This window comes from Bufo bufo, chromosome 4 (assembly GCF_905171765.1).
Source record: "Bufo bufo chromosome 4, aBufBuf1.1, whole genome shotgun sequence".
NCBI lineage: Eukaryota > Metazoa > Chordata > Amphibia > Anura > Bufonidae > Bufo > Bufo bufo.
This window is the reverse complement of record NC_053392.1, coordinates 148,066,560-148,354,917: the sequence shown is the minus strand read 5'-3', so window position 1 is coordinate 148,354,917 and position 288,358 is coordinate 148,066,560. Positions and strand designations below refer to the sequence as shown.

At 44.5% G+C, this 288,358-nt stretch overlaps 4 protein-coding genes and 1 long non-coding RNA gene across 6 annotated transcripts; 1 reads left to right on the top strand and 4 right to left on the bottom strand.

Moving 5' to 3' along the window:
- Window positions 1-33,874: 33,874 nt before the first annotated feature.
- On the bottom strand, window positions 33,875-69,737 carry TM4SF18 (transmembrane 4 L six family member 18). The gene is made up of 5 exons (XM_040431026.1): window positions 69,536-69,737; window positions 52,167-52,262; window positions 45,284-45,426; window positions 35,524-35,704; window positions 33,875-34,129 (listed from the first exon to the last, which is right to left on the bottom strand). Exons 1-5 carry the CDS (start codon window positions 69,710-69,712, stop codon window positions 34,115-34,117), a joined length of 612 nt encoding a protein of 203 aa, XP_040286960.1. The 5' UTR covers window positions 69,713-69,737; the 3' UTR covers window positions 33,875-34,114.
- An 8,280-nt stretch (window positions 69,738-78,017) lies between these two features.
- Window positions 78,018-94,092, bottom strand: LOC120997765. Its single transcript, XR_005778219.1, has 3 exons — window positions 93,798-94,092; window positions 86,290-86,294; window positions 78,018-78,030 (listed from the first exon to the last, which is right to left on the bottom strand). It is a non-coding gene; the product is annotated as an uncharacterized LOC120997765 (long non-coding RNA).
- A 1,472-nt stretch (window positions 94,093-95,564) lies between these two features.
- TM4SF1 (transmembrane 4 L six family member 1) lies at window positions 95,565-101,286 on the bottom strand. The gene is made up of 5 exons (XM_040428030.1): window positions 100,951-101,286; window positions 97,379-97,468; window positions 97,152-97,294; window positions 96,616-96,802; window positions 95,565-95,947 (listed from the first exon to the last, which is right to left on the bottom strand). Exons 1-5 carry the CDS (start codon window positions 101,125-101,127, stop codon window positions 95,933-95,935), a joined length of 612 nt encoding a protein of 203 aa, XP_040283964.1. The 5' UTR covers window positions 101,128-101,286; the 3' UTR covers window positions 95,565-95,932.
- A 43,503-nt stretch (window positions 101,287-144,789) lies between these two features.
- On the bottom strand, window positions 144,790-284,544 carry LOC120997761 (glutathione hydrolase-like YwrD proenzyme). 2 transcript variants are annotated; one of them, XM_040428027.1, is made up of 12 exons: window positions 284,454-284,544; window positions 259,829-259,957; window positions 254,091-254,244; window positions 240,916-241,069; window positions 238,244-238,450; window positions 222,056-222,208; window positions 211,389-211,476; window positions 210,216-210,387; window positions 197,724-197,886; window positions 163,198-163,368; window positions 146,409-146,493; window positions 144,790-145,191 (listed from the first exon to the last, which is right to left on the bottom strand). In XM_040428027.1, the coding sequence occupies exons 1-12, from the start codon at window positions 284,527-284,529 to the stop codon at window positions 144,941-144,943; spliced, it is 1,803 nt and encodes a 600-aa protein (XP_040283961.1). In that variant the 5' UTR covers window positions 284,530-284,544; the 3' UTR covers window positions 144,790-144,940. The 2 variants fall into 2 exon arrangements, with proteins under 2 accessions (XP_040283961.1, XP_040283962.1); XM_040428028.1 differs by lacking the exon at window positions 284,454-284,544 and adding an exon at window positions 284,404-284,422.
- On the top strand, window positions 189,108-193,302 carry LOC120997763. The gene is made up of 2 exons (XM_040428029.1): window positions 189,108-191,652; window positions 192,575-193,302. Exons 1-2 carry the CDS (start codon window positions 189,940-189,942, stop codon window positions 192,590-192,592), a joined length of 1,731 nt encoding a protein of 576 aa, XP_040283963.1. The 5' UTR covers window positions 189,108-189,939; the 3' UTR covers window positions 192,593-193,302.
- Window positions 284,545-288,358: the final 3,814 nt, after the last annotated feature.

Genomic DNA, 288,358 nt, shown 5'->3' with positions numbered 1-288,358 from the left:
CGGCAGGCCAGGAAAATCTCTGGCCATTTTAGAAGATCTTACATGGCTCGCCTTGCTGATGTTCAGCGGAGACACCACCTGCCCGTCAGACGTCTGTTTTGTGACTGCCCGACGCACTGGAACTCCACCTTGGATATGCTTGATAGGCTTCTCCAGCAAAAAAGTGCCGTTAACGACTACCTGTACGAACTTTTTTTTCACCGTGCCAGTTGCTGCTCATTCACGACGCATGCAGACTTCTGTAGCCATTTTATGAGATCACCAAACTGGTCAGTTGCAGCCAGGGCGCCATCAGTGACATCATAACTTACGCCTTCTTTCTGGAGCATGCATTGCGTCGTGTCATTGATCAAGCCATCAAGGATCAGGAGCAGGAAGACGAGGAAATCGCAATGCTAAATGAATTCCCAGGGGGGCGACTCCATCTGAGACAAGTCAGCAGGAGTCTGAAGAGGAGTCAGAGGAAGATTGTGCCTGGGGTGAGGAGGAGCAAGAAAAGCAGGCTTTAAACTTTTCTGGGATACATGGTGTTGTCCGTGGCTGGAGGGAGGAGACCGAGGACGACATTCTCCTGGGCGATGAGCAGGAGCGAGGCTGCTCCACCGCTTCCAATTTAGTGCAAATGGGGGCCTTCATGCTCCAGTGTTTGAAGAGGGTCCCCCGTATAAAAAGGACCAGTACTAGGTGGCAACGTACTTAGACCCCCGGTACAAACACAAAATGGCGGACATGTTACCAGCATCACAGAGGCTGGCCACTGAAGAAGAAACAAGTTGTTTAGAAACGCGTATGGTTTCCCCTGCAGCAGCGCATCGGATCACTGCCCCTTCCACAAGGACCGGACATCCACCCCTGAACCCACCTAATCCAAAGTGATAGGACCATCTATACCATCGCCATACGGGCCGGAACAGCGCCACTTCCGCCCGCCTTTTTTTCACATCAGCCCCTCTCCCGCCCTCGTGGGACGCCATGAGTGGACACGGTGAATACAAAGGGCGCTTCTTTACCCACCGCTACTTATCACCTATACCGCAACATCGGCAACATTGTAGCAAGACGGGTAAGGTTAAACTTTTTTCATATGGTTAAAACTTTTTTCATATGGTTACAACTTTTTTCATATGGTCACACTTCTTATGCTCGCAATTCCACGATTACATTTACACCAGTGTAATTCATTAACTAAATAGGACCACCACTGCTCAAAGGAGGACCCACATTGTGACAGCCACGCCGTACAACAGACACACTCCTGCAAAACAAATTACAAGTCTCAGTCAGTGTACTCCCCACTACAACACCTGCCCACAAGCAGGAGGATCCCTCACTGAACATTGGTACAAATAGACAAATAAGAGGAAACAAAAGTACCATTTCAGGCAATACCACAAGTCCCAGCAATTGCACGAACAGACTTTTGACTTTAAACCAGACCTCCCATAGACATTTGGAATATTTTCCTCTAAAGTCAACATCGGATACAACCTTGGACACCTGAACCCATCATTCTCAGGAACACATTTTTAATTTTTCTAATTTTTCTGATTTTTTATTTTTCGAATTTTCAATATTACATTTTCTTCTTTTATATTTTTATATTTTTTATACTTTCCACTTTTCTATGCACCCACTTTTAACATCCATCCCTACATATTTATTTTTTATTTTTGAAAGACTATAATAAACTTCCTATTTATAATAAATTACCTATTTATTAACTATACGGTCGTTACATTTGTATTTATTCTACATCTGTATCTATTTCACTCTACATATTACAAATATTCAACGCTAGATAATTGAGTGCTCTCCACCTTGATTTATTTCTCAATTACCCACTTCTAGTTTGCGGCATCGGGACTAGTCGCACGGAGTGAGCACCAAACCATTGGTCTCCAGGCAGGTGTAGCCACTTTACCGTACACAAGATGAGGAAATCGCAATGCTGAATGAATTCCCAGGGGGGCAACTCCATCTGAGACAAGTCAGCAGGAGTCTGAAGAGGAGTCAGAGGAGGATTGTGCCTGGGGGGAGGAGGAGGAGGAGCAAGAAAAGCAGGCTTTAAACTTTTCTGGGATACATGGTGTTGTCTGTGGCTGGGGGGAGGAGACCGAGGACGACATTCTCCTGGGCGAAGAGCAGGAGCCAGGCTGCTCCACCGCTTCCAATTTAGTGCAAATGGGGGCCTTCATGCTCCAGTGTTTGAAGAGGGTCCCCCGTATAAAAAGGACCAGTACTGGGTGGCAACGTACTTAGACCCCCGGTACAAACACAAAATGTCGGACATGTTACTAGCATCACAGAGGACTGTCATAATTCAGCATTTCCAGGCCTTGCTGCGAGAGATGCTGCATTCTGCTGTTGGGGGCGCTGGCAGAGGAATTTCCACCCTCAGAGAAACTGTTGCGAGTACCAATCCTACAGCGCATGCAAGAAGAGGGCGGTTTGAAGATGTGTTGGTCACTTCGGATATGAGATCATTCTTGCAGCCAACCCATCGAGAGCCGCCCTCCAGATCCAGCCTCAGGGAACACCTAGACCAACAGGAGTCCGACTACATCGGGTTAACGGCCGATGTGGACGCTCTGAGAGGAACCCCTTGACGACTGGGTGTGCAGGCTTGACCTGTGGCCAGAGCTGGCACAATTTGCCATGGAACTCTTGGCTTGCCCCTCGTCGAGGGTCCTGTCTGAAAGGACGTTCAGCGCAGCAGGGGGGATCGCGACTGATAAGTGCACTCGCCTAGCTCACGACAGTGTGGACTACCTCACATTTCTAAAAATGAATGAGGCATGGATCTCGGAGGAATTCAACACCTGTGACGACAATGTTTAATTGAATTTCCTCATGACAGCCCACAAATATCCGCCACCACCCAGAACAAATAATGATTCCTGTCTTAGGTAAATACAGCGGCATAAAAGGCCTTTTCTGTCCGGTGAATGCCTATTGTTTGGGACCTTGGAGCAATTCAACACCTGTGACGACCACGTGTTATCGAATTTCAACTATTATCATTTGATTTTTTTCAAGGGGAGGGATTTCGTTAGCCATGTTTTTAATACAATTTTATATTTTTTGTTCTTTTAAACATACCGTATTTTTTGCCCCATAAGACGCACCTTTTCTCCCCCCAAAATAGGGGGAAATGCCCCTGCGTCTTATCGGGCGAATGCTTGCAGTTTTACATCGCAAGCTGCGATGTACGAGCGAGCGGGGACTCAGGGAGGGACTGGGAGGAGGAGCTGGGGGCCGGCAATAGCGGCAGGGCGGTGCAGTCAGTGTACTATACCCCCGGCCCCGCCGCTCCGGTATACTAATATAAGATGTCTTATTCAATTAATAGTTATTAAACATGCCCCCTCACTCCTAATAGTACCTTACATTCTAACCGCTTCTGTAGAATGCCGGCAGGCAGGCCGGGCGGGCGGCAGCGTAACTCCCTGATGTCACGTGCCTGCGCCGCCTACCTTATGAATGAAGCAGGCGGCGCAGGCAGGTGACGTCAGTGAGTGACGAGCCGGCCGCCCGGCCTGCCTGCCTGGGTTCTACTGAAGCGGTTAGGATGTAAGGTACTATTAGGAGTGAGGGGGCATGTTTAACTTTAATAGATATTGATTAAATGAGACATCTTATATTTCTATACTGGAGCGGCGGCGGGGGGATCTGTGGATGACATTTTTATGGGGGACATCTGTGGATGGCACAGTTATAGGCTGGGGGGGTCTTTAGATGGCACTGTTATGGGCTGGGGGGTCTGTGGATGGCACTGTTATGGGCTGGGGGAGGGTCTGTGGATGGCACTGTTATGGGCTGGGGGGGGGGTCTGTGGATGGCACTGTTATGGGCTGGGGGGTCTGTGGATGGCACATATATAACAGTGCCATCCACAGATCCCCCTGTAACAGTGCAAGCCACAGATCCCCCCCCATAACAGTGTCCGTCACAGATCCCCCCCATAACAGTGTCCGTCACAGATCCCCCCCATAAGTGTCCGTCACAGATTCCCCCCCATAACAGTGTCCGTCATCCACAGATCCCCCCCATAACAGTGTCCGTCATCCACAGATCCCCCCATAACAGTGTCCGTCATCCACAGATCCCCCCCATAACAGTGTCCGTCATTCACAGATCCCCCCCATAACAGTGTCCGTCAGCCACAGATCCCCCTGTAACAGTGCAAGCCACAGATCCCCCCATAACAGTGTCCGTCACAGATCCCCCCCATAACAGTGTCCGTCACAGATCCCCCCCCATAACAGTGTCCGTCACAGATCCCCCCCCATAAGTGTCCGTCACAGATCCCCCACATAACAGTGTCCGTCACAGATCCCCCCCATAACAGTGTCCGTCATCCACAGATCCTCCCATAACAGTGTCTGTCATCCACAGATCCCCAGTAATAGTGCCATCCACAGACCACCATTAGTTCCAAACCCACCAAACACACAGCACACCTTTTGGTTAAAAAATTTTTTTTTCTTATTTTCCTCCCCAAAAACATAGGTGCGTCTTATAGGGCGAAAAATACGGTATGTATTTGACATGTATTTGTACTGGCCTGCAGTAAAATTGATATCTAATGACCGTCTAATATACCTCCAGCTACATAATCACTTGATGTTTTCTGTCTGGTGAATGCCTAATGTTTGGGGCCTGTACTACACTGGCCTGCAGTAAAATTGATATTGAATGGCCATCTAATATACTTCCAGCCACATAATCACTTGATCATTTATGTACGGTGAATGATTAATTTTTGGGACCTGTAATCTAACTGGCTAACAGTAAAATTATTATACGGTGACCGCCAAATTTACCTCCAGCCACATTATCAATTGTGCTTTTCTGTACAGTGAATGAATAATTTTTGGGGCCTGTAGTCTACTGGCCTGTAGTAAAATTGATATCCATTGACCGTCTAATATACCTGCGGTCACATAATCACGTCATCTTTTATGTACGGTGAATGCATAATTTTTGGGGCCTGTAATCTAACTGGCGAACAGTAAAATTGTTATACGGTGACCGCTTAATGTACTGTACCTCCAGCCACATTATCAATTGTTCTTTTCTGTCTGGTGAATGCCTAATGTTTCGGGCCTTTACTACACTGGCCTGCAGTAAAATTGATATTGAATGAACTTCTAATATGCCTCCAGCCACATAATTACTTGTTCTTTTATGTCCGGTGAATGCCTAATGTTTGGGACCTCGGAGGAATTCAACACCTGTGACGACCACGTGTTATCGAATTTCAACTATTATCATTTGGGTTTTTTTCAAGAGGGGGGATTTCGTTAGCCATGTTTTTGATCCAATTTTATATATTTTGTTCTATTAAAACATATGTATTTGACATCTATTTCTACTGGCCTGCAGTAAAATTGATATCTAATGACCGTCTAAGTCTACCTCCAGCCACATAATCACTTGATGTTTTCTGTCAGATGAATGCCTAATTTTTGAGTCCTGTACTCCCGTGGCCTAAAATAAACATTTTCTAGGCTCCAGCAGGGCACATTTCTGAGAATTTCCCTTTAAGATGCATAAAAATGGCCCCTGATTAAAATACATATTTTTGGGGGGAGTTTTTGCCATTGATCCCCCTCTGGTATGTCACTGTCCATGTTGTGGGATGATTTGTATACTTCTTGTAAGTATTTGGTGGCTGAAAATATGACCTGAAGGTTTTTCAGGTTCGCCTGCCATTAAAGTGAATGGGGCCCACCGCGAACTTGCGGTTCGTGAACATTTGATCGCGTTTGCGCATCGTCCCGGCCGATGTTCATCCATCACTACTGTTTTCCTCCCACACTCCAAAGACATACTGACCTTAGATTGTGAGCCCCATTGAGGACAGCTTGATGCTAATGCATAAAATAATAATAAATAAATAAATAAATAAATAAACCTTCCCATTTATTTAATTAATTTATTGCTCACATGACATCCTGTTTTTGGGAAGATCCTAAAGGAGAACTAGGAGCCTTTATGAAGAGATTGAATAAGAATAACATCAATGTAAATCTAACCTATAAAGTAGGTAAAGAATTTGATTTTTTAGGACATTAAAGTAAAGAAAGGGCAAAAGAAAGGACTGGACTTAAGGGTACTTTCACACTTGCGTTGCTGTACGCAAATGGATGATATTTGTAGACGGATGCGGATCCGTCTCACAAATGCATTGCAATACCGGATCCGTCTCTCCAGTTGTTATCCGGAAAAACGGATCCGGTATTTATCTTTTTCACATCTTTAAAGGTCTGCGCATGTGCAGACCGTAAAACCGGATTCGTTATTCCGGAACACTTGGGGCCAGATCCGGCATTAATGCATTTCAATGGAAAATAATGCCGGATCCGGAATTCCGGCAAGTGTTCCGGAATTTTTGACTGAGAAAATACTGCAGCATGCTGCAATATTTTCTTCATCCAAAAACCGTACAGTGACTGAACTGAAGACATCCTGATGCATACTGAACGGATTGCTCTCCATTCAGAATGCATTAGGATAAAACTGAGCAGTTTTTTTTCTGGTATTGAGCCCCTAGGACGGAACTCAATACCGGAAAATTTTAACGCAAGTGTGAAAGTACCCTAACTCTCTCCTTCATGAAGAATCAGCACATCTGAAATTAGCAACTAATGGAATTTCAGTGGACCAATTCCTTACTGTTAAGAAGGATATGTTCATCACAGTCCAAATTTGACAAGCAAGCCCAAGACATGAAGAAATGCTTTCAAGAGAAAAGCTATAGCAATAGGAATGTGTCATCAGAAAATGACCTATTGTTCAAATCACGTTTTTATGCTTAACAAATTTTTTAAAGAATTTTTGGTGGCTATTTTTAATTTTCCATGTCAATATCTATAATTTATGAAAAAACATAACATCCTGCAGTTTTCACACTGGCCACTAAGCCTAATAATTGGCACCACTCCTTGGTCTGTACAGATTACTTTACTGCTGTTAGCTGCTTATCTGTTATTTCTAATCCTGCCTGTAATGATATCACCTCTGTGTATAGATACGACAGGATCTACCATTCACAATAGTTGATTGTCAAAGCTTATCTATTCTTTCCTTGTACAATGACCTCTGCACAGGTCACAGAGCATGCCCAGAAAACTCTCCCATAGAAGTCAATGAGGTCCCCTCCATACAATTGTGTCTATGGACCATGTGGCCTCCATAAAACAATTTTCTTATTGATTTCTCTCATTAGCACCCCTGCCTTCTCTCAGCTCACTAAGCACAATGCCGTACATTGTATAATGTCTGTGCTTGGTGCCACAGCTCAGTCCCATTCACTATAGTGGGACTGAGCTGCGCCTAGGCCACATGACCGATGAACATGATGTCACTGGCCTAGCCAAAGCTGGACAAGGGTGTGGCGCTACTGCGGGCGCCGATGCCTTCTCAAGCAGCTGATTGGCGTGGGTCCTGGCTATCGGACCCCCACTGATCAGATACTGATGACGTATCCAGAGGATAGGTCATTAGTAAAAAACTGTCGGAAAACCCCTTTAATAAAAAGTAATTTTAATAAAAAAACTGCCTCCACAACATTACCAAGCAACAACTATAAATTTTGAGTTCTCCTTAATTTGCCCTAGTTTACTGGTTCAGTAACTACAGTACTCTAAAACAGCAAAAAGCTGGGGTACTCCTCTGTAAAGGGTGCTACAATTCAGGTACTTGGTCCTAGTTGGATTGACCCTAAAAAAAATGTTTGTTATCAATGTGCACATAGAGAATATATCATCAATAAAGTTTAGTGAGGTCAAATACGATATCTCTGAATTAACCCAAAGGAAATGGTGTCAAGTGATTGGCCACCTTTACTTTGAAGCTATATACATTTAATTAAAGTTGCCTGAACCTACTGATATTGGTGGGACTGGCCAACTATGCAATGTGTGTGGGAGTGCCCTGGCTAGAGATGAACAGTGATTCTAACAAATTGATTCATCTCAACAGCAAACTTTTTTCCCCAGTGAGGGGCTGTCCCTGCAGGTGAAGAAGCCACCCACCTGCTTCCTGACTCACAATCTTGCACCTCCAATGCTGAGTCTGATTCTGCTACTGAAGCAGCGACTGCACATGTGCTGCTGCACTTAAGGGTAACGATGCATGAACAGTCACTGCTGCAGGAACAGAGGTACGTTCTCTGTTCTTGGGCTGCTACTCAAAGCAGCAGTGCAGGCACGAGATTGTCAGGGGGTGGCCGAGATGTCTAGCCCTATCAATCAAGAGGCAGGTGGGCCTTCCTTCACCTGGGAGAACAGCCCTCCTCCACAAGTGAAGAACTTTTTCTGATGAGACAAATCAATTAGTTAGAATTGATTTGCTCATCTCTAGTCCTGACTCTCCCATGATGGTCAATATCAGGGGAAAGATAAATTTTGCATGTTGGCTTTTAAGCCAAGTGTGCATGTATATGGGGTAGTTCTGAGGAATAGCTGTTAGCCAAATGAACATTTGGCCAACAGCTATCTAAAATTTGTAAAGGTATTGTCAGCTTGAGCATGACGTCTTCTGCTAGACCTTTGTATCAAAGCCTGGGCCCACTGGTACTCTGGTGGGCCAGTCTGACCCTACTTACGTAACTTACAAAACCTACAAACAGTATCAACATCTCAAATATCTCTTGGGGTCAGAAACAAATTTACATTTGTCTATTATTTTCTCAATTTTATAATCACAGCGGCCAGAGATCCAGTGGCTCATTAGAAACAACCATTTGCTGTTTCAAAAATATAGATCTGAAGAAACTTTGAACAAAACATATTTTCAATAGTAAAAATACAAAATGTACTTTTCAAATCAACAATATCGTTGTACGATATAAAAAAAGTTTTTTTTCGGGAAACTGAAACTATCAGCAAACCTGACCTGAGAAGTCCCCTTGTTTATCATTGTAAAGTTGTGCAAGGGACATTCCATTATTTGTCAATACCTTATAGGAGCCAAAAAGATAATCATAAACTACAGGGATTTTTGCCTTGGTCAAATAAAGAACAAAGAAAGAAAAAATATATTACATAAATGTCAAAAGATTCTGAATTAAGGGAAAATAATAGCATTCTGAATACAGAATGCATAGTAAAATAGCGCTGGAGGGGTTAAAAAAAAAAGAAAAATAATTTAACTCACCTTAGTCCACTTGATCGCGCTGCCGGCATCTCCTTCTGTCTCCTTCTTTGCTGATTGTAGGAACAGGACCTGTGGTGACGTCATTCAGGTCGTCACATGGTCCATCACATGATCCATCACCATTGTAAAAGATCATGTGATGGATCATGTGATGACCGGAGTGACGTCACCACAGGTCCTGTTCCTCCACACAGCTAAGATGAAGACAGAAGGAGATGCCGGCTGCGCGAGCAAGTGGATTAAGGTGAGTTAAATTATTATTATTATTTTTTTAACCCCTCCAGCGCTATTTTACTATGCATTCTTTATTCAGAATGCTATTATTTTCCCTTATAACCATGTTATAAGGGGAAATAATAATGATCGGGTCTCCATCCCGATCGTCTCCTAGCAACCGTGCGTGAAAATCGCACCGCATCCGCACTTGCTTGCGGAATATAGAGCATGCTGCGATTTTCACGCAATGCACAAGTGATGCGTGAAAATCACCGCTCATGTGAACAGACCCATAGAAATGAATGGGTCGGTATTCAGTGCGGGTGCAATGCGTTCAACTCACGCGGAATACTTGCCCGTGTGAAAGGGGCCTTATAAAGGGAATACTAGTGAGTGCTTCCATTATGAAAGCACTTACTAGTATGCAGGAGGAGGGGGAGAGAAGCGCTGTGAGCACTGTACTTACCCCTCCTCCCTGCTCGCTCTTCTCAGGTCCCGCATCAGGACTTACAGAGCGCACTCTAACCTGACGCTGCAGGAAGTAAGGTGACTGTGCAGTGCGGGCCCCAAGAAGACAAGAGAACGGTCTGTAGGGCTGTATGTAATGTTTTCCAAGTATGTCTTTAAAGGGGTTGTCTGCTATTTTTTCGTACAAGCGCAGCCTTCTCTGCCCTGTTTACCTGCTAACCCACTGCAAATGCTGCGGTGAGCAGGTGAACAGGGCAGAATAAACAGCTCTCACAGCTGATTGGCGGGGTGTCGGGTATTGAACCCCCACCGATCTGGAGGGAATCAGTTAGGTTGAGAATTTGTCATGTGGGTGACATTTCAATTTTTCCCTCAGGCAGCGGAAAGGCTAACTATACACCTAATCCCACTCAGTCCTGTAAATGTCCCCACATAGTAAATATTCCCTGTTTATGCCACCACACAGTAGTTATGTGAGCATTGTGCCCCCTTCACAGATTATACCATTATGCGCCCCCTCACAGTAGTTACAGTATGACAGATATGTGCCCCCCTCACAGTAGTGATGCCCAGTTATGTGCTCCCTCACAAAAATATGCCTAGCTGTTTCCCCTCAGAAATATGCCCAGGACTGAGTCCCCTTTACAGAAAGTAAAAAAATATATACAAAATCCACATACTCACCTCCTTCAGAAGCATGATCCACATCGGCTGCTCTGGTCTGTGGAGGAGGAAGAGCAGAGGCTGACCTCCAGCAAGCCCCGCCCCCTGCACAGACTAGCAGTATGGAGACCCGGCCAGGGGAAGGAATGATGGAGCAGGGAGCCGATGGCTCTCTGCTTCATCATTACAGACAAACTGAAAAAAATTTGCGTGGTGTCAAACAGGCAGTAAGTGCTCAAACCCATATGCAGTTGTGCATATATACACTGCGTGCAGAATTATTAGGCAAATGAGTATTTTGACCACATCATCCTCTTTATGCATTTTGTCTTACTCCAAGCTGTATAGGCTCGAAAGCCTACTACCAATTAAGCATATTAGGTGATGTGCATCTCTGTAATGAGAAGGGGTGTGGTCTAATGACATCAACACCCTATATCAGGTGTGCATAATTATTAGGCAACTTCCTTTCCTTTGGCAAAATGGGTCAAAAGAAGGACTTGACAGGCTCAGAAAAGTCAAAAATAGTGAGATATCTTGCAGAGGGATGCAGCACTCTTAAAATTGCAAAGCTTCTGAAGCGTGATCATCGAACAATCAAGCGTTTCATTCAAAATAGTCAACAGGGTCGCAAGAAGCGTGTGGAAAAACCAAGGCGCAAAATAACTGCCCATGAACTGAGAAAAGTCAAGCGTGCAGCTGCCAAGATGCCACTTTCCACCAGTTTGGCCATATTTCAGAGCTGCAACATCACTGGAGTGCCCAAAAGCACAAGGTGTGCAATACTCAGAGACATGGCCAAGGTAAGAAAGGCTGAAAGACGACCACCACTGAACAAGACACACAAGCTGAAACGTCAAGACTGGGCCAAGAAATATCTCAAGACTGATTTTTCTAAGGTTTTATGGACTGATGAAATGAGAGTGAGTCTTGATGGGCCAGATGGATGGGCCCGTGGCTGGATTGGTAAAGGGCAGAGAGCTCCAGTCCGACTCAGACGCCAGCAAGGTGGAGGTGGAGTACTGGTTTGGGCTGGTATCATCAAAGATGAGCTTGTGGGGCCTTTTCGGGTTGAGGATGGAGTCAAGCTCAACTCCCAGTCCTACTGCCAGTTTCTGGAAGACACCTTCTTCAAGCAGTGGTACAGGAAGAAGTCTGCATCCTTCAAGAAAAACATGATTTTCATGCAGGACAATGCTCCATCACACGCGTCCAAGTACTTCACAGCGTGGCTGGCAAGAAAGGGTATAAAAGAAGAAAATCTAATGACATGGCCTCCTTGTTCACCTGATCTGAACCCCATTGAGAACCTGTGGTCCATCATCAAATGTGAGATTTACAAGGAGGGAAAACAGTACACCTCTCTGAACAGTGTCTGGGAGGCTGTGGTTGCTGCTGCACGCAATGTTGATGGTGAACAGATCAAAACACTGACAGAATCCATGGATGGCAGGCTTTTGAGTGTCCTTGCAAAGAAAGGTGGCTATATTGGTCACTGATTTGTTTTTGTTTTGTTTTTGAATGTCAGAAATGTATATTTGTGAATGTTGAGATGTTATATTGGTTTCACTGGTAAAAATAAATAATTGAAATGGGTATATATTTGTTTTTTTGTTAAGTTGCCTAATAATTATGCACAGTAATAGTCACCTGCACACACAGATATTCCCCTAAAATAGCTAAAACTAAAAACAAACTAAAAACTACTTCCAAAAATATTCAGCTTTGATATTAATGAGTTTTTTGGGTTCATTGAGAACATGGTTGTTGTTCAATAATAAAATTAATCCTCAAAAATACAACTTGCCTAATAATTCTGCACTCCCTGTATATAGGGGAGCAAATCCTGCACTTGCGGCCCGTTGCTAATGGCGATCCCCAGATAAAAATGCATACAGTGGAGGATGCCTGCAGCGGACCACAAGTACCACAATAGACATCCTACACAAGATAGGAATTATGTGGATGTGATAACCAATATAACAATATAATAATAACAAAGACAGGTGCACTCTGCGGTCTTACTAAACCCTCAAGCTGATGTTAAAATTGAGAGATTAGCCAACATATCCTACGGTGTAGGACATGTCTAAGCCCGAGCACCGTGCCAAGGTTTCTCAAGTAGCTCGGGTCCTAACACTCACCTACCTGAGCCGTATGGGCAATACCAGGGGCCAGTGGGCAAATCACAGGAGCGAGAGGTCCGACTCACAGAAAACTCCCCAGTTAACTCCAGCATGTAACCATGCTAGCAATGGGAGGGGGTAGGAGTCTGCGAGTCCCACTCAAGACTGGCTGATATGGGCCAGGCCTCGAAGATGCACCTAAATGTAGCCTTTGGATGGGAAACAGGCACATTTAAATTGGAGTTCATACACCTCCAGGCATCTCTATATACAAAAAAATATAAAATGGCGTGGTGTTAACCGCCTCAGGATTGCGTCCAGCGGGCGGTCGATCTGTTCCTCCTGGACGCATCGGCGCGTCCTCTCGCGAGACGCGAGATTTCCTGTGAACGCGCGCACACAGGAGCGCGCGTTCACAGGATCGGGAGGTAAACGAGTACATCTACAGCCTGCCAGCGGCGATCATTCGCTGGCAGGCTGTAGATGCGATTTTTTTAACCCCAAAAAGGTATATTAGACGCTGTTTTGTTAACAGTGTCTAATATACCTGCTACCTGGTCCTCTGGTGGTCCCTTTTGGTTGGATCGACCACCAGAGGACACAGGCAGCTCTGTAAGTAGCACCAAACACCACTACACTACACCCCCCCCCCCTGTCACTTATTAACCACTGATCACCCCATATTAGACTCCCTGATCACCCCTCTGTCATTGATCACCCCCCTGTAAGGCTCCATTCAGACGTCTGTATGTGTTTTGCGGATCCGCGGATCTGCGGATCTGCAAAACACGGACACCGCGGATCCGCAAAACACGGACACCGGCAATGTGCTTTCCGCATTTTGCGGATCCGCACATTTCCAGAACTATATAGAAAATGCCTTTTCTTGTCCGCAATTGCGGACAAGAATAGGACATGTTCTATAGGCTCTACAAAAAACGCAGTGTTCGCCCGATCAGGCCTGATCTTGTGCGCACACTTGCGTTCAGTCCGCCCCACCGCAGTGACAGAATTTTTTTTTTCTGATCACTGCAAAAACACCGTAAAATCGCTGCGGCGCTATAAAAAGATCACTTTTGAGGGGCATGGCGAGTTCATAGAAGATTTATTTATTTTTGGCACAAGTTAGCGGAAATTGTTTTTTTTTTTTTTTCTTACAAAGTCTCATATTTCACTAACTTGTGACAAAAAATAAAATCTCACATGAACTCACCATACCCCTCACGGAATCCAAATGCGTAAAATTTTTTTGACATTTATATTCCAGACTTCTTCTCACGCTTTAGGGCCCCTAAAATGCCAGGGCAGTATAAATACCCCACATGTGACCCCATTTTGGAAAGAAGACACCCCAAGGTATTTCGTGAGGGGCATGGCGAGTTCATGTAAAAAAAAAAATTGTCACAAGTTAGTGGAATATGAGACTTTGTAAGAGAAAAAAATATATATAATTTTCCGCTAACTCGTGCCAAAAAGAAAAAAATTCTAGGAACTCGCCATGCCCCTCACGGAATACCTTGGGGTGTCTTCTTTCCAAAATGGGGTCACTTGTGGGGTATTTATACTGCCCTGGCATTTTAGGGGACCTAAAGCGTGAGAAGTAGTTTGGAATCCAAATGCGTAGAAAATGCCCTGTGAAATCGTAAAGATACTCTTTGGAATTTGGGCCCCTTGCGCACCTAGGCTGCAAAAAAGTGTCACACATGTGGTATCGCCATACTCAGGAGAAGTAGGGCAATTTGTTTTGGGGTGTCTTTTTACATATTCCCATGCTGGGTGAGAGAAATATCTCTGTAAAATGACAACTTTGTATAAAAAAAATGGGAAAAGTTGTCTTTTACAGAGATATTTATCTCACCCAGCATGGGTATATGTAAAAAGACACCCCAAAACACATTGCCCTACTTCTCCTGAGTACGGCGATACCACATATGTGACTTTTTTGCAGCCTAGGTGCGCAAAGGGGCCCAAATTCCAAACAGTATCTTTACGATTTCACAGGGCATTTTTTACGCATTTGGATTCCAAACTACTTCTCACGCTTTAGGTCCCCTAAAATGCCAGGGCAGTATAAATACCCCACAAGTGACCCCATTTTGGAAAGAAGACACCCCAAGGTATTCCGTGAGGGGTATGGTGAGTTCATGTAAAATTTTATTTCACAAGTTAGTGGAATATGAGACTCTGTAAGAAAAAAATAAAAATAAAAAAAAAATAATAATTTTCCGCTAACTTGTAACAAAAAATAAAAACTTTAATGAACTCACTATGCCCATCAGCAAATACCTTAGGGTGTCTACTTTCCGAAATGGGGTCATTTGTGGGGTGTTTCTACTGTCTGGGCATTGTAGAACCTCAGGAAACATGACAGGTGCTCAGAAATTCACATTTTTGTACCATAGTTTGTAAACGCTATAACTTTTGCGCAAACCAATAAATATACACTTATTGCATTTTTTTTTTATCAAAGACATGTAGAACAATAAATTTAGAGAAAAATTTATATAGAAATGTAGTTTTGTTGGAAAAATTTTACAACAGAAAGTGAAAAATGTCATTTTTTTGCAAAAATTTCGGTCAATTTCGATTAATAACAAAAAAGTAAAAATGTCAGCAGCAATGAAATACCACCAAATGAAAGCTCTATTAGTGAGAAGAAAAGGAGGTTGAATTCATTTGGGTGGTAAGTTGTAGGACCGAGCAATAAACCGTGAAAGTAGTGTAGTGCAGAATTGTAAAAAGTGGTCTGGTCATTAAGGGGGTTTAAGCTAGGGGGGCTGAGGTGGTTAAACAGGCAGAAAGTGCTCAAACTCACATGCAGTTGTGCATATATATACACAGGGGAGCAAATCCTGCACTTGCGGCCTTTTGCTAATGGCGATCCCCAACAAAAATGCATACAGTGGAGGATGCCTGCAGCGGACCACAAGTACCACAATAAGCATCCTACACAAGATAGGAATTATGTGGATGTGATAACCAATATAATAATAGCAAAGACAGGTGCACTCTGCGGTCTTACTAAACCCTCAAACTGATGCTAAAATTGAGAGATTAGCCAACATATCCTACTGTGGAGGACATGTCTGAGCCTAGCTGTGTCCCCTCATAAATATGCCCAGGACTGTGCCCCCTCAGAAATATGCCCAGGACTGAGCCCCCTTCACAGTAAATAAAAAATAATAAAAAATCCACATACTCACCTCCTTCAGAAGCAGAATCCACATCGGCTGCTCTGGTCTGTGGAGGAGGAAGAGCAGAGGATGACTGCCAGCAAGCCCCGCCCCCTGCACAGACTAGCAGTATGGAGACCCGGCCAGGGGAAGGAATGATGGAGCAGGGAGCCGATGGCTATCTGCTTCGTCATTACAGGCAGCTGTCTCTGCTGAAGCAGGGACAGCTGCCTGAGAGTGGGACATACCTCCCCTTTACCGGGACAGTGGGACAGCCACTGCAATCCGGGACTGTCTAGCTGGATCCGGGAAGGTTGGGAGTTATGGAGTGGTAGTGGCTCTGGCTGTAGAAAGTCTAGCACAGTGGATTTCCTCACACAGTTGCTCCTTAGGGCCAGTGCAGTGTAAGGAGGGCGCACTCTTTCTTACCACAGGGTACTCCCCAGTGATAGGTCCCTGCCTGATGGTAGTTTGGGGGCTCCCTTGGTGTTAACATTTGTACGGGTGCAAAGCAGGGCATTTAGGGTGTGCAATGGCTGGCATATGGTGTAGGAGTCAGTAACCAAGCTAGATTTATTTATTTATTTTACTAACTTATACAGCTCTGACATTTTCTGCAGCATTTTACAGACATTAGCATCAAGCTGTCCCCAATGGGGCTCACAATCTTCCCTATCAGTATGTCTTTGGAGTGTGGGAGGAAACCAGAGTACCCGGGGGAAAATCACACAAACTCGGAGAGAACATACAAAGTCCATGCAGATGTTGTCCTTGGTTGGATTCAAACCCAGGACCCCAGGTAACAGTGTTAACCACTGAGCCACCTTGCCGCCCATAGATTTAACAGAATAAACAGAATAACAGAATAAACGTCTCTCTCTATTGTAGTGCTAAATGAGGGCTGTAGTACTCCCAACAGTCTCAGAACACAGGTCCAACAATGTACAGTTCAAATCTTCCCCAGATTTCCTGATGAAAGATGCCCACCACACAATGAAAGAGCGTTTGTTTGTTCATCGGGTCATTGGCTGCTCAATTAGACAAGCCAATTATCGGGAATGAGCTTTCGTATGAACACTTGTCCACGATAATTGGCCTGAAAATTGGTCAGTCTAGTAGGGCCATAACACACCAATTAAACTTGGTAGCTCCAGGGGAGTACCCTTCAGATTGCAGTAACAGTTACTGCTGGTGTGTATGAAAAAAGTTACAAAAATAAAAGTGTGAAATCTGGACTACATTAAGTGCATCAAAAAGGCAATTACTAAAAAGGCAGTTACAAACCACCTGAAAAAGTGAAAAGAAGAAAAAATAAATCCCATGGTTCAAAAAATAAATCTTCCTAAAGGTTGCCTTTGCATTACACTTAAGTCTTACCTTAGTGGTATTGGGTGAAATGATGAGACAGACTATAGTTAGATTTGGAATTGAATAATTGTGCCTGTGTGTGTTTAAAGAAGCCCGCATAGTTTGGATAGCACTACTAAGGGTACTTTCACACTAGCGTTTTTCTTTTCCGGCACTGAGTTCATGTCACAGGGGCTCAATACCGGAAAAAAACTGATTATCCTAATGCATTCTGAATGGAGAGCATTCCGTTCAGGATGCATCAGGATGCATCAGTTCAGTCCCTCTTACGTTTTTTGGCCGGAGAAAATACCGTAGCATGCTGCAGTTTTCTCTCCGGCCAAAAATCCTGAACACTTGCCGAAATGCCGGATCCGGCATTCATTTCCATTGAAATGAATTAATGCCGTCCCAAGTGTTCCAGCATAACGGATCCGGATTTCCGGTCTGTGGAACTTTAAAAAGGCAAAAAATATATAAATACCGGATCCGTTTTTCCGGATGACACCGGAGAGATGGATCCGGTATTTCAATGCATTTGTCAGACAGATCCGCATCCGGATCCGTCTGACAAATGCCATCCGTTTGCGTCCGGATTGCTGAATCCGGCAGGCAGTTCCGGCGATGGAACTGCCTGCCGGAATCCTCTGCCGCAAGTGTGAAAGTACCCTAACATACTGAATATCACAAGGGCATCTAAGGAGATAAATAGCAAAAGATGATCCACACAGTTACTGACCTTTTGGGGTGAACACCTCCCCATTCACTGTTGATTTGAATGATATTTTAGAAGCAAAGACCCATTTTTGGGCCCAGAATATTTTAAGCCTTAATCGATCAATAGCCAGAGGCTATGGAAATTCTATTTATGGCCTATTCTCGTTCTAAAAAATAACCTTTATTTTTTTAATTAAAAATAAAAATAAACAATAAAGAAAAATGTTATATTTATTTTTTCAAAAAGCCTTTTTAGTTATAATAAAAACATTCAAAGCACATGAGTGTAATTATTCCTTCTTTCGCTGACTTTTAGAGATTACGGTGTTTAGGATCAGTTCTGTGTCTAAATAGTAGATGTGTTATTCCTCACTCTATTTCTGTTAGGCTACATGCACACGACCGTGCCGTTTTTTGCGGTCCGCAAACCGCGGATCCGCAAAAAACGGAAGCTGCCCGTGTGCCTTCCGCAATTTGCGGAACGGAACGGGCGGCCATTGATATAACTGCCTATTCTTGTCCGTTTTGCGGACAAGAATAGGACATGTTATATTTTTGTTGCGGGGCCGCGGAACGGAGCAACAGATGCGGACAGCACACGGTGTGCTGTCCGCATCTTTTGCGGCCCCATTGAAGTAAATGGGTCCGCATCCGAGCCGCCGTGATCCGAGACCGTTTTTTCGTCCGTGAGTCTTCCTTGATTTTTAGAGGATCCACGGACATGAAAAAAAAGTGCAGAGCCAAACAGATCCGTCCTGAATTACAATGCAAGTCAATGGGGACGGATCCGTTTGACGTTGACACAATATGGTGCAATTGCAAACGGATCCGTCCCCCATTGACTTTCAATGTAAAGTCAGGAGTCCCTATTATACCATCGGATCAGAGTTTTCTCCAATCCGATGGTATATTTTAACTTGAAGCGTTCCCATCACCATGGGAACGCCTCTATGTTAGAATATACCATCGGATTTGAGTTAGATCGTGAAAACTCATATCCGACAGTATATTCTAACACAGAGGCGTTCCTATAGTGATGGGGACGCTTTAAGTTAGAATATACTTTGAACTGTGTACATGACTGCCCCCTGCTGCCTGGCAGCACCCGATCTCTTACAGGGGGCTATGATACGCACAATTAATCCCTCAGGTCCTGAGGGGTTAATTGTGCGTATCATAGCCCCCTGTAAGAGATCATGTGCTGCCAGGCAGGAGGGGGCACACCCCCCTCCCTCCCCAGTTTTAAATTCATTGGTGGCCAGTGGGCCCCCCTAACTCCCCTGTATTACTGTAGATTCATTGGTGTCCAGTGGGCTCCCCCTCCCTCCCCTGTAGTACTGTAGATTCATTGGTGGCCAGAGGGCCCCCCTCCCTCCTCTGTATTACTGTAGATTCATTGATGGCCAGTGGGCCCCCCCTCCCTCCCCTGTATTACTGTAGATTTATTGGTGGCCAGTGGGCCCCCCTCCCTCCCCTGTAGTACTGTAGATTCATTGGTGGCCAGTGGGCCCCCCTCCCCCTCCTAATTAAAATCTCCCCCCCCTATCATTGGTGGCAGCGGAGAGTTCCGATCAGAGTCCCAGTTTAATCGCTGGGGCTCCGATCGGTAACCATGGCAACCAGGACGCTACTGCAGTCCTGGTTGCCATGGTTACTTAGCAATTTTTAGAAGCATTATACTTACCTGCGAGCCGCGATGTCTGTGACCGGCCGGGCGCTCCTCCTACTGGTAAGTGAAAGGTTTGTGTGGCGCATTGCTTATAGCACAGACCTGTCACTTACCAGTAGGAGGAGCGCCCGGCCGGACACAGACATCGCAGCCTCGCAGGTAAGTATAATGCTTCTAAAAATTGCTAAGTAACCATGGCAACCAGGACTGCAGTAGCGTCCTGGTTGCCATGGTTACCGATCGGAGCCCCAGCGATTAAACTGGGACTCCGATCGGAACTCTCCGCTGCCACCAATGATAGGGGGGGGAGATTTTAATTAGGAGGGGGAGGGTGGGGGGCCCACTGGCCACCAATGAATCTACAGTACTACAGGGGAGGGAGGGGGGGCCCACTGGCCACCAATAAATCTACAGTAATACAGGGGAGGGAGGGGGGGCCCACTGGCCATCAATGAATCTACAGTAATACAGGGGAGGGAGGGGGGGCCCACTGGCCACCAATGAATCTACAGTACTACAGGGGAGGGAGGGGGAGCCCACTGGCCACCAATGAATCTACAGTAATACAGGGGAGTTAGGGGGGCCCACTGGCCACCAATGAATTTAAAACTGGGGAGGGAGGGGGGTGTGCCCCCTCCTGCCTGGCAGCACATGATCTTCTAAAAATTGCTAAGTAACCATGGCAACCAGGACTGCAGTAGCGTCCTGGTTGCCATGGTTACCGATCGGAGCCCCAGTGATTAAACTGGGACTCCGATCGGAACTCTCCGCTGCCACCAATGATAGGTGGGGAGATTTTAATTAGGAGGGGGAGGGAGGGGGGCCCACTGGCCACCAATGAATCTACAGTACTACAGGGGAGGGAGGGGGGGCCCACTGGCCACCAATGAATTTACAGTACTACACGGGAGGGAGGGGGGGGCCAGGGAGGGGGGGGCCCACTGGCCAGTGGCCACCAATGAATCTACAGTAGTACAGGGGAGGGAGGGGGTGCCCACTGGCCCCCAATGAATCTACAGTACTACAGGGGAGGGAGGGGGGGCCGCACTGGCCACCAATGAATTTAAAACTGGGGAGGGAGGGGGGTGTGCCCCCTCCTGCCTGGCAGCACATGATCTCTTACAGGGGGCTATGATACGCACAATTAACCCCTCAGGTGCAGCACCTGAGGGGTTAATTGTGCGGATCACAGCCCCCTGTAAGAGATCGGGTGCTGCCAGGCAGCAGGGGGCAGTCATGTACACAGTTCAAAGTATATTCTAACTAGAAGCGTCCCCATCACTATGGGAACGAACGCCTCTGTGTTAGAATATACTGTCGGCTCTGAGTTTTCACTAAGTGAAAACTCAGCTCTGAAAAAGCTTTTATGCAGACGGATCTGCAGATCCGTCTGTATGAAAGTAGCCTACGGCCACGGACCACGGACGCGGATGCCAATCTTGTGTGCATCCGTGTTTTTTCCCGGACCCATTGACTTAAATGGGTCCATGAACCGTTGTACGTCAAAAAAATAGGACAGGTCATATTTTTTTGACGGACAGGAAACACAGATCACGGATGCGGCTGCAAAACGGTGCATTTTCCGGAACAACGGCCGCGGATGCACACAACGGTCGTGTGCATGAGGCCTTAGTTAGAGACTCATTCCATTCTTTGAGTTAAAATAACTGTCAGTCACTCGAACAGTTTACACTGAGGCTGATGACCAGGCTGCAGCAGTGATAAGGTTAAGGGACAGAGGGCAGTCAGCAGAGAGATAAGAGAAGTGACAGGACAGAGTTTAGATTACAGGTTGAATTAACCCTTTAGGGTAAAATTGGCTTCTCAAGGAGATATATATGTTAAAGGCATCCCTTCTTCTGTCTCATTCAGTAGCTACAGTGGGATGCGAAAGTTTGGGCAACCTTGTTAATCGTCATGATTTTCCTGTATAAATCGTTGGTTGTTACGATAAAAAATGTCAGTTAAATATATCATATAGGAGACACACAGTGATATTTGAGAAGTGAAATGAAGTTTATTGGATTTACAGAAAGTGTGCTATAATTGTTTAAACAAAATTAGGCAGGTGCATAAATTTGGGCACTCTTGTCATTTTATTGATTCCAAAACCTTTAGAACTAATTATTGGAACTCAAATTGGCTTGGTAAGCTCAGTGACCCCTGACCTACATACACAGGTGAATCCAATTATGAGAAAGAGTATTTAAGGGGGTCAATTGTAAGTTTCCCTCCTCTTTTAATTTTCTCTGAAGAGTAGCAACATGGGGGTCTCAAAACAACTCTCAAATGACCTGAAGACAAAGATTGTTCACTATCATGGTTTAGGGCAGTGGTCGGCAAGCCACGGCTCGCGAGCCACATGCGGCTCTTTTGATCCTTCACTGCGGCTCTTAAGTTCGGGCTGGCGGGTGGGCGGCCGCGCAGCCATATCGCGCCGCTCAAGCTGCTTGTAAATTGTCCGTCATGCGCCTGCTGCCCCGTCTGTCTGCTCCTTCCACTTTATGAATGAAGCAGGCAGGCGGGGCAGGAGGCGCATGACGGAGGGAGAGATGTCACGCTGCGCACAGCAGCAGAAGGGCGGGCAGCGCGGCTCTAGTTCGGCTGCCCACTGTGAGGAGGGGTGGAGTGGTGAAGAGGCCGCCGCTCAGGAGGAACGAAATGTCCTGCAGCAGAAAGGTAGGAGCTGCCCCCCGTGTGTGCACTGCACCGGCCCCGCCGCAAGTGTCCCTGCCCCCTTCCTTCCCCCCACTAATACATTACTTACTGGAAGGCACTTATGGGGGATATCTGTGGATGGCTCACTTATGGGGGATATCTGTGGAGGGCACTTATGGGGGATATCTGTGGAGGGCACTTATGGGGGATATCTGTGGAGGGCACTTATGGGGGATATCTGTGGAGGGCACTTATGGGGGATATCTGTGGATGACACATATATAGCATCTTATGATATATATGTGTCATCCACAGATATCCCCCATAAGTGCATCATCCACAGATATCCCCCATAAGTGCGTCATCCACAGATATCCCCCATAAGTGCGTCATCCACAGATATCCCCCATAAGTGCGTCATCCACAGATATCCCCCATAAGTGTGTCATCCACAGATATCCCCCATAAGTGCGTCATCCACAGATATCCCCCATAAGTGCGTCATCCACAGATATCCCCCATAAGTGCGTCATCCACAGATATCCCCCATAAGTGCGTCATCCACAGATATCCCCCATAAGTGCGTCATCCACAGATATCCCCCATAAGTGCGTCATCCACATTACATCCACATCTGCAGACAAGTTTAAGAAAAATAAAAAATGATAAAGATAAAATGAAATCATAATCAAGATCCAAATAAAAGAAAGTACATATAAAAGTATTCAAAAACACACTCTGGGCTCATGCCCACGAATGTAAGGGCGCCGTGCCTGTGCTGCGGACCGCAAATAGCGGTCCGCAATGCACGGACACAGACCATGGGGCAGCTGCATGAGGATCGCGGACCCATTCACTTGAATGGGGTTCGCGATCCGCATCCGACTGCCCGCACCGCAAAAAAGTAGCACATGCTGAAGTGAATGAATCCATGATGCGGGCTGCACACGGCCGTCTGCAGCCCGCATCATGGAACCATTCACTTCAATGGGTCCAGGATCCGGGATATGAGTGCTACAGTGTGCTTCCGTGGTGCTTCTGGCTGTGCCTCCGCACCGCAAAAAAGTAGTGCATGTGCCCGGATCCTGGACCCATTGAAGTGAATAGATCCATGATGCGGGCTGCACAAGGCCGTGTGCAGCACGCATCATGGACCCATTCACTTTAGCATGCGCTACTTTTTTGCGGGCACACGATCGTGTGCATGAGCCTAATAGTCCTCACTGGTACTGTTGATGCAATATTTTAGGTTTTAAAAATGTGGCTCTCGAAAGAAATTCCAATCGTGGTTTTGGCGATATTTGGCTCAGTTGACAAAAAAGGTTGCCCACCGCTGGTTTAGGGGAAGGATACAGAAAGTTGTCTCAGAGATTTCAGCTGTCTGTTTTCACAGTTAGGAACATATTGAGGAAATGGAAGACCACAGGCTCAGTTCAAGTTAAGGCTCGAAGTGGCAGACCAGGAAAAATCTAGGATAGACAGAAGCGACGAATGGTGAGAACAGAAGAGTCAACCCACAGACCAGCACCAAAGACCTACAACATCATCTTGCTGCAGATGGAGTTACTGTGCATCGTTCAACCATTCGGCGCACTTTACACAAGGAGATGCTGTATGCGAGAGTGATGCAGAGGAAGCCTTTTCTCCGCCCACAGCACAAAAAGTGCCGCTTGAGGTCGGCTAAAGCACATTTGGACAAGCCAGCTTCATTTTGGAATAAGGTGCTGTGGACTGATAAAACTAAAATTGAGTTATTTGGCCATAACAAGGGGCGTTATGCATGGAGGAAAAAGAACATAGCATTCCAAGAAAAACACCTGCTACCTACAGTAAAATATGGTGGTGGTTCCATCATGCTGTGGGGCTGTGTGGCCAGTGCAGGGACTGGGAATCTTGTCAAAGTTGAGGGATGCATGGATTCCACTCAGTATCAGCAGATTCTGGAGACCAATGTCCAGGAATCAGTGACAAAGCTGAAGCTGCGCCGGGGCTGGATCTTTCAACAAGACAACGACCCTAAACACTGCTCAAAATCCACTAAGGCATTTATGCAGAGGAACAAGTACAATGTTCTGGAATGGCCATCTCAGTCCCCAGACCTGAATATAATTGAAAATCTGTGGTGTGACTGAAAGAGAGCTGTCCATGCTCTGAAGCCATCAAACCTGAATGAACTAAAGATGTTTTGTAAAGAGCAATGGTCCAAAATACCTTCAACCAGAATCCAGACTCTCATTGGAACCTACAGGAAGCGTTTAGAGGCTGTCATTTCTGCAAAAGGAGGATCTACTAAATATTGATTTCATTTCTTTTTTGTGGTGCCCAAATTTATGCACCTGCCTAATTTTGTTTAAACAATTATAGCACACTTTCTGTAAATCCAATAATCTTAATTTCACTTCTCAAATATCACTGTGTGTGTCTCCTATATGATATATTTAACTGACATTTTTTAGCGTAACAACCAACGATTTATACAGGAAAATCATGACGATTAACAAGGTTGCCCAAACTTTCGCATCCCACTGTATATAACTATTGAGAGAGATGTATTTTTTTTAAATACATTTACACATTTAACCCTCCATTTTAATTCTATTATTTACCCCAGTGTTAAATTCACACCCCCTGGATGCTTGTTTTTTTCCTACAGTGGGGTAGATAATTACACACAGGGTTTTAAAGAATAAACTTCCTGACTCAGACCAAGATCCGACTCAGCGAGTCAGCAAGTGAACCGAAGCATCCGCGCATGCGCATTGCGCAACCTAAGCTTCGGTTCACTTGCTTCTTGTCAGCACAGCGAATGAACCGAAGATTCAATTCATGAATCGGTTCATTTGAATGAACTGATTCAAATGAACCGATTCATGTGAAAGATCCGAACTTCCCATCTCTACCCCACACACATCCGCTTTCCCTCAATATGACTGCAGGAGCCCAGGAGCGCGAACGAAAGTCACGTGACTGTCAGAGCTTCCGGTGTGCAGAGCAACGGCTCTCAGCTAGAAGAGAAGGAAGATGGCGTCAGCGGCTGCCAAGCAGATAGCGGTGGAGCAGGTGCCTCATCCAGTGGCGTAGCTATAGGGGTCGCAGCGGTCGCAATTGCGACCGGGCCCCTAAGTCAGGGGGGCCCACGGGGCCCCCCAGGAGAGACAGAGTCCCAGACCCAGTAAACAATGAAAGCGCTGCTTCAGAACTGTCTGCAGGCAGCGCTAGTGATTTACATACAATTCCGGCTAAGTTCACATAGTGGTGGGGGCAGAGGCAGAGCGTGTGTACGTGCAGGCACATTCAGGAGAGGGCGTGGCTCCGCTCGGTAGAGTTGTGAGCCGGACATCGATGTGAAGCTGTGCATGCCAGCTGCAGGGAGTGAGTGAGGCGAGGCGGCGTGACCAGCAGAGCTCTACAGAGCAATGGTGCTGGGTGGGATGGAATGGGGACTGACTGGGAGATACCAGCACAGCAGCCAGCATGAGCAGAGGCTTGACTGATGTGGAAGGGTCAGCCACTCCTGCTACAGGCTGGTAGGGCTAGGGGCCCAGGACCTAGTTGCTAGTAGTCTGTGTATAAACTAGCCAGTTTCTACTGGTTTCCCCAGATTGTGATGGCTTGGGATGGGGCTGGGTTCTACTTGGACTGGGTGAGTGACACTGCTGTAATGTGGCTGTACAGCATGTCACCTCAGTTTGGGGGGTACACTGCCACTATCTTGCCTCCTGATGTATCCCCGTTTTAGACTTGACTTAAAGGGACTCTGTCACCTCTCCTAACTCAAAATCGGATTTTAAAGCAGTCATGCTGCACAGCTTACTTTGAATCGGCTGTGCTCTTCTATCTTGTAATCCGTCCAGTAGTTTAGGAGAAAAACGACTTTTAAGATTATTCAAATTAGCCCTGAAGGTGCCCAGAGGGGCGTTATGTTCCCCTTTGTGTGCCCAGTAACGCCCCTCTTACAGTGCCCAAAACGCCTTCCTTCAGAATGCCTAGCCGCCCACAGCCTCTCATCCCTCTCCTCCCCCTCCCTCACATCCGAGCGAAGTCTCGCGCAGACGCAGTACCCACTGAGGGCTGCGCCAGTGCGATTTGCTGGAGACTGAGGGCAGGAGCTTCATCCTCGTCACTGGGCATGCGCCGAGCCCAGTGACGTCCGATGCTCGCTCTTCCCTCAGTCTCCTGCAGATCGCACTGGCGCAGCCCTCAGTGGGTACTGCGTCTGCGGCATGACTGCTTTAAAATCCGATTTTGAGTTAGGAGAGGTGACAGAGTCCCTTTAAAGTGTCAACTACTGTACATTCACATAGCTGTGGTGCCACAGACACGGCAGCGCCATAGCCATGTGAACGTAGCAGCCTAACCTTAAGTCAATTATCACTTTAAAGGGGTTGTCTCATCATAGACAATGGGGGCATATTGCTAGGCTATGCCCCCATTGTCTTATAGGTGCGGGTCCCACCACTGGGACCCGCACCTATATCGAGAACGGAGCCTCGCAAGGTGGTGGCTGGAGGACTCCAGTCCGGCCATCACCAAGCCGGCTCCCCATAGAAGTGAATGGGAGCGTACCGCGCATGACCGGCCACCGCTTCCATTCACTTCTACGGGCTCGACGGAAATAGATGAGCCAGCACTCGGCTATTTTCACCGGCCCCATAGAAAATGAATGGAGAGCAGCTGTACATGCACTTATTGCATTAAAATGTATTTTCTCGGTGAGATTTTAGTTCTGCCATTGGGCATGGTGGGCGTGCAGGGGTCTGGTGGTGTTAGGAAACGGTATTGAGGTAAGGGGGGGCCCAAACTGAACTCTTGCACCAGGGCCCATGAGCCTATAGCTACGCCCCTGGCCTCATCCCTTGTACATATAGATATATATTCTGTATGGAGACCAACCCTGCCGCCCGCTCATTTTACAGTGCTGTAATATGCCTCTTATATGTGGAGAGCGGTGATGTCACAGATGTAATATATCACCTATATGTGGACAGCGGTGATGTCACTGATGTAATATATTACTTATATGTGGAGAGTGGTGATGTCACTGATGCAATATATCACTTATAAGTAATATATTACATCAGTGACATCACCACTCTCCACATATAAGTAATATATTACATCAGTGACATCACCGCTGTCCACATAAGTAATATATTACATCAGTGACATCACTGCTGTCCACATATACCGGTGATGTCACTGATGTAATATATCACTTATATGTGGAGAGTGGTGATGTCACTGATGTAATATATCACTTATATGTGGAGAGCAGTGATGTCACTGATGTAATATATCATTATATGTGGAGAGTGGTCATGTCACTGGTGCAATACAGCGCTACAGATGGCGACCAAAATGGTCGCCAATGCGCCTTAAAATTTGCAGATGGCGACAAGACTTGTCATAGGCTACAGGCCTGAGGTCTATTTGGTAGTGAAATCCCAGCGCAGGCAGGCGTGATGATGTCATCACGCCTGCCTGTGCCAGGACGCGGTGTGCGCGTCTGCGTTGCACCAGGTGACACAGGTGAGTATAAGATTTTATCCTTTTTTTAGGGTGTGGGAAGGCAGGATCCAGGGGGCCCAAGTAAATTCTTGCCCAGGTTCCAATCAATATTAAAGACGGCCCTGATCATATACATTCAAACTGATACCAGTCTAATGACAGTGTATGTGCGCAAGCTGCTTTTATAGCCTCTGCAAACAGTGGCTAGAACTGCCTATACATTTCCAGACGTGCCTAATCTTCAGCAATTCCATTGAAGTTTGGCAACTTCAAACAAAGCCAAGGACTGCATGCCTGTACAAAACAAAATAACTCATCTGTTGTATACGGACACACTGAAAATATGACAATATCACTGAAAGCAGATTTTTTTTTAAAGAAGTACATAATAGGAAAATTTCAAGATGATTTTGGTTACCAGAAGCTCAAAATAAGATATAGCCAAAAGTGTTCAAGGAGCAAAATCCCTGTTGCCCAGTGCAATAGCAATTACAATATTAGTAGGTTTGATCCAGAGTTTAAGAAAGATGCATTTTCCCAGGGCCAAGAAGCAATTGTTTCCTGTAGGGCTAGGGTTCTAATCATTAATCATGGAATAATACTTAAAGCAAAGTATAATATATAAATGTATAATGTATAAAAAATACTGCTAGTCATAACAATAATAGGTTTAATCCAGGGTTCAAGAAAAAATTAGATTTTTCCCAGGTTAGGAAAATATTTTTTTCCCTGTCATACAAATTTGCTCAATATGTCCTGGTTGTTTCCCTTCTTCTGGTTCAACAGCTTTAGAGCTAGGGATTGATAATAGTATATATATATAAAGGGGTTAATAAATGAAAAAATGAAAATCAGACATAATATTAGAACATGGCAATCTCTTTCTAACAAAGCCAGAACCAGCCCTGTATCTCACATGGATCCAGAGATCTCCCCATTCATTGCTCTGCTAGATTTATATCAAGCTGACAGCTCAAGGGGAGTGTCTTTTCTGCTGCAGCTCAGGGGGTGTATCCATGCTCTGCCTATCACAGCTCAGAAAGTTGAAGGATAAAACTGAGCATGTGCGGCCTTCTCAGTGAGCAGGACAAAGAAATAAGAAAAAGACAGCAGGTGGCGCTATACAGATATATTTTATTGAATAACTCAGTGGCTATGCTAATTTTTTAATTACACTCAATTACAAAAGTTTTCAGATCCAGGTGCTGGTTTGAAAACTGTAGATTATTTTTCATGGGAGAACCTTTTTAAAGGGGTTATCTAGATAGAAAAAAAGATCATTCAATGCGTTTCAACTGGAATATATAGCACTTACTAATTGTATTAATAAAAGTGCCCTGTTCTCCCACTGTCAGCCTCTGTCACCTCAGGTCCACTTCTGTGCTTGACACTGGAGAGCATTTCCTGATGATTTGCCAAAACGAAAGCGCTGTCCTGTGTCAAGCAAAAGCCAGAAATGGATTTCCAAGGACCTGAGACAATAGCTCACAGTGGGAGGCTGGGACACCCTTATCAATTAATTAGCAAGTAATGTGAAGATAATGTATCATTCCACTTGGGCCAGAATTTTGACATAAAAAATTTGCACAATTTGCTATTTTTGTTGTTCTATGTCTCTTTTGAAAGGTGGGTTGGAAAGTGGGTATGGTTAGATATGGTAATTAGTTTTCTTCCAGACTTGTCACTGCAACTTAAAAAAACTAAAGTTTCATAAAAACTCGCAATCTCACTACAGTCGGGAAGGGGGGGGGGGGGAAGCTGGAGTAGCATTTCTAGCCAAAAGTATTAGGAGTAAAGAAGAACCAAATTCACAGCGTACAACATTAGATAGGTTTAGCTCGAAGTACGCCAACACAGACCCGAGGAAAACCGACCTCAAATATTGTTCCTATGATAAATTCCCCCTGTATGTTCTAGTCTAAACATGTTGGACAATCCCTTTATTAGTGTCTGCATCATTAAAATAATAGTGTGATGGTAGTCATAGAAAAAATAATCTTACAGTATGTTAAAATTAAATAAGAGATAATTCATACAGTTACTGTATAAAGAATGATTAGCAACTGGTTAACAGTTTCCATGGCTTTGATCCAGGGTCAAGAAAATGTTTTCCTTCTGTTACAAAATTGGGTAAATGTGTTCAGGTTTTTTCCAGTCTTCTGTATCAACAGCATAGGCTGGGGGTAAGGCAACAACTTTGATCATGATAAGATTTGTGTCTCATACAGCAGTTTCACAACATAATGGAAGCAACGGGGGTTGTATTGCGACCTGCAAGTTGCTGCAACTGTGTTCCAACATGTGACCTGAAACCAGACGTTGTATTTTTTTTGCGACTTTCAGGTCCTAATGTAACACCCCAGAGTTGTGTTACTAAATTCTTCTACCCCGCTACTATCTGTTAAGAGCCTTTACCTTGTAATCTGATATGATTTTACACAGGGCCGTCTTTAATATTGATTGGAACCTGGGCAAGAATTTACTTGGGCCCCCTGGATCCCGCCTTCCCACACCCTAAAAAAAAGGCTAAAATCTTATACTCACCTGTGTCCTTTCACTGGCGCTCAATAGCTGCTGGTACGGCGAGGGATGGTGCAACGCAGACGCGCACACCGCGTCCTGGCACAGGCAGGCGTGATGACATCATCACGCCTGCCTGTGCTGGGATTTCACTACCAAATAGACCTCAGGCCTGTAGCCTATGACAAGTCTTGTCGCCATCTGCAAATTTTAAGGCGCATTGGCGACCATTTTGGTCGCCATCTGTAGCGCTGTATTGCATCAGTGACATGACCACTCTCCACATATAATGATATATTACATCAGTGACATCACTGCTCTCCACATATAATGTTATATTGCATCAGTGACATCACTGCTCTCCACATACTGTATAAGTGATATATTACATCAGTGACATCACCGGTATATGTGGACAGCAGTGATGTCACTGATGTAATATATTACTTATGTGGACAGCGGTGATGTCACTGATGTAATATATTACTTATATGTGGAGAGTGGTGATGTCACTGATGTAATATATTACTTATATGTGGAGAGTGGTGATGTCTCTGATGTAATATATTACTTATAAGTGATATATTACATCAGTGACATCACCACTCTCCACATATAAGTAATATATTACATCAGTGACATCACCGCTGTCCACATATAAGAGGCATATTACAGCACTGTAAAATGAGCGGGCGGGGGGTTGGTCTCCATACAGTATATATATCTATAGGGATGAGGCACCTGCTCCACCGCTATCTGCTTGGCAGCCGCTGACGCCATCTTCCTTCTCTTCTAGCTGAGAGCCGTTGCTCTGCACACCGGAAGCTCTGACAGTCACATGACTTTCGGTCGCTCTCCTGGGCTCCTGCAGTCATATTGAGGGAAAGCGCCGGATGTGTGTGGGGTAGAGATGGGAAGTTCGGATCTTTCATATGAATCGGTTCATTTGAATCAGTTCATTCAAATGAACCGATTCATTAATCAAATCTTCGGTTCATTCGCTGAGCTGACAAGAAGCAAGTGAACCGAAGCTTAGGTTGCGCAATGCGCATGCGCGGATGCTTCGATTCACTTGCTGGCTCGCTGAGTCGGCTCTTGGTCTGAGTCAGGAAGTTTATTCTTTAAAACCCTGTGTGTAATTATCTACCCCACTGTAGGAAAAAAACAAGCATCCAGGGGGGGTGAATTTAACACTGGGGTAAATAATATAATTAAAATGGAGGGTTAAATGTGTAAATGTATTTTAAAAAAATACATCTCTCTCAATAGTTATATAGCTACTGAATGAGACAGAAAAGGGGGTGCCTTTAACATATATATCTCCTTGAGAAGCCAATTTGACCCTAAAGGGTTAATTCAACCTGTAATCTAAACTCTGTCCTGTCACTTCTCTTATCTCTCTGCTGACTCCCCCTGTCCCTTAACCTTATCACTGCTGCAGCCTGGGTCATTAGCCTCAGTGTAAACTGTTCTGGTGACTCACGGTTCTTTTAACTCAAAGAATCGAATGAGTCTCTAAGTCGGATCTTTAGATTCTTTTAACCTGTAGACTCATTCGATTCTTAGACTCCCTCCTGTACAGTGTGTGACTCAGAGCTGCTTGCCTGAGCTCTGATTGGTTGCAGGCCTGGATGGGCGGGGAGGGGAGGGGCTGGCTTCCACTCTAGGATCAGATTACACTCCTCCCTCCCTGCTGCCAGCGTCTCTCTGCTCTGCTATCTGACTGAGCGGCTTCACACGGATCAGCGCAGTCAGAGGAATCGACTTCTCCGGTTCAGTGAACTGAATCGATTCAAAAGAACGATTCCTTCATGAACCGGACATCACTAGTGGAGGGGGGGGGGGCCTTAGCTGGGGTGCGCAGAGCACAGCTCCCATGCCCCGCCGCAATATTCGGCTACAGTGCGGTAGCTAAGGCTAAAAAGTCTAGTTGGTCACTGAGTGCTGCTTGGGCCCCCCAGGAGCAACTGGGCCCAGGGCAGCTGCCCCTTTTGCCCTGCAGTAAAGACGGCCCTAATTTTACATTATATCTTCACAGATGTGAATAAAACCTTGTTAACTCTAATAATTGCTGTAATTTCTATGTTCACCAGCAGGTGGCAGCAATGTGTTAGTAAGGACTTAGGTTCAGTTTAGTACATCTAAGCTGGAATAGTTCGTTCCAGCTTAGCTCCCCCTCTGTGAGCAGAGTGGCCTGTGCCCACAACCTGCATCATGGGGAGAGAAGGAAGTTAGAGTAGTGTAGCCCACCCCCTGCTAGGGGTAGGGTGTGCATGTTAGGAGCTCCCATATATAGGGAACCAAGCCAGGATGTTGTTTCGGCTGAGACATTGATTACCATCCCCAGCCTGAGCCCTGCAGCCTCAGCTGGATGAAGCAAGCAGACAAACTCCAGTTCCAGGAAGAAAGCATTACCTGAGAAGATAACTGTGAGTAAATTCCAGAGACCCAGGAGAAGCCATATTGCTCCTCAGCTAGTCAGTCCCCATACAGCAGAAGATAGAAAGTGCAGAAGACAAATTCCTGCCACAGTATAGAGCTACAAAGCAGATGTTCTTCCCTGCAAGCTCCAGGTTGATAGAGCAGAAGATAAATTCCTGGCAACCATTGCTGAAAGCCTGCTGGGACCTAAGACTAAAGCTGTATCTTGATTGGATGAAAGTTACCCTCAGTAAAGACGAGTTTGAACTTTATCAAAGGACTGGATCTCAATTTCTGTTGTTAAATCCCTCTATTACTCCTCCTATCACTACACTCAATTTATTGCTAGTGAGCCAGGAGCCAGGAGTCCAGCTGTACCCAGGTAGGAGACATCGTTGACACAATTACCACTACCATACAGAGACATTACACCACTCTGGCATTCCTAACCTGGGACGTGAGTAATAACATCCTTAAAGGGCCCTGTGATAGTACCCTGCACACGCTGCAATTGCCGTCACGAACAAACTACAAACTATTATTTACCTATATCTTGACCCACTGCTTAAGTGGCGTCAGCGTACCCGTTCCTGCTCATTGCACGAGCAAGTTAAAGGTTGCAAGGCGACCCTATTTACTTCCATTATGTTTAGGCTGCAGTGATACAAAGTGAACAATTGAACATGATACTTGTTGAATCCAAAGTCACAGCACAGTCCTTAGGTTTAGGGGCCTTATAATTATTAATAATACAAAAAGAACTATAGTAAATTAGTAATGCTTAACATCATTAGCATAATGATAGTGATAGATAATACAGCTACAGATAGTGCACAATATATTCACTTTAATCACTTTATACTGTACAAAATAATCCACAAATGAGGCTTCGTTCACATCACCGTTCAGCCTTTCCGTTCTCCTGCTCTGTTTAGTACAGAACGGAACAGAAAGGACGGATTCGGCACATATCTCAGCCGAACGGAACCTAAGGACCCCATAGACTATATTGGGGTCCATTAGGTTTCCGCTCAGAAGAAGGTTTTTGAAGCGGAGACAAAGTCCTGTATGCACTACTTTTGTCTCCGTAAACCTAACGGACCCCATAATAGTCGATGGGTTCCTTAGGTTCTGTTCGGCTGAGTTATGTGCCGAATCCGTCCTTTCCGTTCTGTACTAAACAGAGCAGGAGAACAGAAAGGCTGAACAGTGATGTGAACAAGCCTTAACAATAAAAAAAAAACCTCAATGACAAGAATGTGCAATAAACAGAAGTAACCACTAGAGGGAGCAAATATAGCACCACTCAAGGACACTGGCAGTAACACTTTATTTCTTTGCTTATTATTTAGGATGAAGTCCATTTGGTCCAGTTAAGCACATAGGAGTCTGGGTATTGCTGACTTCATACTTTCTATTAAATCTAATGCAAATCTTCCAAGTATATGTATTTTCTTTGCATTGTATCATATGTGATCCGGCTGAAATAGAAACATCATTGTTATTATTACTACCTCGCATTTTAGTGATTCTTGTTCTACCAGATAAATTACATAGTTGACACAGCTTATACACTACTCACAGAAAGTTAGGGGTATTTGGTTTGTGGGTGAAATTTCAGGATGATCCTATAATGCACTCTAACCTTTACAGGTGAATTTAATGTGACCTCTCTATACTTTTGAATACACATGTCCAACTGTTGAGACTTTCAGTCCTCCTCATCATGCTGTTCACATTTTGACATCATGAGACCAAGACGACACCTAACAATTCATCAACAGTACCGTTCCCATTAAGAGGCTTCAAGCAGGATGTTCTCAGATGGAAGTGGCCACTAAGCTTAGAGTGTCACATAGTGTCATCAGCAGTTTGCAACAGAGATACAGAGAGACTAGAAGAGTCACAGAAAGGCATAGAAGTGGACGTCCTTTGGCCACATCCCACACTGGTGACTGATTGTGAACAATGCCCTGTGGAACCTGGATAATGAATACCACAAAACTCCAGGCACATTTAAGGGAGGTGAGAAGCAAGTGTCATGTCAGACCATTCTAAACCATTTACATCAGAGTGGTTTGCAGGCTAGACAACCTGGAAGGGTACAACCAGGCACAGGCATCATCGTCTTGCATGGGCCAGGGAGCATCTACGCTGGACGAGGGACCAGTGGGCCTCAGTGCTGTTCACTGATGAAAGTCGAATCACGCTGAGCAGAAATGATGTCTCCGCCAACGATGTTGGAGACATACACTTTGTGAATGGCATAGTGACACGCCCATACTACTTGAATAACATCATTAATCCAGTCATTGTGCCTCAACACGAACAACACAGGCCTAATTTAATCTTTATGGATGACAATGCGCCAGTTTATCAAGGTTGCATCATTAGAGCACGACTGCTGGAGACTGGGGTACCTCAAATGGAGTGGCCTGCACTTTCTCCAGACCTGAATCCAATTAAAAACCTATAAGATCAGCTGAATCGCCATGTAGAGGCTCATAACTCTGTACCCCAGAACCTCAATGACCTGAGGGCCGCCCTTCAAGAAGAGTGGGATGCCATGCCTCAGCAGACAATAAGTCGACTTGTGAACAGCATGAGACATCATTGTCAAGATGTAATTGATGCTCAAGGCCACATGAAAAGTTATTGAGACATTGATATTTTTTGTGGGGGTATACCCACCATTATTGTTGGCTTTTGTATCAATAAATTGTTTGATTGATTGCCTGCTTCTACTTACATGATATAATATCACTGTAGTGTGAACTTTTTACTTTTTCCATAAATTTCACCCGAAAATAAAATATCCCTGACTTTTTGTGAGTAGTGTATATAGAAATGCTACAAATTATGTGAATTGTATTACCTGCGCTAAAATCTTGTGTGTCCCACACAGTACCTTTACAAGATCATATATGACTTTACAGAGGCAAATTATCACTTGAAGGGCACTAAGGGCAATTAAAATGGAGAATAAAATGATGTTCCACTCCACAACATTGCCTGGTTCTAGACACTGAGACCAGGAGGAAGACTGCACAAGATACCTAGAATAAGCAAATGAATATGTCAGTCACAGCCCAGAAACATACATATATACAAACATTGGGTTACAAATAAAAGACTGATGTTCATGAACGTAAAATGGAGTATACAGAAGCCTGTGACTTGGCCTGATCCAGCAATTTTATGTAAATTTTCAGATATGAAAAGCAGACTAGAGGCCATGACCCTGTGTATTTACAATGGGCTGCAGATAATGCCCTGAATGCTCTTTTGATAGGGTTATCACAATGCAAAGTCAGATCTGCAACTTCTGACTGCATATATATTGAGTATTTACACGCAGCAGATTTGTTGCAGAAATTTCTGTGACTGAAAAAATCAACCCGATTCATCTGAAATGGGTGGTTTAAGAAGTAAACACATCCTGCCCAATCCCCTGAAGACGTTCCGGCAAAACATGTCGGGAGGCAGCGTTTGAATGTGTTTTTTAGTTCAGTATAGGGGCACAGTATTCTTGAATACATAAGGGAAAGAGAGGTGAGAACAGCTAGTGATATTGTAGTCTGGTCGCTGGACTTTACGGCTGTTCTGGTACCTCGCAACACTCTGTTGGTTAATCTCTAAGGAGTCAGGGTGATTCTCATCTCCTCCCAACTCTAGACTAGACTAAGACTCCAGACCGTCAACTTCCTGCAGCCTCTCCCTTGGTAGGAAACGGACCCTGCCCACCTCTGCCCAAAAGGGGGAGAATGGAATGGTAAGTTCCATTCTATCTAAAGATCTCTCTGCTATATACGATGCCACCTGCTGGTGAACCAGGCATATAACATGTAATACAACAAACAGAACAATTAATGCACAGTGTAAGATGACCTGGAATAAATACAAAGATGACATTATTGGTAGGTTATAAAAGACCGTAACAGGGTATAGTAATGATAAAACCACTCTGGGGTATTGCACATGTGACCAGGCAAGTCACTTCCATGCGATGTCTCCTCCTTCTACCTGCCATTTGCACTTGTTCTTTTGGGAGTTTAGTGCAGGTGCAGTGTATTTGAATGGAGGAGATGTCACATGTAGGTGATTTGCCTGGTTCACATGACCCTCCATCAGCGACCATCTTATGGACAGGACCTCTGTGTGGACAGCACAAAAGACTCTGTAAACAAGGGGGCATACCTTATAAAATATAGAAAATGGTGCAGAATTTCAACAAAGGATATATTAGTAAGTGCCATATAATCATCTTACAAAACACATTGCTCATCTGTAACTAGAAAGTGGCCAAACTCTTTAAAGATATGATTAGAAAAGTCACTTCTTATGTATCATTTGAACAGTCAACTGTGTTTGGACTAGTACAGGTCAAAACATAAAATTTCTTAGAGTGTTGTCCAAGTTAAAAATAAATGATGAAAGGCAGAGAAAGTTTGAAAATAAAATAATTTATACTCACCTTTTAGCCGCACGCGACAGTTGCATTCAATCACTGTCCTCAGTGGTCTAGAGCCATATAACACTGAGGCCAATGATTGGCTGCAGTAATTACCTATGGTATACAGGCACAACCAAGAACATGACATCATGGCCGCATCAGAAGGGAGGATCAGAGCGGTGGTGCTGCAGCAGATGAGTTTAAACCAGTTAAGTATAACTTGCGAACACCTTCCCCTTTTTTTAACACCTTAAAGACCGATGACGAGAATGCTCGTCCTAAATGGCTGGTACTTTGTGCCCCAGGACGAGTATTCTCGTCCTCCGGTCCTTCTGTTCCCCCATGTGCGGGGCTGTGATCAGCGGCAGGGATCCAGCTGTTACTGAAATCCGGATCCTTGCTGCATCCACGAGCACTGGTTATAACAGTGGAGTCGGTGGATTAACCCCTCATATGCCGCGGTCAGCGCTGACTGCGGCATATGGCAGGTTTGCACTCCCTCTCCACGCTGCGGTGGCGGGGACCCGATGGTTGCCATGGCAGCCCCAAGCCTTTCAAAGGCCTTGGGGCCCGGCAGCTACAGGGTCTCATAGGCAAACTATCAGTGTATTACACTGTGTAATACACTGATAGTCAATGCAGTACAATACTGTCTGGTGATCACCGTAAAAAAAAAAAAAAAAAAACTGTTCCAAAAAAGCCATTTTATATCACCTTACATCAAAGTGTAATACCAAGCGATCAAAATGTCATATGTACCCAAAAATAATATCAATCAAGTCATCTCATCACGCAAAAAATGAGACCCAACATAAGACAATAGGTCAAAAAATAAAAAAGATATGGCTTTCAGAAAATGGAGACATAAAAACATGATTGTTTTTCTTTCAAAAATGCTTTTATTGTGTAAAACCAAAATAAATATAAAAAAAATAGACAAATTAGGTTTCACCGCATCCGTAACAACCTGCTCTATAAAAATATCACATGATTTATTTACCCTGTCAGGTGAAAACCGTAAAAAAATAAAAACTGTGCCAAAAAATCTATTTTTTGTCACCATACATCACAAAAAGTGGAATAACAAATAATCAAAAAGTAGTATTTACCCCAAAATAGTACCAATCAAACCGTCACCTGATGCCACAAAAACTGAGCCCCTACATAAGATAATCGCTTGAAAAATAATATGGCTTTCAGAAAAAGGAGACACAAAAGCATGATTTTTTTTCAAAAATGCTTTATTATGTAAAACTGAAACAAAATAAAAATAAAAGTAGGCATATTTGATATTTTCGCCTCCATAACAACATGCTGTATAAAAATAGCACATGATCTAACTTGTCAGAAGAACACCATAAAAAAAAATATTTTTTTGTTGCCTTGCCTCACAAAAAGCATAATATAGAGCAATCAAAAGTCATATATACCACAAAATACCGGTAGTACCAATAAAAGTGTCACCTTATAATGGGGTCACTTTTTTTTTAGTTTCTACTCTAGGAGTGCATCAGGGGGTCTTTAAATGCCATATGGCAACTTAAAATTTTCCCAGTGAAATCTGCCCTCCAAAAACCTTATGGCGCTCCTTTCCTTCTGCGCCCTGCTGTTTGCCCATACAGCAGTTTACTACCACATATGGGGTCTTTCTGTAAACTGCATAATCGGGGAAATAAATATTGAGTTTTATTTGCCAGTTATCTTCCTCCCAACATCGCGGGCATTTGGAATCCAACCGGAGTCCAATATTAAACATAAACGAAAGAGTTCTATAAAACCTATGAATTAAATATAGGTGCGACAGCCTGTGGGCCTCGCTGAGAGAGAGCTGCGGAATCCTCTCCAATATCTCCTGCCACTGAGTTTCCTCTAACGGCCCCATCTCCGTTTCCCAATTTGTCCTACTATTCACCGGATGGTCCTGCAAAAATAGGTCCAGCAGGGTCTGATAGAGCAGAGAGATAACTCCAAAGGAGGAATCCCTCCTCTCTATAAGCGCAATAATCTTGTTTTGAAGTACCGTGCTCAACATACCGCCGTCATGGTCAGCCCAGAAGGCATGACGCAGCTGCAAAAACCTATAAAAATCGGAGGACGTTAATCCAGTTTCTGTCTGAAGTTGCTCATAAGATTTGAGACCAGTATTATCAATAAGTTGGTGAACTCTAATAATGCCCCTGTTGCGCCAACCCCCCATTCCCTGCAAAGAGCCCAAATGAGGCAACCACGGAGTGTCCCATATAGAAGTATACTGTGTGACGCTTTTGATGCCCTGCATGTCCCTCACTTTCCACCAAGTCTTATGTAGGAGACGCAGCGTAGGGAACGCCAGACCTGACAGTTTTAGCTTATCTGCCTCTAACGCTTCATAGAGATTTGGTACCGCCAAAAAGTCTCTCAATAGCCTATGTTGGGTATCTCCCTCTCCCCTTTCCCAGTCCCTCATATGCTGAAGTTGGGCAGCTAGGAAGTATACCCACGGGTTTGAAAGAGCCAATCCCCCATCAGTTTTACCTCTCTGCAGTGTCTCCAGCCGCAATCGTGCTGAGCCCCCCTCCATATAAGCTCCCTAAACAGCCTATTAATTGAGTGAAAAAGCCTGAGCTGTAACCATATGGGGGAATTATGTAGTAAATAAAGCAGCTGTGGCATCCAGATCATCTTGATAAGATTAATCCGTTCTACTACTGACAGCGGCAGCTTAGACCAGACATGGAATTTTTTTTGAATCTGCCTATGAGGGGAGACAAATTCAGTTTCTCATAATCAGTAAGCTTCCTAGAACCACAACCCCCAGATACTTAAATTCACTCAACACCTGTAATCCTGACTGAGAAAATTCCGTAGAGTGATCTACACGATCTATAGGGAGGAGGGACGAGTTACTCCAATTAATAACCAGGCCAGAGTACCGCCCAAAAGTGCCAATCACATCCATAACTACTGGTAGGGATTCTCTAGCCTCGGCCAGGAACAGTAAGGCATCGTTCGCATACAATGCTATTTTCTCCTGAGACCCACCTCGGTTAAACCCTATGATGCCAACATGACTCCGAACAATAGCCGCTAATGGCTCGATAGCCAGGGCAAATAGCAACGGAGATAGGGGGAAGCCCTGCCTGGTTCCCCTATATAGCCGGAATCCTAAAAATATCTTTATATCTGTGGGTAACAATGAGATAGGGCGGTAGGAATCCGAAAGTAGCGGATTTTTCCCCGGTTTAGGGAGAACCACAATAATAGCCTCTTGCATTGAGGCAGGAAGCGACCCTGTCTCTGAGGCCTCCTTGTAAACCTTCAGCAGCTGGGGCAGTAAGATGTCTCCAAACTTCTTATAGATTTCTACCGGCAGCCCATCAGTACCTGGTGATTTATTATTTGCCATAGAGGCCACCGCCTCCTCAATTTCCAGTAATTGTAGCGGGCCATTGAGATACGCACTGAATCTCTGAATCTGACAACTTAGGCAAGGATACCCCATGCAAATACGCTGATATATCTTCCCTATTATAACCTAGACGTGATTGATACAAATCAGCATAAAAGGCACGAAACACCGACACTATGGCCTGGCTATCCATTATTTCACTCCCATCCTCCCCCTGTAAAGCGGTAACATATGCTGACGCGGACTGTGCCCTAGCCTTCTCTCCCTTATCATAATACTTCTGTCGCTGAAAGGATTGTTTTGTGCGTGCAAGTTCCACAACGTGTGAGTTATATGAATCCTGTGCCTCCTTCCAGATGGATAGAGATAACTGGTCACCCTTCTCTACATATTGCGCCTCCGTCACCCCCACCCGATCCCTCAAAAATTCTCCAAATTGTCTGCTTTTAAGCTTGGCCCTACTAATCCCTTGAATAAGCGTTCCCCTTAGACAGGCCTTCATGGCGTCCCATACCACCCCGTTTGCGGCTGAGCCTACATTTAGAGTAAAATACTCCTGTATAGTGGACCACGGGTGTGGTGGACAGACGAAAAAGCAGAGGGTAATGGTCAGACAGAGCCCTAGCCAAGTATTTCACCTCCTCCACCTGCCTACACACCAACTCAGATCCCAGCGCCTGATCGATGCGTGATAAGGCTTCGTGTGATCTGGTATAGCAAGAAAACTGACGCACCTTGGGATGACAGACACGCCACAAATCTATCAGGGCCACTTCCTCCAGCAATCTACCAAAGGATGAAACAGGACCCTCAGCATCCACCTGCGCCCCCCCATATCTATCCCAGTAGGGGTGAATAGTGTTATTGAAGTCCCCCACCATAATAACTGGAATGTCAGGGTTACTATTAATAAATGTCAGGGCGCTTCTTAACGCCACACTGCTATAAGGTGGAGGTATATATAGTGATACCAGCAGGTACTCCTGTGTGTAGATAGTGCAGTGTATACATACAAAGCGGCCTTCAGGGTCGGCACTGGACGACTGGACCTGGAAAGGAATTGACTTATGAACTAGGATACTAACCCCGCAGGAATGGCTAATGTACGCTGAGTGAAATGTATGGCTCATCCATGACCTATGGAATGCCTGTGCCCCTTCCTGCAGAAAATGGGTTTCCTGCAAACATATAATACCGGGAAAATGCGGGCGTAGATAATCCAGCACGGCAAATCGCTTTGACGGATCACCCAGGCCACGCACATTCCAGCTCACAATATTAAATACATTAGCCATATTTAAATATTAGGAACATGACCCAGCTGACAACATAACGTAACATGGGTATTGTAGGTTCAAACAATACTATGGCAGTAGTGCATTGACAAACAGGCATGATATCACAGATACAGAGCATCAACACAGATATACTGTAAAAAATCCCCAGAACAAGAAAATAGCAAAAACAAAAAACTGGAATCAAAAAATCGTGCCTGTATTGCGTCTCCTAACAGGCTGAGGCACAAGTCCTCCAAGAAACCGGGTATAACAGTAATGTTACAACCTCTCTACTTCTGCTGAGCGAGATTGTCCCCCCGCCATAAAAGGATACACGTGCTCCGTGGGCAGTTCAGTAGTGGAACAGTAGAGGGATAACCTTCCAACAGGTCACCCAGTAAGAACTAAGGATAAAAACTTGAAATAAACGGATGGCCATCATCTCTCCTCCTGTCGCAGCTGACGTTCATGCTGGTCGATCCACGTGGCAGCATCTTTCGGTATATTGAAGAAATGAACAGATCCCAGAGCAGCCACTCGCAGACGTGCCGGGTACATCATAGAGTAGCACACTTGTAAGGAACGAAGTCGCCGCTTGACATCTAGGAACTGGCTCCACTTCTTTTTGACCTCTGAGGAAAAATCCTGAAAAAACGCAACCTTTTGCCCATTGATAGCAATGTCAGGACGGTTTCTGGCTGCCTGTAATATGGGATCTCGGTCCCAGTAGTGAAGTAGTTTAATCAAAACAGGACGCCGGGGCGCTCCCGGCGGCAGCTGTCTGGTGGGAACTCGATGCGCCCGCTCTACCGCATACAACGGTGAGAGCACCTCAGTGCCAAATACTTCTTTAAGCCAATTTTCAAAGTATGACGTAGGGTCTTGCCCCTCAGCTTTTTCAGGTATCCCCAGAAGCCGCACATTATTGCGTCTAAGACGAATTCATCAGATGCGGGACGCCCTGGTTAGAGGGGGTAACTTATATTCCACCTCACTGACACGACCCTCCACCTCCACCATTCTTTCATTAACTTTCTGTAGGTCATGACGTATATAGGACAGTTCTTGCTTTAGGGACCCTACTTGCTGTTATAATGCAGTCAGGGTCACTCCACACTGAGTAACAGCCTGGAAAACGTCTTTCAATGTGGGCTCTGCATTGTGGGTAGACAAGTCCCCCTCCTCCTCTGCCACCACTGCCGTCACAACTCCCGCTGCACCAACCTCCATATCAGCATGATCTCCTCCTGCAGAAGCTGTCTCCAGGTCAGGGATCCTCTCCTCCTCCTCTATATACGGCCCCTTCAGCTCCGGCATTTGTTGTGGAGCCCTGGAGGTCATCGCACTCCGTGCTGCAGCCGGCATACCTCCCGCCCTGCTGTACCTCTTTACTGAGAGAAGTGTGCCGGCGCCATCTTGTGTCTCCCGTTCGGCACCTCCAGCCGCCTCCTTGTGCTTTTTACCAGTGCCTCCGGCCATGGGACTTCCTTCAGATGCTCACCGGGGTAAGTATCCTTGCAGAGGACACCTTCAGATAAGCTCGTGCCGCCAACAAAGCCCACGGAGCAGGCTATTTGAGCAGTATTGGCGGGAGCAGACACACACTGCAGCCTCTCACATCCCCGGTCAGGCCACACCCCCGTAAAATCTGTTTTGAATAACTTGATGGTTGTAGTTTCTATAATGGGGTCATTTATGGGTGATTTCTATTATGTAAGACCCACAAAGTGACTTCGTAACTGAAGTGGTCCTTAAAAAAGTGGGTTTCAGATTTTTTTTTTTACATTTTAAAATTTGCTTCTAAATATCTAAGCCTTATAAGATCCCATAAAATAACATTACATTTACAAAATGATGCAAACATGAAATTAGTCATATGGGAAATGTAAAGTAATAACTATCAATATCTTCCTTAAAGAGGACCTTTCATGGTCCAGACATTATAAAATAAGTAGCACGTTATGTAAGGTATAAAGCAGGGATCTTATAGCGCATACTATTTTTCCTGGGCGCCGCTCCGTTCGCCCGATGTACCCCTGTTAAATTCTCCTGCCTGGTATGCTAATTAATAGCATCGGAACAAGGAGGAGGAGACAAAAGGGTTTCTCAATTGGCGTCTCCTTCTCCTTGTTCCGATGCTATTAATTAGCATACCAGGCTGGAGAATTTAACAGGGGTACAGCGGGCGAACGGAGCGGCGCCCAGGAAAGGAGAGCGTCACAGCCAGGGAGAAAAAAAATCACCTTCTCCGTGGCTGTGACGCTTTGTGATTTGTGCGCCAATGGTCTCTTGAGACCTTCAATCCCTATAGGGGTCCCTAACTGATAATAAAATATTTATCTTTATTAATTATTTTATTCACAATAACACACAACAAAAAAGATGAACTTTTAAAATTGTCAGTGTCCAGTGATCTATGGGATAATGTCCAATGGAGTGGTGTGCTTCCTTTGACACTCATCTGGTGAGGGCCCTCTTATTTGATATAGGGTAATATGCACACTATTTGTAGGTTGGTTAGTTGTTTGCATGTGTATACATATAGAGTTCTGGTAGAGGTATTGCTCCTGCTGAGATCCGCTACTTATTGGCAATACCTCTACCAGAACTCTATATGTATACACATGCAAACAACTAACCAACCTACAAATAGCGTGCATATTACCCTATATCAAATAAGAGGGCCCTCACCAGATGAGTGTCAAAGGAAGTACACCACTCCATTGGACATTATCCCATAGATCACTGGACACTGACAATTTAAAAAGTTCATCTTTTTTGTTGTGTGTTATTGTGAATAAAAAAACTTTTTAAAAAATAATTAATAAAGATAAATATTTTATTATCAGTTAGGGACCCCTATAGGGATTGAAGGTCTCAAGAGACCATTGGCGCATGAATATAAATATCCCGAGGGTCTCTAAAAGGGACTTTGTTTAAAAGCTTTGTGATTTGACTGCGCTACAGCCAGGAAGAAGGAGACGCCCATTCAGAAACCCTGGCGTCTCCTCCTCCCTGTTCCGATGCTATTAATTAGCATACCAGGCGGGAGAATTTAACAGGGGCACAGCGGGCGAACGGAGCGGCGCCCAGGAAAAATAGTAAGCGCTATTAGATCCCTGCTTTATACCTTACATAACGTGCAACTTATTTTATGTCTGGACCCATGAAACGTCCTCTTTAAAAGCAGATAAATTCAAATTATGAAAATAGCTTATTTTTCCAAATTTTCAGTAAATTTGGGATTTTTTTATAAATAAAGGTGAATTATATTGACTAAAATTTTTCACTATCATGAAATACAATGTATCGTGAGAAAACTGTCTCACAACGGCTTGGATAAGTATAAGCATTACAAAGTTATTACCACATAAAGTGACACATGTCAAGTTTTAAAAAAACGGCCTGGTCCTTAAGGTGAAACTGGCAAGGTCCTTAAGGTGTTAAATAACTTAAACAACCACTTTAAAGGCATCACTTTCTATTTTCCAAATATTTGATTAGAAAATGACAGTACCCTCCATTTGTGTTGGTAAAGGGGTAACTCCATCCAGTCTCCGTCCTGCAGTATGGGCCTTGAGACAATCCCAGGGAGGAGATAATCAGGGAATATCCAGAAAACAACACTCCCAGCAGAGCAAACAGTGCAGACCCCAGTCTCTGAAAATGAAAATAAATGAAAATGAAAATAAGTGCTTTATAATGAGGAAAATATGGCACAACAGTGACATTACCAAGAACTGGTCCAAAATTTATGAAAAGACGAGATGAAAACTGGTCTGGGAGGCTACCAAGAGGCCTACAGCAACATTAAAGGAGCTGCAGGAATATCTGGCAAGTACTGGCTGTGTGGTACATGTGACAACAATCTCCCGTATTCTTCATATGTCTGGGCTATGGGGTAGAGTGGCAAGATGAAAGCCTTTTCTTACGAAGGAAAACATCCAAGTCAGGCTACTGTCACTACCAGAGCTTTGGGACGTTCTCACAGCTCTGTTTCTCCACCAATGTGATGATGTCACTACTAGAGCTGGGAGGAGTTCTCACTACTCTGTTTACTTTTGGTTTCTTTCACCACAGCTGTTCTTCATGTGTTTGATTTCCCTCTCTTTATATCACCCCTCCTCCTATGATAGGATGTGGATTATAGTTCTCACTTCAGTTGTAGCTCTTGCTTTAGTTTCTTCACTTGTAGCTATCAGTTCACTGGACCTGTGTTCTGCTGCAGCTAGCACTCCGGATATTGCCAGCCTGTCCTTGGATCCGTCTTCTCTGTGGCTGCAACACCTTCAGCTAAGTCTGCAGACATTGTTGTGTTCCTGTTTGTTTTATGACTGGATCTGAGGTGGCCACGGTTCCCTCCATATACTGAGTAGGGCACTGGTGGCCGTGCCCCTTCCACTATTGTAGGGGTTACAGTGGTCATTAGTCTTAGGCACGTGGGCATGCCTCGTTCCGCCATTGGGATCCGGGCATGTGCTTTAGCAGAATAGGGAGAGCGTTGAGGGTCGGACAGGGGTCACCCTTTATCCTCCCTAGTTCTGGGTCCAGTCAGTTGCTCTGTACTGTGTATTTCTATTGTTGCTCACATACAGCCGTGACATTATAATCCACCAAAACCGTCCTTTTTTGACATGGATCCGCTTTCTGACCTGGTTGACCGCATGCAGGGTCTTTCTTTGGAAGTAGCGGATCTCCGTCAATCTATGACCCAGCTTCAAGCATTGGGCCCTGCTCCGGCTCATGGAGTCTGTTGCGAGCCAAAGGTCTCACTTCCGGAGACGTTCTCCGGGGGCAGTGAGAATTTAGTTCGTTTCAGAGAGGCATGCAAACTCCATTTTTGCTTGTGTTCTCACTCTTCTGGTAATCAGGAGCAGAGGGTGAGGATTGTCATTTCCCTGCTCAGGGGTAATGCTCAGACTTGGGCTTTTTCGCTGCCATCAGGGGATCCCTCCCTTCGATCCGTGGAGGGATTTTTTGTGGCCCTGGGGCAGATTTATGATGACCCGGATCGTGTTGCTCTGGCCGAATCTAACCTACGTGTTTTATGCCAGAACAAACGGTCTGCGGAGCTTTATTGTTCTGAATTTCGGAGATGGGCAGCTGATTCGGGTTGGAATGATGCTGCACTCCGGAGTCAGTTCTGTCATGGTCTCTCGGAGAGATTAAAAGATGCGTTTGCTTTCCATGAGAGACCAACGTCCTTAGAGTCTGCCATGTCATTGGCGGTACGCCTTGACAGGCGTCTAAGAGAAAGAAACGAGACCTCTCTGTCCAACCATTGTCAGTCTAGGGGCAGTGGTGCGGACTCATTCAGTGTGCAGGGGCCTCATCCTGTCTCGCTCCCCTCTGAGGAGGAGCCCATGCAGCTAGCTCGACTTGCCCCTGATAAAAGAGGATTTAGTCCTCAGAGTATGGTCTGTTTTTGTTGTGGGGGCATAGGTCATTTGGCAAATGTTTGTCCGTCTAGGAAATTCTTGAACCGTACTAAGAGCGATAATAAGAGACAAATCTCAAAAGGTAAATCATCGGGTTCTGCTTCATCTGCTACTTTGGGCAAAGTTGATGTAGGATTTGATGCTTTTCCTCTGACCTGCAGTTCCCGTTTTCTCCTGTCTGCCAGGGTGGCGCTAGAGAGCAAAGTCATTTCTTGTGAGATTTTTGTCGATAGTGGAGCGGCCGTCAATCTTATTGACACTCAATTTGTAGCCATGCATGGTTTTCAGGTTTGCACATTAGATAAAGATATACCTGTTTTTGCTATTGACTCTGCTCCACTCTCACAGAGATCTCTGAAGGGCATTGTTCACAATATCCGGCTAGCTGTAGGTGACACTCATGTGGAGGATATATCTTGTTTTGTCCTTAACGGATTGCCGTCTCCTCTAGTTTTGGGGTTACCCTGGCTCACTAGACATAACCCCACTATTGATTGGCAAGGAAGGCAAATAAATGAGTGGAGTGATTTTTGTAGAGAGAATTGTCTCACAGCGACTTTTGCAGAGGTGTCTACTAAAACGGTGCCATCATTTCTCTCTGATTTCTCGGACGTGTTTTCCGAGAGCGGTGTTCAGGAGCTACCTCCTCACCGGGAGTTTGACTGTCCCATTAACCTCATTCCCGGCGCCAAGCTGCCAAAAGCACGCCTCTACAATCTCTCACAACCGGAAAGAATCGCTATGCGAACTTACATCTCCGAGAGTCTCGAAAAGGGGCATATTCGTCCCTCAAAGTCACCTGTGGCCGCGGGTTTTTTTTTTGTTAAAAAGAAAGATGGCTCTCTGAGACCTTGCCTAGATTTTAGGGAGCTGAACCGTATCACGATTCGCGATCCCTATCCCCTTCCTCTGATCCCGGACCTCTTCAATCAAATTGTTGGGGCCAAGGTGTTTTCCAAATTGGATTTGAGAGGCGCGTACAACCTGGTCAGGGTCAGAGAGGGGGATGAATGGAAAACGGCCTTTAATACCCCTGACGGGCATTTCGAGAATCTCGTTATGCCTTTCGGCCTGATGAATGCTCCGGCCGTCTTTCAGCATTTTGTTAATAGTATTTTCTATCATTTAATGGGGAAATTTGTATTGGTGTATCTTGATGATATTTTGATTTTTTCCCCTGATGTTCAGACCCATCAGGATCATCTTTTTCAGGTTCTGCAGATTCTGCGGGAAAATAAATTGTACGCCAAGCTGGAGAAATGTCTTTTTATGGTATCGGAGATTCAATTTCTGGGTTTTCTCCTCTCTGCTTCTGGTTTTCGCATGGATCCCGAGAAGGTCCGTGCTGTACTTGAGTGGGAGCTTCCTGAGAATCAGAAGGCATTGATGCGCTTTCTGGGTTTTGCGAACTATTACAGAAAGTTCATTTTGAATTATTCCTCTGTTGTCAAACCCCTCACTGACATGACAAAAAAGGGGGCGGATTTTTCCTCTTGGTCGGAGGAGGCGCTTACAGCCTTTTCTAAGATTAAAGAGAATTTTGCGTCTGCTCCCGTCTTGGTGCATCCCGATGTTTCCTTACCTTTTATTGTTGAGGTGGATGCTTCCGAGGTGGGTGTGGGTGCGGTTTTGTCCCAGGGCCCTTCCCCTGCCAAGTGGTGACCCTGTGCCTTTTTCTCTAAAAAACTCTCCCCGGCAGAGAGAAACTATGATGTGGGAGATAGGGAGTTGTTGGCCATCAAGTTGGCTTTCGAGGAATGGCGCCATTGGTTGGAGGGGGCCAGGCACCCTATCACCGTTTTTACCGACTATAAGAATCTGGCATACTTAGAGTTGGCCAGGCGTATGAATCCGAGACAGGCCAGATGGTCTCTGTTCTTCTCCAGATTCAATTTTGTTGTTACATTCCGACCTCGGATAAAAAATGTGAAGGCTGATGCTCTCTCTCGCTGTTTTCCGGGAGGAGGAAACTCCGAGGACCCGGGTCCCATTTTGGCGGAGGGGGTAGTTGTTTCTGCTCTTTATTCCGATTTGGAGGCCGAGGTCCAGGCTGCCCAGACTGAGACACCTGCCCGTTGTCCTTCTGGGAAGTTGTTCGTGCCTCCTGAGCTACGTCACAAACTCTTTAAGGAGCATCATGATACGGTTCTTGCTGGTCACCCCGGGAGTAGAGCCACGGTAGATCTCATTGCTCGGAGATTTTGGTGGCCGGCTCTTCGTAAGTCGGTGGAGGGTTTTGTGGCTGCTTGTGAGACGTGCGCTCGCGCTAAGGTCCCTCGTTCACGGCCTTCAGGTTCCCTTCTCCCGTTACCCATTCCTTCCCGTCCTTGGACACACCTGTCCATGGACTTTATCACGGATCTTCCTCGTTCCTCGGGGAAGTCGGTGATCCTGGTGGTGGTGGACCGTTTTAGCAAGATGGCTCATTTCGTACCTTTCCCTGGTTTACCCAATGCTAAAACGTTGGCGCAAGCTTTTGTCGACCATATTGTTAAATTGCATGGCATTCCCTCTGATATTGTTTCCGATAGAGGCACGCAGTTTGTGTCCAGGTTCTGGAAGGCTTTCTGTTCTCGCCTGGGGGTTCGGCTGTCCTTCTCTTCTGCTTTTCATCCGCAGTCGAATGGTCAGACTGAGCGCCTCAATCAGAATCTGGAGACATATTTGCGCTGTTTTGTGGCAGAGAACCAGGAGGATTGGTGTTCATTTCTCCCTCTTGCTGAGTTTGCTCTGAACAACCGTCGTCAGGAATCTTCTGATAAGTCACCATTCTTTGGTGCATATGGGTTCCATCCGCAGTTTGGGACATTCTCGGGAGGGGCTCTTTCTGGTTTACCTGAGGAGGAGAGATTTTCCTCGTCTTTGTCTACCATTTGGCAAAAGATTCAGAGTAATCTTAAAAAGATGAGTGAGAAGTATAAGCGTGTGGCTGATAAGAGACGTGTGCCTGGTCCGGACCTGAATGTGGGTGATCTGGTGTGGTTGTCTACTAGAAACATTAAGTTAAAGGTTCCCTCCTGGAAATTGGGTCCCAAGTTTATTGGGCCTTATAAAATCTTGTCAGTCATCAATCCTGTTGCCTTCCGTCTTGATCTTCCACGGGTTTGGAAGATACATAATGTATTTCACAGATCTCTCTTAAAACCATATGTCCAGCCCACGGTACCCTCCTCTTTGCCTCGTCCTCCGATTTTGGTTGATGGCAATCTGGAGTTTGAGGTTTCCAGAATTGTGGACTCTCGCATTGTCCGCGGTTCTCTTCAGTACCTCGTTCATTGGAAGGGTTATGGTCCTGAGGAGAGGATGTGGTTTCCGGTGTCGGACATTAAAGCCACTCGCCTCATCAGGGCATTTCATAGGGCTCATCCTGAGAAGGTGGGTCCTGGGTGTCCGGAGTCCACCCGTAGAGGGGGGGGGGGTACTGTCACTACCAGAGCTTTGGGACGTTCTCACAGCTCTGTTTCTCCACCCCTGTGATGATGTCACTACTAGAGCTGGGAGGAGTTCTCACTACTCTGTTTACTTTTGGTTTCTTTCACCACAGCTGTTCTTCATGTGTTTGATTTCCCTCTCTTTATATCACCCCTCCTCCTATGATAGGATGTGGATTATAGTTCTCACTTCAGTTGTAGCTCTTGCTTTAGTTTCTTCACTTGTAGCTATCAGTTCACTGGACCTGTGTTCTGCTGCAGCTAGCACTCCGGATATTGCCAGCCTGTCCTTGGATCCGTCTTCTCTGTGGCTGCAACACCTTCAGCTAAGTCTGCAGACATTGTTGTGTTCCTGTTTGTTTTATGACTGGATCTGAGGTGGCCACGGTTCCCTCCATATACTGAGTAGGGCACTGGTGGCCGTGCCCCTTCCACTATTGTAGGGGTTACAGTGGTCATTAGTCTTAGGCACGTGGGCATGCCTCGTTCCGCCATTGGGATCCGGGCATGTGCTTTAGCAGAATAGGGAGAGCGTTGAGGGTCGGACAGGGGTCACCCTTTATCCTCCCTAGTTCTGGGTCCAGTCAGTTGCTCTGTACTGTGTATTTCTATTGTTGCTCACATACAGCCGTGACAGCTACATTTTGCAAAAACACATCTGAAGTCTCTCAAAAGCATGTGGGAAAAGGTGTTATGGTCTGATGAAACCAAGGTTGAACTTTTTGGCCATAATTCCAAAAGATATGTTTGGTGCAAAAACAACACTGCACATCACCAAAAGAACACCATACCCACAGTGAAGAATGGTGGTGGCAGCATCATGCTTTGGGGCTGTTTTTCTTCAGCTGGAACTGGGGACTTAGTTAAGCTAGAGAGAATTATGAACAGTTCCAAATACCAGTCAATATTGGCACAAAACCTTCAGGCTTCTGCTAGAAAGCTGAACATGAAGAGGAACTTCATCTTTCAGCATGACAACGACCCAAAGCATACATCCAAATCAGCAAAGGAATGGCTTCACCAGAAGAAGATTAAAGTTTTGGAATGGCCCAGCCAGGGCCCAGACCTGAATTCGATTGAAAGTTTGTGGGGTGATCTGAAGAGGGCTGTGCACAGGAGATGCCCTCACAATCTGACAGATTTGGAGTGTTTTTGCAAAGAAGAGTGGGCAAATCTTGCCAAGTCCAAATGCGCCATGCTGATAGACTCATACCCAAAAAGACTGAGTGCTGTAATAAAATCAAAAGGTGCTTCAACAAAGTATTAGTTTAAGGGTGTGCACACCTATGCAACCATATAATTTTATTTTTATTTTTTTTCTTGCCACTACCTAAAGGATTTCAGTTTGTTTTTCAATTGAGTTGTACAGTTTATAGGTCACATTAAAGGTGGAAAAAGTTCTGAAATTATTTATCTTTGTCTCATTTTTATTACATCACATAAACCTGATATTTTAACAGGGGTGTGTAGACTTTTTATATCCACTGTATGTATAATGCAAGGCATAAAATAGATCAGGGTTTATACTCACAGAGCAATGTATCTGATACAGGTGTTTTCCAGCACAGCAGGCTGAGCTGCATTTATAGAAATCCACCAGCAGGAGGACAGTGGATAAAATGATCATCTGTAATGGGCATAAACCAGAAGACAATTATGATTTTTGTAAAAGATTATTAATATTACGTTAAAGACAAGTTGACCTGTCACCTGTTTATTCCTTATAAAAGCATTATAGGGCAGTGTAATAAAAATCTTTATTGACTTAATATATTCTTTCATGGGGATATTGAGCGAAACAAAAACATCACCGCCTCATATGTAAATCACTTTATTAGGCGTACCACGCAAGACACAGAGGACTAATCATTCTCAAGTGACATCCTCTGCAATCCTATGCTGATGACACCAATCATGTATATACATCCCCCCGACACATCTCTACTGCTTTCCTAAAAAGCTCTCTATAATCTCAACCTGGGCTCCTTCTGTTTCCTCCATCATCTTTCTTACATAAACCTGATGCCTTCATCAAACATGAAACACCTCCCTAGATATCAGGCCCTAAGTCTTGAAGTTATACTTGGTTCTAACCTGATCTTCATTCCTGAAGTTTATTCCATTTCCAAGTTCTGTATTATTCAACTAAAATACCGTTTTTATATCCATCCCTTTCACACTAATGCAGGTCCTAATCATTTCTTAATTAGCCTCTTAAAGCTCTGCAGCGTAATAATATGTCACGGTAACTACACTAGTTCCTAAGAGCCGCTATTATGGTGCAGTGATGTCCTGAGCAATGAAGCTGTGCCCATACCATTACTTGCAGGTGGTGCATATTACAGTTGACAAGCAGTGGCGACTCTAGGATCAATATATAGGGGGGGCACAGAAGATACACAGTCAAAAATAGGGGGGCACTAATAATTTTTACCAGCTAATTATACTTCTGAAAAATACTAAAGCAGCCACTTCCCCTGCAGCTACGCCCCTGACGCCGGGGTAATATAATTAAGGGGTATCAGGGTACATTAGGTGTAATATAACTGAGGAGGGCTATCAGACATTATAAATGGGTAATATAGCTTACATTATCCCTGTATTACGTCCCTGATAGGATAGAACTACTCAGTTATGTTACCCCTGTATAATGCACCCTGATACCCCTTAGTTATATTAAATAACTAACGGGATATCAGGGTACATTACACAGGGGTAATATAACTGAGGGGTATCAGGGTACATTATACAAGGGTAAATGTAATATAACTGAGGAGGGCTATCATGGGACATTATACAGGGGTAATTGCAACCGTATAATGCCTGATAGGCCTCCTGAGTTATATTATCCCTGTATAATAATGTACCCTGATACCCCTTATTTATATAACCCCGCCGGGATCATATAACTAAGGGGTATCCGGGTACATAATTATACAAGGGTAATATAACTCAGGAGGCCTATCAGGCATTATACGGGGGTAATATAAGTTATATTACCCCCTGTATAATGTACCCTGATACCCCTTGGTTATATTACCCCCTCTATAATGTACCCTGATTACCCTCAGTTATATAACTGAGGGGTATCAGTCAGGGGACATTATGGGTAATATTATAACTAAGGGGGTATCAGGGTACATTATACAAGGGTAATATAACTGAGGAGGACTCAGTGCTATCCGGGGAGTGGGGACATTATACAGGGGTCCTTAGTTATATTACCCCTGTATAATGTACCATGATACCCTAAGTTATAGGGGTAACCGAATCAGGGACAGGTTGAGCAGGGGCTGGGCGCAAACCAAGCAGGAGGGAGGGCAGGCCATGAGGCGAGGTAGTGGGGGTATAGGGGTACATACTTTTTTTAAAAACTTTTTATTCTTACTTTGTTTTCTTTTCTCTAGGGCCAGGCAGAGTTGGGAAGTTGCAATGCCACAGCAGCCACAGACACAGTCGACTGAGTCCACTCCTGTCTCCTGTCCTCCTCTCCTGACAGTCCAAGCTGGGGCGTGGCCCTAGACAGTGTGGGCACCCGTAGACAGGTCAGGCTCAGACAGCCGCTGGCTCACACTAGTCTAAGAAGAAGTCACAGTGTCACTAGACTAGCTAGCAGAGTGACGCAGCACGCAGGAGCGGAGAGAACATGAAGGCACTCACTGGCAGCAATTTGCAAAGTCTGTGTATACTTTAACTTTAATCACTGTGCGGGCGGCCGGCGCAGCAGCAGCGATTACTAATTAGCGTTAACGATTCAGCGAATCAGCAGGGGGGGCACCTGGGGGGGAGGAATGACCTGAGGGGGGGGGGGGGAATTGCCCCCCCTTGCCCCCCTGTAGCGACGCCACTGTTGACAAGTCACTTTAATGGTCTGAATGGGAAATAAATTCAGTCCTGGACGCTAAGCCCCTTAGATGCCGTGGACAATGCTGATTGCATCATCTCAATGGTTCAAAAGAAGGAGACAGCTTTCTCTGTCACCTCATCTTCCCCTGTCATGTGATCAAGGCATGCCAATAAGTTGCTGTCGCAGTCTGGGGCCCGACAATGGTCTCCAGATCTACCATGCATGAGACGGCTTTTAGGCCCTTCAAGGCACAGGTGTCGGTTTTACACTGACAAGCATACCACACTACGATACAGAAATATTGCAGTGTATTATAGAGGTGATCTGAAGATCAAAGTCCCATAGCAGGACTAAAATTAAGAAGTGAAAAAAGGCTTTAAAAAGGGATTCGAAAAAATTGTGCTATTCCTATAAAAACCCAAAAATATCAAAAACTACATAATTGGCATTGCCATGTTTGTAATGACCCATGTGATAAAATGAACACAAGGTACCATAGAAAACAACAAGTTGCACTACAAAAACAAGCCCTCACACAGCCATACTGACGGGAATCACTGCATTTAAAGACCCATAACAATTTATTTTCTTAATAAGAAAATATACAAAAAAAATATAGTTGGTACTGCTGAGTTGTCATGTAATTTATACCACCTGGTGAATGCCATAATAAAATTCAAACCACAATGTTAGAATTATTGTGGTTTTCCATTCTCCACAAAAAAAAAAAAAAAGTTAACACATTGGATGCACCCCAATCACAGGGATAGAGATCCCGTGTACAGCATTTTAAATGGAAAAGCAGTCTAACGCTACTTTCACACCTGCGTTTAGGTCGGATCCGTCTGGTATGTGCCCAGACGGATCCGCACCTATAATGCAAACGCTTAGATCCGTTCAGAACGGATCCGTTTGCATTACCATGAACAAAAATAAAATAAAAAATGGGGACGGATCCGTTTGAAGTTGACACAGTATGGCTCAATTTTCAAATGGCTCCGTCCCCCATTGACTTTCAATGTAAAGTCAAAACGGATCCGTTTGCATTATCATGAACAAAAAAGTTCATGATAATGCAAACGGATCCGTTTTGACTTTACATTGAAAGTCAATGGGGGACGGAGCCATTTGAAAATTGAGCCATACTGTGTCAACTTCAAACGGATCCGTCCCCATTGACTTCCATTGTAAGTCTGGACGGATCCGTTTGCCTCCGCACGGCCAGGCGGACACCTGAACGCTGCAAGCTGCGTTCAGGTGTCCGCCTGCTGAGCGGAGCGGAGGACAAACGGAGCCAGACTGATGCATTCTGAGCGGATCCGCATCCATTCAGAATGCATTAGGGCTGGACGGATCCGTTCGGGGCCGCTTGTGAGCCCCTTCAAACGGAACTCACAAGCGGAGCCCCGAACGCTAGTGTGAAAGTAACTTGCACGATGCTGCTCCATTCACTCTCTACTGGATTGACAAAAATAGTTGAGTACAATTCTCAGCTATCTCCATCAGTCATAATAGAGACTAAATAAGAAGCAGCACCCAAACCTGACTGCACACCATTAAAGTGGGGGCACAGGACACCTGTTCTCATGATAACTGGGGGTTCCAGTTTTCAGGCCTCCCATGAATACAAGGGGCACAGCCCCTTTAACCGCTTGCCGTCACTGTAACGCCGATAGGCGTCCGGGCGGCAGCGCTCTCAGGTCTCAGCAACGCCTATTGGCGTCATCTCGTGAGACCTGAGATTTCCTGTGAACGCGCGCTCACAGGATCGCACAGTAAATAAGTTGAACTACAGCCTGCCAGCGCTGATCATTGGCTGGCAGGCTGTAGATTTTTTAAATAACCAATGAAATCGGTATGTCAGACGCTATTTTGTAAATAGCGTCTGATATAACTGCTACCTGCTCCTCTGGTGGTCCCTTTTGCTTGGATCGACCACCAGAGGACACAGGCAGCTCTGTAAGTAGCACCAAACACCACACACACACATTACACCCCCCCCCGTCACTTATTAACCCCTTATTAACCCCTGATCACCCCATATTAGACTCCCTGATCACCCCCCTGTCACCCCCCTGCCATTCATCACCCCCCTGTAAGGGTCCCTTATCACCGCCAGTTAGTTAGCCACTTGTTAGGTATTTAGCGCCCAGCCCACCGCACCGCAGTCACTGATTAGTCGCTGATTAGCGTCATCTCTGTTGCTAATCAACACTAGTACTATATAGTATCTGTAAGTGATCAAGACTGATCACAATCAGATCTATATCAGTAGATTAGGGTCACCTTAGGCTGTACAAAAAACGCAGTGTTCGCCCGATCAGGCCTGATCTTGTGCCCACACTTGCGTTCAGTCCGCCCCACCGCAGTGACAGAATTTTTTTCTTCTGATCACTGCAAAAACACCGTAAAATCGCTGCGGCGCTATAAAGATCACTTTTGAGCTTTCTGGATCTTTATTACCGATCGCAGCTTTACTTCGCAAGCACTTCTTTTTACTAGGCAGGTGTGCTCTTTTTCCTGGGTAGTCTCAGAGGAATACCCCCTAAATTTAGTTAGCCCAAAATGTCAAACAAGGGGTATTCCGCTGAAGAGGCCTACAGGATTCTGGCCGTGATGGATGAAAGCGATGGGAACGCCTCACCCGCTGAATCCAGTGGTTCAGAATATGAACCTGTAGACAGCAGTGGCACTCTAACCGCTAGTGAAGATGACGAGGTTGAGGTCCCTGCTATGGTCAGGCGTACCCGACCCCATGTCAGTGTTCTGCATACCCCACGTGATGAGCCTCATTTGCAGAAGAGTGGTGCTAGCACTGATCTTTTTTATGATGCAGCATACACCAGCAGCGCAGCACATCCTGGACCTTCTACCAGCACTGCCGTATTCCCTGGTGAAGTGGCGAGCACCAGAAGGGCAGTTCAAGATGGTACGGTGGCACGTGCAGTAACTCCTCCATCGCAGCCACCACGTTTACAGGCCCGTAGAGCCCTTAGTCTCCCAGAGGTGCTGGCAAACCCAAATTGGCAATGCCCTGCTACCGCCGCACCCATTTTGTCCCCTTTCACCGCTCAGTCTGGAGTTCTCGTGGAGACAGCTCATTTAGGATCAGCCCTCGAGTTTTTTGAGCTGTTCTTCAACGCGGATCTCTATGACTTTGTTGTGGCAGAAACCAACCGCTACGCCACACAGTATATAACCGCCAATCCGGAAAGCTTCTATGTCCAGCCTTTCCGGTGGAAACCAGTCACAGTTTCCGAATTTAAAAAATTTGGGCCTTATCCTCAGCATGGGTCTAACTAAAAAAAATGTATTGAGGTCCTATTGGTCTAAAGACCCAATACATTACATGCCCATGTTCTCTGCTGCTATGTCCAGGGCACGTTTTGAGGGCATCATGCGCTTTATGCATTTTACTGACAATAAAACCTGTCATCCAAGAGGCCACCCTGCTTATGACCGGCTCCACAAAATTCGGCCCCTCATAGACCGTTTGTCATCCAGGTTTGCAGATGTGTATACCCCCAATCAGAACATCTGCATAGACGAGTCCCTTGTACATTTTACCGGGCGCCTTGGCATCAAACAGTACATCCCCAGCAAGCGCGCCCGGTATGGGGTCAAACTGTATAAGCTCTGTGAAAGGGCCACAGGCTATACATATCGTTTTAGGGTCTATGAGGGAAAAGACTCAAAACTGGAGCCGGTCGGATGCCCTGACTACCTGGGGAGCAGTGGCAAGATTGTCTGGGATTTGGTGTCACCCTTACTCCACAAGGGGTACCACTTATACGTGGACAATTTTTACACAAGCATGGCCCTCTTTCGGCACTTACATATAGTCGGAATTCAATGCTGTGGCACCGCGCGACCTAGTCGCCGGGGCTTCCCCCAACGGCTCGTTAATACCCGACTTGCACGGGGGGAGAGGGCTGCCTTGTGTGACCAAGAACTGCTCGCGGTGAAGTGGAGGGACGTTTACCTTCTGTCCACCATTCACGCAGACACGACTGTCCAAATTGAAAGGGCAACTGGAGTCATTGAGAAACCCCTCTCTGTCCACGACTATAACCTTCACATGGGAGGGGTGGACTTCAATGACCAGATGTTGGCTCCCTATTTAGTGTCCCGCCGCACCAGACGCTGGTATAAGAAGGTGTCTGTTTATTTAATTCAATTGGCTGTCTATAATAGTTTTGTTCTCTACAGTAAGGCTGGGAGAACGGGATCCTTCCTAAAATTCCAGAAAGAGATCATTTCGGAACTCCTGTATCCAGGAGGGTCCGTGCCCCAAGTCCCTGATGTAGTTAGCCGGCTACATGACAGACACTTCCCGAGTGTCTATCCTGGTACCCCAACTCAGCGTTCCCCAAGAAAAAGATGTGTCTGTAGCAGGGCTGGAATAAGGCGTGACACCACCGTTTTTTGTCCTGACTGTCCTGACCAGCCTGCCCTATGCATAGGGGAGTGTTTCCGCAAGTACCACACACAGGTACACTATTAGTGTAGGGATCGCGTGACACAGGACAGGCACACAGGGGTCTTAGGGCCTTTCACACAGTGCTGCTACAAACCTCTCCTTTCACCTGGGACAAAGTGCATAATGTACTTCGCCACATCTCTGGGGGATTTGCGCTTTGCACATTGTCCCATGGAGAAGGAGAGGTTTGTCCTCTAAAGGTAAAAAAAAAAAAAATCACAGGTAAGGAAAAAAGTTAATGTTCTGTTTAAAATGTTATATAAAGTTTATAAAAGTTAATGTTAATAAATTTATTGCGTTGCTGCCTGTTTTTTTTTTTTTTTTAGCTTCTAGGTGGACCAAGCGATCAACCAGCTGCAGCACTGATGTGCATTCTGACAGAAGCATTGCGCTGCTGTCAGATTACACAAAGTCGGTGTATGCGGTGCTGCAAGACGAGATTTCTCCTCTGCAGGCCATCGATTGATGTGAATGGAGAAATCGGGTTTGCCAGGGCATACGAGCTGAAGTGGGTTTGGATGTTGGGCGGAGCTCCTATGTCCTGGCAGACGCCTTTCCCCTCTTTTTTTTTTATTGCACATTTTTTGGCAGAGATTTTTTCATCCACATTGATCGATGCGAATGAAGAAATCTGTGCCGTTCATTTTTTCTTTCAGCCCAGAGGCTGAACGGAAAAAAATAATCTCATTACCTGTATGCTCAATATAAGGAGAATAGCAGAAACTCCTAATGCTGGCCATACATGTAATGATTGTGGAGACCCTCAAATGCCAGGGCAGTACAAACACCCCACAAATGACCCCATTTTGAGAAAAAAATAAAAATAATCAATTTCCGCTAACTTGTGCCAAAAAAAAAAACTTCTATGAACTCGCCATGCCCCTCACGGAATACCTTGGGGTGTCTTCTTTCCAGAATGGGGTCACATGGGGGGTATTTATACTGCCCTGGCATTTTAGGGGCCCTAAAGTGTGAGAAGAAGTCTGGAATCCAAATGTCTAAAAATGCCCTCCTAAAAGGTACTCATTGGAATTTGGGCCCCTTTGCGCACCTAGGCTGCAAAAAAGTGTCACAATGTGGTATCGCCATACTCAAGAGAAGTAGGGCAATGTGTTTTGGGGTGTCTTTTCACACATACCCATCCTGTGTGTGAGAAATATCTCTGTAAATGACAACTTTTTAAAAAAAATTATACAAAGTTGTCAATTTACAGAGATATTTCACTCACCCAGCATGGGTATATGTAAAAATACACCCCAAAACACATTGCCCTATTTCTTCTGAGTACGGCGATTCCACATGTGTGACACTTTTTTGCAGCCTAGGTGGGCAAAGGGGCCGAAAGTCCAACGAGTACCTTTAGGCTTTACAGGGTTGCTCACAGTATAGCCCTGCCCAAAATGCCAGAACAGTAAACACACCCCACAAATGACCCCATTTCGGAAAGTGGACACCCCAAGGTATTCACTGAGGGGCATAGTGAGTCTGTGGGAGATTTTTATTTTTTTTGCCAGAAGTTAGCAGGAATGGAAACTTAATTATTATTTTTTTTCCTCAGAAAGTGTCATTTTCCGCTAACTTGTGAATTTTTTTTTAATCATACATAAACTCACCATGCCCCTCCGCGAATACTTTGGGGTGTCTTCTTTCTAAAATAGAGTCATTTGGGGGGTATTTATACTATCCTGGCATTCTAGCACCTCAAGAAACATGACAGGTGCTCAGAAAGTCAGAGCTGCTTCAAAATGCGGAAATTCACATTTTTGTACCATAGTTTGTAAACGCTATAACTTTTGCGCAAACCAATAAATATACACTTATTGGATTTTTTTTTATAAGACATGTAGCACAATACATTCTGACACAAACTTGTATAGAAATGTAATTATATTTGAACAATTTAACCAGAGAAAGTTAAAAATACACTTTTTAGAAAATTGCGGTCTATTTTGATTAATATCAGAAAAACGAAAAATGTCAGCAGCAATCAAATACGACCAAAAGAAAGCTGTATTTGTGAGAAGAAAAGTAGGCAAAATTAATTTGGGTGCCAAGTTGCATGACCGAGCAATAAACCGTTAAAGTTGTGAAGTGCCGATTTGTAAAAAAGGGCCTGGTCACTAGGGGGGTATAAACCTGTGGTCCTTAAGTGGTTAAATAAAATCAGTGAGTTACTAAACTCACTATAAATAATTCCAAGCAAATTCCAAGCTAAAACAAATCAGATTTTTCTCCTTTTCCCTTCAATAACTTATAGTCTTCCATTTTCCTAATTACAGTACTAAAAATGACCGCTAGGAGGTGCTGAAATATCTTTATATGAATGTACAATAAAAAGCCTGAAAAACCTACAGTATATGATGTAAAATACTTTTACGCAAAAAAAAAAGTAAAAGTGTGATTGCGTCTTTGGCTATGAGCTGTTGGAGCAGAGGCCCCATTGCCAGTTCAGGTTTGGGATCGGTGTTGTGTAGATTGTATTATTTTCCCTTATAACATGGTTATAAGGGAAAATAATAGCATTCTTAAAGGGATTCTGTCATCAGATTTTACCCCGATAACCTAAAGATATCCTCATGTCCGGACTAATAAGAAGAATCTTAAGCTGGCCTTATTAAACCTCACTGTAGCTCTATTTGTCCAAAAAACTGGTTTTTATAACCTGCCAATCACTTACTTAAGGTGCCCAAGGGGAGGTCCGTTAATACAGGGTGCCCGGCCGCACCCTTCGCCATCCGGTGCCCAGCGCCGCCTTCCGTCTTCATCGCCGCCTTCCCTGTCTTCAGCGCCGCCTTCTACAGCTCAGCACCGCCTCCGCAATCCTCCCGTCCCTCTGCCAGATCCCGCGCCTGCGCACTAAGCTCAGCCAATCTGCAGGTCATATTAGAGTTGAGCGAAGTGCGCATCAGGCCGGCACATGCGCACTTCGCTCAATGAAGCCGCTGCCAGGAGTCCGCACAGGCGCATCAGGCCGAGCCTAGTGCGCAGGCGCGGGATCTGGCAAAGGGACAGGAGGATTGCGGATGCGGTGCTGAGTTGTAGAAGGCGGCGCTGAAGACAGGGAAGGTGGCGATAAAGACGGAAGGCGGCGCTGGGCACCGGACTGCGAGGGGTGCGGCCAGGCACCCTGTATTAACGGACCTCCCCTTGGGCACCTTAAGTAAGTGATTGGCAGGTTATAAAAACCAGTTTTTTGGACAAATAGAGCTACAGTGAGGTTTAATAAGGCCAGCTTAGGATTCTTCTTATTAGTCCGGACATGAGGATATCTTTAGGTTATAGGGGTAAAATCTCATGACAGAATCCCTTTAATACAGAATGCATAGTACAATAGTTATATGCAGTTATATGTTCTAAAGCACTTTTTGGCGTGTATTAGTGGCACAAAAAAAGTATTTGCTGTTGTGTGGTGAAGTGAGAAAATTACAGACTTTTTGGGGGGTCTTTTAATTTCCTTTTTATTTATTTATTTGATCTAACAGTAAGTCAGACAGAGAAGTGCCAGGCCCTGCACAGAGGAGGGGCAGAGGCCTTAATGTTTCTGGTGCAGGCACAGGTCGCCGCAGAGTAAGGGGCCGTGGCAGCAGGAGTCGCAGCAAGAGGCCTGATCTCCCGGTGTCATCTAGCGGTCGTGTCTTGACCAGGAACCCAGCGGTTCTTGAATGGTTGACTCAGTCATCTCTGTTTTGGATCCACTCCTGTTTTTTTTGGTATTAGCAATACTGATGATTACTGACCAAATGCTGAACGAGTGAAGGCAGATAGGATTCGTTTTCTGGGGGTTATTCTTCTGACGGATCAGAGGACGGGCAAAATAATCAGTGACGTCAACACAAACTTACTGCTGACACCCTCTCCACTCTATTGGGGGGCTCCATTTGTATAAGCATTTAATAGAACAGGTTCTGTAGACATCTATGTGGAATCAGCTGACTACGGTGTAAAAGGAGTGCACTTATTCTTGGCGCTAACATCGACCTGTAAGGCTGAGTTCATACTTGAGTTATTCGGTCAGTTTAGGCCCCGTGACTGCCCTAATAAGTGAATTGTGCAGTGATTCTAAAAGTGACGCCTGTCATCTGCATGTCATACTGACTCACAGTATTATTTCACTACCACAGCAGACTCCCTATGCGTGTTACTGCAAGGCACAGTGTTCTACACCACTATAAAGGCTCTCTGCAGCCAGGAAATAGACATTTTTTTTGCTCATCTCTAATTCTTATCGATATTAGATGATGTGGAAAAGGAAAAAAAACTGATGGCAGAAGAAGGGCTCCCACCTCTAGGACACGATAGTTCTAGGGTCGGAAAAGTGGGTAAGCCAGAATATTGTGTTTCAACCTAACCAGCCATTTCCAGCAACAACCCCTGTTTAAAGGTGCCCTTAACAACGAAGAAGGATTATACAGTGCGGTCTTTAATAAATGAAAGGCAGCTGTGGGCTAATTGGCCGTGCAGTTCTTTAATACAGCATGGCCGCAACCCACCCGCAGCACGGCCGCTCCGTGTGGACATACCCTAAGGCAGAGTGGCCTGGGTATACCTGATTTATAGTGATTAGTGGCAAATTAATTCAGAACAAAACAAATTTCTTGGCTAACTTCGGCGAAGTTGTCGAATCAAATTTTTCAAAACTTCGCTCATCTCTAATCAGGACATTCACTGATAAACTAGACACATTGCCTTGTAGGGCTAGCTCAGCTGAATGTAATGATAACTTTACCTTAGTGATCTGTTGCTTCATTATGGAGAAAAAGTAATCTTAATCCATATGTAAATGAGCAGTTAAGTGCGATGAGGGAGGGCCCAAGCTACTCTGTCCACCATTGCTCCTTTTGCTTCCTCTGCCAGCCCCTCCCTCTACTTGATTGACAGGGCCAGGCTCCTGCATAGTCATCTCTCCTGGATTAGTAGAACTACAGGTAACAGCACTCTGCTAGTCAAATGCACAAAGATATAAGCAAACACTGAAAGAATAATTGCTTGGTGGTCATACTTACTGCAAATGCAGCTAGAAGCTCTTTGCGAATATAATTGATCAAAAATATTTCGGGCCCATCTACCAGTCGACAAGGTAGCTTCTAATCAGATGGGTCCTACTCTAACATGCCTCTCCTGGGCTTACAGCCTACAATCTGGGCAAAGTAGTACCAAGCTGTATCCTACGCATGCCTCTCCCAGGCTGTGAGCCTGCAGTATGGGCTGAGTAAAATACAGCTGTACAAGCTATCTGAATAAAAGCACATGGTAAAAGGGCTGGTGGTGCACGGTTCAATCTCACCACCAGGGGGAGCCACCCTGGGAGAGGCATGCGTAGGATACAGCTTGGTACTACTTTGCCCAGATTGTAGGCTGTAAGCCCAGGAGAGGCATCTTAGAGTAGGACCCATCTGATTAGAAGCTACCTTGTCGACTGGTAGATGGGCCCGAAATATTTTTAATTAATTATATTCGCAAAGAGCTTCTAGCTGCATTTGCAGTAAGTATGACCACCAAGCAATTATTCTTTCAGTGTTTGCTTATATCTTTGTGCAATTGACTAGCAGAGTGCTGTTACCTCTAGTTCTACTAATCCAAGTGTGTTTCAGCCAAGGTAGCGTGCACCTGCGTTCTCATATTCACTTATTGTGGAGGTGCTGGTTTGTTAATTTTTTCCCCATAGTCATCTCTCCTGTCCCTGTCAAGGAGCTTAAATCCCTCCTCATACTGTCTAATATAACAAATGGGTGCAAGCAGCAAATAGTACCGATTCACTAAACAAAATCACTTTTCTTCTTGAAAACTGCTTGGGGACATGTCAATGCTGAGGCTAGGGATGAGCAAATCAACTTCGGATGAAACATTCGAAGTCGATAAGCATAAAGCTTAGAATGTATTGACTCCGATGAGTAATAACTTCATAAAAAAGATTTTTACCGTAAAAAAAACATTTCCCGAACTTGGGTTCGGTTCCAAGGTACCACTTGGCTCAGTACAGTATTGAAACAAAGTTTTATGCGAATCTACTTCGGATGTTTCATCCAAAGTCGATTCGCTCATCCGTAGCTGAGGCCCATGACTGGCGCATGTGACCCCCAGAAGTAAACAAGCCAGAGACCTGAAGAACCTGAAGATGGGTGCTGGATGGAGCAGTGGGGCACAGGTGAGTATAATTATTTCCTTACATAAAGGGGGCTGAATCCTGGAATACCTGCCTGGTCATTAAGGGGGTTAAAGAAAAAGGTTGTGGAAATGTTCATAGCACTGCTTCTATGTACCTTATTTTTGCCTGTTGTTACTCTGTCCATTATTGTCAAGTCAAATGAGAAAAATTGCTTTAAAGTCATGAGAGATAAAATGTGAAGTTTCGGAGTGCCTTCAAACATGGCAAATTTTGTTGCAGAAATTTTTGAAACTAAAATCTTCTCTTAGTCCAAAGTCCAAATAGAATTATTCCAGTAAGGCCTCATGCACACGACCGTTGTGTGCATCCGTAGCCGTTGTGCCGTTTTCAGTTTTTTTTTGGCGGACCTATTGACTTTCAATGGGTCCGTGGAAAAATCGGATAAAAAACCGTTTAGCAGCCGCATCCGTGATCCGTGTTTCCTGTCCATCAAAAAAATATGACCTGTCCTATTTTTTTGACGGACAACGGTTCACGGACCCATTCAAGTCAATGAAAGAACACGGATGCACACAAGATTGGCATCCGCGTCCGTGATCCGTGGCCGTAGGTTACTTTCATACAGACGGATCCGAAGATCCGTCTGCATAAAAGCTTTTTCAGTATATTCTAACACAGAGGCGTTCCCCTAGTGATGGGGACGCTTCTAGTTAGAATATACTACGAACTGTGTACATGACTGCCCCCTGCTGCCTGGCAGCACCCGATCTCTTACAGGGGGCTGTGATCCGCACAATTAACCCCTCAGGTGCTGCACCTGAGGGGTTAATTGTGCATATCATAGCCCCCTATAAGAGATCAGGGGCTGCCAGGCAGCAGGGGGCAGACCACCCTCCCTCCCCAGTTTGAATATCATTGGTGGCCAGTGTGCGCCCCACCCCCCCTCCCTCCCTCTATTGTATCATCATTGGTGGCACAGTGTGCGGCCTTCCCCGGCCCCCCCTCTATTGTATTAATATCATTGGTGGCCAGTGTGCGGCCTCTCCCGGCCCCCCCTCCCTCTATTGTAATATCATTGGTGGCCAGTGTGCGGCCTCCGTCGGCCCCCCCCTTCCCTTTATTGTAATATCATTGGTGGCCAGCGTGCGGCCCCCCCTCCCTCTATTGTAATATCATTGGTGGCCAGTGTGCGGCCCCCCCTCTATTGTATTAATATCATTGGTGGCCAGTGTGCGGCCTCCCCTCTCCCCCCCCCGATCATTGGTGGCAGCGGAGAGTTCCGATCGGAGTCCCAGTTTATTCGATGGGGCTCCGATCGGTAACAATGGCAACCAGGACGCTACTGCAGGCCTTGTTGCCATGGTTACTTAGCAATATTACAATATTAGAAGCATCATACTTACCTGCTGTGCTGTCTGTGACCGGCCGGGAGCTCCTCCTACTGGTAAGTGACAGATCATTAAGCAATGCGCCGCACAGACCTGTCACTTACCAGTAGAAGGAGCTCCCGGCCGGTCACAGACAGCGCAGCAGGTAAGTATGATGCTTCTAATATTGTAATATTGCTAAGTAACCATGGCAACCAGGCCTGCAGTAGCGTCCTGGTTGCCATGGTTACCGATCGGAGCCCCAGCGATTAAACTGGGACTCTGATCGGAACTCTCTGCTGCCACCAATAATCGGGCAGGGGGGGGGGGGAGGGGAGGCCGCACACTGGCCACCAATGATATTACAATAGAGGGAGGGGGGGAGGCGACGGAGGCCGCACACTGGCCACCAATGATATTACAATAGAGGGAGGGGGGGAGGCGACGGAGGCCGCACACTGGCCACCAATGATATTACAATAAAGGGAGGAAGGGGGGGCCGACGGAGGCCGCACACTGGCCACCAATGATATTACAATAAAGGGAGGGAGGGGGGGCCGACGGAGGCCGCACACTGGCCACCAATTATATTACAATAGAGGGGGGCCCTGGGGGGGCCGCACACTGGCCACCAATGATATTCAAACTGGGGAGGGAGGGGGATCTGCCCCCTGCTGCCTGGCAGCCCCTGATCTCTTACAGGGGGCTATGATACGCACAATTAACCCCTTCAGGTGTGGCACCTGAAGGGTTAATTGTGCTGATCACAGCGCCCTGTAAAAGATCGGGTGCTGCCAGGCAGCAGGGGGCAGTCATGTACACAGTTCGTAGTATATTCTAACTAGAAGCGTCCCCATCACTATGGGAACGCCTCTGTGTTAGAATATACTGTCGGATCTGAGTTTCACGATGTAACTCAAATCCGATGGTATATTCTAACATAGAAGCGTTCCCATGGTGATGGGGACGCTTTAAGTTAAAATTTACCATCGGATTGGAGAAAACTCTGATCCTATGGTATATTAACTCCTGATTTTACATTGAAAGTCAATGGGGGACGGATCCGTTTGCAATTGCACCATATTGTGTCAACGTCAAACGGATCCGTCCCCATTGACTTGCATTTTAAGTCAGGACAGATCCGTTTGGCTCCGCACGGCCAGGCGGATACCAAAACGACTTTTTTTTCATGTCCGTGGATCCTCCAAAAATCAAGGATGACCCACGGACGAAAAAACGGTCACGGATCACGGAAAAACGGTCGTGTGCATGAGGCCTAATGTGATGAAGCAGAAGCTTCCAAGAATTCCAACTGCAGTGGATTGCATGTGTTGAAATAATATATGCAATCCACGAATATGAGGTACTAAGCAAATACATTTTGATCTTTTGATGGTGGCGAAGAACTGAGGATCTAATAATGACTGCTACTAACAGAGCTTGTGAACAATGAACACATGACGCCTGTGGATTTAGGGAAGAAGGGATGCAAATGAGCTCTTAACAAACTCTGCTTCTGATGCCACTACCTGTAGATGTAAGGTACCGATAAGTCAATGTTTGTGACAATTTCATTACATTTATTGATTTAATTATCTGTTTCTATTCTTTCTTCATTGAAAACCAGATTCACACCAGAAAACCATCAAGACAACTGGACTTCTGTATGATAATGCTGGAGGTGAGTGATCATATTGGCCAACAAATTGTCGTATTAAGATTCATTAATGTTCTATCCATAGTTCTATAAGGTCACCTGAATAAGCAGTTAACTTGTCATGTCTTCTTAGCACCTAAAGGATACCAATTCTGAAGCCCAAAATAATTCCTACTGGAAGAACCCAGACCAAGTGATAAGAACAAGGCCCGGAAAGCAAGAGCCACCATTGTAAGAGATGTGAAGTGCTAGATCAAGACAATGAATGTGAAGAAGTCAGTAAAGAGGAAGAATAGGAAAAGAAAAAATAAATTGTGGACTAAGACATTGAAGACCCCAAAGAGACACAAGGAGGAGGGAGAATAGAGGACTTTGATATTGCCAAGTGGAATTTAGTATCACACATTAATGGGGTTCAGGAATATATACAAATAAATCATTGGAAACTTTCCAGAATAAATAAAGTCATAAATACCTTTAGTTAGAGACCATTTTTCTAAGGGGGATACTCACACTTTCAGCCTGACAGAGTTTGAAGGCACAGGCCCCGGCGGCAGCATCATCAGCTCCTCAGGTATTCCACAATCAGTTGACTAGCCTACCCTGTCTGACTGGTTTGTCCTGTGTGCATACAGCCAACAGCTATCTCTTCCAACTCCACACTCATTTAGTCAGTATTCATAAAGTTCACACATTTCCTTATTTATTAATTACACTACCAAAATGTAGCTAATTTTACCAAATTATTTCCCCTCCCCATTACTTCCTTGCAGACAGTTTTAATAAATCTCCCAGGTTGTAGTGTTAGGCTACTTTCACACTGCTGTTCAGAGCGGGTCCGTCTGATGTCTGCACAGACGGATCCGCTCCTATAATGCAGATGTTTGTATCCGTTCAGAACGGATCCGTCTGCATTATAGTTTGTAAAATAAACTAAGTCTGAAAGTAGCCTGAACGGATCCGTCCAGACTTTACATTGAAAGTCAATGGGGGACGGATCCGTTTGAAGATTGAGCCATATAGTGTCATCTTCAAACGGATCCGTCCCCATTGACTAAGGGGTTGTGCAGCGGGTTTATACTGATCATCAATATCAGATTGAGGGGGGTCCGACTCCCAGCTTGTGTGAGTGCCGCTTCCTTTTCAAGATTACACTGCTCGTCGTCTCGCTTGTAGAGACAGCACAGAGTTAATTACAGCTGCTCGTCTCATTCACTTGAACTGGATCAGCACTTGTAGTTACACTGCGGGACCGCTGCAAGCAAGACAACTCGCAGGTAGAGGAAACAGCGCTCACATCAGCGCCACCTCCTCTTCAAACAACTGATCTGCGGGGTGCCAAGATATTGATGACCTATTCTGTGGATAGGTCAGGAGTATAAACCAGCTGCTCAATCCCTTCAAGCAATCCAAATACAACACAACATACAGTAGAATACCTACCATAATGCCCGCAAAACAGATCCCTTGGAAATACCAGACATAATTGGTCAGCTGATTGTTGGCAGCATAAGTGTTATCCCCATTAGGAAAGTACAGCAGGATATTCACCGCAATACTCCATACAGCCAGGGGAATAAGAGCAAGAATAGAATATTCTGAGCAATTCTTCAGAAACATCTTTAGACGGCAGCTAACTTCTTGAGAGCTTGTATAGAAAATCACTATGGGATCTGTAAGTGGTTCAGTGTGGACAGAGCTGCAGCTGAACTGGCCGGTTGCTGGGATATCAGCAAACAATACACACACTTGTTTCAGTACGTCTGCCGGGCTAAAGACTGCTAGATGAAATGGCAACTTTGCTGAAATGTTTATTTCTAGGGTGGGTTCAGCAATCATGCAGTTTTCAAAGATTTGCCTAAAAAAACCTGTACAAAACTCCACCTGAGGCTACTTTCACAATAGTGTTAAAGCAATCAAGCAGGCTGTTCTGGCAGGGGACATGTGGTTTAGATTAATTTATTTATTAATTTAATCAAAGATTGGAGTGTGCTAAAGCTGGCCGTGATATCCCCTGTGCCATGGGAGGATGCACTTCATTTCGGACTTTCAGTCCTCTTACAATTGATGAACCTACATTGAAATCTAGGCCAGCTCATAGCTCACGTACCAAACTGGCGTAATGCAATGCTGTTCTAAAAAATCTGATTGTTCAGGGACAATAACTGGCCCGAAGAACGTCCCTTTCCCATAGATGTTGATACATTAACAACTACAAGGTGAGGTATGGAATGGATCTTTACAATGGCATTTTCCTCCATTTGCTTCTCATTACAACTTGACTATACCAAATTGGCACAAAATAAAACACAAAAATATCAACTTTTTAGCTAATATCTGGAGACAGTGTTTTACCAAAAGAAAGTGCAGAACACTGTGTGAAACTAGGGTAACCTAGCTATTAGGGGTGGGCGATATAAACGATTTACGATATTATCGTCATGAATTCCGGCCACAATATAGATTTTAGTTATATCGCCATATCCCGATAGATGACCACGGAGCGGTAGTGAATTGAAGAAGCTTCTCACTCACCGCTCCGTGGCCTCCTGACTCTGCACCGCACTGCAGGGCCTTGGGTTCACACATCGTCAGCGCGCTGGCTGACGCTGTGTGTGACGTCAGGTCCCTCCCAGTGCATGCTGAGAAGAAGACGCGGTCCGTCTCCTGCGGACTCCATCAGCCAGCCGCGCACCCTGCAGGAAAGGTAAGTATATTAGCAGGGGCCCGAATCTACGGGGGGAAGGGGGTGGATGACTATGGCATGGGGCTGATGGCGCTGGCTGGGGGACATGATGATGGTGGCAATGGCATGGGGCTAATGGAGCTGGCTGGGGGACATGGATGATGATGGCCAAGTAATTTGTATACATACAGAAGAAAAAAATATATAGCGATATATCGTTATATCACACGTGCTTTAAATTATATTGCGATATAGATTTTAGGTCATATGGCCCAGTCCTACTAGCTATACCCATTAGATTGATCTCCATGGATCCTGGGAATTTCCCACCCAACATTCTACTGTGCATGGACACATATCTACCATCAGAGTACAAAGATCAGGCATATTGGATTTCAACATGGTCAATCCTTTTTTTTTTTTTCCCATAAGAGGTGTCATTCAGCGGTTTAGCGCCTGCATTAGACATGCATGCTTGATCAAGAATGCATGTGAGAAAAATGCGGAGTAGTGATGCATTTGATAATCTCAAGTCTATTCTTCTATGTTATATACACATGATGAATAGATCTCAATTGTATCATATTAAGCCAAGTATTCAGACCCATCATTGTATTTAACCATCCACACCTTGTATTCTGTGAGCCTTGGTACAGACCTTACATGACTGGAGTAAGTAAGTAAGTAAATGCAACTCAGAAACTTATCAACTGTCACATAAATATTCAATAAAACTGAAACGCGGCATGCCATTTTCAGCAGTAATGATCAGTGCTGTCCATAATGTGAGAAGTAAAGATGTCCCCAGCAAAACAGTTTTTAAAATAATTCACATGCACCCTTCTACTGAATCCCACATTGATAGATTAGTGAGCCTCGGGATGTCACTGAACAAGGTTTCCTTAGGAGAGGGCGCAGCGATCCTCAGACTTGGAGTCGGAGTGCTCCTGGGTGAGAGGACTGCCTCGTGTGGTTAGGTCCACTCTGGGACAGCAACCTAAGACAAGAAATCAAAGAACAATTGATCCAGCACAAACAGGTCGTAGCTTTAGTCTATAATATTTACAAACCGGATTCCAAAAAAGTTGGGACACTATAAAAATCGTGAATAAAAACTGAATGCAATGCTGTGGAGGTGCCAACTTTCTTACAACACTCAACAGACGTCTGGGGACCGAGGAGACCAGTTTCTCAAGTTTAGAAATAGGAATGCTCTCCCTCTCTTGTCTAATACAGGCCTCTAACTGTTCAATCGTCTTGGGCCTTCTTTGTTGCACCTTCCTCTTTATGATGCGCCAAATGTTCTCTATAGGTGAAAGATCTGGACTGCAGACTGGCCATTTCAGTACCCGGATCCTTCTCCTACGCAGCCATGATGATGTGATTGATGCAGAATGTGGTCTGGCATTATCTTGTTGAAAAATGCAGGGTCTTCCCTGAAAGAGATGACGTCTGGATGGGAGCATATGTTGTTCTAGAACCTGAATATATTTTTCTGCATTGATGGTGCCTTTCCAGACATGCAAGCTGCCCATGCCACACGCACTCATGCAACCCCATACCATCAGAGATGCAGGCTTCTGAACTGAGCGTTGATAACAACTTGGGTTGTCCTTGTCCTCTTTGGTCCGGATGACATGGCGTCCCAAATTTCCAAAAAGAACTTCGAATCGTGACTCGTCTGACCACAGAACAGTCTTCCATTTTGCCACACTCCATTTTAAATGATCCCTGGCCCAGTGAAAACGCCTGAGCTTAGAAATGGCTTCTTCTTTGCACTGTAGAGTTTCAGCTGGCAACGGTGGATGGCACGGTGGATTGTGTTCACTGACAATGGTTTCTGGAAGTATTCCTGAGCCCATTCTGTGATTTCCTTTACAGTAGCATTCCTGTTTGTGGTGCAGTGTCGTTTAAGGGCCCGGAGATCACTGGCATCCAGTATGGTTTTACGACCTTGACCCTTACGCACAGAGATTGTTCCAGATTCTCTGAATCTTCGGATGATGTTATGCACAGTTGATGCACAGTTGATGATGATAGATGCAAAGTCTTTGCAATTTTTCGCTGGGTAACACCTTTCTGATATTGCTCCACTATCTTTCTGCGCAACATTGTGGGAATTGGTGATCCTCTACCCATCTTGGCTTCTGAGAGACACTGCCACTCTGAGAAGCTCTTTTTATACCCAATCCTGTTGCCAATTGACCTAATTAGTGTTAATTGGTCTTCCAGCTCTTCGTTATGCTCAAATTTACTTTTTCCAGCCTCTTATTGCTACTTGTCCCAACTTTTTGGGGATTTGTTGACACCGTGAAAATTGGAATCAACGTATTTTTCCTTTAAAATGATACATTTACTCGGATTAAACGTTTGATCTGTCATCTACGTTCTATTACAAATAAAATATTGACATTTGCCATCTCCACATCATTGCATTCAGTTTTTATTCACAATTTGTTTAGTATCCCAACTTTTTTGGAATCTGGTTTGTAAAATACAGTGTGAAAAGCAACTGTACAGCAGCCCCAAAGAATATTGCTTACGCATTTAGACGCAAGCCACGCTTTTAGCTATGGCTATGACTATGTGTCTGGCTTGAAGTCTGGCAGGTTCCATGCAAGGGAGGATGCTGGGCCATCAAAATGCTGGTGAGGTGATGTTTTCTGCTATCACAACTCTAAGGCCAGCTACACATATATATCCGGTTCAGTTCCCCTTCAGCGTGAAGTAGAAAACATCGGAGGAGAACTGAAGATAGAACTCATCCCGTCATTTTCTATGGTATCGTTCATATTCATCCGTCAAATCACTGATGACGCCTGATGTCAAAAAGCGCTGGACAGAAAAACGATGCATGCAGGCGCTATCAGTGTATACCGTAAATGCGTAGCTATACACTGAAGTGCGGGCACATATATCAGTTGTGTCAGGGTACTAGCCTGAAGTAGCTGGCCGGACACAGCTAATATATGTGAAGGGGCCTTAGCTAGCGTGTTCAGTGTCAAGTATCTTCCTGTGACGTGCCTGCTATAGAATTACTATCAACCCTTAGATTAAAAGGTAACTTTCACATTTATACACAAAATATTACATTTCTTGCCAAAAGTAGCATCTGATCCATTATGGAAAAAGCAAGAAAGGAGATATATTAAAAAGCACAAGGGGGGGGGGGGTGTACCCCATAATATATAATGGTTATTTACCAGAAGTGGCATTGAATAGTTGTCATTCAGGAATCTGTATGAAAGTTTGATGAGGTCAACATACCGTATAGCATTGTTATTTGGGAGTACAATGTAATGAAGGAAACAATCGTCTCACCTCCATGCAGGGCTTTTGTGCGAACACGTGTTGTGCAGAGTTGAGTCACGACAGGCCTTGTCCCGGGCACCATGATGGATGAACAAAGTTCTCCAGCACCAAGATGGTAGAATACAAACTGAAGCATGAATTTTAAACCATAAAAGATGTGCATCCATGTAAGAAGTCATCAGTGTTTGGATCTGTGAAGATTATTATTCATTGATAACTATGGATAAGGATTGTCCCTTCTGACTTTTGACACGGACGAGCATCTGTTATGGTTTTAAATTGTTGCTTCAATATCATTTGGATTTTAATGAATTGGTGCTGGAGATTCCTCTCAAACGTTTGTTTATCCATCATTATTTGGGCTCCATATAAATGTCAAATTTATAATGAGGTACTGTTTTTATAGGTGTGACACCCCCGACTATTAGTGTCAGTGGTCTTCAGTAGCTCAGTGCCTTCACCTGAGGCTTGGTAGGAGCTTGTGAGGTATGCAGGAGGATTTCTCTTCTGCCAGGGATTGACTCAGGAAACAGCCGCCCAGCTTGATACATACAGTAAACTATAAGATGATATGCTAACAAAGAAATGTTAAGGGAAACTACTGTATATACAATATGGTATAGGAAAACAATATGGGATTTTGGTAAAGCTACAAGTTGGTTATGAGTAAAAAAAAAACATCTTACAGTATGCAATTACAATAAGTGCTGATCAAAAAAAGTGATGAAATTGATGGTATGATCATAAGGGCGTTGTCTCATCATAGACAATAGGGCATATCGCTAGGATATTCCTCCATTGTCTTATAGGTGCGGGTCCCACCGCTGGGACCCGCACCTATATCGAGAACAGGGCCCCGCAAGTGATGGAGGGCACACTGCGCTCCCATTCTTTTCTATGGGGAGCCAGCTTAGTGGTGGCCGTACCGTAGTCCTCTAGCCACCACCTTGCTCCATTCTCGATATAGGTGCCCACACCCAGGGCCGGATTAACGTAGGGGCTAATGGAGCTGCAGCTCCAGGCCCCTACCATAAAATAGGCCCATCCGCCAGCCAAAAGGCCGTCGGGAGCGGCCCGCGCTAAAAGTCCTCTGTTGTCAGCTGTCACATAGAGCACAGACAATGCAGAGACGCTCACCTCACGCTGGCAGCAGGGAGGAGCCTGAGGGAGGGACTCGGGAGGAGCGTAATATGATCCTAGAGTGGAAGCTGCTTCTGCCAGCCCCTCCCCTCCCCGCCCACCAACCAATCAGAGCTGAGGCAAGGCAAGCACTAGCAGCTCTGAGTCGTCTGCGTAGTACAGGGAGTCTAAGAATATAAATGAATCGAATGAGTCGCAAGTTAAAAGAATCTAAAGATCCGATTAGTTAGAGACTCTTTCGATTATTTGAGTTAAAAGAGCCGTGAGTCAGAGTCTAGAACAGGTTACACTGAGGCTGTCGGCTGATGCTTTTCTTGCAGCAGTGATAAGATTAAGGGACAGGAGCAGAGAGATAAGAGAAGTGACAGATGACACAGAGTTTAGATTACAGGTTGAATTAACCCTTTAGGATCAAATTGGCTTCTCAGGAGATATATATGTTAAAGGCATCTCATTCAGTAGCTATATAACTAAGGGTGAGTTCACATCTCCTTTATGGATTCCGTTAAGTGGGGACTATTTTATTATCAGCCAGTGACTGTGTTAATGTAATACTGTTATCAATTCAGCACATAGTTTTCCCTGTGCGTACATTCACAAATTTACTTCACTTGGTTCGTTGTACTACTGTCAGTGTCAGACTGTTGTCACTGTGGGTAACAAAGCACAACAGACAACAATGCACACCACAGTGACAGCTCCTGAGTCCTCCTGTCCTGCGTCAGCCTCAGCTTCCCTTCACTATCACTATAATCAATCCCTCTTCCTGATCCTGACTCACTCATTAGAGAGCTGAAGAGCCGACTGAGTCAGCAGCAGCAAGTGAATCGAATGGATAGCATCTGCGCATGCGCACCGGCACCTAGAGTCTTCGGTTCACTTGCGAGTCAGCTCAGCAGTCAGTGACTCAGCGAGTGAACCGAAGATCCGATTCATGAATCGGTTCATTTGAATGAGCTGATTCAAATGAACTGATTCATCTGAAAGATCCGAACTTCCTATCACTACTGAGGTCATATCCGGCGGGCCGCGGCATTACAGGAACAGCACCAGCTGCTCTGACGTCCTGCCGCCGGATATACGTCACAGGATATCCGGCGGCAGGACGTCAGAGCAGCTGGTGCAGTTCCTGTAATGCCGGCCCGCCGGATATGACCTCAGTGCGCCCGCGGTTATCCCTCCTGCACGCTGCGCTGTGTACAACCTGCTCAGCAGTTTCGACCAGCACACGGCCCACAGTGCTCAGCCACACCAGCTCTCGAGACAGCAGGAGCTTCTGGAGCAGGGCAGGTATCAGATAAACTCATCCAGTTGGAAGGGAGGGCAATCATAGTGCTGTTATGATTTATGGACACAGCTCTCAGCATGCTTAGCCAGCCTTCTATCTGGCTTTGCATCTTGAGAGTCGCAGTCCACAGGCTGTTTCTGAGCCTGTGGACTGTGACTCTCAAGAAGCACAGCCAGATAGAAGGCTGGCTAAGCATGCTGAGAGCTGTGTCTATAAATCATAACAGCACTATGAAAATTACTGACTGGCTAAGCATGCTGAGAGCTCAGTCTAAATAACATAACACATAAAGAAATTACTGTTTCTAGCTGCTAGTCCACAGCAGCTAGAAACAGTAATTTTATAAAGGGATTCTGTCACCAGGTTTTACCCCTGTCAGCTAAAAATATGCTGATGTTCAGGGCGTCTTCACGATTCCTAATGTGGGCTTATAAATGTCATCTGTGGGCTTATTTAGCTAAAAAACAGCTATTACTAACCTGTCAGTCAAACAAATAAGGTGCCCAAGGGGATGTTAATGGATGCAAGGTGCCAGCCACACCCGCCGCCGTTCGTGCCTAGCGCCGCCTTTACGGACTTCTGCACTGCCTCCTAATCCTCTGTGCCTCCTCTCTCTCTCCCTCCCTCCCCCCTCCTTCTGCTGTAAGATCTCGCGCTTGCGCACAGGGCTCTGCCTGATGCGCCTGTGCGGACTTCTCCATTTGGCTTCTTACAGCGAAGTGCGCATGCGCCGGCACTTCGCTCAACCCCTGTATGCGCGAGATCTTACAGCAGGAGGAGGGGGGAGGGAGGGAGAGCGAGAGGCGGCACAGAGGATTAGGAGGCACAGAGGATTAGGAGGCGGCGCAGAAGTCTGGAAAGGCGGCGCTGGGCACGAACGGCGGCGGGTGCGGCCGGCACCTTGCATCCATTAACATCCCCTTGGGCACCTTATTTGTTTGACTGACAGGTTTGTAAAAGCTGTTTTTTAGCTAAATAAGCCCACAGATGACATTTATAAGCCCACATTAGGAATCGTGAAGACGCCCTGAACATCAGCATATTTTTAGCTGACAGGGGTGAAACCTGGTGACAGAATCCCTTTAATGTGTTATGTTATTTAGACACAGCTCTCAGCATGCTTAGCCAGCCTTCTATCTGACTGGCTAAGCATGCTGAGTGCTGTGTCCATAAATCATAACACAGCTCTATGAAAATGACTGTTTCTAGCTGCTGTTGTCCACAGTCCACAGCAGCTAGAAAACAGTAATCTTCATAGTCATGTTAAATGATCACTATAGTGTCAGGAAAATAAAGCGGTTTTCCTGACACTATAGTGCCCTGAGGGTGCCCCCACCCTCAGGGTCCCCCTCCCGTGGTCCCCCTCCATGTTGCCAAGATAGACGCCAAATGAAGGGGTAGTTGCAGGAACAAAATACTTTAATGGTATTGATAAAATATATATGTAATTAAGACACTGAGTGCAGTTCCATAAAAAGGCCCAGCAAAATCCTCAGCACCAGGCCCATGATGCTCTTAATCCGGCCCTGCCCGCACCTATAAGAGGCACCTGGCGATATGCCCCCATTGTCCATGATGAGACAACCCCTTTAAGGTGGAGGTGACTCAGTTTTTTCCACATACTGTTTATATCAGGGATGGCCAACCTGAGGCTCTCCAGCTGTTCCAAAACTACAACTCCCAGCGTGCCTAGACTACCTACAGCTATCAGCCCACAGCAGGGCATGGTGGGAGTTGTATTTTTACAAACCTGGAGAGCCGCAGGTTGACCATACCTGGTTTATATTATCACACATCTACTCACAATCCTCTGACAAATGCATGAATTCTAAATATATATGATATACAATGATTTAAACTACAGTCTGAATATCAAATATGAGGTCTATTCTACATGTTTGGGCCGAGTTGACGTGGAAGTTGGTGCACTTAACCGCCTCCGGACCGCCTAACGCAGGATCGCGTTCCGGAGGCGGCAGCTGCAGGCAGAGTCACGCATATACGCGTCATCTCGCGAGACGCGAGATTTCCTGTCAACGCGCGCACACAGGCGCGCGCGTTCACAGGATCGGAAGGTAAGCGAGTGGATCTGCAGCCTGCCAGCGGCGATCGTTCGATGGCAGGCTGCAGATGCGATTTTTTTTTTTAACCCCTAACAGGTATATTAGACGCTGTTTTGATAACAGCGTCTAATATACCTGCTACCTGGTCCTCTGGTGGTCCCTTTTGCTTGGATTGACCACCAGAGGACACAGGCAGCTCAGTAATAAGTAGCACCAAACACCACTACACTACACCCTCCCCTGTCACTTATTAACCCCTTATTAACCCCTGATCACCCCAAATAGACTCCCTGATCACCCCCCTGTCATTGATCACCCCCCTGTCATTGATCACCCCCCTGAAAGGCTCCATTCAGACGTCCATACGTTTTTTACGGATCCACGGATACATGGATCAGATCCGCAAAACACATACGGACGTCTGAATGGAGCCTTACAGGGGGGTGATCACCCCATATAGACTCCCTGATCACCCCCCTGTCATTGATCATCCCCTTGTAAGGCTGGCTCCATTCAGAGGTCCGTATGTGTTTTGCGGATCCACGGATCCATGGATCGGATCCGCAAAACACATACGGACGTCTGAATGGAGCCTTACAGGGGGGTGATCAATGACAGGCGGGTGATCACCCCATATAGACTCTCTGATCACCCCCCTGTCATTGATCACCCCCCTGAAAGGCTCCATTCAGACGTCCATATGTTTTTTACGGATCCACGGATACATGGATCGGATCCGCAAAACACATACGGACGTCTGAATGGAGCCTTACAGGGGGGTGATCAATGACAGGGGGGTGATCACCCCATATAGACTCCCTGATCACCCCCCTGTCATTGATCACCCCCCTGTAAGGCTCCATTCAGATGTCCGTATGTGTTTTGCGGATCCGTGGATCCGCAAAACACGGACACCGCGGATCCGCAAAACACATACGGACGTCTGAATGGAGCCTTACAGGGGGGTGATCAATGACAGGGGGGTGATAACCCCATATAGACTCCCTGATCACCCCCCTGTCATTGATATCACCCACCTGTCATTGATCACCCCCCTGAAAGGCTCCATTCAGACGTCCATATGTTTTTTACGGATCCACGGATACATGGATCGGATCCGCAAAACACATACGGACGTCTGAATGGAGCCTTACAGGGGGGTGATCAATGACAGGGGGGTGATCAATGACAGGGGGGTGATCACCCCATATACACTCCCTGATCACCCCCCTGTAAGGCTCCATTCAGACATTTTTTTGGCACAAGTTAGCGGAAATTGTTAATTTTTTTTTCTTACAAAGTCTCATATTCCACTAACTTGTGTCAAAAAATAAAATCTCACATGAACTCACCATACCCCTCACGGAATCCAAATGCGTAAAATTTTTTAGACATTTATATTCCAGACTTCTTCTCACGCTTTAGGGCCCCTAAAATGCCAGGGCCGTATAAATACCCCATTTCGCAAAGTAGACACCCCAAGGTATTCGCTGAGGGGCATATTGAGTCCATGAAAAATTTTAATTTTTGTCCCAAGTTAGCGGAAAGGGAGACTTTGTGAGAAAAAACTAAAAAAAATCAATTTCCGCTAACTTGCGGCAAAAAAAATAAATTCTATGAACTCGCCATGCCCCTCATTGAATACCTTGGGGTGTATTCTTTCCAAAATGGGGTCACATGTGGGATATTTATACTGCCCTGGCATTTTAGGGGCCCTAAAGCATGAGAAGAAGTCTGGGATCCAAATGTCTAAAAATGCCTTCCTAAAAGGAATTTGGGCCCCTTTGTGCATCTAGGCTGCAAAAAAGTGTCACACATGTGGTATCTCCGTACTCAGGAGAAGTTGGGCAATGTGTTTTGGGGTGTCATTTTACATATACCCATGCTGGGTGAGATAAATATCTTGGTCAAATGCCAACTTTGTATACAAAAAATGGGAAAAGTTGTCTTTTGCCGAGATATTTCTCTCACCCAGCATGGGTAAAATGACACCCCAAAACACATTTCCCAACTTCTCCTGAGTACGGCGATACCAGATGTGTGACACTTTTTTGCAGCCTAGGTGGGCAAAGGGGCCCACATTTCAAAGAGCACCTTTAGGATTTCACAGGTCATTTTTTACACATTTTGATTTCAAACTACTTCCCACACATTAGGGCCCCTAAATTGCCAGGGCAGTATAACTACCCCACAAGTGACCCCATTTTGGAAAGAAGACACCCCAAGGTATTCCGTGAGGGGCATGGCGAGTTCCTCGAATTTTTTATTTTTTGTCACAATTTAGCGGAAAATGATGATTTTTTTTTTTTTCTTACAAAGTATCATATTCCACTAACTTGCCAATCTGTGGCAAAATCGGATCAAGTCATAGGAGATGATTGTGTGATGCAGGGGCGTTGCTAGGGTCTCAGTTTTCTAAGTCGCCCCCCCTCCCCCTGCACACCGCATTTTGCTGTACTTGCTATACAGCAGCACATACCTCTCATATCCACTGCCTCCAGGTGACGTCTCTTCTGATATAGATCTTCTCTGTCATCATCTTCTCCATTTGGTCCGTATAACTTCTCTCAGCCGCCTCATCTCTACAGAGTGTGACACACAGACATCTTAGCTTCCTCACATTTCTATCATCATCCCCCAACCTCGAGTCCCCACAGTGTTATTCTGCTGCTCGCTGTGCCCCCCAATATCCCCAAATACTATTCTGAAGAAATATGAGTGCCCCCCATTGTAATAGTGCTCCTCATAGTCCCACCAATTGTAATTCCCTTCTAGAATGCCCCCATTAGTAATACTCCCCTCTACAGTGCCCCCAACAGTGATAATGCTCCCCAAGAATGCATCCATTTGTAATAATGCCCTCTACAGTGTCCCAACCGTGATAATGCTCCCCGAGAGTGCCCCCATTTGTAGAGCCTTCCAGTATTAATAATGCCCTCACAGAGTCCCCAGTAGAAATAAGGCCCCCTACAGTCCCATGTAAATAACATCACACCATCTCTCCTGCCCCCTCCACAATACAGTCCTATGTAAATAACATCACTCCCCTCCCTTCAGCCCCTCCAACATACAGTAAGTAACACTATTTCCCTCCCTCTACCATAGAGTCCCATGTAAATAACATCACACCATCTCTCCAGCCCCCTCCAATATACAGTCCCATGTAAATAACATCCCTTTCTCTCTACAGCCCCCTCCAAAATACAGTCCAACGTAAATAACATCACCTGCATCATGGCTGCAGTCTTGCATACTTTAGATATGCATACTTCAACATACCGCCTTCAACAACATCCCAAGTAAATAATATCACCCCTTCCCCAGCCGCCTCAAACATGTAATCCCATCTAAACATCACCCCCTCAACATTCAGTCCCATGAAAATAACATAATCCCCCCTCCACCAGCCACCTTCAACGTACAGTCCCATGTAAATAACATTGACCCCTCAACATTCAGTCCCATGTAAATAACATCACTCCCTCTCTCAGACCCCTGTAACATTCAGTCCCATGTAAATAACATCACTCCCTCCCACAGCCACCATCAACATACAGTCCCATGTAAATAACATCACTGCCTCCCCCAGCCCCCTCCGACACACAGTCCCATGTAAATAACATCACTTCATCCCACAGCCGACTCCAACATACAGTCCCATGTAAATAACATCACTCCCTCCTACAGCCACCATCAACATACAGTCCCATATAAATAACATAACCCCCTCCCCAGCCACCTCCAACACACAGTTCCATGTAAATAACATCCCTCTCCTCAGCCCTAACATAGTCCCAGTTAAATAACCACAACTCCCAGCATTGTTCTGCCTCTCCTTTCACTTACCTCTCCTCATGTAGCAGACATCACCACATCTTCTTCCCCCAGGTCTTCTCCTCTTCACTGCGGTCCTCTCGTCACATCATAATGACATCATTGCAGGTCCTTCTAAACCACTGCCTGTTTTACTGGTCACATGACCTGTGATGTCATCACAGGTCCTTCAGCTCTTCCAGTGCATTAGATTCAATTGTATTGCTGTCCTGAGGCCTGGAACAAAACATCAGGGGCCCAGGCCCCAAAATGTTTTAACCTAGCAATGCCCCTGGTGTGATGCCTCCAGTTCATCGACGTGCCAGTTATCACCACTTGTTGCAAACTGAGAGGAACAGAATCCTTAAACTGAGAGACCTTGGTTTATCACTCAGGCAGATCGCTATGCACCAAAGCCGTGATGTCAGCACTATTCAACACTTCATGCCCCGTGGTTTGAAGAACAATGATGAACTGGAATGACAGCAAGAAGTGCACAGAGGCGAACCTCTGCACGGATTAGAAGAATTGTATGCAGCAATCCATTCTGTACTACAAGTGAAATCAGAAATCATATCACAAGTATACATATCTAAAGTATGCAAGACTGCAGCCAAAGACAAAAAGGAGAAGGTGAGGACTGATAGTAAGCAGCTGTTGGTGGGTGATTCCATCATAAGAGGTGTGAAGTTTGAGGAAAATGGTGTTGTGAGATGTCTCCCTGGTGCTACCGCTAGCAGGGATAGACAACGGATCCTTAATATTGTTAGGCAAGCAAAGCAGGAAAGGGAGGTGGATGTCATTTTCCATCTTGGGACAAATGATCTGGCTTGCAATGAGGTTTCAAAGGTGAAGGAAGCTTTTCACACACTTGGAAATGCATCAACTGTTTCATTCTCTGCAGTTTTGCCTGTGCATAACCTTCAGCATGACAGGAAAATGCACATTAAGGAATTCAATGTATGGCTTGGTGAATGATGTCTGAACCAAGGGTTTGGCTTTGTGTCTCATGTTAGCTCTCGTTGGAATGGAAAAGAACTGTACAAGAAAGATGGTTTGCATCTTTCTCTCAAGGGAACGAATGTTCTCAGTGAACAGTTCAAAGTATTTGCTAAGGAGCATTTAAACTAGGAAAGGATTTAGGAAAACTAGAGGAATGGTCAAAAATCTGGCAACTAAAATTTAATGTTGATAAGTGCAAGATAATGCACCTGGGGCGTAAAAACCCAAGAGCAGAATATAAAATCAATGATACAGTCCTAACCTCAGTATCTGAGGAAAGGGATTTAGGGGTCATTATTTCAGAAGACTTAAAGGTAGGCAGACAATGTCATAGAGCAGCAGGAAATACTAGCAGACTGCTTGGGTGTATAGGGAGAGGCCTTACCAGTAGAAAGAGGGAGGTGCTCATGCCGCTCTACAGAGCACTAGTGAGACCTCATTTGGCGTATTGTGCTCAGTACTGGAGACCATATCTCCAGAAGGATATTGATACTTTGGAGAGAGTTCAGAGAAGAGCTACTAAACTAGTACATGGATTGCAGGATAAAACTTACCAGGAAAGATTAAAGGACCTTAACATGTATAGCTTGGAAGAAAGATGAGACAGAGGGGATATGATAGAAACTTTTAAATACATAAAGGGAATCAACAAGGTAAAAGAGGAGAGAATATTTAAAAGAAGAAAAACTGCTACAAGAGGACATAGTTTTAAATTAGAGGGGAAAAGGTTTAAAAGTAATATCAGGAAGTATTACTTTACTGAGAGAGTAGTGGATGCATGGAATAGCCTTCCTGCAGAAGTGGTAGCTGCAAATACAGTGAAGGAGTTTAAGCATGCATGGGATAGGCATAAGGACATCCTTCATATAAGATAGGGCCAGGGGCTATCCATAGTATTCAGTATATTGGGCAGACTAGATGGGCCAAATGGTTCTTATCTACCGACACATTCTATGTTTCTAAGCCTAGGGCAGCAAACAGTTTCTACACAAACAATCAGAATGTGCACTGCTTACACAATATTGGGATAGAACCCCTCCGCTTTCAAAGGCTATAATGATGCACAGCAAAATGGCAATGGAAGCTGGAAAGGAGGTCTATCCTCTTCGACAATGAGCTATGCTTTTTTCACAGTAATAGCCAGAGATTGTTCTGGAGACCACAAGGAGACCTTCACAAAGGAACGTCACATCGGTCCTACCCACAAGATTATGTTGTGGGGTGTCATAATGTACGGTAGCTGGACCCCTCTAGTCTTTATTTTAGGTTACATTTGGTTGTGGAACCAGTGATACAGCCATTTCTCCAAATTATTCCAGGAGCCATTTTCAACAGTTTTTTCAATTTTCAACTTTTTACAATGCCAAGCCACATGTTGCTTGTGTTACTGTGAGCAGCCTGCATAGCCTAATTGTGCTGCCATGGCCTGGACTTGTCTCCAATTGAGCACATCTGGTACAGTATGTCATTGGTCAGTAAATGCAAAGGGAGCAGGCAGCGGATCTTGATGATTTGCATCCCCAAGTGCGTTCAGCATGGCATGACATTCCTCAGACTACCATTAATAACCTAACTGGAAGGATGCCAAGGTGTGCAACTGCATGTATTTCTGCACCTGGCGCTCATACTTAGTACTTTGAGTATGAATAAATTGAGAGGTTTTCAATATTTTTTTGTTTCGTTTCCATTTTTTATTATTTGCATATTATTAGGCTGTCTATTGATTTCACGATTTTCTTGGTGTTCCAGTTTCCATATATTATTGGATATATATTTTCCAATCATGTGTTTATGGACCTTGCTTTATGCACTGGAGCACAGTCATGCTGGAACAGAAAAAGACCTTCCCTTCCCGCAAACTGTCGAAAGTGAATAAGTCTTGCTATACAGTCACCTAAATATGAGGAAAAGGGCAGGGCAAGATAAAGTTTTATTTACAGCTATGTACAATCTCTGAGTCAAATGTCTGACGTCACATTTTCTATAATATTCATTGTCATGTGTGTTTGCAGACTTACTAATGCTTCTGCAATGTATCCAGAGATGACAGATTCTAAGCTATTTTTACTCTTGTTATATCAATTTCATCTTAAGTGTCACATATTTTAATTCTCTAAAGGTACGTTATATGTAAATAAAACTTGCTTTGTTTGCAGCTTCAGGTGACAGAGTGCCTGTTAAATTTTTTAACCACATAATTTATGAATACTGTAGGACTCTGGGGTAGTCCAATAACAGGAGCACCTGGGTCCGGTTGATGAGGGGGTTCTAAGCTTTGTCTCTATTACTTGTCAGCTATGTTGACTATGGGTATTGATAAATAAGGACCTCCCGACATAATAATTTTTTGATGATTATTATGTTATGCAATTTATTTCACAAGATTGAGGATACCTGGCAATGAGCTTGAAGGATCAATAATATTGTTGTTACAACAGCATTACTAGTACAGGACATACATATTAGCCAAGCAGTCCAAGCATTACTAAGGCTGTTGGCAGATAATCTTCTCAAAACTAATTAACAAAGTGAGAGCTCTAAAATGTGTAGGCTCAATCAAACACTCCAATATTCAAACAAAACGGGACCCCAAGGAGAGAGTGTCTATATCTAAAACATAACTTTTAATTGATAATGAAATAAAACACACCACTGTGATGCAAAACTCTAAAAGTTATGTTTTATATATAGACACTCTCCCCTTGGGGGTCCCCTTTTGTTTGAGATAATCTTGTCAAAAACAAATGGATCTGGAAATTGAAATCCAAGTGTCTAATCCCTATCTGCTCCAATATCCGGCGGAGTGGTGGAAAATCCCAATACACATTAGAAAATTGGCCAGTCTATTTGAAATCTCTGAGTACTGTGGGTACTACTGGGTAGCGGCACATACAGTTGCTGCTCTGTAGAAGCAGCAGACCCTCTGTGCTTTTGCCACTGCTGAAAGCAGCGGCACAGGCACAAGATTTTCAGGGCTAGGTGAGATTTCTGACCCTGTCAATCAAAGATGGCCCCTCCCTGCATTAGGACTCTGATGAATGAATTGATTCACTAAGGCCACTTAACTCCAAAAATTCACTTTACTTTAACTCCAATATCACCCTTAGGCCTCATGCACATGAACGTATTTTGTTTCCATGTCCGTTCTGTTTTTTTTTCGGATAGGATAGGAACCCATTCATTTCAATGGGTCCGCAAAAAATGCGGACATTACAGCTATTCGCATCCGTATGTCCGTTCCGTAGCCCCGCAGAAAAGATAGAACATATCCTATTCTTGTCCGTTTTGCGGACAAGTATAGGCATTGCTACATCGTCCGTATTGCATCCGTTTTTTTGCGGACTGCAAAACACATACGGTCGTGTGCATGTAGCCTTATCCTGTAAACAGTAGTGAATTTTTGGAATGGAATTTGACCTTGGCCAAGTGTTTCAAGTGTTTTATAGCATTTGCAAGCTTTTTTTGTGGCGTATTTTACTTTCTAACATTGTGTGCTTGTGTTTTTCTGGTTTGTCAATTGCTGTAAAGAAACCTATGGGTAAAAATGCCAGAATAAAACACCTTAACCAAAGCATGCTGCATTTAGAAAAAAAAGGCACAAATACCAGAAAATATTAAAAATGCTATGTGTATACACTTTTAACCCTTTCCTGACGAGGCAAGATTCAGTTTTTGCATTTTCGTCTTTCGCTCCCTGTCTTTCCAGAGCCATAACTTTTTTACTTTTCTGTTCACATAGCCGTATGAGTGCTTGTTTCTAGCAGGACAAGTTTTACTTTCTAATGCCACCATTTAATATTGCATAGGTTGTAGTGGGAACAAATTTTAGCCTAGTGGCCAGCTCTACATTATCTGTGCACTTTTGATTGTTGGAGACCAAGGAAGTTAGGGTAAGCGGTTTCACTTCCTCTGTGTCTGTTAATAAGGGATAGCTTGTTGTTCTAAAAAACTTCCTTTAAATAGGTTGTCCGGGCTTTTTAATATAGATGACCTATTCTGAGGATAGGTCATCAATATTAAAAAGCCCTGATAACCCCTTTAATTTGCATAGCATGAAGGAAATAAGGGAATGTGGGGCATAATGGAGACCTTTAAATATATTAAAGGTTTATTAGGAACACCATACTAATACGGTGTTGGACCCCCTTTTGCCTTCAGAACTGCCTTAATTCTACGTGGCATTGATTCAACAAGGTGCTGATAGCATTCTTTAGAAATGTTGGCCCATATTGATAGGATAGCATCTTTCAGTTGATGGAGATTTGAGGGATGCACATCCAGGGCACGAAGCTCCCGTTCCACCACATCCCAAAGATGCTCTATTGGGTTGAGATCTGGTGACTGTGGGGGCCATTTTAGTACAGTGAACTCATTGTCATGTTCAAGAAACCAATTTGAAATGATTCGAGCTTTGTGACATGGTGCATTATCCTGCTGGAAGTAGCCATCAGAGGATGGGTACATGGTGGTCATGAAGGGATGGACATGGTCAGAAACAATGCTCCGGTAGCCCATTGCATTTAAACGATGCCCAATTGGCACTAAAGGGCCTAAAGTGTGCCCAGAAAACATCCCCCACACCATTACACCACCACCACCAGCCTGCACAGTGGTAACAAGGCATGATGGATACATGTTCTCATTCTGTTTACGCCAAATTTGGACTCTAACATTTGAATGTCTCAGCAGAAATCGAGACTCATCAGACCAGGCAACATTTTTCCAGTCTTCAACAGTCCAATTTTGGTGAGCTCATGCAAATTGTAGCCTCTTTTTCCTATTTGTAGTGGAGATGAGTGGTACCCGGTGGGGTCTTCTGCTGTTGTAGCCCATCCGCCTCAAGGTTGTGCGTGTTGTGGCTTCACAAATGCTTTGCTGAATACCTCGGTTGTAACGAGTGGTTATTTCAGTCAACGTTGCTCTTCTATCAGCTTGAATCAGTCGGCCCATTCTCCTCTGACCTCTAGCATCCACAAGGCATTTTCGCCCACAGGACTGCCGCATACTGGATGTTTTTCAATTTTCACACCATTCCTTGTAAACCCTAGAAATGGTTGTGCGTGAAAATCCCAGTAACTGAGCAGATTGTGAAATACTCAGACCGGCCCGTCTGGCACCAACAACCATGCCACGCTCAAAATTGCTTAAATTACCTTTCTTTCCCATTCTGACATTCAGTTTGGAGTTCAGGAGATTGTCTTGACCAGGACCACACCCCTAAATGCATTGAAGCAACTGCCATGTGATTGGTTGACTAGATAATTGCATTAATGAGAAATAGAACAGGTGTTCCTAATAATTCTTTAGGTGAGTGTATATATATATATATATATATATATATATATATATACAGTGGATATAAAAAGTCTACACACCCCTGTTAAAATGTCAGGTTTCTGTGATGTAAAAAAAATGAGACAAAGATAAATCATTTCAGAACTTTTTCCACCTTTAATGTGACCTATAAACTGTACCACTCAATTGAAAAACAAACTGAAATCTTTTAGGTGGAGGGAAGAAAACAAAAAAAAAACTAAAATAATGTGTATGCATAAGTGTGCACACCCTCTTCTAACTGGAGATGTAGCTGTGTTCAGAATTAAGCAATCACATTTAAAATCATGTTAAATAGGAGTCAGCATACACCTGCCATCATTTAAAGTGCCTCTGATTAAGCCCAAATAAAGTTCAGCTGCTCTAGTTGGTCTTTCCTGAAATTTTCTTAGTTGCATACCACAGCAAAAGCCATGGTCCACAGTGAGCTTCCAAAGCATCAGAGGGATCTCATTGGTAAAAGGTATCAGTCAGGAGAAGGGTACAAAAGAATTTCCAATGCATTAGATATAACATGGGACACAGAGAGGACAGTCATCATCAAGAACTGGACGTCCCTCCAAAATTGATGAAAAGACGAGAAGAAAACTGGTCTGGGAGGCTACCAATAGGCCTAGAGCAACATTAAAGGAGCTACAGGAATATCTGGCAAGTACTGGCTGTGTGGTACATGTGACAACAATCTCCCGTATTCCTCATATGTCTGGGCTATGGGGTAGAGTGGCAAGACGAAAGCCTTTTCTTACGAAGAAACACATTTTGCAAAAACACATCTGAAGTCTCCCAAAAGCATGTGGGAAAAGGTGTTATGGTCTCATGAAACCAAGGTTGAACTTTTTGGCCATAATTCTAAAAGATATGTTTGGCGCAAAAACAACACTGCACATCACCAAAAGAACACCATACCCACAGTGAAGCATGGTGGTGGCAGCATCATGCTTTGGGGCTGTTTTTCTTCAGCTGGAACTGGGGCCTTAGTTAAGCTAGAGAGAATTATGAACAGTTCCAAATACCAGTCAATATTGTCACAAAACCTTCAGGCTTCTGCTAGAAAGCTGAACATGAAGAGGAACTTCATCTTTAAGCATGACAACGACGCAAAGCATACATCCAAATCAACAAAGGAATGGCTTCACCAGAAGAAGATTAAAGTTTTGGAATGGCCCAGCCAGAGCCCAGACCGGAATCTGATTCAAAATCTGTGGGGTGATCTGAAGAGGGCTGTGCACAGGAGATGCCCTCGCAATCTGACAGATTTGGAGTGTTTTTGCACAGAAGAGTGAGCAAATCTTACCAAGTCAAAATGTGCCATGCTGATAGACTCATACCCAAAAAGACGGAGTGCTGTAATAAAATCAAAAGGTGCTTCAACAAAGTATTAGTTTAAGGTTCTGCACACTTATGCAACCATATTATTTTATTTTTATATTTTTTCTTCCCTCTACCTAAAAGATTTCAGTTTGTTTTTCAATTTTTCACATTAAAGGTGGAAAAAGTTCTGAAATTATTTCTTTGTCTCTTTTTTTACATCACAGAAACCTGACATTTTAACAGGGGTGTGTAGACTTTTTATATCCACTGTATATATATATTATCTCACAATGTAAGGACACCCCTCACATTTTTGTAAATATTTTATTATATCTTTTAATGGGATGCAATGTAAAGTAGTCAGTGTATAGCTTTTAGAACAGTGTAAATTTGGTGTGCCCTCAAAATAACTCAACACACATTAATGTCTAAACCACTGGCAACAAAAGTGAGTACCCCTAAGTGAAAATTGTGCCCAACTAACCATTTTCCCTCCTTTGTGTCATGTGTCTCATTAGTGTTACAAGGTCACAGGTGTGAATGGGGAGCAGGTGTGTTAAATTCGGTGTTATCGCTCTCACACTGTCTTACACTGGTCACTGGAAGTTCAACGTGGCACCTCATGGCAAAGAACTCTCTGAGGATCTGAAAAAAAGAATTGTTGCTCTACATAAAGACAGGGGCGAACTGACAACTCATAGGGCCCCCGGGCAATAGGAGATTATGGGGCCCCTGTGTCCCCGCCCACCCTCAATCCACACCCACACACAGCCCCACCCACATTGCACCGTGTCGGCTTCAGGCTCATGTGGGCCCTTGGGCGATAAAGTCTCAGTGGGTCCCCCTATACAGTGATAATTCTCTGAGTACAGAAAATATAGTAGATGTCCCCTGCATTCCTATGTAACACCACAGATAACACAGTGATGGCTATCTGAGTACAGAAATTGTAGTAGTGTTACCTGCAGTCCTATGTAAAACTACAGATAACACTAGTGCTGATAATGTGGTAGTGTTACCTACGTCCTTAGGGTGCCTCCCTATTAGTGTTGAGCGAACTTGTGTTTTAAGTTCGGCGTCTAAAGTTCGGGTTCAGGTTATCAAAGTATCCCGTTATGGATTCTAAATTCCGTTATGGTCCGTGGTAGCAGAATCCATAACGGGATACTTTGATAATCCGAACCCGAACTTTAGGTGCCGAACTTAAAACACAAGTTCGCTCAACACACTTCCCTATGTCTCTCCCACGGACTCCATGCTGGCGGCGCTGCCTCCTCCTTTTCTTCTTGCCCCGCACAGAATGTCTTGATGCATCTGCGTCAAGACATAGGAACACTGTGGGCATGGTGATGGTGACACACAGGGACAGAGAGCCACAGACACACACACGGAGAGCCACAGACACACACACACACGGAGAGCCACAGACACACACACGGAGAGCCACAGACACACACACACACGGAGAGACACATACACACAACCACACATGGAGAGACACAGACAGACACACACACAGAGAGACACAGACAGACACACGGAGAGACACAGACAGACACACGGAGAGACACAGACACACATACACACGGAGAGACACAGACACACACAGGGACAGAGAGCCACAGACACACACACGGAGAGCCACAGACACACACACACACGGAGAGCCACAGACACACACACGGAGAGCCACAGACACACACACACACGGAGAGACACATACACACAACCACACATGGAGAGACACAGACAGACACACACACAGAGAGACACAGACAGACACACGGAGAGACACAGACAGACACACGGAGAGACACAGACACACATACACACGGAGAGCCACAGACATACACACACACGGAGAGCCACAGACACACACACACACGTAGAGACCCAGAAACACACACACACGGAGAGACCCAGACACACACACACACACGGAGAGACCCAGACACACACACACATGGAGAGACCCAGACACACACACACGGAGAGACCCAGACACACACACACGGAGAGACCCAGACACACACATGGAGAGACACAGACACACACACGGAGAGCCACAGACACACACACGGAGAGCCACAAACACACACACGGAGAGCCACAGACACACACACGGAGAGCCACAGACACACACACACACGGAGAGCCACAGACACACACACACACGGAGAGACACAGACACACACACACACGGAGAGACACAGACACACACACACGGAGAGACACAGACACACACATGGAGAGACACAGACACACACACGGAGAGCCACAGACACACACACGGAGAGCCACAGACACACACACGGAGAGCCACAGACACACACACGGAGAGCCACAGACACACACACACACGGAGAGCCACAGACACACACACACACGGAGAGACACAGACACACACACGGAGAGACACAGACACACACACACGGAGAGACACACACACACACACGGAGAGACACACACACACACAGGGAGAGACACACACACACACAGGGACAGACTCTCACAGAGTACTGTAGACAGATCCCAGAAATCACAGAGAACATCTGGCTGAAAGAAAGAACCGAGCAGCTTCAGGTGGATCTCACCCTGGAAAAGCTTATGTTAGATGGAGACAGCCAGCAGGTTGTATGCAGGGCTCTCTGTGGGCTGACACACTGTAACACAGGTGCTGTAATGGAGGCACCAAGGTACAGAAGGGCTGGGACCACCACTAGGATGAGGTAAGGGGCAGGAGGACACACACAGTTGTGCTAATTAATGAACATACAAAACATAGGCCCCTTCTAGGGCCAATCTAGGATACCCTAATAGGATAATTGACAACCCTTTAAAATATAAAAGTTGTTGGATCCCTGATGCCATTGGAGGTTAGGAGGTGCCAATTTCACTAAGAGGACAAAAGGGAATTTGATATATTTCAAGTAGTGTACATTCACAAAGAAACTCAGAAACTATAGACCAAGAAGGAAAGAAAATATTTATTTTAGACAAGCAAGTTTGAGCCTAGAGGATGACACAAATGAAGCCAATTGAACTATTACTTGTTCAAGTTAGGGCTCTTTCACACTTGCGTTCTTTTCTTCCGGCATAGAGTTCAGTCGTCGGGGCTCTATGCCGGAAGAATCCTGATCAGTTTTATCTTAATGCATTCTGAATGGAGAGAAATCCGTTCAGGATGCATCAGGATGTCTTCAGTTCCGGGACGGAACGTTTTTTGGCCGGAGAAAATACTGCAGCATACTGTGCTTTTTGCTCCGGCCAAAAATCCTGAACACTTGCCGCAAGGCCGGATCCGGAATTAATGCCCATTGAAAGGCATTGATCCGGATCCGGCCTTAAGCTAAACGTCGTTTCGGTGCATTACCGGATCCGACGTTTAGCTTTTTCGGAATGGTTACCATGGCTGCCGGGACGCTAAAGTCCTGGCAGCCATGGTAAAGTGTAGTGGGGAGCGGGGGAGCAGTATACTTACCGTCTGACGTCATTCTGGAGCGCCCCGGGAGCCGCACGGACTGTAAGTATACTGCTCTCCCGCTCCCCACTACTACTATGGCAACCAGGACTTTAATAGCGTCCTGGCTGCCATAGTAACACTGAACGCATTTTGAAGACGGATCCGTCTTCAAATGCTTTCAGTTCACTTGCGTTTTTCCGGATCCGGCATGTAATTCCGGCAAATGGAGTACACGCAAGTGTGAAAGAGGCCTTAAGATATATAAATAATTCTGTAGACCAATATTTTCCAACCTGTGGCTCTGAGGCTGCTGCTAAAACTCTGAGCATGTCCTGGCAGTCTTTGGTGGGCAAGAAATTCTGAAAGTTGTAGATCTGCAACATAGGTGGGGCCCTGGTCACAGACTTTACCTAGGGAATCTCACTTGACTTCGCCCATACAGCATCACAGGGTAGCGACAGCATCACAGGTCCTTTACCTCCTCCAGTTGCACAGCCTGTGAGCCTGACTCCTCCCACACAGGATCACATGGTCTTGACATCATCACAGGTCCTTTACCTCCTCACGCTGAACAGCCAGCCCAGGAGACTGACTCCGCCCACGCAGGATCACGTGGTCGTGACATCATGAAAGGTCTTTTAGCCTCCTCCAACTAGAAAAAGCCTGTAATATGTGGGCTACTGGGAGGAATAGGTCACGTGACGAGGGGACGCGAAATAGGCGGTAAAAAAAAATCTTTAGCACAGCTGCGGCGGGCCCCTATCCTGGCCGGGCCCTCGGACCACGTCCGAAATGCCCGACCGGTCAGTCCGCCCCTGCATAAAGATGACCTAGGCTATAAGAAGATTGCCAACACCCCCCGAAACTGAGCTGCAGCACGGTGGCCAAGACCATACAGTGATTTAACAAGACAGGTTCCACTCAAAAAAGGCCTCACCATGATTGACCAAAGAAGTTGAGTGCACGTGTTCAACGTCATATCCAGAGGTTGTCTTTTTAAAATGGACGTATGAGTACTGCAAGCATTGCTGCAGAGGTTAAAGGGGTTGGGGGGATCAACCTGTCAGTGCTCAGACGCTACGCTGCACACTGCATCAAATTGCTTTACATGGCTGTCATCCCAGAAGGAAGCCTCTTCTAAAGGTGATGCACAAGAAAACTGTTTGTTGAAGACATGCAGACTGAGGAGATGGATTACTGGAACCATGTCCTGTGGTCTGATGAGACCAAGATAAACCTAATTGGTTCAAATGGTGTCAAGCATGTGTGGCAGAAACCAGGTGAAGAGTACAAAGACAAGTGTGTCTTACCTGCAGTCAAGCATGGCGGTGGGAGTGTCATGGTTTGGGGCTGCATGAGTGCTGCCGGCTGTGGGGAGCTACAGTTCATTGAGGGAACCATGAATCCCAACATGTACTGTGACATACTGAAGCAGAGCATGATCCCCTCCCTGTGGAAACTAGGCCGCAGAACAGTATTCCAAAATGATAACCCCAAACACACCTCCAAGATAACCGCTGTCTTAGTAAAGAACCTGAGGGTAAAGGTGCTGGACTGAGCATATGCAGGGCATCCTCAAATGGAAGGTGGAGGAGCTCCAGGTCTATAACATCCACCAGCTCTGTGATGTCATCATGGAGAAGTGGAAGAGGATTCCAGTGGCAACCTGTGAAGCTCTAGTGAACTCCATGCCCAAGAGAGTTAAGGCAGTGCTGGAAAATAATGGTGGCCACACAAAATATTGGCACTTTAGGCACAATTTGGCCATTTTCACTCCGGGTTGTACTCACTTTTGTTGCCAGCCATTTAGACATTAATAGCTGTGTGATTAGTTATACAAGCTGTACACTGACTACTTTACATTGTATCAAAGTGTCATATCTTCAGTGTTGTCCCATGAAAAGATATAATAAAATATTTCACTTTTGTGAGATACTGATATATTTAAATGTATGTATGTTGTGATATACAGTAAGTCCACTGGACTGGTTTTCACCTTATGCAGGAAATGTTAGCAGACACATATATTAACCTAATGCAGCACAAGAACAAGATTTGTATGGTTGTCCATTCTTTTTATTCATGATATTGGCAAGAAAAAAAACAAGAAATGGAAGACATAAGACAAATATTAACACATACACATAACAATTTTGATTTCATAACGTTTGGAAATGGAGCAACGCTTTAAGTAGTTGAGCTTCAGCATCATATTGTGTTATAAAGAGTTTATCCAGCTAACCCCAACACATTATCTGATTCCAGTTTAATATCATTCAGTTTCAACAAGCTCAGTATAAAAAGTTACATTTATTACATATCCAACACGCAAAGATATTAAATACATAATTCTGTACAATCACATATACAAGTTACATAGCAAAAATATAGTGCCATTCTTCATGTCCATGTATTTCAGGAAACTTCATCAGCAAACGTATTGCTACAAAAAGAATAAAAAAAGAATCACTGTAAAGTAATTGTAAAGGCTTCCACATAGGAGCAGAACTGCTAAACTAACAGACGTGCCAAATCCCTGACATGGTGGAAACTAAGCCTGCCTGATGGAACTCATTGACTAAACTTCAATGCAGATGTGAATAATCCTAGTTCAAAGACAAAATGAGATTTATCTGGTAGGTATACTAAATAAGAATATCTAATAATGTGTATGGATAGCTATCTTTAATGTTTTCCTCCTTATTAAAATGAAGAATTTGCGCAGACTTTGCTGGGTAGATTGCCATATACTTTATTGGGCTTTTGCCTGTGTCATTCCTGTAAGTGCTTCTAACATTTGGCTGCCTGAAGCAAAAACTGAAATACAAGGATGGACTATATATGTCCCAAAATGCATTCAGGAAAGGGTTCTGCAAATGGCAAAGTTCTCACCTTGATGCACTCTTGTGTACGTTAATACTTGTGAATGCAGTCTACCCTTCCTCCTCCATATGACACTTTATGTATTTGCTTGTTATTTAGCATGTAAATAGGCCTTGATTGGGCCAACCCCCCGATGAGGTTGTTTTTCCACCAGACAAATCCACAAGAGCAGAAAAATATATTTGTCACTGCATATATGGACAACCATCAGGTATGTATTTCATTTACCTGGGACTTCTCTTGACAGCAGCAAGCTCCACATATCCCTCCAATTAAACCATTGATCATCTGAATCACGCATAAAATGACTTCGAGTCCAGCCAAACCCAACAGGATGGAGAAGAGGGTGACATTCCATACAACAACATTCTTTGGTTCTTCACACTGGGACCAAGTTGAATGGTCAGCCAAATAGCTGTAAGACGGACATTTTAGTTATGGGAGGTGAATAATGTAAAAACATTCAGACTTTAAACTATAATCACCATCTCCTTCAAAAATCAATACACCTATTTGGTTTTAAGTTAACCTAAATCTACTTCAATTTGTTCAGTAGCCTGACATCTTGAGGATCCAGGGGTATACATTTTAGCAATAGGTGAATACATTTCAGTATTAAGGAGCTGAAGGAGAATGGAAACTGGATTTTAACCAAAAATGCATATGAAGGCTTCTTGGCCGTCCCCAGTGGCAGATCAGAGGACAGAGGGACTAAGCGTGTTTCTAATAATAATTAAGAATTTGGTGAAAAAAATAACACATACTGTGCTTTAGAATCTTCAAATGGATAGGTCCACGTGCCATTGGCAAGACAAAATGGACCCTTTGCTAAGGCCAGCGCTGAGATGATGACACAGTAACCAGCACCAATGATTCCAATTAATGCAGCCGCAACAGATCCCAGCATCTGTAATGAAGAAATATTAGTATCTGTGATATCTGATCAGTATTGGAAACAAATGAGATTCACTATCAGTCTATAGAAACTTACTGCACAGCTTTTTCCACAGTTCCTATTGCCACAACATCCACAGCAATCCTCTTCTTCCAGTCCAATGCACACAAAGGCAGGAATCAGAATCTAGAGGAAAAAAATGTCTCTATAATATATGGAGCACATGGCAGTGACATATTAATGTGCACAGTTATTCAGTCATCTGGTAATGCCTGATTCGGAAAAAAAAAAAACATCTTTAGCAACCAATAGATAATTCTAATTGTTCATGTAAACCTGTATGGGTGCCGCAGACAGGAATAGCTGACATCTACTTCTATTACTACTGGACCACTGATTTGCATCTTTTATCAGAACGATTATCAATGGCGCATGTCTTTTACCTTTCTGAGCTGTGTAAACAGGGATGCGCTGCGAATAATCATTAGAACTGAATAGAGGAAGAACGATTGTGGTAACAATCCTTCCTCCCCCATTCACTAAGCATCAGCCTGTGTAGGACGATGCAAAAGAACGCCCATTAACATGTTTATTATTGATTCTCTCTAATCCTGCCCAAAGGAAAGAAGTAATATCTTAGATATTTGAATAGGCATAGTTGTACATGTCACCCATCATCTCTGGACCATGGCCCTTTTCTATAGAAGGAGCTTCAATAAATCTTTGCCTAGATAACTGATCCTTTAAATGCATCACAGTAGACTTCTCTACATGCAGTGCACCCTGCCATCTTTCCAGTTTTGTCAGGTGTGGACACTGGTTCTGGAGATAATAGTCTACTGAATGTATGAGGTATGTATTAATACTATTCTACTGTATTTCCGTTCATTTTGTTTGCATGGAAGTCCTATAGGCCATTTGATAAAGTGGAACACCTATGTAATCGACTCCATGTGACACTAGGACACACAGCACCGAATGCCAGTGTCTATTTGTGTATAGATTGAAGGTTTCGTTGTATTGTTACGCCCTTTGGGATGGTTATTGTTAGTATTGTGGAGTAGTCTGTTTGGAGAACAGGTACTTGCAATTTCACCAACGTGCACGGACATGTCAGAGGAGGGAAGGGCCACTAAAAAAAACATGAGTCACATGTACCTGCTTAAAAATTTCCATTTAGAGGAAACCATTGCTTTTGTTTAAGACAGAGAAGAATTGGATTGTTTAAGACAAATGTGTCTACTTCTGCACACAATTTTTGGATGCTACACATTGAGTGAGGTTTTCTAAGCAAATAAGTGGCAGAATGTAAGCGAAATTTGTACCAAATAACCATGTACATGCTTTGCACCACATTTATTATGTATTTTAGATACTTTTTGCATCTTGTATGACAAGGGGGCATAAATTAGCAGGAAATGATCAGAGTGTAAATTACGCAAATATTATGCCCAGCATTGTGACACAAGGAGAAGTCACAGGTGGTGTAACGTTGGACAAAAGTGTCTAAAACTGCCCCATCCAGCATCAGCCACTTTGATAAATCTGGGGCATCTTTTGGATTAGTAAATCTGCCTCATTTTGTTAGTTCCCAGAACTGGTTTCAAGTTGGGCTGTAGTATTTATGGGATTAACTAATAATAGATAACAGATATGCGAACTCAATATTAGTGATCTGCTTCACTGTCACTGCTTGAGAAAGGTCCCATTGAGAGGACTGAAACGTTGCTATCTGGTGATCAAAGAGCACTCTTTTATTTCACTACAATTGGAAGTGCCGTGGAGTTTGTTTTTGTTATCGTTTTGGTTGGTGGATCGCCTCTTCAGCCGCTGGCACTCCGTATCTACTTCCATACCGCTGTGCTGCCCACATCATTGTTTTTTTTTTTAAATAATAGATAACAGATATGCGTACTCAATATTAGTGATCTGAGATTAACTGCCTGAACTGAAGCCCTTCACGGCCCTCATAGTGCCGGTGGCTCTGATGCTGCACGCACGCCATCAGAGGCGTGCAGCGCGTTTAAAAAGATCTCATCAAAATTACTATGTTCCAAGGGTCCTGATGAATGGCTGACACTAGGTCAGCAAAGAAACACGTCGAGCAGGGACTCAAAACTCTAGTAAAGACTAGTTCACGGAGGGACAACAAAAGGTGGATCTAATTTAGGGTGGATTTGGGGTGCAACTACTACCTACTGTTTGCAGAATAACATGGGATGGTGAGCATGAATTTATTTTATATATAACGTCTTGCGCCTGAATCCATTCAGTACTGACCACACCGTTGACCTCTGATGATATCTGTGGGGACCAGCCATGATTCCTGGTTAACAATAATGGGAGTCTAAAAGCTACTATAGTGGTCTCAACATAATTAAATATGGGGGCAAGGGAGGCTGATGAATGCAGTATATATTTGTTCCTCTGCAGTCCAGTCCCCCATTGTCAGCGTGATTCTCGATTTTGGTGGAGAAGCAATCCTTTTTTTTTAATAATTATTTTTCAATAAAAGTGTTTTTAGCATGCTTCAGTAGTAGTTATGGTATAGGGAATGACCTATACAACATTATGAATTTGTACTTTTTATCAGAATTGCACAGTCTGTAAGCAGGAATAACCCAGTAATAAGGTCACAGGACTACCTCTATCAGAATACAGGATGCTGTTTGTGTCAGCCTGAATTCATATTTGCTTATTTTTCCTTTTGCTCTTTTCCAGCAATTGCATTGCAAGCAGCTCCATATGCCTAATATACTTTACTTTATGGTACGCATGTCATAGCAACAGAGCATTGTCTGTGCATTGTGGTAAAATTGTTTGATCCCTGGGGAAAAAATAATTGCCAGCACCCTTGAAACCGTTACAAAAAAAAACTGGCATGCAACTTTCACATTAAAATTGGGGCTCGGTTATCTTCGATTGTACCACAGTGCAGGCGAAATGTTGCAAAGCACTACCCTAAATAACTCCAGTTATGTGTGATCCTCAACATCAAAGAGCTTTGCTTTATGCCACTCACTTCCAGTACTGTAATATGTATTGCCTGTTTATCTATTATTCTTGCCTAGTCTAGAATTCTAGTCTAAGAGCTTATTCACAGCACCACGGTTTTCTGTCTAAAAAAAGGGATCCGTAAAACACAGATAGCTGCCGTGTGCACTATGCTTTTTTTCTCACTCCCATCAAAAGAAATGGCTATTCTGATCTGCAAAATGGGCCAGAATAGGTTGTGAGATGAGCTTCTTGCATCGGGCACATGGATCTGTTTGAAAAAAACGGATGTATAAATAACCACACAAACTTTCCATGTGCTGTCATTTTGTAAAAAATGGAAGAAAGAATACATATATATCATAATCTATATCTATAGTCATTCTATCACATACAGATTTCATAAGCTCTGTCTCAGAGATCATATACTGGAAATGATATGCTGGGCCAAAATGGCAACTTATAAGATACATCCACCTAGTTTCCTTATGCTTTTTTTTTTTGTAGTTAAGAGAATAGCCTAATAAAATTGCCATCATCCTCATGGGAATTAAGAAGGGTACATTCCCACAGGACAAGATTGGGGTTGCAGAGAGAATGCACTGTATTCGCCTTGAAGTAAACACAATTAAAATCCTACATTTGCAGTGTTAATGGAAGTAAAAAGTACTCACAAGAAGTCCAGCTCCTGCGATACCTTCGAAAAACCATACGTAGTTAGACAGGAGGTTCTCTCGGGCGTACTTTGTGTCTCCATCAGGAAAGTATAACAAGATGTTAGCAATTATGGAAAGTATAGCCAAACTGAGTAGAAGATAGCCAATGCACTTAGCACAACTGCCAAAACACATCTCTGCTGCTGCGGTGGTGGGGATCTGCTATATCCTTCGCGGGTGCTGGTGACTTTGAGTACAGTGTGAACCTTTTGTTCTAGCTCTTAAATACCCAGGACTGTGTTAGTCACCAGGGTGAGAGCTAGCTATTATTACCAGCACAAACTGCTTACTACAGAGGCTAGGTATGTGTTTTATGAAATCCACCACCTACATTTTAATAAAAGAGGTGGGGCAAGATAAAGTCTGGTACAAGCTATCTGAGCCAAAACTCTGACGTAACGTTTCTCTTAAGTAGTTTCCTATAGGACTCATTCTCATGTAATGTGTGTTTGCAGACTTACTAATGTCCTAATTTACCCACAGATTACAAGTTCTGAGCTTTTCTTTCCATTACCTGTTGGCAGCTACGTTGACTATGGGTATTGGTAAATGCTGAGCAAGCTTTTATATCTCAGGAGACCTCCCTATGGGATCTTTGCTCATAAGCATCCTCTTCTGCATCCATTAAGATCCCCGGGCAGATGTGCTTATTATTTTACTTTATTCTTATCACAAGATTACCTGAGGGTACCTGGCAATGACCTTGACAAATCAGAAATCTGACTGTTATCAAAGTATTACTCAAATGGGTTGGCCACTTTCTGGCTATTGTTAACCAATGTGTATGTAAAATGACTTTATGGCATTTAGGGCTGTTTCACACGAGTGAGTCCATTGCGGGAATGACGCTCCGTGTGTGAGTATGATCCTCCGCTCTGGACTTACAGGAGCGCATGGCATTATCATGATTTATAATGCTATGTGTCTCTGCTTGACCTTATTTCTACAGAATCATACTGACAGCTTTATGTCACTATGATTCTGTGGAAAAATGGCCATGCAGAGACACATAGCATTATAAATCATGATAATGCCGTGCGCTCCTGCAAGTCCAGAGCGGAGGATCACACTCACACACGGAGCGCGATTCCCGCAATGGACTCGCTCGTGTGAAACAGCCCTTACTAATATATTTGGTGATGTTCTGTGCTATTTCCTGTATTTCGTAAGCCGTGTCCCCTGTTGGGAAAATCTTCTGTGCTGTTCACATTAGGGTCCTGCCCAGAACATAGCTAGGACATATCATTCAGCCTTTTCCATACAAATACACTGCACCTGCACTAAATGCCCAGCCGAGATGGCAGGTGCAATGTATTTGTGGACAGCACAAAAGACTTGCCCAACAAGAGGGCATGGATTATGAAGTATAGAAAATAGTGCACTACATCAACAAAGACTATATCAGTAAGTGCCATATTACAAACACAAAGGTTAACAACAGCCAGAAAGTGACCAAACCCTTAAAGGTACCTTTGCACAGGAAAATTACATAGCCGATTATTGGGAACAAATCGTATAAATGCCTGTTTTTGATAAACAGCCCATGTAAAGGTGCCATTGATCACGCGATTGCGAGCAAACGCCTACTCATTGGTTGACAGACACCTAAATCATTGTTTCTGGGCAGCTGTGAACAATTTATTTCTATGCGATCACCCCTCCCCATGTAACTGCAGATTTCACCTCTTCTGACGAGCAGGCAGTTATCAAGAATTAATGGTTTGTTCTCGATAATTGCCTGCTCGGCCCATATAAAGGACCCTTAAGTTTCCACCTTAAGTGTTACCTGTAGTGTTGAGCGAACCCAAACTGTAAAGTTTGGGTCTGTACCGAACTTTGCGAGTTCGGGTACCCGGACCCGAACCCGAACTTTGCAGCAAAAGTTTGAGTTTGGTGTTCGGGCATTTAATAAAGCTTGTTGAAAGGCTGCAGGGCAGCCAATCAACAAGCTTTTGAGCTGTGGGCACTTAGAAGCCATAACAGCCATGACTGCTAATAGCATGGCTGTGACTGGCCTGTGCATCATGTGACCCAGCCTCTATACAAGCTGGATCACGTGTAGCACTGCCCATCAGCTCTGAGTAGTGCAGGGACAGGAAGCAGGCAGCTGAAGTGAGGGAAAGTATTAGGAATCTGGCTATTTGTTTTGTGGGTGACCTATAATAATTTTTTGTGGGTGCGATACACCATATTTTCACCCCTTAAACAGAAATATAATAATACATCTAGCTGTTAATTCTGTGGGTGACCTATAGCGATTTTTTGTGGGTGCAATGTACCATCTTTGTTCCCCTGATACAAAAATATAATAGTTGATCCGTCTGTTAGTTCGATGGGGGACATATACCCATTTTTGGTGTGAGATACACGTGCACTTTATACGTGACAGGGAAATTAATATAGTTAATCTGACTGTTAGTTCGGTGGGTGACATATACCCATTTTTGGTTTGAGGTACACCTGCACTGCATACGTGACAGGGAAATTAATATAGTTAATCTGTCTGTTAGTTCAGTGGGTGACCTCAAAGAATGAGGGGAGCATCAAATAAGGGACGTGGCCCTGGTCATGGTGCTGCTGGTGCTGGTGGAGCTCTTGTTGCAGGGAGAGGACGTGGTCGATCTGTCCCAGCTACACGCCCAATTGAAACACCTTCCTCAGGTGCACATAGGTGACAGAACAAGTAGAAGCAGTAGTAGATTGGATGGACAAAGTAACAAAATAACGTGGTCATAAAGGCAGAAAGATGCTCAAAACCCCATATGCTGTTGCGCATATGTAATCGGGGGAGCAAATCCTGCACATGTGATCCATTGCTAACAGCAATCCCCAGCAATAATGCATACAATGGAGGATGCCGTCAGCGGACCACATGTACCACAGAGACATCCTACACAGGGGAGCCAAATGTGTGGATGTAATTGGCTATATATCAAGCAACATTCAAACCTGGAGTTGAGGTGTGGCAACTCCAGGTTTGAATGTGCCTTGATTTTGATCTACAATAATGGCAACATTCAGGTGCACCTGTGCGGCCTGCGTCACATGAGTCAGTGATAGGTGGGACTCACAGCCTCCTCCCTCCTCCCATTGTATGTGTGATTTCACACTGGAGGTAACTGGGAGTTGTTCGCTGTGTGTCGGACCTTATGCCCCAGTAATAGCCCATACAGCCCCTGTATTTACCCATACAGCACAGGTAGGTTAGCTTTAGGTCCCGTGCCACTTTGAGATACCTTGACGGGGTGCGCGGGCTCCGGTATGTTTTTGATTTAAGAATATATTGGCAAAAGTCTCATTTTAATATCAGTGTGAGGGTTTAGGGCTCTTTCACACTTGCGTTGTCCGGATCCGGCGTGCACTCCATTTGCTGGAGGTGCCCACCGGATCCGGAAAAACGCAAGTGAACTGAAAGCATTGGAAGACGGATACGTCTTCAAAATGCGTTCAGTGTTACTATGGCACCCAGGATGCTATTAAAGTCCTGGCTGCCATAGTAGTAGTGGGGAGCGGGGGAGCAGTATACTTACAGTCCGTGCGGCTCCATGGGCGCTCCAGAATGACGTCAGAGCACCCCATGCGCATGGATCACGTGATCACATGGATCACGTCATCCATGCGCATGGGGCGCTCTGACGTCACTCTGGAGCGCCCAGGGAGCCACACGGACGGTAAGTACACTGCTCCCCCGCTCCCCACTACACTTTACCATGGCTGCCAGGACTTTAGCGCCCCGGCAGCCATGGTAACCACTCTGAAAAAAGCTAAACGTCGGATCAATGCCTTTCAATGGGCATTAATTCCGGATCCGGCCTTGCGGCAAGTGTTCAGGATTTTTGACCGGAGCAAAAAGCGCAGCATGCTGCGGTATTTTCTCAGGCCAAAAAACGTTCCGTTCCGGAACTGAAGACATCCTGATGCATCCTGAACGGATTTCTCTCCATTCAGAATGCATGGGGATAATCCTGATCAGGATTCTTCCGGCATAGAGCCCCGACGACGGAATTCTATGCCGGAAGAAAAGAACGCAAGTGTGAAAGAGCCCTTAGCCATATATTGTCAATTGCATTTTCCATTGTAGTGCACCATTTTTTCTTTGTAAATAGTAGATTGGGATTCACAGAAGAAAAAAGAGGCGCTAAAATGTATTCTTTATTAGTTTCTATAAAAAAATACAGGGGATGTAATACTAAAAAAAAAACATAACCAACATATACACAGCGTAATAGCCAAGCGGATAAATGTAAAAGAGGGGCGGAATTGCCTCTCAATTCATCCACAAACGTACAGGTTATTCCCTGCAAACGGCAATCTGTGCCACAAGCACACTGCACAGTCAAGCGGTCTTATGCCTATTGTGATGATTGAGATACAACACCAACAATCGGCATAAATGTGCTAAACACACATACCAGGGGGCGATAGTGCTAAAGGACTAAAAGCCAATGATTGGTACCTCTGGCTGATATTACACTCAGCTATTAAGAGGACCACTATCGGATCACAGCATTCATCAGACTCATTGAATAGTCTTAGTGATCCTAGGGTAAGTTCTGTCCTATCGTCCCCCAATAACTAGCTCTCCCTCATATGACATCTATCCAGTATTCTGCTCGACACGTTTCATTATTCAAATCATCAGGAGCAGAAATAGTGAATACAGAGATGCTAGATACAAGCAACGCTGCCACAATAGTGTTGTGTGGCGGCGTCTCCGGCACTATGATGGCCGTGAAACAGCCGCTCAATACGCCGATGTAAATAGGGGGAATTGACACCCCCCCCCCAAGAAGGATGGGAAGGCGCAAGCCAATGGGAGCCGAGTAAGGCGGAACTACCACACGGATTTCACCAGCATCACACTGACATCACAAAATAAGCCGCCCAACCTTCACAAAAAGATGAAGGTAAAACAAGGACCAGATTCGGCAGCATGGACACCAACTACCTTTCAGTAGTCACTATAACAGGTTCCTAAAAAACAGAAACACATAACAGAACGGAGCTGCAGCACCAAAACTGGCTAGCAGTACTTGTGTAAGAGTTAATTACACATATGCTGACCAGATAACACAAACAACCAGACAGCACTATATTATAACTGACTGACTTATATGTATAGTTGTTAATTACACATGTACCAGCGAGACCGATATTTGCAAGGAAACCCAAGGTGAATCATATCTAATCTATAAAGCATGCATATGAGATATGGTCATTCAGACCAGCAGGGCGAACAGTGCCAAGCCTAAAGGTCCATTGTGCCTCCTTTTAAAGCACACGCTTATCGAAATTGCCCCTCCCCCTCGGAGAAGATCGCACAGTCTCAATTCCTTGGAAGGTGATGGACCGCACATCTCCTGAATGGGACACGTTAATGTATCGTGCAATAAGGGTATCAGCATTCTTCCTGCGAAATTCTTGTGTGGTCTTGCTCACATACTGAAGCCCATATGCAGGTAGCCAAGTACCTGGAAGAAGCTGTAGTAGATTGGGTTGCTGACAGTGCCTCCAGTTCCTTCATATTGTCTCCCACCCGGTCCCCTGCTGAAACTGCAGAGTTGGCATCTGCGGCCCATGGGCATCTGTCTTTCACCTCATCCCCTTGCAAATCAGCCAAGCAGTCTGAGCCCCAAGTCATGCAGCAGTCTTTTCTGCTTTTTGATGACTATGCTGGCGGGGTTTCCGTTGGCCATCCACCTAGCCCTGCCCCAGAAGTGGAAGAGATTGAGTGCACTGATGCTCAACCACTTATGTTTCAGGATGTGGACATGGGAGGACCACCGCAGCACGTCTCTGATGATGATGACGAAACACAGGTGCCAACTGCTGCGGCTTTCTGCAGTGTGCAGACTGGCAAGGAGGTCAGAGGTGAAGAGTGGGTGGAAGATGATGTGGAGGATGATGAGGTCCTAGACTCCACATGGAATCAAGGTCATGAGAGTGACATGTGCAGTTCGGAGGAAGAGGTGGTGGTCACACAGCGCCAGCCGCACAGCAAAAGAGGGAGCAGAGGGCAAAAGCAGAGTGGCCATCCCCTATCCAGTATGCCTGCTACTGCCCACCGCACCCAGGGACTGAGCACACCAAAGCCAGCTCCAAGGAGTTCCCTGGCGTGGCAGTTCTTCAGACAATGTGCTGACGACAAGACACGAGTGGTTTGCACGCTGTGCAATCAGAGCCTGAAGCGAGGCATAAGTGTTCTAAACCTGAGCACCACCTGCATGACCAGGCATCTAAATGCAAAGCATGAGCTGCAGTGGAGTACTCACCTGAAAAACCACTAAAGATCTCAGGCTCCTCTTGCTACCTCTTCTGCTGCTGTCTCGGCCTCTTCCTCCCCCTCTGGAGTGACAGTGGCATCTGCCACCCCGCAAACAGAGCATGTGGCAGCAACACCACCATCTCCACCACCGTGACCCAGCATGTCCACACTGTCCCATGAAAGCTTTCAGCTGTCCATCCCCCAAACACTGGAGAGAAAGAGGAAGTACCCCCCTACCCACCCACGATCCCTGGCCCTAAATGCGGCATTTCAAAATTCCTGGCCTTTGAAATGCTGTCATTCCGTCTGTTGGAGATAGAGCCTTTTAAAAACCGAATGGCGGTGGCTGTCCCATAGTACGTGGTTCCCAGCCGCCACAAATTTTCCAGATGAGCCATCCCTGCCCTGCACAACCAAGTGGCGGACAAAATCAGGTGTGCACTGCGCAATGCCATCTGTGGCAAGGTCCACATAACTACCTATACGTGGACCAGTAATCACGTACAGGGACGATATATCTCCCTAACTTCACACTGGGTAAATGCAGTGGTGGCTGGGCCTAAGGCGGATAGCAGTTTGACGCATGTCCTACCGCCACGAGGATTGCAGGACATTTCTCATTGCCTCCTCCTCCTACTCTGCTTCCTCCTCTACTGCCTCCTCATGCGGTCAGCGTAACACCTTCACCACCAACTTCAGCACAGCCAGGGGGACACGACAGCAGGCTGTTTTGAAACTCATCTGTTTGAGGGGAAAAAAACACACCGCACAGGAGCTGTGGACGGGTATGGAACAACAGACCGATGAGTGGTTGGTGCCACTGAGCCTGAAGCCTGGCTTAGTGGTGTGCGACAATGGGCAAAATCTCGTAGCAGCTCTGGGTCTACCCGATTTGACGCACATCCCTTGCCTGGCGCATGTGCTGAATTTGGTGGTGCAAAGGTTCCTGAAAAATTACCCCAATATGTCAGAGCTGCTGCAGAAAGTGTGGGCCATCTGTGCACGCTTTCGGTGTTCTCACCCTGCTGCTGCTCGCCTGTCTGCGCTGCAGTGTAACTTCGGCCTTCTCGCTCAACGCCTCATAAGCGATGTACCCACAAGGTGGAACTCAACCTTGCACATGCTGGAGAGACTGTGCGAGCAGCAGCAGGCCATAGTAGAGTTTCAGATGCAGCACGCACGGGTGAGTCGCTCTGCGGAACAGCACCACTTCACCACCAAGTGGGCCTCCATGTGGGACGTGTGGAACGTGTTGCGCTGTTTCGAGTACTCCACCAACATGGCCAGTGCCCATGACACAGTCCTCAGCGTTACTATCCAACTTCTATGTCTCCTTTAAAAAACATTTCGTGCGATGATGGTAGAGGATGTGGCACAGGAGGAAGAGGAGGAGGAAGAGGGATCATTTCCACTATTATCAGGCCAGTCATTCACAAGTGGCTAGGAGGGTGGGTTCCTGCACCAACAGAGGCCAGGTACACAACTGTCCAGCCAGGGAACAGTTCTAGAGAATGAGGAAGAGGAGGATGATGATGAGGAGGAACCGTGTTGACAGTAGTGTGGCACACAAAGCAGCTTATGGGCATCAATGGAGCGTGGCTAGGGGGATACAGAGGACACAGACGATACACCTCCCACAGAGTTGTTCCCTCTGGGCAGCCTGGCACACATGAGCGACTACATGCTGCAGTGCCTGAGCAACGACCGCTGAGTTGCCCATATTCTAACCAGTGCCTATTACTGGGTGGCCACCCGCTACAAGGACAACGTTCTCAGTGGAAGCACAAGGTGAAGGCAGAGGAGGAGGAAGAAGTCGCCAATGTAGCTGGGGCACTGCCAGCACCTCAAAAGGGAGGGTTACCATGGCTGAAATGTGGAAAAGCTTTGTCAGCATGCCACAAAAACCAGCACCACCAGCTGATACGGAACGTCTTAGCAGAAGGCAGCATTTCAGCAACATGGTGGAACAGTACGTGTGCACACGCCTACACGTACTGACTGATGGGTCTGCCCCATTCAACTTCTGGGTCTCCAAATTGGGCACATGGCCTGAGCTTGCCCTTTACACCTTGGAGATGCTGGCCTGCCTTGAGAATTCGTGATCTCCAGTCATTACTTTCTTTATACCGTAAATCGGCAATCAGAAAATTTGCGATAAAAATTCATGATACGAAAATTCGCGATCGACACTTCTCCGAAAGTCAAAGATATTGCAGCCTTCTCATTGGCCCACAAGGAAGAAGCAGTGAGGGATCATGGCTGTGGACAGGTGGCTGCGCTTGTCTGTGATTACTAATCACAGACAAGCGCAGCCGTCTGTCCACAGCCAACGTGGACAAGCTCACGTTCATTAAAATGAACCAGGCATGGATCCCACAGGACTTGTCCGTGAAATGTGTTGAGTAGACAAGTATACCAGCCGCACCCAGCCATTGTTATACTCCAGCGCACTTTCTCTTTGGTTCTCTTTTCTATTTCCCAATGTTTTCGGGTCTTCCCAAATTTATTAAAAAATAAATAAAGTGAAAAAAAAAAAAAAAACTGTGTTGGTTACCTTCTCCTTCACCGCCGCTTCCGCCTACACAGCCATGTCCACCGCCTCCTCAACCTCCTACTCCACTTTGACCTCCACCTCCTATTTCAAGATTATTATTATTTTTTTTTTCTATTCTATGTTATTTTAAGTCATTTCCCTATCCACAACTGTCCTGCTCTTACTCGCATTTTTCTTCTATTTGCAGCCCTCTCCCCTTTATTACGACTATTTTACAGCCATTTTAGTGCACCAAAGTTCAGGTCCCCATTGACTTCAATGGGGTTCGAGTTCGGGTCCCGAACTCGAACATCCACAGGCCTGCTCATCCCTAGTTACCTGCATACATCTCATATTTATGAATACTTTCTTAATCTCTAACTCTACTTAAAGGAATGTTAAGTTTCAATTGAATTTAATTCCAATATCACTCACAACATGCGTCAAAAACAGATGGAGACCACTGAGTGAACAGCAGTTAATTTTTAAGTGTGGAGCGGAGTTAAAAATTTGCCAGTTTCACTTAAAGCGGTATTTTGTTTATAACCAGTTATCCCCTATCCACAGATCATAAAAAAGTAGTGTTGGGTTGCACTTAATGTCCCAAACTGATAAGGTGCAAGGTAGAATGGATATGTTTCATAGTTCCAATGTAAAGAAATACCACTGCACACTCAAAAGTTGGATGCAAGTAAAATATATTTTATTATTGTAGTAAATCCTCCAAATAAATTGTCATATTAACCCCTTTAGGACATATTTCACCTTAAAGACCAGGCAATTTTTTGCAAATCTGACCAGTATCACTTTATGTGGTGATAACTTTAAAACGCTTTGACTTATCCAGGCCATTCTGTGAATGTTTTTTCATGACATATTGTACTTCATGACACTGGTAAAATGGAGTAAAAAAAAATCTTTTTTATTTATAAAAAATACCAAATTTGCCAATTTTTTAAAAAAATTTGCAAATTTCCAAGTTTCAATTTCTTTACTTCTATAATACATAGTAATACATACAAAATTAGTTATTACTTTACATTCCCCATATGTATACTTCATGTTTGGATCATTGTGGGAATGACATTTTATTTTTTGGGGATGTTACAAGGCTTAGAAGTTTAGAAGCAAAACCCACTTTTCAAGGACCAGTTCAGATCTGAAGTCACTTTGTGAGGCTTACATAATAGAAACCACCCAAAAATGACCCCATTCTAGAAACTACACCCCTCAAGGTATTCAAAACTGATTTTACAAACTTTGTTAACCCTTTAGGTGTTCCACAAGAATTAATGGAAAATAGATACAATTTCAAAATTTCCATCAAGATTTTCCATTTTAATAATTTTTTTCCAGTTACAAAGCAAGGGTTAACAGTTTTTTTGACACCATGTCCAATTTGAAGCCCCCCTGATGCACCCCTAGAGTAGAAACTCCAAAAAAGTGACCCCATTTTAGAAACTACGGGATAGGGTGGCAGTTTTGTTGGTACTGTTTTAGGGTACATATGATTTTTGGTTGCTCTATATTACACTTTTTGTGAGGCAAGGTAACAAGAAATAGCTGTTTTGGCACCGTTTTTATTTTTTGTTATTTACAACATTCATCTGACAGGTTAGATCATGTAGTATTTTTATAGACCAGGTTGTCATGGACGCGGCGATACCTAATATGTATACTTTTATTTCATTTATGTAAGTTTTACACAATGATTTCATTTTTGAAACAAAACAATCATGTTTTAGTGTTTCCATAGTCTGAGAGCCATAGTTTTTTCAGTTTTTGGGCGATTATCTTGGGTAGGGTATGAATTTTGAGGAATGAGATGACGGTTTGATTGGCACTATTTTGGGGTGCATATGACTTTTTGATCACTTGCTTTTACAAATGGTTTATTTAGCACAGTTTTTATTTTTTTACGGTATTCATCTGAGGGGTTAGGTCATGTGATATTTTTATAGAGCCGGTCGTTACGGACGCGGCGATACCTAATGTGCATACTTTTTATTTATTTATGTAAGTTTTATACAATAACAGCTTTTTTAAAACAAAAAAAAAAGATGTTTTAGTGTCTCCATATTCTGAGCCATAGTTTTTTTTATTTTTTGGTCGATTGTCTCAGGTAGGAGCTAATTTTTGGAGGAATGAGGTGACGGCTAGATTGGTACTATTTTGGTGGTCATACGCCATTTTGATCGCTTGCTGTTGTACTTTTTGTGATGTAAGGTGGCAAAAAATTGTTTATTTAGCACAGTTTTTATTTTTTATTTTTTACGGTGTTCATCTGAGGGGTTAGGTCATGTGATATGTTTATAGAGCCGGTCGATATGGACACGGCGATACCTAATATATCTACCTTTTTCCCCCCTATTTTTTACCAATTTTTTTTTAACTTTATTTGGGGAAAATGACGTTTTGGTTTTTTTTTACTTGAAACTTTAAAAAAAAAATTGGGGAAAACTTTTTTTTTTTTTTTTTTTAAATCCTTTATTATTTTCTGGAACAAATATACAAATTCTCATATCAACCAGTTAAAATTTACAAATATTCTTTATACAAGTTAATACACTTGTTCCTTTTAACTCACCCCATCCCTTTTGCTTCCCTGCTGCGGGGTCCATCCGCATTTTTATATCTACCTTAACTTCTGTTTCCAGAAATTCCCACTATAAGGGATCCTGGGAGCCTGAAGCGAGTAAGGGAGCCTGCCCCCGCAGGGAGCCATCACTCCAATTTCCTTGCCATTCTTATATAGGCCTCAATAGTGTCTAGCCGAGCCCTCCATTCATTAAAGCTAGGGCTATTCTTCGTACCCCAATATTTAATTATCAAGGCCTTTGCAACCACAAAACTTTCCATGCTAACTCGTAATTGGTAGGGGGTCAGTTCAGAGCGGGGAAAAAACCCAATATTGCCTGCGTAAAACTTTGCTTTAATTTGATCTTATATCTTTTATATAGTTCCTCATAAATGCTAGTCCAATACCCCCACACTTCCGGACAATCCCATAGTAGGTGACTTAGCTCCGCATTTTCTGACGAACATTTCCAACACAGGTCCTTCCTTTCCTTGTATATCTTGGCGAGGAAGGAGGGGGAGTAGTATAGGCGGTGAACAATCTTGAACTGTATCAATCTGTATTTCTGAGAGATCGATACTTTTTTTATGTTTTGATATACGATATCCCATTCCAAGCTGTTCCCTTCGCCCAATTCAGCTTCCCAGCCTCCCTCACTTTTAAATGTGTTTATTTCCCCCAAACAGTCCCGGAGTTTATGATATATTTGAGAGAGTGTAAGTTGAGTATCCTTAAATCTAAAACAATAATCCAAAAAGGGGCTTGTCCTAATGGCCAATAAATTTTTGTCCTGAGTGCTCATATATGCGTGACTAATTTGTGCATACCTATATCTATCTACAAAGGACGGTATACCTTTTATTAGTGCATCTAAAGGAATAATATTACCATGTGATATTATATGAGTTAAGCGGTTAATTCCACGTGAATTCAAATATTTATAGTCTACAATTGACTTAAATTCTTTTAAATTATAATTGTGCCAAAGTGGAGTAAAGTGAGTAGGGAATGTCTCACCCAGTATTTTTTTTTATCTTATTCCAAACCTTGTTTAGTGTATCACTAATCAAACATTGTTTTTTCCTCATGTCCAAATGACCAGTCTCCAATCCCTTGAGAGGATACCCAACAGCAAAGCGGCCTGACTTTCTGCCCTCCCCCCTCCCAAACACCACTTTATCTGTGCTGCAATATAATATCCCTGGAGGAATGGAAGGGAAAGGCCACCCCTTCTCTCCGATATACAAAGATATTTTTGCTTAATCCTAACCCTTCCCCTCCCCCAGATTAAGTCGTTCATCAATTTGTCCACTAACCCAAAAGTGGAGTCATCAATCCATATCGGGCATGCTGTCAGAGGGTATAATGCAATAGGGAGGACCACCATCTTAATCAATGCAATCCTTTCCTCCTGTGACAAAGGCAGCTTCTGCCAGGACCGGATCTTCTCCCTGATCTTATTAATCATAGGAGTTATATTTAAGGAGTTATATCGGGACAGGTCCGCGCTTATGCTAATACCCAGGTATCGAATGGAGTCATTTAATCCAAGAACCTTAATGCCTAAGGACCTATCAGGGGACACTCGAACCAGAGGGAGAAGTTCAGATTTATCCCAGTTTACTTTATACCCCGATATCGCCCCATATTCTTTCAAGATATTCATTACAGGTGTAACGGCCTTCCATCCCTGCCTCAGAAATACGAGAATGTCATTCGCGTATAGACTAATCCTATCTTCCTCTCCTCTCCCTCCAAATCCTACAATCTGACTAGACTGCCGGATTTTACAGGCGAGAGGTTCCAGAGCTAGGGCAAATATCAGAGGTGAAAGGGGACAACCCTGTCGAGTACCTCGCTGTAGGGGGAGCTGTTCTGAGTCAATCCCATTTATCTTAACCCTGGCCCTAGAATCTGAATAAAGTAACTGTATCCATTTAATGAAATGTTCGCCCAAGTTCATTTTATCCAAAGTCGCCCACAGGAAGGGCCACTCCACCCTGTCAAAGGCCTTCTCGGCATCCAAAGACAGGATGGAGCGATCCTCCCCCTCCCCAACATATACATTTAGAAAGGCCCTGCGGATATTAGATTGTATGTCTCGTTTTGGGATAAAACCCGTCTGATCCGGATGGATAAGACGGTGAACAACCCCCCTTAGTCTATTTGCAAGCACTTTCGCTAGTATCTTGTAATCGGTGTTAAGTAGCGAAATAGGGCGATACGCCCCCACCTCTGTCTTATCTTTATCTTTTTTCAGGATTAAGGAAATGGAGGCTTCCCTCAAGGAGGGAGAGAGTGAACCACTCCTCCAAGATTCATTAAACATTTGCAAAAGAAGAGGCAATACGGTTTTACGATATGCTCTGTAAAATTCAAAGGGTATGCCATCCCTTCCCGCAGCCGTATTACCCTTTATGCTGTCAACAGCTTTCTCCACCTCTTCAAGAGAGAGTGGCAAATTTAGTTTGGCTCTATCTTGCCCGGAGAGGCAAGGGAGTGCCATACCTTCAAAGAAAAGAGCCTGGGCCCCGTCATCCACCCCGAGGTCCGACCGATATACTTTAGTGAAGTGTTCTACGATTACAGTTTTGATTTTAAAGCTGTCATTAGTTAGTACACCCGTTGGAAGTTTTATTTGCTTTATTGGGATTTGGGCCCTTTGACTAGAAATCACCGATGCCAGCATTCTACTAGTCTTGCCTTTCTCAAAAAAATCTTGCTGTCCAGCGAAAAAGCGTCTATGTTGCGCCTTTTCATAAAGAAAATTCTGGTATTCCCTCTTTGCCTCCATTAGTAATGATCGAGTGCCATTCTCATTTTGTTTGGCCAAGGCCGCCTCAAGCGCCCCTACCCTCTCTACCAATCCCTTTTCAGTATTAGCATATTCCGCCCTTTTCCGCGTAATCCTCATACTATATGCCCCTCTTATCATGGCCTTCAAGGAATCCCACACATAATGTATGTGTGTGGATCCATAATTTAGTGCCCAGAATTCTGTAATATCTTTCCCAATTTTTTCTTGGTCACCGACCACCTGTATCCAATGTGGGTTTAACCTAAAGGTTTTTTTCCCCACAGAGGGTAGAGAGTCAGCCCTCGAAATTAACATCGGAGTATGATCAGATATACCATGTGGTTCGTACTTCATTTTTTGAATCAATTCCAAAAATTCTGCACTTGCTAGAAATAGATCTATCCTAGACATGGCCCTGCAAGATCTACTAAAGCAGGAAAAGGCTGTTTTCTTCCGTACAAGAACTGCCACACATCTATAAGACCCATCTCCTGGCAGATCCCGCTGAGGATCGTGGGTTGATCATTAATATTCCCCACTACACTCGGATACCCTGTCCCTATTATCCATAATAGAGTTAAAGTCTCCCGACACTAATATAGGACACGGATCCCACTTACATAAATACTCTGCAAGTTTCCTAAGTACTTCCGAGGAGAAAGGGGGAGGGATATATACAAACGCAAACACGCATACCAGTCCCTTCCACCGGCCATATAGGAATACAAATCTTCTCTCTTTATCAATCCATTGATCATATGGCTCATAATCCACATTCCTATGTATGTAAACACTGACACCTTGTGAATAGGCCGAGTAGTGGGAATGGTATTCGTACTGCGTCCAAGGTTTTCGCATATATTTCAATTTTTCAGCAGTAAAATGTGTCTCAATCAACCCCACGATAGCAGGTAAATGTCTAGAAATGATATCATATACCACCCTCCGTTTAAGTTTGTCCGCCAATCCGTGGACATTCCATGTTAGTATACGTGACATTTACAGAATTACGGCGAATGGCCAGGCCCTCCCGCCCCTCTCCCAAATTCTAGGTTGGACCCTGCAGCAGAAAAAACAACCCCCCCCCCCCCTTCCCCATGGTGCACAGGACAAAAAATTCCCATGCGCCTCTTACACATCGCCTAGGCCTCCTCTGCGGGGAAAAGCACATGTAATGCCAGGTGTTGAATGGCCCTGCCCCTTTATGGCATGTTAGCTGCAGTAAGACTACATCAGCAGTAGAAAGTATTGTAAGTGAAGCTTCCCCATTCTCCTGATGATGCCTCCACCCCCTATGTGTCCCTGATGGCCCCCTAATGGCCCCCTGTCTGTCAGATACAGCTGGCCAATAAACAAGGCGATGCTCTGCTACTTGCTCTGCTTATTGACCTGCTGACTTTCGGCACTGCCACCTGACCTCATTAGGCTCTAGCCTTTAACTCATTCCAGCTGCCGGCTCCATTGCAGTGAGTTAGTTCTTGTAGGCTGCAGTAAGCTGGCAATGTAGTGAAAGGATTCCCATTTCTCACCACTGCTCTATGTCCTCTAAAGTGTGACCACCACACCATTCGATAGTCTGACCAGTGACCTGAGTGAGGCCCACACTCAGTGAGTGACTGTTGGGGTAATAGTCTGGACGGATAAGGATTGGGGAAGGGGGGGTGTTGGCTGTAATCACCTACTGCCACACAGCAATCCCTCTCTCCACTGCCCAGAGGCATATGCTTCAGGTTCTGAGGAGCGTCCTGTCCCTGCCCCTTATTGCCCTATTAGTAATAGGCTAGTACTAATAGGGCAATATAGGGCAGGGATTGGATCCTCCTCACAACCGGATGCATATGTCTTCTGGGGCGGAGGGTTGCACTGTGACTTATGGTAACAGGGTTATGAGAACCATTTGGACGAAATGAGGCCCCAATTCTAAGTTTTGCTATGTGGCCCATGATAATAATAATAACTAGAAAAGCTACAATTTCTAGGGAAATTTTGGCAAGTGTTCTTGCCTCCACCAGTAATCTACAACTGGAGTGGGCGGAGTAACAGGGTTGAATAACTGTTGAGTGGTTGGAGTGGCTGGAGTAACTGTGGAAAGGTTGAAGTGGGCAGAGTAACTTTATGGAGTGGGCAGAGTAACTGTGTGGAGTGTTTGGAGTGAGTAAAGATAGTAAACATTACACTAACCAATTGATTGATCAAATTTAAAAAGTGCACATGGCAAGCTTGATAGAGTGAGAAATGCATTTTAACTTTTATTTATTTATATAGCACATTTAATTGCAATGTTGTCCAAAGTGCTTCACAGTTACATTAAAACATACATTTATAAAAAACATTAGAAGCCGATTTGTGTAGATGGGCTTAAAAATGAGGGAGTGGTGGCAGTTTAGAAATCGTGTCCTGATTTTTCAGCTCACACTCTAGCTTTTGTCACACCGAAGAGCTTTATATTGTGAGAATCACAAGACTCAGACCTACATTTTGATGCATAGTATGTCTCTGAAATATTAAAAATGAAGGCACAGTCGCAGTTTAGAAATTGCCCTTCAAGTTTGAGGTGGCTAGAGTGGAGTTTCAATGAATGTCAATGGGCGGTGTGAGTTGCAAACAAATGGTCATATTGTGAAAACTATCAGGACTATGGCTTAGTCGTGGACACTTTTAGTGGCAGCAGGGATAGCTGAACGTTTTGATATAAGATTTGTGTAGGTGGGCTTGAAAATGAGGGAGTGGTGACAGTTTAGAAATCATGTCCTGATTTTTCAGCTCACACACTAGCTTTTGTCAGCTCCCACTCTAGTTTTCAACATTCCACCATTTATTCCTATGAGACCAATTTTGCCACAAAAACGCTGATATTTCGTGAACCATTCGATTCCACAAAGTAATAGCACACCAATCGGGAACAATCTGCACGTTTCGGTATATTACTGTCTATGTAGTATAAAAACTGTGGGAGGAGTTTGGGTGGTAAATTTGGCTATAATAAGAATATATATGTGAGATAACAGTAAGTGGTCTTGCCATGCAAGAACACTTAATAACAGTAAGTGGTCTTGCCATGCAAGAACACTTAATGAGGACCCTGCTCGCAAGAGCTTACAATCTATGAGGAGATAGGGGCGACACAAAAGGTAAAAGTGCTTGTTTTGTACAATGGTCCAGCCATCTTGGGAGAATATGGGAGCAGATATAAAGCTGCATGAGCCAGTCAGCAGCCAATATATGAAGTGCTTCTGGGTGAATGAGTGCGGTGGAGAGTATGGTGGAGGATCAGGTTCAGGAAATGATAAATGGGCTATATGGAGAGGAGTTAGATCAAGGGATGTGATAGGCCAGCCTAAAAAGAAGTTTTTTAAGGGAGAGCTTAAAACTGTGTGTGTTATGATTTAACCTGATTTCTTGGGGTAGGGCATTCCAGAGAACCGGTTTAGCTCGGGAGAAGTCTTGGAGCCGGGAGTGAGAGGTTCGGATTATGGTGGAAGTCAGACATAAGTCACTAGCTGAACCGAGGGCACGGGTAGGGTGGTAGACAGAGATGAAGGAAGAGATGTAGGGGGGTGCAGCACTGTGGAGAGCTTTGTGAGTGAGGACGAGCAGTTTAAAGTGTACGGGCAACCAGTGCGATGACTGGCAGAGAGTGGAGGCATCGGAGTAGCGGTTGGACAGATAGGTGACCCTGGCTGCTGCATTAAGAATAGATTGGAGATGGGAAAGTCTGGTGAGGGGAAGGCCAATTAATATTGAGTTACAGTAATTGAGGCGGGAATGGATCAGGGCAACAATGAGAGTTTTTGCTGTTTCCATAGTGAGAAAGGGGCGGATTCTAGAGGTAATTTTGAGGTGCTGGTGACATGAGCGTGAGAGAGATTGGATGTAGGAGGTGAAGGAAAGATCAGAGTCAAACGTCACCCCGAGACTGCAGGCGTACTGCCTAGGAGTAATGATGGTGTCGCACACTGAGAGGAAGATATCAGGTTTGGGTAGGTTAGTAGATGGAGAGAACACAAGAAGTTCAGTTTTAAAAATATTTGATTTCAGATAGAGAGAAGACATGATATTAGAGACGCCACTGCCTTTAGCACTGGGGCTGGATGGGAGTTGGATTAAGAATTTGACACATGATTTGGGGCAACGCTCTTGGCTGTAACCACGAAATGAATTGTAAATACAAGGTGGCCCATGAAAAAGTAGCCCGCCTCCAGCGATAGTATGACAAGAAGAACGAGCAAGTGGATTGTTTTTTTTTACCCACAAGTCACAAAAGATGCTGAAAGTGGTCCCCATTCACATCTATGCATTTTTGGGCAGGTTGGATTATGTTGGCTAATACTACCTGCAGCTCTTCAACAGTGATGCTGCAGAAGAAAATGTCCTGCTTTTTCCAACAAGATGGAACTCACTGGTACGGGTTCATGAATAGTTTACGGAGGAGTGAACTGTGAGCGAGGGGTTATGGCCACTACGTTACCCAGACTTGTCCACATGCAATTTTTATCTGTGGGGAAATTTAATTTCATACCCTGGATGAACTCAAGGAAAACATCACAAACACTATCCGCTGCATCACAAGCAGTATCAGCCGACATAATCCGACGTGCCCAAAGATGCAGAGACCTGAACGGGGACCACCTTCAGTATCTTTTGTGACATGTGGGAAATAAAAAAAAACAATCCACTTGCTCGTTCATACTATCGCTGGAGACGGAATACTTTTCCGGAGCCACCCTGTATAATAAAAATGCATTAAATTAATTTAGAATGCTTCACTTTTATAGGAGCATTGTCACTCATTAGGGCAGTGCTTGTACTACAGGTAGCCTCAGGTAAGCAATATGATTGAATAAAATGAGTTATCATAAGTTAATAATATCTCCAAAAGCTTTAGTAGAACAAACTGACATGTTCACATGGTAAAACTACTAAGAAATTGAAGAAACAAGTCACTTTTGAGAGTGATACACCATATTTACCTTTAATGCATTATAAATTGGTCATAATTGGGGTATGAATACAGGCGGGAGGAGGGGATGGGTAGTAAGTGCAGCTGGGTAGAGCATGGTGTTCTAGTTTCATTTAATATCAAGTCCTACATGTATTTCCAACATGCATTGGAGCTTCAATGTTTTTGCTATTTGTTGCTAGAGATGTGCAATGTAAATTCTGATTCCCTGCCAGAAAAGTGTGACATGGCCCTAGAAGTCAGATATTTGAGCACAGCTATGCCATAAGGAGGATTGTGATGGGAGAAACACATGCCATAAGGAGGATTGTGATGGGAGAAACACATGCCATAAGGAGGATTTTGATGGGAGACACCCCCCCTCTTCCCCCCCAAATAGATTGTGTTAGAAGTAGGGACTGTGGAATCTAAGGGTATGGCCACACAGGTTGGAATTTCAACTGAATATATGGTCAAATTGTACCTTTTCTGTCTGGCAATCTTTAAGGTGCAACAATATTGAGAAGGTAGTGGTGTAGTACGTCCTAACAACAGATTGTCAACGGAAGAAAATAAAGTTTCCGAAAGAATGGAAATAAAGAAAACAGGAGGTTAGGCTTAGGCTAAAAGAAAGAGTAAGAAAAGTTCATAAAATATTGATCAGAATGGAGAAGCTACCCTAATAAGCTATTCAACAACAACAACAACAAAAATTATAAAAAAGTATGCTTGAACTAGAATCACTGTCTCAAAATCGTTGTCCATGTGTTCTTGTCATCAGGCAGAGCCGAGTACCTGGAAATGCCGTCACAAGTCCCTATACTGGCTGACTGGATCTGTCATGATACTATTCACGTCATGATACTAAAGAAGCCACAGTACATTTCCTTGAGTTCACATCACACTGTATAAGCATGTGACTTAAAGATGTTAATACTACGCTGAGTCATTTAATTAACTACCTTAGAAATATAATTATAAGTATAAATAGGAGTGTTCATGTTTAGCAGGGAAAGTTCCAGAATTAATTAATCAAACAGTAACGCACAGGGTTGGCACATTACGATACTATACAATTTAATGCTACTTCAATACTAAATCCTAATATTTTACATGGTGTAAGAAAAATTTCCTCAAGATGCATGCGCTTTGTAACTTTGTCAGCTTATATTTGTTTATGGGTGCAGCTATACTATACTCTATGTCAGGGATCAGCAACCTCTGTAGTTTTACCACAGCTGCAGTACCGGGGGTTGTTGATCCCTGCTCTATGTATATAGGTTGTAAAAGTTTAGGGACATAATAATCCTTGAGTTTTCTTTTTACGTCAAGTTACTCTGCTTCTTCCACCTCTGTCTGTTACCTCCCAGTTTCATAAACGAATGTCCACTTATGACTAATGACCATACCACAATTACATTTGTCATAAGGTAGTCAAGGAAGGTTCCTGGTTTAGCTGTTAGAGGCAGTTTTCTTCCTTCTGGAGAAGACCTAATTTACATACTTTTTCTAATAGAATATTGCCTGTAAGTAAAGCCCATTTTACAGGGGCTGAGAGAGCAGTCAATGATCAGGAACGAATGTTTGTCCCTGTTTATCCAAAATAATTGCCCCGATCCCTGGCCCATGTAAAAGGGCCCTAGTTTTCCCTACACAGGGGAAGCAAGGCATAGCAGCATTCCATAAGCATACAGTATATGATGATCGACATATAAACTAATAACACATCTAATATATACAATCAAATATGAGGGGCTTAGCAAATATATTTGATCAAAAATATCTGTACCCATCCAACACAGCAAGGTGACTTCAATATGGATGGGAACATAAAACATCAATTTTTGCAGATGACACTAAACTGTGTAAAGTAATTAACATGGAAGAGGACAGTATACTGCTACAGAGGGACCTGGATAGATTGGAGGCTTGGGCAGATAAGTGGCAGATGAGGTTTAACATTGATAAATGTAAAATTATGCACCTGGGAAGGAAAATACAAGTCACCAGTACATACTAAATGGTAAAACACTGGATAACACTGACATGGAAAGGTACCTAGGAATTTAGTGAACAGCAAACCTAACTGTAGAAACCAGTGTCAGGCAGCTGTTGCCAAAGCCAATAAGCAGGGGCGGTCAGGGAACTTAAAATGGCCCTGGAAAAAATAAAAGTGGCCACATTTTGTAGGCAGGTCCAAATTAACAGAAGGCGATGCAACACAAGTAGCCAGGGTCAACTATATCATAGTGCAAAATACCACCCCAGCAGAACCAAATAATACAGTGTAGCACAATATACTGGCCCAAAAGCTGGCTGGCCCTCTGTGATAGCCATCAATAGCTACCATCTTCTGTCCTCCTCCTCCAGTTGTCTATGGAACAGGGGGCTTAGGAGGTGAGGTGTGGGCCACAGCAGTTGAATTCAGGAGGGCATGTGTAGTTGTTGACTGGGTACATGAGCACCTGAATCCCATAGCTTTAATTACTGTTGATAGCTCATTATGTACCCAGTCAGCGGCAGACAGGAGAATTATGGGGGCATCAAAAGGGGCATAGTTGCATGTGATGAGAACTTAGTCCTGCCACTTTACAAATCACTAGTCAGACCACACATGGAGTACTGTGTACAGTTCTGGGCTCCTGTGAACAAGACAGATATAGCATAGCTGGAGAGGGTTCAGAGGAGGACAACTAAATTAATAACTGGAATGGGTAGACTTCAGTACCCTGAAAGATTGTCAAAATAAGGGTTATTCACTTTAGAAAAAAAGACGACTGAGGGGAGATCTAATAACTATGTATAAATATATCAGGGGTCAGTACAGAGATCTCTCCCATCATCTATTTATCCCCAGGACTGTGACTGTGACGAGGGGACATCCTCTGCGTCTGGAGGAAAGAAGGTTTGTACACAAACATAGAAGAGGATTCTTTACAGTAAGAGCAGTGAGACTATGGAACTCTCTGCCTGAGGAGGTGGTGATGGTGAGTTCACTAAAAGAGTTCAAGCTGGGCCTAGATGTATTTCTGGAGTGTAATAATATTACAGGTTATAGTTATTAGATTTCTGGAAAAAGGTCACTGATCCAGGGAGTTATTCTAACTGCCTGATTGGTATTAGAAAATATTTTTTCCCCCCTGAAATGGGGAAAATTGGCTTCCACCTTATGGTTTTTTTGCCACTCCTCCAGATACATGCTGCAAACTCAAAGAGCAGAAACAGAATCAGTCAGTACATCGTGCAAGTTAAAAAGACTACGGTACACGGTGTACATACTCCTAATTACAGGGGAAGCAAGGCATAGCTGCATTCTATAAACTTAAAGTATATAATCAATATATGAACTAATACCACATCTAATATACTATTAAATATGAGGTTCTTAGTAAACATATTTTAATCAAAACATATCTGTGTCTATCCACCACAGCAAGGTGACATCAATCCAGATGGGAACCAAACGCTAAAACTACCTTAAAAATGCAATGAGTGGAAAATACTGTGACTGCCACAATTGTTACGACATCCTTTCAATGAGAACCAGTACCCACTCTTCCAGAGAATGATGTAGTCACACATATTTCTCTTATAGAAGGCTCTTCCAAGCCACTGCCTGTTGAGGTGTCTTCATGGCTGGCATCCCAAGCATCCCTCCTGATCAGGGCCTCTGGGCTCGGCTTCCTTAGCCCCACCACAGCATTCTTGATGTCCTGCTGCTTGCATGCTAAATCTCAGCTGTTAAAGGACAATTATATATATTTTTTTTGTTTTCTTCCCTCCACCTAAAAGATTTCAGTTTCTTTTTCAATTGAGTGGTACAGTTTAAAGTTCACATTAAAGGTGGAAAAAGTTCTGAAATTATTTATCTTTGTCTCATTTTTTTTACAGCACAGAAACCTGACATTTTAACAGGGGTGTGTAGACTTTTTATATCCGCTGTAGGTGAAAAGTCTCAAGCTCACTAAACCTGAATGAAAATGCAGGTGTAATAACAATTTGTGATTATACTGTGTCAACATGGGACATTTTGTCAGAGACTGTCCAGGAAACTTAGGTGCCTGAGGTAAGTAGGAGAGGCTACCTTCTGCAAAAGTTGGTAACATCATACAACAATTACTTGGTCTCCCAGTAACCAATTCTTGTGACTCAAGTGGAGAACCCATTCTCTATTGTCTCAGTTACTGAAAGTCTTGCCTGAAGTCATCTGTTCTGCCATTGTTCCTTAGACTCTGCTGGAGTGGCTGTTCCACTGCGAACAATCAGCTGAATGTATTTATACTTTTCAGTTAGTTACATAATTACATAGTTAATGCTGTTGAAAAGAGACATAAGTCCATCAAGTTCAACCAAGGAATAGGTGGGGACGCGAATCCCAGAAAGGAAGTGAGAAATTTTGATTTGTACACATTTTCATGTGTAGATTTGTACACTATAAAACATGTCCCCAATTCCCATGCCCTTTATATAGATTATACTTACCCGGCTCCCTGGCACCCACATCGATCCTGATCCCAGCACGGCCACCACTGCATCTCCACATTGCGTGGATCAAAACATCTGGTGACTGGGATGGGGAAAGCAGCCAATAACAGGCCATGACCAGAACGAGCCTCCCTAGCATTGTGGGTGACACTAGCTATTGGCTGCTCCCCCCTGCTGCCGGTTGTTTTGATCCTTTCCTGGTGGAAATGCAGCAGCGGCCGTGCGGGGATCAGGAGCGACGCGGGTGTCGGGGAGCGGGGTAAGTATAATCTATATGTTTTATAGTTTGGATAACCCCTTTAATGTCATTCACTTTCAAGAGTTCATCTAAACCCCTTTTAAAACTATCCATTGTCTCTGTTGTGACCCAGTCTATTTCAAAGATTCACAGTTCTTACAGTAAAGAAGCGTTGACGCTTATGTGATCTGTTTTTTCAATCAAGAGAAAATTTACTTAATTCATATGCAAATGAACAGGAGATAAGTGCACAGAGGGTGGGCACAAGATACCCTGTATAAATAGAATGGGCACTCATATATCCGGTACACAAAGTAGGCAAAGCAACTCGGGTGGTGTGATGATAATAATATATTAGTTTATTATAGCAATATATGTGTGCAGATAAATATCAATAATATTGTAACCATACACGATTAATATTGTAACCTGAATAGAGCAATATCCCCAATATATCCTAAATAGATAAAACTTACATAAAATACACGATATATAATAAAAGATGCACGAATATATATAACAGTCCACTGTTGTAGCTAATAGAAATCCGGTGCAAATAGTTGGGCTAAATAGGTTATTGCTGTTATCTAGAACAGTGGCTAGCAGCAAATATATCTCCAGAGATAAATGAAGTGAATAATGATTAAATAATGTATCATGTGATATAAAACAGTTTAGTGCATATTATACCTCTATATAAAATATATAAAAATAGTGAATATAGAAAATGGTGTACAATCAGTGCAAAATTGAAAATATAAATATATGAATATATAAATAAATGTGAAAGTATCTCTAGAGAGTCAACAGTATGAAATAGTATGAAATAATTTGCTGCGTCCTACTGATAAAGTCTTTCTTTGATATTAGGAAGTGTGGTCTGAATATCAACTGAATCCACACAATTCCTAGAGGTAGACTCGATTCCAGCAAATATCTGCCTAGGCAGGCTTGAACGCAGTCAGCCGCAACAAGCGCGGCAAGATAATTGTGCCGCAATATAAATGTGTCCAGCAATGTTGCAAGGTAATTGAGCAACAGTACAATTTTCTCCGGCAATGTTACAGAGATAGTGCAGATGTATCTAGCAATGTTACGCCGGTTCAAATGTAGCCAGCAATGTTACTCCGGTTCAAATGTAGCGGTGCCGAATCGGTTTTACTCACGTGCAGTCCTACTCCCACCGTGGCGTCCCACGTGGTATGGGTTCAGGAGGACTTGCCTTTAGGTAGCACGATCAGAGTCTGTCTTGTTATCCGCTGGCAATGCTGTGTCTACCCGACCGTAAACGGGAGCACTGGCTATCTCAAGCTGTGAGTCCACGTCAGGTTTCTTTGATTAGGATAAGTATCTCACCTGTCTGGGTCAGTACTGGTGATAAAATATCTCACCCGCTGTACTATATCCAAAGGGATCCACAGTTCGGTTGGCCGCAGTTCAGATGTCCTTTTTTTGAAAGCGCTTTCTCAATTCAGTCAATAGTAGAAAATTGTAGCCGGTCTTTTGTCAGGTCCAATTGCTCCTCACCAGACGCGTTTCGAAGGCTATCTGCCTTCTTCCTCAGTGGCTAATAGGCAGATAGCCTTCGAAACGCGTCTGGTGGAAGGAAATTTATTATTGAATGACTCGGTGGGACAGGGAATGCAGGATGTAACAACGGAAGTTAATGAGAAAATGGTTTAAGAGATTTTTCATACGGTGACTAGATTTGAAAATGTGATGGGGAAACTGGTCTCTCAGATTGGATCACTTCAAACAGATGTGGGTTTGATTAGAGATGATAAAGTAAAGGTGAGAGAACGATTGCAGGTAATGGAGAATAGATCATCAGTAAGATTTAACACATAAATTGGAGAAGGAGGTAGCATCCCTAAAACAAATAAAGGTGGCCATGGAACATAAAATAACTGAACTGGAGGATAGGACACGGATTAAACTAATTTAAGATGTGTAGGAATACCAGAAGGTGTAGAGGGTTCTAATTGTGTGTAATTCATGGAGAAATGGTTCCTTGAGAATTGTAAAATGGCAACACTCTGTAATTTTTTTGCTATAGAAAGAGCCCACAGGGTGTATAGCAAAAAAAGAATACCAGGGGAGTGTCCAAGAGCAATCCTGGTTAAGTTTATTCTCTCTAAAGATAGGGATGCTATCTTGTCAGAATCTAGATCTTCTGATAAATTTCAGATAGAGGGTACAAAAATAAGATTTTTTCCAGATTATTCAGCGGCCACTAATGATCGTAGGAAGAAATAAGTGGATATAAAAAGGAGATTGAAACTGGCTGGCCTCAAATATAGTTTGTTATTCCCGGCTAAGCTATGGGTGGAATATCAGGATAGGACTCTTTTCTTTTAGGTACCTGAAGAGGCTAAAGAATGGTTAGAGCTAAAGGGCCTGTAAGAAATGATTTATTTAAAACAAAAGCAAGGGGGAGGGGGGGTGTATGGAGCAATATGCATGGTTTTGGAGCTGTCTCTCTTTTATAGAGGGGAACAACACAGGGGAGGTATGTGGGAGGGGGGTGGGTTTGTTTTAAAGAGTTAGATGGGGAAGGGGATTTTTTTCTTACAATAATTTGAATGTTGAGAATAATATCATTTAATGTACGGGGGTTGAGAGAAAAAATAAAGAGATTTTCTATTTTTGATTGGCTGAGGAGGTACTTGCCAGCCGTCATCTGCCTGCAGGAAACGCATTTGGATAGAGATTCTGTGAAATGGGTGGAGAAAAGATGGACTGAAGGGGGATATCACTCTATATATACATCATATTCTAGAGGAGTGTCTATTTTAGTTAATAAATTTTTTTATTTTGAATGTGTGACATGTAAGGCAGATGACGCGGCAGGTATCTCTTCTTACACTGTAATATAGATGATATGAAAATGGTTATATCAAATATTTATATTCCTCCTCCAAACCTGATGTGTTATATGATCTACAAAAGTATATATGTTAGATAAACAAGAATGTATGTTGATAGCGGTAGGAGATTATAATGCGATATTGGATCCAACTAAAGACGAGATATCTGATGGTAAATCTAAATATTACAATATGAACTTGGCTAAACTAATGGCTGAGTTTGATTGGGTAGATATCTTGAATCCAGAGGAAAGAACTTATTTCTGCTATTCAAAAAAGCACCAAACTTGGTCAAGGATTGAAATGGCTATTGGAAATAAAAAATTAGTTGAAACAAATATATAAAAAATAAAGTACGCTCCCATGGCCCTATCAGACCCTTGTGCACATATAATGGAGGTTGAACTTTCTCCTAGGTAGGGCCCTTTATTGTTTAAATGTAATCCCCATTGGTTAACTATATTAAAAGACAAGGCGGATATTAAGGCAGAACTAAAGTTTTTTTTAAAAGTAGATAAAGACTCAACCAATAAGCAAGTAGTTTGCGATGTTGTGAAAGCCTTTTTAAGAGGTATTCTGATAAATAAGGTTAACTTTTGGAAGAAAGAAGAAAAAGAGAAAATTAAAAAAGTAGATCAGAGGTTGGAAGAGGCCAGTAGGAGTTATATAGCAGATCCTTCAGAAGATAATTTGAATAAATGGAAAGAGGAACAAGAGAATGTTAGAGGTATTTACATGGAAAAATCCCAAACAGCTTTGTTCTTTCAAAGGGTTAAGTTTTTTTCAGGGTGAGAAAGTAGAGAAGATCTTATCTAACATAGTGAAAAACCAACAGAAAAAATGATAGGTAGGAGCTATAAGAAATAATAGGGGCCAGATTGTAAAAACCACGGAACAGATAAGTGAGGTTTTCAGGACCTATTACCAGGAGCTATATAGCTCTAAAATATTCTATGAGAAGGCTATCCTATGTCAATATTTGAATCATGTTCACTTAAAAAAACTGACGATGAACCAGAGAGATGATCTAGAGAGAGAGATCCAATTGGAAGAATAAGAAAGGGCACTGAGATCTGTTAAGGATAAGAAAGCGCCAGGAGGAGATGGATTACCTTTTGAAATCTATAAGGAATTTAGTCAGATATTATTACCAGAATTAAGGGAGACCCTGTGTGAGGCTAGGAATAAAGGAAAGTTGCCTGAATCTATGTAAGAGGCCATTATTGTTTTGATTCCTAAAGAGGGCAAAGATTTAGTAATGCCAGAATCATACAGGCCTATATCTCTATTGAACACCGATATAAGGCTACTTTCACACTAGCGTTCGGAGCGGATCCGTCTGATGTTTCATCAGACGGATCCGCTCCGATAATGCAGACGTTTGCATCCGTTCAGAACGGATCCGTCTGCATTATTACTTAGAAAATTTTCTAAGTCAGAAAGTAGCCTGAGCGGATCCGTTCAGACTTTACATTGAAAGTCAATGGGGAACGGATCCGCTTGAAGATTGAGCCATATGGTGTCATCTTCAAGCGGATCCGTCCCCATTGACTTCCATTATAAGTCTGGACGGATCCGCTCACCTCCGCACGGCCAGGCGGACACCCGAACGCTGCAAGCAGCGTTCAGGTGTCCGCTCACTAAGCGGAGCGGAGGCTGAGTGCTGGCAGGCGGATGCATTCTCAGTGGATCCGCCTCCACTGAGAATGCATTAGGGCCAGACGGATGCGTTCGGGGCCGCTCGTGAGCCCCTTCAAACGGAGCGCACGAGCGGACACCCGAACGCTAGTGTGAAAGTAGCCTTAAACTGTTAACGAAGGTGTTGGCGGATAGACTTTCAAGAATAATTAAAAAAATAATTCATGAAGGTTTTATACCATTATAAAAAATGAACAGGCGGCACTCACCAACGATGCAATTTTCCTTCATTGTCTCAAGCCAACAGTCGACCCGAAGAAGCGCTAAGGCGCGAAACGGCCCTCGCCATATTTTTTTCACTGCACTGTATGTTTGTCCGCCCCAGGCCAAACATACAGTGCAGTGAAAAAAAATATGGCGAGGGCCGTTTCGCGCCTTAGCGCTTCTTCGGGTCGACTGTTGGCTGGAGACAATAGAGGAATATTGCATCGTTGGTGAGTGCCGCCTGTTCATTTTCTATAATGGTATATTTTCAAGGCTGATTTGGGCAGGAGCTGAACCCAATGTGTAGATGTGACATTGCCTGAACGGGAGAGGAAAGGAGGACGCAGTGCCACTTAGACTAGTTTCTGCTATATTTTGGTCCAAACAGGTTTTATTCCCGGAAAATAGATTAATTCTAATATTAGGAGGGAGTTTTTTTATATAGAGGCCAATAGACAAAATGCCCATGAAGAAGGTATTGTCACAAAGAGGGGGAGGAGATGGTTCACCACTGACTCCACCCACACCCCTGTCCCTGCCTACTTGCACTATACGTCCTAGGTAACGGAGCACAACTGGGCGGCGTTCCCTAGCCTTGGTAAGTGCGGAGGGACAAACAAGACTGACAAACATAGAATGGTCAACAAGCCGAGTAAGAACCAGGAGATCACAACAGTACCAGGTGGATAAGCAAAGACAGGTCAATAACAACCCAGAAGTAAAAAACCAGGAGAAGCAAGGCAAGACGATAAATGAGTCGGGAGTCAATAGCCACGGAATCACACTAAAGAACTCAGGAAATCTTATTCACAGGCAACCTGTTGCCAGCAGGGTGCCTGTATATATACTGGGGAAGAGGAGTCATGTGACGTGGCCAGCGCCACATGACTCATTCCCCAGCAAGAGGAGTCATGTGATGTGGCCAGCGCCACATGACTCATTTCTCTGCAACCAGCAGAGCACCAAGTGTTCAGCTCGGACTCCTTACAGTTGCCATGAGAGTGGAGGACGCCGATCTCGCTAAGGAGGTGAGTGCTGCAGGGTCCTCCCCGCCCCCAGTTGCTGTGGAGACGAGGACGCAGAGCACGTCCTCACTCCGTACCAGCCGCAGGGCACCTGCGGCACTGAGGAGGGGGGAACGTGAAGCCAGCACCGCGTGACAGTACCCCCACTTTTACGAGGGGCCACCAGACCCAAAGTCACCGGAGATGGTTTGTCAGGATGATCATGATGAAACCTTTTAATCAACCTAGTTGCATGAATCCTATTCACTGGTACCCAGGACCTTTCCTCAGGTCCATAACCCTTCCAATGAACCAGGTATTGAAATGACGTCAATGATTTTAGAAATGACAAATTCATTTTGATCATTCACTTGTAACGGGGGAGGGGCTGCGATGGAATTACGGGCGAAACATATTTCTTAAGCAATGATTTGTGAAATACATTGTGAATACGGAAAAAATCTGGCAGCTTCAACCTAAAAGATACGGGATTAATAACATTGAGGATTTCATATGGACCAATAATACGTGGTGCAAACTTCCTGGACGATACCTTTAGCGACAAATTTTTGGTGGACAGTCAAACCTTTTCTCCAACCTGAAAGTCCACCCTTCTGGAACGCTTCCTATTAGCCTTAATTCTCTGATCCTCCTGAGGTTTTTCCGGGTTCAGTTGAACCCGAGCCCAGACTGTGCACAGTTCTGAAGTTACCCTATTAGTTCAGGGTCAGGTGAAGGAACAGATGAACCAGAATTAAATCGAGGGTGTAAACCAAAATTGCAGAAAAGCAGAGACACCCCAGTGGTTGCGTTCACACGGGTATTGATGGCGAACTCCGCCAAAGGGAGGTATTTTACCCATAACTGCTTGTTATCAAAGATGTAGGATCTTAGAAATTGTTCAACAGCCTGATTAAGTGTTCAGTTTGTCCATTGGTCTTGGGGGAAGGATAACCTACAAGCATATCTTTAAGAGTCTTAGACAAACCAGATCTAAACTGTCTTTTGAGAGCAGGTTCATTCCAACCAGAGGGAATGCACCATTTTCTAAACTGAGTACAGTATTCCTCTACCGGTCGGTCACCCTGCACCAAAGCTTTAAGCTGACTCTCTGCTACGGTTGTTTTGTCCGGTTCATCGTATAGCACCCCTAGGGCCTGAAAAAACGCATCAACTGACCCAAGACACAGCAAGTCGGGAGGTAATTAAAACACCCACTCCTGGGGGTCACCCTGTAACAGGGATATTATAATTCCCACTCGCTGTTGTCCGAGGCCAGAAGAATGGGGTCGCAGTTTGAAATATAGTTTGCAACTCTCCTTAAAGGTTTGAAAATTTTTGCAGTCCCCCGAGAACTGCTCAGGAAGCTTACAGGGGTTCCACCTGTAAAGCGGACGGAGGGGAGACAGTGAGGTTACGGCCAGCTTCTTGAACTTGTAACCTCTCTCCTAGCTCCTGAACAACCTGGGCCAGGTTCAGGACATGATCTGTCAGATTTTGCAGGGGATTCATAGTGGTAAAGTGGGCCTGTGAATCTGTCACAAAGAGGGGAAGGGGATGGTGCACTACTGACTCCACCCACACCCCTGTCCCTGCCTACTTTCACTATCCGTCCTAGGTAATGGAGCACAACTGGGTGGTGTTCCCTAGCCTTGGTAAGTGAGGAGGGACAAACAAAACTGGCAAACATAGAAGTGCAATTGATGTGGAGACGAGGACGCAGAGCACGTCTTTGCTCCGTACCAGCCACAGGGTGCCGGTGGCACTGAGGAGGGGGAACGTGAAGCCGATGCCTCGTGACAGGTATACTGTCTTTGAACGCGACTAAAGCATTCGGCTGTATTGAATGGGAGTATTTTTGGGAGGTTCTTAAGTGCTTCGGCATAAGGGATCGGTTTATAAATTGGATTAAATTAATATACTCCCACCGTAGTGCAAGGGCAGTTGTGGATGGGGTTATGTCCCTGCCTTTTGCCCTTTCGAGGGGCACTAGAAAGGAATGTCCCCTATCCCCACTGCTCTTTGCTATGGCAATAGAATCACTGGCTGTTAAAATTCGTGAGAGTATTGAGTTGAAGGGTCTCCAATATGGAAATATTAATGAAAAAATAACGCTATATGCTGATAATGTTTTGCTCTTTTTGAGTAATATTAAGGAAGATTTAAATAAAATTATTAGTATAATAGATAGGTTTGGATTTTTTTCAGGTTTGAGGATAAATTGGGATAAATCACATTTAATGCAAATGGGGGAGGGAGACCTGAATAAGAACTAAAAGGTAAAAATAATTGATAAAGAAGGGAGCTTCAAATATTTGGGGATAAACATCTCAAAAAGTTTGGGGGGTTATGTAGAATTAAATATAGTTCCATTGTTAAAGGAATTAAGAAAAAAAAATCATATTTGGAAAAGGTTTTCATTGTCAATGATGGAAAAAATTAATTTGATAAAGATGGTTTTTCTCCCTAAGATTTTATGTTATGCAAAATGCCCCAATCTGGATTCCAAATAAATTATTTAAGGTATTAGATAGATTAATGGGGGATTTTATTTGGAATGGAGGGATATCTAGGATAAAAAAAAGAAATGCTTCAACTTCCTATTAGAGAAGGGGGTCTCTCTCTCTCCCAAATTGAAATTAAACAAATTATGGGTAGAAAAAGGATACTTAAAATACACTCCAAAATTGAATAATATTAATTTGTGTGAGATTCAAAAAATTAAGCAATATGTAAATTGGGAGATTAGGGGTATTAGTTTGCTTTGTCACATTTTTGAGGGGGATAAATTGAAGGAGTTTGATTAATGAATTTGGGATTCCAAGAAAAGATTACTGTATTTTTTGCTTTATAAGATGCACTTTTCTCCCCCCAAAGTGGAGGAAAAATGGCCCTGCGTCTTATAAAGTGAATACTAGTGAGCGCTTTCATTATGGAAGCACTCATAAGTTCTGTAGGACTGGGAAGCGGTGAAGGCTTCCTGGTCCTCAGCTGTCGGCTGTGCTGTGGCTGCGCACAGTGTGAGGGCACTCTGTGACCTCAAGCTGTGCGCGTCGGGTCACAGCACAGCCGCAGCAGGAAGAAGACAGAGCGCGCTGAAGGTGATGAGCAGCGGAGTCCAGAGCAGGAGAGGGAAGTGTTTTTTAATTTTATTTGATCTGTGGCATGGGGGCTCATAAATGGCACTGGGGCTTATAGATGGCATGGGAGCTCATAAATGGCATAGGGGCTCATAATGTAGGCTCATAAATGGCACTTGCGCTCATGGATGGCATGAGGGCTCATAATGGGGGCTGATAAATGGCATGAGGGCTCATAAATGGCATGGGAGTTCATAATGGAGGCTCATAAATGGCACTGGGGCTCATAAATGGCATGGGGGCTCATAATGGGGGCTGATAAATGGCATGGGGGCTCATAATGGAGGCTCATAAATGGCACTGGGGCAGCGGTAGCAGGCAGTCAGCACGGAGTGGTGGGGGAAAAATGCCATACTCGTCGGTGTGGGAATATTTCATCATGCTGCCGGAGGACGATCAGCATGACCCACTCTATGACTGGGCCACTGTGTTGATGACTCATGCGATTCCCACCTCACCACTCTGTGACTGGGCCACTGTAGTGGCGAATCATGCGATTTCCACCCTCCCCTCTCTGTGACTGGGCCACTGTGTTGACGACTCATGAGATTCCTCATGCGATTCCCACCCTCACCACTCTGTGACTGGGCCACTGTGTTGGCGACTCATGTGATTCCCACCCTCACCACTTTGTGACTGGGCCACTGTGTTGGACGACTCATGCGATTCCCACCCTCACCACTCTTTGACTTGGCCACTGTGTTGGCAACTCATGCGATTCCTCAGGCGATTCCAACCATCACCACTCTGTTACTGGGCCACTGTGTTGACGACTCATGTGATTCCTCATGCGATTCCCACCTTCATCACTCTGTGACTGGTCCACTGTGTTGATGATTCATGCGATTCCTCATGCGATACCTACCCTCACCACTCTGTGAGTGGGCCACTGTGTTGACGACTCATGCAATTCCTCATGTGATTGCCAACCTCACCACTCTGTGACTAGGTGACTGTGTTGACTCCCCATGCTGTTGCCACCTCACTACTAGGTCATGGGGCACTACTTGTTTGTGTGTAACAGAACAGGTTCTGTAGAAATCTATGTGGAATCAGCTGTCGACGGTGTAAAAGGAGTGCACTTCTTCTTGACGCTAACATTGACCTGTAAGGCTGAGTTCACCCTTGAGTTATTTGGTCAGTTTTGGCCCCGTAACTGTCCAAATAAGTGAAGTGATTCTAAGAGTGACACCTGTCATCTGCGTGTCATACTCACTCACAGTACTTTTTCACTAGCACAGATTACTCCCTATGCATGATTCTTCAATGCACAGGAAATAGCAGTTTTTTAACGCGATTCATCACAAATAATTTCGGATCTAATAGAAACTTTTTGAGAAATTCTGCGAACCGTCCGAATTGAATTTTTGAGAAATTCGCTCATCTCTAGTCAGGACTGAAAATGTCAAACTATTAGAGTATTGAAAAAATATTACTGTGCGGTGAACACTGTAATAGAAAAAAAAAGAAAAACACATGATTGATCATTTTTAGTCACTTTTTCCTCAGTCAAAAAATTTTATAACAGTGATCAAAAAGTCAAATGTACCACAAAAATGGTACCAATAAAAACTACAGTTCAAACACAAAAACAAGCCCTCATACAGCTCTGTGTACAGAAATATAAAAAAGTATGGCTGTTAGAAAATGGCAATATTAATTAATTTTTTCAAAGATTTTTATTTAAAAAAAAAAAACAACAAGTTGGGTATCGCCTTATTCGTATTTGGCCACAGAATAAGGACATTATGTCATTTTCATTTTTAGTGCACAGTGAATGCAGTCATGTCAAAACCTCAAAAACTTTGGGAGAATTGTGTTTTGTTTTTGTTTTTTTCCAATTTAACCCCACAAAGAATTTTTTCCCATTTTCCAATAACAGACATGGTAAATTAAATGGTTCCAAAAAGGGTCAGAGCAGACTATCTGTTGAGGAGAGTGAGGTTCTTTGGAGTGCAGGGGACGCTCCTAAAGACCTTCTTTGACTCAGTGGTGGCATCAGCCATATTCTATGGTGTAGTTTGTTGGGGGAGCAGCTTATCTGTGGCTGAGAGACAGAGATTAGATAAGCTCATTAAAAAGGCCAGCTCTGTCCTAGGTTGTCCCCTTGATCCAGTGCAGGAGGTGGGTAACAGAAGAACTGCAGCAAAATTAACATCACTGTTAGACAATGTCTACCACCCCATGCATGAAGCTGTTGTGGGGCTGGAGAGCTCCTTCAGTGACAGACTGCTGCATCCTAGGTGCATGAAGGAACGTTATCGTAGGTCCTTACTTCCAGCAGCGGTTAGGATTTATAACCATCACTTTTCTCAAGCGACTACATCTGATGAACAGCTTTTTTTAGGTGGGAAGAAGCTGTTGGAAAAAAACAGAAAACAGGCGTAGAGGCCGCAGACACAGAAGATATATAAAAAAGTTGCGCAACAACAAGGCGCGACCCCCTGTGAGCAGTACTTTACCATCCAGAAGGAAATGACCGTGATCAACCTTTAATCAAAGGAACTGTCTGTTTCTCAAGTGAGTGTTCTTAGTAAGGGACTTTCTTTTTGTCCCAAAACTTCTGCCAATTGGTTTGAACTTGAGTTTGATTTGTTTGCCTTTTTTCGTGCCATAAAGTTAAAAGTATGGTTTCATAATAGGGAACGGATTGACCATGCACAGATAAGTGAATTTTCTCTGGGCATGCTCAATCTTTTCTCCAAGAGTAATTTTAATCCTGTGGTTAATGAACCGGCCATTGAGGCATATATGGCTGCTGTTAAATCTGACATGGAGGCACTCAGGTCCATACAATCTGTGCGACCCTTTGGTCATCCCAATGTGACTACAGATGAGATGGTTGCTTTAAATGATCTTAAACATTACCCCGAGCTCACAGTCAAAGCTGCTAAGGGTGGGGCGGTGGTGGTGTTGGACACTCATAAATATATTGCTGAGATTCTTAGACAATTGGGCGACACTACCATCTATAGTCTCATTGATGCTGATCCTAAATTTAAGATAGCCGTGGTGATTCAAGATGTATTATATAGGGCGCTACAGGCTGGTATCATTGATGATGGTCTTGTGGATTTTCTTACGGTTTCACATTTGATTACTCCGGTGATCTATGTGTTACCGAAGATTCATAAATCACTCATTGACCCACCTGGGCGTCCTATTGTATCCGGCTCTGATTCGATCTTTAGCCACATTGCCATATTTCTCGATAAAATACTACGTAGTTTTGCATGTGGTGACACGACAGATTTTTTGCTTAAATTGCAAGATGTAGATTTGAAGGGCATTGAGGGGGTCACATTAGCGTCCTTTGATGTCACCTCCCTCTACACTTCCATTGACCACCAAAAGGGGTTACATGCCGTTTCATGTAAGTTGGAGAAGTCCTCTCTTACATCAGAAGCTCGCCAGTTTGTATTATCTCTTTTAGAGATTGTCTTGAGATATAATTATTTTCTATTTCAGGACACCTATTACATGCAGAAACAAGGCGTGGCCATGGGGTCCAATGTGGCCCCAACTTATGCCAACATCTTTATGCGCCAGTTTGAGGAGGATGTTGTCTATAGAAGCCACCATTTTTGCCATGTTCTGGCGTGGTGGCGGTACGTAGACGACATCTTCCTCATCTGGACTGGAACTACAGAACAATTGCATGATTTTAATGCGTCATTGAATTGAGTTGACAGCACACTCCAATTTACGCTGGTTCATTCCCACAGTGAGATGCAATTTCTTGACACCAGTGTTTCTTTGGTGGAAGAGAGGTTGCATACAAATTTGTTTGCCAAGCCTACTGACAGGAACACGATGTTAGCATACAGCAGTAATCACCCAGACCAATGATAAGGTCATTACCTTATTCACAATTTTTGACGGCTAGATGTATCGTCTCTGGTTCTAACACATTTGACAACACTCTAAATAAAATGGTGGACAAATTCCGCAATCGTGGGTATCCAAAAAAAAAGGACATGGTCTCTAAACTGGACAGGAAAGACATTCTCTCCAGGAAGTTAACACATACTAAACCAGCTAGGATTCCCTTTATCTCTATGTATACTAAGCAGAGCATAGACATAGGTAACATCATCAGGCGCCATTGAAATATATTGGGGGGGTTGCCAAAAAACAATTGCAGAATTTCATTCCCCTCCTCTAATGTCATACCGCAGGTACAAGAGCCTACAGGATCAGCTGGTTAAGGCTGATGTGGGCACAATGAGAGTTAACAGACAACACTGACCACTGGATTGGGGTGCTATCTCTGCTTGGCCTGTGTCAATTGTAAATACATCATGAAGGGTAAAACCTTTGTGCATCCTACAGCTGGCATTGCGTATCAAATACGACATCATCGGACCTGCGATTCCAGTTATGTAATTTATGTGCTCACATGCCCGTGTAATCTAATATATGTCGGTGAAACCACCACCGACTTCAAGACGCGATTTAACAACCATCGATATACTATCAGAAAGAAATGGCTTGATTTGCCGGTTTCAAAACACTTTACTGAGTTCAAACATGCAGAAAGGGATATAAAGTGGTGCATTATTGACTCTGTACCAATGCCCAGGAGAGGTGGCAATAGATTTATTCTTTAAAAAAAAAGAGAGCTACAGTGGATACATTCACTTAATTCTTTGAAACCGCATGGTCTGAATATTGACTACAAAATTGGAGTGTTTACATAAAGATTCAGCTTGCCCTGGTTCCGTCTGGATCCAGACCGTCGCTCTTATGTATTTTTGTGTTTGTATGTATTAGACAAAGTATTTATACATGTTCCTTATAAATTTTTATTTTATTTATGTGGATCTAATTCTGTATTTATATATTACAGATGATGTGTCACGGAGAATGGTGAGGAGAAGACGGAGGTTGATTCAAGTGTTGGCGTCCAGTTACCATGACAATATGCAAATGATGGTTATAATCAATTTTAACTAATATGTATTGTTTCACACATTGCTGGTGGGTCCATTTTTGAGGAGAGCCCTCTGATTAGATGGTGACATGTGGGATTGGGCTGTGGATGTTACGTGACCCTGCAATGACGTGCGGGCTTGCTTCTAATCCATGACCACAGAGGAGGGCTCCATGTCCATTCAGGATATACGTCATCCTGACATGCGCAGTGGTGCATGGGGCACGCCAAAATATGTGTTGGGCAGATGGCCGTCGCCATACTCCTCGTCTCTCCTCCCTCTCCTCACTGTTTGATACATCATGCAGTAAGCACTTGGCACTTTGTTTTATTGATCACACATGTCACATAATCATGTTATCCATAATAATTATGTATGTGTATTGATAATCATGCTATTGATAGTGTTTTTTACACATTGAAAGATTTTTATTATGCATTGTAATCACTCTTATAATTGTGATGTAACACTATGATATATTCATTACATGTCACAGTCTATTTTTATGATGATTTTTATGATTGGTTGTAATTGATTGTAAGTTGGCACAGTAAATGAGTTCGCTATATATACTGAGCACTTTGTCTGAACACATTGCTTGAGGAAGGCTCCAGCGTTGAGCCGAAACGTCGCATTGCCTATATGGGTGAATAAATTCTTTTTTCATTTTACTTTATGGAGTGCTGCCCGTTTTTATATATATATATATATATATATATATATAAAAAAATATATATATATATTACACACATTTGAATATATATGCCTATCTAAATAAAATCATAAAAAAATCAATTTGTAAATGTAACACAATATGCCACAAAAAGATTTTTCACATTTATGGAATCACTATTACATTTCCTCAGAGTTAAAAACTCCTTATGAGTGGTGTCACACACAACTTTTTGTGATAGTTTTTGAGCCAAAACCAGAAGTGGGTTGGAAGGGAAAGAGAAATATAAAGGAATGACATATTTATTCCTGCTGGATCCACCTCTGGCTCTGGTTAAACAAAAAAGGGCATGGAAATACTTCCACAAAAGCTGTGTGTGACACTACCCTAGTTGGTGTAAAAGTGGAAACTCCTCAATGGCAGTACTTATGAGCTGCTTAAAAGAGTTATTCCCATTTTATAAAGTGGTGGTACATCATTAGCATCATTACTTTATGGCTGGTGAGCGTTAAACCATTGGGAACCCCACTAATGCTGAAAATACAGGGACTGCAGTGCTGGTATATCATGCTTCCCTTTTCCAAAATTTTCCCAGCAGTGCAGCACCTCACCAACATGACTGCACTGTGAACTGCAGTGGGCTCCATGCAAGTAAGTTCCCTGCACAGCTGACAGAACGGGAGGGCAGCCATGGAGGGGACTATACTAGCTCCTTGACTCCTTCAAAATTGAATACATTTGGAGCATAACCTATGCACATGTCATGACTTTTTGCTGGTGTAAATGGTAATGTATTTCTTTTTTAAATGTTCACTTATCAAGTATATGAAAAGGGCAAGTACAGTGCCTTGAAAAAGTATTCATACCCCTGGAACTTTTCCACATTTTTTTCACGTTACACCCACAAACTTAAATGTATTTTTTGGGGATTTTATGTGATAGACCAACAAATAGTAGCAAGTATTTGTGAAGTGAAAAGAAAATGATACATGGTTTTCAAAATAAATATCTGGAAAGTGTGGCTCGCATTTGCACTCAGCCCCCCTGTGTCAATACTTTGCAGGACCACCTGTCGCTGGAATTACAGCTGCAAGTATTTTGGGGAATGTCTCAACCAGTTTTGCCCATCTAGAGGCCCAAATGTTTTCCCATCTTCTTTGCAGAATTGCTCAAGCTCAGTCAGATTGGATAGAGATATCTGTGAGCAGCATTTTTTTAAGTCTTGCCACAAATTCTCATTGGGATTTAGATCTGGACTTTGACTGAACTATTCTAACACATGAATATGCTTTGATCTAAAACATTCCATTGTAGCTCTTGTATATTTAGGGTTGTTGGCCTACTGCAAGGCGAACCTCCATACCAGTCTCAAGTCTTTTCCAGTCTCTACCAAGTTTCCCTCCAGGATTGCCCTGTATTTAGCAAAATCAATCTTCCCATCAACTCTGACCATGTTCCCTGTCCCTGCTAATGATTCCACCACGTTTCATGGTGGGGATGGTGTGTTCAGGGTCATGTGCAGTGTTCATTTTCCGCCACACATAGCTCTTTGCATTTAGGCCAAAAAGTTCAACTTTGGTCTCATCTGATCAGAGCACCTTCTTCTACATGTTTGCTGTGTCCCCTACATGACTTGAGGCAAACTGCAGATGAGACATCTTACGGCATGCTTTCAAAAATGGCTTTCCTCTTACCACTCTTTCAAGGCCAGATTTGTGGAGTACACAACTAATAGTTGTCCTTTGGACAGATTCTCCCAACTGAGCTGTAGATCTCTGCAGCATTTCCAGAGTGACCATGGGCTTTTTAGCTGCTTCCCTAATTAGTGCTTTCCTTGCCTAGACTGTCAATTTAGGTGGACCGCCTTGTCTTCGTAGGTTTGCAGTTGTGCTATACTCCCTCCATTTTCGGATGATGGATTTAGGAGTGCTCTGTGAGATGTTCAGAGCCTGTGATATTTTTTATAACCTAACCATGCTATAGAAAGATAGAACATGTCCTATTATTGCCCACAAATCACGTTCCGTGGCTCCATTCAAGTCAATGGGTCCGCAAAAAAAATGAAACACATACGGAATTGCATCCATATGTCTTCTGTATCCGTTCCGTTTTTGCGGAACCATCTATTGAAAATTTTATGCCCAGCCCAATTTTTTCTATGTAATTACTGTTTACTGTATATGCCATATGGAAAAAAGGAACAGAAAAACGGAACAGAAACGGAAACACAACGGAAACAAAAAATGGAACAACAGATCCGTGAAAAACGGACCGAAAAACACACAAAAAAAAGCCATACGGTCGTGTGAAAGAGGCCCGGGCGGAGGACCAGGAGAGAGGGTCCTCCGCCCGGGACAGAAAACCCACAGGTATTTAAGAAGGAGGGGCCTCTCCATCCCCCAGTGGTTTTCAGAGACGAACGAGAGCACCCCCGAAATCCATGCTTCTGATCCATCAGAATCTGTATGCATTTAATTCATCAAACTCTTTTCTCTCTTTTTTTTTTTTTTTTCTGCTCACCCTGTGCACAATAACCAAGACCCATCACCAACACAATGAAACAAAAAGGGGGGGGAAAATAAGGGTGCTGTAATGGACTCAGGAAAATCAAATTACCAGTAAGAGTAATAACCATTTTTCCCCTCGTCCTATGACAGCACCAGGAGAGATCCCAGAGATAGAAATTTAGGGTAGGATAATAGCTTGTAGAACCTTGCGACCGAAAGAAAGGTCAGGAACAAAGGAAAGGTCCAGTCTATAGTGCTTATAAAAAGTAAGGGCAGAAGACCAGGTAGTTGCTTTGCAAATATCCTGGATTGATGTGTTCGCTCTTTCCGCCAAGGAGGAAGATACTGCTCTTGTAGAATGCGCTGTCCAGCCTGTAGGTATTGGCTGCTGTAAAGAAACAAACTAGACAGACAGCCTACCTAATCCACCTAGCTAGGGAACCTTTGCTAGCAGACATCCCTTTATTAGGGCAAGCATATTGAACAAATAGGGCCCCTGATTTCCTCCATTCCCTAGTAGCATCTAGGTAAGCTAAAACACACCTCCTGACATCTAAATAACTGAACAACTCCTTATGGCACCTGGGATTGGGGCAAAAAGATGAAAGAACTACCGCCTTAGTCTTATCAAAACTGGACACCACTTTGGGAAGAAAAGCTGGGTCAGGCCTAAGGAAAATTCTATCTTCCTGAATAGAGGTATAAGGAGGGCTGATGGATAAAGCCTGAATTTCTCCTATCCTTCTGGCCGAAGTAATGGCTACCAAGAACAAACACTTCAGAGTTAACATCTTGATAGAGGATTCAGCAATCGGCTCAAAGGGTTCTTTTACTGAGCTCTGCAAAACTAAACTCAAACCCAGAGGGGAACTCTAGCTCTAGAAATTCTAGCAGGAATATCCCAAGCAATAGCCTTACAAAACCTCAAGATAAGAGGATGGGAGGCTAACCTAGTGTCAAACAACACACTCAAGGTTGCAATCTGAACCTTTAAGGTACTAAGAGACAGACCTTTTTCCAATGCTTCTTGAAGAGAATGCAAAATCCTGGGAATAGAGAGGCTGCAATGCGGAACAGGATTAATTCCTAGGAAGATAAAGAAAGCCGCACAGGTTCTAGCATAGATCCTAGTGGTTATCGGTTTCTACTTTTTAACAAAGTAAGAATAACAGGCTCAGACAACCCTCTATGCACTAGTAGCGACCTTTCAAAAACCAGGCCATCAAGTGGAGGCCTTTTACCGGAGAATGGATGACTGGGCCCTGGCTCAACAGTTCTGGAATCTTTGGTAGCACCCAAGGCCCCCTGACTGAAAGAAGGCTCAGCCACGTGAACCAAGCACGACGGGGCCAAAACGGTGCTATCATGATCACTGAAGCTCTGTCTTCCCTTATCTTCTTGAGAACTCTGGAGATTAACTGAAGAGGAGGGAAGGCATAGAGCAGACCCCTGTCCCACGGCTGTAGAAACGCGCCCAAAACCGAGGGACACTCCCCCTGAAAAAGAGAAAAAACCTTTTCACTTTTCTGTTGGACCTTGTGGCAAAAAGATCCACGAGGGCTCCCCCTAAAGCTAAACTAGCTAGGAGAAAACCCAAGAATTCAGAGACTACTCTCTCTGGTCTAACCTGTGGCAACTCAAAAAATCTGCCTCCAGTTGTCTACCCCTTTGATATGAAGGGCCGACAAGGACTGGACTCTTCCCTCCAGTAAGGAAAAAATCTGAGCCGCTATCCATTGCAATTCTATGGATCTGGTTCCCCCTTGATGATTCAGGTAAGCTACTACAGAACCATTGTCTGACAAGATCTTTAGATGACGATTCTGGAGCAAGGGCAAAATCTCCTGCAATGCTCTCAGCACCGCCATCAGTTCTTTTACGTTTGAAGTATTGCGAGATCTCGCGATACCGGGGACGGGAGGCGATATCCTCGTACTCCCGCGCTTCCTTCCTGCACGCAGATTTGGCCATACCCGCTGCAAGAGTCCAGAAGATCACCCAGGAGGCCCAGAGGTACATCCTCTCATCTTCAGGGAGCGTGTCATAGGACAAGGGGAAAAAAGACTTGTATTCCCCTGCCCGAGTTATGTAACTTAGGGTCTTGAAATCAAGGGGGCAGCGCCTTTCTTGCTTGAAGTCAAGCTTACTGTGCCCCTTTTCCTGTCCCTTAGCATTTGATTGATAGAAGTTCAAACTCTTTTCATCTTGGACACAAGATCTAAACCTGGCGCATACGCCGTGTCCCTGTCATTCCTGTGCCTCCGTATTCTCCGAAGCTGTGAGCTAGTTTTCAACGGCCCACTGTGCAAGCGCAGGCTCACGTGCGCGAGCACGCCACCAAACATTCATGCGTGCATGACAGACATGTGTGAATGTTCTGTGGCACACTCGTACACCCAAGCCTGCGCCTTGAGCAGCTGAAAACTAGCTCACAGCGCTGGAGAACAATGCACAGACACAGGAATGATGGGGACGCAGTGTTTGTGTGAAATTTAGATCATGTTGTGTCCAATATGATAGAAATTAGAACTTCTATCAAAACGCTAAGGGGCGGGAAAGAGGATGTGGCGAGCTTGACTTCAAGCAACAAAGGTGCTGCCTACTTGACTTTTAGACCCTAATTAACATAACATGGGCAAGGGAATAAAAGTCTTTTTTCTGGCATTAGTCGCATATGACACCAAGGACAAAAACTTTGGAATCAGACCTCTACAAGGTAATGCTGGCGGTTTAATATGAGTTTTCTAGGTGACAGGTTCCCTTTAAACACAAGTGAACCCTATTTACTTAGGTGACTTCTGAAGGCAACTGGTCTCACAGGTTTCTATTTAGGGGTATCACAGTACAGGGGGGCTGAATACAAATGCATGCCACACTTTTCAGATTTTTATTTATTAAAAATGTTAAAAGCCATATATCATTTTTTTTTCACTTCACACTTACTTTCTACTTTGTGTTGGTCTATCACATAAACTCCCAATAAAAAACATTTATTTGGTGTAACGTGAGAAAATTTGGAAAAATTCAAGGGGTATGAACACTTCTTTAAGGCACTGTAAATAAAGAGATCAGAGCCTTGGGTTCATCTAGTAGCAGTCTTTCACACTACAATATCCCATAGCACAGCCATCCCCTCTAGGATCAGACCCAGCCCACCACACTTTGCTGATGTCAGAGGATGATCTCCACCAATCGCCTTTAGTAATAATTTGTCCACCTCCAAAAAGTTTCCTGTCATGACCAGTAATAGGCCAATGCACCAGATGACCTCTTGTTTTTAAATCTTCTGCAATATTTTCCGGAAAGCCATCCTCTAGATACAGGTGCCATTTCTGATCTGAATGTAAACAAAAAGTCAAATATAAATACAGCAGACAAGAAATATATAGGGGACAGGTTTTGGTGATATGCATCTTAAGTGTATAGCCAGCTTAATCATTTTACACTTTTTGGGGCACTCGCTAAACTGAGAAAGTGAGATATTTTGCATCCTACCTATCAGTGAGGGCTTAACCGATCAGATGTTGGCGTTTCCCTTACCCGATATACATTAGTCTATTGTGGTCCGAACCTGCAGGTTTAGCCGACACTCTAATGTGTGCGGAGAGCCCTGAACTCTCCTCGGACAGATGATGTTGTGAACAAAAGAATAGGGTTAAGTGAATATTTTTGCCCAATCCTTTTGTTCTCCCAGGAGATCAGCGGCTTCCAAAATGTCTGGCAGTGCCATTCTCCCCCCTTCCCATTAAATACAAATCATTCAGATAAACTGAATGTGGATTTTGGGGGAGAGTCTGATGAGTTGGGGTAGTGAGTTCTAGAGTAGGGGAGAGGAACGTGAGAAATCAGCTTAACTGAATGTGTATGTGTATGGGGATGTTGGGACAGCTATTGAATGTAATGCAGTTTATTGAGCCAAACACAGTGGAGTATACAAAACAAATAAGTTCCTGATGTGGGCATCCATGGGAGAGGGACAAAAACCTTGTTTTGTTTCCTTTATAGCTTTTTTTTATTAGTTGTTATTGTAACATTCATCATGTTGTGTACAAATGCCATGGCCGTTTTGACTGTAACTATTACTGATTGCATGTATGGTTATGTTTCTTAAAATACAACAAGATATTAAAAAGAGACATAAATATTTCCTTAGTTTTTCTAACTGGATTAATTCCTGGCTTTGTCTCAACAGACTATGTGACAAACAGCAACAAAAAGTGTGCAATAAAAAGGGTTGTCCATCCTAGAAGCCAACCACCCCAATGGAAAAAAACTGGTGCCAAGTTAGAAAAAATGTTTTGCTTATCCATAGCACTGCCATTCCCATGCCGGTCCCTGACAAACGGAAGTGGCTTGGTTCTGTGACTGTTGTGGCCAATCACTGACCTCAGTGCTCACATGTGCTTGAACGGCATGTTATGGCGAGGCTGAGGACAGGCGCTGTTTCTGTCCATTGGGGTTGTCGGCTCCTAGGCTGGAGACTCCCATTCTTCCCGTAACTTTCAATAGCTATTCACAGTATATTACCACAGTACAATTTTGAAGACTTTTTACCTTTCTTAATATATTCCACATAAAACCGAGGGGCGTCCAGTGCCCGTTGAGGATTCATTCCAAACTCTACCATATCTAAAAGAACCTTTAAAGAAATGCAAAGTGCTTGGTTAAATATAGCTCAAAGAGGATATCTGACCACAAAAAAAATACTCAGTTCACTGGAGGACCAGTGAAAAATCAAGCTGATTCATTGTATGTATCAATTTTGTACACCTTTACTAATATAGCATCATTTTCTAACTATTTTAAAGTGTATGCATGTATTTGTAGCTATACAGTGTCTATGCAGATCTATGTGTCTCCTTGGCAACAGACTACAAACTATGTGTAGTCTGATTCTGCTCCCTATAATCTTCCCAAAAATCAAGCATGTATGAAGCTTTTGGACCACATTTGACAGATGAACTGCTGTCATTTTCCAAGAGCAACCAACAGATTGTTGAAAGCAGCACAAGAGTGCTCCCTTTATTTACTATTGCTGGTAACCAGAATACTTACATGTCTTGATACTTATTTTATCCATTCATATACGAGACCAAATATGACACAGTTACCTGTTGGCTGCCTGAACATATTTTGTGATAAATGTAGATGATCAATACGTTTTTTCTGACTGCACCTACCATTAAAGGAACACTAAACCTAGAATGATAGAAATGAACAAGAAATAAAATTGCCCTGTTTTTCAGTCTGCCTCTGCATGATCCTGGCACAACGTGTCTTGTAGAAATTCTGCAAACACAAAGCAGATAACCCTTTTCTGATCTGCTCAATCTTCAGCTGTAGACTCTGGGGGTGGGGAATAGCTAGGGGTGGGCCTTAGCAATCGTTTTGTCCTACTGCAGACCAGACACAACTTGTCTTAAAAGAAAACCTGTCACCTCTACCATGCTACCCTCACTGAGCGTTTCTAAATGTTCATTGTGTTACCCTAAACATATAAATTACACTTTTAATTTCATTTGCAGACGGAATTCAATAAGTATTATGCATTTTTGTACTTCCCACTTTTTATGCAAATTGACAGAAAAGAGTCATATCTTACTTGTGTGACCAGAGAAGAGTCATATTTTCAAGCTCTGACTCATCTCAGGTTAATTTGCATATCTATCAAATCGGGTTTTTTACACAATAAAAGCACACAGAGCTATGGGGACTGGGTATTGCGGCTGTGCTAGCGGCCATCTAGCAACCCATGTCTATACCCAAAATCCAGGTGACAGGTTCCTTTTAAGCTAGTATCACACCCGCTGTGTGAATTCTGGCAGGCTGTTTTGGCAGAGAACGGCCTGCTGGAATTCACAGCATCCGGCACTACCAAATGCAGACGAAATGTCCACCGGCCCCATTAAGTATAATGGGGTTAGACGGAGTTCCGGATGCATTCTGGCAGACAATGCAGAGAATTGGACGGTCTCAAAGAGCTGCAAGCTGTGGTTTGTGTCCAGCCAATTCACCGGCATTGTCTGCTGGAACAGCCTGTCGGAATTCACACCTATGGTGTGAAACTAGCTTTAGGTCCCTTGCAGACGAGCGTGTCCGGATTAGGTCCGGATGCATTGCGTCTGAGATCAGGGAAAATGGTGCGAGTGCGTACGCAATTTCAGTCAGTCTTGACTGCGATTGCGTTGCTCTGTTTTTTCCGCGCGAGTGCAATGCGTTTTGCACACGCATGAGAAAAAACTGATTGTGGTACCCAGACCCAAACCCGGACTTCTTCACAGAAGTTCGGGTTTGGGTTATGTGTCCTGTAGATTTTATTATTTTCCCTTATAACATGGTTACAGTTATAATACAGAATGCTTACTAAAATGTGGCTTTAGGGGTTAAAAAATAAACTATAAAAAATAAAAGGACTTTTGATGACGTAATCGCGCAAACCACGTCATCAGCACAGGTCCTGCTGAATGAAGATAGAAGATAGATCTTCATTCAGCAGGACCTGGGTGTGACTTCACCGCGCTCACCACTTGGTGAGCGCAATTACATCATCAAAGGTCCTTTGGCAGGTCCTGAAAGAAGAAAAAAGAAGATGCCAGCTGCGCGAACAAGTGGATGAGGTGAGTTAATTTTTCTTTATTTTTTAACCCCTCATGCCACATTTTAGTAAGCATTCTGTATTAAGAATGCTATTATTTTCCCTTATAACCATGTTATAAGGGAAAATAATACAGTAAATTGACTTTAATGGGGTTGCTCATCCCTATCATCTCCTAGCAAACATGCGTGAAAATCGCACCGCATCCGCACTTGCTTGCAGATGCTTGCGATTTTCACGCATCCCCATTCATTTCTATGGGACCTCCGTTGAGTGAAAAACGCAGAATATAGAACATGCTGCAATTTTCACGCAACGCAAAAGTGATGCGTGAAAATCAACGCTCATCTGAAAAGGCCAATTGAAGTGAATGGGTCCCGATTCAGTCCGGGTGCAATGCGTTTACCTCACGCATTGCACCCGCACGGAATTCTCGCCCGTGTGAAAGGGGCCTTATAGCTTGTCACAGGACAGTGAGGAGAAGGAGGAGGAGGGGAAGTGGATGATTTCCTGGGACACAAACTTGAGAAATATATAATGAAATCAACTCTAACTACCTGAGCCAAAATAGGACCAATGAAATACAGGAGATGACGCCAGAAAGAGGATATTTGTAGTGCTTTTTCTGTGTTTAGTGTTATGTAAAATGGATGAATAAGTTGCAAAAAGTTGTTAAATTACATGCCTTCTCTTCCAGCAGCGCAGGCCTTATCAAGACTGGAGCAGCACACCCGGTCTTGATGAATCACGGGCAGAGAGTCTATGAAGCGTCTCCATTCAATCATTAGGCAAAATTCAATCAACATGTTTTAATAGTCCTGATACATTTCAGTCTCTCCAACCACACAGATCAGCTCATCTTTCATGTTGCCTCTCATTAAGATCCACATTTGCGTTGCTAAGAACAATTAAGCATTATGCATACATAACATCTCACCGTCATGGGGTTGTGTATACTGTAGGTGTGTCCTGTATGCTTTGTTTTGGAAATGAATCATAGAATTGTCTACAATGCTCACTACTAACTTAACTCCTTAAGGACACAGCCTTATTTCACCTTAAGGACCAGGCCATTTTTTGCAAATCTGACCAGTGTCACTTTAAGTGGTGATAACTTTAAAATGCTTTGACTTATCCAGGCCATTCTGAGATTGTTTATTCGTCACATATTGTAGTTCATGACACTGGTAAAAAGGAGTAAAAAAAATAATTTTTATTTAAAAAAATAAAATAAAATTAGCAAAAATTTGAAAAGTTTCAATTTCTCTACTTTTATAATACATAGTAATACCTACAAAAATAGTTATTACTTTACATTCCCCATATGTCTACTTCATGTTAGGATCATTTTGGGAATGACATTTTATTTTTGGGGGACGTTATAAGGCTTAGAAGTTTAGAAGTAAATCTTGAAATTTCTCAGAAATTTTCAAAAAACAACTTTTTAAGGACCAGTTCAGGTCTGAAGTCCCTTTGTGAGGCTTGCATAATAGAAACCACCCAAAAATTACCCCATTCTAGAAACAACACCCCTCAAGGTATTCAAAACTGATTTTACAAACGTTGTTAACCCTTTAGTTGTTTCACATAAACCAAGAAAAGAGTGGGTTACCTTTAAAATATAACTTTTAATGATATATATATATATATATATATATATATATATATACAGTACAGACCAAAAGTTTGGACACACCTTCTCATTCAAAGAGTTTTCTATATTTTCATGACTATGAAGGCATCAAAACTATGAATTAACACATGTGAAATTATATACATAACAAACAAGTGTGAAACAACTGAAAATATGTCATATTCTAGGTTCTTCAAAGTAGCCACCTTTTGCTTTGATTACTGCTTTGCACCCTCTTGGCATTCTCTTGATGAGCTTCAAGAGGTAGTCCCCTGAAATGGTCTTCCAACAGTCTTGAAGGAGTTCCCAGAGATGCTTAGCACTTGTTGGCCCTTTTGCCTTCACTCTGTGGTCCAGCTCACCCCAAACCATCTCGATTGGGTTCAGGTCCGGTGACTGTGGAGGCTAGGTCATCTGGCGCAGCACCCCATCACTCTCCTTCATGGTCAAATAGCCCTTACTTTCAAAGTTTTCCCAATTTTTCGGCTGACTGACTGACCTTCATTTCTTAAAGTAATGATGGCCACTCGTTTTTCTTTACTTAGCTGCTTTTTTCTTGCCATAATACCAATTCTAACAGTCTATTCAATAGAACTATCAGCTGTGTATCCACCTGACTTCTCCTCAACACAATGGATGGTCCCAACCCCATTTATAAGGCAAGAAATCCCACTTATTAAACCTGACAGGGCACACCTGTGAAGTGAAAACCATTTCAGGGGACTACCTCTTGAAGCTCATCAAGAGAATGCCAAGAGTGTGCAAAGCAATAATCGAAGCAAAAGGTGGCTACTTTGAAGAACCTAGAATATGACATATTTTCAGTTGTTTCACACTTGTTTGTTATGTATATAATTCCACATGTGTTAATTCATAGTTTTGATGCCTTCAGTGTGAATCTACAATTTTCATAGTCATGAAAATAAAGAAAACTCTTTGAATGAGAAGGTGTGTCCAAACTTTGGGTCTGTACTGTATATATATATATATATATATATATATATATATATATATATATATATACGCCCATAAGTGAATAGTGCAAATTAAATGAGCGGGATATCATTTACCCCAATATTAGGTAGGTTTGTGGTTGTCTAGGGAGGGGAAAGGATAAAGGGGGAGGGGGCTGCTGGGTCTCTGCCCCTACTGTGCACCCTAATTAAAGAGTCCCTGTCCTAACCACCGCACACCTCCTATGCCATCCCTAAATCCTTCCCTAAACAGTACAATGACTGCCCAGCTTCGTCCTGAAGGGGAAGGAAAGAGGGGGGCAGGAGACCCTAACTCACCAGACTACCTACACACGATGTTGTGTACCCAGGTCCCTGGGACACAACCAATCTATACAGCGCTTGGATTAATGAGCCCTGCGTCCTGCATATCCAGGCACTCAGGCGTCACAAATCATGTAGACACCCAGTTTCAATAATGTGAGATTGATGCTGGAATATATGCTTCAAAAGACACCATATGACAGCCCGACGCGTTTATCTGGTCTTACCAGTTCATCAGGGGCCTTGACACATTGATGTCACTTTATGTTGTAATAGCTTTGGAACACTTTTATTTATCCAAGCCATTCTGAGATTGTTTTCTCGTGACATATTGTACTTCATGATAGTCAAAAATTTGAGTCAATATATTTCACCTTTATTTATGAAAAAATCCCAAATTTACCAAAAATTTAAAGGAATTCACAATTTTCTAAATTTACATTTCTCTGCTTCTAAAACAGAAAGTCATACCTAATAAAATATTTATTACTTAACATTTCCCATATGACTACTTTATGTTGGCATCATTTTGGAAATGTCATTTTATTTTTTTAGGATGTTAGAAGGCTTAGAAGTTTAGAAGCAGTTCTTAAAATTTTTAAGAAAATTTCCAAAACCCACTTTTTAAGGACCAGTTGAGGTCTAAAGTAACTTTGTGGGGCTTACAAAGTGGAAACCCCCCATAAATGACCCCATTGTAGAAACTACACCCCTCAAGTTACTCAAAACTGATTTTACAAACTTTGTTAACCCTTTAGGTGTTCCACAAGAATTAAAAGGAAAATGGAGATGAAATTTCAAAATTTCACTTTTTTGGCAGATTTTCCATTTTATTACATTTTTTTCTTTAACACATTGAGGGTTAACAGCCAAACAAAACTCAATATTTATTACCCTGATTCTGCGGTTTACAGAAACACCCCACATGTGGTCGTGAACTGATGTAAGGGCGCACGGCAGGGCGCAGAAGGAAAGGAACGCCGTATGGTTTTTGGAAGGCAGATTTTGCTGGACTGGTTTTAGATGCCTTGTCCAAATTAAAGGCCCCCTGATGCATCCATACAGTATAAACTCCCAAAAGTGACCCTATTTTGGAAACTAGGGGATAAGGTGCCAGTTTTATTGGTACTATTTTGGGGTACATATGATTTTTAATTGCTCTATATTAAGTTTTTTGTGAGGCAAGTTAAGTTTTTTTTTTTTGTTTTTTACAAGATTCATCTGACAGGGTAGATCATGTGCAATTTTTATAGAGCAGGTTGTTACGGACGCAATGATATCAAATATATCTACTTTCTTTGTTTGTTTGTTTCAGTTTTACATAATGAAGCATTTTTGAAAAAGAAATTATGTTTTTGTGTGTCCATTTTCTGAACGCCATATGTTTTTTATTTTTCTGCCGATCGTCTTGTGCAGGGGCTCGTTTTTTGCAGAAAGAGTTGAGGTTTCTATTGGTTTCTATTTTTGGGTACATAGGATTTTTTGATCATTCATTATTACACTTTATGGGGCAAGGTGACCAAAAAATTGGCTGTTTTGGAACAGTTTTTATTTATTTATTTTTACAGCGTTTATCTGAGGGGTTGGGTCATGTGACAGTTTTATAGAGCAAATCGTTACGGACGTGGCAATACCTCATATGTATACTTTTTTTTATTTATTTTACATTTATTTTAAGTTTTACACAATAATAGCATTTCTGAAAAAAAATGATGTTTTAGTGTCTCCATAGTCTGAGAGCCATAGCTTTTTTATTTTTTGAGCGATTGTCTTAAATAGGGTAACATTTTTTGTGGGATGAGGTAACGGTTTGATTGGTACTATTTTGGGGGTCATAAGCCTTTTTGATCGCTTGCTGTTGCACTTTTTGTGATGTAAGGTGACAAAAATTGCTTTTTTTACACAGTTTTTATTTTATTTTTGTTATGGTGTTTATCGGACGGGGTCTATCATGTGATCTATTTATAGAGACGGTCGTTACGGACGCGGTGATACCTAATATGTGTAGTTTTTAAAAAAAATTATAGGAAAAGGCAATTTATTTTTTATTTTTTTACTTTCATTATTTTTTTAGCAAGTCCCTCTTGGATCTTGAAGATCCAGTGGGGCTGATGGCTGTACTATACTTTGCAATGCTCATGCTCATTGCAAAGTATAATACTATCAGATGCCCTGTAGGTGGCAACAGCGGACGCTTTTGCAAAGCATCCGGTTGCCATGGCAACCATCGGGCGCTGCCATCGCAGTGCGGCAGCCCCGATAGTGGAGAGAGGGAGCCCCTCCCTCTATCAACCCCATGGATGCCGCTGCCGCGGCATCTATGGGGTTACAGCAGAGTGTCAGCATAGAGCTGACAGTCTCTGCTGATGGCGGCGGCGGCTCAGGAATGGAGCCGCCGCCATCACACACAGCAGGGGGACCGGGGGAAGCGATTGAAAGGAGGGGGGTACGGCCGCCAACATTGAGGGAGGCTGGGGCAGGAGGAATGTATGGGGCGGGGAGGGGGCGGACCGCATCAGGGCAGGAGGCAGGAGATGAGCGCAGGAGGCAGGAGATGAGCTTCAGGGGCAGGCGGACACAAGGGGGGGCTTCGAGGGGCACAGATCGAGGGGCACGAGGAACACTACCTGATTTCAGGCTCTGATCTGCAGAGCGCAGATCAGAGCCTGAAACCGGCATTTTTTCACTGCCGCGATCCGATTGGTTAGTCTGCATAGACTAACCAATCGGATCGATTGCCGGCAAGGGGCGACTCTGATTGGTCCCTTGCCGGCATTACTGCACTGTATGCTGTCCGTGACAGCAGCAGGACAGGGGCAGAAGCTTTAATCCAAGCGCTTTGCAGCGCTTGGATTAAAGAACTGGCTTGACGTTTATATACATGATAGCTGCACGGGGCACAATTTGCACAGGGCATGTGCAAATATCACGTATATAAACGGATTGCAGTCGGGAAGGGATTAAGAATGATTTATTTTGATATGGACAGCGCCCTGCACCCCATATTTATTAGAAATTATATAGGTAGTACCATATTTTCAAACTCCAGTAATAATGGTTGAGCCCAGCTACACTGAAAAGAAACAGGGAAATTGATAATAGACCCTTCTAGTTAGTTTGTGATGATGTCAATAAAGTTTAAACAATAAATTATTTATTTTATATTCAGGTTTGAAATTGAAAGGAAACTAACATTATGCTTGTACAGTTGTGCTCAAAATAATAGCAGTGTGTTTAAAAAAAAGTGAATAAAGCTCAAAATCCTTCTAATAGCTTTTATTTCCATACACACAAATGCATTGGGAACACTACACATTCTATTCCAAAACATGAAGAAAAATATATAAAATTTGTGTTGTTACTCTAAAAAAATTTAAGAAAAGTGAATATTAGACTGCTCAAAAAAATAGCAGTGTTTGTATTCTGCTTTACAAACTCAAACACTATATAAACTGAAAAATGTTTGAAGATTTTGCTTTCTTTTGAATCACTTAACTAATATTTAGTTGTATAACCACTGTTTCTGAGAACTGCTGTACATCTGGGTTGCATGGAGTCAACCACCTTCTGGAACCTGTGAACAGGTATTCCTGATGATTGGACTACATTCCACAGTTCTTCTCTATTTTTTGGTTTTGCCTCAGAAACTGCATTTTTGATGTCACCCCACAAGTTTTCTATTGGATTAAGATCTGGGGATTGGGCTGGCCAATCTTGTTGGTCTGGAACCAAGATGTTGCACGTTTACTGGTGTGTTTGGGGTCGTTGTCTTGTTGGAACACCCATTTCAAGGGCATTTCCTCTTCAGCATAAGGCAGCATGCCCTCTTCAAGTATTCTGATGTATTCAAACTGATCCATGATCCCTGGTATGCGATAAATAGGCCCAACACCGTAGTATGAGAAACATCCCCATATCATGATGCTTGCCCCACCATGCTTCACTGTCTTCACAGTGTACTGTGGCTTGAATTCAGTGTTTGGGGGTCGTCTGACAAACTGTCTCCGGCCACTAGACCCAAAAAGAACAATCTTCAGTCCACAAAATGTTGCACCATTTCTCTTTAGGCCAGTTAATGTGCTCTTTGGCAAATTGTAACCTCTTCAGCACGTCTTTTTTTCAACAGTGGGACTTTGCGGGGGCTTCTTGCAGATAGTTTGGCTTCACATAGGCGTCTTCTAATTGTAACAGTACTCACAGGTAACTTTAGACCTTCTTTGATCTTCCTGGAGCTGATTGTTGGCTGAGTCCTTGCCATTTTGGCTATTATTCTATCCATTCGAATGGTAGTTTTTCGCTTTCTTCCACGTCTTTCAGGTTTTGGTTGCCATTTTAAAGCATTTGCGATCATTTAGCTGAGCAGCCTATCATTTTCTGCAGTTCTTTATATGTTTTCCCCTCTCCAATCAACTTTTTAATCAAGGTACACTGTTCTTCTGAACAATGTCTGGAACGACCCATTTTCCTCAGAATTTCAGAGAGAAATGCACTGTAACCAGCATGTACAACATTTGCTGCCTTCCTTCCTTAAATAAGGGCAATAATTGCCACCTGTTTTTCAAAGAATGAATGACCTCACTAATTGAACTCCACACTGCTATTATTTGGAACATGCCCCTTTCAATAAGTGATTGAATTACAGAGAATTAGCAGCATGCATGGCATGACTGTTGGGTCTGTTGGATTTCTAATACTCTACTACACCCGCTAGTAAATTATTTGCCATGTAGAAATATCATTTCTACCAAAAACAGTGATTGATCAGGTTAGTGATGTCTGACTGCTATTATTTTGAACACACTTGTAAGTTCAGTAATAAATATCCAATTGAAAAGCTTTTTGCTCTCTGTACGCTTTTTCCATTGTAGCATTTACTGCTGTTCTCTTCATGCCATTCTGCAAAGACAACACTCCCTTATGTTCTTACCTTCCCTTGTACACAGGTGTCAGTTGAATATATTCATGTTTAAGGCCTCATTCACAGGACAGAGAAAACAGCCATGTGACGGCCATTCATTTTGTAACCTCTTCAAAGGACCTGACTACACAACAAGCATCTCTGATGAGCTGCCACTACCTGACCTTGAAACAACACATGCTCTCTGCTGACGTTATCTCTCCCTTCTCTCCATCTCTCCATAAGAGAAGGGCCCCCCACAAACCGTTCCCTATCCCTCAGGGGCCGAAGCTCATGCAAGGGACTGGGACAAATGTCAACCCTCAGCCGAAGCCAAGGGTACGCCCATCTATGCTCCCGGCTTTCGCCTAGGCTGCCACCCAGGGCGTCAGCCAGGAGCTCAACAAAGATCTGGACTCTCCCCGGAGGGAGAGCCCACGGGGTTTGGCAGGGGGGTGAGGAACCAATTAGTTTCCCCCTTGCTCGGACACAGGCCTCCTACCCAGTTAAGCAGTACTCTCTGTTCTGCACTGATGAGGGGCAATCACCCCGAAACAGCTGTCTGCAGATGAGGTGCTGGCTTATTTAATATCCAAGTCATGTCTCAAGGCTTATTTTAAGAGCTGAATATTGACTTATAGGATAGCTGCCTTAGATGTGGTGGCATTAGAGGCAAAGCTTATTAAGAGCTGATTTGCATTTCTTCCCTCCCAGAATTCCAGAGGAGCATGTATGGCCTATAAGTCTCCTCACACTGATTAAGGTGCTCTCTCCCTAAGGAGAGTTAGTTCCCCCCTTGCTCGGACACAGGCCTTCTAACCAGTTAAGCCAGTACTCTCTGCTCTGCACTGATGAGGGGCAATCATCCCGAAACAGCTGTCTGCAGATGAGGTGCTGGCTTATTTAATATCCAAGTCATGTCTCAAGGCTTATTTTAAGAGCTGAATATTGACTTATAGGATAGCTGCCTTACATCTGGTGGCATTAGAGGCAAAGCTTGTTAAGAGCTGATTTGCATTTCTTCCCTCCCAGAACAAATGGTGCAATGTCAGACCATTCTGTCACTGCAAGTCTGGGAGGGCTTTCCTTGCCACATAAGAATGGCTGAAAGGCAAGGATAGTTTCCTGGATATAATCAGCACCCCTGCAAACGGCTGTACTTTTTCAAAAAGCGTTGCACGATTACATTTATTACATGTGCCAAGCACGTGTGCTGTTCCTGACTTGACGTTGACCACCTTGCCTAGTAGGAATTGGCGGGGAAACAGCCAGTGGGTTGCTAAATATACTGTAATTTAGCAACTGAGCGGTTGTGTGGCTATACTCGCCCAGGCCGATCAGCTCTAACATGGCATGGCAACACTTCACTGTACACACATGATAGGAGGAAGCCCTGCTTCTGTTGGGGGTGGAAGAATGTCCATGGAGGTGTATAAGCAGCTGGTGTGGGAATCAGACTGACACAAACATAGAGGTGTCAATAGGACATGGCCTTCTTGCTGCAGTGCTGCCTCATCACAAAAAAACATTGACCCAGTGAGACATGTACTATTCCTACCCCTTACTGGACAGAGAAAATTGCAAGGAACAGCCCATGTTCTCCGCCACGTGAGAGTTCAAGGCAGAGATGGCTTTTTGGGAGAAATAACGCCAGCTAGGTATCTTTAAGCAAGGTGATAGTAACTGCACCACCAGAACTTAGCCAGGGGGGAGTTAAGCTTGTGCACCAGCTGATTTCTGGCTGTTTAGAGTTGTTTCCTCGCTATATATTCTGTTATCTATTCCTGATAACAGAGTGGAGTAGGAGTGGTCTGAGCAGGAAAAGCAGTAACTGATGATGGCGATAAGGACACTGTACTGCATGTGGATGCAGCCTGGCTGCCACAAAGGAGACTGGGAGAAGGACATTCTCGTTGCTCCAGCTGGCAGCCACTTCTATTTTCCTACTGCCGCTTCATGTGATTCATTAAAGCAGTGGTGCATAGGTTTGTGTTTGAATGTCCATGACTTAGTTTAATCCTGCAGATCTTGCTCATAACAATACCTTTATCTTCGGGCACTGTGGATAAACACTGCTAACCTGGAGATACACTCTCTGGCACATTGTAGCATGACCCCACAGTATTAGTGGCATCACCGGTTCTGGAGTTGACCACAATAGAAGCAGATCTGATCCTGGAGGTTTTTTGGGATGTTATGGTCATATGTTTCCTCTGCATTCTCACCGACCATGCCACTTTTATCAGACTGTTATAGGTCATCATGGACTCCTTGGCCCCCCCTCCCAATTCCCTGCTCTGTATTGGCACCGCGTGCAACTGTTGTTACCACTGTCCCCATCGCCACAACCATGGCTATAGGTGGCACTACACCACCAACATCAACACAGCTATGCATGGGGTCCCCTGTCTCTGCCTGAATCTCCTCCTCATTCCAGTCCCAAAGATGATTGCGCTCACACAAGTCATCAACAGGAAGACTATCTTGAGCATCTTCCATAGCACATGGGATTGTGCCATTTTTTTTTTTTTTTAGGGAAAATAAAATAGAAGGCAGCCCATTTTGAGGGGGCAGTGAAGCAGAGATGATGCAACTAAAAGGCTTCTCTGGATTGTAAGGAGGAGGAAAGTTGTGACCCCAGGCTCCAATGCACGGTGTCAGACTCAGAGGTGGAATCCATATTATCCTGCAGTGACTGAAAGGAGGAGTGAGCCATGCAGTCCACAATCTCACCCTATGTGACCCCAATAATAATAATATGGTGCCTATCAGAGTCAGGAAGAGCTGCAGCCACTACTACTACTAGCCGGAAGGCTGGTGCTGCCACTGTTACTACCCACATTCTGACTCTCAGATGACAAAACCTAGGTCTTTTGTTTTACACTCTTCCATTTTCCCAGACATTATAAGTGATAACCAACATGGGTTTACCAAGGACAGAAGTTGTCAGACTAACCTGATTTATTTTTATGAGGAGGTGAGTAGTAGCCTGGACAGAGGGGCGGCTGTGGATGTAGTTTTTCTGGATTTTGCAATTGCTTTTGATACTGTCCCTCATAGACGTTTAATAGGTAAAGTAAGGTCTATAGGCTTGGAAAGTATAGTTTGTAATTGGATTAAAAACTGGCTAAAGCACAGTGTCCAGAGAGCTGTGGTCAATGATTCCTATTCAGAATAGTCCTGGGTTATAAGTGGTGTACCCCAAGGTTCAGTGCTGCGCCCGTTATTATTTGATTTATTTATTAATGATATTGAGGACGAGATTAATAGCACCATTTCTATTTTTGCAGATGACACTAAGCTGTGTAGAATTGTACAGTCTATGGAAGGTATCTATATACTACAAGCTGACTTGAACACTCTGAGTGATTGGGCATCAACTTGGCAAATGAGGTTCAATGTGGACAAATATAAAGTTAAGCATCTTGGTAGTAATAATCTACGTGCTTCATATGTACTAGGTGATGTAGCAATGGGGGAGTCACTTATAGAGAAGATTTGGGTGTCCTTGTGGATGGTAGATTAAAATTACAGCATACAATGTCAAATCAGCTGCTTCTAAGGTCACCAGGATATTGTCATGCATTAAACGAGGCATGGACTTCAGGGGCAGAGATGTAATATTACCACTTTACAAAGCGTTGGTGCGGCCTCATCTGGAATACGCAGTTCAGTTCTGGGCACCAGTACATAGAAAGGACGCACTACAGCTGGAAAAAGTACAGAGAAGAGCGACTAAAATTATAAGGGGCATGGAGGGTCTTAGTTATGAAGATAGATTAAAAGAATTTAATTTATTTAGTCTTGAGAAGAGACGTCTAAGGGGGGACATAATTAACCTATACAAATATATAAATGGGCCATACAAAAAATACGGTGAAAAACTGTCCCATGTAAAATGCTCTCAAAAGACAAGGGGGCACTGCCTCCGACTGGAGAGGAAAAAGTTCAGTCTCCAGAAGCGTCAAAGCTTCTTTACTGTAAGAACTGTGAATCTGTGGAATAGACTTCCTCAGGACGTGGTCACAGCAGGCACAGTGGACAGTTTTATAAAGGGTTTAGACGAATTCTTAAAAGTAAACAACATTAATGCTTATGAAAACGTGTAGAAATCTGAGTCTCAATTCCTTCTGGGATTCGCGTCCCCACCCTATCCCTTGGTTGAACTTGATGGACGTAGGTCTTTTTTCAACCGTATTAACTATTTAACTATTGGATTATCAGGCCTATCAATGGGTTTCCTATAAATGAAAAGTCACGGGTTTGGTACACACAGATTATTAAATGGTACTAGCAAAATTTCAAACTTGTTTTCTGTAATTTAAAGACCAAGGTAAAATTTATATCACTACATTTCTACAAACACACTGTATACTGGTATTGACAATATACCTGTACTTTGTAATCTGTTCAATGACATGGATATAACAATGCAATGTTTGTAGTAAAATATCTTTGAATGACATGGTCTGATGCAGTAATACATTCAATAACACGGATATAAAAATGCAATGTTTGCGTTGAAATGTCTTTGAACTACATGGTCTGGTGCAGTAATATGTTTGCTAACATGGATATAACAATGCAATTTTCGTGGTAAAATGTCTTTGAACTATGCTTTCAATAAAATGACTAAAAATGGCTTTATTGCTGTAAAAAGCTTTATAATGCACTGAAATGGTTTTTAGAAGCAAAATCATTTGCCCAATTTTTGCAGCAGAATGCTACTGGGGTGCTGGCAATAAGGCTATGAACTGTAGAAACAAGTTTGTTTTTTTCTTTTTAAAGCTTTCTGTCTGTTAATATACAAACAAAAATATTTTTCTTGCAGGGATTTTGGTAATGCAGAATTAGTTGCCAGCAGCTGTGTTAAACACAGTGTGGCCAGCCCTTTACTCCCTCAAAGCTTTCCATGCTCAAATTCCCTAAAATCTACCAAATTATGGGGGAGATTTATAAAACTGGTGTAAAGTAGAACTGGCTTGGTTGCCCATAGCAACCAGTTTCCACCTTTCAATTTCCAAAGGAGCTGTGAAAAATGAAAGGTGGAATCTAGTTGCTATGGGTAACTAAGCCAGTTCTACTTTACACTAGTTTGATAAATCTCCATCTATATCTTCTTATTCTCTCCCTATACTCTGCTTATAGTGTCCATATCACACTAAATTAGCGGCTTGTATCTGTAATAATTTTTTGTCAGACACTGACACATGACACTCATCCAGGTTACAAGCTAAAGCATGAGGAGCTGCCTGCCCTCTGATTGGCTGATTCAGACTTACTGTCAGCCTCTGAGCCAATCAGGGCAAGCTCTCCCACCCACTTCCTCCCAGTGTCAAGTGATCCTCTATCTTCTCCCACCCTCCCGGTTTTCTCTGCTAATATTCACAGTAAAATGTTGCTGGGTGTCATCTGATTCATCTGAAACAAATCAAGTGTTTTGATTCATTTGGTGGATTAATATTTGTGAAATTGTTTTGTTCATCTCTAATATACATCATACAGAGTGCGCTACTTACAAACTGTATAGTGTGGATATGCCAAGTGTTTGAAAGTAACTCAAACCAACTAAGCTGGGTGATGTCAATACTGCTGCTATGGAGGCCACAATGGGACACACCAATCCAACGCACTTCAGGGGGGAAAAAACACGTTTATGATATCTTTTGGGACTTATAACAACTAGTAAAGGGGTTGTCTAGGATAAAAAAAAAACATGGCTGCTATCTTCCAGAAACAGCACCACACCTGTCTATAGGTTATGTCTGGTATTGCATCTCAGATCCATTGAAGTGACTGGCGCTTAGCTGCAATACCAGCCATGGTTTTCTAATACTGGACATGCCATTTAAATTACCTGTCTGATCTGGACAACTTCTACGGACCTGCTGTCAATCAGCAGCCAGCTTGCAACTTTGCTGATAAGCTGTCTTTATTTGATGGGTCTTCTATCACAAGCTACATGAATAGTGGAACCTGTGGTCTGGAGATAACTCATTGACTTCTATAGGAAAGTGTTCTGTGACCTGTGTAGGGGTCACTGTGGAGGGAGGAGCAGGAGGCGAGCGTTCCACTTAAAGGCACTTAAAAGATAAGGCACCCAAAGACATATAAATTGCCCCTTTCCCCACTTATAAAATTAACTTATGATGCAGCAGGCTCAGCTTTATGTACGATAGTCTAGTTTTAAATAAATGTCTGTACTACACAGTGAAAAGTGAATACAGTGCAGTTCTATCCAGGGACTTGCAGGTGACGTCTTCTCTACTTGGAGCTGTTCATTTTGCCTAAGCTTCTCTATCCAGACCCAGACCTCCATGAAGACTTCTTCCAGCCATGACTTCTCTCTGCATGCAAACTCCCCCATCCTGCTGCTACCCCAATGCCCCTGCAGGGTAGTAGTGCTCTTTTGTGCACCAAAAAGTAATAATGCCTCCAAAGAAAAATAATTCCCCTACTTTGCCCACCACAAAGTAAAGACGCCCCTTTTTACCTTACATTATAGTTCCCTCCTTTATGCCTCACACAGTAATCAATACCACATTTATGCCCCCACAAAGACAGTAAAATATTCCCTTTGTGTCCCCCATAAAGTAATAATGCCCCCTTGGTACCCGACAGTAACAGTACCCTCTTTTAAGCCTCTGCACAGTATTAATGCTCACATTGTGCCATTCAAAGTAGTATTATTTCTTTTGTGTATTCACACAGTAACCCCTCTATAACCCCAAACAGTAATACCCTCTTTTCGCCCCCACATTAACAAATCCTGTTTATACCTCTACAATAGGCATTGTGCCTTTTTCCTTCAAATTGTATAATAATTTACACAGAGGTTCCTTTCCCTCATCAATATAAGTTGGGACACTGTGGCTCACTTGTGGCTTTGAGGAAGATGCCCTGAAGTTCATGGACTTTTGTCTTTTTGTTCATTGTTTTACCTGCACATGTCCTTGAGGTTGCATGAATCCTCCCATAACGCCAAAGCTGCACAGCAAATCCTCCGTTTCGGCATTAGTGGCCATGGCTGGGATGATGGTATGAAAAGGACGTTTGCCAGGGGCCAAAGAATTGGGGTGTACAGAGGAAAGGGAGAAACCGCTCCCTCGATTCTAAAATATTGAAAAAAATATTATAACATCTAAAAATATCCTTAATATTTCTTTTTTTTTCTGAGCTCACTGTAACAATTTCTATTGCCAATTGTACAGAGAAAATGTGTATGATCCATGTACGCATCCAAAAGTAGTAAAACCGCAGCACTCTCTTGTCTCATTAATTCCCTTATTCCATCAAATTCATGCGACGTTTCGACCTGGACGGTCTTTTTCAAGCCAGTCCAGGTCGAAACGTTGCATGAATTTGATGGAATAAAGGAATTAATGAGACAAGAGAGTGCTGCGGTTTTACTACTTTTGGATGCCTGCTTGGAGGGACGCTACGGACTGGCGTTCAGCACCGCGTGCACCACCACATTGAGGCCAGTATACCCTTTAGTGCTGCTACACCATCTATCTTATATGATCCATGTACAACATAGGGGTCTGTAATTTCAACCCTTATTGTACATCTTATAGAAAATATTTTTCTGTTAATGGCAAAAACCGTGACCTTATACCATATAGACGCTAAATGGTAACTGGACCAATAGCTCACATTTTCATCAGCAGAATGTTTGTCCTAACCCATACACATGCATTGCTTTTTTAGCTCTAAACAAAACAGTTTGGGACACATTCACAGGCACAATTTAAAAAGGTGGATAAATGTGAAAAGAAGACAAGCATGATGTAATATTGCAAACATGATACTATAACATACCAACAACAAAAAAACGTATGTTACAAAGTTTGCATTGATCAGAAAATATGAAAGCACAAGAACTAAGGAACAGAGTAACCCAATATGACACACACAGTGGCATACCGCCAATATAGGCAGACCACGCCGTTGCTATGGGGCCCGCAGCACAGAGGGGCCCGCAGCACACAGAAGGCCCCGCCCCCTTAGTTTATTTTAGACAGTACACAGACTTGTGGTGCAGGCGCAGCGGGCCCTCGGCACTTGCGTTTGATCGGCGGCACCCGCACCCCAGACCCCCCCCCCCTCCTTCCCCAGCGTCTGCAGTCTTGTCTGACCTGCCTCTTAATTCATCCGGCCGGGCTGTGGGCGTGTTTTGGTTCACACTGGCCAATCAGCGCAAGGAGGCAGCTGCTGATTGGCCAGTGTATTGCAGGCAGCAGGAGCTGCAAGGCGCTGCTCATACATACAGAGTGCGTGAGCATGCAAGGCAAGTAGGCGACGAACACGGCCCCCTGCAAAGCCATGCTGAAAAAGTCATCTGCCACTGCCCTGCCGTTTCCCAGCGACAGCAAGTGCAGTGACACTAGTGAGTGAAGGCCAGACTGAAGGACTGCCCGCTCCTGACCAGACACGGACGCTGGTCTGTTGATTGATTGGTTGGTGGTTGTGTTGTCTATGGGAAGGGATAATGCCAGCAAGAGAACTCCTAGGGAGGGAGGGGAGGCTCATAGAGGACAGTGTGCTTTCCTCCTACACTGTCCTCTATGAGCCTCCCCCCATGAGTCCCCCCAACCCCTAATGCCCCCCCCAAAATTCCCTGGGGGGTGGAGTAATAGGAGGAAAGCACACTGTCCTCTATGAGCCCCCCAACCCCTTATGCCCCCCAAAATGCCCAGGGGGTAGAGAAGTAGGAGGAAAGCACACTGTCCTGAGAATTTTGGGGGGCATTAGGGGTTGGAGGGGCTCATAGAGGACTCAGGAAACCCCTTGCTGCTGATGCTAAGTGTGCACATAGCCACCAATCACATTCCCCCAAGCCACCCATCCCCCAACACATCAGTCACCTTTGGGAGGGGGGGGGATATGATTGGTGACTATGTGCACACTCAGCATCAGCAGCAAAGAGTTAAAGGGGTTTGGGGTAAGAGAAGTGATGACAAAATGGCGCTGGTAGCAAAGGGGTTAAGATGTGGGGGAAGGGCTGGCTTTAGCACAGTGGACACAGGCAGGAGGAGCGATGTGTATGCGGGCTCCGACCCTGCACTCGTTCAGCTATGCTCGCATACATATCGCGCCCTGTGTCCAATGTCCTGTGCCCACTCTGCTAAAACCTGACATAGCCCATCTATGCCCGGCTTTACCAAAGCAGACAGGTATGTATGTGTGTGTGTCTGCGTTTGTGTCACCATCACCATGCCCACAATGTTCCTATGTCTTGACGCAGCTGCATCAGGACGTTCTGCGCGGAGCAAGAAGATGGAAGAGGAGGCAGCGCCGCCAGCATGGATTCCGTGGAAGAGACACAGGGAGGAACACTAAGGACACAGGTAAAACTACCACATGATCTACTCTAGTGTTATCTGTGGTTTTACATAGGACTGCAGGTAACACTACCACATTATCATCACTAGTGTTATCTGTGGTTTTACATAGGACTGCAGGTAACACTACTACATTTTCGGTAATCAGAGAGCCATCACTGTGTTATCTGTATTCAGAGAGCTATCACTGTGTTATCTGTGGTGTTACATAGGACTACAGGTGGCCTCTACTACATTATCTGTACTCAGAGAGTTATCACTGTGTTATTTGCAATGTTACATAGGACTGCAGATAAAACTTTTATGGAATATCCACAGTAGTCCCATAGATTCAGATACCGCAGGGTTTTGTTCCTACGACATTCCCTTTGCCGCAAAAATGACCTGTGCCCTTCATTCTCTGGGTCAGTACGAATACGTACGAATGTATGTATACATTTCTTAATTGGAAAATGGGGGGGGTGGCAGGGGAGGAGCCAGGACAGGAGGTGGGATGGACCAGGGGTGGGTAGTAGGCGGGGTTAGGGGGCCCAATTGAGATTCTTGCTATGGGGCCCAGTGATTTCTATGTACGCCCCTGGACACACAGTAACTCTAAAGTATCCAAATATGCAAATATGTACTAAAACAGGTGCATACCTGTAGAAGCTACAGGGCTTCATGTGTATAGGGGTTTTGGAGAAGTGTCTTCTCATCTACACTACTATGTTAGGTGGTCAGCATAGGTATTTCAGGTGACCATTGTAGCTTTAATATCAAATGTTGTGTTTTTTGTGTTACTAATATATGTAACTTTATAGCATGAATTTTGACCCTTTATGCCATGGTCATAACATGTGGCTTTCTACTTTCATGGTGTATACATTACTCTAACCCAGTTTTACAAGTGTGAGTGTGTGTTTTAAACATTTATGCAGCTATTATTCTATATAAAATACACATTTACAAGCAAGATATTTTAGAGCTACTCTGTACAAATTTGAGTTAAAGGCATTCTGTCACCTGGATTTTAGTGACAGAGCTTTTTACATAATCACATCAGTCTGCTCGTTTTGTATTAAAATATGCTAGTATCGGCTGTGAGGCCGATTCCAGCCGCTGGAATGCGTTCGCTGAGCCATAAGCTCGCGCATGCGCCGTGGATACACATGTCAGCGCCTGGAATCGGCCTCACAGGACGCACTGCACATGCGCCAGCCGGCAGTGAGGAGTGAATAAATCAGCAGTGGGGCGGTGCTGGGCTCCAGGAGAAGGGGCGCGTCTGGGCTCCAACGGACAGCCCCTTGGGCTCCTTACTCAGGTAATTACCATATTGATAAAAGCGATTTTCTAGACAAAGGACAACACTTAGGGTAGTAATACTAGTATATTTTAATACAAAACGAGCAGACTGATGTGATGATGTTAAAAGCTCTGTCACTAAAATCCAGGTGACAGAATCCCTTTAACCACCTCAGCCCCCTTAGCTTAAACACCCTTAATGACCAGGCCACTTTTTACACTTCTGGCCTACACTATTTTAACCGTTTATTGCTCGGTCTTGCAACTTACCACCCAAATGAATTTTACCTCCTTTTCTTCTCACTAATAGAGCTTTCATTTGGTGGTATTTCATTGCTGATGACATTTTTACTTTTTTTGCTATTAATCGAAATTTAACGATTTTTTTGCAAAAAAATGAAATTTTTCACTTTCAGTTGTAAAATTTTGCAAAAAAAACGACATCCATATATACATTTTGCTCTAAATTTATTGTTCTACATGTCTTTGATAAAAAAAAAATGTTTGGGTAAAAAAAAATGGTTTGGGTAAAAGTTATAGCGTTTACAAACTATGGTACAAAAATGTGAATTTCCGCTTTTTGAAGCAGCTCTGACTTTCTGAGCACCTGTCATGTTTCCTGAGGTTCTACAATGCCCAGACAGTACAAACACCCCACAAATGACCCCATTTTGGAAAGAAGACACCCCAAGGTATTTCGTAATGGGCATAGTGAGTTCATAGAACTTTTTATTTTTTGTCACAAGTTAGTGGAATATGAGACTTTGTAAGGAAAAAAAAAATAAAAATCATCATTTTCCGCTAACTTGTGACAAAAAATATAAAATTCTAGGAACTCGCCATGCCCCTCACGGAATACCTTGGGGTGTCTTCTTTCCAAAATGGGGTCACTTGTGGGGTAGTTATACTGCCCTGGCATTCTAGGGGCCCAATGTGTGGTAAGTAGGTAAATGACCTGTGAAATCCGAAAGGTGCTCTTTGGAATGTGGGCCCCTTTGCCCACCTAGGCTGCAAAAAAGTGTCACACATGTGGTATCGCCGTATTCAGGAGAAGTTGGGCAATGTGTTTTGGGGTGTCTTTTTACATATACTCATGCTGGGTGAGAGAAATATCTCGGCAAAAGACAACTTTTCCCATTTTTTATACAAAGTTGGCATTTGACCAAGATATTTATCTCACCCAGCATGGGTATATGTAAAATGACACCCCAAAACACATTGCCCAACTTCTCCTGAGTACGGCGATACCAGATGTGTGACACTTTTTTGCAGCCTAGATGCGCAAAGGGGCCCACATTCCTTTTATGAGGGCATTTTTAGACATTTGGATCCCAGACTTCTTCTCATGCTTTAGGTCCCCTAGAATGCCAGGGCAGTATAAATACCCCACATGTGACCCCATTTTGGAAAGAAGACACCCCAAGGTATTCAATGAGGGGCATGGCGAGTTCATAAAAAAAATTTTTTTTTGGCACAAGTGATTTATTTTTTTTTTCTCACAAAGTCTCCCTTTCCACTAACTTGGGACAAAAATTTCAATCTTTCATGGACTCAATATGCCCCTCACGGAATACCTTGGGGTGTCTTCTTTCCGAAATGGGGTCACATGTGGGGTATTTATACTGCCCTGGCATTCTAGGGGCCCTAAAGCGTGAGAAGAAGTCTGGAATATAAATGTCTAAAAATTTTTACGCATTTGGATTCCGTGAGGGGTATGGTGAGTTCATGTGAGATTTTACTTTTTGACACAAGTTAGTGGAATATGAGATTTTGTAAGAAAAAAAAAAAAAAAAATTCCGCTAACTTGGGCCAAAAAAATGTCTGAATGGAGCCTTACAGGGGGGTGATCAATGACAGGGGGGTGATCAATGACAGGGGGGTGATCAGGGAGTCTATATGGGGTGATCACCCCCCTGTCATTGATCACCCCCCTATAAGGCTCCATTCAGACATCCGTATGTGTTTTGCGGATCCGATCCATGTATCAGTGGATCCGTAAAAATCATACGGACATCTGAATGCAGCCTTACAGGGGGGTGATCAATGACAGGGGGGTGATCAATGACAGGGGGTGATCAATGACAGGGGGGTGATCAGGGAGTCTATATGGGGTGATCACCCCCCTGTAAGGCTCCATTCAGATGTCCGTATGTGTTTTGCGGATCCGATCCATGTATCAGTGGATCCTTAAAAATCATACGGACATCTGAATGCAGCCTTACAGGGGGGTGATCAATGACAGGGGGGTGAAAAATGACAGGGGGGTGATCAGGGAGTCTATATGGGGTGATCACCCCCCTGTCATTGATCACCCCCCTATAAGGCTCCATTCAGATATCCGTATGTGTTTTGCGGATCCGATCCATGTATCCGTAAAAAACATACGGACATCTGAATGCAGCCTGACAGGGGGGTGAAAAATGACAGGGGGGTGATCAGGGAGTCTATATGGGGTGATCACCCCCCTATAAGGCTCCATTCAGACGTCCGTATGTGTTTTGCGGATCCGATCCATGTATCCGTGGATCCTTAAAAACATACGGACATCTGAATGCAGCCTTACAGGGGGGTGATCAATGACAGGGGAGTGATCAATGACAGGGGGGTGATCAGGGAGTCTATATGGGGTGATCACCCCCCTGTCATTGATCACCCCCCTATAAGGCTCCATTCAGATGTCCGTATGTGTTTTGCGGATCCGATCCATGTATCCGTGGATCCGTAAAAAACATACGGACATCTGAATGCAGCCTTACAGGGGGGTGATCAATGACAGGGGGGTGATCAGGGAGTCTATACGGGGTGATCACCCCCCTGTAAGGCTCCATTCAAACGTCTGTATGTGTTTTGCGGATCCGATCCATGTATCCGTGGATCTGTAAAAAACATACGGACGTCTGAATGGAGCCTTACAGGGGAGTGATCAATGACAGGGGGGTGATCAATGACAGGGGGGTGATCAGGGAGTCTATATGGGGTGATCACCCCCGTCATTGATCACCCCACTGTAAGGCTCCATTCAGACGTCCGTACGTGTTTTGCGGATCCGATCCATCTATCAGTGGATCCGTAAAAATCATACGGACCTCTGAATGCAGCCTTACAGGGGGGTAATCAATGACAGGGGGGTGATCAGGGAGTCTATATGGGGTGATCAGGGGTGATCAGTGGTTGATAAGGGGTTAATAAGTGACAGGGGGGGGTGTAGTGTAGTGTAGTGGTGTTTGGTGCTACTTTACTGAGCTGCCTGTGTCCTCTGGTGGTCGATCCAAACAAAAGGGACCACCAGAGGACCAGGTAGCAGGTATATTAGACGCTGTTATCAAAACAGCGTCTAATATACCTGTTAGGGGTTAAAAAAATCACATCTCCAGCCTGCCAGCGAACGATCGCCGCTGGCAGGCTGGAGATCCACTCGCTTACCTTCCGTTCCTGTGAGCGCGCGCGCCTGTGTGCGCCGTTCACAGGAAATCTGTGCGTCCACCCAGAAGAGTAGGGCCGCCGCCAGGACGCAATCCTGCGTACGGCGGTCCTGAGGAGGTTAATTAGGGATGTATGAAACAAAATCAATCCATATCTCCCCTTACATAGCAACCAATTAAATCTCTTCTGCTAGCAAAATGATATCTTTGAAAAGTTTGCCATGTCGCCTGGTGATCTTATAAGCCTGGTGTCCCCCATAGATGTTTTCTGGCATTTTTTACTCATTTCCAGTTTTTGGTGGCTGTCATTTTTTGCTTTTTGGGTTTAGCTTTTAAAGGGGTTCTCTAAGACTTTGATATTGATGGCCTATCCTCAGGATAGGTCATCATTATCAGATCGGGCGTGGTCCAACACCTGGCACCCCCACTGATCAGCTGCTTGAAGAGACTGCAGCGCTCGGTGCATGCTTAGACCTCTTCCAAGGCCACATTCACTGGTCACGTGGCCTAGGCACAAGTGAAGCACAGCTGCTAAACAATGGACATGGTGTGCTTGGTAAGCTGCCGCTGTCTCATCACACAGCTGATTGGCAGGGGTTCTGGTTGTTGGCCCCCTGCCGTTCTGATATTGATGACCTATCTGAGTATAGGTCATCAATATCAGAATCTCAGAAAGCTCATTTAAGGTGTTCACTGTGAGCTAAGGGTACTTTCACACTAGCGTTAGAAGAATCCGGCAGGCAGGTCCGTTGCAAACGGATACCATTTGTCTCCAGATGCGGATGAGGATCCGTCTGACAAATGCATTGAAATACCGGATCCGGTATTTATTTAGTCACATTTTTGAAGGTCTGGGCATGCGCAGACAGGGAAACCGGATCCGGCATTAATACATTTCAATGGAAATTAATGCCGGATCCGGCATTCCGGCAAGTGTTCCAGAATTTTAGCCGAAGAAAATACAGTAAAATGGACAGAACTGAAGACATCCTGATGCATACTGAACAGAATGCTTTCCATTCAGAATGCATTAGGACAAAACTGAAGCGTTTTTTTCCGGTATTGAGCCTCTATGACGGAACTCAATACTGGAAAACTTTAACGCTAGTGTGAAAGTATCCTAAATTAGGCATATTTCAGGCGCAATCTGCGACTTCTTCCCGCTCACGACAAGTCTAAAATTGTGGGCGGGGAAGGGGACTGACAGGCAGGCCCGTCTCATTTACCATTTTCTACACCTGTTTTAGGCGTATTTCAGTATATTGTAATATGCCCATTAGGGTCCATTCACACGTCCGCAAAATGGGTCCGCATCCGTTCCGCAATTTTGCGGAACGGGTGCAGACCCATTCATTTTTAATGGGGCCGGAATGTGCTGTCCGCATTTGCTGATCCGCATCCGTGCTTCCGTTTTCCCTAAAAAATAGAACATGTCCTATTCTTGTCCGCAATTGCAGACAAGATTAGGCATTTTCTATTATAATGTCGGTGATGTGCGGTCTGCAAATTGTGGAATGTACATTGCCAGTGTCCGTGTTTTGCGGGTCCGCAATTTGCAGAGCCGCAGAACACTTACGGACGTGTGAATGGACCCTTAGTCCTACAGTATTAGGCCTAGTTCACACGAACGTGTGTGATTCGTGGCCGTATTGCGGCCCGCAAATTGCGGGCCGCAATACACGGCCATAGTTCCGTGTGAATTCCGCATCACGGATGCGGACCCATTAACTTCAATGGGTCCGCAAATCCGGAATTGCGGAACAGCCGCACGGAACGGGACCCCTCGGAAGCACTACGGAGTGCTTCCGTGGGGTTGCGTCCCGTACTTCCGTTCCGCAAAAAGATGGAACATGACCTATCTTTTTGTGGAACGGGCGGATTGCGGACCCATTAAAGTAAATGGGTCCGCGATCCGATGCGGCTGACCTACGGCTGGCGATCGTGCATTGCGGCCCGCAGCACGGGCACTGGTCACACACGTTCGTGTGAATTCGGCCTTACACCCTTCTTCTTGCAGGGTATAATAAGAGTACTAAGATCTTTGGCCCTTTACAATGCCCCAGGCTGCAATAACAACTGCTCGATTCCATGATCGCATCGCATAGGGGAGACTTTCAGGTGACAAGGGGAACCCACCTTTTTCTACAAGCATGTAAAAAACACAGAAAAATAGCATATGAAGAAGGAGTCCTAAATGTGAAATATAGTTAATAAAATAAAAAGATAATAAAATGTAGAGCATGAAAACCACAGAGTATGAATGAGGCAATAATGCGGGTATATTCGGTGACATCACAAAATGAAGAATACCAGACCGCTCCTAGGTTCTGGCTTATCATGCTTATGTAACGTTTGTAATTTGTGTCAATATTGCTACAGGATTTGGAAAGAACATTAAAGGTCAGAGGAAAAAGCCCTTGTCAGAGTCATTTTTCATTACAAATAAACAATATTTCAGGTGACAATAAAATGACTTCACAAATAACAAAGTTTTAAAGTACTGCGTGTATTTAGGAAAATGTGCTGTACCTTACATTTGTGACCGTTATTTGTTTCTATTCGCCATCATGTATTTTTGGAAAGGGATCTGTTATTTACATAAAAATCCCAACTAACAGATCTGGGAAATACGGAATATTCCAATGCGGGTTTGATAAGGATGAGTTCTGTTCACCATACAATACAAGTGAATAGGCTGTACCAGAAAAATCACATGTGGGGGGAATAATCTGCAGATTTTAGGGTATACTTAAAAGGGATTGTCTCACTTCAGCAAGTGGCATTTATCATGTAGAGAAAGTAAATACAAGCCACTTACTAATGCATCGTTATGATCCATATTGCTTCCTTTTCTGGCTAGATTCATTTTTCCATCACATTATACACTGCTCGTTTCCATGGTAAAAAAAATAGATCAGTCACAGAATACACATAGATTTGTGTTTACATATAGTGATCCTATGTGAAGGAGAGTACCCTACAGTAACGTACCCCCTCAGTGTACATAAACATACACAAACAAAGGATGAACTGAGACTAGACGGGTTGAGTAGCAAAATATAAATATACTTTATTCAATAAATCATAAAAATGATGTATATGATGTAAAACATCAGATAAAAAGGTGGACTACACCTGAGGGGACATGACACAGTCTCACAACGGTTGGGGGGGCAATGAGGCAACCACAATATACTAGAGTATACAACAAATGCACTGACATGTAAAAACGTCACACATAATTATCACAAATGTCTAAATCTTATCAAAATGTTAATGTGCATCTCTGAGAGTATATATACAGTACAGACCAAAAGTTTGGACACACCTTCTCATTCAAAGAGTTTTCTTTATTTTCATGACTATGAAGGCATTAAAACTATGAATTAACACATGTGGAATTATATACATAACAAACAAGTGTGAAACAACTGAAAATAAGTCATATTCTAGGTTCTTCAAAGTAGCCACCTTTTGCTTTGATTACTGCTTTGCACACTCTTGGCATTCTCTTGATGAGCTTCAAGAGGTAGTCCCCTGAAATGGTCTTCCAACAGTCTTGAAGGAGTTCCCAGAGATGCTTAGCACTTGTTGGCCCTTTTGCCTTCACTCTGTGGTCCAGCTCACCCCAAACCATCTCGATTGGGTTCAGGTCCGGTGACTGTGGAGGCCAGGTCATCTGGCGCAGCACCCCATCACTCTCTTTCATGGTCAAATAGCCCTTACTTTCAAAGTTTTCCCAATTTTTCGGCTGACTGACTGACCTTTATTTCTTAAAGTAATGATGGGCACTCGTTTTTCTTTACTTAGCTGCTTTTTTCTTGCCATAATACAAATTTTAACAGTCTATTCAGTAGGACTATTAGCTGTGTATCCACCTGACTTCTCCTCAATGCCACTGATGGTCCCAACCCCATTTATAAGGCAAGAAATCCCACTTATTAAACCTGAAAGGGCACACCTGTGAAGGGAAAACCATTTCAGGGGACTACCTCTTAAAGCTCATCAAGAGAATGCCAAGAGTGTGCAAAGCAGTAATCAAAGCAAAAGGTGGCTACTTTGAAGAACCTAGAATATGACATATGTTTCACACTTGTTTGTTATGTATATAATTCCACATGTGTTAATTCATAGTTTTGATGCCTTCAGTGTGAATCTACAATTTTCATAGTCATGAAAATAAAGAAAGCTCTTTGAATGAGAAGGTGTGTCCAAACTTTTGGTCTGTACTGTATGTATACAGAGAATATCTATTGATATACTGTAGATATCGCAAGTATCCAGATCGTATCAACATACAAGTATATGTCTCCCATAAATACATAAAGAGCAGATCAATGTCCTGAGGGTGGAACCGTAAGTGAAGACACATACGTGTATAACCAGCGGTCACTCTAATAGTCACGTCCACTGTAAGTTAACACACAGATGACAGAGAACGATCTTCCTGTAACATACTGTATATCGGATAAACCAATATAACAGCAATAACATCTATCACTTATGTAAAGAAATAAATCCTATAGATATCACAAGTAACCGGGTCATGTAAAAATACAGGTATATATCTCCATAAGAACACAGAGGGCGGCTAACAGTGCCCTGGAAGTGGAGCCAAAGGTGGAGGCATATACATGCACAGGGATCGATCACCTAGACAACTGCGTCCACAAGAGGTGCACACAGAGATCACAGAGATCGATTTACCTGTAGCATATATGAGGTGACTGAGTATATCAAAAACAGCCTCACACTATAAAGTAACATACCCATGAAGCAAAACTGTCCAACTCAGGAGAGCCACGTACCTACCGTTGTGTGACTGTGTCATGTCCCCTCAGGTGTAGTCCACCTTTTTATCTGATGTTTTACATCATATACATATTTTTTATGATTTATTGAATAAAGTATATTAATATTTTGCTACTCAACCCGTCTGGTCTGGTTTCCATGGTTACAGACCATCCTTCAATCCAGCATCGATGACAGTGTTTGCACACTATAAGAAAAAGCACTAGCCTAAGTGCGGTCCCATGGTCCCGGCACCTAGTTAGGCTAGCACTTTTTCCTATAGTGCGCAAGCATGACCACCACTGATGGATTGCAGGGTGGCCGTAACCATCGAAACGAGTGGTGTATATTGTGATGGAAAAATGAATAAAGCAATCAAAGGAGGCAAGATGGACAATCACAATACATTAATACTGTATTTTTCACCCCATAAGACGCATTTCTCCCCCCTCCCGCATTTTTTCGTCTTATGGGGCGAATACTAATGAGCTGCTTCCATTATGGAAGCGCTCATTAGTACCGGAGGACCGGGAAGCGGTGAAGGATCTGTTCTCACCACTTCCTGGTCGTCGGCTGTGCAGGGCTGCACACAGCGTGAGTCGCTCTGTGACGTCACGCTGTACGCACCAGTTCAAAGAGCACAGCCGACAGCCGGATGAAGAGGATCGCGATGGTGAGGAGAGGTGGCGTCCAGGAGCAGGAGAGGTGAGTGATTGTTTTTATTTTTTCATCTTAAGCAATATGAGGCTGATAAAGAGGCAATGGGGGCTTATAAAGAGGCAATGGGGGCTTATAAAAAGGAAATGGGGGCTGATAGAGGCAATGGGGGCTGATAGAGGCAATGGGGGCTGATAAAGAGGCAATGGAGGCTTATAAAAAGGAAATGGGGGCTGATAAAGAGGCAATGCGGGCTTATAAAAAGGAAATGGGGGCTTAAAAAAGGCAATGGGGGCTGATTAAGAGGAAATAGGGCTGTTAAAGAAGCAATGGGGGGCTTATAAAGAGGCAATGGGGGCTGATATGAGACTAGGGCTAGCCAAAAGAGGCATGTGGGCTGATTTTAGACTGGGGGTCTGATCTGAGGTCTAAATGGGGTCTTATTTATATTGGGGCTCATATCTGAGGTTTGGCGGTCATTCACTTTGGGGTGTGAGCTGAGGTCTGATTGTGGGTCTGATCTGAGGTCTTATTGGGGTCTTATTAACATTGGGGGGCTGATTGAAGCTGTGATCTGAGGTCTGATTAGCATTGGGGGTCTGATTGCTGATCTGACCTGAGGTGTAATGAAAAATATTTTTTCTTATTGTCCCCTCTAAAACCTAGGTGCGTCTTATGGGCCGGTGCGTCTTATAGGGTGAAAAATACGGTAAGTGCCTTGTATTAACTTTCTCTACATCAGGGATGACCAACCTGTGGACCTCTAGCTGTTGCAAAACTACAACTCCCACCATGCCCTGCTGTAGGATGTCTGGGCATGCTGGGAGTTTTAGTTTTACAACAGCTGGAGGGCCGCAGGTTGAGCATCCCTGCTCTACATGATAAATGCCGTTTGCTTAAAGGGTTTCTGTCACTAGATTTAACCCTATTAAGCTATCAGCTAAAGCTAACTAGCCTATTCCTACTTTTATCTATGCCACCGTTACGCCAGAAATCTAACTTTTATAATATGCTAATTAGCCTCTAGGAGCAGGGGGGGCGTTGTTCCTGCTCCTAGAGGCTTCATTTCCCCACCTTTGTCGCCTCCCTCCAAGTCCGGATTGACAGGGCCCGGCAGCGCTCGCATCTGTCTGCCAGCCCTGTGCTCTGGTGAAATCTCACGGCGTTCAGCATTCAGCGCAGGCACGGTGAGGGGAACACGCTCGCAGGCTGCCAGGTTCCTCACCGCGCCTGCGCCGAATACTGAAAGACGCGAGATTTCACCAGTGCACAGGGCTGGCAGACAGATGCGAGCGCTGCCGGGCCCTGTCAATCAAGACTTGGAGGGAGGCGACAAAGGTGGGAGAACGGAGCCTCTAGGAGCTGGAACAACGCTTCTCCCCCTGCTCCTAGAGGCTAATTAGCATATTATAAAAGATAGATTTCTGGCGTAACTGGGGCATAGATAAAAGTAGGAATAGGCTAGTTAGGTTTAGCAAATCACTAATGTTAGCTAGCTTTATAGGGTTAAATCTGGTGACAGAAACCCTTTAAGTAAGAAAACCTCTTTAATCTTAAACTGTATTTTCACATTTCAGTATGACAGACCCCTGACTATGAGAATTGGATAACTGTTTCCATTGTTAAAATGATCATACATAAACTGCAATTTTAAAGTGCAATATAGCTGTAATGTACTTAACCCTTTCAGACCTGGAGGTTTTCTGGTTTTTGCGTTTACATTTTTCACTCTCAGCCTTTCTGGGGCCATAACTTTTTTATTTTTCCGTTCACATAGCCATATGAAGGCTTGTTTTTTGCAGGACAAGTTTCACTTTCAAATTTGATTTAAAGGGGTTGTCAAGGCTTTTATTATTGAAAACCTATCCTCAAGATAGGTCATCAATATCAGATCGGCGGGGGTCCGACATCCGGCACTCGCTCCGAGCAGTTGTATGAGGAACTCGAAGGCACAATGTGCTTGTGCCATCTCCCTTCTCTCTTCCTGTTCACCACTGCTTCCTGTTCATTGCCATAGACCGCAGCAACGGACAGGAAGAGAGAAGGGAGACGACACACGCTCACTGTGCGCTCCGTTTCCTCATACAGCTGCTCGGCGGATAGGTCATCAATAGTAAAAGCCAAGACAACCCCTTTAATATTGCATACGATATAGTGGGGAGCTGGAAAAAAATTCCAAATGGAGTGAAATTGGAAAAAAAAACACAATTCCGCAAAAGTTTTATGGGTTTGGTTTTTATGGTGTTCTCTATATGGTAAAACTGACCAGTGACTTTCATTCTCCAGGTCAGTACAATTACGGCAATATCACATATGTATAGTTTATCTTGCCTTTTTATACAAAAAAATAATTAATAAATGCCTTAAAGAAATATATTTTTTTATTTTGAAGTTATGTGTATGGAGCGATCTGTACTTTTCATTGATACAATTTTGATGAGTGTACGACTTTTTGATCACATAAAAATTTTTGTGGGAGGGATGTGACAAAAAAACATTGAATAGGCCATTTTGACTTTTTTCCATATGGTTAAAATATTTTTATAGAAAAATCACTAAAATAAAGGGGCCTAAATGGGAGGAAATGCTCAAAAACCCAAAACACTGTAGCGTGTTTATAACCAGGGGAGCAATTCCTCCGCATGTGATCCGTTGCTAGCAGCAATCCCCAGCAAAAAATGCATATAATGGAGGATGTCGGCAGCGGACCACATGCACCACAAAGGCATCCTACACAAGATGGAGTAGTGTGTGGATGAAAATATACAAATATATAAATCACTGCAAAAGGTGCACCACAATGATATGCAACTGACAATACTGGCTAATCCCTCAGGCTGATGTTAAAAACTGAGACTTTAGCCAATGTATTCCATTCAGGAACACAACGGAGCCCTTTTGCACCACCGCCAAGGTATCTCAGTGTGGCATGGGTCCTACCACTAGACTACCTATGGTGTGTGAACACGGTCTGAATAGTGCTAAGATCTAACTCACAGCCAAGCTCCCACATACCTCCATAGTGAGATCACTCATGCAGGTGGAGAAGGAATAGGGCTGCAAGCCCCACCTATAACAGGCCATGTGACACAGGCGACCAGGTGCACTAGAATGTTACTAGCAGTACGCAATGGCACATTCCATACAAAGAAAAATCACTAAAATAAAGTGGTCTAAATGGGAGGAAATGCTCACTCCTGACTGGAATACATTGGCTACACTATCTTGTGTAGGATGCCTTTGTGGTGCATGTGGTCTGCTGCAGACATCCTCCATTGTATGCATTTTTTGCTGGGGATTGCCGCTAGCAACGGACCACATGCGGAATGCGGAGGAATTGCTCCCCCGGTTATGAACACGCCACAGTGTTTGGGGTTTTTGAGCATTTTCTCCCATTTAGGCCACTTTATTTTAGTGATTTTTCTTTATATGTATGGAATGTGCCATTGCGCAATGCGGGTAACATTCTAGTGCACCTGGTAGCCTGTATCACATGGCCTGTTATAGGTGGGGCTTGCAGCCCTATCCATTCTCCCACTACATGAGTGATCTCACTATGGAGGTATTTGGGAGCTTGGCTGCGAGTTAGATCTTAGCACCATTCAGACCGTGTTCACACTCCATAGGTAGTCTAGTGGTAGGACCCATGCCCCACTGAGATACCTTGACAGTGGTGCAAAAGGGCTCCGTTGTGTTCCTGGCTGGAATACGTTGGCTAAACTCTCAGTTTTTAACATCAGCCTGAGGGATTAGCCAGTATTGTCAGTTGCATATCATTGTGGTGCACCTTTTGCAGTGATTTAAATATTTTCATACTTTAATAGTATGGCGTTTTCATGTGTGGCAATACCAATGGCGTGTATTTTTTATTTTTTTTATTTTTTCAATTTAGGGAAAGGGGGGCGATTAGAATTTTTTATTTTTCAAAACATCTATATATATATTTTTTTTTATAGTTTTTATACTTCCCATAGGGAACTATACCAAGCAATCATCAGATTGCTTCTTTTATAGACTCCAATGCATTAGCCTATGGGGAATATACTATGGGGCACATTTATTAAGACCGGAGTCTAAAATGCCCTGTGCTGGCAGAGGATCCGCCGAAGTTATGAAGAGGTGCAGGCCTCTCCATAACTTCGGCGCATCCAGCACCAGTTCTAAATGTAAGACAGCTTCCGAGCTGTCTTAAATTTAGACCTTTTTTTTACGCTTAAAACAAGCATCGAAAATGGTAAAGGAGACAGACCTTTCGGGCCCGTCCCTATCCCCACTCACGCCACACCCATAATTTTAGACCTGGCGTGAGCGGGGAGAAGTCGCCGATAGTGGCGCAACTAACCACTGCGCTGCCATCTGGGCCTGAAATACGGCTAATTTAGTAGTATTTCAGTATAGTAAATGACCCCCTATATTCCTATGAAGCCCTGCCACAGGCAGGGTCTCCATAGGAACTAATGTGTGGCAACCTCCTATTACATACACTACATCAGCTCTCCCAAACCTCGCTGGGGGGAGCTGGTGCTCTTCTGGGTTTTAGAGCATGTAGATGCTGTGGTCATGTTTGACCACGCTATTGCGGGCACCATCTTTAAGGTCCCGGCCAGCTCTGTACATATACGCCGCTGATCAGGAAGGGGTGAAAGGAGTTGGCCCTTCTGGGACATTGATAGTATATCACTGGGATTCACTCATCTCCAGAACTGAGCCCCCAAAGTGAACAGTGAGCAGCCGCGCATGCGCTTCCACCCTCCGTTCACCACTATGGGAGTTCTGAAAACAGCTGATAACTGGGACAGCTATTACCAGCAGTCCCATAGTGGTGAACGGAGAGGTAGCTGCACTTATGTGGTGTGCTCTCCATCCATTGCTATAGGACTTTCAAAAACAGCCAAGCGCTAGAGAACAAAGTGCATGTGTGGCGTGCATTCCTTTACTACTTCCAGTGCCCTGTTTTGGAGATAGGAGCGGGTCCCAGAGGTGTGAACCACACCTATCTGACACTTATAGCATATCCTACCAATATTCTGTCAATGTCCCAGATAGGCCCACCCCTTTAAATAGGAAAACAGCTATAAAAAAAGATGGCTATAAACATCTAAAACCTGAAACCTTAAAAGAAATGTGTCATTTGGCTATAATGACAAGTGACAACATGGGACTTGGAGACATAGGTACACCTTTAGTGCTTAAAAAGTGAACAATGTCTTTAATATGAGGAAAATGTGATCACAGCAGTTCTCTAGTATAGTTATTTTACTAGAATCTCTCTCTTCAACAGCAGAAGTCATCTAAAATATACAACAGCATGGTGGCGAGTGCCATTGGAATATTTTCCATCATTTACAGCACATTAATTGTGTCTGTGGCACAGTAGCTTATTCCCTAGACTTCCCTCTTCCATTTCCATATTGTTCCTGCTCATAAGAGGAGCTAATGTTATAGTACAAGTATATCTGCTCTTTAGCATACTGTACAGCTGCATGGTGTAAGATGACCACCAGAGCAGGATGTACATTTATGAAATAATGTTACTATTACCTCTTTTGTATTGTAAATCATCAAATACATACTTGAGGGAACGTTGGGCGTGTGGAATTTGTACTGAGAATGGCGCATTACACGCCAATCATAGTAAATTTCCCAATTATCTTGTCTGAATATAACTAGCACTTGTTCGGAGTCTACACTATAATCTTTACAGAGTACACTGTGGTAAAATACTAATTGTTAAAACTGCCCCTGCTAATTATAATCTTATTGCCTGAACATCCAGAGAGTAAACTTCATTCTTCATCTGCTATCAGACTTCTTATGTAGCTTGCATGAAATCCTTGAAGGTCAGCTCTTTCCACCTATTGTAGGAAGGCGCAAGGGTCCGTCATTGACGGAAGGTATGTGTCACCGAGATTCCTGACCTCAGTGAGGTAAGAGCCGGTAATTTTATGTGTCAGCGGCAGCTGGCTGACATGGTTTTGCTATTTAGTATGTCTGTAAAGCTGATCCGGGCCGGCTCTTACTGGGAGCAGCCAAAGTGCAGGGTGGGTGTGTAGTGGCCTCACGGACTAAGCGTGGGCACTACACGAGGGTCAATTGGGGTGTGCGTGACTTCTCTTCACTAGGGACAGAAGTGTTATTTCCAATTGTGTATATTTTATGTAAATTTTAAAGTATTGTTTTTGTATTATGTAATGTTTTTCCCTGTTTTATGTAGCATCAGGCCTAGGCCCTGTAGTTAGTCATCCCAGACGCTAGAGGGAGCTAGAGTACCCCGAGTATAAGTGTTCAGGCCCCAGACAGGGAAGGGTTGTTGAAAGTCAGGAGTCTGCAAAGACAAGCTGGAAGGCACCAGTCAGGGCCTTCTCCTGACATGCAACTAGACAGCCCAGGCTTCTAGTTGCCACCAGGAGACTAGTAGAGGGATCCTAGTCTACCTCCTGATTCACAGAGCCATGTTAGCTCAGAAGATCTATCCCAGGGGAAGAGGGTACCTCCTGGAAGCAACCCTGTAGTTTCCACAAAGTCTAGCAGAGCCAACATGTCCGGCTAATACAAGTAAGCTGAAGGGCAGAGAGACTAAAGGTATGGAGCAAGAATGAGCACCTAAGGAGGATTATTTTCCAAGGATAAAAGCCTACAATAAGGTATCTGGGCCTTGGGATTAAAGCCAGACAGGAGTCCGAAAGGGACAGTGTACACTAATCTCCGAGGAGTCTGTACAGCCTGATTCTGCGCATGTGGATGTTTACCCTCGGTGTATCTTGCCTAACCACCATATACCTGCCATAATTGTGTGACCTGCTTGTGAAGTGTACTTGACATGTGGAACTGAGTTGCCAGCTAACTGTACAAAGTGGAATTTACTACAGTAAAGTAAAGTTTGGTTCACCCTGCCATCTGTGTTCCTTGCTTATTAAAACCTTCCACCGGTGTGCCACCGTTACCGGCACTGGCGTCACGAACCTTAAAGGGACCTTGCCCCAGGCACATAAAACACCTGCAACAACCAGGGCACCTCAACCACCACCAGGCCTGGTCCCTAAATACAGAGTGTGCCCCAGAGGACTTTTGTGCCAGCCTCTCCTTCACTGCTGTATGCCTGCCCAGGGGTTTCCATATATAACTGTGAGTGACCCTCGCTTGCCATTGACCGTGACCTCACAATCGCATTACCCTGCAGGTCTGGCGTACCGCATAAATTGGCGTCACGAACAGGATACGGAACATATCCGCGCCATTGTTGGATTACAAAACTGTGTGCTGAAAATCATCTTAAAGTGACCAAGCCCTAAATGGTTTTATTCAAAATTACTGGGCCAAAGGACTGTCCTAAGTAGCGGTGTGAAAATAGTGTTTTCTGGACTGTTTGCTGCTTGTTTAAGCCACCGCTTGCTGTCAGTGAATAGACAGCGTTTCTACTAAAGATGGCCGCTGAGCTTGCTTGAGATTACTGCTGCGTCATCTTCATCCTGAATTGGCGGTAAAAGTTGGCGCCTCTTTGCTGAGAAGAGCGGGAAAAAGCTCAATATTGGCGCCACCGCCTGTCTGGACATTTGCATGTCGGCCAGAATGGACTCCGCCTTCCCCATACTGGAGTACCTGGGGGGCGGCCTCCCAGTGCAATGGGAGGTTCTGGCTGAACTTATTGGCGCCACCTTGTCGCTCTCCAGAGAAGGATCGAGCATGTTGGAGAGTGAAGACTGCTCTGCTGGGATGTCCGCGCCTGATTTCCTGAACATGACTGATATTGGTGTAGAGCCAGGAGAGGCTCCACCGGCCTACTCTCCGGGACCGGAGAGACCCGCCTGCCCGCCACCGGGGAAAGAACCAGAGAACTACTACGGCTCCTGGAGAGACTTCTTTCAGCCCTCTTTCAAGTGGTCAGCATTAATGGCAGAGGTCCGGGAGGCCGTTATAAAGAGGAATACGAAAACAAAAATCTACTATGAAGAACTGACCAAGTCTATTCACGAGCGCCACACCAATACCCAACCCCGCCTGGAAAGGAGAAAGGGGTTGGTTTTGTCCTTCGATAAGACCCGTGGCTACGGGTTCATACAGGACTATGTTACTGGCAGAGACTTATACGTCAACCGGAGGTCTGTCAAGAGAGGTTACCTCCCTGAGCATCTGCATAACCTCTGCGAGGGGGAGGAGGTAGAATTCACCCCTGCCGAGAGCCTGCGAGGCCCATATGCAACTGCCGTTACCCGTCCCAGGAAGGAACCGGAGGACTGGGAGGCAGATGAGGACTACTCTGGCTGCGAGTGCAAACCTGAGCGCTCTCCAGAACCGGCCCATCACGCATTCCAAGAGCGGGGCTCTTTCATTGGTCCTAATGTGTTTTGGCAGCCAACTGTGTTGGAAAAATGGGTGAGTCCCTATCCGTCCCCCGAGCTGCCTCGCCGGGAGAAAACCATCCAGGACATGGAGAGTCTAAAAGGACTTCGCGTTACCCTGGAGAATATCCGGAATTGTAGGAGACCAGATGCGCCACCGGAGCCTGCAGCGGCCACGTCCGATGCATCTTGCACTGTACCTGCGCCGGCGGCGACAGCAGCGGACAGCGATTCTGAGACCGAAAGCATAGGTGACCAGATCGTCCGTCTGGAAGAAAAGTTGCGGGAGCTGCGCAAGATTGCCACCGCCAGGATCCAGACGCCGCCTAGGAAGGACGAGGTAAGGGTGCCTGTCACCACCCGTAGACCACCTTCTACCACCTCCGCACCGTCGGTGCTCCCCAGACGGCCCTCTAACTCTATGACTTGCTGCGCAGAGTCAGTCATTCCACAGCCCACCGGACCGCTTGCGGCGGCGGTATCAAGTCCACCACAGCCTACAATAATTATGCCTGGACCGGTGCGGTCCTCAAATGTCCTTACCCCTAGGCCTACGGGGCCGATACCTATAAGGGGTCCTTTCATGCTGCAACTGCCCCCTAACACTGTAATGTGGGCACATCCACCTGTAGAGGATTATTACAGGTCTTATTTGCCAGCAGAGCCGGGCAACTATGATACGCCCTTGTGAATTAGCCTGCTAGGCCTTTGATTTATCTTGCCAAGGGATGATTTTTGAAAATTTAACCCTTCCAGGACAGGAGTCCTTTGTTTCTGGTCCTTTGTTGCTGCTGCCAGTTCACCCACGGCTCAGTGGTAGTGGTCATCCACTGAAATAATAAAGTCAGCAAAGCCATGTTTGTTTCCAGGACCTCCTGCCTGCTTCCGCCATCACTCACCAAGTTGTGCCTGTTCCGTTGTTGCACCTTTTACCCTTAACCCCCTTTTCAGGTTGATCAGGGGTATTACTGCACTTGTTTTTTTAGCTGTCATTTTTATTGTGCAACGGAACTCCAAGGATACGTGCCCAGTGATAGACTCAAAAGTACCTGAGCCTCTGAGATCTTTGTTTTTAAGGATACGTGCCCAGTGATAGACTCAAAAGTACCTGAGCCTCTGAGATCTTTGTTTTTAAGGAAATGTGCCCAGAGATGGACTCCACTGCACGAGAGCCTCTGTGATTTATAAGAAAGGAACCTGGGTACGGACTCATATTGTTCTTTGAGCCTCCAAGAACTTTTAATTTGTTTCACCTTGTTTTGTTGTTCTCCTAAGGACAATTGCACATATGGACTATCCTGGTAGTAATGTTACGCTGTGCCAGGTCAGCGCCCCTGTTCCCTCATACGATCCTGAGAGAAGAGAACGACGCCCCTTTTCACCGAACTTGTTCCTAAGCCAGTTGGAACTGCCTGATATGTGCATATATTATGCTTCTGCAAATGTAGATGTGTTTCCTGCTTTGCTGTTTGGTCTCTTTTTCAGGTGCAGTATCCAGCTGGACAGGGCCCCTCCATGTTGCGCCGAGGTCGGGCAACGTTAAAGCGTGGGGGTATGTAGTGGCCTCACGGACTAAGCGTGGGCACTACACGAGGGTCAATTGGGGTGTGCGTGACTTCTCTTCACTAGGGACAGAAGTGTTATTTCCAATTGTGTATATTTTATGTAAATTTTAAAGTATTGTTTTTGTATTATGTAATGTTTTTCCCTGTTTTATGTAGCATCAGGCCTAGGCCCTGTAGTTAGTCATCCCAGACGCTAGAGGGAGCTAGAGTACCCCGAGTATAAGTGTTCAGGCCCCAGACAGGGAAGGGTTGTTGAAAGTCAGGAGTCTGCAAAGACAAGCTGGAAGGCACCAGTCAGGGCCTTCTCCTGACATGCAACTAGACAGCCCAGGCTTCTAGTTGCCACCAGGAGACTAGTAGAGGGATCCTAGTCTACCTCCTGATCCACAGAGCCATGTTAGCTCAGAAGATCTATCCCAGGGGAAGAGGGTACCTCCTGGAAGCAACCCTGTAGTTTCCACAAAGTCTAGCAGAGCCAACATGTCCGGCTAATACAAGTAAGCTGAAGGGCAGAGAGACTAAAGGTATGGAGCAAGAATGAGCACCTAAGGAGGATTATTTTCCAAGGATAAAAGCCTACAATAAGGTATCTGGGCCTTGGGATTAAAGCCAGACAGGAGTCCGAAAGGGACAGTGTACACTAATCTCCGAGGAGTCTGTACAGCCTGATTCTGCGCATGTGGATGTTTACCCTCTGTGTATCTTGCCTAACCACCATATACCTGCCATAATTGTGTGACCTGCTTGTGAAGTGTACTTGACATGTGGAACTGAGTTGCCAGCTAACTGTACAAAGTGGAATTTACTACAGTAAAGTAAAGTTTGGTTCACCCTGCCATCTGTGTTCCTTGCTTATTAAAACCTTCCACCGATGTGCCACCGTTACCGGCACTGGCGTCACGAACCTTAAAGGGACCTTGCCCCAGGCACATAAAACACCTGCAACAACCAGGGCACCTCAACCACCACCAGGCCTGGTCCCTAAATACAGAGTGTGCCCCAGAGGACTTTTGTGCCAGCCTCTCCTTCACTGCTGTATGCCTGCCCAGGGGTTTCCATATATAACTGTGAGTGACCCTCGCTTGCCATTGACCGTGACCTCACAATCGCATTACCCTGCAGGTCTGGCGTACCGCAGGTGGCTTCTCCCCAATTTACTCCTCTCTGACAGTAAAGCTCTGTCAGTCTCTGTGTTGGGACCTGGGAGTTTGGGCCTGGGTAAAGGCCTGCTACCTTGTTGGCGTGAGAGCAGGTGGTTTCTGCTATGTCCAAGGACTTCTGCATTGCTGCATGGTGTGAACAAACACCAGACTCAAGGTGACCGTTTTCCTTGAAACTGACTTTTTGTTTTGCTTATCCTTATATGTGAATAAACACAGAACTGTTTGAGGCCTCTTTCACACTTGCGTTGTCCGGATCCGGCGTGTACTCCACTTGCCGGAATTACACGCCGGATCCGGAAAAACGCAAGTGTACTGTAAGCATTTGAAGACGGAGCCGTCTTCAAAATGCTTTCAGTGTTACTATGGCAGCCAGGACGCTATTAAAGTCCTGGTTGCCATAGTAGGAGCGGGGAGCGGGGGAGCGGTATACTTACAGTCCGTGCGGCTCCCGGGGCGCTTCAGAATGACGTCAGAGCGCCCCATGCGCATGGATGACGTGTCCATGTGATCACGTGATCCATGCGCTTGGGGCGCCCTGACGTCACTCTGGAGCGCCCGGGGAGCCGCACGGACGGTAAGTATGCTGCTCCCCCGCTCCCCGCTACACTTTACCATGGCTGCCAGGACTTTAGCGTCCCGGCAGCCATGGTAACCACTCTGAAAAAGCTAAATGTCGGGTCCGGCAATGCGCCGAAACGACGTTTAGCTTAAGGCCGGATCCGGATCAATGCCTTTCAATGGGCATTAATTCCGGATCCGGCCTTGCGGCAAGTCTTCAGGATTTTTGGCCGGAGCAAAAAGCGCAGCATGCTGCGGTATTTTCTCCGGCCAAAAAACGTTCCGTTCCGGAACTGAAGACATCCTGATGCATCCTGAACGGATTTCTCTCCATTCAGAATGCATTAGGATAAAACTGATCAGGATTCTTCCGGCATAGAGCCCCGACGACGGAACTCTATGCCGGAAGAAAAGAACGCAGGTGTGAAAGAGCCCTAAGTTAAAGGGGTTGTCCCACTTTGCTTTTTCAATCTTACCAGCAGTAAATGTCCTGATAACTTCCTGGTTTGGCTCAGGCAGTTGAGTGAAGGCCGGCCACGCCTCCTCATGACTCACCCTGAGAGCTCAGTCCTTGCGTGCTCGTTCAAGTGAGGCCGGACGAAGCGGCACGCTTCAGGGGAGGCCGGCATGAGGGGTTTTGTGAGCAAGGGTCAGGGAAGGTAAGGGTTAAGTGGATGAGTGCAGGAAAAGGGGGGAGGAGCTAGAAAGGGGCGGGGAGCGGCAGGCTGAAGTAGTGGTGAGGCAGGTCAGCGCCCGCCATTTTAGGAGCAGAGAGCCAGCATCTGGCAGAGAGCCAACATCTTCTGAACTGCAGCATCGGATTCAGCAATGGCAGAAGCAGTGGAGGTGATGCTGCGGCGCTTGAGGGAAGCGGCGGACACCAGGGGCAGCGACTGGCTGGAGCAGCAGGTGACCGCATTGCTAGGGGGGGCGGAGGTGGGTACGTCTAGCCCTACTCCAGCAGCTACACGGCCGCGGCGGGTACGGCCGCCGGCGCGCCTGAGCCCTGATTTACCCCCCCGGGTCCGGCGCCGTGTCAGGAGCCCCACAAGGGACCCTCCACGCCGGGAGCATTCTAAGGCTACTGCGACCTCCCGGCGTGGGAGGAATCCATATGTCCGGCGGGACCCTCCAGAGGCTGTGGGGCCTTCCCCTCAGCCCATCGCGCCAGCAACAGGGGAGTCAGGACCTGGTTCTGCAGGATCCCCTCCTGTCCCCAGGAGTCGGAGGCCTGCTCAGCGTGGGAGAGGTAGTGGCAGCAGAGGCAGCAGCGGGGCTGCGCGGTCGGCCAGGGCGGCCCGGCGCAGGCCCTTACAGGATGAGCCCCTTTCAGTGGCACACGAGGCTGCGCCTGTAGGTGCCAGGGACGGGCGCAGGCCTTGCCATGATGCGCTTCTTACAGAGGAGGAGGACGAGGCTGTTCTGGACGGCTCCCCGCCCCAGAGCAGGCCTCTTGGGCATGAAGACAGGCGTGCAGATGCTTATATGGAGGACAGGGAGTTGCGCAGGCCATTTCCTGAGGGCGGACAGTTTGCTACTGGTCCTGACACCGTGGAAGACAGAGTGCGTCCCAGAGCCATTCCTAACGCACCCAGCAGTGATCCGCCTGGGGTGCTGCCGTCGAACAGCGCAAGTACCCATCAAAGGAACGTCGTGGATCCAGGAGTCGTCCGTCAGGAATCAGGACCTGCGGCTGCCGGGTTCACAGCACCCGGGCAGTTAGGTGAGACATCACTGGGAACACTGTTATCTATATTTAATGTGGCGCCTGGGGCGGGGGGGAGCAATAGTGCTATTATCGGTGGTTTGGGGCGCTTGCTGTGTGGTTTAGCTGGGGTTAGTCAGGATAGGGGGGCAATGGGGGCTACCCCCTTAGCAGCGTGGGGGTTGGGGGCAGAAAATAGCAATGTACCGGCGACCGCTAACAATAGTAATGTAGCAGTGGCCAATAGCACAGGTGTAGCCGAATCAGTGTCAGTGCAGACGCAGGCGGGAGGTGAGGAGGATAGGCCCAGATTAGATGACGCCGCAAAAGGGGAGGTGTATGTTTGCTTTGAGGGTCCCCTGGGAGCGCATTTGAAAACGGAGGTGCGTGAGAAAATTTGGAAGGGAGAGTATATAGAAATTTTTTCGCTGCTTCCGTTGGAGCGGTTCAACCTTGATGTGGTAAAAAAAGACGGAGTAAGAAAGGAGGATGATGATAAGCGTCGCTATCGCCTTATCCCTAGGTCATTTAGTAATTGGCTACAGGCCTTTGCTATTTTGGCAAGTGTGATTGGGGAGAAGAGTCCGGAATGCTGTTCCCCTTTATTTTGCTATCTGGATGCTATTGGGGAAGCCTATAGAGTGTATGGGGGTTCCGGGTGGTTACGGTATGACGAGCAGTTTCGTCAGAGGAAAGCAGTCCGTCCTAATATGAGATGGGACCATAAGGACATTGCGTTATGGATGAGGGTGACAGCGCCAGGTAGGAGTGGTCAGTCCTTTCGGAGTGAGTCAGGGGTTGGGGTACAGCAAGGTACAGGGACGCCCCCAGTTGGAAGAGGATACTGCTTCCTTTTCAATGAGGGAAGTTGCAAATTCGGCCAAAAATGCAAATTTAGGCATGAATGTTCCGTGTGTGGCGGGGGCCATGGGGCTAGCAGATGTTTTAGAGGGGGTAGACAAAGGGGGGGGGATAGTTTTGCAAAAGGGGCAGACCCCAGTGCGAGTGGAAAGGATGGTGGGGCATCTAAATAGATATCCGAACCAGGAGTTAGCTGAATTTTTGTATTCAGGGTTTAAGTTCGGTTTTCATATACCTTCACACCCGTTACCAGTCTTAGAGAAGCGGAAGAATTTGCGCTCGGCATTGCAGTTCCCGGACATAGTGACAGGAAAGTTAGCTAAAGAGGTTTCCCTAGGGAGGATGGATGGTCCGTTTGTTACATCACCCATCAGTAACTTGCGAGTTTCCCCTTTGGGTTTGATCCCTAAGAAGGAGCCTAATAAATTTAGGCTCATCCACCATTTATCATTCCCTAAGGGTGCGTCGGTCAATGAGGGCATTGACCCGGAACTTTGTTCTGTGGTTTATGCTTCCTTTGATGCGGCTGTGGAATGGGTAAGGAAGCTGGGTCCGGGTACCCTGTTGGCAAAATGTGACATTGAAGCGGCATTTCGGTTGTTGCCAGTTCACCCGGATAGTTTGTATTTACTGGGTTGTTTTTGGAATGGCGCATATTTTGTGGATAGGTGTTTGCCAATGGGCTGTTCAATATCGTGTGCATATTTTGAGCGTTTTAGTTCTTTTCTGGAGTGGGTGGTGGTTCAGGAATCAGGTTGTCACTCTGTCATTCATTATTTGGATGATTTCCTGTGTTTGGGGCCGGGGGGATCTAGGGTTTGTTCGTTGTTGTTATCCACATTACAGTCTGTTTTTGAGTGTTTTGGAGTCCCGTTAGCGGTGGACAAAACGGTGGGGCCGGCTACTGAGCTAAGCTTTTTGGGTATTGTCATAGATACACAGCGGATGGAGTGTAGGCTACCAGTAGACAAAGTGTCAGATTTAAGAACAGAGGTGGCGGCGGCATTGACAGCAAAAAAGATTCGTCTGCGGGACCTGCAGTCTTTGTTGGGCAAATTAAATTTTGCATGCAGAATCCTACCTATGGGCCGCATTTTTAGTAGGAGGTTGGCTTCGGCGACAGGAGGGGTGGTGTCTCCCCACCATTTTATTAGACTAGGCAGTGAGTTGAAAGGGGATTTGAAAGTTTGGGATTCCTTTTTAAAACAGTTTAATGGCAGAGCATTAGTTATGGGGGGGGTGGTTGATGCGTTTGATTTCGAATTGTTTACGGATGCTGCGGGTGGAGCGGGTTTTGGGGCGTACTGTGAAGGGCAGTGGTGTGCGGGTCGGTGGCCTGAGTCCTGGGTACGAAAAGGGTGGGTAAAAAACGTGGCATTGTTGGAACTCTTCCCCATTGTGTTGGCAGTCACGCTCTGGGGGGAGAAGTTTCGGCACAAGAAGGTTCGTTTCCATTGTGACAACTTGGGAGTTGTGCAAGCCATCAACAGTGTAACGGCTTCTTCCCCCCCAGTTATTTGCCTATTGCAGCAGTTGGTTCTCCGGTGCTTGTCCCTTAATGCTTGGGTGTTTGCGGTGCATGTGCCTGGTTCCTCTAACTGTATAGCTGACGCACTTTCTCGTTTTCAGTGGGAGCGGTTTCGCCAGCTGGCCCCGGAGGCGAGTCAGGTCGGATTGGTGTGTCCAGAGTCGTTGTGGGAGATCCTGGAGGTACCGTAGCTTGTCTGTTGCAGGCATCATTGAGTGAAGGCACGTGGAGGATGTACGATAGGGCTTGGAGTAGGTGGCAGCAGTGGTGTAATGACCTAGGGGTCGAGGTACTGGACGGGGAAATTCCGTTGTTACTGTTCATTGGCCACGTGAAGGATCAAGGTTGGTCGGTTGCCAAGATCAATGGTTGCATGGCGGGCTTGGCTTTCGGATTCAAGTTGCGGAATTCCCCGGACATTACTAAGTCCTTTTTGGTCCGACAAATTTTGAAGGGTTATAGAAGGTTTCAGCGTGTCAAAGATTCCCGCCTACCGGTGTCCTTTTCGTTATTGTTACAGTTAGGGGAGCAGGTAGCTGGAGTGTGTCGCTCGGCTTGGGAGGTGAGCTTATTTAGACTAGCCTTTGCTCTGGCTTTTTTCGGAGCCTTTCGTTTAGGGGAGTTAGTGTGTGCAAGTGTGCAGCGGGAAGGGGGTCTGAGGAGTGAGGATGTAACGTTATATGACGACAGGGTGCTGATTTATCTGAGATTTTCAAAGACGGATCAGGAGGGGAGGGGTCATTTAGTCTCATTGTTTGAGGTGCCGGGATGTCTAGTGTGTCCAGTACGGTGTTTGCGTGATTTTCAAGGAAGGGCAGGGGTCGCGGCAGGCCCGATTCTCAGACATGAGGATGGCTCCTTTTTATCGCGATTTCAATTTATAGCGGTATTCAAGAAATGTTTGCGTAATCTAGGAATGGACTCTGGCAAGTTTACGGGTCATTCCTTCAGGATAGGTGCTGCCACGGAGGCTGCTCGCTTGGGGGTGCGAGATGAAGTGATTAAGCGTATTGGGAGGTGGGAGTCGGAGCGTTTTCGGCTGTATGTGCGTTTAGGGGCAGTTTAAGGCTGTGTCTAACCATGTTTGTCTCGTTCTTTTTTCAGGTGATGCCCCGTTATTAGTTTGGATCCTGGGCCATTCGTTCGTGTTCTGGGGGGCATTACGAGCGGATGTTCGGCAGAATGGGCGGCAGCTGGGGTTTGATCGGGGGACAGCCATAGTAAGATGGATCGGACGCAGAGGTATGGTGTGGGGTAGTGTTTTGCAGGAGGTTCATCGGCAAGCCAGGTTAGATAGAGTCCCAGATATCTTGGTGTTGCATGTTGGGGGAAATGACCTAGGGGTCCGACCTTGCAGAGAGTTGATCAGGGATATACGTTTTGATTTTTTGCGTTTGTGGTCCCTCTTCCCGTCAGTTGTCACTGTGTGGTCGGATATTGTCCCCAGGAAGGTCTGGAGGGAGGCGAGATCGGTTGAAAGGCTGAATAAGGCTAGGATTAAGCTGAACAGGGTGATTGGGCGGTTCTGTGCCAAACATGGGGCGGTGGTGGTGAGGCACCCCGAGTTGGAAGCAGGAACAGGAGGTTTTTGGAGACAGGATGGAGTCCACCTCAATGCGGTGGGCATTGATTTGTGGTCACTGGACTTGCAGGGAGGTATTGAAACAGCCCTCCGGGTGTGGCGGAACGCGCGAGCTTAAGGGCTGTCAAGCTGCGCGTTGTTGGCGGGGGGAGGTCATAGAAGCTGGGGCTACTGGATGGTAACGGTGAATGAGAGGGCCTCAATGGTGGGGCTGGACTCTCAGAGTTGGGGCACCTGGTTGGCTTGGTATGGCGTCCGTCAGTTGGTGTCCCCGAGCTTGTGGTACGCGGCTGGGGGCAAGATGGAATTGCCGTGGTGGTTTGTGGTCGTTTAAGGTGCAGTTAGGCGGCTTCTAGGACCTCCCTCGTCAGTTAGACATGTATATATTTATATATATATGTCATTGTTATATCAAGTGTTATGTTTATTCATGTTATTTATATTATTTAATAAAAGACGGCTGCTGTGGCCGATTTAATCCAAACAGTGGCTGTGTGTGGTTATTGGGAGAGGAAATGGGGAAGGTTAGTTAGCTAAATGATGGGTAGTGGACCCGAGCGTAGCCAATAACCCTACTCAAGTGAGGCCGGACGAAGCGGCACGCTTCAGGGGAGGCCGGCATGAGGGGTTTTGTGAGCAAGGGTCAGGGAAGGTAAGGGTTAAGTGGATGAGTGCAGGAAAAGGGGGGAGGAGCTAGAAAGGGGCGGGGAGCGGCAGGCTGAAGTAGTGGTGAGGCAGGTCAGCGCCCGCCATTTTAGGAGCAGAGAGCCAGCATCTCCCTCCCTCCCTCCCGTAGTGTGTACTTGGATGTTTCAGGGCGGCAACGGTATATTATAGAGGGGATGCATATATAAAAAAAAAAAAAAAAAAAAAATGTGTATTTTATAAATAAATAAATGTATAAAAAAAAAAAAAAAAAAAAATGGACAAGGGGTGGTGGACGGAGTGTGTCGTTAAGTGTTGCGTTTGTCGCAGCAGTCGTGGCGGGGGGAGGTCATAGAAGCTGGGGCTACTGGATGGTAACGGTGAATGAGAGGGCCTCAATGGTGGGGCTGGACTCTCAGAGTTGGGGCACCTGGTTGGCTTGGTATGGCGTCCGTCAGTTGGTGTCCCCGAGCTTGTGGTACGCGGCTGGGGGCAAGATGGAATTGCCGTGGTGGTTTGTGGTCGTTTAAGGTGCAGTTAGGCGGCTTCTAGGACCTCCCTCGTCAGTTAGACATGTATATATTTATATATATATGTCATTGTTATATCAAGTGTTATGTTTATTCATGTTATTTATATTATTTAATAAAAGACGGCTGCTGTGGCCGATTTAATCCAAACAGTGGCTGTGTGTGGTTATTGGGAGAGGAAATGGGGAAGGTTAGTTAGCTAAATGATGGGTAGTGGACCCGAGCGTAGCCAATAACCCTACTCATGTGGATGAGTCATCTTTCTGGAGCCTGCAGAGTATGTAAAGCCCATCCCCCTGCTGGGGAATCACTCAGTGACCACTGACCAATGCTAGTGAACTAATGTAGTAACTTGCTGGCCTTCCCGGTCTCAGATATTATCACTGACTTATTACCCAGCTTTCCCGGTGTACAATATTATTACAGACTTATTACCCAGCTTTCCCGGTATCAGATATTATCACTGACTTATTACCCATCTTTCCCGGTGTCCGATATTATCACTGACTTATTACCCAGCTTTCCCGGTGTCTGATATTATCACTGACTTATTACCCAGCTTTCCCTGTGTCTGATATTATCACTGACTTATTACCCAGCTTTCCCGGTATCAGATATTATCACTGACTTATTACCCAGCTTTCCCGGTGTCTGATATTATCACTGACTTATTACCCAGCTTTCCCGGTATCAGATATTATCACTGACTTATTACCCAGCTTTCCCGGTGTCTGATATTATCACTGACTTATTACCCAGCTTTCCCGGTATCAGATATTATCACTGACTTATTACCCAGCTTTCCCGGTGTCTGATATTATCACTGACTTATTACCCAGCTTTCCCAGTATCAGATATTATCACTGACTTATTACCCAGCTTTCCCGGTGTCTGATATTATCACTGACTTATTACCCAGCTTTCCCGGTATCAGATATTATCACTGTCTTATTACCCAGCTTTCCCGTTGTCTGATAAGTCAGTGATAATATCAGACACCGGGAAAGCTGGGTAATAAGTCAGTGATAATATTGTACACCGGGAAAGCTGGGTAATAAGTCAGTGATAATATCTGAGATTCATATAGTTGCCCCCAATGTGCATACATATAATATAGTTGCCCCCCAGTGTGCATACATATAATATAGTTGCCCCCCAGTGTGCATACATATAATATAGTTGCCCCCAGTGTCCATACATATAATATAGTTGCCCCCATTGTGCATAAAATTCATATAGTTGCCCCGATTGTGCATAAAATTCATATAGTTGCCCCCAGTGTCCATAGTTATAATATAGTTGCCCCCAGTTTCCATACATATAATATAGTTGCCCCCAGTGTCCATAGCTATAATATAGTTGCCCCCATTGTGCATAAAATTCATATAGTTGCCCCCAGTGTCCATAGCTATAATATAGTTGCCCCCATTGTGCATATAATTCATATAGTTGCCCCCAGTTTCCATAAAATGCATGCAGTTGCCCCCAGTTTCCATAAAATGCATGCAGTTGCCCCCAGTTTCCATAAAATGCATATAGTTGCCCCCAGTGTCCATACAATTCATACAGTTGCCCCCAGTTTCCATAAAATGCATGCAGTTGCCCCCAGTTTCCATAAAATGCATGCAGTTGCCCCCAGTTTCCATAAAATGCATGCAGTTGCCCCCAGTTTCCATAAAATGCATGCAGTTGCCCCCAGTTTCCATAAAATGCATGCAGTTCCCCCCAGTGTACATAAAATGCATACAGTTGCCCCCAGTTTCCATAAAATACATACAGTTACTCCCGTTTGAATTCCGGATGAACCCCCTTTATTTGCACATATTCAATAATCGTTGGTGGATTAGTGGGGCAGTAGAAATAATGCTTACCTATTATTAGGAGATAGTATCCCGGTCCTCCGACGTCCGTCCACTCCGCTGACTTGCCCGAACTGTTCAGATGCCCGCGCATGCGCAGCTCAATCTCAGACGCGATTGATATACTGCGCATGCGCGGAACCCTGAAAGAGATAAGACGTGCGCGTTCACGTCTTACAGCATAGGCCGGCCACTGTTAGAAAGGTTAGGATTTTGTGCGCAGGCGCGGCACATCGATGCGGCCGAGATGAGGCCGTATCCCTTGGATACCATAATAAACAATCAGGAGTGAAAGGAGGTTTTTTAGGACGAATGTTAGTTTTTTTTTAATGACATGTATTATAAGAAATGTTCAGTGGGGGGCATTTATTTAATGTATCCATATTTAATGAAGTGGGACAACCCCTTTAAAGACGTTGTCGTTGCCTCTATACTGCGTCCGCTAGCCTGCCTACCAGAGCAAATCCCCACACTATAAACATCATGACGTGACAGATCACTTGTCACAAGAGTTCATGGCCTCACTTGCTCACTTAAAGGGTTTGCACAGGAGTAGAAAAACATGAATGATTGGTTGCTGCCCCATAAGGGGTCACATTAAGGGTCATATAAAAAAAAACTGAATAAAACTAAAAAGAGTGGCATCCCCAATGGCAATCAGTGATGTTCCATCTGTAATTCTGAAAAAGGTCAAGTGTTTATACTGATGAGCACAGCGGATTCTGTGACCAGTCAGAAGAGATGCAGGTCCAAAAGGGTGCTGACCCATAAATACAAAACAGGTACATCTACATGATGTCAAAAATAATAGCTCAGAACAACCAAATGAATTAGGCTGTGTGCACACTGCATCTGTGCCCCACATTTTGTGTATTTGCTGGGAAAACTAAGCATATAAAAGTAATGTCACCATAGTGCTCCATTCCCCCGACAGATGCCGCCTGTGTGCCTTCTGCAATTTGTAAAAACGGAACAGGAGGCCCATTATAGAAGTGCCTATTCTTGTCCGCAAAACGGACCAGAATAGGACAGGACTCATAATTTTTGCGGGGCCATGCAACGGAGCAACGGATGCAGACAGCACACAGAGTGCTGTCCGCATCTTTTTCGGACCCATTGAAATGAATGGTTCCGTATACGGACCGTAAGCGGAATGCAGAAAACGGCCTGTATACGGCACGCAAAATACGTTTGTGTGAACGAGCCCTTAGGTGCAGGGCAAACAGAGCCTTACATATTATATAGCCCCTTAGAAAGACTAAAGGCCATATTCACCTTAATGTCAGCCGAACCCTTTTTTGCAGGAACGGTCGACAATATAACATGTATGGAAACCTCCCGTCTATCCTCTGACAAGTGATGTAGGTGAAGAGAAGCCGCTTCCAGAATTGTCTGGCAGAGGTCTTCTCCACTCTCCCCATTGAAAAGACATACATGTTCAGCAGACCCAAGCAAGTATTTATATGGGGGAGCTGGGAGAGATAGCTGTCAGCCAAACAACCTATGGAAGGTGTATGAGAACATTAAAGTCCTCATCTTTTAGATACAAAAAAAACCATTACAAAATATTGTAAACCATTGTAAAATTACCTTTTTTTTCAGAAGCCAACATATTGCGGACTGAAATAATTACTAACCTGCAAAGTGAACCCACAACCTTCTGGTACAAGTCCTGTGCCGAAACTCTTGTATATACTATTAATAAATGAACAGGCATTGCCGTGTTCGTCCACCACGGTGAAGTAAACGGTGTCATTTCCGGTTTCAAATGGATTTCCATGGTTATTAGATTGAGAGGCTCTTTAATAAAAGAAAATACAGGTTTTCAGTCATTATTACAAAACTCATGCTCAAATTGTCAACTTATCAAAATGCTACATTTCCGCTTGATATCATGATTAGAGTTGAGCGAACACCTGGATGTTCGGGTTCGACGAGTTCGGCCGAACTTTCGAAAAATGTTCGGGTTCGGGATCCGAACTCGACCCGAACTTCATCCCGAACCCGAACCCCATAGAAGTCAATGGGGACCCGAACTTTTGGGCACTAAAAAGGCTGTAAAACACACCCGGAAAGGGCTAGAGGGCTGCAAAAGGCAGCAAAATGTAGTTAAATCCCCTGCAAACAAATGTAGATAGGGAAATGATGAGTTAACATAAAATAAATAAAAATTAAACAATATTAATTGGAGTGAGGTCCCATAGCACAGAATCAGGCTTCAAGTCACCCACCAATGGAGAAGGTCACTTACTATTATTTTGACCACAGCACCCAGACAAAGGAGAGAGGTCCCACAGCAGAGAACCAGGCATCATATCACCCACCACAGGAGTAGGCCACCATTTAGTTACTTTGACCCCTACACCCAGACGGAGGAGAGAGGTTACACAGCAGAGAATCAGGCATTTAGATCACCCACCACAGGAGTAGGCCACCATTGAATCAGACCCCGGCAACCATGTCAGATGGCACAAGCATAAGCTTTATATCAATCAGCACAGGAGAAGGCGACTTTGACAGACTTTGACCCCTACACCCGGACGGAGGAGAGAGGTTTCAAAGCAGAGAATCAGGCATTTAGATCACCCACCACAGGAGTAGGCCCCAATTTAATGGGACCCCGGCAACCATGTCAGATGGCACAACCATCAGCTTCATATCAATCAGCACAGGAGAAGGCGACTTTGAAAGACTTTGACCCCTACACCCAGACGGAGGAGAGAGGTTTCACAGCAGAGAATCAGGCATTTAGATCACCCACCACAGGAGTAGGCCCCCATTGAATCAGACCCTGGCAACCATGTCAGATGGCACAACCATCAGCTTTATATCAATCAGCACAGGAGAAGGCGAATTTGAAAGACTTTGACCCCTACACCCAGATGGAGGAGAGAGGTTTCACAGCAGAGAATCAGGCATCATATCAACCACCACAGGAGAAGCCACCATTTAGTTACTTTGACCCCTGCACCCAGGAAGAGGAGAGAGGCACCACAGCACATATTCTGGCATCATATCAGCCACCACAGGAGAAGCCACCATTGAGTTACTTTGACCCCCGCACCCAGGAAGAGGAGAGAGGCACCACAGCACATATTCTGGCATCATATCAGCCACCACAGGAGAAGCCACCATTGAGTTACTTTGACCCCCGCACCCAGGAAGAGGAGAGAGGCACCACAGCACATATTCTGGCATCATATCAGCCACCACAGGAGAAGCCACCATTGAGTTACTTTGACCCCTGCACCCAGGAAGAGGAGAGAGGCCCCACAGCACATATTCTGGCATCATATCAGCCACCACAGGAGAAGCCACCATTTAGTTACTTTGACCCCTTCACCCAAACAGAGGAGAGAGGTTCCACATCAGAGAATCAGGCATCATATCAACCACCACAGGAGTAGGCCACAATTTAGTTTATTTGACCCCTGCACCCAGGAAGAGGAGAGAGGCCCCACAGCACATATTCTGGCATCATATCACACACCACAGGAGAAGGCCTCTTTCAGTGATTTAGGCCTTTGGACCCAGACAGAGGAGAGAGGTCAGAGATTAGCTTCATATCCCCCAGCACAGCAGAAGACCGCTTTATTTGACTTAGGCCTCAGCACCCAGACAGAAGACAGAGGTAGCATGGCAGAGGTTATGGCTTCATGTCACCCGTTAGTTTAACCGGCCACTTTCATCTGGTTAGGCCCCGGCGCCCAGACAGAGAAGAGTTTCATTCAACTGTGGGTTTCATAAAATTTGTATCAAATAAAGAAGTGGCCCGTAGCACAGCAAGACATGTTTTAGGCAGTTAATAAGGACTACTCTGCACAAGGGAGGGACAGGTCCTGTGGGATCCATGCCTGGTTCATCTTTATGAAGGTCAGCTTGTCCACGTTGGCTGTGGACAGGCGGCTGCGCTTGTCAGTAATGACGCCCCCTGCCGTGCTGAATACGCGTTCAGATAAAACGCTGGCCGCCGGGCAGGAAAGCACCTCCAAGGCATAACATGCTAACTCTGGCCACGTGGACAATTTCGAAACCCAGTAGTTGAATGGGGCCGAACCATCCGTCAGGATGTGGAGGGGTGTGCAGACATACTGTTCAACCATGTTAGTGAAATGCTGCCTCCTGCTAACACGTTCCGTATCAGGTGTCGGTGCAGATAGCTGTGGCGTGGAGACAAAACTTTTCCACATTTCTGCCATGCTAACCCTGCCCTCAGATGAGCTGGCCGTGACACAGCTGCGTTGGCGACCTCTTGCCACTCCTCTGCCTTCACCTTCCACCTGTTTCCCTGTGACATGTGGGAATGCTCTCGAGAGCGCCTCTATCAGCGTGCGCTTGTACTCGCGCATCTTACGGTCGCGCTCCAGTTCAGGAATTAAAGTGGGCACATTGTCTTTATACCGGGGATCCAGCAGGGTGGCCACCCAGTAGTCTGCACACGTTAAAACGTGGGCAACTCTGCTGTCGTTGCGCAGGCATTGGAGCATATATTCGCTCATGTGGGCCAGGCTACCCATGGGTAAGGACAAGCTGTCCTCTGTGGGAGGCGTATCGTCATCGTCCACCGTATCCCCCCAGCCACGCACCAGTGATGGGCCTGGGCTGCCACCCCGCTGTGAACTTGCGTCATCCTCGTCCCCCTCCACCTCCTCCTCCTCATCCTCCTCGTCCTCCAGTACAGTGCCTTGGCTGGCGACTTGTGAACCTGTCCTCTGCTGCTTAAACAAACCTCCCTCTGAGCCACTTCGAACAGACTGGCCCGAAAGTGTTAGAAACGAGCCCTCATCCTCCTCCTCCTCCTCCACCTGGGCCACCTCCTCTAACATCATTGCCCTAAGTGTTTTCTCAAGGAGACATAGAAGTGGTATTGTAACGCTGATAACAGTGTCATCGCCACTGGCCATGTTGGTGGAGTACTCGAAACAGCGCAGCAGGGCACACAGGTCTCGCATGGAGGCCCAATCATTGGTGGTGAAGTGGTGCTGTTCGGCAGTACGACTGACGCGAGCGTGCTGCAGCTGAAACTCCACTATGGCCTGCTGCTGCTCGCACAGTCTCTCCAGCATGTGCAAGGTGGCGTTCCACCGGGTGGGCACGTCGCATATGAGGCGGTGAGCGGGAAGGCCGAAGTTCCGCTGTAGCGCAGACAGGCGAGCAGCGGCAGGATGTGAACGGCGGAAGCGCGCACAGACGGCCCGCACTTTATGCAGCAGCTCTGACATGTTGGGGTAGTGGTGAATGAACCTCTGCACCACCAAGTTCAGCACATGCGCCAGGCAAGGGATGTGCGTCAAACCGGCTAGTCCCAGAGCTGCCACGAGATTTCGCCCATTATCGCATACCACCAGGCCTGGCTTGAGGCCCACCGGCAGAAACCACTCGTCGGTCTGTTGTTCAATACCCCGCCACAACTCCTTTGCGCTGTGGGGCCTGTCCCCCAAACATATGAGTTTCAGAATGGCCTGCTGACGTTTACCCCGGGCTGTGCTGAAGTTGGTGGTGAAGGTGTGTGGCTGACCGGATGAGCTGGTGGAAGCAGTGGAGGAGGAAGCCGAGTAGGAGGAGGAGGCTACAGGAGGCAGAGAATGATGCCCTGCGATCCTAGGGGGCGGAAGGACGTGCGCCAAGGAACTGTCCGCCGGGGGCCCAGCCACCACTACATTAATCCAGTGTGCAGTTAGTGAGATATAGCGTCCCTGGCCGTGCTTACTGGTCCACGTATCTGTGGTTAGGTGGACCTTGCCACAAATGGCGTTGCGCAGTGCACACTTGATTTTATCGGACACTTGCATGTGCAGGGAAGGCACGGCTGTCTTGGAGAAGTAGTGGCGGCTGGGAACCACATACTGCGGGACAGCCATGGCCATCAGCTGTTTGAAGCTGTCTGTGTCCACCAGCCGGAATGACAGCATTTCAAAGGCCAGCAGTTTAGAAATGCTGGCGTTCAGGCCAAGGGCTCGAGGGTGACTCGGGGGGAATTTGCGCTTCCTCTCTAAGGTTTGAGATATTGAGAGCTGAACGCTGCTGTGTGATATAGTGGAGACGCTAGTTGACGGTGGCGGTGGTGGTGGTGTCGGTGGCACATCCTCTGTTTGCTGCTCGGCAGGTGGCAACATTCCTCTCGAGGCGGAAGCCGAGGCAGCAGCGGTAGAGGGAGCAGGGGGAGCCTCAGCGAGTGCCTGGTTTTTAAGGTGTGTACCCCACTGCAGTTCATGCTTTGCATGTAGATGCCTGGTCATGCAGGTTGTGCTAAGGTTCAGAACGTTAATGCCTCGCCTCAGGCTCTGATGGCAGAGCGTGCAAGTCACTCGGGTCTTGTCGGTAGGACATTGTTTAAAGAAGTGCCATGCCAGGGAACTCTTTGAAGCTGCCTTTGTGGGGCTGGGTCCCTGTTGGCGATGTCCAGTAGCAGGCGAACTCTGGGGGCGGCGGCTCGTCTGCTTTGGCCCCCTGCTCCCTCTTTGGCTTCGCTGTTGTCTCGGTCTCACCACTACCTCTTCCTCTGAACTGTGAAAGTCATCGCCACGACCTTCAGTCCATGTGGGGTCTAAGACCTCATCGTCCTCTGCATCGTCTTCCACCCAGTCTCCCTCCCTGACCTCCTCCTGTTCAGTCTGCACACTGCAAAAAGACGCGGCAGTGGGCACCTGTGTTTCGTCATCATCAGAGAGTCGGTGACTCTGCTGTGGTGGTATTCCCATGTCCCCTTCATCTGGAGACATAAGTGGTTGTGCGTCAGTGCATGGTATGTCTTCCTCCACTGGGGAAGGGCTAGGTGGACGCCCCTGGGAAACCCTGGAAGCAGAGTCTTCAAACAGAAGAAGAGACTGCTGCATAACTTGTGGCTCAGACCGTTTCCCTGATATGCTTGGGGGTGATGTGACAGACTGATGGGCTTGGTTTTCAGGTGCCACCTGTGCGCTTTCCGCAGAAGACTGGGTGGAAGACCATGTGGTGAACGTGCTGGAAGCACTGTCGGCCACCCAATCGATTAATGCCTGTACCTGCTCAGGCCTTACCATCCTAAGAGCGGCATTGGGCCCCACGAGATATTGCGGTACATTCTGCCGGCTAGTTGAGGGAGTTCGTTCCCTACTGTGTGCGCCTGGGGCCGAACGGCCACGTCCTCTACCAGCAACAGAGGCTCCACGGACACCACCACGACCGCGTCCTCGTCCCTTAATAGTATTTTTCTTCATTGTTGCGATTCAACTCGCACCACAATGAAATATATTATTTTTTATAAGCAAAATCCCCTCACTGGAATACTTTCAGTCTTTTGACTGTATGGATTACAGATGGAATGACTGTTATATGTGAGTACCGCTTTCTTTGACAGATTCTAGTATGGGTACATATATGTTTTCCCAACCCCAGCACATTAGTTTGCTAATTCCAGATGTATGAAACGCAGGCCTAACTGTATCTAGTATATTGAACGCCAGATAAACTAACTTGGCCTTTTTTAAATAAAAAAAAAATTCCCTCACTGGAATACTTTCAGTCTTTTGACTGTATGGATTACAGATGGAATGACTGTTATATGTGAGTACCGCTTTCTTTGACAGATTCTAGTATGGGTACATATATGTTTTCCCAACCCCAGCACATTAGTTTGCTAATTCCAGATGTATGAAACGCAGGCCTAACTGTATCTAGTATATTGAACGCCAGATAAACTAACTTGGCCTTTTTTAAATAAAAAAAATTCCCTCACTGGAATACTTTCAGTCTTTTGACTGTATGGATTACAGATGGAATGACTGTTATATGTGAGTACCGCTTTCTTTGACAGATTCTAGTATGGGTACATATATGTTTTCCCAACCCCAGCACATTAGTTTGCTAATTCCAGATGTATGAAACGCAGGCCTAACTGTATCTAGTATATTGAACGCCAGATAAACTAACTTGGCCTTTTTTAAATAAAAAAAATTCCCTCACTGGAATACTTTCAGTCTTTTGACTGTATGGATTACAGATGGAATGACTGTTATATGTGAGTACCGCTTTCTTTGACAGATTCTAGTATGGGTACATATATGTTTTCCCAACCCCAGCACATTAGTTTGCTAATTCCAGATGTATGAAACGCAGGCCTAACTGTATCTAGTATATTGAACGCCAGATAAACTAACTTGGCCTTTTTTAAATAAAAAAAAAATCCCCTCACTGGAATACTTTCAGTCTTTTGACTGTATGGATTACAGATGGAATGACTGTTATATGTGAGTACCGCTTTCTTTGACAGATTCTAGTATGGGTACATATATGTTTTCCCAACCCCAGCACATTAGTTTGCTAATTCCAGATGTATGAAACGCAGGCCTAACTGTATCTAGTATATTGAACGCCAGATAAACTAACTTGGCCTTTTTTAAATAAAAAAAATTCCCTCACTGGAATACTTTCAGTCTTTTGACTGTATGGATTACAGATGGAATGACTGTTATATGTGAGTACCGCTTTCTTTGACAGATTCTAGTATGGGTACATACAGTATATGTTTTCCCAACCCCAGCACATTAGTTTGCTAATTCCAGATGTATGAAACGCAGGCCTAACTGTATCTAGTATATTGAACGCCAGATAAACTAACTTGGCCTTTTTTAAATAAAAAAAATTCCCTCACTGGAATACTTTCAGTCTTTTGACTGTATGGATTACAGATGGAATGACTGTTATATGTGAGTACCGCTTTCTTTGACAGATTCTAGTATGGGTACATATATGTTTTCCCAACCCCAGCACATTAGTTTGCTAATTCCAGATGTATGAAACGCAGGCCTAACTGTATCTAGTATATTGAACGCCAGATAAACTAACTTGGCCTTTTTTAAATAAAAAAAATTCCCTCACTGGAATACTTTCAGTCTTTTGACTGTATGGATTACAGATGGAATGACTGTTATATGTGAGTACCGCTTTCTTTGACAGATTCTAGTATGGGTACATATATGTTTTCCCAACCCCAGCACATTAGTTTGCTAATTCCAGATGTATGAAACGCAGGCCTAACTGTATCTAGTATATTGAACGCCAGATAAACTAACTTGGCCTTTTTTAAATAAAAAAAAAAATCCCCTCACTGGAATACTTTCAGTCTTTTGACTGTATGGATTACAGATGGAATGACTGTTATATGTGAGTACCGCTTTCTTTGACAGATTCTAGTATGGGTACATATATGTTTTCCCAACCCCAGCACATTAGTTTGCTAATTCCAGATGTATGAAACGCAGGCCTAACTGTATCTAGTATATTGAACGCCAGATAAACTAACTTGGCCTTTTTTAAATAAAAAAAATTCCCTCACTGGAATACTTTCAGTCTTTTGACTGTATGGATTACAGATGGAATGACTGTTATATGTGAGTACCGCTTTCTTTGACAGATTCTAGTATGGGTACATATATGTTTTCCCAACCCCAGCACATTAGTTTGCTAATTCCAGATGTATGAAACGCAGGCCTAACTGTATCTAGTATATTGAATGCCAGATAAACTAACTTGGCCTTTTTTAAATAAAAAAAAAATTCCCTCACTGGAATACTTTATGGCTTTTCACTGTATGGATTACAGGTGGACTGGTATTAGTAGGGGTGACACAAGCACACCCAAGTCCCTGATGTAGGATTTCTATGGCACAGACCACTATTACAAGTGATTAATGGACGTTGGGAGAGATTGTGCTGCAGCACTAGTCCCAAGATGGCCGCCGCCTATCAGCCCAGTAACATGTGCCACAAAATGGTCTGCACAACCTTTAAAAAAAATAGCCTTGGACTGTGCTGCTAAATCGCTATTGGTCTGAATCCCAGGTGTAGATGTCTGACTTGTTTGGAGCTTTGGAATGCACACTGTGGCAGCTTCTGCTGCAGCACTACAAGTCGCAAAATGGCGGCCGGCGGTCAGCCCAGGTACATGTGGATGGAAAAATCACTCTGGCCACTCTAAAAATAGCCAATCCCTATCAAAAAAGCAGCTCAGCTGCAGTTGTTCAGATGAATCACAGGTGGAGGAGAGAAATTTGCTTCCAGTTATTCAATTATCCCTGCCTATTCTCGCCCTAGCATCAGCTGCGTCTATCCCTGTTCTATTCACATCGGGAGTGAGCACGTCCCGACGTGCGCACAAGCTTATAAAGAGGCTGAGTCACATGCTGCACTTGGCCAATCACAGCCTTGCCAATAGTAGGCATGGCTGCGATGGCATCTTAGGGCAAGTAGTATGATGCATGTTGATTGGCTGCTTTGCAGCCTTTCAAAATGCGCCAAAATACATGCCGAACGACGAACCCGAACCCGAACTTTTACGAAAAAGTTCGGGTTCGGGTCCGTGTCACGAACACCCCAAAATTCGGTACGGACCCGAACTATGCTCGAACTGTTCGCTCAACACTAATCATGATGACATCACACATATGCCCTTAATGTCTGATTAGGGAGTAGAGGGGATCTTTCTTGGAAGCTCCCACTATGTATAGAATGACATTTACTTGAATAGACAATTTGGCCCATGATTGTTTGTAAAGTTTACCCAATGACCCTGTACGTTGTCTGCTGAAAAAAGTGATGTTGGATTACATCAGACTTTAAGCATTTAAACATGGTGTATTCTACAAATGAAACCTCTATCACAATGTGGCCAAAAATAGAACACTAGAAAGGGAATGGCAACATTTGGGGGTGGGGTTCTTGGTCTTCATTGAAGAGACATACCAGTGCATGGATGGAGACATACCAATTTAAATCCATAGGTATTAATATGGAGTTGGTCCTCCCCTTACACTCTTCTGGGAAGGCTTTCTATAATATTTTAGAGTGTGTCCGCACAATTATCCAGAAGCCCATTTGTGAGGTCAGACACTGATCTTGGACGAGAGGGCCATTCACCATTCTAGTTCATCCTGTGGCCCAAAAAGTTTGGATAAAATGGTATTTTCTGATCCCTTTGTTAAGGCTTTAAAAATACTATATTATCATTTTCAGGCTTATCTGAAATTACACTCACATACTGTCCAACCCACCCCTATTCAAAAAGAAAAGACAAGGGTGCCCGCAATCATCCACCTTATTTTCCCTTGCCATAGAGCCATTGGCAATTCTTGATAGGAATAATCCTGACATCTCTGGAGCTCAGCTATGGTCGTCCCTTTATAAATGTAAAATTTTTGCTGATGACCTTTTAGTTACAATCAATAAGCCATGAGTATCACTGCCCAATTTGTTAAGCTTCTTGATACTTTTGGATGTGTATCCAAGCTTAAGGTAAATAAATCTAAGACTAGTTTCACATCTGCGGCACATAGATACAGCCACCTGATCTAGCAGACAATGCTGGTAATTGGCCAGACACAAACCACGGCGTGCAGCATTGTACTTATGGGTCCGGCGGGAATCCTGTTTGTATTCATGCGCGATTTTTCTCACGCGAGTGCAAAACGCATTACAATGTTTTGCACTTGCGCGGAAAAAATCGCGGGTGTTCCCGTAACGCACCCGCACATTTTCCCGCAACGCCCGTGTGAAAGAGGCCTAAAAGGTACTCATTGGAATTTGGGCCCCTTTGTGCACCTAGGCTGCAAAAAAGTGTCACACATGTGGTATCGCCGTACTCAGAAGAAGTAGGGCAATGTGTTTTGGGGTGTATTTATACATATACCCATGCTGGGTGAGAGAAATATCTCTGTAAAATGACAACCTTGTATAAAAAAAATGGGAAAAATCTTTTACAGAGATATTTATCTCACCCAGCATGGGTATATGTAAAAATACACCCCAAAACACATTGCCTTACTTCTCCTGAGTACGGCGATACCACATGTGTGACACTTTTTTGCAGCCTAGGTGCGCAAAGGGCCCAAATTCCAATGAGTACTTTTACGATTTCACAGGGCATTTTTTACGCATTTGGATTCCAAACTACTTCTCACGCTTTAGGGCCCCTAAAATGCCAGGGCAGTATAAATACCCCACAAGTGACCATTTTGGAAAGAAGACACCCCAAGGTATTTCGTGAGGGGCATGGCGAGTTCATGTAAAATTTTATTTTTTGTCACAAGTTAGTGGATTATGAGACTTTGTAAGAAAAAATTTATAAATAATCATTTTCCGCTAACTTGTGCCAAAAAAAATAAAAAAATCTTCTATGAACTCGCCATGCCCCTCACGGAATACCTTGGGGTGTCTTCTTTCCAAAATGGGGTCACTTGTGGGGTATTTATACTGCCCTGGCATTTTAGGGGCCCTAAAGCGTGAGCAGTAGTTTGGAATCCAATTTTTTTTTGCCAGAAGTTAGCAGAAATGGAAACTTTATTTTATTTTTCTCAGAAAGTGTCATTTTCCGCTAACTTGTGAATTTTTTTTTAATCATACATAAACTCACCATGCCCCTCCGCGAATACTTTGGGGTGTCTTTCTAAAATGGGGTCATTTGGGGGGTATTTATACTATCCTGGCATTCTAGCACCTCAAGAAACATGACAGGTGCTCAGAAAGTCAGAGCTGCTTCAAAATACGAAAATTCACATTTTTGTACCATAGTTTGTAAACGCTATAACTTTTGCGCAAAATAAAAAGTGTATATTTATTATCAAAGACATGTAGCACAATAAATTCTGACACAAACTTGTATAGAAATGTCATTATATTTGAACAATTTAACCAGAGAAAGTTAAAAATACACTTTTTTTGAGAAAATTGCGGTCTATTTTGATTAATGTCGGAAAAACGAAAAATTTCAGCAGCAATCAAATACCACCAAAAAAAAAACTGTATTTGTGAGAAGAAAAGGAGGTAAAATTCATTTGGGTGCCAAGTTGCATGACTGAGCAATAAACCGTTAAATTTGTGAAGTGCCGATTTGTAAAAAAGGGCCTGGTCACTAGGGGGGTATAAACCTGTGGTCCTAAAGTGGTTAACAATAACTGTTGTCTCTTGCAAAATATTTCATTGATTATTCCAGTGATTTATGTGACACATGAAACTCAACTTTCCTTACCTAATGTGTAGAGTTATTACTGATATACAGTGCAAGTGGGACCAAAAACTGCATTTATTAAGAGCACAAATATACAGTATTTTTCAGGTAATGCTCCATGGGGAAAAAGTATGCAAATTAGCCTTGTAACACATGCACACTAATATTTGTAACCATAGTACTGATGACAGGGACAGTGCTGAAAAAGCACATACTGTATGTGTCCTTAGAGGTTTCCTAGGTGGCACTGCTGTCTCATCTTTTGGCTCATCATAAGACCGTTGGCCAACAAAAAAGGTTCCAAAGTCTACGAGTCTGGTTTTATGGTCAGGCAATATCCATGCAGCAACCAGCAAGTTAAGCAAACAGTTTTATCTAAAGCACACAAAGCAGTCACTGGTACCAGCATCACGGGGCACCCTGCTGTGACCATGAAGTCATGAAGTCATCCTCTGCCTGTGACCCTTTACAGCCCTAACGGGCAGAAGCTACTCCGGGAGGTTAAAAACATCTATTAGTGGAAAAGTAAACTAAACGGAAAGTCAAACAGAAAGTTAGGTATAAAGTCGGTTAGGACATTTATCATTTGCGTTGATTTTGTGCCATTTTTTAAGTCTGTCTTTGGTTTGTGCGTCCGCACCACATTTCTGAAATGGGGCACTTATTTGGCGTGCTTGCAATGTGGTTTACACCTATATGCTTCAAGGTACACCAGGGGGTTGCCTGGAGTAGAGGTGCGACTTTTGCAAAAGTCGCACATTGTAAATGTGCCATAATCCAGGTTTAACCTCACTTTTGTTTCTTAAATATAGACCACTTTGAAAAGTGGCGAGGCTCACCAAATGTCGCAAAACTTGACCAAATGTTGCAGAGAACGCAGCAATTGACATGACTTGAGGCATTTTTAAGTCACAAAACTCATGTAACTGATTTGATAAATGTCTCCCAAAATGCTTGTTTTCTACTACAGGATTCGTATGTGTCTAGGGCACATTGAGATCTAGATTGGCTAATATTACTCTGTGTGACTCAGGTACCAGGCAGTTCCTCTTCCTGCATTACATTCTATGATGTAGTAAAGAATCCACTTGACAGTATGTATCAAGTACCACAATTACATTCTATATATGAAGGTTATGAACACTTACCTCTCCATATTAATTAGTTTCACTTGCTTTGTAGAGTACGCCTTACTGAGGAGCTCCTCTGTGGGCACTGGAACAACCGCCCTGTCCGCACAGTACCACTGACAGTCTACTGTGCTACGCTTCAGGACCTCGGTTACAGCATGGACGTAATCTGCGCTATTATGACCCCACTCTGCAATGTGACAAACAATCAGGAACACTAATAGGTAGAACTGTATATCAGACACACCGAAGCATTACAGATTATTGATCTGTGTTTTGCATGAGAATTTCTTAAAGGTGGTCTCTCAGCACGGTTTTTTGGTCTCTAATATTACTACTCTCTGCAATCCCTTCTAGGTATTATGCTTGGTTTATTATGCAAAGCCATGCTGACAGACTGTCTTTAAAGGGGTTTTCCAAGACTTTCATACTGATGACCTATCATCAAGAACCCCTGAGAAGGCATCAGCCTTCTCGCATGTGACGTTCATCGGTCACATGGCCTGGGCACAGCTAAGCCTCACGGCTGTTATACAATGTACGGCGCTGTGCTTGGTGAGCTGAGAGAACCGCGAGCACTGGTGCCTTCTCAAACAGCTGATTGGCGGGGGACCTCCACCGAGCAGATACTAAGGACCTATCCAGAGCATAGGTCATCAGTAAATAAGTCTCAGAAAACCCCCTTAAGACTGGAAACAAAGGTAAATAAAGAACATACTTCATTTATTCAGTGACTGAAGAGCTTAACAAAAAATTTGCTAATTTCTAAAGGTGCAATTTTTTTTTGCCAAAGCCAGAAGAAGTTTGGGAGGGAATGAGGAGTTTATAGGAAGGCCTTTTTCTTCCTACTAAATCCACTTTGGCTCAAAAATGTCATAAAGCTGTGTGTGACATCACCCTTTACTACATCTATTTTTACAAGACTATGGCTAGTCCAGTAGAAAGACACAAACATCAGATTTTACTCTGATTTACCAAAACCACCTGACTCTTGTTTGCCCTAGGTTCAGTGCCAAGCATACCTTGAGTTGAAGAGTGGAATAGTTAGAAACAGAATAGTTAACATGAATGTACCAACCTCACGGAAAAGCTGAATTTGTCGTGAGCGGCCACATCATGCCATCTACCCCGTATCGTTCATTTTTCATACTTAGAAATGTAGGTAGAGAACAGTGTTTCCCTATCACTTACCTCTGACGGAGTAATTTTCCAACATATTCAGAGCCATTAGAGCAGCGATTCCTTGACTGTTAGGTGGTATTTCCCAAACCTTTACTCCCTACAGGAATGTAATGAAAAAATATGTGTGAGGAGGGGGGTCAATTTTACAAAATGTTATTAAAATAAAATAATGTAATAAGACCCAGGAGAGACCAATATATTGTAAAAATTTATCATTGTTAATGTGATTTTTTAATAATTTTATCCTTTTAGAGAGGTTCTCTAGGATTTAACTGATGACCTGTCCAAAATATCAGATCAGCAGGTGTCTGACAGTCCACAACCCCGCCAATCAGTAGTAGTTTCTGTACCAGAAATAGGCGCTGGAGCTACACATCTCCATCCATTGTGTAGTGGGTGGAGCTGGTTATTGCAGCGCTCTTTTCATGAAAGGAAATGGGACCATCGCTCCACTAATCAACTCTGTCCACTACAAAATGGACGGAGCTATATAGTTCCACTGCTAAAGCTACTCCTAAATAGCTGATCGGCAGATGTGCTGGGTGTCGGAATCTGATACTGATAACCTATCATAAATATATCGGCAACTGTGAAATCCTGGAGAACCCCTTAAAAACCAGACAAATGTACCAATATTTGATGTGTTGGTTTCATATGCCACTCTAAAAAATGACATGAACACCTCCTTTTTCTGGCTTTGGTATTAATAAATCTGTCTGAAAGTTTAAGGCCATGCTCTCTACCAGTGGCCACTTTTTGTCTTCTTGTTGAGCATGCCTTTTTTTTTCAGTCTGCAACTTTTTGAACATTTTCCAATTGAAAATTGCGGAACAGATCCACATCCGTGGAATGGGTCCACATCCGTTCTTCAATATCTGGAATTGGTGCGGACCCATTCATTCATTCTCAATGGGGCAGGAATGGATGCGAAGAGCACACTATGTGCTCTCCGCATCCGCATTTCCGGAGCGTGGCCCCAACTTCCGGTCCGCAGCTCCGGAAAAAAATAGAACATGTCCTATTCTTGTCTGCAATTGCGGACAAGAATAGGCAGTTCTATGGGGGTGCCGGCCGGGTCTATTGCGGATCCGCAGTACACTACAGACGTGTGAATGGACCCTAAAGGGGTTTTCCGAGATATTCCTCAGGATAGGTCATCAGGATCTGATTGGTGAGAGATTGACACCCAGGATCCCTGCAGATCAGCTGTTTGAGAAGGCACCGGCACCTGCAGTAGAGCTGCGGCCATTTTGTAGCTTTGCCTAGGCCATGTGACATCACGTTCATCGGTCACATGGTCCAAGTGCAGCTTAGCTCCATTCACGCCGCTATACAATGTACGGTGCTGTGCTTGGTGAGATGAGAGAAGGCCATGGCGCTACTGCGATTGCTGGTGCCTTCTGCTCTGCAGGGGTTCCTGGGTGTCGCACCCCCACCGTTCAGATACTGATGATTTATCTAGAGTATAGGTGCTCTCCTGTACTTTTTATACAGGACTCATCGAAATATGAATATACAGTGTATAGCAATCAAGCAGAAGGGACAGTCAGAAACCACAAGTGTATGGGGCCTTTACACTAACCAAAGATTGGGCCAATTATTAAAAACAAATCCTCCTACGAACACTCGTTCCCGATAATTGCCCGGGGGAAATGTGCTGTTGCTTATATTTTTCATTGGGTTGCATCTAAATTACTGGCAGTTTGTGTAAACAGGAATTTGCTGGTGACAAACAAGGAAACCGTATGGGGACAATCGCCGATAATTGCTGCATGTAAATACAGCTAACAAGTGGGCAATGACTGGGAATGAACTTCCCCTTTCTTGATTGGTCATATAAAGCAGACCTTAGCTATTATAATATTACCTAAATTGCCATAATGTAAAGCTTTCCTATAAGATACATAAAGTGTAAATGTTTTTTAGGATTCCTTTTGTCATTTATGACAACCATGTCATTCTTTCTAAGATAGTTTATCTTTATTGTAGTCTTTATGATAAACTATAGTGATCAGAGAATACCCCAGGCACCTCTGGCCTAAATGACTGGGGAATTCTCTGATAAATATGGTCTAAAGGTCTTGAGATACCAGAACGGAAATTCCCTTTTCAAAAGATTTTCATATATATATATATATTTTTTTTATATATATATATATAATCAGTCTGTCAGCATTTAGTGTGATAGTGTGTCAACATGGCCTAAATGTGGCTAGTTCCTCTCTCCAGTCCGTTACCAAGTTCATGCTTGTTGTACTTGAGCTGTTTTATGTGTCCGTTCTCCCCGAGAGAGGAGAGACGGGAGCTGCTGGCAAAGGACCAATCATAGTGGTCCCTTTTCCTCGATCGCTCTGATTGGTTAGTCTGTATAAACTAACCAATCAGAGCGTGTATGCTGTCTTCAGGCTGTGATCTCCACAGATCCTGTCTGTGGAGATCACAGCCTGCAATATGGTAATTTTCTGCCTCCCCTGTGCCCCCAACTGTGCCATCTGTGCCCCCCATTCACCTTCTGTGCCCTCCACAGCCCCCTCAGTGTTCCTGTGCATCCATACACCATATACCTTACAAAGATATCCAGGCTTGCATAGAACTAAGCCTCCCTGACAGGACCTGCTGTAGGCAGGGTCTTTACCAAGGTGAATGTCAGTGTAAGGGCTCATGCACATGGCCGTTGCCTGGCCATTCTGAAAATTGGGAACTGCAATTTATGGTCCCCAATGCACGGGCAACATCCTCCGTGCGGATTCTGCAGAGGGATCCAGATCCATTCAACTTGAATGGGTCCATGATCCGTCTGCACTGCAAAAAAATAGAACATGTTCTATTTTTTGCGGTGCGGAGACATGGATAGAAACCACACGGAAGCACTCCGTAGTGAAAGGGTCCGCATCCGTGATGCATTGCACAAACGGCCGAGGCCCATATACTACGGATCGCTGTTTGCGAGCCGCCATGCGGGCCCGACAGGCACACGTTTGGGTGCATGATCCCTAAAATTGACAGTGCTATACTCTGCAATATACGTATTGAAGAGCAAAATATAGCCATCAGCCCCACTGGATCTTGAAGATGGGACTTGATAATTAAAAAAAAGTGTAAAAAAAAAAAAAGTTAAAAAAATACAAATATATAATAAAAAAAAAAAGGACAGCACTCCAAAAGCTATATAAATATAAAAAGTTTATTTACCCATGTGGAACAGTTCAGTAGCGACGTTTCAGCTCATCCATAGAGCCTTTCTCAAGCGCTTGAGAAAGGCTCTATGGATGAGCTGAAACGTCGCTACTGAACTGTTCACATAGGTAAATAAACTTTTCATATTTATATAGCTTTTGGAGTGCTGTCCAATTTTCTTTATTATTTTCTTGGGTAATTAGCCTATACCCTGGAACATAGCACCCATCCTTTTTACATACAGTTGGTGCTGCCAATTTATATATATATATATATATATATATATATATATATATATACACACACACTCACCTAAAGAATTATTAGGAACACCATACTAATACGGTGTTGGACCCCCTTTTGCCTTCAGAACTGCCTTAATTCTACGTGGCATTGATTCAACAAGGTGCTGATAGCATTCTTTAGAAATGTTGGCCCATATTGATAGGATAGCATCTTGCAGTTGATGCAGATTTGAGGGATGCACATCCAGGGCACGAAGATCCCGTTCCACCACATCCCAAAGATGCTCTATTGGGTTGAGATCTGGTGACTGTGGGGGCCATTTTAGTACAGTGAACTCATTGTCATGTTCAAGAAACCAATTTGAAATGATTTGAGCTTTGTGACATGGAGCATTATCCTGCTGGAAGTAGCCATCGGAGGATGGATACATGTTCTCATTCTGTTTACGCCAAATTCGGACTCTACCATTTGAATGTCTCAACAGAAATCGAGACTCATCAGACCAGGCAACATTTTTCCAGTCTTCAACATGATCCATCACCATGGTAAAAGATCATGTGACGTACCATGTGATGACCGGAGTGATGTCATCAAAGGTCCTTTACCCAGGTCCTAAAGAAAGAATACAGAAGGAGATGCCGGCTGCGCTATCAAGTGGACTAAGGTGAGTTAAATTATTATTATTCTTTTTTTAACCCCTCCAGCGCTAGTTTACTATGCATTCTGTATTCAGAATGCTATTATTTTCCATTATAACCATGTTATAAGGGAAAATAATAATGATCGGGTCTCCATCCCGATCATCTCCTAGCAACCGTGCGTGAAAATCGCACCGCATCCGCACTTGCTTGCAGATGCTTGCGATTTTCACGCAACCCCATTCACTTCTATGGGGCCTGCGTTGCGTGAAAAACGCTGAATATAGAGCATGCTGCGATTTTCACGCAACGCACAAGTGATGCGTGAAAATCACCGCTCATGTGAACAGCCCCATAGAAATGAATGGGTTGGTATTCAGTGCGGGTGCAATGCGTTCAACTCACGCATCGCATCCGCGCGGAATACTCGCCCATGTGAAAGGGGCCTAACTAATCTGTTCTGCCAGTGTTAGGCCTCTTGCACACGAGCGTGACGGATTAGGTCCGGATGCGTTCAGTGAAACTGGCACCATTTTGCAAGCAAGTTCAGTCAGTTTTGTCTGTGATTGTGTTCAGTTTTTTCTGTGCGGGTGCAATGCGTTTTGATGCGTTTTTCACGCGCGTGATAAAAAACTGAAGGTTTACAAACAACATCTCCTAGCAACCCTCAGTGAAAAACGCATCGCACCCGCACTTGCTTGCGGATGCAATACGTTTTTCACCCAGCCCCTTTCACTTCTATGGGGCCAAGGCTGTGTGAAAAAAACGCAGAATATAGAACATGCTGCGATTTTCACGCAACGCAGAAGTGATGTGTGAAAAACAATTCTCATGTACACAGACTCATTGAAATGAATGGATCAGGATTCAGTGCGGGTGCAATGCGTTCACGTCACGCATTGCACCCGTGCAGAAAACTCGCTTGTGTGAAAGGGGCCTTAGACTATGAAGGCACCCCCCAACTGATTGCACTGAAATAGTTCTTTATTGCAGGGACTGCTGGCAATTCATTCAGAAGTTTCTTGTAGGAACAACACAGGAATAGCACAACATAAAGACATAAGAATAGATGCCCCAGCATTGTTACTTCTTTTGGAATACAAGTGAACCTGGCCTTCCTGATGATACAGCCTGTGTGTGATGATAAGACCTCTTGCACACGAACGTTTCTTTTTCCCGTTTACGTTCCATATATAGTCCGTATACGGAACCATTCATTTCAAGTCAGCAAAAAAAACTAATGTACTCCGTATGCATTCCATTTCCGTATTTCTGTTCAAAGATAGAACATGTCCTATTATTGCCCGCAAATCACGTTCCATGGCTCTATTGAAGTCAATGGCGCTGTAAAAAAAAAACTGAACGGATACGGAATGCATCCGAATATCTTGTGTATCCGTTCCGTTTTTGCGGAACCATCTATAGAAAATTACTGTATACTGTATATGCCATGCTTCCGTTTCCATTTGCGATCCGCAAAAAACGCTGAAAAACACTGAAAACACTGAAAAAGCCATACGGTCGTGTGCAAGAGGCCTAATGCAGCATTTTTAATAAAATTAAAATGAGATATCAACTTGCCTGGAGTGCAAGCAAACTTTTATATAGGACAGTATATTATATACAGCTTTGAATTAGTGCCAAGTGGATGGAAATTCATTTTTACATCACCTGATACAAACTGAATGAGGGACAAACAATCACTACAGTCATTACTACAACAAACAAGCAAACGGTGGGCCTATTACACCAGCAAGTGATTGAAAGTTTCATTTTCCATTCTTTTGAACCCTCAGAAGAACAGAAAAAGTCCTGCATACAGACAAAAGTGTCTCAAACAGATGCCAAAATGTGCAACAGGATCCTTTTTTTTTTTTTTTACAGGATCCTGTTTTTTTCTTTTCTGTTCTTCTGACGGATAAGAAGAACGGAAAATGAAATGGAGATGTGAACTCTACCTAAGCGTACCTTTTGGGCAGTCATCAGCACGTGTAAAAAGCCCCTAAGGTCTTGTTCACATTTCCGTGTCCATTTGACGTCCGTGAAAAAAATCTGTACGTGTTTCACGCTTCGGCCATGTGTCCGTCGGCACTACTGGGGGTGGGGTCATGGTATATACTGGGGCACTATATGGGTGCCATTATATATACTGGGGCACTATGGGAGGAAGTATGTATACTGAGGGCACTGCAGGGATTGGGTTAAAAAAAAGAACTACATCCATTTTTTAATTGCCGTTAAAACTGGATATAAAATGGATGCAAAATGACTGTTAACTGACAGTGTATCCGTTTTTAACAGCCATTTTTTTAAGGCCTCATGCACACGACCGTATTTTGTTTCCGTGTCTGTTCCGTTTTTCTTGCGGATAGGATGCGGACCCATTCATTTCAATGGGTCCGCCAAAAACGCGGACAGCACACCGTGTGCTGTCCGCATCAGTATGTTCGTTCCGTTGCTCCGCAAAAAAAATAGTGCATGTCCTATTTTTTTCTAGTTTGCGGACAAGGATAGGCATTATTACAATGGATCCGCAAAAAAAACGGATGCCATACGGAAAGTCATCCGTTTTTTTTGCGGATCCGCAATTTGCGGACCGCAAAACACATACGGTCGTGTGCATGTAGCCTAAGTCGTGTGAATGTAGCCTAAGGCTAGGTCTACACTGCAACATGTGACACAGAGCACAACTACACTGCAACATGTGTCGCGCGACAATTTTTATAATGGCAGTCTATGGTGTTGCACTGCGACAGTCGCAGAAAAATCCATCTTGAATGCAGCAGCATGTCGCAGTGTGACACCATAGACTACCATTCTAAAAATTGTCGTGCGACAAAAAGTCGTCCTGTAGACCTTGCCTAACTCTTCACATTTGCTTCTCTGGTGGGCCCCTACATGCACCGCTCTGCCACATTACCAGCATGGGACCATAGCATTACTTCTAGTTGTACTCTAACATATCCCAATTATTTATTATTATTTCATAGGTGCGACTGTGGACTAACTAGTTTGTTTGGTAGATGGAGATGATACTGTGACTCAGTAACTTGCACATTATCCAAAACTGTAATCAGAGTCTTTCTTTTCTGGTCAGCCCTGGTCTTGAATAATTTGCCAAGTATATTATAATGAATAGCACTTAGTTGAGTTTACATACATTCCTACGGTTTTCTTTTCTCACAGCAATCAAGCTGGGTGTGTTTGTATCATTTGGCTGGATGTCAAGGTTAGATTTGGCTGCTAATAGACATTGCTGACATGACAAGTGGTTTAAACTTTTAGAAGAGTTGTTTTTTTTTATATTAAACATTAGGGAATTACATTAGAAATTAAAGGGACATTCCCATTTCGGACTTTTACGACAGTCCGGACCCGCATCTGTCGTGAGAACAGGGCCCTGTTTGCAGCTGTAATGTATGGAGTGGTGGCGGACAGCCGAGCACAGTGATTTATCAGACTTTTATGGCATATCTACAGGATAGTCCAAGGTGGGGATACCCCTTAAAGGCCAGAACATAACTATTTAGAAGGGTCAGCCACTTAAATAGGCACATCATTACAGCCCTCTTTGATATATGCAGCACAAGGGTTTTTTCCACTATTATAAGTGATGTTAGGATGCCAGGATATGCCATCATTTGTTGGTCAGTGATAATCTGACTGCTGGGTCCCCTAATGATCCTCAGAATGAACTGATTGCAATGCTAGTTAAAGGACTTATGAAATTTTAAGGGTCCTTTCTGCCAGATTTCCCTATGTTGTCAGACCTGCTAAGGGATGCATACTTACCTGCACCATACCACTAGGTTCCAGTTCCTTCGGGTCCCTGCTTCCGCATTCTTGTCCCACACGTCTACATCCGGTTGGATGTAGGTTACGTGAGCCTCTGCAGCATCCGCAGAGTTGACGTATCCCCAATGCATCACATGATCTATTAATGTAACGCAAGGGGGACATCCGTGCCAAAACAGATGTTGAAGAGCAGGACCAGAGTGCAGAACCCAGCAGCATGGAGCAGGTAAGTAGGCTTCCCAACACAAGTCTGATGACATGGGGGTCTGGATGAAAGGCCGGCCAAAGATGGACAACCCCTGTAAGTACCATGGCTCCTCCACAGTGATGCTCTCGGACAGTACAGGGAATTAAAGAACAGTCTTAAAGAGGTTATCTGAAATGCGGCATGTCATCCCGGAAGTGGCGGCCACATCTCGGATAACTGATGGGAATAATTGTTCGAGAACATCAAAGTTCAGGAAGCTAGAGGAACAGAGCTGTATCTGAATGCGGATTCTGATCACAATGAGGCTGTTTCCCCTTTTGCACTTGCTTTGCTGGCGTCATAACTTAAAGTGGTACTGGATCAAAAAATAAAATGTATTTTCAGTAGCAGCACCACTCCTGCCCATGGGCTTTGTCTACCATTTCAGTTCAATCACATTCACATATAGGGACAATGCAGTAGCACGGATTGTGGGGGGAAAAAAGCTGTCCTTTTTCTCTACGTTTGGACAACCCCTTTAGTCCTAGTGCACACAATCTTATTTTTCATCCGTGTGCTAGTCACATTTTTTGAGTATAGCACGCTGGCCCATTCCTTTCTATAGAGCAATACATACAGTTGCAAGAAAAAGTATGTGAACCCTTTGGAATGATCTGGATTTCTGCACAAATTGGTCATAAAATGTGATCTGATCTTCATCTAAGTCACAACAATAGACAATCACAGTCTGCTTAAACTAATAACACACAAAGAATTAAATGTTACCATGTTTTTATTGAATACACCATGTAAACATTCACAGTGCAGGTGGAAAAAGTATGTGAACCCTTGGATTTAATAACTGGTTGAACCTCCTTTGGCAGCAATAACTTCAGACTTGCACAATGGTCGGAAGTAATTCTTGACCATTCCTCTTTACAGAACTATTTTAGTTCAGCAATATTCTTGGGATGTCTGGTATGAATCACTTTCTTGAGGTCATGCCACAGCATTTCAATCGGGTTGAAGTCAGGAATCTGACTGGGCCACTTCTGTTGAGCTTAAGCTGGTGGACAGATGGCCTTACATGCAAAATGTCTTGATAAACTTGGGAATTCATTTTTCCTTAGATGATAGCAATCCGTCCAGGCCCTGACGCAGCAAAGCAGCCCCAAACCATGATGCCCCCACCACCATACTTCACAGTTGGGATGAGGTTTTGATGTTGGTGTGCTGTGCCTCTTTTTCTCCACACATAGTGTTGTGTGTTTCTTCCAAACAACTCAACTTTGGTTTCATCTGTCCACAGAATATTTTGCCAGTACTGCTGTGGAACATCCAGGTGCTCTTGTGCAAACTGTAAACATGCAGCAATGTTTTTTATGGACAGCAGCGGCTTCCTCTGTGGTATCCTCCCATGAAATCCATTCTTGTATAGTGTTTTACGTATCGTAGATTCGCTAACAGGGATGTTAGCATATGCCAGAGACTTTTGTAAGTCTTTAGCTGACACTCTAGGATTCTTCTTCCCCTCATTGAGCAGTCTGTGCTGTACTCTTGCAGTCATCTTTACAGGATGGCCACTCCTAAGGAGAGTAGCAGCAGTGCTGAGCTTTCTCCATTTATAGACAATTTGTCTTACCGTGGACTGATGAACAGCAAGGCTTTTGGAGATACTTTTATAACCCTTTCCAGCTTTATGCAAGTCAACAATTCATAAACCGTAGGTCTTCTGAGAGCTCTTTTGTGCGAGGCATCATTCACATCAGGCAATGCTTCTTGTGAAAAGTAAACCCAGAACTGGTGTGCGTTTTTTATAGGGCAGGGCAGCTGTAACCAACACCTCCAATCTCATCTCATTGATTGGACTCCAGTTGGCTGACACCTCACTCCAATTAGCTCTTGGACATGTCATTAGTCTAGGGGTTCACATAATTTTTCCACCTGCACTGTTAATGTTTACATGGTGCGTTCAATAAAAACATGGTAACATTTAATTGTTTGTGTGTTATTTGTTTAAGCAGACTGTGATTGTCTATTGTTGTGACTTAGATGAAGATCAGATCACATTTTATGACCAATTTGTGCAGAAATCCATATCATTCCAAAGGGTTCACATACTTTTTTTTGCAACTGTATATCTGCATTTATTGCCGTTCCGTGTGGTCGTTCCGAAAATTATAGAACATGTCCTATTGTGGTCTGTACTGTAGACAAGAATAACCGTTTTTATTAACAAGTGAGAAAAATGCAGAATACACAATGAAGGTATCTTTATTTTGCGGACTGAAAAAAATGACATGGCTGTGTGCGTGAACCCTTAAAGGGGTATTCAGGTTACATGAAGTTATCCCCTATCCTGTTAAAAACTTTGCCCAGTGGGAGTCCTAGTTCTGGGATCCTCACTAATCACGAGAATGGCGACCCCATACCCCGTGGAACCTCTCAAAATTAATGGAGCAGCTGGTTGTTCGTGTGCTCAGCAGCTTCATTTATTTCTAAGGGAGTTCCGGAGATAGCCAAGTGCTATTTTCTCCAGAGCCTCCATAGAAATGAATGGAGCAGCTTTAATGTTATTTTATATCTTTACTTCCACAAATGCCATAATATGCAATAACTGATCACAAAATTACCTTGTACGTTGTATAAACTGGTTGTACTTGCTCTGTCATGTGACTGGACAAGTCAGTTAGGTCCAAAAGCCCACCATTGCTCTGTACAACTTGGACAATGGCTTCTGCAATCCGTCCTTCATAGAAACCTTTTTTACCATGTTTAGACAGTGCCTATAAGAACAAATAAAAAAAATTATATATATATATATATATTGTAGGAAGGCGCAAGGGGCGATCATTGATGGAAGGTATGTGTCACCGAGATTCCTGGCCTCGGTGAGGTAAGAGCCACTAGTTTTAAGTGTCAGCGGCAGCTAGTGCTGACTGACACTGTTTTGTTAGTATGGCTGTAAAGCCAATCCGGGCCGGCATTTACTGGGAGTAGCCAAAGTGCTGGGTGGGTGGCGCCTCTCCACGCACCAGGCCGGGTCTTTTTTGGCCTATATAAAACCCGGCCAGCAGTCTCAGCTGGGTGTGGTTTATCCTCCATCTGACAGAGAAGCTGGGGAGTCTCTGTGGTTTGGGACCTGTGGATTTGTGCCGTGCTAAAGGGCTGAGAGCCGCATGCCGGGAAACAGGCCCCTAAAGCCTGCTGTGGACTGCGGATGGAAAACTGCTAACCAGGTGAAGATTTTGTTCTATGAACATTGCATGGTGTGAACAAACACCAAGACTTTGAACGGTCATTTTGTTTTTCCTTATGTGTGAATAAACCGAACTGTTTAAGTTAAAGACTTTGTGATTGCCTCTATACTGCGTCCGCTAGCCTGTCTACCAGAGCAAAACCCCACTATATATATATATATACACACACACATACATATAAACACACACTCTGGAACAGCTATAAGTCTTAACAATAAAATACCTTACTAATACTGTACAGGCTCCCCTCGTGTTGCCAGAAAAACTCAGATCAGTCGAGGCATGGACTCTACAGGTACTCTTAAAGGCGTTATCTCATCTCAGACAATAGGGACATATTGCTAGCATATGCCTCCATTGTCTTATATGTGCTGGGACCCGCACCTATGTGTGCTGGGACCCGCACCTATGTCGGGAACGGAGCCCCGCAAAGTGGTGGCTGCAGGACTACAATCAGGCCACCACCAAGCCCTCTCCCCATAGAAGTGAATGGGAACGCATCGCACATGACCGGCCACCGCTCCTATTCACTTCTATGGGCCCGACTAAAGTAGCCGAACCAGTGCTCGGCTATTTTTCGGCGGCCCCATAGAAAATGAATAGAGGGCAGCTGCGCATGCCACTTTTTGGGCTCCATTCTAGATATAGGTGGTGACCTATCAGACAATGGGGGCATGTCCTAGCGACATGCCCCCATTGTCTGAGATGAGACAGCCTCTTTAATGTGTCATATCTGTCACAAATGGCCGATTTACACCACACAATTGTTGGGCAGATTATAAGAAATGAATGTTACTACAAACACTTATTCACAATAATCTGCCTATATAAATGTGCTGCAGATGATCCAATGTACGGTATGAGCAAAATGCTTGCTCTTTGGGGGAAATAATCTTTCATGCAGCACAATAAATAATCATTTCTAGGCAGCAGATTGTTGTTCACACACAAACAATAAATCTGTATGAGGATGAGTGATGGTCTCCATACAGTGGATGTGATCCCTGCATGGAAACGCAGCTCTGCACGGTCCCTTCCTGATTATTGCCTGCTCGCTCAGATCCCTGTATGAAATCAGCTCTGCACGGTCCTTTCCTGATTATTGCCTGCTCGCTCAGATCCCTGCATGGAAACGCAGCTCTGCACGGTCCCTTCCTGATTATTGCCTGCTCGCTCAGATCCCTGTATGGAAACGCAGCTCTGCACGGTCCCTTCCTGATTATTGCCTGCTCGCTCAGATCCCTGTATGAAATCTGCTCTGCACGGTCCCTTCCTGATTATTGCCTGCTCGCTCAGATCCCTGTATGAAATCAGCTCTGCACGGTCCCTTCCTGATTATTGCCTGCTCGCTCAGATCCCTGTATGAAATCAGCTCTGCACGGTCCCTTCCTGATTATTGCCTGCTCGCTCAGATCCCTGTATGAAATCAGCTCTGCACGGTCCCTTCCTGATTATTGCCTGCTTGCTCAGATCCCTGTATGAAATCAGCTCTGCATAATACCTTCCTGATTATTGCCTGCTCGCTCAGATCCCTGTATGAAATCAGCTCTGCACGGTCCCTTCCTGATTATTGCCTGCTCGCTCAGATCCTTGTATGAAATCAGCTGTGCACGGTCCCTTCCTGATTATTGCCTGCTCGCTCAGATCCCTGTATGAAATCAGCTCTGCACGGTCCCTTCCTGATTATTGCCTGCTCGCTCAGATCCCTGTATGAAATCAGCTCTGCACGGTCCCTTCCTGATTATTGCCTGCTCGCTCAGATCCCTGTATGAAATCAGCTCTGCATAATACCTTCCTGATTATTGCCTGCTCACTCAGATCCCTGTATGAAATCAGCTCTGCATAATACCTTCCTGATTATTGCCTGCTCGCTCAGATCGCTGTATGAAATCAGCTCTGCACGGTCCCTTCCTGATTATTGCCTGCTCGCTCAGATCCTTGTATGAAATCAGCTCTGCACGGTCCCTTCCTTATTATTGCCTGCTCGATCAGATCCCTGTATGAAATCAGCTCTGCACGGTCCCTTCCCGATTATTGCCTGCTCGCTCAGATCCCTGTATGAAATCAGCTCTGCATAATACCTTCCTGATTATTGCCTGCTCGCTCAGATCGCTGTATGAAATCAGCTCTGCACGGTCCCTTCCTGATTATTGCCTGCTCGCTCAGATCCTTGTATGAAATCAGCTCTGCACGGTCCCTTCCTTATTATTGCCTGCTCGATCAGATCCCTGTATGAAATCAGCTCTGCACGGTCCATTCCTGATTATTGCCTGCTCGCTCAGATCCCTGTATGAAATCAGCTCTGCATAATACCTTCCTGATTATTGCCTGCTCGCTCAGATCGCTGTATGAAATCAGCTCTGCACGGTCCCTTCCTGATTATTGCCTGCTCGCTCAGATCGCTGTATGAAATCAGCTCTGCACGGTCCCTTCCTGATTATTGCCTGCTCACTCAGATCCCTGCATGGAAACGCAGCTCTGCATGGTCCCTTCCTGATTATTGCCTGCTCGCTCAGATCGCTGTATGAAATCAGCTCTGCACGGTCCCTTCCTGATTATTGCCTGCTCGCTCAGATCCCTGCATGGAAACGCAGCTCTGCACGGTCCCTTCCTGATTATTGCCTGCTCGCTCAGATCCCTGTATGAAATCAGCTCTGCAAGGTCCCTTCCTGATTATTGCCTGCTCGCTCAGATCCCTGTATGAAATCAGCTCTGCACGGTCCATTCCTGATTATTGCCTACTCGCTCAGATCCCTGTATGAAATCAGCTCTGCATAACACCTTCCTGATTATTGCCTGCTCGCTCAGATCGCTGTATGAAATCAGCTCTGCACGGTCCCTTCCTGATTATTGCCTGCTCACTCAGATCCCTGCATGGAAACGCAGCTCTGCATGGTCCCTTCCTGATTATTGCCTGCTCGCTCAGATCGCTGTATGAAATCAGCTCTGCACGGTCCCTTCCTGATTATTGCCTGCTCGCTCAGATCCCTGCATGGAAACGCAGCTCTGCACGGTCCCTTCCTGATTATTGCCTGCTCGCTCAGATCCCTGTATGAAATCAGCTCTGCACGGTCCCTTCCTGATTATTGCCTGCTCGCTCAGATCCCTGCATGGAAACGCAGCTCTGCACGGTCCCTTCCTGATTATTGCCTGCTCGCTCAGATCCCTGTATGAAATCAGCTCTGCACGGTCCATTCCTGATTATTGCCTGCTCGCTCAGATCCCTGTATGAAATCAGCTCTGCATAATACCTTCCTGATTATTGCCTGCTCGCTCAGATCCCTGTATGAAATCAGCTCTGCACGGTCCCTTCCTGATTATTGCCTGCTCGCTCAGATCCCTGTATGAAATCAGCTCTGCACGGTCCCTTCCTGATTATTGCCTGCTCGCTCAGATCCCTGCATGGAAACGCAGCTCTGCATGGTCCCTTCCTGATTATTGCCTGCTCGTTCAGTGCATTTATATGCGCCATAAAATGTTAGCAGCAGATTCTTCAAATTGTGAGGTCTTCCATGAATCAGACTACTTTTTCCATCGCATCCCACAGATGCTCAATTGGGTTAAGATCTAGAGTCTCTGGAGGCCATGTCAACACCCTAAACGCTTTGTCATGTGCTTTGAACAATTTTGTCAGTGTGACAGGGCATTATCGTGCTGAAAGAGGCCACTGCCATTAGAGAATATCACTGCCACGAAGAAATACTTCATCTACCACAATGTTTAGGTAGGTTGTATGTGTCAAAGTATCTTCCACAAGAACGCCAGGACCTAAGATTTCCAAGCATTCTATTGCCTTCTTATAGTGTAGGTCATACTGGTGCCATCTTTTCCTTAGGCTAACAACACACATGCTCATGGCTGTCCATGATGTAAAAGGAAACAGGATTCATCAGACTGCAACCAGGCCACCTTCTTTCATTGCTCCATGGTCTAGTCCTGATGCTACGATGCCCATAATAGGTGCTTTTGGTGGTGGACAGGTGTCAGCATGGGTACACTGACTGGTCTACAGCTACGAAGCCCCATATACAGCAAGCATCTATCATGGCCTGCAGTAACTTTTTCAGTTATTTGTCCGAAACTCCGTAGCATTTTTATGGTGCAGGACCAGATGGGCTAGATTTCTCTCCTCGTGCACATTAATTAGCTATGGCACCAATGACCCTGTCACTGATTCACCTGTCGGCCATCTTAAGAACACTTTTGATAAATACTAAAGACTGCACATTGGGGATACACCACAAGACCTGTGGTCTACCCATCACAATTTGTCCCTTGTCAAAGTCGCTCAGATACTTACGCTTGCTCCCAACAGCTTTGAGAACTGAATATATAATTTTTGAAATGCACTATAATTGCAGTACAACAAGACCTCTCACTCTGTATTGTGCTATTCCTCTGTTATTCCTTCAGGAATTGTAAGATACATTCACACCATATTTCTTGTCAATGAGATGTGTTGCCATTTCGTCTTACAATTAACAATCAATTCTGACAGTGTCAAAATTTGCTGAGGCACAAACAAACTATTGATGAGGGGAATGGTAACATGGTCGCCATGAAATTTGTGATTTCATGAGGAATGCAGCTGACAGGTCCTCTCTAAATATACTAAATTTTTCAAACCAACCATCGTCTGTAATTCAATATAATTAATCATTTAGTATAGTGACCGAGTTATTGATTAAAATGTATCTGTATAGCGCCACCTGCTGCTTGTCGATTTCCTTATTTTTTTGTCCACTTTGCTGAGTTGATTGAACATGCTCAGGTCCATCCTTCAACTGTCACCAGTCAGATCTATTGTGAGACGCTGAGAGTTACAGAAAGGACACACCCTCTGAGGAAGGAAAAACATCCTGAGCTGTCAGCTTGAAATAAATCTAGCAGAGTAACGAATGGAGAGATCTCTAGTTCTATGTGCGGTCGTATGAATGCTCATTCCCAATAATTTCCCTGTGTCAATGTGCCACTGATTGCCCATGTGAATCTTTATGGGTACAAATGATCGCAGTTGCCCACACATGATGGATGATTGGGCGATGAACAGTTTGTGAGGTTTGTGACCATGAACTCAAAGAACACCTCCTTGAATTTGTAGCAAATAGTAACTATCTAGATAAAATAAAAAAACTGATAGCAGTGTGTTATCTACCGGTAATCATATGGTATCTAAATTACATACAAATCTTCATGCCTATGAACCTTTAATACAGCTGCCAGAGGATGGGGTGTTTCCTAATATAGAAGCGATGCGGCATAGGACACAGCAGTATAAAGTATTATCAGTCATAAATCCTGGGAGTGTAGCGTAATCATACTACTTGCCTGGAGAGATAAAGAAAACTTCCATAAAGTTATCGTGAGTACGCACTAGTTTACCTGGGACACAGATAAGCTAATAATACCTTACAGACGTATAGAAGCTTTGTGACAGTAATAATGAGAACGGTCAGCAGCTTCAAGTGATTCATCAAGTTTTCCGGGTGACTTATGATTCAGGCTGTAGTGATGTCATGACATAGGCGAAATAGGCCGCTGGGGTATAACAATAATTGTATATGAGTAATATAATGAGGGAACTTTTTCAAGTCGGCATGCTTTAAATTTGTGTGCCAAATTTATCCAACGGTGCACGTTTTATTACTAACAGTTTTGTCTAGAAATGCTACTCCATTTTTTTTTTGCCACCACCGTACTAAAGGATGATTGAATTTTTTATTTTTTTTATTTTATTATTTTTAAAAAAAAGTTGCAGTGATAAATCTGGAGTGAACCTCATTAACGTTAGAGATGAGCAAAGTTTTGAAAAATTGGATTCGGCAGCTTCGCCGAACGTAGTCAAGAAATTTGATTTGTGACAAATTACTTTGTCACAAATCGCTTTTCATTGTATGGAGTGGCCAAAGGACCCGCCAAAGGAACTGCGGCGAGCGTGAAAACGTCAACCATGTGATCACACTGTCCGCGCGAGCAAACCCACAGGTAGCACATTTATTTCAACCTGACCGCCTAAACCCAAAAGCAAGAGACTCAGGCCATAGGCTGGAAGAGGCCTGGAATTAAATTTATAAAACTAGTATTGGGGGAAGCTGGTACTGGGGGCACTATGTAGATGGTGGCAAAATATAATTACAAGGGAGCAATATAAGCACTGGTGAAACTAGAAAGTCTACTATAAGTGCTGGGGGCACTAATAGAGCATTAAACTTATTGGGGCATTACTTGAAGGGGTATTATACCTAGAGGGGGCTACTATAGGTACTGGGTCACTAAAGGTGGTAATTTTACCTATTGGTGGCACAACAGGGATCATTATACTTACTGAGGGTGCTACAGGGGTACTACTAAGGTACTAGAAGGGGACATAACTACTGGGGGCACTGTAAGGAGGCATTACGCCTACTGACGGTACTAGAGGGGGCATTATAACTACTGGGGACAATACAGAAGACATTATAACTACTGAGGACATGGGGCATTATAACGGTTGGGGACACTTATAGGGGGCATAAAATCTACTGATGACACCAGAGGAGGCAATATAACTACTGGAGGTACTATAGCATGCATAATAATTACTGGGGGCTCTACAATAGGGTATTATAACTACTTGGAGTTCTATAAGGGGGTTATGGAGGGGCACTGGGAGCACTTTAGGGAACCTTATTATTACTGGATGCACTTTAGGAGGCCTTATTTCTCTGGGGAGCACTATCACTACTGTGGTCACTATTGGCTTTATTAATGCTGTGGATTTTGTGGGGGCATTATTGGGTGCAATATGGAAGGCACTACTACCAATCGGAGAACACTGAAGGAGTATCATCACTGTAGGGGACACTATTACTAGTGAGGGCACTCTGGGACAGAATTATTATTATTATTGGTGGGACTTTTGAAAGAACTTTGGGAACATAGATGCTGAAGAGGCCTTTGACAGGGTCAATTGCACATTTATTAGAACTCTACAAAAATTCAAACTCACAGAGATGTTTATCAATGCTATCTTCACCCTTTATTCTCAACCCTATGCCCAACTCGAGATCAATGGCACCCTTTCTCCTGTGTTTACCATGTCTAATGGAACAAGGCCAGGGTGCCCTCTTCCTCCTCCCTGTTTATTTTATTTTCTCTAACTCATATCAAGATATTAAAGGTGTTCAATTTGGGGGAGATGAACTGAAATATACAGCATTTGCGGATGACTTACTCTTTTTTATCTCAAACCCAGAGACAGGTTTGAATGCCCTTGAGTAAGGAATTACACAAAATTTGGTGACTTCATTAACAAGAGGAAATCTGAAATCCTGAATATCTCCCTGTCTTCCTCAGAAACATCTACCGTGCAAACATATTCCCTCCTCTAGTGGACATATGGCCCTGTAAAATATCTCGGAAGTCCCTAGGTACCTAAAAGACCTATACTCTTCAAACTATGTCCCACTCCTAGTTGAAACCAAAGATATTTACAGCAATATAATCTTCCACTTCTAGCTTGCAGGGGATGTAAGCACCTGTTAAAGGCCTTTATCCTTCCAAGATTGTTATATATTTATATATTTATATATTATACAAATGATACCCATACACCTCCCTATAACTTTTTAAAATCAAGTTCATAAAATGTTTTCCCTCTTCTGTGAAAGAGCAAAAAACCTCGCTTAGCACATACACAGTTAACCAGGCACAAATAGGAAGGAGAACTAGGCTTACCAGATGTTTCTTTATATTATAAAGCAATACACTTCAACAGATGGATTAGCTAATCCAACTAGACAACCAGACGTACTGTAGCTCGATTGCTTAGGCAAAGCCTAGGGCCCTCTTTTCTGAAAAAACTCTGGTTACCTAACCACAAGACATTTTTGGCTCCTGGTTTCGATCACTTGCTGAGTGGCACACACACTGTATGGCATCCCTTGCAAAGCTCCCTGGCTCTATATAGTATTCTCATATCAGGAAGATCTGCCAATAGGTCATTAGATCCCACCTGACTAGGAGACCCCTCTCAGACTTCGAAAAAAATTATCTTGGTCCCAACCAAGATAACCAGGAAAATGTCCTCACTATATTCTTTGTTAGGACGATCTCTACATTTTTCCAAACTAGCCTTCTTGTTGTCCTGGCAGAAGGAGCTCAACCTCACCTGAGGTCTCATGCACACAGCCGTTGCCCGGCCGTGGCCGTATTGCAGCCCACAATCAACGGGTCCGCAATATGCGGCTGTGTGCTCCCTGCATCACGGATGCGGACCCATACAACTTGAATGGGTCCATGCCTCTGTTCCGCACCACAGCTCTTCATTGCGGACCGATTCAGGACGTTGCCCGTGCATTGGGGACCGCAAATTGTGGTCCCAATGCACGGAACAGCCGCACAACGGTGGGCTCCCGCTCCCACTTATGGAGGGTCTACCCTTTAACTACTCCCTTTTAGATCCAAATTGCAGGGGCCATTCTGAGGACCCGTTTGGCTGCTTTCCATCTCTATAGATGTGATTACCTTATCCAGACCTAGTAAAACATACTTACCTTCTAAAGAGAATTTTATTACACACAGCAGCTGCGAAAACATTGATACCTCTTCAGTGGGTGAATTCTCAACCCCCTTCTTTCAAAAATGTGTTTCAAAGGTAATCAAATGTTCCAATTCAAGAAACTTTCCTGCTGGATCTATAGATCTCACAAAAACGTCCTAAAAATTTGGACCTCATGACGATCCATGCACACAGAGTTAAACGGAACCTGTCACCGGGATTTTGTGTATAGAGCTGAGGACATGGGTTGCTAGATGGCCGCTAGCACATCCGCAATACCCAGTCCCCATAGCTCTGTGTGATTTTATTGTGTCAAAAAAACTATTTAATACATATGCAAATTAACCTGAGATGAGTCCTGTCCCTGAGATGAGTCAGGGACAGGACTCATCTCAGGTTAATTTGCATATGTATCAAATCGTTTTTTTGACACAATAAAAGCACACAGATCTATGGGGACTGGGTATTGCGGATGTGCTAGCGGCCATCTAGCAGCCCATGTCCTCAGCTCTATACACAAAATCCCGGTGACAGGTTCCCTTTAAGCTAAATTACGAGTTGGCCCTCTCCATTTAACTATTTAGGCAACCAATCGGGTCCTTTGCTGTACCTTGCCTTCACAGTTGCCAAGATTTATATGTATACCCCTATCTAATTCGGGAACATACAACAAGCAAACCTGTGCAGGTGTCAACCTAAAATGGCAGATTCAAATATAATAAAAAACGCACATTGCCACCAATAATTCATAAAATACTTAATCTTTATTAGTATGCTATAAAAATAATCAGCTGAACCACAGCTAGGCCTACACAAACAGTTGGATAGGGAGGTTGCTGGTGACAAGCATGCACTCTATGGACAGAGAGGGGTGCACGCAGGACATGAGGAGGGCAGACAGGCCTAGTGTGGGTCGAACAGAGCTAACGGCGCTCTGGCGGCTGTGTCAGACCCGAACGCCCACATACTGCGGCGGGACTCGGGAGCGCATAGCTCCATGTCCCGTCGCCGATCACCGCCATAGGCTTCAGGCCTTGTAGGCCTGAGGCCTATGCAGTAGTGAAATCCCGGCGTAGGCGTGCGTGATGACTTCATTACGCGCCTGTGCCGGGACGCAGCACTGTGACGCGCCTTACTCATCCCGCCTTCCTCTGCGAGCAAGCGCCTGGCCCTGGACATAGGTGAGTATTTATCTTTTCATTTTTTGTTCATTTTTTTTATTTTTTATTTCATGTGCCTACTTAGGGGGGGGGGGGGGGGGACGACACACAGGAGTACATATTAGGGAAGATAAATCGAGTACATGGGGGGGAAATGTGGGGGCTGTATGGGGCCAAATTATTATGGGAGGGAATACTATGTGGGGGCAAATTACTAGATGGGGCAGTGTGGGGGCAAATTGCTATGTGGGGGCAGTGTGGGGGCAAATTATTATGGGAGGGAATAGTATGTGGGGACAAATTACTATGTGGGGGCAAATTATTATGATCGGGACTACTATGTGGGAGCAAATTACTAGTTTGGGCAGTGTGGGGGCAAATTGCTATGTGGGGGCAAATTACTAGATGGGGCAGTGTGGAGGCAAATTACTAGTTGGGGCAGTGTGGGGACAAATTGCTATGTGGGGGCAAATTACTAGATGGGGCAGTGTGGGGGCAAATTGCTATGTGGGGGCAGATTGCTATGTGGGGGCAGTGTGGGGGCAAATTATTATGGGAGGGACGACTATGTGGGGGCAAATTACTATGTGGGGGCAAATTATTATGAGAGGGACTACTATGTGGGGGCAAATTACTAGATGGGGCAGTGTGGGGGCAAATTGCTATGTGGGGGCAAATTATTATGAGAGGGACTACTATGTGGGGGCAAATTACTAGATGGTGCAGTTACACATTACTGTGTGGGGGGGGGCAAATTACTATGGGGGGATTACTATGTGGGGGCAGTTTGGTGGAAATTACTATATGGGGGTGTTGCTATTGGGGAGGCACTGTAGGGGCAATTCTATTATTTCTGGGGACACTATACAGGGATTATTACCTGGAGCACAATATAGGGTGTTATTATTACTGGGGGCACTCTAGGAGACATTATAGCTGCTGTGGAGACTATAGGAACATTTGGGGTAATTTATCAAACTGGTGTAACGCAGAACTAGCTTAGTTGCCCATAGCATCCAATCAGATTCCACCTTTCATATTTGACAGCTCTTTTGGAAATCCAGTTCTACTTTACACCAGTTTGATAAATTACCCCAATTATGTCTATTAGGGTCACTATTTTTTCAGCAGTATAGTTCCTGGGGCATTGGGGAGCACAACGGGCACAGTATTGGGGGTGGCAGGATGACACTGTGGGGACACCAGGATGAGGAGGTTGATGGAAAAATTGAGAAATCTAACGTGTCTGTGTTACAAACTGTAGAGATGAGATGCGGCTGAAAGAATTTGCCATGGTGGTCTGGGTAAAATGGAGGAGAAGAGGAAAGAGAAGGTCTACATGACAGGAGATGTCACTGGATGTAAGAGGTATGTGGTGCTGTATTCTCCTCCATGTCTTTTTTATTACAATTATATGTATTTTAAATTTGGAAACCACATTTTTCAGTTTAGGACCCAATTTGGGGTATTTTTTTTTAGTCTGAAGATGCCATATGGCCTAAGAAGAGACTGTGGCGCTCATGAAGCACCGCAGCCTCTTCATACAAAAAAAAAACTAAACTAAAATGGAAGGGGGGTGGGGGGGGGCAAGTTGGGTAGACACCCCCGGGCCTATCATGCACTTAATCCGCCCCTGGTTGGTAGGCATGGACTGCCATAACCGTGGGGCGGGAGGACAGGTGAGCATTCCAGTGGCCATACCTGCTGGTAACGGAGTTGTCAGCGGGCACAGACCACCAGTGTTATACATTGTACTCTATAACAGAACTATACTGGTAAGAAAGATACAAAAGATATGGGGTAAATGGATGCTCTCATTTTTATGAGGTTTTTAGTTAGTATCAATCATATAATTCTTGGTTGCGATTTCACAACTCTATAAAGCAGGTGGATATCCCAAAAGGAAACACAAAGGAGTGCTTATTAGCAGATCACAAGGTAGAGCTAAGAAAAGCTCAGTTGCGAAATCAATGACATAACAAATTATCCCCATAGTTATTATAGGCGTCAATGGACAGTCACTTATTTACTTTCTGGTGACACGTCAGCCACACTAATAATAGTTAAGATGCATATCTTACTGTATATACTGCTATTTCATACTCATAAATTCTGAGAGAGTGGGTAAGGAAGGTGTCTCCAAGCAGGTTATCATTCCTTTAGTTTTCAAAATACCTTCAAAATTCCTTTAGGGGACCATGAGGATGACATGATGAGCATTAGAGAAAGAGTCCGGAGAAATCCATGACAGAAGCAGAAGCAATAAATCTTCTAAAAATACTCTACAATCACCCAACTCTTTGGCCAGAGAAAGGAACCAATGGATCCATGGTAGTCACAGATCATCAATTTGGTCTTTCATTGTAGTAAAGTTATATATTCTGACTTCCTTCATAATCTCCACCAAATCACTGACCACAATGATACAAGGCCGCTTGTTTTATTTAGTCATAACTTCACATATAAAGTTATAGAGGCTTAGCCAGGGCTAAGAGGAGTTATTTTGGTGCCCTAGGCAGATAAGGCAATTGATGTCCCCCCACTATGAACTGCATGAACAGTATACAAACCAAGCGGAAAAAGTGGCTTTATACAATAGTAAATATGAAATTCCTTTAGATGATAAAATATTTTTATTAATCACCCCACTGATCCACTCTCCTCCCAGTTAATCCAGATATCCCCAGTGGTAATTATTTTTTCAATGAGACCATTTGGTGGTACATATAATTTATTGAATAACTTTCATTATATTTTTTGGAGGGGGAATGGGAAAAAAAATAGGAAATCCACCATTTTTTTTTTTTACCTCATACATTGTGTGGTATAAATGATAATTTTATTCCATTGGTCATTTAGATTTTGGCAATGCCCATGTCTAGCTTAGTTCATATTTTTTCTACTTTTCCAAAATAAATGCATGTTTTATGGAAAAATAGTAACTGTCATTTTTTTTTTCTATACAGCATTTGGCATGAGGTATAAATACTATAACACAGGTTCATTATGGGTCGCTATAATTGTGGCAGTAGCAAATATGGTTTTTTTTCTTTGCAGTTTACTATTTATAAGGATACAATAAATAGTTTTTTATAATTAGTCTATATTTGCCTTTTTCTTTGGCCTCATGCACACGACAGTATTTTTTCACGGTCCACAAAACGGGGTTCCGTTGGTCCGTGATCCGTGACCGTTTTTTCGTCCGTGGGTCTTCCTTGATTTTTGGAGGATCCACGGACATGAAAAAAAAGTCGTTTTGGTGTCCGCCTGGCCGTGCGGAGCCAAACGGATCCGTCCTGAATTACAATGCAAGTCAATGTGGACGGATCCGTTTGACGTTGACACAATATGGTGCAATTGCAAACGGATCCGTCCCCCATTGACTTTCAATGTAAAGTCAGGAGTTAATATACCATAGGATCAGAGTTTTCTCCAATCCGATGGTATATTTTAACTTGAAGCGTCCCCATCACCATGGGAACGCCTCTATGTTAGAATATACCATCGGATTTAAGTTAGATCGTGAAACTCATATCCGACAGTATATTCTAACAGAGAGGCGTTCCCATAGTGATGGGGACGCTTCAAGTTAGAATATACTGAGAACTGTATACATGACTGCCCCCTGCTGCCTGGCAGCACCCGATCTTTTACAGGGGGCTGTGATCCGCACAATGAACCCCTCAGGTGCCGCAGACCCCCTCCCTCCCCAATATTATATTCATTGGTGGCCAGAGCGGCCTCACTGCTCCCCCCCCCTAGTTAAAATCACGTTCCGAATCCCCCATCATTGGTGGCCAGTGCGGCCTCACATCTCCTCCCCCTTGTTAAAATCACGTTCCGAATCCCCCATCATTGGTGGCCTCTCTGGCAGCACCGGATCTCTTACAGGGGGCTATGATACACACAGTTAACCCTTTAGGTGCGGCACTTGAGGGGTTAATTGTGCGGATCACAGCCCCCTGTAAAAGATCGGGTGCTGCCAGGCAGCAGGGGGCAGTCATGTACACAGTTCTCAGTATATTCTAACTTGAAGCGTCCCCATCACTATGGGAACGCCTCTGTGTTAGAATATACTGTCGGATATGAGTTTTCACGAAGTGAAAACTCATATCTGAAAAAGCTTTTATGCAGACGGATCTGTGATCCGTCTGTGTGAAAGTTGCCAACGGCCACGGATCACGGACGCGGATGCCAATCTTGTGTGCATCCGTGTTTTTTCACGGACCCATTGACTTGAATGGGTCCGTGAACTGGTGTCCGTCAAAAAAATAGGACAGGTCATATTTTTTTGACGGACAGGAAACACGGATCACGGCCGCGGATGAACAACGGTGCATTTTCCGAGTTTTCAACGGACCCATTTAAAGTCAATGGGTCCGCAGAAAATCACGGAAAACGGAACAACGGCCATGGATGCACACAACGGTCGTGTGCATGAGGCCTTTCTGACACTTTTTAAAAACTTTTATATTCCCACTAGGGGACTAGAAGGCAGGATTATTGGATCGCTTACACACCCCACCCTCTGTCAAACTCCTTAGGTGCCACAGTAGATACTGACCTAGCAACTAAAGTTGCAAGGTTGTGGCAGGGAGGTTCACAAGGCCGTCCTGTGGATGAAGGAGACAGGGCCCTCTGACCTGAGACAGATATCACCTCAACCATCTGTAATGCATCTATACAGGAAACTGAGTGGTAAACTACCCAGATTACTGTATGGACACTAAAGCGAGGGTGGGTCTGATTGGTAGCAATACATACCAGATACCTTCGATTAAGGGTACTTTCACACTTGCTGCAGAGGGTTCCGGCAGGCGGTTCCGGCGGAAAAAAACGTAAGAGTGACTGAACTGATGCATCCTGAACGGAATGATCTCCATTCAGAATGCATTAGGATAAAACTGATCAGTTTTTTTCCAGTATTGAGCTCCTGTGATGGAACTCAATACCGGAAAACAAAAACGCTAGTGTGAAAGTACCCTAAGGGTCCATTCCCACGAATGAATTATCGGTTCGCATGCGATCCGCATTATTTTGCGGATAAGATGAAAACCCGTTCATTTCAACGAGACTGCAAAAGATGACGACCGCACACCGTGTGCTATCCGCATCCGTATGTCTATTCCGTGGCCCTGGTTTTGAGGACAAGAATAAGCATTTCTACTAAAGGAAGGGATGGGCTGATCTGAAAATGCCTGGATACACAGGCAGTGATATGGATGTGCCCCCTGAATGCCTCCAGAGTAGTCATGGGAACATGATGCGCTTGGATATGATCGTCACGGTCAAGGGGTGAAGCAATGCTTGTGTCAGAGGACATGTTGGGGGGGGGGGGTAGTGATGGAGGCAAAGCAGGCAGAGTGAAAGCAGCTGGGGCTTGTAAGATGCTTTGTTACATTGCTATGGAACCAGAGAATACGTAATACATGTGCAGGAAGTGATCTTTGGCCTGTCCACATGAATCCACAACTTGAAGGATAAACATTAGGACTTTACACTGTTCAGCAAACTTAATGAAGCAACAATTGGTAAGCGCACTGCTGATATGCATTGCTAATTCTATACAGATTTGTGATTGGTTAATGCATTTGATTGTAACACCTTCTACCGCTATACAGCGATGTATGTTTTATACTATGGTGATGCTTGAGAAAGGCTATGATGTAGCCAAAATGTTACGTTTTTTTTAAACATGTTTGATCAAATAAAGGAACCATTGAGGCAGATGCTGTCGTCATTCTGACATTTGAATGAATGCTGATAAACATCTTTTAGTACAGATATGGCTTTACATTTCAAACATTAGTGGTAAAAAAAAGTGGAAAATAAATTATAACATAATGTAATATCAGCCTGTACCTTAAATGTGTTTGCCAGTGATGGATTTCTGAATAGCTGCCCATGTTGTGGGGACTGTCCACCGATCAGCAAGTCGGCCCCAAACTTGTTACTTGGCGACTGGAGCTTTTGGGCGCCAAAGCTCCACAGGAAAGCACTCACTTCAGACACAGGAAACCCAGACTCAGCTAATCCAATAGCTGGTTGGAGAATTTCTCCAAGGCTGACCTAGTAAGAGAGAAGGAACAATATATGACAGAAAGAACAAGGTTCATTTAGTAATTATGGTGTCAGAGCTGAAATCTTAGTATTAAAATATTGCTTTCAGGGAAGTTTTAAATGCAGCTCGTGTCCAATACATACAAGATAAACTCACAATTACATTAAAGGATGTAATTAAAAAAAATATTGTTTAGCGTTCTCTCAGGCTGTGAATTTATGAAGTTTATTTGAAAGAGTACTGTATAACCTTCAACTCAAATAGCGTGCTCCAATACATACAAGCCCCAACTTCCATACAAGACTTGCCAAGATGTGCCACCATAGTGCATCCCCATCCACAGTGTAAAGGCTCGTTCACACGACCGTGTGAAGCCTGTGCTGTGGACCGCAAATTGCGGTCCGCAATGCACGGGCACTGACCGTGGCCCAGCCGCATGGGGATCGTGGACCCACTCACTTGAATGGGTCCGTGATCCCTCCGTTCCGCAAAAATATAGAGCATGTTCTATCTTTTTGCGGTGCAGAGGCATGGAACGGAACCCCAGGCCGCAGCACTTGCACGAGCACCACAGCCTTTTCAAACAGCTGATCGGCAGGGGTGCTGGGAGCCGGACCCCTGATGATCTGATATTAAAGGGGTTGCCCACTTTCTGTTTATTGTTGACCAATGTGTCACGGCCCTTTGGTGTGCGCTGTCACACTGTTGCTACACTTGCGGTTGCCCACGGCAACGTGTTGCTGTGTGAGCATGCGGTGGCAGTGTCTCGGCCTTCTGGGTGATTGCCGTGACATGGTTGCCACGCATGTTGTTGCCTGCGGCAACGTGTAGCTTTCTTTGCTTGTGTGTGCACTTCCCCTTTAAGTGGCTTCCTTCCCTTGTCTGGTGTTGGAAGGGTTAACTCCCTTCCTAGTGTTTTGTTAACACTGGGTTTATGTGTGTATGGGTGTGGCTGCTTGGGCTATTTAGCCTCTGCTGGATGCCTGAAGCTGGGGGGTACTCCAGCCATGGTGTATGCTGGAGCTATCCTCCTGGTCTTCTTATTCCATCTGTCCAGTGAGGGCCACCCTTGTGGTCATAGATGTTTTTATGGTGTCTCACGTTTATTGCAGCTATGGGTGTCCTGCGTTCCTGTGTGGTTGTGGAGTGTGCTGTGTCCTTTTACTGTTGGTGTGGACACCAGCACTTGTGCACGGGTTCCAGTCAGTGTGTCTGGGGCAGGTAACTGTGTTACTGGTTTCACTTACCTGCCATCTCCTTTATAGCTGTATGTGTTCCCCTCTCCTTGCAGCTAGGCCTTTAGAGACTCCTGTTCCTCCGTGTTGTGGAGGAACAGGTCGTCTTTACCCTGCTCCTAGGGATTTCTTGAGGGTTAGTAGGGCCCTGAGGTTCCGGAGTATGAGCCCTCCTACCATCTGGGTTGGCTCATACGGTTAGGAGCTAGGGAGAGGATTAGGGATGCAATAGGAGGTGACCTGCTCCCTGATCCTGGCGTCCTGGCCTAGCAGCTACCCTTTATCCCTTTGATACCGCATGGTGGGGGGGAAGGGGGGGGTTTCCCCGCACTCCCTGCACTCCCCGCCGTGACACAATGTGTTTGTGAGATGATTATATGACACTTACTAATATAGCCTTTATTGAAATCCTGCACCATTTCTATATTGGTGTATGTATGCCCCCTTGTTTACAAAGTCTTTTCTGCTCTCCACACAGAGGTCCTGTCCATAAAATGGCTGCTGATGGAGGGTCATGTGACCAGGCAAATCACCTCCATGTGACATCTCCTTTCAAACACACTGCACCTGCACTAAACTCCCAAAAGAACAAGTGCAGGCAACAGGTGCAGTGTGTTTGGATAGAGGAGGCATCACACGCAGGTGAATTGCCTGGTCACATGTTCCTCAATCAGCAGCCATTTTATGGACAGGACCTCTGTATGGACAGCACAAAAGACATTGAAAACAATGGACAAACCTTATGAAATATAGAATATGGTGCAGAATTTCAACAAGGGCCATATTAGTAAGTGGCACATAATCATGCCACATGGGTAACTTGTAGAAGTTATTAGAAGTACGCTGAGGGCTCTCTCTTACGGCAGTATTCTGATCACTATAGTGCATTAGTATTTATGAATCCAAATCACCAGTGAGTCCAAAATACTGAAGAGGTGCAAATCTTTCAATTATAGTCTTTTTGGTTTTCTTTATTTTTTTGTATGTTCCAATCCTGTTTTTGGCTTACAAATACTCATGAAACATACCGACCAAAATACGGTACTACTGTGTGAAACTGGCCTAAATGTAAAGCAAAAACATGATCTACTGATTAATTAGAGAGACTGTTGTTTAGCCATTCGGAATTAAAAGGACCACTATGGACAAAGCTAAAAGTTCTTCAAATGAGAATCAATGTAGATATATTTTCGAAAGTTCATGTAAATCGGCTACAACATCCTGTGGATTACCATTACCTTTTTGCTTCCAAAGAGTGAAACCGTGTCAACCCAAGCAGCAGCTGCTCCCGGCACGGTGACATTGTGAGCGTGTGAAGAAGGCAGGGGGTTTACTTCATCAAACCCTTGCTGTTTCAACAATTCCAAATGTAGTGCTCTTGGACATCTGCCACTGCAAAGCAGAACATGCATTTCTAAATTAGGAGATCATTATGACTCAAGCGCAGCAAAGTTACTAGCAGCAAAACGACTAGTACGTAAACAAATTACGATATGATCCCCTTTATATTACACAGCTGTACAACTTTTCCCCTAACATGGCTTTAAATCATTTTTGTATGAATATCATAATGTGATGTGGGAACCAGACGATTATAGGGAGATGAGTGTGCAGTACCCCAGACCTGGGGCTACTAAAATATTGTATACAGTTTTGTATTTTTGTATGTTAGGCCGTAACTACCAGGTAAGGAATGGTTGGCAAGGAATAAGACTAACCACCCTGTTCTTGGCCTCTTGGTAAGAGTAGACTGGTCCTGATTCCTGCCGGGGGGGAAAGGAGAGTAAGCACACGCCTTAGCTCCTGCTAAAGATTCTCTAGAAAAATCAACCTTAACCTACACCTCTAGTAAATCCTTGAGAAGACAGTCAGAGTTAACAGCTAAATCCATCATATGAAGACACTGCTGTGAGGTGAGGGACTACAGCTAAGACACCCATCATCCAGAACATTACTAGGCCAGTAAAACCTAAGTGCTAAATTGCAGCCATGTAACCTGCCCCCATAATCCTTACTGGTGCCAGAGAATATTACTTATCTGCTTCTATTGAATGTATATGAAATTCTATGTTGCACTTAGTAAAAAATAATTATTTTTAATTCCGGACTACATTTCCACTTCAGCAATCCTCAGAGAGCAACGGCCTGAGAAAGTACACTGTGACACATCACTTCATCAGAGCCACTACCACTCCCATCCTCTGCACTAGCTCCTCTGAGGCTCTCTGCAAGTGGTGTCACAAATGGCACTGCTCATCTCTTCCTGAAGGAGAGAGAGGTCAGAAGTTGCTTCTCCCGTGCCAACCACAGAAATACAACTGCAGTGGATGTTGTCACTTCTATGTATAGAAGCACAATGACTATTGTTACCCCTTATTGTCACTGCAGGAAAGCGGTAGTTTCACGGTACAATGACATGTGGTTCGGATATCAAGACTGATTATAACCATTCATCATTCATATCAAATAGAAAGCAACTGCCACAAGGAATAAATCAATGTAATATTTGACTTATGGCCGTTAATGGATGTGGACACCTTTAGTGGTTACTTAAAACGAATTAAAAACATAAAAAAATGCATTAAATGTCACGCTGCAATCATTAATCATACTCTGACCCCATAATATGGAATCCAGTCCTAATTTCAGACTTTTCTCATATGGACGTGTCCCTCTCAGTAATGCTGAATGTGAGGTTTGTGGGTCTAGGATGCTGCCGGCTTCATTAGCCTTTATAAATTCTGCAAAAGCTAACCACAGGACACAAATTTTTGAATTGCTCAAAATATGTTTACATTATTTACTCCAGAATAGAAATATAGTTAGTATTGTACATTAATCCTTGGCCACCCTCCAGCCAAACTCTCCTGCTGACTTGTCTTCACACCATCCTAAAGGCCATAAACAAGGTCTGGAAAGACCTAAATGTGGACGAAAGATTCATGTGTGTTACACTTTCTATATTTTTATGCTGGATTAAATACATTGACCATTGTTTTGAGCAATTCAAAAACTGGAGTGCCATGAGAGCATCTTTTAATGATTATTGGAGAGAAGTCCCAACCATTAGGCAGCTACTATAAAGTAACCAGAATGCTGATCAGAAACTATGCATAGCTCTCATGAAAATTATGTTAAAAACTGATAAACTGTCAGTTTTTTATGGCTATTTTGCATCCGTGAGTGCATCCATTTCCTGGCCATCTATCCATTTTTAATGCCCGTTTGTCATCTATGTGCCCCATAGTGCCACCCTCCCCCACATATAATGCCCCCTATAGTGCCCCTAGTATAAATAATGGTCCTCTCTAGTGTCCCCAGTATAAATAATGTCTTTCCTAGTGCTGTCAGTATATTTAACGCCCCCTCCAGTGTCCTCAGTATATACAATGTTCTCTGAGGGCATCCTACATGCAAGACTTTCATATAACGGCCCAGCAAAACATGGACTGATAATAATTGAGATAAAATAGTGCACTTTGGCATCAGTTTGAGTCCCATACAACAGTAAGTGTGAGCTTTGTTTTAGTTAATTTGTAATCAAAAGTGTCACAATGTGACAGAAGAGTAACAGCAGGTGTGCAGCACTGGAGATAACAATATATAGCCATATCACATATACTGGAAAATAAGAACACCAATCCGGGTGACTGAGAGGAGAACATAACAACTCCAACTTTTTAGAAGCAATGGTGCTGTAAAGAATATGACACCCAAAGAGAAAAAGGTTTTGAATTACAAAATAACATTCTCTTCACTAGACCTCTGATCCCCACTGTCATTTCTGCACAGAAGGGGTCATATGCACTGCTGCCGCCAATGACTGGCTGCAGCCGTGAAGTGTATCCAAGCAGAAAATGAACCAGAAGTGATGTGCTGCTTGGGGACACGTCACTGATAAGGTCAGTCATTGGCTGCAGCAGTGCATGTGACCCCTTCTGTGCGGATGTTAACAGGCAAGTCCAGTGACCAGAGCCCAGGAGCCAAAATGGAGACGTAAGGAGTAGGCGAGTATGGACTTCTCCATGGGTACCATTGGCGAGAGGAGAAAATTCTGGACAAATCCTTCAAAGCAAAATCATATACAAGATTTGTGTTTATTTATGTTATTCCCTTATACAGGTAGGCCCACAAAAAGGTAGCCCACCTCCAATATATCCAAATCAAACTGCCTAATAGTAAAATCTGTCTTATTTGCCTACATGAACCAATCAGAGCTCAGCTTTCAGTTCCTACAGGGCTCTAAAAAAATTAAACCTGAGCTCTGATTGATTGCTATGGACAACTAAGACAGATCTACTATTAGGCAGTTTCATTTGGAGATATTGGAGGCGGGCTACTTTTACATGGGCCACCCTGTATACCGCTGACATATTCCGCAGTACTTTATAGACATTACCATCAAGCTGTCCCCAATGAAGCTCATAATCTAAGTTCCTGGAGGAAACCCACATAACCATGGGGAGAACATACAGACTCCATGCAGATATTGTCCATGCTGCAAGGCACGAGTGCTAACCATTGAGCCACTGTGCTGCCTGCAGCGTTAAGATATTGTATGGAGTGGACTCATGAGCTAATCTCGCTCCATACACAGTCGGGGTCAGCAGACACCCATTAGCAGTGACCGGGATTGGAGATGACTCTGATCTCATTTAACCCCTCAGTATCAATAGTGACCACAGGAGGGGGCTCCCTCTGTCTCCAATTTTGGGGCTCCCTTTGTCTTTGATCTTGGGCCTATACTGCAACAGAATACCAATGACTGCAATAATATTCTATGGTACAAGAGATCGGAATGTCGAGTGTACAAGTCCTTTAACCCCTTAGGGACCGGGCTCATTTTCACCTTAAGGACCAGGCCATTCTGAGATTGTTTTTTCGTCACATATTGTACTTTCATGACACTGGTAAAATGAAGTCAAAATTATTATTTTTTATTTATAAAAAATACCAAATTTACCAAAATGTTCTATACTTCTATAATACATAGTAATACCTACAAAAATAGTTATTACTTTACATTCCCCATATGTCTACCAGGGGCGTAACGATCGCGGTCGCAGGGAGTGCGACTGCGACCGGGCCCGGCGGGGGGAGGGGGCCCGCTGTACTAACATGTAATGAAGCGCTGTGAAGGGGCCCGGCATGAAGTACAGTGACAATGCCGGGCCCCGTCAGGGCGCTCCATTACATGTTTAATATGAGGCAAGGTGGGGGAGGTTTGCGCAGAGGGGGTGGGAGGAAGAGGGAGGACGCGCGCACTCACTCACATACACTCGGCCCGGCAGTTCTTGTCACTGCCGGGCTGTCTCCAGATCATCAGTGAAGCAGGAGCTCTAGCGCTCCCTCTGCTGGCCGCACATCGGGCTGCTGGCTGTGGGAGGAGCTCTGAAGGCCCGGGAAACTGCCTTTAGTACAGCCAGCAGCGCGATGTGAGTGTGGCAGCGCAACATCAGGGAAGAGGGTAAGTATGTGTTTTTTTTAAATTTTCCTAACACTGCAGACTGGGGGCAAAGGGGAAGGGGGGGGGGTTGATGGGCACAACTAGAGTGAGGGGGCACAAAGTGGGCATCTCTACTGAGGGGGCACCTAATCTGCCATAACTACTGTGAGGGGGGCACATAATCTGGCATAACCACTGTGAGGGGCACATATGTGGGCATATCTAATGTGAGGGGCACATAATCTGGCATAACCACTGTAGGGGGGCACATATCTGGCATAACTACTGTGAGGGGGGCACATATAAAGGCATAACTATGAGATGGCACATATAAAGGCATAACTACTGTGAGGGGGGCACATAATCTGGCATAACCACTGTGAGGGGCACATATGTGGGCATATTTAATGTGAGGGGCACATAATATGGCATAACCACTGTAGGGGGCACATATCTGGTCATAACTACTGTGAGGGGCACATAGTCTGGCATAACTACTGTGAGGGGGAACATATCTGGCCATATCCACTGTGAGGGGCACATATCTGGGCATAACTACTGTGAGTGGGCACATATCTGGGCATAACCACTGTGAGCGGGCACATATCTGGGCATATCCACTGTGAGGGGCACATATCTGGGCATATCCACTGTGAGGGGCACATATCTGGCATAAATACCGTGAGGGGGCATATATTTGGCATAACTACTGTTAGGGGGCACATATTTGGCATAACTACTGTGAGGGGCACATATCTGGGCATAACTACTGTGACAGGAACAAAGGTGGGCATAACTGCTGTGAGGGGCCACAAGAAGGACATAACTTTTGTGAAGGGACCACAAGGTGGGCTTAATTACTGTGAAAGGCCACAAGATGGGCATTACTACTGTGAGGGGCCACAATGTGGACATTAGTACTGTGTGGTCCTAATGTCCTAAATTACCCTGCTATACATTGGCATAGCTCAGTCTACCAGGCCAGCAGAGCGCCCCCAGCTGGTAGTTTCACAGGGGTAGTCACCATCCCTTCCTTATGTGATTATTCTTTTTTTTTCTATCACCACAGGGACCTTGTTCTGGATCCAGCGGACATCACACCGACGCCAGCGACACCCTGGATGAGGTAGGACCAGATTTTATTAGGATTGGGTGAGTGTAGCCATGCATTGGGCTCTTTCACACGAGCGGATCCCGTGTGGCTAATCTGCTGTGTGAAAGAGAGCCAAGCCCCGCTCCGGACAGCAGAGACACCGAGCAGTAACATGATTGATAATGCTCCATGCCTCTCTATGATCGTTTTGCTACAAAATCACGGTGACCACTTTATCTCCCTGTGATTTTTTAGTAAAAAGGTCACAGAGAGGCACGGAGCATTATCAATCGCGTTACTGCTCCGTGTCTCTGCTGTCCGGAATGGGGCTTGGCCCTCATTCACGCAGCGGACTAGCCACACGGGAAAGCCATTAGTAAGAAAATCTGCCGCTTCTTTATAAAAATCGGGGGGTAGGGGGGCCCCGATACAAAGTTTGCACTGGGGCCCATAACACTCTAGTTACGCCACTGCACATTCCATGTTTGGATCATTTTGGGAATGACATTTTAGTTTTTGGGGACGTTACAAGGCTTAGAAGTTTAGAAGCAAATCTTGAAATTTTTCAGAAATTTTCAAAAACCCAATTTTAGGGACCAGTTCAGGTCTGAAGTCACTTTGTGAGGCTTACATAATAGAAACCACCCAAAAATGGCCCCATTCTAGAAACTACACCCCTCAAGGTATTCAAAACTGATTTTACAAACGTCGTTAACCCTTTGGCTCAGTTCACACCTGAGCGTTCTGAAAGGAGCGCTCTGTATGCGCGATTGTATGGGCGTTTACAAGCGCGCATACAGAGACAAGTGTACACACAGTGTCGCGCGTTCCCGAAAGTCTATGTACGGGAACGCGCGACAAGCGCCCAAAAAAAAGCTCCTGTACTTGTGTGAGCGTCGGGCGTTTTACAGCGCGATCGTACGCGCTGTAAAACGCCCAGGTGAGAACCATTCCCATAGGGAAGCATTGGTTTCTCCTTGTTGAGCGTTTTACAGCGCGTAGGAACGCGCTGTAAAACGCTCAGGTGTGAACTGAGCCTTTAAGTGTTCCACAAGAGTTAATGAAATTTCAGAATTTAGATTTTTTGGGCAAATTTTCCATTTTAATCCATTTTTTCCAGTAACAAAGCAAGGGTAAACAGCCAAACAAAATGCTATATTTATTGCCCCAATTCTGTAGTTTGCAGAAACACCCCATATGTGGCCGTAAACTACTGTACGGGCACACGGTAGGGCGTAGAGGGAAAGGTGCGCTGTGTGGTTTTGGAAGGCAGATTTTGCTGGACTGGTTTATTTACACTATGTCCCATTTGAAGCCCCCCTGATGCACCCCTAGAGTAGAAACTCCATAAAAGTGACCCCATTTTGGAAACTACGGGATAAGGTGGCAGTTTTATTGGGACTATTTTTAGGGTACATATGATTTTTGGTTTATCTATATTATATTTTTGTGAGGCAAGGTTACCAGAAATAGAAATTCTGAAATTTCATCTCCATTTGCCATAAACTGTTGAGGAACACCTAGAGGGTTAATAAAGTTTTTAAAATCTGTTTTGAATACCTTGAGGGGTGTAGTTTCTTAGATGGGGTCACTTTTATGGAGTTTCTACTCTAGGGTTGTATCAGGGGGGCTTAAAATGGGACATGGTGCCCAAAAAAAAAGGCTGTCAAAATCTGCCTTCCAGAAACCATATGGCGTTCCTTTCCTTCTGCGCCCTGCCCTTTGGTCATACAGCAGTTTACGACCACATATGTGGTGTTTCTATAAACTGCAGAATCAGGGTAATAAATATTAAGTTCTGTTTGGCTGTTAACCCTTGCTTTGTTACTGGAAAAAAAACGGATTAAAATGGAAAATTTGCCAAAAAATTGCTGTTTTGGCACCGTTTTTTTGACAGTGTTCATCTGAGGGGTTAGGTCATGGGGTATTTTTATAGAGCAGATTCTTATGGATGTGGCGATACCTAATATGTCTACTTTTTCTATTTATTTTAGTTTTACTAAATACTATTTTTGAAAAAAAAAAAATTTGTTTGTGTCTCAAGTCTGAGAACCAGTTTTTTTTATCAAATTGTCAGTGGATGAATTGGGATATAAATTTAGTACTCCATGGAAGTGTGGTACTCCCTGAAGAAACAGTCAATGCAGAGGCCCGGATGATCGGGGCATGTGTCACACTGAGTAGTGGTATCCTTCCATCTCCCCCTCCTGTGACACACTCTGCACTTTTTTGGGGTCCGTCCCTTCTTTCCAGTATGGGGTACCACACCTGGAAAGTGTTGGCCAGGGACAATCTGGGTGCCTCCAATTCCCGAGGTACTCCGGCCTGCTCTTTCCCGTTCAGAAAAGATCAGGGCCTTGAGGACTGCCTCATAGAACTGGAGGGATTTCCCTGTGTTGCCAGCGCTCTGGGACAGCACAAAAGAGTTGTACAAGGCAACCTGTACCAAGTAGACCGCAAATTTTTTGTACCATGCCCGGGTTTTGCGCATGGCATTATATGGCTTGAGGACTTGATAAGAGAGATCAACTCCTCCCATATACAGATTGTAGTCGACGATACAATCGGGCTTGAGGACCATTGCTTCGGTACCTCGCACAGGGACAGGGGTGATGTCGTTACCGTGAATTGTGGACAGTACAAGGACATCTCTCTTGTCCTTATATCTGACCAGCAACAGGTTTCCACTGGTAAGGGCACGGGTCGCACCCCTGGTGATAGGTACCTGGAGGGGGTGGGTAGGGAGGCCGCGTTGATTTTTCCGCACGGTCCCACAAGCGGACGTGGATCTGGCGGCCAGGCACTGGAACAAGGGGATACTAGTATAAAAGTTATCCACGTACAGGTGGTAACCCTTATCTAGCAGTGGGTGCATACGGTCCCACACAAGTTTCCCGCTAACGCCCCTCGTACACACGAAACTTGTAAGTGCACCCTGAGGTACTCTCACAAAGTTTGTACAGCTTCACGCCATACCTCGCCCGCTTTGAGGGAACATATTGGTGGAAAATGAGTCTTCTCTTGAAAGCAATGAGAGACTCATCAACCGCGACCTCCCTTCCAGGTACATAGGCCTGTACAAATTTGGCCCCAAAGTGATCGATGACCGTCCTGATTTTTTACAGGCGGTCATAGGCAGGATCACTTTGGGGGGGGACATGCTGCATTATCTGCATAATGCAGGCATTTCCGGATGGTCTCAAACTGGGTACGTGTCATGGCCGTACTGTAAAGTGGGGTCTGGTAGAGGACGTCCCCACTCCAGTAATGCCTGACACTAGGTTTCTTGACTAGGCCCATGTGCAGCATGAGGCCCCAAAACGTTCTCATCTCGGCTGCACTGACCGGAGTCCAGCCACCGGGCCTAGCCAAAAAGGAGCCCGGGTGTTGAGCAACAAACTGTCGGGCGTACAGGTTTGTTTGCTCCACCATTAGATTTACAAAGTGGTCACTGAAAAAAAAGACTAAAGTAGTCATATTCAGTGAAGCCCACTGTGGAAATCTGGATTCCTGGTTGGCCTTCAAAATCAGGAATCACGGGCTCAAAACGCTCTTGGGTACACCAGACAAGTTCACCGGCAGGGGGCTCCGGTGGACTTAACTGGTGGGCAGGGAAACTAGTACGAGCCCCAGAGCTCGTACTAGGGTGGGCCACAGGGTCCCTAGCATGGCGGCCCCCTTGCTCCGCCTGGCGGCGTCTCCGACGCCTTGGGGGCTCATCTTCATCGCTAGATGATGAGGAGGACGCGGATGACAAAAGGAAAGTGGGGTCATCTTTGTCATCACTGGGGCACTCGGACTTGGAGGCAAGCTGGGCGTATGCCTCCTCGGCCTATGACATCCAGCGTGCCATAGGGGAGTGTGTGTGTGAGTGTGTGTGTGTGTGCGTGCGTGGAAAACTTTATTTGGTGTGTGTGTGTGTGGGGGCACGGGTGTTCGCGAACTCACCCTAAACCTAACAGACAAAAAAAATTACAAAAAAGGGCAAATAATGTGAAAAAAAAACTGTTCAAATCATTTTGCAATTTTACAAACATTTTACATAAAAAAAGATATAAACAATTAAAAAACATAATGAAAAAAAAAATGATTTGATGTTATTGATAAAGTTGTTCCTCCAACAAAAATTGGGTAAAACGTGCTCAAAAAGTCATATGTACCCAAAGATGGTGCCAATAAAAAAACTACAGCTTGCTCTGCAGAACAATAAGCTCTCATACAGCGCTGCAGACGGAAATATAAATAGTTGGTGGGTGTCAGAATACAACAGTGTAAAGAGAAAAAAACATTTTTAGAAACTGTGTGCCCTGGAATTTCTATGTGGATTACTTTGGGTTGATGAACCCTTTTGTGCAATACCTCTGAAACATTTTGGAGTACAATTCCACGAAACCATATGTGTGTGCGTTAAAGGGCATCTGTCAGCAGATTTGTACCTATAAAACTCGCTGACCTGTTACACGAGCACTTGGCAGCTGAACACACCTGTGTTGGTCCCATGTTGATATATGTGCCTGCATTGCTGAGAAAGATAAAGTTTTAATATATGCAGGTGAGCTTCTAGGAGCAACGGGGTCACTGCTGTTACACCTAGGGGCGCCGCTCACTCTGTAACTGCTGTGTCCTCTCCACTTTGATTGACAGGGCCAGGCAGTGCAAACATGATCATGCCTGGTCCTGATTTCTCTTAGGCTGAGTTCACACGAACGTGTGTGACCCGTGCCCGTGCTACGGGCCGCAATGCACGATCGCCGGCTGTAGGTCAGCCACATCGGATGGCGGACCCATTCACTTTAATGGGTCCGCGATCCGCCCGTTACGCAAAAAGATAGGACATCTATCTTTTTGCGGAACGGAAGTACGGGACGCAATCCCACGGAAGCACTCCGTAGTGCTTCCGAGGGGTCCCGTTCCGTGCGGCCGTTCCGCAATTCCGGATTTGCAGACCCATTGAAGTGAATGGGTCCGCATCCGTGATGCGGAATGCACACGGAACTGTGGCCGTGTATTGCGGCCCGCAATTTGCGGGCCGCAATACGGCCACGGATCACACACATTCGTGTGAACTAGGCCTTAAGGTCTTGAAATGTGCCGTGCTCCTCAGTATCCGGCAGAGGTGTAATACAGCAAAGAGGCTCGCTGGCAGTTCTCTTCTGTACTGCGGGCCTCCTTCCTGTACTGCGCCTGGGCCCGATACTGAAGTGCATGGTGCAGTGCAAGACTTTAGGAGAAGTCAGGGCCAGGCCTAATCACCTTTACACTGCCTGGCCCTGTCAATCAAAGTACAGAGGGCGCGACAGTTGCTGAGAGAGCCGAATCTCATTTGCATATATTAAAAATGTATTTTTCCCAGCAATGCGGGCACATATGAACATGAGATCAACACAGATGTCTTCAGCTGCCAAGTGCACATCTAACAGGTCAGCCAGTTTCATCGGTACAAGTCTGCTGGCGCCCCTTAACCTATCTATTGCATCCCCCAGAATTTGACTAGTGGTGGTAGCATGTAATTAGGGTGGATGGATAATGTTGGTGTGTGATTTATCCTCAGTCAGCAAGCTGCGTGGAAGGTGAGTGCATGGTTGAGTGAAAGGAAATAGTAACATAGTAACATAGTATATAAGGCCGAAAAAAGACATTTGTCCATCCAGTTCGGCCTGTCATCCTGCAAGTTGATCCAGAGGAAGGCAAAAAAAAACTGTGAGGTAGAAGCCAATTTTCCCCACTTTAGGGGAATAAAAAATTCCTTCCCGACTCCAATCAGGCAATCAGAATAACTCCCTGGATCAACGACCCCTCTCTAGTAACTATAGCCTGTAATATTATTACGCTCCAGAAATACATCCAGGCCCCTCTTAAATTCCTTTATTGTACTCACCATCACCACCTCCTCAGGCAGAGAGTTCCACAGTCTCACAGCTCTTACCGTAAAGAATCCTCTTCTATGTTTGTGTACAAACCTTCTTTCCTCCAGACGCAGAGGATGTCCCCTCATCACAGTCACAGTCCAGGGGTTAAATAGATGATGGGATAGATCTCTGTACTGCCCCCTGATATATTTATACATAGTAATTAGATCTCCCCTCAGTCGTCTTTTTTCTAAAGTGAATAACTTTAATTTTGATAATCTTTCAGGGTACTGTAGTGGCCCCATTCCAGTTATTACTTTAGTTGCCCTCCTCTGGACCCTCTCCAGCTCTGCTATGCCTGCCTTGTTCACAGGAGCCCAGAACTGTACACAGTACTCCATGTGTGGTCTGGCTAATGATTTGTAAAGTGGTAGGACTATGTTCTCATCACCGGCATCAATGCTACTTTTGATGCAACCCATTAGCTTATTGGCCTTGGCAGCAGCTGCCTGACACTGTTTTTTGCAGCTTAGTTTGCTGTTTATTAAAATTCCTAGATCCTTTTCCATGTCAGTGTTACCCAGTGTTTTACCATTTAGTATGTACGAGTGACTTGCATTATTCCTTCCCATGTGCATAACTTTAGAATTTGTCAGTGTTAAACCTCATCTGCCACTTATCTGCCCAAGCCTCCAATCTATCCAGATCCCTCTGTAGTAGTATGCTGTCCTCTTCAGTGTTAATTACTTTACACAGTTTAGTGTCATCTGCGAAAAAAAATACTTTACTGTGCAAACCTTCTACAAGATCATTAATAAATATATTGAAGAGAATAGGGCCCAATACTGACCCCTGAGGTACTCCACTAGTGACAGTGACCCAATCTGAGTATGTACCGTTAATAACCACCCTCTGTTTTCTATCATTGAGCCAGTTACTTACCCACATACAGACGTTTTCTCCCAGTCCGAGCATTCTCATTTTATATACTAACCTTTTATGCGGTACAGTGTCAAATGCTTTGGAGAAGACCAGATATACGACATCCATTGATTCGCTGCTGTCAAGTCTAGAACTTACCTCCTCATAGAAACTGATTAAATTAGTTTGGCATGACCGATCCCTCATGAAGCCATGCTGATATGGCGTTATTTGCTTATTTCCGTTGAGATGCTCTAAGATAGCATCTCTTAGAAAACCTTCAAATACATAGATAAAAGGTTTATTCCAAGATTTTAATATTGACGGCCTATCCTCAGGATTCACCGCCGCTCGGCTATTTCAGAGTAAGGCCTCATGCACACAATCGGACAAGAATAGGCCTCATGCAAAACGGACAAGAATAGGACATGTCTCATAATTTTTGCGGGGTCACAGAACGGAGCAATGGATTCGGACAGCACACAGAGTGCTGTCTGCATCTTTTGCGGACCCGTTGAAATGAATGGTTCCGTATGCGGAATCAAAATACGGCCCATATACGGAACGCAAAAAAAGTTGAGCCCTAACTCTGTCTTTCGACACTGGAACTACACAGCTCCATTCACTGTGAAGTGGACAGAGCTTTAAATGCAGAACTGCTCCCGTTCACTGCAATGGCAGCTACCAGCTCCGTCCATAACACAATGGACAGAGCAGTGTAGTTCTGGTACTGACATGCACGGCTGGAGCTATTCTACAACAGCTGATCGGTGGGGGTGCAGGGTGTCGGATCACCGCCGATACTGATAGTCTTTCCCAAGGATAGGCCATCAACATTAAAATCCTGGAATACCCCTTTGCCGGTGCGCCCATGTCACGTGCTGGGACTATGTGTATGTAAAACATTTCCCCAAAATGTAATTTACCATAAAATGTATACCTTTCTTGCACATTATTAACCCACTGGTATTTGCAGATAACTGCATGTAAAGACATCCATTTGCTATGTATACTAAGGATACTGTATGTCTGAAATCTCTCCAATTCGAAATCTCATACTCTAATTTCAAGCACAGTGATGTAGAAATACTGAACTATCCGTACCTCCCATTCAGTGCATAGATTTTCTTAGAGTCTGCTTTATAAAACAAACAGAAGCAATCTCCACCGAGTCCTGTGCTGGCGGGTTCAGTGACATTGAGGGCAGCCGCTACAGCCACTGCAGCATCGGCGGCATTCCCACCTTTCTTCAGAATATCTGGAAATAAGGACAACAAAGCTTCACTTCTAATGTCTATATTACATTAATGAGAATATATTCATGAATTAACAGTGCAAATACAGAATAGGCATTGTCCCCAGTCACTTATTGAATGCTAATAACAATAATGCAAATGTTTGCTGGTCTGCATCCAGTTCTGCAATGATCTCTGTGGAAGCAAACATAGCAAAATCAATGCAATTGTGGTTCATGTGGTCACTCCTGCTTTACATCAAATGGAAAGTATCTGGGGAATGCAGAGCAATCCAATATGGTTTACAAGTCTTCCACAGTATGAACTGCAAATTCAAAAGACTACAACATGCTCTAAAACCTCAATTAAAACAAAAGCAATGTGTGAATGGCAATCAATTAAATGCCTGTTAAAAAACTCTACAAACCTGGAAACAAAGGCCCGTGTGAATCCGGCCTTAAGTCGGCCATATGCATGAGATAATAGCCTGATCCTGCTCCCATCATACACATGCGTGCTCAGAATAAAAGGATTGGGTAGATTGAAATCCATCTGGATTGACATCTGGGTGGGAGTTCAGAGGCTCCCATACACATTGGATGGTCGGCTGATTTTGGCAAAATGGGCAGGTGTCACCAACGTAATGTATATGGCCAGATTCAGGCTTGGTTTCCCGTACCGCATCAGACTCTGACTATATGGTGTCATGGATGCAGACATAAATTGTGGTAAAATTGTGTAACTAGTGCAAACCTATTATATCCCTATAGAAAAAAAAAAAGTAACACGCTTTGATTTTTAAGAACACCAAAAACTAGACCGGGACCCACAGCACAATTGGTAAGATAGAGGTATATCTACTATACTAATGCACCCAAAACTAATTACCGACCAATATTGCGGCGCCCACCTCCCAATGCCATTTTGCCCTGAGGCTTCTTCCGGAAGAAGCCTCAGAGCGAAACGGCGTTGGGAGGAGAGCGTCGCCATATCGGTTGGTAATCCAGATATGCTTTTCCTTTTTCAATGGTTTTTTCTACCTTTATACACTAGTGGATGCTACTTAAATAGACTCTCTTTCTAGAGTCTTGTTTATTATAATTCTTTTGTTAGGTTAACCTTTATTGGATTTATAACACAATATATGGATTTAATATGACTTGATATTGTGGCGCCCCTATTTCCTCTCTTGGATATTCAATCACTGCCAATCGATGTATGTGTGCTATTTTAAATTATTTATCAACCATTGATCTGTTAATAAAGCTTATTAGATTATAAGTCGTGTGAGAAGTATTTTTTAGTTTTGGGTGTACGTTTGATTTTTTAGAACAATCAAGAGTTCACGTGAGACTTCTTTTAAATAAAAAAAAATTACAATTTGGTTACAAAAGTCCTGTGATGTAGCCCATGCTTTAAGAGGCTTTCCGAGATACTTTATTTTTAGGTCATCAATATCAGATCCCAGAACCCCCGACGATCAGCTGGTTGAAGAGAAGGATGCGTGCTGTGCCAGCGCATCCTTCTTTTCATTGTTTACTTGCTCCCCGTAGACATCGCAGCAGTGAGCAGGTGTTCATAGGTCATCAATAAAAATATCTCAGAAACCCCCTTTCACTCTATAACCTGATATTTGCAAAAACAGGTATGGATAACTTTTGGAGTGCCTTGTTACGGAAGGAGAATATTTTACTAAAATAAAATGAAAGCAACGCTGTTTATGCAAGTTCCTAATACTTTCTTGGAAGGAGCCCGACTCTGTTTGGCTTCCCCTACATGGTAGCTCATCATAAATCCTGCAGCAAATCAGTACAGCATACAGTATGTCATGCTTATTGTAGTCCTTAATTACCACTTTACAGCCCACGTCCTGCTCTTTGTAACACAGATGACCCCATTGCAGTGCAGTTCACACTCAGAGGGGCCCATTTGAACCATATTGCATTTAGGCCCCATTGCACCACAACCTCTATCCACCACAGCAGAAAATATTGCTTTAATTTCCCCATTTTGGTCTCCTTATATTTCCTGGCTTTTTTCCTGTGGCACCAAAAAAAAAAAAAAAGACTGTTTACACCAAAACTCATTATAAAATGTATGGGAGTGTTATTGCTTGCAGGCCAGCTGTTGAACAGTCTGTTTATCATAATTATATATTTGTCATATAATTCAGTTTCCCGATACCGATCTTTAACACACTCCCATTACTGTGACCTTTAATGTTGATCTGGGTGACTCTTGTGTACACAGAAACGACCATTTAAATATGACAGAGAACAAAACGTTCAAAAGTCATACCCTATAAATGCTAAGTAAGGGGGGGGTCGGTTCACACTAGCGTTATGGAGTCCGTTATGGCTTTCCATTATAACAGGGTTATAACGGAACATAACGGAATCCATAAGATGGAAGGGCGGATCCGTTTTGCTGCCCATAGACTCGCATTATGACGGAAAGCAAAACGGACGCCTTTTAGAGGCATTCCGTTTTGCTCCGTCCTAATAGAAGTCTATGGGAATCAAAACGGATCCGTCTGGTTCCCGTTATGCAAGACGGAAAACAAAGTCCTGTCGAGAAAAATATATGGAAATGTGTGTGACATTATCATAAATATAGTGACCCACATAATAAAATTATGTTATTTTTACCACACAGTGAACGTCATAAAAAAACTCCACAAAATAATGTAAAAATTTCAGTTTTTTTTTATCTTTCCCCCTAAAAATAAATTTATAAAAGTTATTTAATACACTATATATACCCCAAAATGGTTCCTAAAAACCTTTTAATGTGACTATTAAGAGGCTAAAACTAATGCTTACTGATTTCATGCAATTGCAGGGCTTGTCTCTGGTTAGCTGTATGCGAAAGGATACACACTGCTCTGGGGTAGTGGGGGAAGTTATCTGCATTCTGATTGGTCTTCTCTGTCTCTGGTTAGCTGGATGTGAGAGAATACACACTGCTCTGGGGTGGTGGGGGAGGTTATCTGCATTATAATTGGTCCTGGTAGTTCATGTGAGGAGAGAAAGGGGTTATGGGAAGTGAGGGAAATATAGGATGGCCTCAAGGACATGGCAAAGATCACCACAGGAAGTGCAGCAGAGGGCAGGAACTGCAGAGTGCTCCGACGATCGCTGTTCAGTAGCTCACATTGCTGTGCATGACAGCTATGGAAACAGTGTAGCACAGCAAACTATACTGTTTCCTTATCTCAGAAACAGCATAGCTTGTTGTGCTACATTGTTTCCATAGCCCTCATGCACCGCAATGTGAGCTACTGAAACATTGAGCGTTTGAGAGCTCAGCAGTTCTTGCCTGGCTGGCGGTCGGGACTGTGTCCTAACAGTGAGATAAGACAACCCCTTTAAGAGTTATTGTATAAGCCAGATTTAATAATTATACAGAACACAATGTCCATTGTAACATCTAGAGATAGACGTCTCTACAACACAAAAGAGTGGCCTTGGCTACTATCCCAAGCATGAAAACTATTAACTTTATTAACTAACTTAGGTATATATGTTACCACTAGGCATGAGCAAATCGACTTCAGATCAAACATCCAAAGTTGATTTGCATAAAACTTTGTTCTAATAAATTATTCTAATACATTTTAATAGATTTATTCTAATACATTAGAATGTATTGGCTCTGATGAGCCAAAGATATTGCTTCGTGAAGTCTCGCGAGACTTCGAGCAATAACTTCAGAAATGAATTTATACAGTGAAAAACAATTTCCCCGAGCTCAGGTTTGGTTCCAAGTGGTACCGAACCCAAGTTCGGGAAATGGTTTTTTACTGTATAAATTAATTTCTGAAGTTATTATGCTAAGACTCGCAAGACTTCGCGGAGTAAAAACTTTGGCTCTTTAGAGCCAATACATTCTAATACTGTATGGAGCTCCTGCTCCACACAGTATTAGAACGAAACTTTATGCAAATCGACTTCGGATGTTTCAGCCGAAGTCGATTCGCTCAACCCTAGTTACCACCATCCTGACGTAGGGACGTTGATAGGTAATAAGGGGGAAACCCTGCAACAGGAAGCTTACAGCACTAATGATAAGTGCTTACACACATAGTATGAGATTTCCGACATACACATGATTGATCAAATTACTGTGTTCATCGTTCATGAAAACCGTTCTCCAAATGTAATGACATGTGCTGTACAAAAGACCAGGAGACATTCTTTATACGTATGTGGCGAAATTGTAACTGGTTCAATGGCACCCTACTTTAGGGATTCTAGGTGCAATGAAAGGGGCCCCACCTAGTAAATAGTAGGAAGAAGAGATCTACACTCCACTAATTAGTGTCAAAGGGATAATTGGAGGTGTATGGATACAATCAGCATATACGAAAGCTGGTATCCTGGCACATACGCTCAACATAGGCCCAAAACATGATGCAGCTATTAGATGTAAACTTTTATCATATCTCAAAATGCTGCCTATAATGTGGCGATCTCCAACAAGAGTTGTCATGTGGTATAATAATACCCTGTTACATCCAATGGATTACCATCCTTATTCTAGACCCAAACCTATTGTAATTTGGGGCAAGATGGTATGACATTTCAGGATAACTTCACTGTATTGCTCTGTATGGAGTTATTTTCAAAGGCCTTTCATGGTCAAGATGGGAATAACCAGCAGTAAGCGCCAGCCACGGAGGCAGGATTATGTAAATGAATGAGCAGTCGGTAAAATGATCAAGAGCAAATATGACATATATTTAGTTGTCCTTTTCTGCTATGCAGCAACAATTTAAAGGCTATGTACATCTTTGAAGGCAAAAAAATAATTATGATTGCATTTTACTCATTTTGGGCTAAAAATAATTTTTTCAGTTGGTCTTTATTAAAAATATTAGGGCCATTCTGTCACAAAGGGTCGTCTAGCTGTGTGAATTGTGCTTTTTACTTTCACTTTGTGATGGTCATCTAATAACCGTTATCTCTAGTTTACTAAGATGTCATAAACACTTATGAAAGCCACATTCTTATCATTAAGATAAGAACTGAGCTATAATGAGCGTTTATATTGTCAGAGAGCAGAGATAAGGAGCCCGTCAGGTGAGCTGGCTGACAGCGCAGAGAGAAAACTCAGATCCCTCTATTAGAGCATCACAGCCCTATACAGAAAAAGAGGCTTCCATAGTAGTAATAAAGACCAATTAAAAAAATTATTTTTAGCTCAAAATGAGTAGAATGCAATAATAAATAAAAAATCCCGCAAAGGTGTACATAGCCTTTAAAAGGGGTTTTCTGGGAATGAAATGTTCAATCTCATCAACATCTGATCTTAGGGGTCTGACTCACGACACCATTGCTGATCAGCTTTTTGTGAAAGGGCTGAAGCCTTTCCCTAGCATAGCACAGCGCTGTTCTTTGTAAAGAGACTTCTTGTATTGCATCTCAGTCTCATTCACTTGACTGGGACTGAGCTGAGAGGGGTATTTGAGGGTCTACCTCTGAATTTTGCTAATTCCATGGCAAATACAAATCTGATTTTTCTAATTTGCATTCCTGCTGTGTGAACATGCCCTACGGAAAGGTTCTTTAACTATAGCAAAAATACATGTATTTATATATGGAGTACCTAAGCCAATTTGTGTAGCAAGTGGTTGACTGGATGCCACACATCCTCCAGTGCAGACGATGGGTGATCTTCTGGAAATAAATTCTAACCCACTAGTCATGGCTGAGGTAATTATTTGCCGTTTCAATGCTAAAAGAGAAAATAAATCAAACCATTAAAATGAGACTGAATACATAAAACAGCTTGATTTATACACGCAACATGCAGGATTTGGTACCGTGAAAATACCACAATGCTCAAGGATGAAAATAACTCACTGGGTTCACCCAGGTTTCTACTAGCCTGAATATGCCTTTATCTAAGGCCTCTTGCACACGACCGTATGGCTTTTTCAGAATTTTGCGGTCCGCAAAAAACGGATCCGCAAAAAATACGGATGACGTCCGTGTGCATTCAGTTTTTTGCAGAACGGAACAGCTGGCCCATGATAGAACACTACTATCCTTGTCCATTATGCGGACAATAATAGGACATGTTCTATCTTTGAACGGAACGGAAAAACGGAAATACGGAAACGGAAGGCATACGGAGTACTTTCAGCTTTTTTTGCAGATCCATTGAAATGAATGGGTCCGTATACGGAACGCAAAAAAACGGAACGTAAACGGAAAATAAAAACGTTTGTGTGCAAGAGGCCTAAAAAATGAAGTAAAAAAAATACATTTTTATTTATAAAAAAATACCAAATTTACCAAAAATTTGTAAAAAATTGCAAATTTCCAAGTTTCAATTTCTCTACTTCTATAATACATAGTAATACCTCCAAAAATAGTTATTACTTTACCTTCCCCATATGTCCTCTTCATGTTTGGATCATTTTGGGAATGATATTTTATAATTTGAGGATGTTACAAAGCTTAGAAGGTTAGAAACAAATCTTGAAATTGTTCAGATATTTTTAAAAACCCATTTTTTAGGGACCAGTTCAGGTCTGAAGTCACTTTGCGAGGCTTACATAATAGAAACCACCCAAAAATGACCCCATTCTATAAACTACACCCCTCAAGGTATTCAAAACTGATTTTACAAACTTTGTTAACACTTTATGTGTTCCACAAGAATTAATGGAAAATAGAGATACAATTTCAAAATTTCACATTTTTGGCAGATTTTCCATTTTAATAATTTTTTTCCAGTTACAAAGCAAGGGTTAACAGCCAAACCAAACTCAATATTTATGGCCCTGATTCTGTAGTTTACAGAAACACCCCATATGTGGTCGTAAACCGCTGTAGGGTCACCCGGCAGGGCACAGAAGGAAAGGAATGCCATACGGTTTTTGGAAGGCAGGTTTTGCTGGACTGTTTTTTTTTTTTACACCATGTCCCATTTGAAGCCCCCCTGATGCACCCCTAGAGTAGAAACTCAAAAAAAGTGACCCCATTTAAAAAAACTATGGGATAGGGTGAGGGTACTAGTTTAGGGTACTAGTTCCACCACTACGGGATAGGGTGGGGGTACTAGTTTAGGGTACATATGATTTTAGGTTGCTCTATATTACACTTTTTGTGAGGCAAGGTAACAAGAAATAGGTGTTTTGGCACAGTTTTTATTTTTTGTTATGTACAACATTCGTCTGACAGGTTAGATCATGTGATATTTTTATAGACCAGGTTGTCACGGGCGCTGCGATACCTAATATGTATACTTTTTTTATTTATGTAAGTTTTACACAATGATTTCATTTTTGAAGCAAAAAAAAAAATCATGTTTTAGTGTTTCCATAGTCTGAGAGCCATATTTTTTTTCAGTTTTTGGGCGATTACCTTGGGTAGGGTATGATTTTTGCGGGATGAGATGACGGTTTTATTGCCACTATTTTGGGGTGCGTGTTACTTTTTGATCGCTTGCTACTACACTTTTTGTGATGTAAGGTGACAAAAAATGGCTTTTTTTACACCGTTTTTATTTTTATTTTTTTACGGTATTCACCTGAGAGGTTAGGTCATGTGATAATTTTATAGAGCCAGTCAATACGGACGTGGCGATACCTAATATGTACACTTTTTTTTATTTATGTAAGTTTTACACAATAATATCATTAAAAAAAAAAAAAAATCATGTTTTAGTGTCTCCATATTCTGAGAGCCATAGTTTTTTCAGTTTTTGGGCGATTATCTTAGGTAGGGGCTCAATTTTTGTGGGATGAGGTGACGGTTAGATTGGTACTATTTTGGTGGGCAAACGCCTTTTTGATCGCTTGCTGTATACTTTTTGTGATGTAAGGTGACAAAAAAATTGTTTATTTAGCACAGTTTTTCTTTTTTCTTTTTTATGGTGTTCATATGGTGTTTTATTTTTTATGTTTATAGAGCTGGTCGATACGGACACGGCGATACCTAATATGTATACTTTTTTTCCCCCCCTATTTTTTACCTTTTTTTTTACTTTATTTGGGGAAAATGACGTTTTTGTTTATTTTTACTTGAAACTTTTAATTTTTTGGGGCGGAAACTTTATTTTTTCAACTTTTTTTTTCACTTTATTTTTTGTCCCACTTTGGGACTTGAACTTTTGGGGGTCAAATCCCCTTTACAATGCATTCCAATACTTCTGTATTGGAATGCATTGACTGTATGAGTAATACAGTGTGTATTACTCATACAGCTTCCTGCCTGTGAGATCCAGGGGGCTGGATCTCACAGGCTCGTCACCGAAAGGCAGCGCGATGCCTCAGGAAGGCATCGCGCTGCCTTCCATGCCATCGGGTTCCAACTACAGCCCCATCAGGTCCGTTCCCCCACCCCAGTGCCATTAGCTCTTCCCCAACCCAGTGCCATCAGCTCCACTCCCCCAGTGCCATCAGCTCTCTCCCAACCCAGTGCCATCAGCTCTCCCCCACCCCAGTGCCTTTAGCTGATCCCACACAGTGCCTTTAGCTCTCCCCACCCAGTGCCATCAGCTCTCCCCCACCCCAGATCCATCAGCTCTCCCCCACCCCAGTGCCATCAGCTCCACTCCCCCAGTGCCATCAGCTCCACTCCCCAGTGCCATCAGCTCTCCCCCACCCCAGTGCCATCAGCTCCACTCCCCCAGTGCCATCAGCTCTCCCCACCCCCATAGCCATCAGCTCTATTCCCCCAGTGCCATCATCTCTCCCCCCTTGTGCCATCAGCTCTCCACCCATTGTGCCATCAGCTTTCCTCCCCCAGTGCCATCATCTCTCCCCCCTTGTGCCATCATCTCTCAAACCTTGTCCCATCAGCTCTCCCCCCATTGTGCCATCAGCTCTCCCCCCATTGTGCCATCAGCTCCCCCCTTGTGCCATCAGCTCTCCCCCCATTGTGCCATCAGCTCTCCCTCCATTGTGCCATCAGCTCTCCCCCATTGTGCCATCAACCGTCCCCCCATTATGCCATCAGCTCTCCCCCCATTGTGCCATCAGCTCTCCACCCATTGTGCCATAGTCTCTGCTGCCCTGCTCCTCCTGACACCCGGATTGCACTGTGTCATTGGTTGCTATGATGCTGTGCACTCCAGGCGCCCGGCCTTAGTCGCGCCCCCACCCCTCCGGTTTCACCAACTTACCTTTCCAGCAGGGGCGCCGCCGACACTCCATCGTTCCACGCTGCTCTGCGCCTTAAGTCACACAGCACATCAGGTCACGGCATGCGTACGTCAGGAGATCAGTGCAGCGCGGGACCATGGACGTGCTGTGAAGTGTCCGGAGGCCCCCTGCTGGAAAGGTGAGTATTCCAAGCACAGCGGGAGACCATGTAATGGGAGTAATAGCAATCGCTTCACTCCTGCTCCGTGGTCACATGACACAAACGAATCTTCGATGCAAAAAACTTGCATCAAGAATTTCTTTGTGTCAAATTACTCAATTTAATCGAGTAATCGTTTCAGCCCTACTCCTTATGAACTCCATTCCCACAGAGATTCAGCTGAAGTTCTTATCGGCTGTATTCAGGATTATAATCCCTACCAAGTAGGAGAGGAGGATGAGGCAGCTCTTTAGCTCAGTGTTGTGAAGTAACTTGTCCTCCTGTGTGATTAGGCCAGGTTTTCTGTGTACTAATATGATTGTCATTTTATTTCTTCTAATGATTGCTCCCCAGACAAGAAGAGCCATTAAAACTAATAAAAGGTATTTGGGAATATATTTATAATAAAGTAATATTTAAGTATTTTCCTTTTCTTAATTCCCAGAGAACCCCTGTAAGGAACACCTAGTTACTACTCTAGGGTGTATTTCTTTCCCCCTCATTGTCAGTAGAGATAATCCCTACCAGTAGGAGAGGAGGATGAGGCAGGTTCTCTAAATAGATCCATCCATTACTAGACAATACCCTTCTGCATGTAGAGAATAAACCAGAATCCAAACAAAAAGAACCACAGACAAAATGTAATAGTAAAAGCAATTGTATGAAGTCACGTCATGGGAGATCCAGTGCTCATCTCAGGAGCCATAGACCTGAGATCTTTATCGACAGACCCATATCAATTTGCTGAGATCTGTTGATAATCTAATTTTCAATGATCATCCGCATTGTGGTCAATAAGACATCTGCGGTATTGCTCATGTGAATGAGCCACCCAACAACATGCCAAAGTAAAAAAAATCGCACTGACTCCCTGGTCCTTGACCACAATGGCAAATCACTAGACGAACTTCACCAATCATGTCATACACATGTAGTTTCCAGCCTGGCCCATCACATTTTCGGCCATGAACAAAAGCTTGTGCTAATTCACACAATAAGGCCTCATGCACATGACCGTTGCTTTGGTCCACATTATTTGCGGCTCGGATGCGGACCCATTCACTTCAAAAGATGCGGACAGCTCTCCGTGTGCTTTCCGCATCCGTTGCTCCGTTCCATGGTACGCAAAAAAAATAGAACCTGTCCTATTCTTGTCCGTTTTGTGGACAAGAATAGGCAGTTATATTAATGACTGTCCGCGCCATTCCGCAAATTGTGGAACGCACACCATCCGTGTTTTGCGGATCCGCAATTTGCGGACCTCAAAGCACACAATGGTCGTGTGCATGAGGCCTAATGGTGATGAAATATTTCAGCTCATTTTTGTCTTTTGTGATCAGGATGCAGAAATGATTGCCTGTAATGGATGCCATATGGTGGCATCCATCACCCATAGCGTCCCAGGTTAGCAGGTATGTCGGGAGCTTTTCGCGGGTATCACAAACATGATGTGAAAATAGACTAAATTTAAAGGGGTATTCTGGTAATTTTAAGTAATCCCTAATCCACAGGATAAGAGATACACTGCGTGCAGAATTATTAGGCAAATGAGTATTTTGACCACATCATCCTCTTTATGCATGTTGTCTTACTCCAAGCTGTATAGGCTCGAAAGCCTACTACCAATTAAGCATATTAGGTGATGTGCATCTCTGTAATGAGAAGGGGTGTGGTCTAATGACATCAACACCCTATATTAGGTGTGCATAATTATTAGGCAACTTCCTTTCCTTTGGCAAAATGGGTCAAAAGAAGGACTTGACAGGCTCAGAAAAGTCAAAAATAGTGAGATATCTTGCAGAGGGATGCAGCACTCCTAAAATTGCAAAGCTTCTGAAGCGTGATCATCGAACAATCAAGCGTTTCATTCAAAATAGTCAACAGGGTCGCAAGAAGCGTGTAGGAAAAACTAAGGCGCAAAATAACTGCCCATGAACTGAAAAAAGTCAAGCGTGCAGCTGCCAAGATGCCACTTGCCACCAGTTTGGCCATATTTCAGAGCTGCAACATCACTGGAGTGCCCAAAAGCACAAGGTGTGCAATACTCAGAGACATGGCCAAGGTAAGAAAGGCTGAAAGACGACCACCACTGAACAAGACACACAAGCTGAAACGTCAAGACTGGGCCAAGAAATATCTCAAGACTGATTTTTCTAAGGTTTTATGGACTGATGAAATGAGAGTGAGTCTTGATGGGCCAGATGGATGGGCCCGTGGCTGGATTGGTAAAGGGCAGAGAGCTCCAGTCCGACTCAGACGCCAGCAAGGTGGAGGTGGAGTACTGGTTTGGGCTGGTATCATCAAAGATGAGCTTGTGGGGCCTTTTCGGGTTGAGGATGGAGTCAAGCTCAACTCCCAGTCCTACTGCCAGTTTCTGGAAGACACCTTCTTCAAGCAGTGGTACAGGAAGAAGTCTGCATCCTTCAAGAAAAACATGATTTTCATGCAGGACAATGCTCCATCACACGCGTCCAAGTACTCCACAGCGTGGCTGGCAAGAAAGGGTATAAAAGAAGAAAATCTAATGACATGGCCTCCTTGTTCACCTGATCTGAACCCCATTGAGAACCTGTGGTCCATCATCAAATGTGAGATTTACAAGGAGGGAAAACAGTACACCTCTCTGAACAGTGTCTGGGAGGCTGTGGATGCTGCTGCACGCAATGTTGATGGTGAACAGATCAAAACACTGACAGAATCCATGGATGGCAGGCTTTTGAGTGTCCTTGCAAAGAAAGGTGGCTATATTGGTCACTGATTTGTTTTTGTTTTGTTTTTGAATGTCAGAAATGTATATTTGTGAATGTTGAGATGTTATATTGGTTTCACTGGTAAAAATAAATAATTGAAATGGGTATATATTTGTTTTTTGTTAAGTTGCCAAATAATTATGCACAGTAATAGTCACCTGCACACACAGATATCCCCCTAAAATAGCTAAAACTAAAAACAAACTAAAAACTACTTCCAAAAATATTCAGCTTTGATATTAATGAGTTTTTTGGGTTCATTGAGAACATGGTTGTTGTTCAATAATAAAATTAATCCTCAAAAATACAACTTGCCTAATAATTCTGCACTCCCTGTAGCTATTAGATTGGTGGAGATCGCAGCGGTAGGACCCTCGCTGATCACAAGAACGGGGGCCCCTGTAGATGTCTCCACAGATGCCCTCGGTTCATTTCTGGAGGGAGAAGGCTGCAGGTACAGGGCCTAGTCCTTATGCTTGGCGGAGGTCCCAGCAGTAGAATCTCCACCGATCAAATAGTTACAGAATATCCCTTTAACCACAGATGCTACTAAACTGTCTGGATCTGTCACGTCGATCTTGTCGATGGCAGTTTTTTAAGATGCTTTAATCAGAAAAGTTTCTGCAGTTGTTCCTTGAGAAGCCACATGATTAGATCCCACATGAAGTCTGCCTATTACCTTTTTATACTACTTTTTATATTGTGTTTTGTGTTCCTCCAACCGAATACATAAAAATCACCAAAGCCACAAAAACGACATTACGACACCACAAGAAGAAGCTCCTGAAACCACATCGGTCAGGAGAAAGAGAACAATTCACGGCTCCATTCAGTCCTCACTAATAATTACATATGGTTAGATTTGTCACCATCCAGTTGTCCTACATTTTTGGGCTACGGGGTGTGACTGTTTTTCACACGTTGAAATTTTTTTATTTTTTTTAGAAGAGAAATCTATCATATGGGAGCAGTGGTATATTTTCTACATACCTGTTTCCGGGGAAAGTTGGGGTGCAACCGATAAGGCCTCCACTACAACTCCCAGAATCCCAGATGACAAATTGAGGTTATTTATTATTTTCCCCTACACCAGAAACTGGCGTAAAAAAACAAAAAAACAAACCCCCGATGTGCAACTTTCTGAATGCCCATGCACCTAAATTTACTTCTGCGCTGTGTCTCCTCCATGCTTGAATAAAGCAGAGTTACTTTGAACCAGGAGTGGAGTGCCGGTCTTTCTTTTTGAAATTTGAATTGGGTTTTTCTTACCCTGGACACGAGCACCACGATTCCAGAGAGGAGTGCCAACTGTTTCCATTTGATTGCACCTAAATTTAGGTATACGCAGCGTATCAACTCTGTCCTCACCACTGGGGTGGGACCGTGGTGGGACTATAGGACCCAGAAAATTCCTGGCGTAAACAATGATTGAAGTCTACCCCTGCTAGGGCCTGGAGTAGTTTTCAATCTAGACACACAGTCTGGTGGAGGAGGTGCCTAGTTTAGGAAGAGGCGTGCACTTCATCATAAATTAAGCGCATGCTCTCAATGATAAATGACCCCATTGTACTACTAGGTTTAGGACTAAAAAAAAACACATGAAAACCTGAGATTTAAGGCTGAGGCTCCACGACACTCACAATTCAGTATAAAATCACAGTACAGTGACTCCCGGGTGACGTCTCCCTACCAAACTGAAAGTTGCAAAGAACTTTGCGAACATCGTAAAAATGCCCGGTGATGTCAGAATATTTTGGATTTTTATAAGGTTGTCTGCAAATTTCTGTTCCATAGGAAACACAGATATTGGGGGAGATAAATCAAAACTGGTGTTAAGTAGAACTGGCTAAGTTGCCCATAGCAACCAATCAGATTCCACCTTTCATTTTCCAAAGGAGCGGTGAAAAATGAAAGGTGGAATCTTATTGGTTGTGTAAGAGAGTGTCTGGAGTGGTAGTGGATGGAAGATACGTGCCACCGGGGGTCGTGGCCCCGGTGGAGTAAGAGCCGGGTCTTTTGTGTTTTGTCAGTCTACACTGATCCTGGCAGGTTGGTTATCTCTGGCCTTAGTTGGGTAGGGAAGGAGTTAATCCTTCACTATGCTCGGTGGGTGTGGTCTGCCTGCTACACCCAGGGTTGTGAATATAGGTTTGATGCTCACTGACTGTGGGGCTGATGAAGTTTGGTCTCCTGTCTCACTGCAGGAAGCTGTACGGGAGGCTGATCGCACGGTCGGGCTGAGCTCTGTAGTCCGCTCGTCTAACACAGACTGCCCAATTGCTGCAGGCTCAGCGAAGGACCAAAAGAAGGGATCCTGGGGCCGGAGCCAATCCCTTGTCCAGGCCGACACGTGGCCTGTCTAACTTGCACGAACTTGGACAAACCCGCCCCACAACAAGGTGTAGTACTGATCACGGATGTGAGAGACTGTGTGAACAGGCACCAAGACGCCTGCAGCGGTTGGGGATCCGTTGTGGGAGGTGGGGTTTATGAACATTGCTGTTGTGTGAATTGCACAGTTTTGATGTGATGCACTGGAGTGAATAAAAGAGCACAGTTTGGACACAAAGCCTGTCTCCTGAGCCTCTATACTGCCACCGCTACCATCTGCCTACCAGAGCAAACCCCCAGTGAGGCCGAAAATTGTGTTGTTTGGACTGTATGTCATATATTAAGCCGGCAAGTTTTGTGGCTCCAGATAAGATGGAGGAGGCCATTAGACACTTGGTGCAAAGTAATGAGGCGGCTACTCGGAGACATGAGGAAGCCCTGAGAGACCAGCGGCAGTTGAATAGTCTATTGGCCGGGGATATATGAGGAAGTCAGGAGGTTTTGCCAGTCCTGTCCAGAGTGTCAGAGGACCAGCCCACAGCCTCACTAATCGTAGTCCCCTGGTGCCCATGCCCATTATTGAAGTACCTTTCGAAAGGGTCGCTATGGACCTGGTAGGCCCCATTAACAAGTCAGCCAGAGGCCACCAACATATCCTGGTCATAGTAGACTACGCTTCTCGCTACCCTGAGGCGATACCCCTGCGCCACACGTCAGCCAAGCTAATAGCCAAGGAGCTGATGGGGGTGTTCTCCCGGGTGGGGATCCCGAAGGAGATATTGACGGACCAAGGGACCCCTTTCATGTCCAAAGTGATGAGGAAGCTCTGCAAAATATTAAATATTAAGCACTTGCGTACGTCCGTCTATCACCCCCAAACTGACTGGCTGGTGGAACGCTTTAATAAGACCCTAAAGTCCATGCTCAAGAGAGCGGTGGCAAAAAACGGAAAGGACTGGGACCTCTTGCTGCCCTATGTGTTATTTGCGGTGCGAGAAGTGCCCCAGGCGTCCACGGGGTTCTCACCATTTGAGCTGTTATATGGTAGGCATCCCCGAGGGCTGTTGGATATCACTAAAGAGGCATGGGAGCAACAGCCTACCCCTCACAAAAGCATAGTCGAGCACATCGAGAAGATGCAGGACCGGATAGGGACAGTTCTGCCCATAGTCCGTGAACATATGGAAGCGGCACAGCTGGGCTAGAGCCGCGTGTACAACCGGGCCGCCCAGGTAAGGACGTTTAACCTGGGCGACCGAGTGTTAGTACTAGTGCCCACCATAGACAGCAAGTTCCTGGCCAGGTGGCAAGGGCCGTATGAGATAAGAGAGAAGTTAGGCCCCGTGAATTACAGGGTATACCAGCCAGGAAGGCGGAAGCCCGAGCAGGTGTACCACGTTAATTTACTGAAAGCCTGGAAAGATAGAGAAAGTCTCCTTGGGGAGGACCCGCGCTTTGTCTTGGCTGCAGAGAACGTCCCCGGCCCTACGGTGGTACCAGAGGACACCCCTGCAGTAAAGATAGGTAGCGGTTTGTCAACTAAGCAGACTCAAGAAGTGAAGGAGTTCATTAGCAGAAATAAAGACGTATTCTCTGACCTTCCGGGACGTACCAATCTAGTCCAACATGACATTGTCACCGAGCCCCAGGAAAAGGTCCGTTTACGACCGTACCGGGTACCGGAGGCTCGGCGACAAGCCATTTCAGAGGAAGTAAAGTTTATGCTGAAGTTAGGGGTCATTGAGGAGTCTAGAAGCGAGTGGGCTAGCCCGATCGTTCTTATCCCAAAGCCCGACGGATCATTAAGTTTTTGTAATGATTTCCGGAAACTAAACGAGATTTCAAAGTTTGACGCCTATCCCATGCTGCGAGTAGATGAGTTAATAGAGCGAATGGGTAAAGCCAGGTATTTCTCAGTGATAGATCTCACAAAAAGGTACTGGCAGGTACCTTTAACAGAGACAGCAAAAGAGAAGACCGCCTTTGTCACGCCGGAGGGGCTGTTCCATTATAGAGTGTTGCCCTTCGGGTTGCACTGTGCTCCAGCCACATTTCAACGGCTGATGGATATCGTCCTCAGACCACATCTCCGGTATGCCTCTGCATATTTGGATGATATAATCATATTTAGCCAGGACTGGGAAAGTCACTTGTCGAAGGTTCAAGCAGTGATAGACTCGCTCAGGAAAGCAGGATTGACCGCCAACCCAAAAAAGTGCTCAGTGGGCCTGGAGGAAGCGTGGTATTTGGGTTATGCAATTGGACGCGGAGTCGTTAAGCCCCAAATAAATAAGATCGAGGCGATCCGAAATTGGCCTAGACCCCTTACGACCAGGCAACTGCGGTCATTTTTAGGGATGTTAGGGTATTATATGCGGTTCATCCCACATTTCGCCACTATAGCTGCCCCGTTGACAGGACTCCTGAAAGGTAGGAAGTCAGTAATGTTTCACTGGGATGAGCAGGTGGAAGAGGCGTTCTCCCGTTTGAAGTCGGCCCTATGCGGGTCCCCAGTTCTGGTGACGCCCGACTTCGGACGGGAGTTTATACAAACCGGATTCCAAAAAAGTTGGGACACTATACAAATCGTGAATAAAAACTGAATGCAATGATGTGGAGGTGCCAACTTCTAATATTTTATTCAGAATAGAACATAAATCACGGAACAAAAGTTTAGAAATAGGAATGCTCTCCCATTCTTGTCTAATACAGGCCTATAACTGTTCAATCGTCTTGGGCCTTCTTTGTTGCACCTTCCTCTTTATGATGCGCAAAATGTTCTCTATAGGTGAAAGATCTGGACTGCAGACTGGCCATTTCAGTACCCGGATCCTTCTCCTACGCAGCCATGATGTTGTGATTGCAGAATGTGGTCTGGCATTATCTTGTTGAAAAATGCAGGGTCTTCCCTGAAAGAGATGATGTCTGGATGGGAGCATATGTTGTTCTAGAAACTGAATATATTTTTCTGCATTGATGGTGCCTTTCCAGACATGCAAGCTGCCCATGCCACACACACTCATGCAACCCCATACCATCAGAGATGCAGGCTTCTGAACTGAGCGTTGATAACAACTTGGGTTGTCCTTGTCCTCTTTGGTCCGGATGATATGGCGTCCCAGATTTCCAAAAAGAACTTTGAATTGTGACTCGTCTGACCACAGAACAGTCTTCCATTTTGCCACACTCCATTTTAAATGATCCCTGGCCCAGTGAAAACGGCTGAGCTTGTGGATCTTGCTTAGAAATGGCTTCTTCTTTGCACTGTAGAGTTTCAGCTGGCAACGGCGGATGGCACGGTGGATTGTGTTCACTGACAATGGTTTCTGGAAGTATTCCTGAGCCCATTCTGTGATTTCCTTTACAGTAGCATTCCTGTTTGTGGTGCAGTGTCTTTTAAGGGCCCGGAGATCACGGGCATCCAGTATGGTTTTACGGCCTTGACCCTTATCACAGAGATTGTTCCAGATTCTCTGAATCTTCGGATGATGTTATGCACAGTTGATGATGATAGATGCAAAGTCTTTGCAATTTTTCGCTGGGTAACACATTTCTGATATTGCTCCACTATCTTTCTGCGCAACATTGTGGGAATTGGTGATCCTCTACCCATCTTGGCTTCTGAGAGACACTGCCACTCTGAGAAGCTCTTTTTATACCCAATCATGTTGCCAATTGACCTAATTAGTGTTAATTGGTCTTCCAGCTCTTCGTTATGCTCAAATTTACTTTTTCCAGCCTCTTATTGCTACTTGTCCCAACTTTTTTGGGATTTGTTGACACCGTGAAAATTGGAATCAACGTATTTTTCCTTTAAAATGATACATTTACTCGGATTAAACGTTTGATCTGTCATCTACGTTCTATTACAAATAAAATATTGACATTTGCCATCTCCATATCATTGCATTCAGTTTTTATTCACAATTTGTTTAGTGTCCCAACTTTTTTGGAATCCGGTTTGTAGTTCAGACGGACGCCTCTGGAGTAGGCCTCGGGGCGGTACACTCCCAGGAAATCAATGGTGAAGAACACCCCGTTGGTTTCCTGAGCCGCAAGCTCACCCCAGCAGAAACCCGGTACAGCGTGGTAGAAAGAGAATGCCTCGCCATCAAGTGGGCACTTGAATCTCTCAGGTATTACCTGTTGGGGAGAAGGTTCCGTCTGGTGACTGACCACTCCCCTCTCCGGTGGATGAGCCAGGCTAAGGAGGGGAGCGCTCGGGTCACCAGATGGTTCTTATCCCTCGAGAATTTTAAAGGGACACTGACAGGGCCAATAAGCATATTGAGGTATATATATGGCAGTACAGGTCTTATAATGGGTATTACAATCATCTAAGTATCCCCCCTGTCCACATTATACATACAGTAAACTTAAGTTTTATAACCTGCTCCAATGGTCTTCAATCTGCCCAAGGGGCGGCGTTTCACCTCTCTTGCGCCCAGCCAGCCTCCCCCAACTGCCGCTTTGAAGCGCCGCCCAGCTCATGAATATTCAGTTTGCTGGGCGGCTTCTGCGGTCCCCACTCTGAAGCGCTGCACTTAACAGTGCCCTGCGCATGCGCCGGATCTTGTGAAGTCGGGGACAGTAAGCGCCGCCCAGCGAAGTGAATATTGATGAGCTGGGCGGCGCTTACTGTACCGGACTTCACAAGATCCGGCGATTGCGCCGGGCAATGTTAAGCGCAGCGCTTCAGAGCGGGGACCGCAGAAGCCGCCCAGCAAACTGAATATTCATGAGCTGGGCGGCGCTTCAAAGCGGCAGTTGGGGGAGGCTGGCTGGGCGCAAGAGAGGTGAAACGCCGCCCCTTGGGCAGATTGAAGACCATTGGAGCAGGTTATAAAACTTAAGTTTACTGTATGTATAAGGTGGACAGGGGGGATACTTAGATGATTGTAATACCCATTATAAGACCTGTACTGCCATATATATACCTCAATATGCTTATTGGCCCTGTCAGTGTCCCTTTAAGTTCAGGGTTGAGCACAGGGCAGGTCGCCTGCAAGGGAACGCTGATGCCCTGTCGCGGGTACACTGCTATATGTGTGTTCACCCCGGTAGGATTGAACAGGGTCGTCAAGCCTTCAGGGGTGAACAAAGGGGGGGGATATGTAAGAGAGTGTCTGGAGTGGTAGTGGATGGAAGACACGTGCCACCGGGGGTCGTGGCCCCGGTGGAGTAAGAGCCGGGTCTTTTGTGTTTTGTCAGTCTACACTGATCCTGGCAGGTTGGTTATCTCTGGCCTTAGTTGGGTAGGGAAGGAGTTAATCCTTCACTATGCTCGGTGGGTGTGGTCTGCCTGCAACACCCAGGGCTGTGAATATAGGTTTGATGCTCACTGACTGTGGGGCTGATGAAGTGTGGTCTCCTGTCTCACTGCAGGAAGCTGTACGGGAGGCTGATCGCACGGTCGGGCTGAGCTCTGTAGTCCGCTCGTCTAACACAGACTGCCCAATTGCTGCAGGCTCAGCGAAGGACCAAAAGAAGGGATCCTGGGGCCGGAGCCAATCCCTTGTCCAGGCCGACACGTGGCCTGTCTAACTTGCACGAACTTGGACAAACCCGCCCCACAACAAGGTGTAGTACTGATCACGGATGTGAGAGACTGTGTGAACAGGCACCAAGACGCCTGCAGCGGTTGGGGATCCGTTGTGGGAGGTGGGGTTTATGAACATTGCTTTGATGTGATGCACTGGAGTGAATAAAAGAGCACGGTTTGGACACAAAGCCTGTCTCCTGAGCCTCTATACTGCCACCGCTACCATCTGCCTACCAGAGCAAACCCCCACAGTTGCTATGGACAACTAAGCCAGTTCTACTTTACGTCCGTGTTTAAATCCATGAAAAGGTGGTCAGTGATGCCTCTGTGAAGATGTCCGTGATGGATCTGTGTATGTCCGTTTTTTGCTGTTTGTGGACAGGGCCGGACTGGGGATAAAAACCAGCCCTGGAAAAAGTTGCATACCAGCCCCACAGCATTGCGTCATTATTTACTTGTTTATAAAAGGGGAAAGCATTCATTTTAAAACACGTGTGTAAACACGAATATGAACTTTGCCCCACGATAGCTCTTTTGTAGAACCCCCATTGTTCATATGATCACATTGTTTTCCCAACCAGGATGCCTCCACCGAGGACGGCGATACAGATGACTATGGAGATGAGCGCTTCCACAATAGAAGCGCTCATCTCCTGCTGTGCCCTGCCGCCGGCCGCCCCCACTTGTCACCAGGGCCACGGCCTTGCAGCACCCAGGCCTGCAGGCCTAACAGGAAATTTCCCGGTATCCCGGCAGGCCAGTACGGGCCTGTTTGTTGGTCATCCGTGTTTCACTGACACAGAACAGCTGAAAATAATTTTCAAAGCATCTCTTCCTAATGATCCATGACACACGGATGACATCCGTGGTTTTCACGTACGCATAGACTATAATAGGCATGATGGATCCATGAACTTGGACAAAATAGGGCATGCATCCGTGCTGAAAAACCGTACCCACGGACCGTGCTAAAACACTGATGTGTGACTACACACATTACCCACTTCCCGACCGCCTAACGCAGGGATGCTTCCTGCGGGCGGCCGGGTTATTCCTCCTGGACGCATCGGCGCGTCATCTCGCGAGACGCGAGATTACGTGCATATTCGGCCCGCACATGTGCAGTGCCGGTCGGCAAAAGTTGCAGAAAGAGTTGGTCACCAGCCTGCTAGCCAATGATCGGCACTGGCAGGTTGGTGACTTTTAAATAAACGAACCAAAAGCCATATAACACATTATATTTATAAATATAATGTGTTAAATGGCTTCTGTGCTCTCTGCTGGGTCCTTTTCGTCGGTTGGTCCCAGCAGAGAGCACAGATCACAGTGAGTACACCAAACACTACATATTTAGCCCCAGATCACCCCCCCCCCCCGCCATCACCCCAATTAACCCCTTGATCACCCCTGTCAATCACTAGTGAAAGGGAAAAAAGTGATCAGTGTAAACTGTCACTTTTTTTTCCCACCAGTATTGACTGTTAGGTTTAGGTTAGTTTAGGCCCCTTTGGTAGGTAGGTAGCTTCAGTTAGCGCCCAGCCCACCGCACCGCAGTCACTGATTCGCTGATTAGCGTATCGCTAATCAGCATTGGTACTTTATAGTAACTGTAAGTGATCAGAACTGATCACAGTCAGATCTATAATAGTATTAGTGTCACCTTAGCTCGCCCTCCACCCAAAACGCAGTGTTTGCCCGATCAGGCCTGATCGGTCGCCCACACGTGCGTTCACACACGCCCGCCCCGCCGCAGTGCCAAAAATTATTTTGATATTTTTTAGCAATCGCAGTGGCTTCCTGTACTTCGCTAGCCTCCCATTTGTAAGACAGGCTTGTTTTTTTTTCTTGGGTAGTCTCAGGGAATACCCCCTAAATTTAGTTGACCAAATGGCAAGAAAGGGGTATTCTTCGGAAGAGGCCTACAGGCTTCTGACCCAGTCGGATGAGGAATGGGAACCCTCATCTGACGAATCCAGAGGGTCAGAATACGAACCTGTAGAAAGCAGTGGCAGTCTGACCCAAAGTTCGGACGATGAGGTTGAGGTCCCTGATACCACCAGGCGTACCCGACCCCGTGTTGCTAGACCACAGGTTGTGCAGGATCCGCTTCATGGGCAGCAGAGTGGGGCTGGCGCTGTCGGATTACGTGGTGAGGCATACACCAGCAGCGCAGCCCATCCTGGACCTAGTACCAGCACTGCCGTAGAACATGGTGAAGTGGCGAGCACCAGAAGGGCAGTTGAAGCTGGTACGGTGGCACGTGCAGTAGTTCCCCCGTCGCAGCCACCGCACAGACAGGTCCGTAGAGCCCCTAGAGTCCCTGAGGTGCTGGCAAACCCTGATTGGCAGCCCCCATCTTCAGCCGCACCAGTAGTTCCCCCTTTCACCGCCCAATCTGGAGTTCGGGTTGAGACAGCTCAGATCGGATCGGCACTTGGGTTTTTTGAGCTGTTCTTCACTGAAGAGCTCTTTGACTTAGTTGTGGCAGAAACAAACCGGTATGCCACTCAATTTATAGCCGACAACCCGGGAAGCTTTTATGCCCAGTCTTTCCGGTGGAAACCCGTCCAAGTTTCCGAACTTAAGACTTTTCTGGGCCTTCTCCTCAACACATATTGGTCCACGAACCCAATTCATCACATGCCCATGTTCTCTGCTGCCATGTCCAGGACACGATTTGAGACCATCCTGCGTTTCCTATACTTTAGTGATAACAGCACCTCTCGTCCCAGAGGCCACCCAGCTTTTGACCGGCTCCACAAAATTCGGCCCCTTTAGACCACTTTAACACCAAATTTGCAGATTTGTATACCCCTGAGCAAAACATCTGCATAGATGAGTCCCTGATATATTTTACCGGACGCCTTGGCTTCAAACAATACATCCCAAGCAAGCGCGCCCGGTATGGGGTCAAATTGTATAAGCTCTGTGAAAGGGCCACAGGCTATACGCACAAATTTTGTGTCTATGAGGGTAAAGATCAGACCCTGGAGCAGGTCGGTTGCCCTGACTACCTGGGGAGCTTATTTGGCAAGGGGTACCACCTTTATGTGGACAATTTCTACACAAGTGTGCCCCTCTTCAGGCATTTGTTTCTAGAACAGATTGGCTGCTGTGGCACCGCGCGACCTAGTCGCCGGGGGTTCCCCCAACGGCTCGTTACTACCCGTCTTGCAAGGGGGGAGAGGGCTGCCTTGTGTAACGAAGAACTGCTCGCGGTGAAATGGAGAGACAAGCTGTGACGTTTACATGCTCTCCTCCATTCACGCAGACACGACAATCCAAATTGAACGGGCAACCAGTGTCATTGAAAAGCCCCTCTCGGTCCACGACTATAATTTGCTCATGGGAGGGGTGGACTTCAATGACCAGATGTTGGCTCCTTATTTACTCTCCCGCAGGACCAGACGCTGGTATAAGAAGGTGTCTGTATACCTAATTCAATTGGCTATTTACAATAGTTTTGTTCTCTACAGTAAGGCCTAGTTCACACAAACTTTTTTTTGCAAGTGTACGAGCCGTTTTTTTGTGTTCCGTATACGGTCCGTATACGGAACCATTCATTTCAATGGTTCCGCAAAAAAAATGGAACACATACGGAAATGCATCCGTATGTCTTCCGTATCCGTTCCGTTTTTTCTGAGCCATCTATTGAAAATGTTATGCCCAGCCCAATTTTTTCTATGTAATTACTGTATACTGTACATGGCATACGGAAAAACGGAACGGAAAAACGGAAAGGAAACGGAACTCAAAAACGGAACAACGGATCCGTGAAAAACAGACCGCAAAAAACTATAAAAGCCATACGTTCGTATGAACTAGGCCTAAGGCTGGGAGAACAAGATCCTTCCTCAAATTTCAGGAAAAGATCATCGAGAACCTCCTGTATCCAGGAGGTTCCGTGGCCCCAACCACCAGTGTAGTGAGCCGTCTACACGAGCGACATTTCCCCAATGTCGTTGCTGGTACCTCAAACCAAGCGTCACCCCGAAAAAGATGTCGTGTCTGTAGCAGGAGTGGAATAAGGCGTGACACCCGCTATTTCTGTCCTGACTGCCCTGACCACCCTGCCCTATGCTTAGGGGAGTGTTTCCGGAAGTACCACACACAGGTACACTAAGTATAGGGATTGCGTGACACAGGACAGGCACACAGGGGTCTTAGGGCTCTTTCACACAGAGCTGCTGCAAACCTCTCCTTTCACCTGGGACAAAGTGCATAATGTACTTCGCCACATCTCTGGGCGATTTGCACTTTGCACATTGTCCCATAGGGAAGGAGAGGTTTGACCTCTAAAGGTAAAAAAAATAAAAAATCACAGGTAAGCAAAAAAGTTAATGTTCCAAAAGTTCAATAAAGTTTGTAAAAGTTAATGTTCTGTTCAAGCTTAATCTAAAGTTAATGTTAATAAATTTATTGCGTTGCGGCCTGTTTTTTTTTTTTACCTTCTAGGTGGACCAAGCGATCAACCAGCTGCAGCACTGATGTGCATTCTGACAGAAGCATTGCGCTGCTGTCAGATTACACAAAAGTCGGTGTATGCGGCGCTGCAAGACGAGATTTCTCCTCTGCAGTAAAAAAGATACTTTTGCCGAGGCTTATGAGCTGAGGGGCGGTGTTCATATGCTTTTTATAAAAAAAAAAAAAATTCTCACGCTTTAGGGCCCCTAAAATGCCAGGGCAGTATAAATACCCCACAAGTGACCCCATTTTAGAAAGAAGACACCCCAAGGTATTCTGTGAGGGGTATGGTGAGTTCATGTAAAATTTTATTTTTTGTCACAAGTTAGTGGAATATGAAACTTTGTAAGAAAAAAGAAAATAATAATTCCAATTCCGCTAACTTGTGACAAAAAAATAAAAACTTCCATGAACTCACTATGCCCATCAGCGAATACCTTAGGGTGTCTACTTTCCGAAATGGAGTCATTTGTGGGGTGTTTCTACTGTCTGGGCATTGTAGAACCTCAGGAAACATGACAGGTGCTCAGAAAGTCAAAGTGCGTAAATTAATTTTTTTGCACCATAGTTTGTAAACGTTATAACTTTTACCCAAACTAATAAATATACACTTATTGCATTTTTTTTTATCAAAGACATGTAGAACAATAAATTTAGAGAAAAATGTATATAGAAATGTAGTTTTATTTGAAAAATTTTACAACAGAAAGTGAAAAATTTCATTTTTTTGCAAAAATTTCGGTCGATTTTGATTAATATAAAAAAAAAAGTAAAAATGTCAGCAGCAATGAAATACCACCAAATGAAAGCTCTATTAGTGAGAACAAAAGGAGGTAAAATTCATTTGGGTGGTAAGTTGTATGACCGAGCAATAAACCGTGAAAGTGGTCTGGTCATAAAATTGTAAAAAGTGGTCTGGTCATTAAGGGTGTTTAACCACTTCAGCCCCCAGTGCTTAAACACCCTGAAAGACCAGGCCACTTTTTACACTTCTGACCTACACTACTTTCACCATTTATTGCTCGGTCATGCAACTTACCACCCAAATGAATTTTACCTCCTTTTCTTCTCACTAATAGAGCTTTCATTTGGTGGTATTTCTTTGGTGCTGACATTTTTACTTTTTTTGTTATTAATCGAAATTTAACGATTTTTTTGCAAAAAAATGACATTTTTCACTTTCAGTTGTCAAATTTTGCAAAAAAAACTACATCCATATATAAATTTTGCTCTAAATTTATTGTTCTACATGTCTTTGATAAAAAAAAAATGTTTGGGTAAAAAAAAAATGGTGTGGGTAAAAGTTATAGCGTTTACAAACTATGGTACAAAAATGTGAATTTCCGCTTTTTGAAGCAGCTCTGACTTTCTGAGCACCTGTCATGTTTCCTGAGGTTCTACAATGCCCAGACAGTACAAACACCCCACAAATGACCGCATTTCGGAAAGTACACACCCTAAGGTATTCGCTGATGGGCATAGTGAGTTCATAGAACTTTTTATTTTTTGTCACAAGTTAGCGGAAAATGATGATTTTTTTTTTATTTTTTTTTTCTTACAAAGTCTCATATTCCACTAACTTGTGACAAAAAATAAAAAGTTCTATGAACTCACTATGCCCATCAGCGAATACCTTGGGGTCTCTTCTTTCCAAAATGGGGTCCCCTTTGCCCACCTAGGCTGCAAAAAAGTGTCACACATCTGGTATCTCCATACTCAGGAGAAGGTGGGGAATGTGTTTTGGGGTGTCATTTTACATATACCCATGCTGGGTGAGAGAAATATCTTGGCAAAAGACAACTTTTCCCATTTTTTTATACAAAGTTGGCATTTGACCAAGATATTTATCTCACCCAGCATGGGTATATGTAAAAAGACACCCCAAAACACATTCCCCAACTTCTCCTGAGTACGGAGATACCAGATGTGTGACACTTTTTTGCAGCCTAGGTGGGCAAAGGGGCCCATATTCCAAAGAGCACCTTTCGGATTTCACAGGTCATTTTTTACAGAATTTGATTTCAAACTCCTTACCACACATTTGGGCCCCTAGAATGCCAGGGCAGTATAACTACCCCACAAGTGACCCCATTTTGGAAAGAAGACACCCCAAGGTATTCCGTGAGGGGCATGGTCATTGAAGTCCACCCCTCCCATGAGCGCATTATAGTCGTGGACACAGAGGGGCTTTTCAATGACACGGGTTGCTCGCTCAATTTGGATTGTCGTGTCTGCGTGAATGGAGGAGAGCATGTAAACGTCACGCTTGTCTCTCCATTTCACCGCGAGCAGTTCTTCGTTACACAAGGCAGCCCTCTGCCCCCTTGCAAGACGGGTGGTTACAAGCCGTTGGGGGAAGCCCACGCGACTAGTTCGCGCGGTGCCACAGGCGCAAATCCGTTCTAGAAACAAATGCCTAAAGAGGGCCACACTTGTGTAGAAATTGTCCACATAAAGATGGTACACCTTGCCGAATAAGGGTGACACCAAGTCCCAGACTGTCTTCCCACTGCTCCCCAGGTAGTCAGGGCAACCGACCGGCTCCAGGGTCTGATCTTTTCCCTCATAGATCCGAAATTTGTGGGTATAGCCTGTGGCCCTTTCACAGAGCTTATACAATTTGACCCCATACCGGGCACGCTTGCTTGGGATGTATTGTTTGAAGCCAAGGCGCCCGGTAAAATGTATTAGGGACTCGTCTACGCAGATGTTTTGCTCAGGGGTATACAAATCTGCAAATTTCAGGTTGAAATGGTCTATGAGGGGCCGAATTTTGTGGAGCCGGTCAAAAGCAGGGTGGCCTCTGGGACGGGAGGTGGTGTTGTCGCTAAAATGCAGAAAACGGAGGATGGTCTCAAATCGTGTCCTGGACATAGCAGCAGAGAACATGGGCATGTGATGAATTGGGTGCGTTGACCAATATGACCGCAATTCATGCTTTTTTGTCAGGCCCATGTTGAGGAGAAGGCCCAAAAAAATTTTAAGTTCGGAAACTTGGACTGGTTTCCACCGGAAAGGCTGGGCATAATAGCTTCCCGGGTTTGCGGTTATAAATTGTGTGGCATACTGGTTGGTCTCTGCCATGAGTCCAAGAGCTCCGCAGTCAAGAACAGCTCAAAAAATCCCAGGGCCGAACCGATTTGAGCCGTCTCAACCCGAACTCCAGACTGGGCGGTGAAAGGGGGAACTACTGGTGCGGCTGAAGTTGGTGACTGCCAATCAGGATTTGCCAGCACCTCAGGGACTCTAGGGGCTCTACGGGCCTGTCTGTGCGGTGGCTGCGACGGGGTAACTAGTGCACGTGCCACCGTACCAGCTTCAACTGCCCTTCTGGTGCTCGCTACTTCACCAGGTTGTACGGCAGTGCTGGTACTAGGTCCAGGAAGGGCTGCGCTGCTGGTGTATGCCTCACCACGTGATCCGGCAGCGACAGCCCCACTCTGCTGCTCTTGAAGCGGATCCTGCGTAACCTGTGGTCTAGCGACATGGGGCCGGGTACGCCTGGTGCTGCCAGGGACCTCCACCTCCTCGTCCGAACTTTGGGTCAGAGAGCCACTGCTTTCCACAGGTTCATATTCTGACCCGCTAGATTCGTCAGATGAGGGTTCCCACTCCTCATCCGACTGGGTCAGAATCCTGTAGGCCTTTTCAGAAGAATACCCCCTGTTTGACATTTTGGACTACTAAATTTAGGGGTATTCCCTGAGACTACCCAAGAAAAAAAGCAAACCTGTCTTACAAAGGGGAGGCTAGCGAAGTACCGGAGGCTGCTGCGGTTGATAAAAAATATCAAAACTGATTTTTTTATCGCCGCAGTGCGTGTAAAATGAATGTGCAGTGATCAAAAAATATATATTTTTTGTCACTGCGGTGGGGCGGGCGTGGGTGAACGCACGTGTGGGCGACCGATCAGGCCTGATCGGGCAAACACTGCGTTTTGGGTGGAGGGCGAGCTAGGGTGACACTAATACTATTATAGATCTGACCGTGATCAGTTTTGATCACTTACAGATACTATAAAAGTACAAATGCTGATTAGCGATACGCTAAACAGCGAATAAAAGTGACTGCGGTGCGGTGGGCTGGGCGCTAACTGACGCTAACTACCTAACCAAGGGGCCTAAACTATCCCTAAAACCTAACAGCCAATACCAGTGAAAAAAAAAAAGTGACAGTTTACACTGATCACTTTTTTTCCTTTCACTAGTGATTGACAGGGGCGATCAAAGGGGTGATCAAAGGGTTAATTGGGGTGCAGGTGGGTGATCTGGGGCTAAGGTGTAGTGTTGGTGTACTCACAGTTCAGTCTGCTCCTGTGCTGGATCCAACCGACGAAAAGGACCAGCACAGGAGCAGACAAGCCATATAACAGATCATATTTACTAATATGATCTGTTATATGACTTTGGATTGGATTTTTTGAAAATCGCCAGCCTGCCAGCCAATGATCGTTGCTGGCAGGCTGGTGACGAAATACTTCTTTTAATTTTGCCGGCCCGTGATGCGCATGCGCGGGCCGGCTTTGAGCGAAATCTCGCGTCTCGCGAGATGACGCGTATATGCGTGACTCTGCGCAGCGCTGCCACCTCCGGAACGCAATCCTGCGTTAGGCGGTCCGGAGGTGGTTAAGCTAGGGGAGCTGAGGTGGTTAAAATGAATGGGTACGTGTGCGGTCAGTAGAATCAGGCTTTATTCTTGTAGGACTCAGGGGTGACTTCAGGGCTACTGGTGATGTGTGTCTTCTGCAAGTCACACGACCAAAAAAGTAACTGTGCTGCTTGTCTGTCACTTGTTGTCATGTGGATATTTTACAGCTGCAAATCAGCTGTACAAAAACCAGTTGAGCCTCAGACAGGTCGCTGGTACGTCGCACGACATTTGTATTGCAATTCATGACTTGTATTTTTGGCGACAGTCGTGCCACAGCCTTGCTAGGTGAAGGATTGCAACGCAAGTCTATTGACAGATACGCTACACGGTGACATGTGCTGCACACAACCAAAAACGTGTGATTTGCTGTCGCCTGATTTTGTTACAAGGTTTTCAAAAAAAATTGTGAAATCGCAAACAGGCCGCGTGTGATCCATGCTGGAGTAGTAACGTACAACGTTGACCACAATTACAACAGCGTTGGATTTTTTTGTGACTGTCACGACCTCTGGCGATCAGATGTGATGTCACCATCTTCACGTCACGTATTCCTATAGAGAAAAACATTTACTACGCTAGTTTTTGGTGTCAAAAAGGACACAAGGTCCCATTTTATGACTTTCTAAATTGTCGCATGGGGCGTTTTACTCCATCCTCGGCCGGCAAATTCACTAACACTTTACGTCTGTTTCCAGGTATAACTGACGCCTCAAATCTACTTCAGTCAGGGGCCTGTGTACATTTCAAACTGGGCGCACAGATTACCGGAGGATGCGTTTTAACTTAAAAAGAGGGGCACGCCTCCTCCTAAATTATACGCATCTTCCAGCAGCTATCACACACTAGCGTAAAATACCAGTCTTTGATAAATAACCGCCAGTGACTCTACCACAAGGCTAAAGATAAAGCCGCCATTTTATTACACTCTGTGGGAGCTACAGACATATATGCACTCTATATACAGAGGCTGTAGAGCTGGTAATGCACACGTCACTGACACCACACACGACGAACTAGTGGCGGTCAGGTGGTGTGTGACGTCAGCGGCACGGTAAACAGCCCGACTTCCCACCTCACAGCCGCGCGGGAGAAAAGTCCTTTCAAGACACGGCGGTCCTAGAGGCCACTTACCGTAGAGTCTGCCGGGTGTGCAGGCCGTTCGTACTGTGCGGTGGACTTACCACAGAGGCTGCCGCTGCAGGAAATAGCTATCGGCACTTCGGCAGAGGATTTATAAAAGAGCAGCTTTTGCCCCATAGCTAAGAAAGGATTACATATTAAAATTTTATATTAGCCAGTTGAATAACAGACCGAAAAATTCCTACGCCACCCTGCTGCATCTGTAATGAGATGTCCCTCAAGCTGCCGTCACACCATTGTTTGTGTCTTATTAACCACTTCAGCCCCCTTAGCTTAAACACCCTTAATGACCAGGCCATTTTTTACACTTCTGACATACACTATTTTGACCGTTTATTGCTCGGTCATGCAACTTACCACCCAAATGAATTTTACCTCCTTTTCTTCTCACTAATAGAGCTTTCATTTGGTGGTATTTCATTGCTGCTGACATTTTAACTTTTTTTGTTATTAATCGAAATTTAACGATTTTTTTGCAAAAAAATGACATTTTTCACTTTCAGTTGTAAAATTTTGCAAAAAAAACGACATCCATAAATAAATTTTTCTCTAAATTTATTGTTCTACATGTCTTTGATAAAAAAAAACTACCCCACAAGTGACCCCATTTTGGAAAGAAGACACCCCAAGGTATTCCGTGAGGGGCATGGCGAGTTCCTAGAATTTTAAATTTTTTGTCACAAGTTAGTGGAATATGAGACTTTGTAAGAAAAAAAAGAAAAAATCATCATTTTCCGCTAACTTGTGGCAAAAAATAAAAAATTCTAGGAACTTGCCATGCCCCTCACGGAATACCTTGGGGTGTCTTCTTTCCAAAATGGGGTCACTTGCAGGGTAGTTATACTGCCCTGGCATTCTAGGGGCCCTCCTAATGTGTGGTAAGTAGTTTGAAATCAAAATGTGTAAAAAATGACCTGTGAAATCCTAAAGGTGCTCTTTGGAATGTGGGCCCCTTTGCCCACCTAGGCTGCAAAAAAGTGTCACACATGTGGTATCGCCGTACTCAGGAGAAGTTGGGCAATGTGTTTTGGGGTGTCATTTTACATATACCCATGCTGGGTGAGATAAATATCTCGGCAAAAGACAACTTTTCCAATTTTTTTATACAAAGTTGCCATTTGACCGAGATATTTCTCTCACCCAGCATTGGTATATGTAAAATGACACCCAAAAACACATTCCCCAACTTTTCCTGAGTACGGCAATACCACATGTGTGACACTTTTTTGCAGCCTAGATGTGCAAAGGGGCCCACATTCCTTTTAGGAGGGCATTTTTAGACATTTGGATCCCAGACTTCTTCTCATGCTTTAGGGCCCCTAAAATGCCAGGGCAGTATAAATACCCCACATGTGACCCCATTTTGGAAAGAAGACACCCCAAGGTATTCAATGAGGGGCATGGCGAGTTCATAGAAATTTATATTTTTTTCCACAAGTTAGCGGAAATTGATTTTTTGTTGTTTTTTCTCACAAAGTCTCCCTTTCCGCTAACTTGGGACAAAAATTTAAATCTTTCATGGACTCAATATGCCCCTCAGTGAATACCTTGGGGTGTCTACTTTCCAAAATGGGGTCACATGTGGGGTATTTATACTGCCCTGGCATTTTAGGGGCCCTAAAGCGTGAGAAGAAGTCTGGAATATAAATGTCTAAAAAATTTTACGCATTTGGATTCCCGTGAGGGGTATGGTGAATTCATGTGAGATTTTATTTTTTGACACAAGTTAGTGGAATAAGAGACTTTGTAAGAAAAAAATAAAATAAAAAAAATTTCCGCTAACTTGGGCCAAAAAAATGTCTGAATGGAGCCTTACAGGGGGGTGATCAATGACAGGGGGGTGATCAGGGAGTCTATATGGGGTGATCACCCCCCTGTCATTGATCACCCCCCTGTAAGGCTCCATTCAGATGTCCGTATGTGTTTTGCGGATCCGATCCATGTATCCGTGGATCTGTAAAAAACATACGGACGTCTGAATAGAGCCTTACAGGGGGGTGATCAATGACAGGGGGGTGATCAATGACAGGGGGGTGTTTAGGGAGTCTATATGGGGTGATCACCCCCCTGTCATTGATCACCCCCCTGTAAGGCTCCATTCAGATGTCCGTATGTGTTTTGCGGATCCGATCCATGTATCCGTGGATCCGTAAAAATCATATGGACGTCTGAATGGAGCCTTACAGGGGGGTGATCAATGACAGGGGGGGGTGATCAGGGAGTCTATATGGGGTGATCACCCCCGTCATTGATCACCCCCCTGTAAGGCTCCATTCAGATGTCCGTACGTGTTTTGCGGATCCGATCCATGTATCCGTGGATCCGTAAAAATCATATGGACGTCTGAATGGAGCCTTACAGGGGGGTGATCAATGACATGGGGGTGATCAATGACAGGGGGGTGATCAGGGAGTCTATATGGGGTGATCAGGGGTGATCAGGGGTTAATAAGTGACAGGGGGGGTGTAGTGTAGTGGTGTTTTGTGCTACTTATTACTGAGCTACCTGTGTCCTCTGGTGGTCGATCCAAGCAAGGGGGACCACCAGAGGACCAGGTAGCAGGTATATTAGACGCTGTTATCAAAACAGCGTCTAATATACCTGTTAGGGGTTAAAAAAATCGCATCTCCAGCCTGCCAGCGAACGATCGCCGCTGGCAGGCTGGAGATCCACTCGCTTACCTTCCGATCCTGTGAACGCGCGCGCCTGTGAACGCGCGCGCCTGTGTGCGCGCGTTCACAGAAAATCTCGCGTCTTGCAAGAGGACGCGTATATGCGTCCAGGAGGAATGAATCGACCGCCTCCAGGACGCGTCCCTGCGTTCGGCGGTCCGGAGGCGGTTAAACACATTTTGTGTGAGAAGTGTTTGTCACACAGAAGTCTACATACAGGAGAGTCTATGGGAAAACTCCTGAAAAAACACCAAACCTGCAGCTCAGTGCTAGTTTGCAACAAAAGTTACTATTTTTGAGTGTTTTCTGACACCTCTTTTCCGGGGGGAGCTGCAGGCAGGAGCTCCATGGCCCCACTGCTTTCACAAGTGCGCCACAAATCTACCCCACATTACACCATAAGGCCCCTTTCACATAAGTGAGCTTTCCGCGCGGGTGCAATACTTGACGTGAACCCATAGCACCCGCACTGAATCCTGACTCGTTCATTTCAATGGGTCTGTGTACATGAGTGTTGTTTTTTATGCATCATTTCTGCGTTGCGTTAGAATCGCAGCATGTTCTGTATTCTGCGTTTTCCCCACAGCCCTGGCCCCAAAGAAGTGAATAGGCATTCACTTCAATGGGGCAGCAAAAGATGCGGACTGCACTTCGTGTGCTGTCCGCATCCGTTGCTCCGTTCCGTGGTCCGCAAAAAAATATAACATGCCCTATTCAGGTGTGTCCTGTATACAAGGTGATAAGGCTGTGGCCAATGTTAGAGCTGCAATGGATGTCCAAAGCTAGAATCCTAGTGTATCTTCAGTGTATAATTGTTAGCATGTTTTCTATTATATATCAACTTTACCATTATGTGCTCTCTAGACTCCTTTTGCCTCTTATATTAGAACCAATACATTATAACCGCTCTACCTAGGATTCTAGCTTTGGACATCTATTGCAGCTCTAATATTGGCCACAGCCTTATCACCTTGTATACACAGGGCCGTCTTTAATATTGATTGGACCCTGGGCAAAAATTTACTTGGGCCCCCTGGATCCTGCCTTCCCACACCTTAGCAGGCAATCACACCCTCCGTCACAACACACACAAAGAAAATCAACACATCTGGTAGAGTACAGTGAATGACTGTAAATGCTTCCAGTTCTGAAGACTCCAGCGGCTCAGGATCAGTGCTCTGGGCAGCTGGGCTCAGGCTGGAAGTGGGCACCGCTCTGCAGGAAGGAGACCGGGGCTCGGCTCACCCTAGTGTTACAGTGCACCCCAGCACCCC

Bases quoted from the DNA above. Each gene is read 5' to 3' on its own strand.
- LOC120997763 (XM_040428029.1), top strand. From the start codon at position 189,940: ATGAGGGAAGTTGCAAATTCGGCCAAAAATGCAAATTTAGGCATGAAT.
- LOC120997761 (XM_040428027.1), bottom strand. From the start codon at position 284,529: ATGGGGCAAAAGCTGCTCTTTTATAAATCCTCTGCCGAAGTGCCGATA. The intron at 254,245-259,828 runs GTACTCCATATA...CCTTATTTCCAG, and splicing joins TGCTACACAAATTGGCTTAG to ATATTCTGAAGAAAGGTGGG. The intron at 210,388-211,388 runs GTAAGTGATAGG...GTCACATTGCAG, and splicing joins GGAAAATTACTCCGTCAGAG to AGTGGGGTCATAATAGCGCA.
- TM4SF18 (XM_040431026.1), bottom strand. From the start codon at position 69,712: ATGTTTCTGAAGAATTGCTCAGAATATTCTATTCTTGCTCTTATTCCC. The intron at 52,263-69,535 runs GTAGGTATTCTA...TGCCCATTACAG, and splicing joins TCTGTTTTGCGGGCATTATG to ATGATCATTTTATCCACTGT. The intron at 45,427-52,166 runs GTGAGTATAAAC...TTTCATTTTCAG, and splicing joins TGTATCAGATACATTGCTCT to AGACTGGGGTCTGCACTGTT.
- TM4SF1 (XM_040428030.1), bottom strand. From the start codon at position 101,127: ATGTGTTTTGGCAGTTGTGCTAAGTGCATTGGCTATCTTCTACTCAGT. The intron at 97,469-100,950 runs GTGAGTACTTTT...TTTTTCCTCTAG, and splicing joins TCGCAGGAGCTGGACTTCTT to ATTCTGATTCCTGCCTTTGT. The intron at 97,295-97,378 runs GTAAGTTTCTAT...TCTTCATTACAG, and splicing joins ACTGTGGAAAAAGCTGTGCA to ATGCTGGGATCTGTTGCGGC.